Source organism: Monodelphis domestica, chromosome 1 (assembly GCF_027887165.1).
Source record: "Monodelphis domestica isolate mMonDom1 chromosome 1, mMonDom1.pri, whole genome shotgun sequence".
In the NCBI taxonomy this organism is placed as follows: Eukaryota; Metazoa; Chordata; class Mammalia; order Didelphimorphia; family Didelphidae; genus Monodelphis; species Monodelphis domestica.
The window spans coordinates 226,315,753-226,599,604 of record NC_077227.1 but is presented as its reverse complement, the minus strand read 5'-3'; the positions used below and the strand labels follow the sequence as shown (position 1 = coordinate 226,599,604).

The following is a 283,852-nucleotide window of genomic DNA, read 5'->3' as shown; positions in this document are numbered from 1 at the left end:
AATCTGGGTGACATAAAAACAAAAGATATCAACAAAAATTCTTTTTTTTTTTTTGGAGAAAATGGGAAGGGAAGATATTCCACAAATTGAAATGGAACAGTGTGAACAAAGGTATGGATATAGGAAATGGCTGACCAAGGGACAGAGAATAGACAACTGTGGCAGGAGTCCATGGAGAGGAATAAAAGAAAGGAACAATACAATAATAATTACAGTTGATATTTATGTAGAGCTTTAAAGTTTACAAAGGATTTTACATATAAAAATCACCCAGCTAAGTCACTTATCCTCTGTGTTTTAGTCAACAATCTAAACCTCTTAGTTAGAAATAGGGTGCTCACCTACATTGGTGAAAAGACTTTCTTTATCTGGGAGTCCACAGGTCTAGTGAAATCATAATTCTAGTCCTCTACCTATCCCTGTGGGCAGGTCTTATGGGGGAAAGCATTATTTCTATAGAAACTCCAAAGTTGATGTGCTTTCTTAGGGAATTTCAAAATCCTTAATATAGTTCTTTATGGTCAGAGGCCTGTAGAGGTCCCTAAATTTGAATGTGGGACTTACCAAAATCTAAGAGCCTGACTTTCAAATAAATATTTTGTTTCCTTTCCAAGGGATATACAAACCCTTATGGATGCCTGAAGTAGAAGTTTCCACTCCCAGAAAAGAGAAATGAAATTTTACAGGCTACTCTAAGTCCTTTATATTGTGCCACATCTTATGTGGGAAGGTGGGTGAAATAAAAGCTGTCCTATATCTAATATATACTGTTACTTTAAATACTTGCACAGAATCTGAGAAGCTTTTACCTTCCTCATTAGGGTTTTAGACACATTATGAGATATCCAGAGGAAATTCTGGAAGGGGCAAAATGAAGCAAATATGAATGAATTTTAAATGAATGATATGAATTTTAAAAGCCGCAGCACCCAAAGACTGAATACAGTGAGTGTAAGAATGGATTTTAGGATGTTGTTATAGTCTAAATGTACGTTCTCCAATTTGAACTTCAACAAGAAGCAACACCTGTTTTAGGTGAAATGTGTCTCTTAAGGACACAGAGATACCATCCTTGTATAGAGACCCTCCACAGAGTCCTATAGTATTTATCTGTGGGTGGTGACCTGAGAAGGAGAATGGAGGCTAGAGGAATATGGATGAAGATAGATAAGACAGTCAGAGGAAGAGACGCAGGAATAAAGGCTCATACACCACAAGTTAAAACACCTGGGGATGAGCGAGCTCCACGGAATCAAAGAGGAGGAGATTAATCCAACCCGCCTTGCAAATGAATGTACTCTGAGCCAGGGCCAGGAATTTGCCCGTCCTTTGGACTGTCCCTTTCCATACCATGTGTCTGGTAAATGAATATACAGGATACAATATCAATACATCAATCATACTTCCCAGATGCTAAGATGCCTGGTATGCTACACCTTGGGATGTGGTTAGCCCTTCGGTACTAAAAATGCAATTATCCACTTGACTTCCATGCCTCTAGAGGTGTAAAGGCTCATCCTATGAGAAATTAATACTTAAGACTTTGTGGAATTCCCAATGCCTTGTAAAGATACCTTCCTGCCATTTGAGGCGGTGAGGCCAGAGGTGGAGGATAGCCATATTGTATTTTAATTTATCAAGAAATTCTCTCCTTGGTTCATATTATAAATTTGAAAAATGTCTGAATATATTTTAGATAGAATACCTCTTGGAGAAATTTACTAATCCAAATTTCTGCTTTTCTTCTAATCTTGGCTATGTTAATTTTATTTATAATAAAACTTTTAAATTAAAAAAAAAAGAAATTCTCTCCTTTTCAATCTGGTCACAAATAGTTTTTATTGTATTTCAAAGTCCACCACATTACATTCTAATGCTGATTCTGAATCACTGCACTGAACTAAACTAAGCCTAACCTAGAATATTTGGATGTGGTCAGTAGATATTTTTTGGAATGGATTGATGATTAATTTTTTGTGTTTTTGTTTTTTGTCTTCGGAGCTCTCTAACCCCACCTTGTACTGCTCCATCCAGCCTAGACTTCTCCTGCCTACCTAGGCTTTCCCTGGGTGATGTAATGTTGTGGATAAGAGATGGAAAAAACCTGCAGCAATGCTGGCTCATCAAGGACTTCAGAACTGTCAATCAAGGAGGACATTCTAAAATGGAATTGTGACTGGGGGATGTAAAAATGGAGACTTGAATCCAGGACTTCAATCCCCAGAAGTCCTTGCTCCACTTCTCCAGAATGCTTTGTAATATCACTGAATTCTCACCCGGGCTAAGATCAAGATGGGGTATTTAACCTGATTGGAAAGGCATCTGGGCCTTTCTTTTTTCTTTCCTGTTTCCGCTTGCAAGCAGATGGGTCTTTCATGATGTAAGTGAGATTGTCTAGGTCTCTCTCTCTGGCCTAGACACGTACTTTTCTTATTTGTTTATTCTTAAATTCTTAATCTTAAATAAACCTCTAAAAATATAATACTCCTTGCAGAGAGAAACTAATTTCTACCCTGCCTCAGTTCCCCTAAATTTTAACTGTTACAGGAAGGAGAGTTGAAGAAGGAGAGCCAAATTGAAGGAACTTGGTCTCTTGCCCTTGGGAAAAAAAAAGGAAGAAGGACAGAAAAGTCCTGTTCTCTGGTTTCTCCCTACAATATTCAAGTGACTGAATCTTCAAACCTGTTGGCCAATTTCCCAAAAATCTAGACTCTACCATCCTCCAATTTAGGAATTATTTTTAGGATTAGGGAAAGCTCAAACCCTCTCTCCCCTCAACTCCCCTACTTTTCCCCTTCACCTAAGTAAATTCCTTTTGTTTAAAGTTATTAAAGAGAGAGAGAGTTATCTGTCTGTTATATCAAGATACTCACTCAAAGCAGATTTCCAGTGATACCAACTGTAGAACTAATTTGATGGTGGAAGGGAGGAGGGAGGTGGGAGAGGGAGGAGGAAGGGAGAAGAGGGAGGAGGGAAGGAAGGGAGGAAGTGGACAGATCTGATCTTTAATTCATCATCTCCCTCTCAGAGTAATTCCCTAATACAATTTGGCACCCCAGATGGGACTCGAACCCACAATCCCTACTTTTAAATTTAATGTGCACTATTAACATTTTCTACATCTCTTTCTTAAGTCTAGACAATCAACAAAACAATAAATTAAGCCCTGATTTGTAGTTTTCTGAGAGAGGTGTAAATGTCCACTTTGAAAATTTAACACTTGGCTCTCCCAGTTTGGTTAAGTTAGCTCTTAGCACCCCCCCCCAGATGATCCCCATAGGGTTAGTTTGCCTGATGCTTAAGGAATTTAACAGAGAAAATAGAAAACAGCAAAGTTAAGTCTCTCTTGGCTGTTATTAATGTGTATGGTTTTTTTAGCTGGATCATTAACCTAAAATGAAGATAAATTGTTCCTGTATATTTAGTAATTAAAGTCAGGGACAGATACACTTTTGATTTTTAAGGACCACTGGAAGGCAGAGCAGCTTATGGATCCAAGAACTGCACAGATGGAAAAGGCAATGCTACTGGTGGATTAAAAATTGTGAATTTTATGCCTTTTAGGGGGCTAAAATGGAAAATTATGTGTATTTGGACTCACAAAGAGACCAGTTCCTCACAGAGGGAAGGCTAAAAATTTTTAAATAATTGGGTTTGGTACATGAGATGTATGTCTTCCCCACAACCCTCCCTTTCCTATGATCAGTCTGCTTCAGGTGCATTTGGATCCTAGCTGCTTGAATGAAATCCCAGGTTTTAGATATGGACAGTCTCCACCAGATCACCCTACAGACTTGGGAAGATCAACAAGAAAACTATGAAAATGAAACAAGTAGGACCATCTATACAAATATGGAATATCTATACAAATCTATACAAATGCACACAATTTTTTTTTAACTGGGAAGGATGCCTATCACTATTAGGTGGCCAGAGGGTGATAACACACATTTCTGCAAGAAGCTTTGGATATGACTTTCAAAATATAATGTGGGCAAGATGATGACTGACAGTTAGGGATGGGGGTTGGAGGATGGAGTTTGGATACTGAATCTGCCTCTGCTGGCAAATTAATTATATTGTCCCTCCCATTTTTATTTCAACACAAGTGTTTTGCCCTCATACTTTGTAAAGATGGGATGATAGTGTCTATTAAGTCTGCTGCTGTGGCAGTCACTATCAAAAGACTCCCAGAATATATTTTCTATTCCATACCATTTCCTCTTATCAGCACCTGTTTTGCCTTAAAATAGGTCCAAGATTGGGGGGGGGGTCCATCTCTCTACACTCTCTTTTGGCAAGAGGTTTTGCTAAATATTGAAACATACTTTTAAGACAGATGACATGGGCATTGTACCCCCAGCAACTCAGACAAACTATTATCAGGGAAATTTCTTTGCTCCCTTACATCCTTGTGACTCCTAACCCCCCAAAAAATCTAATAACCCCTATAAAAACCCTGAGAGGATTGTCCTCCTTTGATTCTCCTTTAGATTTAAGATGAACAGAGAGATGCACCTCCAGGCTACACCTTGATACCATTGAGCTGTATCTTAGATATCCATCTGTTCCCTATAACTAAAGGATCTTTTATGAGGATCATTTCCTATGTCTGCAGGCAGACCCCTGTCAGATAACCAAACCCCTGACCAAATGCCTGAGGGTTTACCACTCTAGAGTCATGTCCACACCTTGACACAGCATCTGTTGTAAAGAGTATAAAATCCCCAGAATTGATGTTGTCTGGGGGACAGTTTTTCCATCCATGCTGTCCTCCTAAGGAGGAGGAGCCTTCCATCTTGCTGTTTCACTTGCATTATCCTCCTGACCATTCTCAACATTACTTTCTAGATTAATGCATTTCTCTTTTTATTTTTAAGCTAAGTTTTGGAGTTTTTCATTCTTGAAGATAGGTATCTGTTCTGAACCCAAGGGGTGCACCTCTTCACCCCCACAACACAACAACTTCATCATTATACCTCTGATTCACAGGGCTGAGTATCCCACTTCCCAGATTTTGTGTCTTTGATAAATCATCAATTCTAGGGGCAGCTAGGTGGCTCAGCAGGGATTGCTGAGTAACTCTGTGGATTGAGTGCAGGTCTAGAGTTGAAAGGACTAGAGTTCAAATTTTCCCTCAGACACTTAATAGCTGTATGACCTTGGGCAAGTCACTTAACTCCAGTTGCCTAGCTCTTACCACTCTTCTGCCTTAAAATCAATACTTAGTATCAATTATAAGACAGAAGTTAAAAACAGACAGAGACAGATAGATAGATAGATAGATAGATAGATAGATAGATAGATAGATAGATAGATAGATAGATAGATAGATGCCCCCCAAAAGGGAGAAGGGTTCTTTGACTCAGTGGTTTCTTGAATATAATCTTCATGAAGTCTCAATATAACTAGACTACTTTTGGACATAGTACCAATTCTATTCCCCAAACTGAAATGGTCCCTTAGAGAATTCTTTACAACTAAAGGGAATGAATCAGACTCTACCTAATTGATAGGTCTGCCATCTCCAGAGATGGTTCAAATTACTCCTTCCTAGAATTTAGGGGACCCAGGTTTAAAATTATTGGGAGGTTCTTTGCTTCTTAATAACATGGGAAAGGTGAAATTGGTTTGTTTTGCAATCTTAGAGAATAAGAATTCCCCTCTAGAAAATGGGGGATCGTTTAGGTTACAATAGCAATCTTGATTTCCTGGATAGAGATTAGCAGAAGCCTCAAAAGGGATCAAAATGTTTTATTCTGCTTTTTGGTACCCTTTGCACAATGCTTCCAGGCAGGGGCATGTTTTAATTGGTGGACTGAGAAACATTAAAAGGTAGTGGTCTAGATGAGTCCCAGGATCAACTCCAGACAAGTGGATTACAAGAAGCCTCTTTACAGACATTACCCATTATAGACAATACCCAGACCTCCGGTTATGATTCTGAAAGGATTGTCTTCTCTGTTGTAAACCTAATAGTCCTGGTGCTTCTCCTGGCCATCTTTGTTTTTAATATCAGAAAACCTACTCCAAACTGTCCTTGATATTATCCAGACAACAAGAATTTGAATTTTTTGTATTATAATTTTTTATGAGATGGCACAGTAGATGAAGCAACAAATCTGGAGTCAGGAAGACCTGAGTTCAAATCTGACCTCAGAAACTTAGTAATGTAAAAATTAAATTAGTATCTACTAATAAAAATATTATTTTTATATTTTTATAAAATATATTTTATTTTTATTAAGGATTATTAGACATCAAGGAATAAAGAAGATACAAAATAATAATCACATGCCCATGGTTGATTAGCCAATTCAGAATCCCCGAGCTTAGCTTACTTACTACATCATTGCAATGGAATGGAAGAGAGAGAGGGAGGCGTTACTGCCAGTTAAATACCAATTATTATTTCGCCAACCTGGGGACTCAGATGAGATTATAGGGTATGCTGGGAAACACCAAGGACTTCTGGGGATTGAAGTCTGGAGTTCAAAATCTCCATTTTTGCATTCCCCCTGAGGCCCAAGGAAGAGTAATCTCTCCAATGGGTCTTGAAAACATACCAGCTAGGAAATTACAATAATTTGAGGATAAGAGGAAAAGAGAACAAAACCAATAACTGCTAGACACATTGACAAAAATCCAGTTAGGGGGCAGTCCCCTTTGGCATAAAAGTATACATACAAAGCAAATGCATTCAAACCCCACACAATTCAAATCACCACATCCCAAAGTTCACTCTGGATCTTCTGTTGCAGCATGTTGTCTGTGGAAACATCTTCATGGTGTCTTCTCTAAACAGTTCACTTTCTGGATTTGGAGAGGTAGCATGCTTCTTAACCTAAAATTACTCTCAAAAGGAATTTAAACTTTTCAATTTAAAATAATAATATTTTATACATTCCCACCTTGAAGAAGGTGATTGAAAAAACACAGGGATAATTTAGGGATGCATGGCTGAGTTATGAGGTATATGAATCAATTGGCAAGAGAAATCAAAAACATCAAAAAAATCCAAAGAAAAAAGATAATTTCTGGATGAAATATAGACTATCAAAGTCTTATGTGTAAAAATTCTAAGGAAAAATAATTCTATAACAGGTCCTTGAATCACGGTCCAATCAGTAGCCAGGACTACAGAAAGTTGCCACATTATGAAAGACAGAAAAGGGACTAGATTATAGGAGTTAGGTAGGAGCCCAATTTGAGATACTTGGTAGAATATGGGACAAGGAGGTCCTGCCTTTAACACATGTTAAACAGCCACAACCTCAAACTCCAAACATGTTCAAGTCCTCTTGTCATGGCTTAAAATTATATCAATCCCACCAGAATTGGTTGGTCTCTTTGACCTTGTGCTCTATTGACACTATGCAATTTAACTTTGTGCTTCTTTGGCACTGTGCAATGGCTCTTTTCATATTCTCTTGTCCTGGAATCAGACAGAATCATTAAGCAAAGTCCCATAAAATTTTTTAAACAATTAATGGCATCATTTTTAGAGTCTCAAGCTTTTTGGGTATGTATTGACATTATAGCAAATGTATTTTAAACTTACATTAGTGCAAAATCAAAAAAGTTAAAGAAAAATCTTAACACTGGTGGCATCAGTGAATCAAATGTAAAAAGGAGAGAAAATAAATAAAAAACTGAAATACTATATTGCACACGCAAGAAGAATATAATAATAAAAGAGTTTTACAAATTCAAAAATATAGCTTATAATCATTGACACAGTGTGTCAGCTAAGGAAATATAGAATACAAGATTTTCACCAAAAATGAGATCCATTTCCTCTTCATACCTGGCCATGATCCACTGTGAATACAAGCAAATGAATTTCACAAAGTAACAGTTTTTTATATAAAAAAAAACAGTTGTACAACATGTAATGCAAATTCAAAAGGTATCAAAATCCCCCAAATTCTCAATAGCCCAATTAATTACAATAGCAAACAAACCCACTATCATATTTCACACGAGTTGCTGTGTGACATTTTTAAAAGCCCATGAACTGATGGATATTTGTCACAATTTTTACAGACATAGCAAATCTTTCAACCTTGGCCAATACATTTTTAAACAAAGTAAAACTTATTTGGGTCTAGAACATCATCAAGAAATCTAGATTGTTCTGGTGGAAGTAAAGTGAGCTGAAGAGTTATGAATGAGAGATGCTCCTCTTTTGGGAGCCATCCAGGGGTACCATACGCTGGAATTTACCTCCCAGCTCCTTTGGTATGCGACTGTGATGTCCCATTCATTCACATTTTTATAAATATGGGAGGTGGGGATTATAATTGTATTTCACTTCAGTTACTAAAATGGACCTTACCTCCTGTTAGAGGCAGGCAAAATGATCAGAGTTGTTGAAAAAAATCTAAAAATCATGTCTAAAGACCCCTTAAAATCAATTTGAAATATTTAGCTCATTAAATTTTCCAAAGGTTGTTATACAATTGTAATCAGTTTTTTTATGAAGTCCATCCATCCTCTATATGATAATTTACAAAGCCAAAATAGAAAAGGCTGTTTTTATATATGGGCTTATTCAATAATATTTGTTCAGTGTAGTTATAGGGGAAAAGCAACAGAATATAACAGTAGTTAAAACACAGTAGAATAAACTGATTCAGTGTAACAGAATAGTATTGAATACATTAATATATGAATTTAAAACCAATAAAATTAAATCTTAAACAAAACAATAAAAAAATGCAATAAAATAAATATTTATAAAACATTGGAGTCTGAAAAGCTTTAAAAATATAACCTCCAGTCTCTTTCAAGTTCATTGTTTTTTGTTGTTGTTTTTTGTCCATTGAGATACCTTTTGTCAGTACTGACAAATATCCCACAGCAAGGGTGAACATGGGTTTTAGGAATCTCAAATTGGGTAGGCCCAAATGGCAAAGAGTTGCAGGGAGGTGAATTTCTCTCCTGAATCTCAGGTGAGATAAATAAAAGTATCAGTGCACTCAAAAAATATCCTTTGAAATAGGAAATGCTCTCCCATAGAATACGCCATACTTGTAACTTTCTGTTTGGAAAAGTCTCTTCCTTCTCCATGTTTCACCCCCCTAAGGTCCCCTGCCACATAGAGGCTAATTGTTGCCTAAGGAAAGAACAGTTTTTACCAGTTGATTTGTGATTCCTGAAGGCACAGGGGCAGCTACCAGCAGCCTGGGTCCTGGGGCAGGCCTGGGGTGATCTGGGTCAAGAAGGCAATCAGGAGTAGAATTGAAGGGCCCTGAGGCTGAGCCTGGGACAGGGGCTGGGCCTGGACCAGGTGAGCAAGATGGCTGGAGATTGGAGCAGGAGCCAGGTCGGGCCGGGACCAGGTGAGCAATCTTGGTCAAGAAGGTCAGGAGGAGCAAGCTGAATCAGAAGCAGCTTTGCAAGGGGGGCCGAAAAGTTTTGGCAGGAGAAACGTGGCTTTAAAAAAAAATTATCTAGGCTATCTTTTTTAAAAAATTGAGAAGTTCTCATCGACCAGTGGTTGCCATTAACTGTAAAAATTAAATTAGTATCTAGTAATAAAAATATTATTTTTATGAGGTTTATTAAGGATTATTAGAAATCAAGGAATAAAGAAGATACAAAATAATAATCACGTGCCCATGGCTGATTAGCCAATTCAGAATCCCCAAGCTTAGCTTACTTACTACATCATTGCAATGGAATGGAAGAGAGAGAGTTACTGCCAGTTAAATACCAATTATGATCTTGCCAACCTGGGGACTCAGGTGAGATTATAGGGAATTCTGGGAAACATCAAGGACTTCTGGGGATTGAAGTCTGGGGTTCAAAATCTCCATTTTTACAGTAACTATGGAACCCTGGGTAACTCATTTCACCTTGTTTGCCTCCATTTCCTTATCTTTAAAATGAACTGGAGAAGGAAGTAGAAAATCACTCTAGTATCTTTGCCAAGAAAACTCGAAATGGAGACACAAAGAGTCAGACACAATTGATTAACGACAACAATCTTTTTATAAGATTGTCTTGTTTGTGTTTTTATTTTTTATATTTATATTTTTACATACTCCTCTAATGCTGCTTTTAAAATTAGAATTAATTTAAGATTATTAAATAGTAGTCAGTATTCTAAAAATTGTAGTTGACCTTTCCACTGTGGAGCAGGAACAGTACCAATTTCAAGCAGTTTAAACTAGTTGCCCTTTAAAGTCAAGAATTTCTTAACTTTTATTGTCTTGACTACTTTTGGCAGTTTGGTGAGCCAATGGATCCCTTCTCAGAATGTTTTAAATATATAATATTTAATAAAATTATATATTTATATTATATATAATATAATAATAAATAATAATAATTAAATAGATAATATAAATACAAAGGAAACTAATTGTATTGAAATAAAAGTGTAATATTTTCTTTTGGCCATCCAAGATAAGATTGAAAACTCCCAATAGAAAACCCTATTTTAAAGGTACAAGGGAGGTCATCCATGGGGTTCATTTGGTCCAGGTAGACTAGGGCTTGAATTATTACTTTGGCTTCTTTGTCCTTTGAAGCATAAAAGGCCCAGCCATTGGGGAATTAGTACTCCAGAGGTTTTAGTGGAATTTCCATTGCACTATGGGGACATTTTCCTGATGGAGTGTGGCCAATTGCTTTGGTGGATGCAGATGAGGTGAGGGGATATAATTTTATTTGAAATTAACCAGAAATTATTTCTTTTTTTATTATTGTTACAAATTATCATCAAATCTTATGTTCCACAAGAGCCTCATTGCATTCTAATCGTGAGCCTGAATCACTGAACTATCCCAGGATAAAGAGGGCCCAAATAACTCACAACAGTCTTCTGAGCTAAGCAATATAGGCTCTATTATCCCCATTTTATAGATTAGAAAAATGGGATTCAGAGAGATTAAGTGATTTACATTTGATCATATAGCCAATGTAGGGATGAACTGAAATACTTGAAAGGGTGAAAAAAATTCAAGTAATACTCCTGTAATAAGTAACAACCCACTTTTTAATTTAAAACACAGTAAATTATTATCCTATCCTTTAACTTAAAAATAATAAGCTCTAGCAGAAGTTTCGATCTCTTAGAGAAAAAAATGAAGAGTATCTATTATATAGGAAAAAAAATTTTAAATACTCTTGGTTTTGTTGCTATATCATTCTTGAATAATATTACAAAAATGCATTTTACATAGCTAAAAATGTTAACTATGAAAAATTAATTTTGTGTCTGGAATCTTGGTTCTTAAATGTAAACTCCCTATTCTCTTCCCAGATAAATCTACAAAATCAATTCATTTCAGCAAACTTTTTTTTTCATTTTTGTAAGTGAATAATCTTTTTTTTATTTATTTTTTATTTTTTTTAATTTAGTCAATTTCAAACATTATTCCTTGGTTACAAAAATCACATTCTATTCCTCCCTCCCCTCCCCCCTGTAAATCTGAAAACTGCTCAGACTCTACTTCAGAAGATTTGATTAAGCTATTCCCCATTTTAAACAATGGAGGTACTTGATCAGGAATGTATTGGGAACTTTAAAATTACTCCACCCTACTCAGAAAGTGCCTTAGGAGAAGATAAAGTTGCAAACTCCTGATTGAACAATGAAAAGTCCCCAATTCATACTTATAGTGCAGCAAAAACCCTAAGCTAGGTGGTCTATTTTTAGATCAAATACAAAAGGGTGCTAAGTACTTATGAAGGTTAAATTAATCACTAAAAGGTCAAGCAACTTACAAAAGGCAAGCTTAACAAAAGAGTTGTGAAGTACTCAGAAGATATAATCTACCCAGAGAAGGTGAGAACTAAAGAGTGGTGAGAACTAAGAATGGGCAGTCCTGGGGAAAAGCGTCTACTGTGATTGGTAGATGTGAAAATTTAGGGGAGGTGACATAAGAGAAAATTTCTTCAAAAGGAGAATTCAATTCAGTTTGGAAGCTGAATTGGAGGAGGCGAGGAGTTCAGAGGAGGGTTTCTGAACTCAGTTCAGGAGTTGAGGATTTCAGTGAAGGACTACAGCTTGCTTGGGACAATCTTGTGGTGAGTGATAAAGACTGACTAGTCTCCCTTAAGGCTCAGGCCTAAGCCATTTGGCCTAGGGCCTTTCTACTATTTTCTTTTCCTCTCTCTCTCTCTTCCTTTAATTCCTTCACTTGTATTAATTAAAATCTCCATAAAACCCAGCTGACTTGGGTATTTTCATTTTGGGGAATTTTCCCATGGCAACCACTTATTCTTGATTTAAATCAAGACACTTAAAAAGTATCTTTACAGTTTGACCGAAACCTTTACAGTTTTGGCAATTCACAGTCTTGGAAACCCACATTTTCATGGTTATACCCCACCCTTCCCATAACCAATGTGCAATTTCACTGGTCCTTAATCAGAACCTATTTCCATGCTGTTGATGTTTGCATTAGGATGTTCATTTAGGGTCTATATCCCCAATCATATCCCCTCAACCCATGTAATCAAGCAGTTGTTTTTAATCCCACAGTTTTTCCTCTGAATGTGGATAATGTTCTTTCTCAAAGATCCCTCAGAGTTGTTCATGATCATTGCATTGCCACTAATGGAGAAGTCTATTACATTCGATTGTACCTCAGTATATCAGTCTCTGTGTACAATGTTCTCCTGGTTTTGCTCCTTTTGCTCTGCATCACTTCCTGGAAGTCATTCCAGTTCACATGGAATTCTTCCAGTTCATTATTCCTTTGAGCACAATAATATTCCATCACCAACATATACCACAATTTGTTCAGTCATTCCCCAATTGAAGGGCATCCCTTCATTTTCCAATTTTTTGCCACCACAAAGAGCACAGTTATGAATATTCTTGTACAAGTCTTTTTCCTTATTATCTCTTTGGGGGTACAAACCCAGCAGTGCTTTGGCTGGATCAAAGAGCAGACAGTCTTTTAGTGCCCTTTGGGCATAGTTCCAAACTGCCCTCCAGAATGGTTGGATCAATTCACAACTCCACCAGTAATGCATTAATGTTCTGACTTTGCCACATCCCCTCCAGCATTCATTACTTTCTATTTCAGCAAATAGTTTTAAGCTTCTACTATGTTCAAGGTTCCTTGCATCCATCCTAGACCCTGGTGATCCAAAGATGAAAAATAAATGCTGTCCCTACTCTCAAGAAATGTATAGTCTTAAAGGAAAAACAGGAATTCTACATAAAATATGACAAAAGGTGAACTACAATGATGGCAAAGGAATGATTAACAAGGTATTCTAAGAAAATGTGAGCTCCTCCCTTGAGTAGCCCTATGTATTCATTTAAAATGGTGAGGTACTCTTTGATCTAGTTATTTAGTCATGTTCAGTCACGTCTAATTCTTCATGACTCCTGGGGTTTTCTTGGCAAAGAAACTGAAGTAGTTTGTCATTTCCTTCACCAGCTCGTTTTACAGATGAGGAAATTGAGGCAAACATATATTAAGTGACTTGCCCAGGATTAAACAGCTGGTATGTGTCTGAGACTATATTTGAATTCAGGTCTTCCTGACCCCATGATGGGCACTCCGTCTATTGTGTCATCTAGTTTCCCCTCTTGATCCAGAGAATCCCACATCATGTAACTCAAGAGATTTAAATCTCCATATGCACTTTAAGAACACCCATCAAATAGCTCAAGCTATCAAGGACATGCTTATACAAAAAACTACCAAGTCTTGAAAAGATGTCACATTGAAGAAGCGATGTGTTCCCTTTTGCTGATATAATGGTATACTTGACAGGTGTACCCAAGCAAGCAATGAAGTTAGAAATAGTCTTTGACTCAAAAAAAGGACTGAGTTCTCACTGCATATGCTTAAAAATGAAGAGAGTAATGTGGAACCTAGGAGATAGGATGTAGAGTCTCTTGTCACTAAGCATATCCAGGTTAACAAGAATCCCAAAATGCAAAGGTATACTTTCCAGGCTTATGTTTGAATCAACCTACATTTGAGTTCTCATTGCCATATTGAGACAATACTTAATGAAAAGGAACAAATTCTTCCTATTCCAGAGGAAGAGTTTGCTTTAAAAAAAAAAAGACATCCCCCAAAGACTGAAGAAATCAAAATTTATGGTATGAGCGTAAATGTGGCATTAGGGTACAAATAAAAATAAAATTAAAGCATTTATTACAATATATTTTTAATTTTTTTTTAGTTTGAGAAGAGAGATCACTTTTTTCTGTTATTTCTTTAATTGCTATTGATGTGCTTTGTTTTTTATCTCACTCTAATTTCCAAATATATCCTCTTCCTTTCTCCTTCTCCTCTTTAACAAGTCATCCTTTGTTACGAAGAATTTTTTAAAAAGGAGGAAAAAAGGAGTTCAATAAAACCAACCCACCCACCAAACCACACTGACAGTGAATGCAATATTCCATACCCATAGATCCTCGCCTCCACAAAACCTGGAAAGTTGACATTTTCTCTTCTCTCAAACCATAATTACAGAGTGTTTAGTGTTTTGTTGTTGTTGTTGTCTTTTCTATTTACATTATTGTCATCCATGTTTATCTAGTTTTCCTGTTTCTTACTTCCCTTAGTAGCAGTGGTATAGATCACTTTCAACAGAGATGAATTCCAGTAGTCCAAGATGTGGAAGGAACTAGTCCCAGCAATGTGGGATAACCTACAGTAAAGCATGAAGGTATTCTTCCTTTCTATCATCTAGGCCCCTGTACAATCCCAAAGATTGGCTGGAATTTCCAACAAATAAACCTTGTAGACAGTCGTTCTGGTGTTTTAAATACTTGAGTTCTCAATTACCGATTCTCTTGACACTTGGACTGGTTCATAAAAGAATTGTGGAATCTCTCAGGAAGTCTAAAATTGAGCTACAACTAAAGCTTTAGCTATAATTCTGCTTGAAGGTTGAAGAATCTTTGATATGATTGTTTTCAATATTCAAGATTTTTCTAAGATCTAATGATTTTTCCCATTTTATCTTTGAAGCTATCACAGTAAAATGAATAATCATAGTTCACTCTTTTGCTTTTCAGTTGTGTCCAACATTTTGTGATCTCATTTGAGATTTTCTTGACAAAAAGTGGTTTGCCATCTCCTTGTCCAGCCCATCTTATGTATAAGGAAACTGAGGCAGACAAGGTTAAGTGACTTGCCCAAGATCTCACAAGTAATATCTGAGGCCAGATTTGAACTCAGGCCTTTCCAACTCTAGGCCCAGTGCTCTCCCCATTGCACCACCTAGCTTATACTTTTTAATCTCCAATGGACTTTGCTTTCAACCACCATGTGAAATCAATAGTGCATGTAATGTTATTCCCTATTTATCAATGAGGGAACTGAGATTCAGAGAAAATGACTCACCAAAAGTCAAGTATTATTAGCCCCAAATAGCCGTTTGATAAACTGAGGCACATAGAGGTTGTTAGTTTCTCTGAAGTCAAGGATTATTGGCCTCATTTTGTCAATGAAGAAATGGAGGCCTAAAATCACATGGCAAGTAATTAAAGGGGTTGGGGCACAAACCCAGATCTTTGGGCTCTAAGTGCAGTGTGGTTTCTACTACTTCATGCTACCAGGAAAGCACTTTGAAGTCTTTGGGATAATAATTAAACTTATTTCCCTTTTCTTTAGTACCATCACTAGCTCTATACCACAGGGCCACAATTGAAATCATAGGGAACTGGGCAGTAGGACATAAAGAATGTGCTCACATACTGTATATAGAAGCTTGACAGAACTTTGCCCTGGACCTAAAAAGAGGAGACCTAGTGGCAATATGCAAATTGTCGTTTTTACAGAATTTTGCAGGCAGGAATCTATAGAGTCCCATTCCCTTCTGTACTAGGTTCTGCTCTTAAAATACATTCATGACTTCTTTATAATAATGTAATATTTCAATCATATTTTAAAGTTAAAATTTTTACTATTATTGTGTGTGTGTGTGTGGGGGGGGTTATTTTACTTTGTTTTCCAATCCTGAGTCTTCCCATATCACCCAGACTAGAAGTACAAGAGCTATTCAAAGTCTCTTTCCCACCACTGATCTGCTTGGGAGCTTTGACCTGCTTGATTTCCTACTTTGGTGCGTTTAATCCTCCTTAGGCAACCTGGAGCCCTCCACACCATCACCAAATTAATGCTGAATTAATATAGATACCCAATTTGCATAGGGTCTGCAGGTTAGAGCCTGAGGCAGCTAGTGGAGTAGTAGATAGAGCCCTGGATCTGGAATCAGGAAGACCAGAGTTCAAATGTATCCTCAGACACTTCTTAACTGTCTAACCCTGGGCAAGTCATTTTTGCTTTGAATGCCTCCATTTCCTCCACTATAAAATGGGGATAATAATAACACCTGCCTCTCACCAATGTTGTAAAGATCAGATAATAGTTATCAAATCCTTAGCATAGTGCCTCATAACACCTTGTAGGTATTATTTAAATGCTTATTCCCTCTTTCCTCTTCCCTCCAAAATTCAATATATCTACCAGCCTCAACCACACTATCACCACCTCTTCATCCCCAGCTAGGACTGTCAGTGTGGGCCACCATATCTTCCCACTTTAAAGTTTCCAAAGCATTTCCCTTACAACAAGAGTGTACAAGTATGATTCTCCAATGAGAAATGGTCACATTGATAGCAACCATCAGGAGCGGGACATCCAACTTGGTCTTCAGACTTCAAGATTACTGCTCATTCTACTATGTATGTGTGTGTTCATGTATGCATGTGTATGAAACATAAAAATATTTTGTTATACTCCAAATATATATATTTATATTTACATAGTTATGTGTGTGATACATATACAGTCAGTCCTCAATATTTTGTGTTTTCAAGCATTCCTGTGATTTTATTTAAACTGCATTTGTCCTACAGACTTATGGGATAGAAATCACTTTAATTGTACCCTGAATTAAGAACATATTATGGATTTATTCTTGTTTTACTCAATCAGTTTTTATATAAATATATTTTGATATTTTGGTTTTGATTTTGATTTTCTTTTGACACAATTTATATACCTCATAATTCAACCATGTATTCTGAGTTGATCAACACCCTCCTCAGGGGGATTGTGTAATTTTCATAAAATCCAAGATTTAAAATTTTTCAAAAAGAAAAATTTCAGGAAAATAAGCTCACTAAGTCCTTGAATCTAGAAAATGAAATGTTTGGGGAAAGTACCATAAAGAATACTCCACTGCATCAGAAGATCCAGAATTGTGATGTAAATTATTAAACTGAAGGTGGTTGAAAACATTTATTCTGAATAAATAAACTCTTATGCCAAAGGGCATAAGAGTTTATTAGGGCATCCCCTATTTAGCTTTTTGTCAATGCTCCTAGCAAACATTGGTTTTGCTCTCTCTCTCTCTTCTATTTCCCTCTTATCTCTAACTATTGTAGTTTCCTCTCATAAAGTGCAGTATTTTGTGCACCTGTAGCTAGAAGATCTTTAGAGGTATAAGCTGGCTATATTAAATGATTCATTGGGGAGATTAGTCTCCCAAAGAATCACAGGAAGAATTGTGAAGATAGGGTTAACTCTCCCTTTGCCTATTTTTAAATTAATCAAGAAAAACTGAAAACACCCCTACTTAACACTAAATAGGGGAGGTCTACAAACCACTTACTAAAGTGGGTGACAACTCCAGAAGCAACTGACCACATCCTGGGCAGCGCTAAGCAAATTTAAAGACTGCAGTTGGCTCCTGGTAAAGTGGAGGACCGGACAGGAAGTAACATGACTTCCTGTCCAAGGGGATCTTCAGTCTGAATTTTCAGCTTGGAGGATCTTGGACTGGACCTGCACCTGGGAGCTATGACTTGGGGCTTTGACCTGGAACTCTGGATCTTGGACAGCTTCTGGTAAGATTGCTCCTGGATCTTCTCCTTTGGAGCTTCGGCTTGGGTGAATAAGAAACTGACATTCCTTTCCTAGCTTCTGGCGAGATTAGTTCCAGAGAAGCCTCCCCTTCTTGGAGGAGGCCTCATGGATTGAACCCTTGTCTAATTCACCACTGAGTCCTCCAGCTGAGAGGTTAATGAGCCCTGCTGGGTTGATTCAGGGACTGGAGCAACATTTTGGGTGATAGGCTAGACTTCTTACTCTACCCTCTTTTACATTTCTCTACTTTTACTCTTTCTAACTCTTTGTAAATATAGCTACTGAAAGTCAATTTGACTTGAGCTATAATATTTTTAAATTGGAGACCACAGTATAATATTAGAATTCTCATATATTTAGTCAAATCCTTAATTTTAATTCTTTAAAGTATTAGTTCCAAGGCAGAATATTGGTAAGGGCTAGGCAATGGGGGTTATGTAACTTGTGCAAGGTCACCCAGCTAGGAAATGTCTAAGGCCCAATTTGAACCTAGGATCTCCCATCTCTAGGCCTGGATCTCAATCCTCTGAGCCACCTAGATTCCACCCCAATCCTGTGATTTTTATTAGTAACCTCATTTTCACTTCTGAGTTGGCAACCACACATATTCATGACTATGCACAGTAGAGAAAAAATTGAGAGGCAAGATGTGGGCAAATTTGGGGAACAGCTGGTATCCTAGTAGGCACTTCACTGGTCTTGTTTACCTACTGTTGTAAAGAGTTCCCTGTGCATTTGTTGCACATTTTCATTGTTTGCTTTTAAAACTCAAGTTTTGTGATGCGATTATGCTCCCAAAGTCTATTACAAGTCCTTTGGGTTCTAAGCCCAACTGTGCAAAGTCAGTGATGCAGCTTAGTGAAAAAATAAAGGTGTTAGATTAACTTCCTGCCAGAATGTCTGCAGCCCCTGTAGGCCTAATCAACCAACTGGCTAGAGACATTAAGGCCGCTGATTCTATCATTGGTTGCAGTCTCAAGGTTAAACATTGACTTGCCTCTGCTATACTTCCATACTCTGAGACCCTTAAAGCTCTCAAACAGCCCAGGAAGCAGACATTGCTGATGGATCATTTCAAGGTGGTGCTTCTTTCAGGATCTCCAATGCCATCTACTAGCCTTGAAGGACATAGAGAGCCTTGAAGGACATAGAGTTGAAACCTCATCAGTCTCAGTTTTCAGTGTTTTCCAAATGGAGCAACTTAAGTTCCAGAGACTTCTTCCCTGATTATCACAGGGCAGCCAAGGTAAAAAGGTTTTTTGTTGCAGTTGAATTGGTGCAGTCCTGCCTGCAGGACTTTGTAAACCTGTTTGGAGTTTTCTTGGCAAAGATCCTGAAGTGGTTTGTCATTTCCTCCTCCAGCTCATTTTACATATGAGGAAACTGAGGCAAATAGGGTTAAGTAACTTACCCAGGGTCTCACAGCTAAGTGTCTGAAGTCAGATGTGATTTCCTGAACTCAGATCCAACACCATGATCCATTATGCCACCTTGCCACCTAGCAATATAGTATACAATATATAACATCTTCACACCACCATCTGCTACAATAGAAGGTAAGATTTGAGTGAAAAAAATATTTTAGTTTTAAGAATTTTATTTGCTGTGCAGTATTTATGGTCATATAGATTTCATATGTTATAAAAAGTGAATATTATCTAAAATAAGTTTCTTTTGAGTTGAGATAGTAGCCAAAAGATCATAGAATTCTAGGAATTACTAGTGAGAAAAAATGTTTTACATGCTACCAGTTTTATTTTATATACTGCATTTTGTGGATAATTTCATGATTACTATGTTAGGAAAAATGCATATTGCCAAAATTAATATTTTTGCTATAAATAACTATATACATAAAAGTGTATTTCTAGCATTCTCTAGCAAAAGATTATGGTGGCCATGGGAACCCAAGCCCCAATTTCCCATAGATTCAATGTATAAACATTTGCATTTTTTATTTTCGGGCTATTTTCTAGGAACATTGCCCCCTAGAAAGTTGAGGATTGATGTATTTATGTGTAATACATAAAATTACATTTATATATTTGCATTATGTCATATATTATAAATATAGAATTATTAATAATTTTATATTCTATAACTGTATGGCTTTTTATGTGTCATATGAATTTATTATAGGTAGATGACAGAAATATGTCAATATTTTTTCATTCATGCATATCCATACCATGTTTTTATGGTATATATAAATATGCTCTATTGACTATGTTATATAAATATAAATAATTATATTATAAGTCACACATATGCATACAATCTCAACCACTTTCATAACTTAAAAGCTAATAGCAAGACAACTAGATGACTCAATAAATAGAAAGTCAAGCCTAGAGATGGGAGGTCTTGAGTTCAAATGTGGCCTCAGACACTTCCTAGCTGTGTGACCCTGGGCAAGTCACTTAATTCCCATTGCCTCACCCTTACCATTCTTCTGCCTTGGAACCAAAACTTAGTATTAATTTTAAGACAGAAAGCAGGGGGAAGTTGGGTGTCTTAGTGGATTGAGAGCCAGGTCTAGAGACAGGAGGTCCTGGGTTCAAATCTGACCTTGGATGCTTCCTAATTGTGTGACCCTAGGCAAGTCACTTAACCCCCACTGCCTAGCCCTTACCACTCTTCTGCCTTAGAACTGTAATAATTAAAATAGTGGAAGACTTAAATTGTAGTAGATAAAAAAATGGTTGTTAAAATGTGACTGCAGAAAATATGTTTTCAAAACAGTGTCTTGTTTTAAATCAAATATGAGGTGGTCACCAGGGAAAGATTCCCAATTATTAAATATACCCAAGTCAACTGGGTTTTATAGATATTTTAATTAATACAAATGTGGAATTAAAGAAAAGGAGAGAAAGAGAGAAGAGGGGAATATTGAGAAAAGGATAGGCCGGCCCAGGGCAGCCCTGGCCAACCCAGGTCTAAGCCCTAAGAGAAAGATCAGTCAGTCCTTAATCACTCACCACAAGATCTGTCCAAGCAAGGATTCTAGTGACACCGGGTCAGCTTCATCTCAGCTGACTCCACCAGCTCAATCCTGAATCTGAATGTGAATCTCAAAGTCTTCAGCTCCCTTTCTGAGTTCCTTTTAAAGGGAATTTTCTCCTATGTCACCGCCCCTAAATTCTTACATCTACCAATCACAGTAAAGATTTTCCAAAGGGCAGACCATTCTTAATTCACACCTAAGAAGTCTAAACTTTTGAGTAATTCACGCCTGAGTAAGTTCTCACCTCTTTGCCTTTTGCAAGTTCACAAGTTGCCTGACCTTTATAGGTACTTAGCACCCTTTTGTATTATATCCAAAAATAGGCACAGCTTAAGAACTTTTTGCATTATTATAAGTATGGGTTTAAGTACTTTTCATTGTTCAGCAAAGAGTTTACAACTTTCCCCTAAAGTATGCTTAAGTAGGGGTGGAGTAGAGGTCTCACATTCCTGATCTAAGTTCCTTCATTGTTTAAAATGGGGAATGGTCTTAACCCAACCTTATGAAGTAGGGTCTGAGAATTTTTTTAAGGTTCACAATCCTAACCTTATGAAGTAGGGTCTGAGAATTTTTAAGGTTCACAGAACCAATACACAGTATTGATTCTATAATGGAAGGTAACGGTTAAAAAAAAAAAGCTAACTGTTCTAAGATTTTTGGAATGCATTGTATATGTGTGTATGTGTATGACATATATCTACATATATAAACATATATATACACATGTGTGCCCATAAAAATATGTGGGTGACATGCACATATACACATAAAGATCTATCTGTGTGTACATTTCCACAGATGTGTATGTATCTCACCACTGGTTCTTAATAATCCTTTGTGCTAACTGACTTAGGTAGAGCAGAAACAAAGCAGAGAGCCTAGAGTACACAATACAGTAGAATTAATTGTCAAGACAACTGTGAGTGGGAGGCCCTGTAAGTGGTAAAGAGAGGTGGGGGATGATTTTCCATGGCTAATGAGGAAACAAATGGGAAATAAATGGATACCAGACTGAGAAGGGCAGAAAAAGAAAGACAGAAAGCCAAAAAAAGGCAAAAAAGAATCCCTCAAACTCTCTGCCATAATAAAGCCGAAGGACCAAATTGTCGTGTAACGGCAATCCGTGTCACGGTTTAAAGGGCTTGTAGCCTTCCATCTTTGCTCCCTCCAGAGCCAGAAGGGAGAGAAATGCTGATAGAGTCCTGCTGTTCTCCCACTGTCTCTCAGAGTAAAATCTGTTAGCGTTCTCTTCATCCAAGGGTAAAAAAATGTCATACGAGTAGGCATGAAGGGATGTAGATCTCTCTCTGTTCAAAATGCCCAGGCCCAAGATGTTAGAGGCTACTTCCAAAAAGATGGATTTGCTCTCTGGGCCCCTGGACTTTGAACTACCAACAGAATGATATTCTTTGGGGAAATCAGCAGAATGAGCCCTGGCTCTGGAGTCCTAGCATCTGGGTTCAAAGTGTACAAGCAGTGCTTATTACCTGTGTGACCTTGTGCAAGTCACTTAACTTCCTCCTTTTCCTCAGTTGTACTAGCTGGCCTTGAAGGTCCCCTCCAAATGTAGGTGTAGGGTCTGTGATCCATCCCACTACACGCTAAGCCCAGAACTGCCCTTACACAGAGAAGGGAATAACCCTCAACAATACACATGCAGCTGAGGAAGAAGGGAGGTGACTTGTGGCTATTCAATGGTGGGTTTGAGTCAGGGACTTCATGCCAGACTAAGTGTCTTGTATGAGACAAAGAGTCTGGTATGGCTCTCTCCTTAATGTGAACGGATCCATTGCTAGCCTGCCCAGAGCTTGGGATAGAAACTCTGACCTCCATTTCACAACTCCCTTTTTGCCCTGTGGTTTCCTTGACTCAGTTTATCTCTTATTTGGCCCCTGAATAACTTTCCTGGTCCCTTCCCACATCCAGTTTGAAGCAAGCCCTTTTCTTCCAGGGTGTATTCTTTCCCTCCAGGCCTATTATTTGCACCAGTTAATCTGTTTTCTCTCTATAGAACAAGGGTTTTTGGCCTCTTCATGGATCTCTTTGGAAGCCTTGGGAAGCCTATCTGTGTCTTCTCAAAATAATGTTTTAAACCTTCATATGTAATGGGGGTTTCGCTCATGCATGGACCAACTAAGATGATGTCATTCATGTGAAATACTCAGGGAGCTATTTCTAGAAGGGGAGGATGGGGGGCAGATTCTGCCCTGGTCTCTCAATTTCCATAATCTTTATGACCAAAAAGATTGGCATCTTTACCGTGGAATCAGTCATCCACACACGGGGTTTCACCTGCATTTGAATCTGAGAGGCAATGACACCATGCAGTTAGTGGAGAATGACAGTCACCTCCTGCCCCATCCCCCTCAGGCAATGTGGCCCAAAAAAGCTTATCCTTGCTGCCTAACCCTCTCCGGGTACCTAAGAACCCTGAGAGAGGAGAGGAGACGGAGAGAGTGCAAGAAGCCTGACCCTGAGAGAAAAGAGCCAGAGTCAATCCATGTGGCACATAACAAAGAAAAACAATGATACTGAAATAAAGAGGTATTTTTTAAAACCATCTCCATTCACAGACCCCTTGAAATTTATCCATGAGCCACAAGGAAGAATTCCTGCCATAGGGGTTGGGGATGTGACACTCCCTGCTGTGAAGGTTCTCTGCCTGAGGACTTGAACACTGAGGTGGGCAACAGCAGAACCTGGCCTCAGGACTGGCTCCACTCTGAGAAAGCTTTGCAGGAAATAAACACCTGGTTCTAGAAACAAACAAGTGCCTACTACATTCTGCTGGAACAATGAATGACCTGGACTTTTGTACTAGATAGGCAGAGGATGTCCCAGCCGTATGGTTTGAAGAAAATTGTTTATAGGCCTCCATCACCAGGAACTCCCCATATCTAAGGCAAAAAGAGGTCTTTGCAGCATCTTAGAAAATCAGAGGTTATTACAGGCCATTACATGAAGGTAATAAGTGAAATTCTTAATTATAGTCTCCTCAGATCCTTCATGGACAGCTATTTTCTGTTTCTTGAGAAATTTACTGCTATTGGATAATGTAGAGGATTTCCTACAGCTAAAGGAAGCTTTTAACATCTCTCTTTGAGCCGAAATAGCTAAATACTGATTCAAAGTTCAGAGAGGGACATAGAACCATAGAAAAATCTGCCAGACCTAAATAAGACCTGCCCTACTTGAATAACTTTAGGAAATTTTAACAACATTTATTCATGATGAATTAGCCTAAATAGAAGGAGTCATCAACATACCCATGTTCATCCATAAATATATCCATATTGTCTCAATCTTCTTTTATGCCTAAAGCTGTAATGTCTCCAGCATTCTTTCAACCCTCCTGCTTACAGTACAAGAATCTGTTAGGAACGAGCTTCTTTATTTCTCAAGAATACCAGATCAAGACCATTTCTACTACCTGGTCCTAAAAACTACCCAAGAATAGGGCCATGCTTAGGATAATTCATCTACCACTCTCCAATAGATTTACAGTACTACCTGTCACATTTATCGCAGGCAGCCCAATTATTATCTCCCTCCTAATAGCCTACATGTTCCTGACCCTTGAAAGCAAACTTCTCAGGCTTGGTTATCATGTTTTAATAGTTTTAGGCGACATGACTAGGAAACCCTGAATGTCTATATGTCTTGTATGTCTGTATATGTAATATTATCATGGGCACCACATTGGACATAGAGAAGTAATGAATGGAAGATAGCCTTCTGAGCCTTGTATGGCTTCAAAAAGAAGCAGCTAGGTGGTGAACTGGGTTTGGAGTCAGGAAGACCTCAGTTCAAATCTAGTCTCAGACACTATCTATGTGACCCTGGGCTAGTCACTTTATTTTTATTTGCTACAGTTTCCTTGGCTGTAAAATGGAGATAAAATAGCATTTACCTCCCAGGGTTGTTGTGAAGATCAAATGAGATAGTATCTGTAAAAAGAATAGCAAAGAACCTGGAATATAGTCAGTGCTATATAAACACAAACTATAATAATAATAATTATTATTGGAATATGGTGTTATATGCCATTACAGTTGTATAGTGACCTCTCAGATTTCCAGAAAATACCAATTAACTGGTTTATAAGTAGAATTGTTTTAGGAAGACTCTGAAGATTACCTGGCAAGATAGGTACCTGACAATGAGAGCTTCTCTCAAGTTGAAATGCAAAGCATTCAAACTGTTGCAGAAAGAGCAACTCTAATAGGCTGGCTACTTTGTCCAAATGTCAAATTCATGTTTGCCTAATGGACTGTTTCATTGAGAATTTATTTAAGGCAAGTGCTCACACAGAGGTCAGAAGAAGTGATATAAGGACACTGTAGGATTTTTAATAATAAATCAAAAAGAGGGGAAAGAAAAAAAGTTCTTTCAGTCAAGTGAGCAGAGCAAAGAGAGATTGAGACTCACACCTGCAGTGCTTTACCAAAAGCACAAGGTCCAGAAAAAAAATAGCCCAACAGCATGGGTCTCATCCAAATTTTTCTCCTAAGCATCCTTGTGTAAAATGAGGACATAACTTAAAAGGATGCTGGGAATATAGCTCGGGTGTTGCACATTTTCCATCTGCTCATATACTCCTGTGATCCTTTGGGAGACCACTCTCCCCAATGAACAATTTTAAACATAATTAACTAAGGTACATACAATTTTACTCAGGGAAAATACAACTTGGGGATAAGGAAACAAAGGGGAATCAAGAACAAAACCAATTTAGAGGTCAGTCTCCTTTGGTACAACAAAGTATATATAAACAAATGTATTTAATCCCCCAAAATTCAGTTCTGCAGGTTTGCTTAGGAACTCCTGGAGCAGTGTGAGGTCAACTTGGGCATCTCCATGACTTCTTCCACAAGGAATTCAGTCTCTGCATCCTGGGAGGCAGCAAATTTCTTACCCTACAAAAAAATTCTTTTTTCTCAAAAGGACTTAAAACTTTTCATTACAAAATAAAAAAAATACCCCCCCCCCCGAGGAAGACACAGGGATACACATAGGAATCACACAGGGATACATAGTCAAGTCATAAAGAATGTGAATCAATTATCAAAAACATCGAAGCATCCAAAGAAATTAAAAAGTAACCTCTGGGTGAAATATAGAATATCAAAAAATGTGAAAAATTATAGGAAAAGGAAAAAAATTCACAAATCACAACAGGTTCTTGTAGCAATCCATGTCCCATAAGCCTACAATGACAATCATTCACTAACCCAATTTAACAGTCTGGACTATAGTAAGTTGTCACATCATGAAAGAAAATAGAAAAAAAAAACCTAGGTTTCAAAACAAATGGGAAATAGCATTCTCTGGTTTGACCCTTTTTTCCACTTTCAAGGATAATGAAGCCAGAACAATCAATGTTATATACTTGCTAAAGAGTGTGGTTCAAGGAAGTCCTGCATTTAACAAATGTTAAACAGCCACAACCTCCAGTTGCAGACATGATCAAGTTTTTATGCTCTTTGTATAGAATGTCATTAATCCCCATAGGATTGGTTTGTTTTTTTGCATTTTGTGCTTGTGTGGCACTTTGCAGGTCAACTTCTGTGCTCCTATGTGGTCCATTTTTTTCCTTGATTCATACATAGTCATTGAGCAAAAGTCTCATGATATAAGTTAGTGGCAGGTTGCAATAGTACAAAGCTTTTGGGGTATGCATCTATATGCTAGGCAAATAGACATCTTAGCTTATTCTATTGCAAAAAGCAAAGCAGTAAAAAAATCTTTTCAATATTAGTGGCATGTGCTTTAAATATAAAAAAATGAGAGAAAAACTCAAATACTGTATTGCACATGCAGGAAGAAAAACAATAATGAAAAAATATCAAAAGTGTATATATTTCACAATCATAGAAGTCAAATATAGAGGCTACTTACAGAAAAATAAGGTTCTTTTCCTCTTTAACTTGCCATGATCCACAGTGTGAGTGCAAATGAGGTAGATAAAGTAATGGAGTAATACATTTAAGAGAAAAAATCACAAAAGGCACAAAATGTTATAAAATATAACAAAATGTTATAAAGGCACATCAGGTCAATATAGGTCACTAATATAATTTTCATTTTGTTTTGTTTTTTAGGTAATATATGTATTGTTCTATAAGGGCAATTTGTTCAAGTAGAAGGATTAAATATAGTGCAACAAAATAATACAAATCCAGCAATAGGGAAGTCTTATCACAAACAATAGTCAAATAAAATCAATACAGTCAATTACTCATTATCAACAGAAAGTACTTGTTTTACACGGCTACAATGAATCCATGAGTCCCTCTCCCCAATTTTAATGGTTATTGGTATAGCCAATAGGATTTGGAATGGTCCATCATAAGTAGGTTCAGTCAACCCAGTACATTTAAAATTCTTTATGTAGACACTATCACCTGGGTTTGAATCATGAAGTGAGAAGTCTATGGGGCCTGTTTGAACAGCAGCTCCAGAGTCATGGAGTTATTGCTATTTTGCTTATAATTGTCTGATATATGCGGCAATGTTTGTATCCCCTCCTAACAATGATGTATAGGCAGGGGTAAATGGCTGTGTCTGAATAGGTAGATGTCCAAATAGCATCTCAAATGGTGAGATGTGTAAATCACCTCTGGGTCTGCTTCTGAGATAAAATAGGGCCAGAGGTAGAATTTCAGGCCATTTTAAATGAATCTCCATGCACAATTTTCCAAACATAGTTTTAAGTTCTTTATTCATTCTTTCAACTTGGCCGGAGCTCTGGGGATGGTATGGTGTATGTTGGGAGTTGCCAGACTATTAGGGGTAAAATTTAGGGTTGAAACTGAATATATTATATTAGTGATTGCCATGGCTTTAAAATCAATCCCAATGAAATACTCAAGTCAATATGGAATTTTATGGTGGTTTATGTACAATAGAAGGAAGAAAGTAAGAAGAAGGAGAAGAAGGAAAGGGTACAAGCTCTGCTCTGGGCTGGCCTAAGCCAAGGGGAGTTCAGAGGCCTCAGCCAAGTGGCCTTCTCAGAAGATTAAATCTAGTTCGGCTTCCAGCCACAAGGACTCCTCCAAGATGAGGGGCCTCCTCAGAGGATAGTGCCTTCAGAAGGTCAAGGAAAAGGGAAATCAACCTTCTCATTCATCAAGTCCAATTCAGGGAAATCACCTCACCTAAACCACATTACAGAGCTCCACCCAGTAAACTCTAACACCAAGTCCACCAAAGCCACAAGCACACCAAACGCCTCCAAAAGCTCCCAGCGCCAAGAGAGAGAGCCTCACAGGAAGTGACGTGAAATATATAGGTAGTTCTTTACATTACTTCCTGTGTCTCACATGTACCAATGGTGGCTTAAGCTTGGTTTAGGACAGCCCAGGGGGTCAGTCAGTTGTTTCTGATTTGTCACTTGCTAGCTGGTCATAGGCCATTGTCCCCTAGAATTAATCCTTAAGTGGGGGTGTATACATTCCTGGTTGCTAGAATTCTAAAGACTAAGCAGGGAGGAGTAAAACTAAAATTCACATGTATGAAATTTAGGAGTTATTCCTAAACATGAATAAATATATGGTAAGACTGAATCTGTAAAATGAGTTCCTTTATCCGAATCAATTCATGCTGATAGGCTGAAACAAGGAATAATTTCTTTCAAAAGAATTTTGGTAACAAAAGCAGATGTAGCCTGAGCAGTAGGAAATGCTTCAGGCCACCTGATCAGCTGATCAACTATGACTAAACAAAATTCATACTGCCCAGATTTTGGCATAGAGATAAAATCAATTTGTAAGTGTTCAAACGGTGTGTAAATGAGAGGACTTCCACCAAAGGCTTTTCCACAAAAAGCATGCTAGTTAAAGACCTGGTGGGTAAGATAAGGTGTACATACTTTGGAGGCAATTGTAGTTATTCCAGGTGACGTCCATACTTTTTTAACAGAGTTTATAATGCCTTGGGTGCTGAAATGACCATGTTTATGGATGGAGTGACAAATTTGATCATAGAAATTTCTAGGGAGCAGGAGTTTGCCTTCTGATGATACCCATACTCCATTAATTTGTTTGGCTTTAATTTTTTTCCCCATTTTCCCACTTCTTTGTCATTGTAGAAAAGGGATGGATCCAAATCATTAGTAATTGTTAGGGTCAAAATTAACTCAGGCCCTTCCAAGGCTGCTAGTTTTACTGAGGCATCTGCTCGTTCATTTCCCCTGGAGACAGGGTCAGTACCACGTGTGTGGGCGGAGCAGCAGTAAATGATAGCCATTGTGTCAGGGAGCTGCAGGACAGAAAGAAAGTAAGTAATAAGGTCTGCACTGGCAATACATTTTCCAGCTGATGTTAAGAATCCCCTTTGAAGTCATAGCATGCCAACAGCATGACATATGCCAAATGTGTAATGAGAGTCCTTGTAAATAGTGACTCTCTTATCCTTTGCAATGACACATGCATGTTTTAAGACTGTGAGTTTTGCACCTCGTGCGCTTATATTTGAGGGTAAGGAAGCTGACCAGAGAGTGGCAAATTCAGTAACTACCGCAGCTCCTGTATAGTGCACACCATCTTTCATAAACGAAGAACCACTTGTAAATAATATTAAATCTGAATTATCCAAAGAGGTGTCTCATAAATCATTAAGAGGTTTATCAGCAATGGACATTAAAGATGTAAAATCATGTAAAGGTTCTCTGAAAGTTGACAAATCAGGGATCAAGGTTGCAGGATTAAGAACTCCGCAGCTTTTTAATGTGATTTGTTCATTATTTAATAGGTTTATCATATCTCATGATTCTTTGATTGGTAAATTCCTGTGTCTTATATCTTAATAATGATGCCTTGACCTCATTCAGGGACAAGCTCCACTTAAAATATATTGTTGAGGGGTCATTTGGTTTGAGTTATCACTAAAGAACTTTGGTATCAATTATACAGTACCATCCTGTATGATGTATTCACATTAAAGAAAGCAAAGTAGAATTGTAGTAGCTCAAAAGAAAAGTAAGATGAGCAAAGTTACCAACATCTCCATCCCAAATGTTGATACTGGCTATTTGTGTCTGACCTGAGATCGAGCCTTCCTAGCTTGTACTGGTCTGATCAGTTATAATCAGATATTATGTACACTGACCCTGACATAGTGATATCATTTTGATCCTCTTCTAGCATGAAGTACAACAACCAACCAACAGGTATAACAAGTGAACACAAGACACCCACAAGGCTGGGATTACTATAAGAATACATGGGATCCAGAGATAAGTACATCAGCCATATATTCACCTTGGACCTCAGAATTCCTTGTTTTCACAATGAATTGTGCCAATGATTCAAGAAGGAATAACCTAGAGTTTAGTGACCCATTGATTCCAGGTCAAGGAAAGGTCTACAACCTACTAGATTACAGATAGTTTCTTTTTAACAACCAGTTCCAAAGGTGATGGTAAGAAAATGGGCTGGAATGGTGAGTCAAATCTCTTCAAGGGCAAAGAGGACTCAAGGATGATGGGAAGGGTATGCCCTCATACATTTCCTATATTCTCTATTAATGCACTGAATTATTTCCCCCATTTTGGGTGATGCCTCCCTACCATCATGCTTTTTAGACACAAGAGTTATCTCCCAAGACTCCACATTGGAGAAGGAAGCAAATTCTTCAACTCTTCAAGAAAGGTTTTATCTCCTTCAGTTGGCAGTATCTTACACTGTCTCTAAAGGTACACAAACTATTCCCTTCTTTGCTCTTCATCCCTTATAAGATCAAAGGGTCATAGATTTAGAGGAGAGGTCACCTTAGAGGCCATGGAGTCCAACCCTTTCATTTTATAAATGAAGAACTGAGGGAAATTAGGTTAAGTGGCTTGCTATAAGGATGAGATCAGAAAATAAGTATTGTCTTATTAGTTAAGAAATAAGAAGTAAAGTGGCTGGCTTGAGAAAAGAAGTTTGAAGTTTGAAGCAGAGAGCTGAGAGAGTGTGTTAATGTTAATTGTTGACAGTTAGAACCATTTTTCTATGTCAATTACTCTCTCTGGCAGTTGGTAGTTGATCTCTGGCAATTGGCAGAGACACATACTCAGAGACTCTCTCTTAGGGCTGGAGGAGGTAACATCTTTGCCTCTCTTTCTGTTTGAGGGAAAGACCTGAAGGAGCTCAGTGTTTTCCTTTCCCAACTTGGGAAACACTATTAAATATTTATTGTTGTTTTTATAGATTGTTTAACTCTGAGAAAACCAAAGAAAAACCTGGTCTTTGGTTTGGACTCAGAGTCCTAATTTGATTCTTGTTGAGACTCAACCAGCTAGCCTTTGCTATTTTATAATTTGAGGGCAAAGTTAAGATTTATAAGGATAATAGTGGTAGTTTTTATTTAGATAGTTTAAATTTGGGTTAGTCAGATCAGGAAGGATTAGTGTAACCTGTGAAACACAAGAGAAATGGTTGCTTATGAAACCTGAGAGTTCTTTGGGGTGAATTTAGAATCTCTTAGAATTGGAAATTCTTTATTTATCCTTATATATTTCAATAAATATTTTATTTTTATAATAAGAGTCTCTTTAACATCCCTGAAGGGAAGTTCACATTTGAGCTTCACTTCATCACTGAGGATACTTTTGATCTATCAAATTGATCTATCAAAAGTATCTGAACAGTTTTGAACCTATATTGAACAGTTTTTCATCTAAATATTTTACTTTTATAACTCACCATTGTCATTTATTTTTTACATTGCCCAGGGTCATATGCCTATTTGAACACAAGACTTCCTGACTCTTAAGTCTAATTCTCTATCTACTATTATTATATATTCCCATTGTTATATATAGATATTAGCAGCCACTAAATCTTGTATATTTAATTTTAACCTCACTGATATGGATTTGAGGAAATTGGATGTTCTGAGAGAAAACAGAAGATATGTCTGTAACCAAAAGTGAGGAACATTTGATAGAAAGTGGTAGAATACTAATGTCTCCTCTTGAGAGTGGAAATCTCAATGCTGGTAGTGTTGATCTGCTATAGTATTCCCCAGCCATTTCAAGGTGACAAGCAGGAGAAGTAGTTAACAGAAAAAAAAAAAGTCTAATCTGAAGTAAGTCACAATTCCCTAGACAAGAGATATTTTATGTACTATATGGGATGAAGAAGGAAAGGTCTTTTCACATGAACAGTATTGAATCCTTTATTGGAGACATATCTAACTGTTGTGGGGGTGAAGAGGTGCACCCCTTAGGTTCGGAACAGATACCTATCTTCAAGAATGCAAAACTCCAAAACTTAGCTTAAAAATAAAAAGAGAAATGTATTAATCTAGAAAGTAATGTTGAGAATGGTCAGGAGGATAATGCAAGTGAAACAGCAAGATGGAAGGCTCCTCCTCCTTAGGAGGACAGCATGGATGGAAAAACTGTCCCCCAGACAACATCAATTCTGGGGATTTTATACTCTTTACAACAGATGCTGTGTCAAGGTGTGGACATGACTCTAGAGTGGTAAACCCTCAGGCATTTGGTCAGGGGTTTGGTTATCTGACAGGGGTCTGCCTGCAGACATAGGAAATGATCCTCATAAAAGATCCTTTAGTTATAGGGAACAGATGGATATCTAAGATACAGCTCAATGGTATCAAGGTGTATGTAGCTTGGAGGTGCATCTCTCTGTCCATCTTAAATCTAAAGGAGGATCAAAGGGGGTAATCCTCTTAAGGTTTTATAGTTATTAGATGTTTTGGGTTAGTCAGAGGATGGGAGCAAAGGAATTTCCCTGATAATAGTTTGCCTGAGTTTGTGGGGGGAGGGGGGTACAATGCCCATGTCACTAACATCATTTCAAATTTTTCTTAAGGAGACCAATCTATGCAAATCTTATATGCTAAAGATAAGAGGTAAGCATAAAGATTCCCTACCCCCTTTCCACCCTACAATTTTGATTATAACTGGGAAATAAACTTCACAATGATGTCACACTAAGTTATTCTTCTATCCCCCCCAATACAAATAGAATAGAATGCAAAAGTTAGTATTTGTAGAGTAGTTATTGAATACTGCCCAGTAAGTGAAAGAAAAGAATGCTATCTAGATATAGACTTTCAGAGAAGATTCTGTGCTTCTGTATTGAGTATAAGAGAGACAAAAAATACTGAGCATGGATCATTAATACCAATTCAGTTTGGGGTTGTCGACCAGAAAAAACGCAGAACTATTAAATAGTCAAAATCACTCTTTAATCAAGGGAAAAGGGGTTAGCGCTACTAATACGACAACAGAGCTGCTTCCCATGACTGCACAAAGTCAAGACGCCCTGGTCACTAGCCCCTAGGAGTGCCACCGACTCAGGATGGACTCCAGGGAACAAAAGAACTTGGGGAACCTATATACCTTTTGGGAAATCCAGGGGCAGGGAAAGATGATTGACATTACTATGGCTACAAGGAAAATGGGAGTGTTCAAACTACACTGACAAGATACAAATCAAGCTAGGGAAAAGAATCATAGCTAGAAGCTAGGGTGCAAGAGAAGGGGGCTGCTTATAATGGTTACTAAAGGATGGTTCATGCCCAGGTCTGACCTTCCTGAGAAAGGTTCTAATACAATAGGGGATGCTACCTAAAACAAAGAATATCCTTAGCATATGCTTATCTCACCCAACCAGGATTATCATTTCCCTTCAGGGTAGATTCTCATGGGAACAAGGAACAAGGACAAACTTTTGGGGTCTCCAATCTACAAGCTAAATCTAAAATTGGGGTTCATCAGATCCCACTAGGCCACAAGTTTGGGACTCCTAAATTCCATGTTGACAGGGTACATATGGATTAGGTCTAGGGATAGGCAATTATTACCCTTCTGGTTGGTTTAAAAAAATAAGGCCTTAGGTCCTAATGCTGATTTACAAAGAGTCATATTAGCATTTTGGGAGCTCTGATTACCAAGCTCTGGCAAACACAAATAGCAAATTGGTGTGGAATTCTGCCTATTAAAGATGGCAGATTTGTCTAAAGCCCCAGTCTAAATCAATCGGAAGTATCAAACTCAAAGCAGTGAGACAAAGTATGGTCAAGACCAAATTAAAATGTAATTGACAATGTTTAACAAAATTAATTTAAATACAGTGTTAAACTAGAAAAATACAGAACTATTGAATAGTCAGAAAAACCAAGTCTTTAATCAGGGAGGTATAGATTTCAAATATTTAGGCCTCCACACAGAGTCAAGAGCCCAAAACCACACAGAGTCAATGGCTCTGGCACTCTGGCTATACTATCCCTAAGATGATAACCACACTAGATTATCTTCTGAGGAACAAAAGAATTTTGGGGAACTTGAATACCTCTTGAGGAACTGAGGGACAGAGAAATATTATTGATTAACATTACCATGGCTACAAAGAAATGAGAGTGTTCAAACCACACCTACACTGTCCTGCTTGGGAAAGGAACCATAACCAGAGTCTGGGTTACCAGGGAGAGGCTCATGCTTTACAATGGATACAAAAGGGAAACATCCAGACCAGGGCTAGGCTGGAATTTTGATGGATTTTAGGAATGAATTTTGATACAATAGAACTTCTAAGACTAAAAGGGTATTTAGCATATGTTTAGGTCTTGAGCTGGGATAATCAAGTATTACAAAGTCTATTATTCAGTCTGAGACCTGCCTTGAGGTGAATTCTCAGGGGAACTGGGGCAAACTTGGGGTCTCCAGCTTTCAAGCTAACTAAACTTGGGGGTTGTTAATTGTGCTTTTCTAAGTCAACATGCAGCCTGCAGGAATCCTTTTCTATTTGAGTTTTATATCATTGGTCTAATGTACTTAGTTCTAAATACAACAGAATTCTTGGATTTGGCCTCTGGTAAATTGGTCCTCATCAATGTGGGTCACTGCTATTTTAGGAGGTTATAAATAAAAGCTATTAATTCTTTAAATAATCAACATAAGATCCTCTCATGCACAGATCACAGAGTTAGAATAAAACTTTAATTTTATGGACATAGATATGGATCTCTACCCTTGCTAAATTATATGTATTTCCAAGAAATCACTGGTACCCTCCATTTGCCCTTCCCCAGTACATACGTTAACTTGGGGGAAAAAAAACACATAGAACTATTAAATAGTCATAAAAACCACTCTTTAATTAAGGAAAGGGCTCCAGTGATGAGTTAGACCTTCATGCAGAGCTGTGCACCACATGCCTACACAGTCCAAGGATTGAACTCTGGTTGCTCTGGTCACTGACCCCTGGGAATACTAACCTCCCTAGATTGGACAATTCCAAGTGTTATGGGGTTCCGATGTGTACCCCTGGGGTTCGGGAAGGATACCTTTTGCAAGAATGCAAGACTCCAAAACTTAGCTTAAAAACAAAAAGAGAAATTTATTAATTTAGGGAGTAATGTTGAGAATGGCCAGGAGGATAGCAAGGTGGAACAGCAAGATGGAGAGCAGCTCCTGGGAGGACAGCATGAATGGAAAGGTTATTCCCCATGAGGACAGCATGGATGGAAAGGCTGTCCTCCAGATGATATCAGTTCTGGGAATTTTTATACTCTTTACAACAGATGTTATATCATGGTGTGGACATGACTTAAGAGTGCTAGTTCCTCAGTTATTTGGTGGGGTAAGGTGGTCATCTGGCTAGGGTCCGCCTGGAAGAATAAAGATTCATCTCTTTGTCCATCTTAAATCTAGAGGACAATCAAAGAGGATAAACATCTCAGGACCCTAGGGGGTCATTGGGTGTTTCTAGGTTCAGAATCATGAGGATGCAAAGGCAAGGGAGTTTCCCTGATAATAGTTTGCCTGGGTTTCTGGAGGTACAATGCCCATGTCATCTCCCCACTCTCCTAATATGTAAGGGAAAAGGGGTGATGGTCTCAGACTTCTGTAACTTCTTCAAAGCTGAGAATGGGCATAGAGTTGTCCCTGACTAACGTTAGGAGAGAGAGGTATTGACTGTAGGCCATGTCCAGAGCATCAGGCTGGGATGGTTGCCGAGATTATGGTGGCATCTGGGTGGCTCCCATGAGTGCTTTTACCCTAGAAGCAACTAGAGAGATGAATCAGAGAATTATATGTCCAGCTGTCTGAGTATGCATGATTTAAAACATAGGAGACCCAAAATTTAAGGAAAGTAATAGTTATGGTAGTTAAGAGCTAAAGTAAAAGGGGTTAAGATAGCAGGGAGAGAAAGGCTGTGGGCACAGGGTCTTAAGGACATGTCCTCAGTGAATGCCCGGGTCCTAGGTAGCTGGGAATCTGCTTGGAAATGTGAAGGATATATCCAGCGACTGCTTCCCCTGATTGGCAGACAGGTCACAAGGGGAGATTCAGCCCCTAAGATAGAAGTGTAGAAACCAGGTCTAGGGCAAACACTAGAACACCAGATAGAAACAGAGAAAATTACAATAGCAATTGGTATTACACATTTGCATTTGGGTATCTTAGCCAACAGACTTCTTCAGAAATCATCTTCTGACAGGAATAGATCCCTTTAGGAAATCAGATTCCTGATTTGTTTACAGAGTTGGTATGTGATGTTTCTGTTAAAGAATAGCCTTTTGCAAAGTACACATTAAATATAGCATCTATAAACACTTGAGGAACAATATTTTACAGATGAATTTCTTTACCCCAGATTCTGGGGAAAATTCAGGAGAGCTTTGAACTATTCCAAGCTCAAGATCCAAACTTCAATTGAGGCTGCAAATACAAGCCATCAATTAATAAACTTTACCTACTTCTCAAAGTATGTTCCCTAACAGTTTGAGAATGTTCAATTATTAACCTAATAGGTTGTTTGGGGAAATGGAAACTTTAATTTTCCAATTTGTATAATGTACTTATTATGGGGGAATTTGTCACAAAGGAAGAAGGCCCAAAAAGGAAAATATCTTCTTAAGTCACAAAGGACACAGTGAGTGGCTTCGTGTACCAAGCAAGGCTGTCACTGCTGTTATTATTTCTCACAAGGATTAACAGCCTAGATGGTCAGGAAAGTCCAGTCCAAGGTGAGCCTTGGGTTGCCTTCTCTAACCATCCTAGGACTTTCTCCTTAAAGCACTTTGTCGCCAATGGATCCCAGAAACCTTCTTTTTCCTTAAAGGACAAGTCTCACCCATTACAGCTCAGAGAAATTCCGCTTATCAGCAGACCAGAAACAAATTTCCATACCCTCAAAAAAGCTTTTCTGACCATTTGCCCTCTCTAAGGATTCCTTAAAGCCCATGAGTCTACATTATAGCAATTATTTGATATATATATGGTAAATCTTGAAATCTTGAAATCGCTCAGACTTGTGAATGTTAAAAATTTCCCCATCAGGGAATTCTTAATTGGAACAAATTCCCTACTGAGAAACATTCCCCATTTTGATGTGAGAACTCGCCAGGATCAGAAATGGGAGGACCTCTACTCCACCCATACTTAAGACTGCTTTGGGGGAGAAAACTCCTTGCTAAACAAAAGAAAGTACTTGGATCCATGCTTATGGTGGGGCAAGGAGTTCTTTGAGCCAGGCCTGTTTTTAGAATTGATACAATGAAATGCTAGGTACCTAAAAGGGTCGGGCAAGTTTTGTCTTAATAAGATTAGTTGACTCATAGTTGACTCAGCTGTGTTTTCACTGGTTCAGACTTACTGAGGAGATTGGTCGACAGAGCAGCATTTTTTTCTGATTCAGACTTACTGAGGAGATTGGTTGACTTAGCAGGAATTTAGATGGGCAGTCCTTTGGAAAGCGTCTACAGTGATTGGTAGATGTAGGGACTTAGGGGAGGTGACATGGGAGAAAAACCCCTATATAAGAAAAAGCAGAATCTCTTGAGAAGAGACATCCTTTTGGAGAAATCCGTTTAGAGGATCTCTGATGAGGATTGCTTGGGAAGAATCTCTTGAGAGAGCCTCTGGAGAAGGGAAGCTCTTGGAGGACAATCTCTAAGGAGGTATCGCTGGAGCTCCTCTAAGGGGACTCTGTCCCTCTGGAGGCTCTGGAGAGAGGCCCTTTGGAACAGTCTCTGGCTGGAAGGCTCTCTGGTGAAGTCAGCTGAGATGGAGCTGGCCTGGTGTCACTAGAATCCTTGTTTAGGCAGACCTAGTGGTGAGTATTAAAAGACTGACTAACTGATTCTCTCTCTTAAGACTCAAGTCTAGGCCATATTGGCTTGAGGCCCTTCATAATTATTCCTTTCCTACTCTTTCTCTCTTTCTCTAATTCCTCATTATATTATTAATTTAAAATCTCTATAAAACCCAGTTGACTTGGGTATTTGAATAATTGGGAATATTTCCCTGGCGACCACCTTATATTTGATTTAAAACCAAGACACTATAGTGAAACATATTTTCTGCGGTCAAATTTACTCACCCTCTCTTATATCTATCACAATTTATATCTTCCACCATTTTAACTCCCTACAGTTTATGGGCTTCACTGTTTTAAATCTCACTATATATATATATATATATCTTTATACATTATATATTTATATATATTTATTTATATATTTATATGTATATTTATATATATAATATATATATATATTTATATATTACATTTACTATAGCAAAACTACATATTTTGGCAATAATTAATTTATCACAATTTAGTCACAAAACCTAAACAGGAATGTGTGAACCTTAAAAATTCTCAGACCCTACTTCATAAGGTTGGATTGTGAACCTTAAAAATTCTCCATTGGGACCATTACCCATTTGGGCAGTGAAAGTAACTTAGATCAGGAATGTGAGAACTCTACTTAGATCAGGAATGTGAGAACTCTACTTCACCATACTTAAGCATGCCTTAGGGGAAGATAAATTTGTAAACTCCATTCTGAACAATGAAAAGTACTTAAACCCATACTTATAGTGGGACAAAAAGTTCTTAGGCCATGCCTATTTTAGGACTAATACAAAAGGGTGATAAGTACCTATAAAGGTCAAGCAACTTGTGAATTTATAAGGAACAAAGAGGTGAGAAACTTACTCAGAGCTTTCCTGGTGTGAATTACTAAAAAATGTACAGCTTCTTAGGTGTGAACTAAGAATGGTCTGTCCTTTGAAAACCATCTACTGTGATTGGTAGATGTAAGAATTTAGGGGAGGTGACATAGGAGAAATTTCCCTATATAAGGAAATGACAGTCTCCTAAGGAGAAACAGGCTCTAAGGAGGCTGTTGGGAGAGAGCTCTAGAAACAGGCTCTTGGGACAGTCTCTGACTGGAACTCCCTTTGAGGAGGACTCTGGCTGGAACTCCCTCTAAGGAGACTCTGTCTCTCCTGGGTCTCTCTCGGGACGGTCAGCTGAGAAGTCTGAATTGCAGCTGGTGCCTCTCTGATCACTAGAATCCTTGCTTGGACAGATCTTGTGGTGAGTGATGAAAGACTGACTGATCTCTCTCTTAAGACTCAGGTCTAGGCCATGTTGGCTAAGGCCCTTCATACTTATTCCTCTTTTATTCTATCTCTCCTTCTTTAATTCCTCATTGTATTAATTAATTAAAATCTCTATAAAACCCAGTTGACTTGGGTATGTTTCATAATTGGGAATATTTCCCTGGTGACCACTTTATTTTTAATATAAAAAACATATTTCTGCGGTCACAATTTACTCATCCACTCTTTATCTACTACAATTTAAGTCTTCCACTATTTTAATCTCTACAATTTATGGCCTCAACTATTTTAAATATTACAAATGTTGAATTCATTAGCTCTACAGTAAATACAAATCAGGGCTAGATCAAATCCTGACCTTAGGCCATCTGAAGGAACTAAGACAAGATCAGTAAGGAATCTCTCTAAGGAATTTTCAGAGAAATTCCAGAATTATTTGTGATTTTACAAAACTACATACATCAATTCTAGAAATTATCCCTAAGTTAAAGATCCAATTATGAGAACAGAACATCCATCTGTTCTCTTTCACCTTCTCTCTCTTTATTTCTCTCTCTCTTTTCCTTCAAAATTCTCTGCTTAAAAAGCAGAATACAACTTCCATTCTTCCTTCACAAACCTGCATACTCAAGCTTTATGGACTTTAGATCAAAATCCCTCTTTCTTCTGAATTCCAACCCAACATACCTTCTCTACTTTCTCTGACTTGCTTTTACCATCATAAGTCAAACAAATATTCCCTTGGTATCACTTCAATTGCTAATTGGTAACCCAAAAGAATTCTGATTTAAAGGATTACATCATTGAACCATCTTTAGCATAGGGCTCATCCATTATAAATTTCAGTGCATAGAACAAATTGGTAAACTGAGGTAACCACTGAGTATTAAACAAAATCTATGGTAGAGTCAGGTTTACAATGAGCTTTTGTTTACATCCAAACAATACTTGAAATACATATTTCAACAGCAACTCACATAACATTTCAAAAAAAATTTCATAAAGCATTTAGTATTACAGGATCTATTTTAATTTTAGCGATTTGAAACTTTTTAAGGACCGTAAACCTTAAAGCAAACCTTTTGACAAGCAGGCTGATTATCTATTTTCAAGACCAAGAAGTTAAATGTAATAATTAAGTTAGTCCAACTTTAATACACTAGGATGAAAACCATTTGATAATTTTAAACAAAAACCCATTTTTGGTAAGTTTAAACACTTAAACCCATTTTTCCCCTTTAAACCTCTTATGATAGAAAGACAGATAGGATGGAATGCCCTCTTTTTGAGGCTATACTGCTAAAACCTATTTTACAAAACCAATCTGTGGTTTTTCTATACAAACTGAAATTTCACTGTCTGACAAAATTAAAATTAGGATGTTATTTTCTAAACCCACATATAAACATGATCACAATTTTGAAATAAAATATCAATAAATACCTCTAATAGACAGATTTAAGCATTACTTCCTTCTGGCTAGCAGACAGGGAAAGGAGATTTATCAGGTCTCATGTTTACCTGTTTACCTCAAAACAGAAGATAATTAATAGGTTTTTCTACAAGTTGAAAAAACCCTTAGTTTTAAAAGTGTAAGACATTTAAAAATCCCCAAAATAGGGCTGTCTCACCAGTTGTCTTTCTGTTCAGAATCAACCCTCTTCCTCCCTGCAGTAGAGGAGAAGGCAGATCTGATCAGTGAACTGATAGGGAAGCTTCCCCGTTTCCTTTTCCCCATCTCCACCTGGATTTCTCGGTGGGGCCCTTGCCTTAAAATTCAAGTAAAGAGTAGAGTTTGGAGAACTGGGAGCCTAATGAGGGAATAAATCTAAAAGGTAAGGAGCTTCTGTCCATAAATATGTCCAATTGCCACCTCGTGTTAGAATTTAGGGTATCAAAAAGTCAATTTCCTCATTTTATTCCCTTGATGGTGCTCAGCTATTTAACATGAGAAAAAAAACAAACAAAAAAACAAAACATCCAATTGAATTTTCTCTCAGGCTGCTTAGACTTGATCTCTTCCCAACAGGAGAGGCCTGCAAGCATGCTTCTCCCTCTGTCTTAATTGGGTTGGCTAATCCTTATCTGGCTTGACCTCAGGCTGAAAAAATTTTTTTCAATTGTAAGTAGAGGATGGTATTACAATTTTAGGGTGCCATGGATAGGCCATGCCTCTTGCTTATCAAGGATGTAATGTGTAATGTAATGTAATGACTGACGTCAACATTACAAAAAGAAATTGGTTGCTTTTTCTTTAAGCTGTTTAGTGCCAATTTTTTCCAATTTTTAAGTATACATCCCAAAGGGGAATCTCGGGGTATTCTCTGTCTCTGTCCCATTTAGATGCAGAATGGCCAATTTCACACCTGAGGGTCAACAACTGTGCGTCCACAGAGGTTGCCTGACCAAGAGCAGGCGAAACTTCCCACACACCAGAACATCTTCAAGTATCAGAGGGGATGCTGATAGACAGACCCCAAATTCCAGCGGCCAGACTGATCTGGGGCCGATGGGAGGGAGAGCATGAAAGAGGTCCCACAAAGATATCACCCAAAAGATGTGGGTTTTAGGAATCAAAGAAAAGGCTCCTTCCTACCTGAGAAACTGTGTCCTTGTGGACAATCTGGGGTAGAGGAATAGCTTTCAGGAGAGCCAAAAACATTGGGCAACAAAATGTTATGGGGTTCAGATGTGTACCCCTGGGGTTTGGGAAGGATACCTTTTGCAAGAATGCAAGACTCCAAAACTTAGCTTAAAAACAAAAAAGAGGGGGCAGTGGGGTAGCTCAGTGTACTGAGAGCCAGGCCTAGATATGGGAGGTCCTAGGTTCAAATCTGGCCTCAGACACTTCCCAGCTGTGGGACCCTGGGCAAGTCACTTGACCCCCATTTCCTAGCCCTTACCACTCTTCTGCCTTGGAGCCAATACACAGTATTGACTCAAAGACGGAAGGTAAGGGTTTGAAAAAAATTGAAAAATTGAAAAAAAAAAGAGAAATTTATTAATTTATGGATTAATGTTGAGAATGGCCAGGAGGATAGCAAGGTGGAACAGCAAGATGGAGAGCAGCTCCTGGGAGGACAGCATGAATGGAAAGGCTGTTCCCCATGAGGACAGCATGGATGGAACGGCTGTCCTCCAGAGGACATCAGTTCTGGGGCTTTTATACTCTTTACAACAGATGTTATGTCATGGTGTGGATGTGACCTATAGAATGTTAGTCCCTCAGGCATTTGGTGAGGTGAGGTGGTCATCTGGGGGGGGTCTGCCTGGAGGCATAAAGATTCATCTCTTTGTCTATCTTAAATCTAGAAAACAATCAAAGAGGATAAACATCTCAGGACCCTAGGGGGTAATTGGGTGTTTCTAGGTTCAGAGTCATGAGGATGCAAAGGCAAGGGAGTTTCACCTGGGTTTCTGGGGGTACAGTGCCCATGTCACAAGGAGCCATTAAAGTGGGGAAGCTTAAATACTTTTTTAGGGAAACATGGGTACTGAAGATGAGAGGGACAGTTGACTGACTTTACAGTGGTAACAAAGGAAAATGAGGAGTTCTAGACAGGAATAACCGAGAGGGGTTGATGCTTTAAAAGGGACACAAAAGGGAATGACCCAGCCAAGGGCTGGACCACCTAGGTAAAGAACTTTGGTCAAAGGGGAGAAACTATTGGGACAAAAGAGATACTTGATACCTGATGGGATTAGCCACCCCCACTTAAACTACTTTAAAGTCTATTGTCAGTCTGAGCCTAGTGAAGTTGGACTTTCTCTAAGGGAGGAACTCTCATGTGACAAGGTCAAACCTGGGGCTTTCCTCTTTAAGCTAAGTAAACTGGGATGGAGGTCATTAAATATTTCTAGGCTACAAGTTTGGGGGGCTTCTAGATTCCACATTGACACATGCAAAATATATAATTCTTGTGAGAGAAATATTTCCTTTTTGAGTTTATAGAGTAGGTAACTGTTGCTGAAATATGTCTAACACAAAGCAGAAATTATAGAGACAAAAATCTAGGCTTTATTGTGCTTACGCATAGCTTCAGAGGGGTAGAAAAATATCCTGAGTAGAGATTAGTATTTTCTGGCAAACTTTTATAAAGAAAATTATGTAAGAAACAAAGAACTAAATCTTTTACATATTGCAATCTCATAATTCTCTTAGGACATGAAGGTTTTTAAAAAGATATTCAAAAATCCATGCTTCCTTAAATGTTATAAAAATTAAAAAAAACCTATTTTAGTAGAGTTATAATCTCATATATCCCCTATGGAAACAAACCAAGTTAAATAGATTCTATAGATGAATTAAGTCAGGTTATTGATTAAACTACATTTAGAGGACTCACAAATAGGCTAATTGAGGGAGGAGATTTATGTGTCTACAGAGTCAAAGTTAAAAGAATCCCTTTCATAAGTCAAATTCCTCAGTAAACATTGACTCTCTTTTTGGCTCCCTTTCTGAAGAATATTAAACAGTCTTCCCTGAACACATTATTCCACGATTCAGGTCTCAGTCATGTAAGGTTAATAGTAACAGAAGATAGGCTTTAGTTAACCAAAAGTTGCAAGAAGGCCCTGAGACCCACCAATAAAAACTGATAAAAGAAAATCAAAGAAAAAGAAAAATGGAAAAAATATAAAGGAAGATCTATCAGTACCAGATTTTAAACTATATTATAAAGCAGTAATTATTAAAAACTATCTGGTAGGGGGCAGCTGGGTGGCTCAGTGGATTGAGAGCCAGGACTAGAGAGAGGAGGTCCTAGGTTCAAATCTGGCCTCAGATACTTCCCAGCTGTGTGACCCTGAGCAAGTCACTTAACTCCCATTGCCTAGCCCTTACCACTCTTCTGTCTTGGAATCATTGATTGGATGGAAGGTAAGGGTTTTTAAAAAATAAAATAAAATAAAATAAAACTATCTGGTACTAGCTAAGAGATAGAAAGGAGGTCAGTGGAACGGAATATACATACAACAAACAGTAGTAAAAGATTATAGTAACCTTGTATTTGACAAAAGCATAGATCCAGGCTATTGGGATAAGAAACAACTATTCAGTAAAAATTGCTAGGACAACTGGAAAGTAGTTTGGCAGAAACTAAGTATAGACCAATATCTCATACAATTGACTAAGATAAGATCAAAGTGGATACATGACCTAAATAAAAGAAGACATCATAAGTAAATTAGAAGAACAGGGAACATATTATTTTATCAGATTCATGGATAGGAAAGGAATTTATGAGTAAACAAGAGATAGCATTGTAAGATATAAAATGGATAATTCTAAATACATTTAACTGAAAAGTTTTGTACAAATAAAACAAATATTTCCAAGATTAGAAGGAAAGCAGAAAATTGGGAAAGATTTTTCATAGACAATCTCAGAGAGATGTCTCATAACTAAAACATGCAGAGAACTTTGTCAAATTTATAAGACTAAGAGCCATCCCCCAATTGATAAATGGGCAAAAGATATGAACAGATAGTTTTCAGATAAAATAAAAGTCATATATAAGTACATGAAAAAATGCTCTAAATTATTATGCAATGCATAATCAAACCAATTCTGAAGTATCATCTCACCACCATCAGATTGGCTAAAATGGCAAAAAGGGCAAAATGACACAAGGGATGTGGAAAAGTGGTGACACTGTTGGTAGACCTGTAAATTGAAACAATCATTTTGGAAAGCAATTTGGAACCACTCTCATAAAGCTATAAAACTGTTTATCCCCTTAGTACCACTGGGTCTATTTCCTAAGGAGATCAAGGGGAAAAAAGGGAAGAACCTTTATGTTCTGAAATATTTATAGCAGTCCTCTTTGTGGTAGCAAAAAACTGGAAATTGATGGGAAGTCCATCAACTGGGGAATGACTAAACAAATTGTAGTATATAATTGTGATGGAATACTTCTGTACCATAAGAAACAATATAATTATTTTTTTTAACTTGGAAAGAACTACATGAGATAATGAAGAGTGAAATGAGTAGAACCAGGAGAACATTATATACAGCCATAGGTTTAATATTTGAAGAATAATTTATGAATGTTTACCTCTAGAGAATTAACTGAAAAGTAGAAACACAAAAGACATAATCTATATATGCACATCTGTTTGCTTTATGGTGGAGGTAGGGAAGCTGACAGATTTCTGGAATAAATTCTTTTAATTAAAAAAATTATATTAAAGAAAAAAGATTAAAAATTATCATCATAAAGGTTTCATTAATCATAGATTTTATATTGTTAAATTGGAAAAAACACAGAATTATTAAATAGTCAGAAAAACCAAGTCTTTAATCAGGAGAGGGAAGCAGTTCAATCCTTAGGCCTCCACACAGAGTCACCAGCCAAAACCTACACAGAGCCTAAGACTCCAGCTACTCTGGTTACCAATCCCTAGGAGTGCCACCACACTACATGACAGCTCCAAGGAACCAAGAAAATTGGCAAACTTATATACCTCTTGGGGAACTGAGGACCTGAGTATAGTTGATTGACTTTACAATGGCTACAAAGAAATGAGGGGTTCTAGACAGGATTATCAGAGAGAGGCTGATGCTTTACAATGGACACAAAAGGGAATGATCCAGCCAAGGGCTGGGCTATCTAAGAAAAGACTTTGATACAATAGGAAAATCTACTAGGACAAAAAGGGTACTTTAGGTGTGATTGAATCTGCTAAGTATTTTAAGGTTTATTGTTAGTCTGAAACTGAGTACAGGATTTCCCTTCAGATGAATTCTCTTTGGACAAGGTTAAACAAGGTCTTCAGACCTCAGGCTGCTACAAACTTGGGGTTCTCAAGATCTCAAGATTGGGGTTTCTAGATTCCAAGTTGATAATATCAAAATGAAAATATTTTCAAAGAAATGAATTCAAATCAGAAGTTACAAACAAACTTAAAGAACAATAATAGAAGACATCTGACATCTATATACAGAAAGGACAGAGGGAAAGAGAGTTGAAGAATTTCACTGGTTCAAGCAGTCTTTTGGTGAATCGCTCATCATCTCTTAGCCAAGAACTCACTAGACAGAAATGACTTAGCTGATAGTATAGCTAGCTACCTTAATACCACAGTTTTCATCTTTACCCCATATGCTCCACCCATCTATATTACTTGCTTTCTTCATCAGAATCCCCCATATACCACTCAGTCTTTTAAAAAGACTAACTAGTTCAACATTCCAGTATTTAAAAAGTAGAGTTCAGTGATCCTGAAAGACCTATGTTTACCATATTTATAGACAAAAAGAAATTTACTGGTTTGATTGACATGGGGTGGATCTCTCAATGTTATCCTCAAAACACTGGCTGAAAAACTGGGGGGTCTTTTAGGCATTTCAGAGCCTTGCTCTATGGAAGCCCCTGATGTCTTCATGCTTCCTCCATACCTGGCAGTTGCAGTCTCAGAACAGAAAAAGAACTGTTATTTTAGATTACAAATCTGTATGATTTTCACGAAATCCAAGATTTAAAAAAAAAATTTTTTTTTGGAAAAATTTTTCAGGAAAAAAAGCTTGCTAACTCCTTGAATCTAGAAAATAAACTGTTTGGAGAAAGTGCCATAAAGAAATTTCCACTGCATCAGAAGATCCAGAATGAACTTTGTGATGTAAATGATTGAACTCAAGGGGTCAAACACATTTATTCTGAATGCAAACTCTTATGCCAAAGGGGATTGCCCCCAAATGGCATTTTATCAATATTCCTATCAAACATTGTTCTTTCACTCTCTCTCTCTCTCTCTCTCTCTCTCTCTCTCTCTCTCTCTCTCAATCTCTCTCTCTCTCCTATTTCCCTCTTGTCTCTAGCTATTGTAGTTTCCTCTTAGAAATTGCAATATCATATGCACCTTTAGTTAGAAGAATTTTTTAGTGTATAAGATAGTTATGTTTAAATGAGGCTGCGTAGATTGAACACTTGTCTAATTGACCACTGAGTCCTCCAGCTGAGGGCTTTAGGAGCCCTGCCTGGGTCAAGCCCGGGACTGGGGCAACAATTAGTGTGATAGGCTAGACTTCTTACTCTACCCTCTTTTATTTTCTCTATTTTCACTCATTTCACCTCTTTGTAAATAAAGCTACGGAAAGTGAATTTGACTTGAGCTATAATATTTTTAAATCAGCGACCACAGTACTATATTGGCATTTTCATATGTTTAGTCAAACCCATAAAATTTAATTCCTTACAAATCTCAGAATTTCATTTAGGTCTTAAACACTTAGCCCACCCTCAGGTCAGTCAGCCTGAACATATCCAAATACCCTGTATATGAACATATCCAAATACCAAGAATTTAATGTTTAAAATTACTATAATCCACTAAAATGTATAGCAATTAAAAAACTGTAATTCATTTATTTATTTGTTTGTTTGTTTGTTCATTCATTCATTTTATTTATTTATTGTTTGTTTATTTTTATTCTTCCCAAGAAGCAGATCATTCTCTTGTTGAGACTATATTTGAAGCTTTTTCAGTGTGGTAAAAACTAGCAAGGCCTGCTTTTCTCTGCATTGCCAGCTAGCTCATGGTACCTCCATGCTAAAATGAGGCATTAGGACAGGATTTGGTAGAAGACACTGTCAAGTTGAAGTCTGGAGACCCCAAGTCTGCCCCTGTCCCCTGAGAACTCAACATGAGGGAAGTCCCAGACTCTCAATAATCCTTTAAGTAGACCTAAATCAAATGTTAAGTACCCTTTTATTTTAGTAGTTTCTCCCATTGTATCAAAGTACTCGCCCAGGTAGCCTAGCCCTCTGGCTGGACCCTTCCCTTTTGTATACATTGTAAAGTATCAGCCTCTCCCTGATAATCCTGTCTTGGGCTTCTCATTTCCTTGTAGGCATGATAATGCCAATCAATCATACTTCTCTGTACTTAGTTCCCCAAAAGGTATATAAGTTCCCCAAATTCTATTGTTCTTGGAGAAATCATCTTTTATGGTGCATTCTCCCAGGAATAGGTCCCTAGAGCCCCAGGGTGTTGACCCTAAATAGTTTTTGGCCCTGGGCTCTGTGATAGCCAATTATTGAACCTATCTCTTTCCTGATTAAAGACTTTTAAAGGCTTTTCTGACTACTGTTCCATGTTATTTTCAAGTTAACAACACTCTTTCTTATTCTTATTTCTATTATTAGTTCAAACTTAACAAAGTCAGTATAAGCAAAATTCTTATGTCTTGTGTTAGTAACTGTGCATGTTTTTTTAACTTGAAATTCCCTTTTATCCAAAATAATAGCTTGGCTTTGAGATTACCCTATCCTATCCCCAGCTCACTTTCCTCTCCTTAATCCCTTTTGCCTTTGTTTACCTGAAATATCCCTCTGAAACATTAAAGTGATTTAGCCAATATAGTAATCTGAGGGTTCTCACATTTTGTTAGCAACTGTTTTATCTTGATTTGAGAAGTGTGAATATTTAAAAATACTTATCTTGTTTACTTAGAGTCTTGGCTGCTGTTCAAAGACTTCCTTGAAGTGCCAGTGTCTCTGAAAACTTTTTAGCTTCTAAATGTTTCCTGAAAACCTTGTATCTTGTCTTTATATAGCATGATTAATTGTGTTAGGGTAGTTGTTCTAGGTTCATGGCCTATCCTTTTTGAATGTGTACATAATATATTTGTGTTTCTTTGATCATTCCTTGACTTTTATGAGACACCTGAAATAGTCCTGCTAAATGTTCTATGATGTATTTTCCCCCCCTCTTCCTTGTTATATGCAATAGTGTTTGGGTTTAATCACAATATATTTGGAAGAGTTGAAACTTGGATTCTTTCTTCCTTATTAAACTACTACATATTTTTTTCTAATTGCATATGTAATTTGTTTTTATTAATTCTGGAAAGCTTTATTGGATGATTTCCTGGAGTCCATTATTAAGATTTTTTTTTGTTTTTCTAAATTTTCTGAAATATCAGTAATCCTGCTGTTGCTGCAATCTAACCTAAGATATCTGTCATGTGAATCTACATGTTTTCCATTTCTTATAATTATTGGTTGGATTGATATTATAATAAACATTTATTAAGTGTCTACTACTTACTAGGCATTGTACTAAGTAAAAAAAGTAAAAAAAAAATCCAATTCATGAGGATTCTCAAAAGATTTTTGCTTTTACCTGGGGAAAAACTTAGTGGATGTGGACTAGTTTGCCTCAGGGTTTTACTGATTTGTGGAGTCAATTTTCACAAATTCTGAATAGAGTTCTGAAAACTATAACATTCAAAGAAAGTAAATTGGTGCATTTTGTGGATGATATTCTCCTTGCATCCACAAATGCTAAGGTGTCTGAGAGATAGCAAGATTCTTTTGTTGGAATTATATAAGCATGGGCATAAAATCTCCAAGGAAAACTTACAATGGGTTTTGCCTCAAGTGTGATATCTTGGTTTTGTGTTATCAGAGGAGTCAAGTATCACATAGAAAAGAATAGCAAATATCCAGAAACTGAGTGTTCCTAAGACCAAAAAGCAACTCAGAGCTGTTCTTGGAACAACTGGATTCTTTAGACAATGGCTACCTGGATATAGTGAACTAAAAATGTCTAACAGATTTAACTAGGAATACAGAACCAGAACCTCTGAAACTAAAGCCTGAACAAATGCAAACCTTAAGTAAGCTTAAAGAAGCCATTTTATCTGCTCCAGCTTTGAGTATCCCAAGCTATACAAAACCATTCCAACTGTTTGTTAATAAAACTAAAAGTATTGCTTCCAGGGTACTGATACAGACTTTAGGACAAAGTTATTATCCAATTGGATATTATAGTTGTCAGATTGATATATAGTTCCTTGTCCAAGGGGTGTAGCAGCTTCAGCTGTGTTAGTCAAGAAGTCAGCAAGTTTAGTTTTGGGATATCCATTGACTGTATATTATTCACATCAAATAGAAGCACTAATAAGTATATTTTGTACACAAGCTTATTCAGATCAATGAATTTCTAAGCATGAAATTATTCTCCTGGGTAGTGAGAACATCCATTTGAGGAGTTATAGTGTATTAAATACAGCTATGCGTCTTCCTGATTTGCCAAGGAACAATGAACCATTACATGAGTGTGTAGAAGTAGTAGATCTAGTGGATATGCCTAGGATGGATTTGAAAGACACTCCTTTTGAAAATCCAGATTTGGTATTATTCACGGATGGTTCTTCATATTTGTGTGATGGAATTTGATGTACTGATACTGCAGTGGTCACAGAATTTGAGACACTGTGGTATGGCTCATTACCTAGTAACCTTAGTGCTCAAGGAGCAGAGTTCATGACACTGAAGCAAGCATGTCTTCTAGCTGATGGTAAAAGTGCCAATATTTTTATAGACTCTCATTATGCATTTTCAGTATGTCATGCTACATGGAAGATATGGAAACAACAAAGTTTTATTACTGCATCAGGAAACCCAATTGCACATGTAGAAATAATAACTGAGTTGTTGGATGCTATCCAAAAACCCATAATTCTAAAGGAAATCATAGAGCTGATATAACTGCTAAGTTTGCAGCCCAGAATGCTCTGGTGTATGTAATGAAATTGTCAACTATTGAGTCTAATGATTTAGAAAGAGCTTATGTAGATTCAGAAATTCAGAAGTGGAAAGAGAAATTTGGAGCAAGGAAAGAATATGGGATATGGGTTGAAGACACTGGAAAACCACTGTTACGAAAAGATTTATATACCTATTTGTGTCAAGCCATTCACACAAAAGGTCATTTTGATACTGAAGCTGTAGTAGACTCTGTAAAAAGGCAATGGGTAGCACCTGGAACAATTACTGTTGCAAATAAGATCTGTACAAGTTCTTCTGTTTGCCAAAATTTCAATCAAGGTGCATTCAGAAAAAAAGGTTTGGGTGGTAGAGCTTTGGCATATTGTTCATTTGAGGGTTTACAAATTGATTACATTAGCATGCCAAAAGCTTGAAGATACAAGTTTTGTTTTGTAATTGTTGATAGATTACAGATTAACAAAATGGCCTGAAGCATTTCCATCTAATACTAACACAGCTAGCTTTGTGGTGAAAGTGTTGCTTAAGAAAATTGTTCCTAGGTTTGGTGTACCAATTACCAAAGATTCTGATAAAGGAGCTCATTTTACACAAGATATCCTGAAAAGAGTCTGAGAATCTAAGAATAACACCTAAATATCATGTTCCTTACCATCCACAAAGTTAAGGTCAAGTACAACATGTGAATAGGGAACTCAAGACTATGTCGGGGAAATTTTATGCTGAAACTCATCTAAAATGGCCAGATATTCTTTCCATAGCTACATACAAGACCAAGAGCAGATATACATATATCATCTTATGAAATGCTCTTTGGCCATGCTCCCTTGCAGGCAAGAAATTGTAAGACTGTGTATACATCTCTCTTAGGAAGACTTTGTCAATTTGCTTCATATTTAAGTGCATTACAACAACGAATTGCATGATGATGGGAGTGTTGATAAATTCTGGTCCATTGGATTATTCTCTTCATAATTTTCAACCAGGTGATATGGCATATGTGAAAAATTTTGCAAAAACATCAGCAACTCAAGAGAGTTGGGTAGGTCCTTATACAATTGTGTTAGTTTCACCATCTTCAGTGAAAGCAGTAGGAAGAGATTCTTAGTACCATTGTTCATATATTAAATTAGCTCATGGAATTAATAATGAAAATGTAGAAATTTTTAAAGAATAAAAATGAAGCAGAGTTCATGGAAAGTTGAGAGTCATTAGTCAAATGGAGTCTGCAGTCAAAAAGATCAGTAAGGAGTGGACCATTCCAGTGGAAGAGGACATTTGGAAGGAAGAGGACTTTGCAGGAAGAGGAGGATTGAGAAAATTGATGGACATTGTAAAAAGACTGAACGACTTATAAATACTAAGCAGATAAAGACTTTGAAGGGAATTTTCAATGAAGAGGATCAAGTGATTAATGAACTAATGGTTCTAAGGAATTTGGGTAATATAACACAATATAACATATATTCCCAAGCATTCATCAATACATTTTACTACCATGGATTTTGGAGAGGAAGAATTTTTCAAACAGGTTGAGAAGTGAAGGAAAATCTGAAGCTTTGGTAAGTATATCACATGCAACACTAACACAACAGTAACACTGGCATAACACTAACAAAACAACATAACATAGCATGAATAACACCATAACAAAAACATATACACAAAACAAACATGGTTAGGTTACATTGATTCACTAGTTGAATGAGTGCAACAATGTATAGCTAAGTACTAACAATATTATAGTTAGTTATAAAGTAGTTAGTTACTAACTGGGGTGTATGGGGTGCTCAGGGAGGGGTAATATCTCTGGTATGGAGGGCTTGTCCTGCCCTTCTAGGGCAGCTCTCCAGCCACTGACCCTCACCTGACACCCAGCTCTCACTTGTGGCTCCTAGTAGCTGCTAGCATGGGGCAGCAGCCACACCCCGGGCAACGGCTTCGACAGGCCAGCTAAACCTTGTGAGGGTAGCCATCAAGTCGTAAAACCCTGGTGAACCAGGGGTTTGCTCACCCAGCATGTGAAGACTGCTTCGGCTGAACAGACGGAAGAAACCAATAAAAAGGTTCAACAGCTGAGAGGGCTACGCAGCAAAGCACTGTGGAGTGCTTAGGGTGTGTTGGAGCACAAAAGACAACATGGCCATCCAATGCAGCTGAGGAAGTCTCCAGGTGTAACGACTTTTCGTACCAATGGACCCAGGCTTCCAACGCCGAGAGAGTGGGACTGTCTCTGTGCATCGACTTTTCCACTTAAATCTTCATGCACAGGTGTCTTTGTGCACAAAAACACACAAAGACAATCGTCATCTTTGGTTCGAGAGACAACCAACAACAACAGTTACTAACAAAAATAGTTACCTACTGTGAAGATTGGATTTAGCTATCTCCTGATTGTAACAATGAAGGTACTTAGCTCTTCCTTTATAGTGAAGCTAGAATTGTAATCCACAATCTATTTTTAGATTTTAATCCACAAAAAGGTAATAACTCAATATTTGAAGATCTACCCATTTTAACTACAAAAAGGTGTTAAGTTACTACAAAAGATGAACTAACCAAAAATGTGTTAAGTAACCCCAAAGGATATAATCTAAGCAAAGAAGGTGTGAACTAAAGAGTGGGCAGTCTTGGAGAAAAGCATCTGCTGTGATTGGTAGATGTGAAATTTAGGGGAGGTGACACAAGAGAAAAAGATCTTTAAGAAGGCCAAAAGGGCAGAAGAAGAGTCATTCAAGATATATTCGATTCAATTTTCGAGTTGAATGAAGGATCTCTGACTCAGAGGAGAGACTGGAGACAGACACTTGAGGAGTGACCAGAAGACAGAAACCCAGACTTCATTTCATTTAGATGGTCATCCTTGTTGAGTGAAGGGTTGACTTAGTGACCCTGCCTTTCTGGAGGTGTGAAGCCTCCAGGAAAGGCTCATCATCTTGAGACTCTCTTCCCCTGGCTGGGGCTTAGAAATTTCTAACTGGCTCAGAGGAAGCCAGAGCTCTAGCTCTCTCTCCCCACTTTTATCTCTTCCTTAATATTTTCCCTCTATTGTAAATAAACTACCATAAATTCCATTTACTTTAGCAATTCATTTTGGGATTTAGAAATTAAATCCCTGGTGACCACATATTATATATTCAGAGTCCACTCACAATTAAATTTAACACCTACTTAGTTTAGAATAGTAATAGTAAATGTAGGTCAGATTAGTTTGGGGAAATTTTATTAAAATAAATAAACATTTTTATTCAAATGTAGCTGTAGTTAGATAGATTCGGCTTTAAGGATGACAAGATAAAGTAAGATACTGAACTATATTACAAAATACACTGCAACATACATTACATAGTACATATGACATATAAACAGCACACATCACACAAAAATGTAAATATATGTAAATAGTGTATATTATAGTTAGGATTATAAATTAATTGTATTATGGTGTGTATGTGTAACATGTGTGTGAATATGAAATATATATGTATAGCATACATGTAAATATTGTATATATGGTGTGTTTATATATATATATGTAAAAGTTAGGTAAGTAGATAATATTTATTAAGTTCTTTTTTTCCATTTGAATAAGTTCATTTAGTCAATTTAGAACATTATTTTTTGGTTACAATAATCACATTATTTCCCTCTCTACCCTTCACCCACTCTTCCCTCAGCCAACACGCAATTTCATTGGGTATTACTTGTGTCCCTGATGACGACCTATTTCCATGTTGTTGTTTACACTAGGATGTTCATTTAGAGTTTACATCCCCAACCATATCCCTTCGACACATGTATTCAAGCAGTTGATTTTCTTTGGTATTTTTATTCCCACAGGGTTTCCTCTGAATGTGGATAGTGATTTTTCTCATAGGTTCCTCCAAGTTGTTCAGGGTCATTACATTGCCACTAATGGAGAAGTCCGCTACATTTGATTATACCACAGTGTATCAGTATCTGTGTACAATGTTTTCCTGTTCCTGCTCCTCTCACTCTGCATCAATTCCTGGAGGTCTTTCCAGTTCAGTTTATCATTCCTTTCAGCACAATAGTATTCCATCACCAACATATACCACAATTTGTTCAGCCATTCCCCAATTGAAGGGTATCCCCTCATTTTCCAATTTTTTACCATCACAAAGAGCACAGCTATGAATATTTTTGTACATGTCTTTTTTTCTTATTATCTCTTTGGGGTACAAACCCAGCAGTGCTATGGCTAGATCAAAGGACAGATAGTCTTTTATCGCCCTTTGGGCATAGTTCCAAATTGCCCTCCAGAATGGTTGGATCATTTCACAACTCCACCAGCAATGAATTAATGTCCCCACTTTGCCACATCCCCTCCAGCATTCATTACTTTCCTTTGCTGTCATGTTAGCCAATCTGCTAGGTGTAGGTGACACCTCAGAGTTGTTCTGATTTTAATTTCTCTGATTATTAGAGATTTAGAACAGTTTTTCTTATGCTTATTAATACTTTTGATTTCTTTAACTGAAAATTTCCTATTCATGTCCCTTGCCCATTTATCAATTGGAGAATGGCTTGATTTTTTGTACAACTGGTTTAACTCTTTATAAATTTGAGTAATTAGACCTTTGTCAGAGGTTTTTGTAATGAAGATTGTTTCCCAATTTGTTGCTTCCCTTCTCATTTTGGTTACATTGGTTTTGTTTGTACAAAAACTTTTAAATTTGATATAATCAAAATTGTTTATTTTACATTTTTTGACTCTTTCTATGTCTTGCTTGGTTTTAAAGTCTTTCCCTTGTAATATTTATTGGGAAAGGAAATAGGATTGGAAAAATAGGGGATAACTTGAGGTTTGTATGGGGTTTCCACACCCTTCCCACATGTTTGACATGTATACTATTCTGTGTTCACCTAATTTACTTATAGTTTCCTTCTTTATGTTCAAGTCATTCACCCATTCTGAGTGTAGGGTGTGAGGTGTTGATCCAAACCTAATCTCTCCCATACTGTCTTTCAGTTTTCCCAGCAGTTTTTGTCAAATAGTGGGTTTTTGTCCCACTTTGGGACAATAAATTATAGAGTGTTAGGGTTTTAAATATCTGTTGTGGGTTAGAAGTAAGGTATTCCCTGTCCCCTTCCCTTCTCCCTTTAGATAATTAAACTTTTAAATTTATACATATATATATGGCTAGTTTGAATCCCTTCTTTTAATCCACATATAACAGGGCTACAAAGAAACGTAAAAGTCCTTGCTCTTGAAAAACTCTAGATCTAACTGAGGAGAGAATATACAAATAACTATGTACAAACAAGCTAGATAGAGGATAAATTAGGAAAAAATCAATAAAGAAAAAGCACTCAAGGCAAAAAAATTGGCTAGAGTTTATGCAATTCATGTCTTTATTATGTTTTAAGTTAAATTAATTTCTCTAACAATTTTAAATGACACAATTCTTGTTGCCACTCTGAAAAAAGCAAAGAATTATTTTTTTTAAATCACACCATTGAAATTTTACAGCTCTGTATGACAGAATAACAAAAAATTCCTCAATCCATACTGTACAACCATCCCAATTTATAGTAAAGGCTTCCTATTGAACGTGATATTTAACTGAGACTTGAAGAAAACCATAGGAACCAAAAGACTGAGATGAGGAGGAGAACAGTACAGTCATGGGTACAGCCAGTGAAAACATCTAATGTCCAGAAATGGATTGTCTTTTTCATTGAAAAGCAAGGAGTTCCAAGTTACTGAATCACAGAAAATTAGAAAGGTGGGGAGGGGGTTATTGAGGGAGAAGCCATATTATAAAGAGTTTTGAATGCCAAATTAAATTTTATATTTGGTCCTGGTGATAATGATAGGGAGACACTAGAGTTTATCCAGTAAAGGATTTATGAAACAATTGGACTCACCAGTTGGGAAAATCCCTTTGATAGCTGAATGGAAGAAATTGGGATGGCAAAAGACTTGTGTCAGGCAAATCACCCAGCAAGCTAGTGCAATAGTCCAAATGTTAGATGATAAGGGCCTGCACCAGAGTGGGAGTAGTGTCAAAAGAGAGAAAAAGGTGTGTATATGAATGCTGTTAGAAAGGTAAAAGTGACAACTATTGGCAACAGATTGGATATGATGCATGAGAGAGTGAAGAATCAGTGAAGGTTGACACCTCGATTGTAAGCCTAAGTAACTGGGAGGCTGGTAATATCATCAACAGTAATAGGAAAGTATGAGAGTGGAGATGGTTTTGGGGAAATTAAAATGAGTTCTGTTTTGGACATGTTAAATATGAGGGGGGAAAGGGGTTATTTTTCAAAGGGTTGGACTTGATTATTTAAGAGTGTGGTAGCCAGGAATTTAATAAATTCCAAAGTGATTTTATTTACAATTTATTTACAAAATGTAGAAAGGGTGAAGTAAGAAATCAGAGAGAGGATGAGGTAAGATATCTAGCCTAAACACTAAGTAATTGGACTTCCGCACTGAACACAGGGGCGGCCAAGCTGAACACAGGTGAGGTTGTACTGAGAACAGGGGTGGCCGCGATGAGCACAGGGCAGCTGCGTGGAACACAGGGGCGGTTGTGCAGAGCACAGGGGCGGTTGTGCAGAGCACAGGGGCCTCCTCTCTAAGAAACCTCTGAGGCTGGGAAGAACTAGTCTGGGGCAACCTAAATTCACAGAAAACCCACCCATATCACCCAGACCCCAGACCAAAAAGGAAAGGGGAATAAAACCACCAAAGGAATGGCTCACATGGCCCAAAATAAAGCCTCCAAAAGAAAGGGAAATAAGTGACTATTGAAAACTTTTATGGCGGGAGTACCCAAGGAAAAGAAGAGAAAGAGGATGAAATCCAAACAAAATCAAAACATGCCTCCCAAAATGGAAACTATCCACAAGTTCTGGAAGAACTCAAATTGGAGCTTATCCAAAACATGGAAACCTTCTGGAAAGAAAAATGGGAGAAAGAGATCAGCAGTCTGATAGACAAGACTTCACAATTGGAGAAAGAGCTGGAAGCATCTAATAGAAGGGCAGACAAAGCTAAAAATCAAAACCAGTCCCTAACGACCAGAATTATGCAACTGGAAGACAGTGAGCTTGCAAAACAGCAAGAATTAATAAAGCAAAGCCAAAAAATTAACGAATTAGAAGAAAACATAAAATATCTCACTGAAAAGGTCACAGACCAGGAAAACAGAGGAAGAGGAGACAACGTGAGAATTATTGATCTGCCCAAAAAACTTGAGATAAACATAAACCTCAATGCTAAACTACAAGAGATTATAGAAGAAAATTTCCCACATGTTCTGGAGCAAGGGGGCAAAATAGAAATAGAAAGGGTTCATGGAACACCCTCTATACTAAATCCCCAAAAGAAAACCCCCAGGAATGTAATCTCCAAATTCAAGAGCTTCCAAGAAAAGGAGAAAATCCTACAAGAAGCCAAGAAGAGGAGCTTCAGATATAGGGGGGCTCCCATAAGGATCACACATGACTTAGCGGCTAACACACTAAGAGACTGCAAAACATGGAACACGATATTTAGAAAGGCAAGAGAGCTGGGTCTCCAACCAAGAATCAACTACCCAGCAAAACTGACTATATACTTCCAGGGGAAAGTATGGGCATTCAACAAAATAGAAGATTTCCAAGCATTTGCTAAGAAAAGACCAAAACTTAGTGGAAATTTTGATATTTAATCACAGAAAGCAAGAGAAACATGAAAAGGTAAATATGAAAGAAAGGGAAAAGGAGATAAATCTTACCTTTTTCTTTAAGTCAAACTCACTTCTGCAAGGACTACACTTACATCAAATTATATATATTAATATGTGGGGGAAATGTATTGTGTAACTCTCAAAAATTGTATGCATCATAAGAGTAGTTAAAAGAATCATGCATAGGGAAAGATTGGGGCATCAAGAAGATTTGGTGAAAGGGGGGTAAAAGTAAGAAAAAGGGGGGGAATCATCGATAACACTAAAATTTACTTCAAGAAATGGGGGGAGGACTAAATAGAATGATCTTTCCCATACAAGGATACACATGGGAAGGGGAGGGGAAGAACTCTCATATGAGAAGGAGAGGAAGAGAGCGTGAAGTGGTATTACTTAAACCTAACTCTCAGTGATATCAACTCTGAGAGGGAAGAACATCTAGATCCAGTGGGATCCTGAATTCTATCTTATCCAACAGGGTAAGAATTAAAGGAAAATTAAGGAGGGGGAGAGGGGAAGGAGTATAAAAAGGGAGGGAAGGAGAGGGGGGAGGGGAAGGGAGCATAAAAAATGGTGGGGCTAGAAAGGGAAGCATATCAAGGGAGGGGACTAGGAGGACTGACCTAAAGTAAATCATTTTTCAAAAGGATATAGCTAAAGAAGAAAGGTCAGAACTAGGGGAAGATATCAAAATGCCAGGGAATCCACAAGCGATAATCATAACTTTGAATGTGAATGGGATGAACTCACCCATAAAATGTCGACAAATAGCAGATTGGATTAGAACCCAAAACCCTATCATATGTTGTCTTCAAGAAACACATATGAGGAGGGTTGATACTCACAAGGTTAGAATTAAAGGATGGAGTAAGACCTTTTGGGCCTCAACTGATAGAAAGAAGGCAGGAGTTGCAATCATGATATCTGACAAAGCCAAAGCAGAAATAGACCTGATCAAAAGGGATAGGGAAGGTAAATATATTCTGCTAAAAGGGAGTATAGATAATGAGGAAATATCACTAATCAACATGTATGCGCCAAATGGTACAGCATCCAAATTTCTAATGGAGAAACTAGGAGAATTGAAGGAGGAAATAGACAGTAAAACCATATTAGTGGGAGACTTGAACCAACCACTATCAAATTTAGATTAATCAAACCAAAAAATAAATAAGAAAGAGGTAAAAGAGGTGAATGAAATCTTAGAAAAATTAGAGTTAATAGACATATGGAGAAAAATAAATAGGGACAAAAAGGAATACACATTCTTCTCTGTAGCAGTCCACCCCTAGCTATGGGCAAGGGAAACAGTATGTACAGATTGTCTTAGAAGAGAGCATGCTCAATCTTGAGCATGCTCAGTCTTGCGTTTGGCTAGGAAAGCCTCTGACCCTTGACCCCAGCTTATCCCATGTTAGGGACATGAACAGGCAGTTCTCAGCCAAAGAAATCAAAACTATTAATAAGCACTATTAATAAGAGACTGCAAAACATGGAACACGATATTTAGAAAGGCAAGAGAGCTGGGTCTCCAACCAAGAATCAACTACCCAGCAAAACTGACTATATACTTCCAGGGGAAAGTATGGGCATTCAACAAAATAGAAGATTTCCAAGCATTTGCTAAGAAAAGACCAAAACTTAGTGGAAATTTTGATATTTAATCACAGAAAGCAAGAGAAAAAGTGCTCTATATCTCTTATAATCAGAGAGATGCGAATTAAAACAACTCTGAGGTATCACCTCACACCTAGCAGATTGGCTAACATGACAGCTATGGAAATTAATGAATGCTGGAGGGGATGCAGCAAAGTAGGGACACTAATTCATTGCTGGTGGAGTTGTGAATTGATCCAACCATTCTGGAGGGCAATTTGGAACTATGCCCAGAGGGTGATAAAAGACTGTCTGCCCTTTGATCCAGCCATAGCACTGCTGGGTTTGTACCCCAAAGAGATAATAAGGAAAAAGACTTGTACAAGAATATTCAAAGCTGCACTCTTTGTGGTGGCCAAAAATTGGAAAATGAGGGAATGCCCTTCATTTTGGGAATGGCTGAACAAATTGTGGTATATGTTGGTGATGGAATACCATTGTGCTAAAAGGAATAACAAAGTGGAGGAATTCCATGGAGACTGGAACAACCTCCAGTAAGTGAAGCAGAGCAAAAGGAGCAGAACCAGGAAATCATTATACACAGAGACTGATATACTGTGGTACAATCGAAGTTAATGGACTTCTCCATTAGGGTCAATGCAATGTCCCTGGACAATCTGCAGGGATCTAAAAAACACTATCCACAAGCAGAGGACAAATTGTGGGAGTAAAAACACCGAGGAAAAGCAACTGCTTGACTACAGGGTGAAGGGGATATGACTGAGGAGAGACTCTAAATGAACACTCTAATGCACATACCAACAACATAGAAATGGGTTCGAATCAAGAACACATGTGATACCCAGTGGAATCATGTGTTGGCTATGGGGGGGGGGGGGGAAGAAAAGAAAATGATCTTTGCTTCCAATGAATAATGTTTGGAAATGACCAAATCAAATAATGTTAAAAAAAACACTAAGTAATTTACTCCCTACCCCCAGGCAGGGAAAGATTGTTCTTAACTGGAGGGGCCTCGGCCCTTATAGCTGAGGCCCTGAGGATGCAGGGAATCTCTCTCAAGAGGATAGATCTCTCCTGAGGTTAGTCTTTTCTGAATATCCAGCAGTTAAGAGTCAGCTTTTCACTCATCACATGTCAGTCTAAAGGAACAGGGTCTCAGGTCCAGTCAGATCCTTCTGACCCTCTTCACCAGCCTCAACTCAAAAGCATGAAGAATTGAACTCCTTTCAGGAAGTTGTCACTCCCTTTTAAAGATATTTTCTCTTGCACCACTTCCTGTGCCTTCCCCTAATTCTAGGTCTACCAATCACAGTTGACACTGCTCTAAGATTGCCCAGAAGGCAGTCAGTCGATTCTGATTCATCACCCCACTATCGCACTTGTGGATCACAGACCTTCCACTCAATGATTAAGTGAGATGTTTATACTTTTGGTGATTAGATCTAAAAATGGGCAGATCTTCATACTCAACTTTTAAGTAGAGTGTTTACACTTTAGGGGATTAAAATCTAAAAATAGGCCTGGATTACAATATAAATCTTCACAATTGGGGAGAATTAATTTATTTCATTTTTACAATCAGGGGAGAGTTAAATTTAATCTTCCCATGAGTTTAAGATGTCTATTGGACATCCATTTTAAGACATCTAATAGGCAGCTAAAGATACAATACAATACAATGACTCTTCATTGTCTCATGAACCACATCCAAGCTGTTGGCAATGCTTGTCAATTTTACCTTTATAACAGCTCGCATATACATCTTCTCTCCTTTGACACTTTTACTACTTGATGCAGGCCCTTATTAACTAACACTTGGACTTATTGTACTAGCTTGCTGGGTGGCTTGCCTGACACAAGCCTCTTCTCATCTCAGTTTCTTCCACTCAGCTATCAAAGTGATTTACCTGAAGGGCAAGTCCTACTCTGTCATACACTCCCTTCTCATTATACTCCTCTGATTCTGTCCATCAGCAGAAAGATTAGTGTTGAATAAGTAGATCTGAAAAACTTCAACACAATTTAATTGAAAACATGGGAACTGATGTAGAGAAGTAGTATAGAGGGAGAAAAGAAGAGAGACTAGACAGAAACCTAGGGATCATTCACTTTTATGAGCATAACTTAGATAAAGATCCAGTAAACAAGGCTGAGAAAGATCAGTCATATACTGTATGACGTTAGTCATACAGGTAAGAGGAAAACCAAGATTGAGCAGTGTGACAGAAACCTAAAGAGAAAAGGTATCAAGGAAAAGAGGGCAAATTATAGTGTGAAAACCTGCAGAAATATGATTGAGAAAATGCCATTAGATTGAGCAATAAAGACATCATTGGTAATTTTGGGGAGATCAGTTTTGGTTGAATGATGCATTCAGAAGCCATACTATTGAGATTTGAGAAAAGTGTAAAAAAGGAAAGGAAGTGAAGGCATCACTTATATATGGCCATCTCAAGGAATTTACCCAAGAAAGGAAAGATAAATATGGGACTAGCTTTTGCTAGTGAAGTCATATGTATGGAAGGCTTTTCAAGGATAGGAGAGACATGGACATGTTTGTTGGCAGTTAAAGAATCATCCATCAAGTAGACAGGGAGAGATTAAGAATGAGGGGCCATAGAGGGAGAGATGTAATGGGATTACTTGTACAGGTAAAGGGGCTGGCCTAGGCATGGAAGATCTCATGAGACATGGGTAATATAATGATTATTCTTGAGATGGTATTTATTGGTCTAAAGGAGGCTGTTATTGGTGAGCAGGTGAAGTGATGAAAGGTAGAAGTCTAGTTAAATTGATTCTTACTGTGCTCACACACTCACTCTTCCTGGGTCATGATACAAGGGATTTAGCTTAGGAATATGTGGTTCCCCAATGATAAGTAGGTAATGGGGAGTTGAAGGGAAGTCTCCTCTATCAGATGATGGAAGGGATACACCCAAATTCCCATTCACAAACCCACCAGGAAGACAAACCTCCCAAGTCCGTTCACCCAGCAGGGGAGGGGTCCTGACTAGCACTAGCAATGGTAGGTCAGCACCATAGAGGAGAGTTCCCTCAAAGCTCCTTTGAATAAACCTCTTTGATGATATCTGACTGCAATTAATAGATATTGGATATTGATAGTGGGGAGTTGGATAGAGTAGAAGGGTCCCTATTTTTCTAAGGCCCAAGAGGTCCTTGGTTCTGGCTGCTGCAAGGCAAGACCAGAATTTCACATCCCCTTTCCGCTATCTCTCACACTAAATATAATACTAGAAGGGTCAAGGAATAAGTAGAGCAGATGGGAGAGGGTTTAGCTCTCTGGCCAAGATTCCAAAACCCTATGGGTCCGAAGAGATCTGACACTCTTGGTAGATGTTAACAGGGGCACTGATACATAGAAACACTCTAGTCTCAGAGCTCATCCTGCTTCCTGACACCTTGATATCCAAGCTCAAAAGTCCAGAATCCCTCTGAGCTCTCTCAGGTCATCTTTCTTCTCCCATGATCCTTTGTTATCAACAGTCTTCGTCTGTCAATCATCTCTTCTTCCAATGTTCCATCCTTACCTTTGTAACCTGCTCTTACAGTAAGTAAAGATGGAGATAGTGACCAAAAGTATCATAGTGATATGAGATGAGAGGAGAAAAGGGGGAAACTCTCAATAAATTGATTCAATTTTTTCAGTAATATAAGATGAAATTCTTAGCTGAGAAGTTTAGAGAAGAAACCACTGACAGTTTGAAAGATTTAGTGGCATGAAAACCTAGAGAGAAAAAGATGTCAAGGGAAAGAGATGATTAACTGTTAAAACCTGCAGAGACAACAAGGATGAGGACTGAGAAAAAGTCATTAGATTTGGCAATTAAGAGATTATTAGTAACTTTGAAGAAAGCAATTTCAATTGAATGATGAGATCAAAAGGCCTACTAAAAGAGTGAGAGAAAAGTAAGTGGAGGCACCAATTGTAGATGCTTTTCTGCAAGAAGCTTAGTCACAAAAGGGCAGAGAGATATGGGACAATAGCTAGCAGGGAGAGAATGATCAAGTGGGTATTTTTAAAAGATTAGAGAGATATGGGCACATTTGTAAAAGCAACCAGAAAGAAGACAATAAGAAAGTAAGAATATCAAGGAAATAGAGATGGGGTTATTTGTGCATATGGAGGGATTTGCCTTGGTTAGACCAGCTCATTATGTAAGACAAGGAGGAAAACAATAGTGGTAGATGGCATCTCAGAGATGTGAGATGAAGGGAAGGGGAAAGGAGTGAGCTCTCAGTGAATAGCCTCAATTTTTTCAGTAAAAGATGAGGAATTAAAAAATATTATGTCAACCTAAAAAACACAGAACCACTAAAGTAATCAGAAAGAACAAATCTTTAGTATGGACAAGGAAGACAATACTCTTGTGTAAGAGTAAGAAATTAGAGCATTATTCTCAAAGTAATAGTTAATATCTAAGATAGTAAAGCTGTTCCCCACACTCGGCCCCCCCCCCCCATCAAGCTACAAGATTACACCACCCCCACCCTTGTCCCTGTAGGACAAAAGGACACTTTTCCTTGGGGGGATTCCAAAACTTGACCTCTTCTTAGACCCTTTTGTCTCCAGAGTTTCTCTCAGGAGACTGATCACATCTGGCCTCCCCCAGGCAATTCAGCCCTGAACTCCTCCTCTCATACTATAATATTCCTGTACTTTATTTCTGAATTAAAACCTCTGTCTCTAACCATTGTAAAAATGTTATAATCACTTCAGGGAGGTTTGATTGTATCAGGATTCTCCTATTAATAAGGGATTTTTCTGTGAATTTTGGGGCATTCTGTCTTGGGTCAATGACTTGAGGCTATGACCCACATTTTCTCATAAATTCTGGGGGGAGTTTGTCTTAGTCAATGACTTGAGACAGTGCCTCCCCTTCTCCATTTCTCTCTTTCAATAAAGCATTATATTTTATTTATTCTTGTTTTTTTAATTTGAAAAAATGTATTTAAGTAATTAATTCAGAATATTTTCCCATGGTTATATGATTCATGTTCTTTCTCTCCCCTCCTCCCAATACCCTCCCATAGCCAACAAGAAATTCCACTGGGTTTTACATGTGTCATTGATCAAGACCTATTTCCATATTGTTAATATTTAAAGTATTATATTTTAAGTGATGGTTCTCCTGATCATATTTTTGAATAGTGGTTAAAGAGGGTGTACTTTGAAATTTTTAGGGTTCCTTCAATTTCCACTTCACATACTCTGATCACCCACTACACAGAGCCAGGTGCTGATGCTACAAAGAGATAAGGCTCTGGGACTCTGGGAACAATGTCTTCAGGAAAAAAATAAGATAACTGCCTGATCTGTTAGTTGTCATTTATTCATCGAATATACCTCCTCATTATTATCTATTACAGTATATGGGTGGGGTGGTATAGTTGAGGGGAATTGGAATAAATAATAGGGCAGTAGAGCATGAAGAATAAGCTCTGAATAGGATGGGGGTGTGAAAGCATAACCAAGGGATACTATGCTAATCATCCAGGAATAGGTTCAGGCAGGTTTTCATTTTCCATAAGGGTTTGGCCTGAGGGTAATGTGTTCTCAGGACCTTAGGTAATTCTGGCTAGAGGAAACATGCTGGAAGCTAAAGAAAAGGTGTCAATTTCCCTTCTTGTGGCAGAAAACCAGTATGAAGACATTACAGAACATACTTACTTCTCTTCCTCCCCAAAAGAGGAAGAGTTTAATGCTTAGTGGAATGATGTTTTTCCTTTGGAAACCAGGCAGAAGACCTGGTATGATGGAATAGCATTTTCTCTTCTTTTCTTTCCTCAAAGGCAGGAGACTGGTACATGATGTAATGTATATTTTTCCTCTTGCCATTCATCCTTCTAAAAACATCCCCTTGTAAGAATTTATAATTTAGGTTTTATGCCAATATGAAAGTTCTAAAGTAATATTGTGGTCTCCAATTTAAAAAATTAACTCAAGTCATGAGTCTGTTAACCACTCTTAGCAATTTAGTTTAATAGAGATATAGTAAAAGAAAGAAATGTAGGAAGGAAGTAGAAAGTATTGCCTAGCTAGATACCCTATAATTTCTGACCAAAGAAGTCCAGCTCACCACCCTGAAAGGGCTCTCAATTCCTGGTCTACATGTGGAGTCGCTGTAGTCTCTTAAGCCAGAAGTCCCAGTAGTGTCTTCAGCAAGGGTTCCACCAACACAGCCTCCTTCAGAAAAGGAAGGCCTCTCCAGAACCAATGTCTCCAGAAGCCAGGAAAGGACGGCCAGCTACTCACCCAGCAAGCTGATGCAGGATCCAGGGAAGGAAAATCCTCCTTGAGTCCAGCTCACTGATGCAGACTGTCCAAAGACGAACTCCAAAGGAGAAGAATTTCAAAGGAGACGTCTCTTGGACAATGTAGCTGACCAGCAGCTACAAGATATTCTTGTATGGGTTGACCACTTGAAAGGGAAGCTGGGGACTGAGGGAATACAAGTGGAAGGGTTTAAGCTTAAGGTGGGGAAGACATAGAGAGGGAAAAGAGACACTTTTTTAGGATTCATCAGTATAGCATCAAGCTTGTGTTGTCTTGCTCTGATGGTGTAGAGCCCCTGAAGACAGACAGACTGGATTTTATTTGGGTTTCAAGGAATGGAGGTTGGCAGGTAGTAAATCAAATAGGTGAAAATTAGCAGAAAATTTAGCATCATATTGGTAATCAATGACAAGATAAAAAAGCCACATCCTAAGACAATGGGGTAGCCAACACCCAGACCAGAAGTTCATTTCATCTTCAGCACACTGGCCCTATCTCATACAAATGCTAATTGAGTGCCTTTGACATTACAAAGAAGCTGTAGAAATTGCTGGCCAGCCTTCTGGACTGCAGATGTGGGGAGGGGTTTGAATACCATAAGATTTGAGCTCTAATTCAGTTCAAGGATCCAGATCAATTGTATGAAATATTAGAAATATATCCATACGTCTGGTACATGAGCACTTTGCTCATTAGTCAGCTTTTGAATACATCTTTAATACTTTCATGATTCATATATATCTGGAACCCTACAAAGAGGAAGTTTAGGACTTTTTATAGTCCTTTTTTCACATCACTTCCTGTCCCTTCCCCACTTTGCAGGAACTAATCACAAATTTCAATTTGCATAGCACTGCCCTGGGACAGGGCACACTGTGGCCTCTAGAGTTGTCACCCACTCTAACAAGTGACTTGCACACTCTCTTACTTAGTGTCAAGTAGGGGTACTTTAAGTTCTTGATTTAATTAGATAAAAATAGGCAAGGGGAGAGTTAATCCTATCTTCATACCCTCTTTGAAAGTATGGCCTAACCATACTTCCAAATCACTATTGTGAACCCAGGTTAACAATTTTAGAGTCATTATTGACTTTTCCTTCTCCCTCAATGCCTATTTATAATTAGTTCCCACATCTTTCAGTCTTATTGTCAAAAATGGCTCTTGTTATCTACCTTTTCTCCACTCAAACAGCATCTATTGTAATTTAGGCCATAATTAATTGTTGCCTAAACTATTATAGCCTGCTAATTGGTCTTCCTGGCTTCTTCCCTTTATAATGAATCCTCCATACAGCTGAAAAATTGATGTGTCCACTTTGTTTATGAAACCCCCCAAGTTTGCCCCTGTGCCTTGGGAACTTTTCTTAAGGGAAGTCCCAGACTGACCTTGTCTTAGATGGAACAATAAACCTTAAAGTACCCATTGATCTCAGCTTACAATTAGTAGTATAATCAAAATTCTTAAGTATCTTTTTGTCTTATAAGTTTCTCCCATTGTATCAGAGGCCTTTCCAAGGAGTCCAGTCCTTGACTGGAACCATCCTTGCCTTGTATCCATTGTAAAGCATCAGCCTCTCCCAGGTAGAACAGACTGTGGAAGAGAGAAATTGAGAAGCATGCAAAAAGGCAGAAGCAGTAGCTGAGTGATGACCTGTCAGTCAAACGAGAGGGTTCTATTTGGAATGTTACCGGGAGAAACAGTTGGATGCAAAAACCAACTGCTGGCTGGACTCTGTGTGGCTTGTATGAGGGAAGAAGGAGTTTTCCTCTCTTGGACTTTGGAGACTCAAGTTGAAGGAAGTCTTGTGACTTTGAAGGCAAAAGAAAGGACAAAAGTCCAGATATCTCTCTCTGACTTGTTCTGTTGTGATAGAGACTGAAATTCCAGACCTATCAGCCATTTCTCTCAATTGAACTACATTCCAACATCCTCCAACCTAAGACTCATTGTAGTATTAAGGAAATCCTCAACCCTCTTACCTCCATTCCTTATCCCTTCCTGTCATCCCCAAATAAACCTCTTACTTAATATAAAGAAGAGAAAGAGTATTTCATTTGAAACATCATAAACTCACCCCTGAGTTGGTTTAGAGAAAACCAGAAGAAGAAGAAGGAAGGGGGGAGGGGAGGAAATGGGAGGAAGAGAGGGAGGAAGAGAGGTATAGAGGGAGGAGGGAAAGACTGAAGAAAGAAGATAAGTGCCTGATCTGTTAGTTATCAATTACCAATCAATATAGTCCTTTATTATTATTTATTATAAGACCCTCCTTCCCATGTGTCCATTGTAAAGCCTATCAATCAAACCTTCCTGTGCTTTATTTCCCCAAAAGGTATATAAGACCCCAAGTTCTTTAGCTCATTGGAAATCTCCTTTCAAGGTGCTTTTTCCCAGAAACACTGTTCCCAGAGTCCCAGAGCTTTGTAACTATTTTTGTGTTTTTCAAGGTTGACAGTAGACATACATATATATCTAATCAAATCACCTTGCCATTGAAAAATATTCAGTGACTTTCCTATTGCCCCAAGGATAAAATACAACATCCTCTACCTGACATTAAAATTCCTCCAAAATCTGGCTACCACCTACCGTTCCAGGTTCATTTGATATCACTCTCTTTTCCATACTCTCTCCTTCAGTCAAACTGGCTATTTCCTGTCCATGACATTCCATTTTCCACCTCCATGACTTTGTACAATAGTCCTCAAAATCTAGAATCATTCTCCCCTCCAACCTCTTGCCATTAGAACACCTACCTTCTTTCAAAACATAGATTCAGAACAACTTCCTCTATAAGGGTTTTACTCATTCACCCTCCTCTAGTTATCACTCTCTCTTAAAATAAATTTGTCACCTTATACTTCAGTGAAAAAATGTATGCCATTCACCAGGAGCTTCCCCTTCTCCCTCCACCTTCTCTCATATAAATCTGACATCTTTCCTCACTATTTCCTCTTTTATTCTGGTCTCAGATAAAAAGGTGGTCCTCCTGTCCAAAGTTAATCCATCCATATTCATACTTGATCCCACATCCTCCCAAGTTTTCCAACTGAAAGTAACATCATCCCCATTGTTCTTTCTTGCTTCTCATTCATCTCTCCCACCAATCCTTTTCTATTAATTTTTAGGGTTCTACCATTCTGCTACCAAAGCTTGCAAACTTCTTATCATCCTCAAATTCTCACTCACCTTCATTCCACAAATCCAATCCATTGCCAAATCTTTTCATTTCTGTTTTGATAGCAACTCTTACCTGAACTATAAAATAATCTTTCACTGGTCTCTCTTTCTCAAGTATTTCTCCACTTCAAACCATTCTTTATGAAGCTGATTTTTCTAAATAAATCTTACCATATTATCTCATCCCCTTTAATGAGTTCTAAAGGCTTCTTGTCATCTACACCAGAGATGACAAACTCTCAGCCTAATTGCAGTTATAAAATTCCCTAGTACAGCTAGAATTAACAGAAATATAATGGGACAAGAAACACACCAATCTTATGTAGTTTTAGGAATCAAAATTCATATGGCACATTTTTCATTAGTGCAAAACTACTCTTAGCAAAAATCCCAATGTAGAAGTCACCTGACAAGAGCTTAAAGAGAACCAATATCAATTCAAAAGGAACAAAATTTATAGCATTTCATCACAACAGCCTTCTTCTGTAATCCAATTTAGTTTAAGAAAAAATTATTGAGTGCCTAAGTATAAGGCATAGAAGTTAGTGCTGGAGATTCAACAACAAAATTAAAAAGTACCTGTCTTTAAGGGGTTCACATTCTAAAGGAAATGTATTAACATTTATATAGAGAAATATGTAGGTAAATAAATTCAAAATAACTTGAAGAAAGAGCACTAACAACTACAGGTATAGGAAAACCTCACATGGAAGATAATTTTTTTCTCTGTGACAATAAACATTTGAAGCATTAAAGGGACATTACTATTGTGGTTATAAATACTTAATGAACAATCTAAAAGAAAGTTATGAGTAGTATATCAAATTACACTTTTTCCCCCAACACATTTTGTTGTTGTTGTTGAAAGAACAGAAGGGGGAAAAAGTTGGAAACTACTGTCTAAGGAAATGGAACCCAAGATGAGCTTTGAAAGAAGGTCAGAAAAAGTGGTAAAAGGAGAATGCATTCCAGGCACATGGTGGGGAAGAGTATGTGCAAAAGTAGGAGCTGAAATATTCATTTGGGAGAACTGCAACTATACCAATTTTACTTGGTTAGAGAATATCAGAATGAGAATAAAAAGTCTGGGAAAGTAGACTAAAGCCAGATAGGGAATGGTGTTAAAAGCCATGCAGAGCATATGATATGTTAATGTTCTATCTGTGAACAATGATTTCATCCATGTGGGGACTTCCCTGTGTGGAAACTTCCCCTCTTAATTCAGACACAGACTGACAACTTTTCTGTGACTTTAAAGAGTTGCCCTGGAGCAATGATGATTTAAATGACTTGTTTAATCTATGTCAGAGGCAGGATTTAAGTATTTTCACTCCAAAGCTGGACTTCAAGTCACTATCAAAACATGTAAATATAAAAAAAAGTAGAATATAAATGCAATAATTCCAACCTGCCTATACAGTACTTTAAAATTTACAATGCACTCTGAGAGGAAGAACTAGAAGAGCTAAATTACACAGTTGTGTATATATATACATGAAAACTAAGAGTGACCACTCCATCAGCTTCTATCTTCCTCTCTCCCTATGAATCTAGTCTGGACATCTTTAGCTACTTCCTAAAAATAGAGAGGAAAAAGAGTGATCTGCTCTGATCCCCACCCTGGCCATCTACATGACATCTAAACACATGTTCTGCCTAAGCAAGTCTGAATTTACGTTTAGGTAACCTGCTTTGTGTTCTTTCCTAATCTTAGATGAATAATGAATAAGAAAAAAATGGGCACAAGCCTGCCGAAGACAAATTTATTGACTAAATTATTCTAATCAAAAGTACCTCTGCTTAGAGAGAGCAATCTAGTTATTGTGTAATAAGCATAGCTTTGTGGACAGTATGATATAGTGGATTGAGAAGCAGGGATGGAATGAAGAAAAACAGGGTTTGAGTTCTGCCTCTAGCAGACACATCACCATTCAATTTTTTAGTGTCCCAAGCAGTTCTCTTTAAGACTATAAAATGCAGAGAAGATGTTTATCTTTAATAGTAAGGAAGCTCTTTCCTAAGGGCTACCTAGATCCTGTCCAAAAAGAAAAAAATAGCACAATTCTCCTCCCATATGCAGGTAGAGAACATCCAAATTAAAAGTGCAGACTGGGGCAGCTGAGTGGTTCAGTGGTAAGAGAGGCAAAGCTGCAGGTGGGAGGTCCTGGTTTCAAGTCTAGCCTCAAACACTTCCCAGCTATGTGACTTTAGGTAAGTCACTTAATCCTAATTGCCTAACCCTTACTATTCTTCAGCCTTAGAATGGATATGTAGTATCAAGTTAAGGGTTTTTTTAAGTTCATTTTATAAAGTAAACATAGAGATTGCATGCAAAAATATAGCACATAGCACATGTATCTGTTGGGGGGACTTGAGGTGAACCCCAGGTTTGGGTCAAGTAACCTTTGCAATCATGCAAGATTCCAAAGAGGGGAAAATAGCATGGGACCCTGGGTTTCCCTTGGATACCCCAAACCTCAGAAGTGTTTCACGTCAAACAGAAAGCAGAAAAATTCCTTTCCTTCCTTGCATTCTTGTTAAGGCTGAGGAAAAGGTGACTCTGGGCATCAGAAACTAACATTAAGGAAGCCCCCTAAGAGAAATATTCCCCTTGGATTCTCCCCTAGATTTCTAGATGGACACAGATATATACATCTTCCAGTTATGCTCTGATACCATCAGGCTTGCATCTGGGACATCTACTTGTCCCCTAAACTATGCCTGGCCACCCTGTGTCCTCAGGACACAAAATATCACTTTAGCCTCAGTCAGATAACAAACATCCCCTACTTCTGCCTAACCTCATTCCATTCCATCATCCTTTTTCTAGTCAGTAGCCCATGTTGTCTAAAAGATATCAAAGACCCAGGACTCATCCCCTCCAGGAAGTAGTGCTCCACCTGCACTGTTCTCCTGGCCATTTCAACATGAATACCAAATTAATAAATTTCTCTTTTTATTTCTAAGCTAAGTGACTTTTCTTTGAAGTATACACAACTGGAGCAGCAAGTCTCAGAAGACAGATTTGCTCTATCCTATTCTAGCAGCATTCTTTCTGAGGCTAGGTGAATCTTAAGTGGGTTCCCCAACTCTCAGGAAGGTATTAACATAAAGTTTCCTCTTCATTCAAGTATTATTCTATAACCTCTCCTGATAGACCTTTATCTGGTATCAACTGACCATTTATAATGATGAATAGATCTTTTTGGAACCCATTGTCTGTTTAACTTTTGCTTAACTTGCTTTTTACCTTTCCCTGGCCTCATCCCTCTGTCTCAATGTGGTTGTGAAGTATCATGTTCAGAGTACCTATTATTCTCAAGAATTATTATATTGGCCAGGAGATTACCCAATTTGCTTCTCACTATTGTCTGTTCTTGACTTTCCATGGAATTCAAAATCATATACTTCTTCTGTCCAATGATCACAGAGCTTCCTTGAGAGCCTGAGGTCTCGTCACCTGGATTATCCTACTAAGTGTTCTGTAATATCCCTCCCTAAGACCTACCTTATCCCTTCTTCTGGAATTTCCTTCTGGAAATTCCATTTTGTGAAGAGGTTCAGGTGGACTTGCCTTCATTCCCCTCCTACCTCCATTCCTGACTTTCTAGACTTAAAAACTGTGGCCAAAAAAAATTGGGGGGTTGCTGGGAGCCATCAGGCCATGACACCTTGACAGAGTCACACATGGTAGCTAAGGAGGCCACAGAGTGGCCCTTGGCAAGATGTAATTGTCCATTCAATTCCCTTTGTATAACTTCTCTCATCAATGCCCCTTACCTATGGAATTGACATGATTATTATTCCCCCTAGTCTCAGAAAGAATAATGCAAGAGCAAAATACCTGTACCCTAATTCCCCAAAACATCACCAAAAATTCAGACCCTCAAACCCAATCCCAAAAGACTATCATAGGTTAACTTTTATTTAGGTACATAATTCCCAGTAAAACGGCAGTTACAGGCCAAGCCCAGAACTTTCCCACTCACAGAAACCTATTCTCATGAAGCCAATACACAAATCAATCATAAAGGCCCATACAAAATGTACAAGTACACCAAGCTTCAATATGCCTCAGTGACTCGACTTTAAAAACCAGTAACTCAGAAACTCACTAGTAAAACCCTGAAAAATGATCAGTCTAATATATTAAATTTGAATTGTGTTCCTAGTACCCCTCAACCTCAATGATACGATTGTTGAATTGTCTTTTAAGAACTGTTGATTAATTATTCCATCTTATTAAAAGTAATAAGTAATTTTCCTTGATTGTTTGTAAGCTCAAAACTTCTCACAGAGTAATAAGAAAATTAAGCCACCTGTCACAAAATCATTTATCATGTGTGGAAACTTTATGCTGTCTATAATCACAATACAAGACTATAGAATGTTAATCAAGTGATTTGTTAAAAGTTAATGGATCACTTTTCCAATTATCTCTCTTTGGACATGTGTGTTGGATAATATATCTGTGTGCCAAGAAAATGGGTATAAAAATAAACACCAGGCTGGGGATGGCAGAGCAGCTATCAGATACAAAGCAGTCCCATTGCTGTAATAATTAAGCTATCTTCTGTTTGTTTTATTTTCTTGACTGATCATTCGCCACCTGTCGGGAACTCCTGGAGTCATGAGTAAGGCTGAACCTTGCCCGTGGCGGGGGGTGGGTGGGTGGGGTGGGTGGGGTGGGGTGGTGGGAGGGGGAATAGAGAGGAGGGAACTGAGTGACTCAGTGGATTAAGAGCTGTAATATGGAAATCACTTTAAAAGACTGATATATATTAATTTAAGGTCGCCAAGGAATTCAGCTATGTAATTCCTAAATGAAAACTCAAGTCAGCTGTCAACCTTTTTATGGTGTTTTAATTACAAATAGGAGGAAGAAAAGTATTAGAGGGAAAGAGAGAGGTGGGGAAAAGGGAGAGAAGGAAATAGGGCTTAAATACCCACTCTGCTTAAGCTGAGCCAAAGGCCCAAGGCCCTGGATAGCCAAGGCAAAGAAAAAAGATCAGTCCCTATCACTCACGTGACCAAAATGGAGAAACAGTCTGTGGGCTCCTCCACTCCAAACACCAGGCTCCAACAACCACCACACTTCTTCCCTCCACACAGGAAGTCCCCAGAACTCCTGAGCTGTCCTCTACCTCACTTCCTGTGTCTCACCTGTACCAATGGTGGCTCTAGCTTAACCTAGGACCACCCAGATGTCTGTCCTTTTTGCACATGTCAGTTGAAGGCCATATTCTCAAATAATTAAATCTTGAGTTTTGCTGCAGCCCTGCCTGATCTTATTACCCTGAGCAGGGTGGAGATTGTAGTTTCCAAGACCTGATTCTGTTATTCCAAGTATCTCTATTGTTATTGATCAGGAAATAGCTAAATCCCATATTCTAAAGAATTATCTGAATAGGATTGAATAGTTTTGAAATTCACAGAGCCAGACCCAGAGATGGGAGGTCCTGGGTTCAAATCTGGCCTCAGACACTTCCCAGCTGCGTGACCCTGGGCAAGTCACCTGACCCCCATTGCCTAGCCCTTACCACTTTTCTGCCTTGGAACCAATACACAGTATTGCTTCTAAGATGGAAGGTAAGGGTTTAAATAAATGAATAAGTAAGAAAACAAATAAATAAATAAATAAAAAGAGTGGCCATATTATGCTAGGTACTTTTGTTCCCTTTCCCTCTTTTCCCCACTTTTCAAGTACTTTTTGTGTTCTCTTCCCACATAAGAAAAGAAGCTCCCTGAAGGTCCACTATCTTTGTTTATACTTGTATTTGTGTCTCCATTATTTTTAAGAAATAAAGACAACTCTGGGCCATAATTTTGAGCTGAAAACTGATTTTATTCATTGGTAAATACAGTCAGTGATCTCATCACACCCAGTCTATGACAAAAGACATCTTGTGAATGTTCACTTTTTTTTAAACCCTTACTTTCCATCTTGGAGTCAATACTGTGTATTAGCTCCAAGGCAGAAGAGGGGTAAGGGCTAGGCAATGGGGGTCAGGTGACTTGCCCAGGGTCACGCAGCTGGGAAGTGTCTGAGGCCAGATTTTAACCTAGGACCTCCCATCTCTAGGCCTGGCTCTCAATCCACTGAGCCACCCAGCTATCCCCCACATTTGTTTTTGTAATCTTTTGACAGTTGATACAAATCATTGATTAGCAAAACCAACCTATTCAAAGTATGTTGGCTAATAGGTGATAAATTCGAGTACAAGATCCAAGCATTTTATTATCTAATAACTAATACCCTCTGACAGTAATTTTTTTACGTATTGGATCCAAGGCAGAAGAGTGGTAAGGGCCAGGCAATGGGATTTAAGTGACTTGCCCAGGGTCACATAGCTAGGAAGTGTCTGAGGACAGATTTGAACTCAGGATCTCCTGTCTCTAGAACTGGCTCTCAATCCACTGAGCAATCCAGCTGTCCCCTGACAGTAACTCTAAAAAAAAAAAATACATAAAGATAAATAGTCATCTCTCTGAGTCATAAAATTTGAAAACCCTATTATTGACATAAATTTCTAGAAAAGCAAATATTAGTAATAAATTCTTATTTTTACAATTGACTCTACAATCACTTCTGTTATCGTTATCCAGAATCAGGATTTAGTCAAGCTTTGTACTTTACATTTCAAAGTTGATAACAGGAGTTCTTAAGCTAAAACTCTTATCTATCACTGTTTATACACAGTTACTAGGACTACCCTTTCTAACATCTTAGTTACAGATATGGCCTAAAAGTTAATATGAGATGACTTGATTTTATAATAAATGATATAAAATCAATAAATACAATTTCATTTTTCCAGCCTAACACAGTACTTGACACAGTAAGTGCTTAATGAATTCTTATTTCCTTCCTTCCTTTCTTCAAGTATTTTTAACTTGAAAGTATGACTATAGGATTGTCCTCCTTTAACTAATCTCTTAGGAAAGCAATGTATATATTATGCTGTATAAGACTATGTTCCTATCTTCTGAAACTCCAAAGCACAACAGTCTGTTGTTTTCCTAGTGCATGTATTGAAGACAAGATGCTTCCCAATGGATCACCCACACCCATTCCTACACACAAACTTTTGCTGATTAACATAGGTACAAATGACACTACTAGAAGGAAATTGAAGACTTGGACAAGTTTATGAAATATGAGTGAGAAACTAAAGATCATCAGGCACGATATTTTTTTCCTCACTCTTACCAATTGAGGCAAAAAAAGATAGAAAAGTTATCTTAGGAAGAGATCATCTAGCTAAAAAGATGGTATATGAGAATAAGATTTGGATTTCTAGATTATGGTTAGTAATATAGGGTTGACTGATTACTGGCTGGAGATGGAATATACCTAACAAAGGCTGTTAAGAATGTTTTTGTCGACTTCCGGGTAAGCATGGCTGCAGAGTAGACGAGGCTTGCTTCCTCTCCTCAGACCAAATGACACAGATGACCTCAAAAGACCCCCCCCCAAAAAAAAAACAACCATCCTCATAAGAACGGAGGGACCCCACACTAAGGTGCAGCACTGAAGGTAGGTGGGATTCTGGCATTTCCACAATATAAGGGAACAAAAAGCTGACCTACCCTCCCCCACCTACCACACCAATGGAGCCAGAGTTAAATTCAGCACTGGCCAGAATCAACAAGTGAGGGAGGGGCATCCCAGGACTGAACAATGAGCAGCCCCAGGTCTGAGGTCCTGACTAAGACCACCAAGGACCTACTCCTGTGAGTAGTAACACCCGAAACCCCCGCACGCAGGCAAGGGGAACTCAGATCTCGGGTGCCCAGAACTAGTGTGCTATAATCAACGAGTGCATGAAGGGATCCCCTGAAGTGAGCAAGGGGCACCCACAGGTCTTGGGAGTTAACTAAGACCACCAAAGACCTACACCTGAGAGCAGTAATACCCGAAACACCAGCAGGCAGGGGAGGGCAAACCCTGGGCTCCCCTGGGAAGACAGCACAGCTGCAAAGAACTGAGAATTTGCCCGAGGCTAAAGCCTTGATTATTAGACCCTTACACTGAGATCAAGCCCTCCTCACTCAGATTTCTGACTGGAAAGGGGAGGAAAAAAAATATAGATGTCAAACAGTGCTCAGGAATAGCCTCCCAACACCAAGAAAAGCAAGAAGAAGGGGATGACTTTGGATACATTTTATGGAGGTAAAATACAGGAGACAGAGGAGATAGAAGAGGAAACACAAACAAATGCTCCAAAACCTTCCAAAAGAAATGGAAATTGTCCACAAGCTCTTGAAGAATTTAAATTGGAAGTTATCAAAAAGATGGAAGCCTTCTGGGGGGAAAATGGGAAATGCAAAAGGAACTCAGCAATCTGAGGGACAAAAAACATGCAATTGCAGAAACAGCTTGAAGCCTCAAAAAGCAGGACAGACCAAACTGAAAAGGAAAACCAGTTTTTAAAGGTCAGAATCAGGCAACTGGAAGACAATGATCTTGCAAAAGAGCAAGAATTAATAAAGCAAAGTCAAAAGACTAAGGAATTAGAAGATAACATAAAATATCTCACTGACAAGGTGACAGACCTGGAAAACAGAGGAAGGAGAGACAATCTGAGAATCATTAGTCTACCAGAAAAGCCAGAAATAATCAAAAGATATCATCCATGAAAACTGTCCGGAGATTGTAAAACAAGGGGGCAAAATAGGCATTGAAAGAGTTCACAGAACACCCTCTACACTAAATCCCCAAAAGACAACTCCCAGGAATGTAATTGCCAAATTCCAAAGCTTTCAAGCAAAAGAAAAAATCTTACAAGAAGCCAGAAAAAGACAATTTAGATATAAAGGAATGCCAATCAAGGTCACACAAGACCTAACAATTTCCACACTGAATGACCGTAAGGCATGGAACATGATATTCAGAAAGGCAAGAGAACTGGGTCTTCAACCAAGAATCAGCTATCCATCAAAACTGACTATATGCTTCCAGGGGAAAGTATGGACATTCAACAAAATAGAAAATTTCCAAGTATTTGTAAGGAAAAGACCAGAGCTCTGTGGAAAGTTTGACATCCAAACACAAAGAGCAAGAGAAACATGAAAAGGTAAATATGAAGGAAAGGGAAAGGAAGAAAAATGTTATCTTTTTCTTTTATTCAAACTCTCTTCTATAAGGACTACTTTTATATCAAATTATATATATTAATATGTGGGGGAAATGTAATGTGTAACTCTCAAAAATTGTATGTATCATTAGAGTAGTTAGAAGAATCATGCACAGGGAGAGATTGGGGCATCAAGGCAATATGGAAAAAGGCGGGGAAAGAAAGAAAAAGGGAGAGGGGGAATCGTTGATGGTACTAAGATATACTTTAAGAAATAGAATAAAATTAAGTAGAATAATCTTTCTCACACAAAGATACATATGGGAAGGGGAGGGAAAGAATTCACCTATAAGAAGGAGAGGAAGAGAGTGCAAATTGGTATTACTTAAACCTTACTCTCAGTGAAATCAACTCTGAGAAGGAAGAATATCTAGATCCATTGGGATCTTGAATTCTAGCTTATTCAACAGGGTAAGAGAGAAGGGGAAATCAAGGAGGGGGAGGGGGATTGAGTATAAAAAGGGAGGGAAGGAAAGGGGGGAGGGAAGTTAACAGACCCTAAAAAAACAAACAAAAAAAAAACCCAAACCAACAAACAAACAAGAAGGAAACAAAAAGGGAGGGGCTAGAAAGGGAAGCATATCAAGGGAGGGGACTAGGGGGACTTATATAAAATAAATCTCTGGTTTAAAAGGTTATAGCTAAAGAAGAAAGGTCAGAATTAGGGGAGGATATCAAAATGCCAGGGAATCCACAAGTGACAATCATAACTTTGAACGTGAATGGGATGAACTCACCGGATTAGAATCCAAAACCCTAACATATGTTGTCTTCAAGAAACACACATGATGCGGGTAGATACTCACAAGGTCAGAATTAAAGGATAGAGTAAGACCTTTTGGGCCTCAACTGATAGAAAGAAGGCAGGAGTTGCAATCATGATATCTGACAAAGCCAAAGCACAAATAGACCTGATTAAAAGGGATAAAGAAGGCAAATATATTCTGTTAAAAGGGAGTATAGACAATGAGGAAATATCATTAATCAACATGTATGCAACAAATGGTATAACACCCAAATTTCTAATGAAGAAACTAGGAGAATTGAAGGAGGAAATAGACAGTAAAACCATATTAGTGGGAGACTTGAACCAACCACTATCAAATTTAGATAAATCAAATAAAAAATTAAATAAGAAAGAGGTAAAAGATGTGAATGAAATCTTAGAAAAATTAGAGTTAATAGACATATGGAGAAAAACAAGTAGGGACAAAAAGGAATACACCTTCTTCTAAGCACCACATGGCACATTCACAAAGATTGACCATACACTAGATCATAGAAACATGGCATACAAATGCAGAAAAGCATAAATAATAAATACAACATTTTCAGATCCTAAGGCAATAAAAATAATGATCAGTAACGGTACATGGAGAGCCAAATCAAAAATTAGTTGGAAATTAAATAATATGATACTCCAAAATCGGTTAGAGACCAAATCATAGAAACAATTAAAAATTTCATTGAGGAAAATGACAATGGTGATACATCTTTTCAAACCTTATGGGATGCAGCCAAACAAGTACTCAGAGGAAAATTCATATCCCTGAGTGCATATATTAACAAATTAGGGAGGGCAGAGGTCAATGAATTGGAAATGCAAATAAAAAAACTTGAAAGCAAACAAATTAAAAAAACCCCAGAAGAAAACCAAACTAGAGATCCTAAAAATTAAGGGAGAAATTAATAAAATCAAAAGTGATAGAACTATTGAACTAATAAATAAGACTAGAAGCTGGTACTTTGAAAAAACAAATAAAATAGACAAAGTACTGGTCAATGTAATTTAAAAAAAGAAAAGAAGAAAAGCAAGTTAACAGCATCAAAGATGAAAAGGGGGACCTCACCTCCAATGAAGAGGAAATTAAGGCAATCATTCAAAACTCTTTTGCCCAATTATATGGCAATAAATATACCAATCTAGGCGATATGGATGAATATTTACAAAAATATAAATTACCTAGACTAACAGAAGAAGAAATAGATTTCTTAAATAATCCCATATCAGAAAAAGAAATCCAACAGGCCATCAATGAACTCCCTAAGAAAAAATCCCCAGGGCCTGATGGATTCACAAGTGAATTCTATCAAACATGCAAAGAACAGCTAATCCCAATACTATACAAACTATTAGACATAATAAGCAAAGAGGGAGTTCTACCAAATTCCTTTTATGATACAAACATGGTACTGATTCCAAAGCCAGGCAGGTCAAAAACAGAGAAAGAAAACTATAGACCAATCTCCCTAATGAATATAGATGCAAAAATCTTAAATAGGATACTAGCAAAAAGACTCCAGCTACACTGTGGTACAATCGAAGGTAATGGACTTCTCCATTAGTGGCAATGCAATGTCCCTGAACAATCTGCAGGGATCTAAAAAACACTATCCACAAGCAGAAGATAAATTGTGGGAATAAAAACACCGATGAAAAGCAACTGCTTGACTACAGGGGTGGAGGGGATATGACTGAGGAGAGACTCTAAATGAACACTCTAATGCAAATACCAACAACATGGAAATGGGTTTGAATCAAGAACACATGTGATACCCAGTAGAATTGCGCATGGGCTATGGGAGAGGTGGTGGGAGGGGGTGGAGGGAAGAAAAGAAAATGATCTTTGTTTCCAATGAATAATGTTTGGAAATGACCAAATAAAAATTAAAAAAAAAAGGCTCCAGCAAGTGATCAGGATGGTCATTCACTATGATCAAGTAGGATTTATACCAGGAATTCAGGGCTGGTTCAATATTAGGAAAACCATCCACATAATTGACCATATCCACAAGCAAACCAACAAAAATCACATGATTATCTCAATAGATACAGCAAAAGCCTTTGATAAAATACAACACCCATTCCTATTAAAAACACTAGAAAGTATAGGAATAGAAGGGCCTTTCCTAAAAATGATAAACAGTATTTATCTAAAACCATCAGCTAACATCATCTGCAATGGGGATAAACTAGAAGCCTTCCCAGTAAGATCAGGAGTGAAACAAGGATGCCCATTATCACCTCTATTATTTAACATTGTACTAGAAACACTAGCAGTAGCAATTAGAGAAGAAAAAGAAATCGAAGGCATTAAAATAGGCAAGGAGGAGACCAAGTTATCGCTCTTTGCGGATGATATGATGGTCTACTTAAAGAATCCTAAAGATTCAACCAAAAAGCTAATCGAAATAATCAACAACTTTAGCAAAGTTACAGGATACAAAATAAACCTGCATAAGTCATCAGCATTTCTATATATTTCCAACACAGCTCAGCAGCAAGAATTAGAAAGAGAAATCTCATTCAAAATCACCCTAGACAATATAAAATACTTGGGAATCTATCTCCTGAGACAAACACAGGAACTATATGAACACAACTACAAAACACTCTCCACACAACTAAAACTAGATCTAAACAATTGGAAAAACATTAACTGCTCATGGGTAGGATGAGCCAATATAATAAAAATGACCATCCTACCCAAATTTATTTATCTATTTAGTGCTATACCCATTGAACTTCCAAAAATTTTTTTTACTGATTTAGAAAAAAAAACCATAACAAAGTTCATTTGGAAGAACAAAGGATTAAGAATATGTAGGGAAATAATAAAAAAAAAATACAAAGGAAGGGGGCCTTGCAGTCCCAGATCTCAAACTCTATTATAAAGCAGTTGTCATCAAAACAATTTGGTACTGGCTAAGAGACAGAAAGGAGGTTAGTGGAATAGACTTGGGGTAAGTGACCTCAGCAAGACAGTATATGACAAACCCAAAGACCCCACATTTTGGGACAAAAAGCCACTATTTGACAAAAACTGTTGGGAAAAGTGAAAGACAGTATGGGAGAGATTAGGTTTGGATCAACACCTCACACCCTACACCAAGATAAACTCAGAATGGGTGAATGACTTGAACATAAAGAAGGAAACTATAAGTAAATTAGGTGAACACAGAATAGTATACATGTCAGACCTGTGGGAAGGGAAAGACTTTAAAACCAAGCAAGACATAGGAGTCACAAAATGTAAAATAAACAAATTTGATTACATCAAATTAAAAAGTTTTGTACAAACAAAACCAATGTAACCAAAATGAGAAGGGAAGCAACAAATTGGGAAACAATCTTCATAACAAAAACCTCTGACAAAGGTCTAATTACTCAAATTTATAAAGAGCTAAATCAATTATACAAAAAATCAAGCCATTCTCCAGTTGATAAATGGGCAAGGGACTTGAACAGGGAGTTTTCAGCCAAAGAAATCAAAACTATTAATAAGCACATGAAAAAGTGCTCTAAACCTCTTATAATCAGAGAGATGCAAATCAAAACAACTCTGAGGTATCACCTCACACCTAGCAGATTGGCAGATTGGCTAACATGACAGCAAAGGAAAGTAATGAATGCTGGAGGGGATGTGGTAAAGTGGGGACATTAATTCATTGCTGGTGGAGTTGTGAATTGATCCAACCATTCTGGAGGGCAATTTGGAACTATGCCCAAAGGGCAATAAAAGACTATCTGCCCTTTGATCCAGCCATAGCACTGCTGGGTTTGTACCCCAAAGAGATAATTAGGAAAAAGATCTGTACAAGAATATTCATAGCTGCGCTCTTTGTGGTGGCCAAAAATTGGAAAATGAGGGGATGACTGAACAAGTTATGGTATATGTTGGTGATGGAATACTATTGTGCTAAAAGGAATAATAAAGTGGAGGAATTCCATGGAGACTGGAACAACCTCCAGGAAGTGATGCAGATCAAAAAGAGCAGAACCCGGAAAACATTGTACACAGAGACTGAAACATTGTGGTACAATTTAATGTAATGGATTTCTCCATTATTGTCAATACAATGTTCCTGAACATTCTGCAGTGATCTAGGAGAAAAAAACACTATCAACAACAGAGGACAAATTGTGGGAGTAAAAACACCGAGGAAAAGCAACTGCTTGACTACAGGGGTTGAGGGACATGATTGAGGAGAGACTCTAAATGAACACCCTAATGAAAATACCAACAACATGGAAATGGGTTCAAATCAAGAACACATGTGATACCCAGTGGAATCTCGCACCGGCTATGGGAAGGGTGGTGGAAGGGGGAAGGGGGGAAGAAAATGATCTTTGTTTCCAAGGATAATGTTTGAAAATGACCAAATAAAATTATGTTTAAAAGGAAAAAAAAAGGAATGTTTTTGTCAGATGTCTTGCAAATCTAATCTAATCAAAGGGACTTTAAACTAAGAAGGAGAGAAGAAACTACTTATATACATCCTCAAAGTTAGATACTTTAGGGAGCAACCATAAAGAAGGAAGGAGATGTACCTATAAATTCACAGGAGGCAAAAATCAAGGAAGGAGTCAGTATTTAAACTCAGGTCTCATGTCTATTCATAAAAGCCCAAAGTTCAGACAACAAAGAGAAGGAATTAAGAGGTCCTAATGCAGGGGCCAAATTTGAAATCATAATTATTACTAAGATTTAGTGAGATGAAGCCACTGCCTGGACTATATCACAGAAAGAATATATGAGAAGTTTGGCTATACAATATCCAGTCTAAGAGGGAAAGAGGCATGATAGTGGTGACGGGAGACTTCAATCTCCAAACATTTGAAGAAGTGCTTACTTTACCAGTACCAAAGCAGTGAATAACTTTTTGGCTTGCCTTAGTGATAATTTTTTTCCTTCAAAAGGTGAAATAATCAAAAAGGGAATAGTCTGTTTGGGATTCAAATTTCACTACTGGAAGAACTGACTTTGGAATGAAAATTATAGGAACTTTGAGGAATCATTTCATCCTAGATTTTGTGATACAGAAGGAAAGGAAATCTGTATTTTTTTTTATGTGTACCCTGGATTTGGGAAAAACATAATTCAAAGAGTTCAGAAGAAGACTTGGTAGGATCCCATGGATATCTAAAATGTATCCCTGGACGCATGGAAGATGTCCAAGAATGAAATTCTGCAGATACAAAGGAAAATATTTTATTGAAGAAAAATTGGATTTGTCTGAACTAATAGATATTTTTAAATGTATAGAAGTTGGAAGTTTGACCAGGTAACATGAGATGAAAATACGAATATAGCATGGTCCTATAAAAATAGCATCACAATTTAAAATCTCAGAAATGAGGTGACATTGAAGAGAGAAGCTAGGGTCAACAAAAATGTTTTGTTTGTTAATTATCTTGGGAGAAAAGAAAATCAAAGAAGGGATAGGACCTTAACTTGAGGTTGATGGGATGCTAACTGACAGAAGAAAGAAACCTGAAGCTCTTATCTTATTCCTGTTTTTCTCTGCATAGGAAAATGACTCTAGCACTAAAATTGACAGAACAAAAATGACTAAAAGGGAGATAATATGCAAGATAAGTTTGAAGATGGTAAAATATCACTTAGATGTCTGATGAATTCAAGTTACCTGTTCTGGATGAATGACATCATTGAGTTCTGAAAGGACTGGCAGATGTGATTGCTATATCACCATGTGTGATATTTCAACGCCCATGAAAAATGGGAAAGGTATCACAGAACAAATGCCCCAGTTTTCATAAAAGGGAAGAAAACAGATTCTATAAACTATGGACTAATGAGCTTGGCTTCAAATCCCAGGAAAATCTTAGAAAGCACCATAGTTGGTGAATATCTAGAAAGGTAAGGGAAGATTACAAAGTACCATCATTGCTTTAAGAATTAATTTAATTTCATTTTTTGATAGGATTATCAAACTAATAGATTAGGGGAATAACATAGATTTAGTTTACCAAGATTTTAGGGAAGATTTTTTTTTAACCCTTGCCCTCTTTCTTAGGTTCATTACTAAGTATCAGTTTCATGGCAGAAGACTGGTAAGAGCTAGGCAAAGGATATTAAATGACTTGTCTAAGGTCACAAAGCTAGGAAGTATCTGAAGCCAGATCTGAACCTAGGACCTCCTGTCTCTAGGTCTGGCTATCCTCGGAGCCCCCTACCTGCCTCTAGAAATTATTTTAATAAAGTGTATCTTACTATTCTTGTGGAGAAGATTAGATGATACAATCAGAAAGATTCTGAATCAGATGGATTGTTGGAATCAAAGAGTATTAAAAAAATAAAACAACCTTACCTTCTGTCTTAGAATTAATACTAAGTATTCGTTTCAAGGCAGAAGAACAGTAAGGCTAGGCAATTGGGGTTAAGTGATTTGCTCAGGGTCACACAGCTAGGAAGTGTCTAAGGTTACATTTGAACCCAGGACCTCCTATCACCATATCTGGTTCTCTATTCACTGAACCACTAGCTGCTCCTCAAAGAGTAATGATTAATGGTTAAATGTCAACATGGCAAGAGGTTTCCAGTGGAGATTCCAATGGAGATCCACAGGGATCTGTTCTTGGCCCTGTGCTTTTTAACATTTTTATCAGTGACTTCAATAAAAGTAAAGATGATAGGCTAATCAGATATGCAGATAATTCAAAGTTGAGTTAGAAAGCCAGCACATTGAAAAACAGTCAGGATCCAAAAGTATCTTGACAAGCTAGACTCTAGGCACTAGAGCACTAGGCTAACTCTAAGATAAATTACAATAGGGATACATGGGTACAAAAAATCAACTTCCTAAGTATAAGCATGGATAGACAACAGTTATTCTGAAAAGAATTTGGGGTTTTCAATAAATGCAAGCTCCAAATGAATGGGCAGTGTGGTGTTGTAGCCAAGAAAAAGTGAATGCAATCTTGGATTGCATTGAAAGAGATATAGATGCCAGAATTAGTGAGATGGTGGTCCCAAATATACTCTGCCCTAGTCATACCTCATATAGAATAGTGTGTCAAGTTCTGAGCACAATAATTTAAGAAGGATATTGATAAACTGGAGAGTATGCTATGGCAGGCAACCAGGATGCTGAATGGTCTTGAATCCATGTCACATTCACTTCAGTTGAATAAACTAGACATGGTTAGTCTGGAGAAAAGAAGACTCAGAGAATACACAATACAGTCAAGTATTTAAAGGACTGTAACATGGAAGAGAAATTAGACTTAGTCTGTTTAGCCCCAAAGAGTAGATCTAGGAACATTCTGTTTAAGTTACAAAGAAGCTAATTTAGACATAATTTCTGGAAAAACTTCTTAACAATTTGAGCTGTTCAAAATTGGAATTGGCAATCTCAATGAATTTTCTTTTCTTATGGGTCTTTAAGCAAAGGGTAGATGACCACTTGTCTTTTTGGATATATAATAGTGGAGATTCTTTTGGGATATGGAACAACGAGGTAGGTTCCTTTTAGCATTTAAATTCTATGGTTCTGTGATTGTGTGAATTCAATAGGTAGTGGTGGCTCCCTCCCAAACATCAATGGTTACAGAGTAAGGCCTATGGCATCATGCCTAATGGTGTTAAATTCATGGTATTATATACACTAGAAAGCTGTGTGCTGACTCCACTGAGCCTTGTACTCAAACTTCAGGGTTCCTGGAATCTTTACCAGTGGATGGCTAAAATATTCTGGCTATAAATTTCTGTGAGGATATTGGAGTGTGGTCCTCTTTTTCTTGATTCCCAGACTAGTATTTTCTTAAGTAGCTTGCTCTCAAAATCTCAAAATTCATCAGAATTAATTCTGATAGATAAACTATACACAGAGAAATACTTTTCTCACATCACCTTGGCAATTACAGTGCTCTTCCTGGTTCTTAGGTAGGTAGGACTTTATATGAGATAGTGTTCTATGATCTCTAGGATATTGCTTATATTCTTCCTATTCTCCATTTAGAGAAAGGAAGTCAATTCACAATAGCTCCAAGAATTTATTGGCACATATATTTTCCAGGAAAGCAACTCAAGTTGAAAGCAAATCTATTCTTTTCTTGGGCTATTTAGACCTGTTTCATATTAGATTGAAAATATTTTCTTGTCCAGAAGCATGGATTAGCTTGATAGTACTGAATTGGTCGTCTGAGTACCAGTTACCTTCTCAAGCCTTGCATAGGATTGATTACAATCTGATGCAGTACTTCATTGTATATCTCCAATTTCTGTTGCTTCTCCAGGTTTTTAAATTTAAGGGACTAATTTTTAGAAACAAAAAAGGTGATTAATATCTCATGTCCTTTCTCTACTGTTTAATAATATGTGTTCTCTAAGTGGTTAAGTAAAAAAGACAATTCATTTGTAAAACTGATCTTAGTGAAATTTTTAAAATTGTGTAGGTACAATCAACTACATCTTGGAAGGTCAGATCTGCTGGGTTGGTTTTTTTCAGATGCTTCAAGATAGGCATGTAGAGCAAGAGTAGGAGAAACCATCAATAATCACATAAGCATGTGTCTACAAATCAGCTCATGAAATGGTAGCAGCAAAAGAAGTATATTTTATTTTCTCTTTAATATAATGTACTGGAAGAAGACTTGATTTTGGAGTCATGAAAGCTTCTTTACATACTTGCTCTACTCATTTTATTGGAGAAGTCTCAAGTTTATTTTCATTACCTACAATATTGGTTCTTAATTTGAGATGTGCTTTATTTAATAATAAAAATCTTACTTTAATAGTATTTACTTTAATTACAAAAGACCCATTTATTCCTATGCTTTTGGGTATTTTCAACAGAAATGGGTGTTGTAGTTGTCAAAGGCTTTTTTAGTATCTATTGAGATAACTATGGAATTTTGTTGTTGTTTCTGTAATGAATATTGTTTATGTTTATAGTTTTCCCAGTATTGAACCCACCTTGAATTCCTGTTATGAATTCTATGTGGTCATAATGTATAATCATTTTTACTTGTTGCTGAAGTATTTGCTAATATTTTATTTTAAAATTTTGCATCAAAAATATGGGAATAGTTAACACTGGAGTTGGGGAAAGATGGGCTAACTGATACATTGTTGATGGAGTTATGAATTAGTACTAACATTCTGGAAAGTAATATTGAATTATGTAATATCTGGGGTGACAGATTCCCAGGAACAAGGGGAACAAAGATATCTTTGGTACATATTTTCTACATAAGACAGCAAGATAAGAGTATTAAGTAACTTGGTTTCAAGGTTTCTGCATACAATGACCCACTAAGTCTTAGGGCCAGATGCTCCATATTTGAGGCTAAGTGATAAATTCAATCAGATAGAGAATCTGGAACCAAGGATTTTTGGCTAGTTCATCCCAAAGAAGCTGTGATAATTAGGTTGGAATAAGCCAGTGGACTTTAGCCAGGCTGTAATTTTCGAAAACAAAGTTTCTTCAGGTTCCTTTATATCACAAAGATGGTCAGTTTCTCCAAATCAATCTGAGACCCAGGTAAATAGAATCAATTTTATACATTTTTGTTATTCATGCAGAAGAGCAATTCTAGCATATTAAGATAGTTATCAAGATACTTTTTATACTTAAAGCACTATATAAATGTTAGCTATTATTTCTATTATTATATAGGTGATATAAAATATCTGAATTTAAAAAAATTTTTCAGATTTGGAGTTGATATCAATTAGAGGGATATTGATCCCTAATTTTCTTTTTCTGATTTGTCTTTCCCTGGTTTAGATATTAAGACAATATGTTTTTTATAAGGAGGAATTTGTAGGGCCTTTACTTTTTTCTATTTTTGCAGTTTACATATTATTTATTGCAGTTTACATAATATTGGAATTAATTATTCCTTAAATCTTTGAAAGAATTAACTTATAAATTCATCTAGTCTTGCAGAATTTGGGGGGTTTTTGTAGGTCATTTAGAACTTGTTTGATTCCTTTTTCTGGGACTAGGTTGTTTAAATTTTCTGATTCTGTTATTTTGGTCATTTTATATTTTTGTAGCTATTCATCATTTCATTTAAAATATCAACTTTGCTGTCATGTAATTGGGGGAAATTATTTCCAATAATTTTTAAAATTTATTTTGATTTCTTGTTTTTCATGTTTGATACTAGCAACTTGATTTTCCCTCCCATTAAAATGCTCCTTGAAAGCAGGGACTGGTGTTTGTTGGCTTTGTTTTTTTTCCCCCTTCTTTCTTTGTATCTTCAGTGCATCGCAAAATGTCCTTAGTCCCTGGCATAGAGTAGGTGCTTAATAAATGTTTATGACTGACAAAATATAAAATAAATACAGAATAGATTGAAAATAATCTTAGATGGGAAGGCCTTAGTAGCTGGGAGGTCCTGGAAAGGCATACTTTTTTTCTTTTTTAAAGTCAGAGCTAAAATTCCATCTATAAGGAACTCTCATTAAGCATGTTCCTTTCTTCTACCAATGCAAGGCAAAACTTGATTCACAGTTTTAACAAGTTGCCTAGAGCAGTGAGAGGTTAAGTGATTTATCCAGAATCATGCAATCAGTGTGAGATAGAGGCATTCAGAGGTCTTCTTGATCCAAAATGAGCCTTCTCTCTCCACCAGGCCACATTTAACTAGTTTAACCCACAGGAAGCAACAGATTATTAAAGGATATTGGAAGGAAAATTAGAGACGTTTTGAGCTCTTAATCATGAAGGACAGCTATGCTCCTACACTGATTTCTTGGTGCCACTAAGAAAATCAGGCTACAATTTTATTCCCTTTATGAATTCGATATTTATTTAGGTGGATGACTGGGGAAAACCAGTACTTTGACATTTTTAAAGTCCCAGATATCTGCAAATGCAAGGTATCTGAAAAAGAAGTCCCCACGGAATGCAAAGAGCTTGGAATCAGAAGACCTCGGTTTTTACCTAGCTGTATCACTTCAGCTCTTTCCAGAGGTGCACTGGAGCCAGCTCAAACCAGTTTGCATGAGAGATGATTGTTAAACATTTTCTTTGTGAGCATTAGCATTTACACTCCTGAAATCTGCAAATGTTACTGCTAGATTTGTCATTTTGGTTGCTTAAATTTAGGAAAAAGATGGAGGGGAAATAGAAAGCAGGTTAAATTTAAAAGCTTGTCATAGTATTTTTTCTTTCTTTCCGGGAAAGCCAGTCGTTACATATAAACTGCACAACCTGGCTCTCTGTGACCCAGAGTTCTCTCAATTTAATTAGTGACAGCACACATCACCAAAGATGATCAAACAACACAATGTATTTTTTGAGAGTTTGCTCTCTCTCAATCTAAAAATCATTGTGGTCGAAATTAGTCTAGGAAGATTCCAAGGCTTTTTATCTTAAAAAAAAAAGGAAAAAAGTCACTTTTCCAAGGAAAGGCAGCGTCCTCCTAATCTAGGGTTCTCTGTACTTCATGAATGAGTGATCCCGAAAAACCCGCGTCCGGGGGATAAAGCGTGAAGCCCCTGCTTTTATGTTTAGTCAATATTATACTTTTCGGCCTAGAGAAGCCAACTTGTGACGAGCCCAGACCGCAGACTGTGAGAGAAAAGAAAGAGCTCGGCTCCGCCATCCGGTCCCGAACAACTCCCTCTTCCCTTTCCCTGGAAAGCGTTCCCCGCCCTATGGATGCCTTCCTTCTGTTACCAGAACGCGCTTCCCTTCCCAGAGACGCGACCGCCGGCGTCCTACCACGTGACGGCGACGGCGACAGGCGAACTGGGTTGGGGGGCCTCCTCTCCTCCCTCCCGGCCGGCTCCGCAGCGCCGCGCATGCGCCTAGAGAGCCGCGCCGGGCAAGCCCCTCCTGCTATCTCTCGAGGAGTCAAAATGGCGGCCAGGGGAACCCGAAGCGGTCGCGGATCCCGAACCTGTGTGTAACAGGACCGGAGAGGGCAGCGGCGGCGGTGGGAGGAGGATGGCCGGGAGTGCCGGCGCTGGGGTGGACGGTGGCGCTGCGGGAGGCGGCGGCGGCGGCGGCGGGAGCGACGGCAGCGGGAGCAGCGGCAGCGGCAGCGGCGGGAGGAGCTTGTGGGGTAAGGGTCCTCTCTTGGTCGACCTGAGATGGAGAGCGGGGCCGGGGTGGGCGATGGGCGCCTCGGACGTCCGGGGAACAACTGGGCCCCAGGAAGGGGAGTGAGGCTGGGAGCCAGAGCAGAGGGGGCGGTGGCGCGGTCCACCCGTGCCCTCGCCAGGCTCCGTACCGTCGGGGTCCGGGGCTAGAGCTGGTGGGGGTGGTGGTGGAAAGGATCGTGGTTCTCGCTGGCGGCCGTGCCGCCCTTGGAGCTCGGCAGAGCGGGCCGGGCTGGGGGAGGGCGGCGGAAGAGACAGGGGGCACTGGACGAGTGCGAAGTCCCGTCCGCCAAAAAGAGTGCGAGTCGGGGAGTGGGTGACCCCGGGAGGTTTCTTTGATCTTCCTGATAAAGGTGGTCCTTTTGGGACATTTGGGGGGTCGAGAGAAGGGTAGAAGTTGAACGTCCTCTCTGAACGTCCAGCTGGAGTAGGGCTTTGACAGGTGGGAGAGAGAAGAAGGAGGAGGCGTCTAGGTGAGGGTTTAAGGACACCTATGTAGCAATTGGGGTCCGTGTTATGTTCCATTTCGGCAGCCCTGAGATCCCAGGCTCATTCTAGTAGTGAATGGGAACTTTCCTACCATCCCTGGAAGTGCCCTGAAGGCTGCTGGTGCTTCTGCTTTTAACACTGTCATAGCATGCCTTAGTGTTGTCAGCATCTAGGCACTAAATAGACCATGGTGATAGGTGTTGTTAGGCCTAATTTTCAGAGAGAGGTTTTGATAATCTATGGCTGAACACTCATATCCGTGCTGAGAATATTAATGTGATTAGAATTTGCCCATTTCCCCTGGTCTTTGACATTTTCAGTTAACTGAATCATGATCTTTTGTTTCTAAAAATCAACCATGTATTTTAATTTGATGGAATTACTCTCCTCCCTTCCCCCAACTGGGTGAAAAGCTTTCCAAAACTTAAAGACAATATGAAAGGTATATGAGATTTTAGAACTGATCGAGACTTTTAATAGGCCATCCCTTTCATTTTACAGATGAGCAAACTAAGTTCTCCAAGGTTGTGACTTGCCCAGGGTCACACAGCTAGTGACAGCTAAGTACTAGATCCAGTTTTGATTTCCCGTTGTTGTTTTTTTCCCATTTTGTTCTATTACCTTTGTGTTAAAATGTTACTTTTGCTTACCTTTTTTTTAAATAATGATTTTGTGTAGATAAGTAGAAAACTTGAAAATGGGAGTCTTTATTTTTTTTAATTTAGAAATTCACCTTGTGGCCATAAGTGACCAGATAGCTCAAGTAATTAATAATTTATTTATCTTCTAACTTTAGGCTTATTTCTTCACCTGACTTTTCTAAAAACTAAATTAATGTACTTCTAAAACTTTCATAGCTTCACAAGTATAGTCGGATAGTGTTTATAACACTATGTATATGTGTGTATATAATATACATATATATAAAAAGCATTAACCTATGGTTTTCATGAGTCCACATAGCCCCTACTCTTAAGTACTTGAAGAAAAATTCTGATACAATAAATTAGACCATTGAAACAAATGTATATACTTTCCCCAAAAATCAACATTTTAAATCCATTGTAAGTTGATTTTCCTTCAGGTTTTTTAGAGTGCACCTCTTCATAGTCCTTCAAAAGAATTAGTTCATCATTGTAAGTATTTACTAAAATCACAAACCTCACTATTCCTGAAAAGATGATCTTTGTGACTTGCTTTTATCAGAAGATTTAGTTACCTAGTCTCCAGTTTTCTGGTAATAGATTTCATTGAATTTATTTACCTAGGTAAGCCACTGGACAGTGCATAGTGTCTGTTTGCTAGGCTGGTACTTAAAGCCTTTCCAATTTGGTAACACTTGATAGAACTTGTATTGTACTGGCACTGTACAGGCTTTGAGAATCCAATATCACTTCCATTCTACAGTGAATTCTTTAGAGTAGGACCATCAGGGAAGTTAAGCTATCAATTCATTTTAAGGTATAAAATACCTATTGCTTTTAGCTTTCACTGAGTAGCTTCATATATATTTTATGCTGAGTCATAGTAAGTTTCTCTTATAGAAGTATAGCTTATATAGTACCAGTCACAGGTTGTATTACAGAAATAAATTAGTGTAAGATAAAACTGGCTTATTTAATATTGCTTCTTTGTTTTGGGAGCTTTTAGTCATTGTAGCAAATGTTGAGTGCATCCTTTTGGTTCAACAGCATATTAAGTGCTTTGGCACTTATGGAATGCACAAGTTTTGATACAAATCTTCTCAGGAGCTTCCTGTCTTATTTGGGGAAAGTATATTTTAATGTGGCATATTCTCATTGATATAAATACTTCTTGTTTTTAGATCAAGCAATCCTTGAATACCTTAATAGGTTCATCAGCTGATGAGAAACTGCTGGTTTGATTGGAAATAGAAGAGTTGGAGCAGTTACATAGCACAGTGAATAAAGCACCAGGCCTTTAGGCAGGAGAACCTGCTTTCAAATCTGGTCTCAAATGCTTCCTAGCTGTGTGGTCTGACACAAGTCATTTAACCCCATTTGCTAGCCCTTGCTGCTCTTCTGTCTTAGAAAGGATACTGATGCCGAAAATAGGGATTAAAAAAAAAGGAAATAGAAGGAAGCAAAAAGAGTTGTATAGGCCAGTTAGCCTATAAGACTAATCTGTGCTTAAGTAATGAGGATCTGGACTAAAGTGGTAGTGATAAGAATGAAAAGAGAAGGAAAAGAAACTTTAAAATGAGCTGAAACAACTTTAAAAAAATTCCCTTGGGGAAGCTGGATAGCTCAGTGGATTGAGAGCCAGGCTTAGAGATGGGTCCAAATCTGGGCAAGTTACTTAACCTCCATTGCCTAGCCCTTACCACTCTTCTGCCTTGGAACCAATATACAGTATTGATTCCAAGATGGAAGGTAAGGTTTTAAAATAAAAAAAAATAAATTCCCTAATAAACATTTATGTCTGTAATCCTTTTTCATGTGGGACCTTTTGTTCAGTCCTTTCAGTCATATCTGACTCTTTTTTTGTGACTTCCTTTGGGGTTTTCTTATCAAAGATACTGGAGTAGTTTGCCATTTCCTTCTCAAGTTCATTTTGCAGATGAGGAAACTGAGGCAAACAGGGCTAAGTGACTTGCCCAGGGTCATAAAGCTAATATGGGCCTAAGGCTAGTTAAACTCAGATCTTCCTGACTCATCTACTGGGCCACCTAGCTGCCCCATAAGCAAGTCACTTGACCTTTTTGGATTTCAGTTTTTCTGTATGTAGAAAGACAAGGTTGAGTTAGCTGGCTTCTGAGATTCCTTCTAGTGCCATATCTATGATCCTGTGATATTATTCATGTTTTTGTTATAGTACCTTTGTTTTGTTGTTGTTTTTTTTAAGCTTGTAAAGTTTGTCCCTACTATTTTGAGCCTTGCTTTCCCTTCCTCCCCACTTAGTATTATTCTTTGTGCTGTTTTTCACATTTATATGTGGCTCATATACTTACTGCCAGCCTAATTCTATTGTTAATTTTAACTTTCCATGCTGTTGGTCATTTGAATTGCTTACAATTGTTATAAATAATCTGAGAGGGAGCACAGCAAAGTGCATAGAGGGCAGATTCCAGAGTCAGGTTGACCTGGATTCAAAACCCATCTCTGATGATAATTGGCTGAGAGATTCAGGGCTAGTTACCCTTTCAGTGCTCCAGGCAGCTAAGACTCCAAATAGCAGAGCAGCACCAAACTGCTAGAGGAAAGATCCTTGCTTGGGTGTCCTGTGTGCCAGTAAATCACAGGGCCAGACAAAATAAAATGATTGTAGAATTCTCTCTATAATTTACTTTTTCTCTGAGTTGTTTCCGGGGGGTTTGTTCTCAAAATCAGAATTACTCTGTTTAAGAACATGAGCAGTTACATAGCTTATGTTATATATATATATATATATGGAGAGAATTGCATTTCTTAACTCAGATCACTCTATAGTAATGTATCCAAATTCTTTATTGTGGCCCACAGAAGTTATATACTCTTAAACTATGCTTGCACATATTTATTTGATTTTAGGAGTACAATTTTCAGTTAAACTTTTTTCATTCATTTTAACATTGAAATGAAATACAAAAACTGCATTAAACAGGGGCTTTTGCCTTTTGTAGGGGGAGGGAGAGAGAGATATGGAGGGAGGAGGAGAGGGAGAGAGAGACAGAGACAGAGGGGGGGGGGAGAGAGAGAGAAAGTGAGTGAGTGAGTGAGTGAGTTCTGGTAAATAAAGAATCAAAGAACCCCTTTGCCCAGTGCATTTCAACAACTTCTCTGTAATTTATAGTTTTGGAGCACCCAAAGGTTAAGTACACTGCCCAGACTTTGCCAGGGCTTCTCGACTCCAAAACTTTGTTCTCTGTCCACTATAATTATACTACTCCTCTCAAGAAGTTATATTTCACATAAATGTAAAATTGAAGCTAATCAGTATCATTGTTCCTCTTCATGCACTAACTTTTCTATTTATAGAATTAGAGGTGTGACTAAAAGCTGTAAAACAGGCAAACACAAACTGATTTCTTTGATTTTTGTTGTCAAAATGATTTCTTGCTGATAGTAATTTGAAAAGCAATTACATATAAAGTCTTTAAAGCAAAAGGAAGACTATTTCCTAGCTGTGTGACTAGGTAAGTCACTTGACCCCAATTTCCTAGACTCTTTTTTGCCTTGGAATCAATATTGATTCTGAGTCAGAAAGTAAGAGTCTTTAAAAACAAAACAAAAAACCAACAACAAAAGGAAGCCTTCCTTTATATTGGATAAAGAGAGATATAGAAAATTTATGGTCAACATTGGTGGAAAGATAGACTGTAGACAGACTTGGATACAATTAGAGGTTCCAAAATAACAAATACTTGAAATGCAAAGAAAAAAAGTTATGCTGAGAATTTAACTTAAAGAAACTTGAAATTGTAAAACTAGATTTATTTTCAAATTCTAAATTTTTGTTTTTAAATGTTGAGAAAGATTTAACTTTTTGAAACCCACAGATAAGCCAGGAGCAGGGGACAACACATGTAGACAGGAAACACAGACCCCCAAAATCTTGGTAAGATTTATTGGATCACAGAGTCACTTCATTGACGTCGGGAATGGAAATCCTATGCAGATCTCTGAATTGGGGAGAGATCTCAGAGATAACACATTATTTGGGCTACCTATAGCTAACAATTGCTAATCTGTTACCCTGAAGTCTCCCAGCAGGGGGCTCCAGAGTCCTTTGGAGTTGTGGCCAATTGAAACTGAGAAACTCCATGCTTTATGTACCACCTTATAGAAGCATAGGTTTTGAGGTGACAAGGTCCTTTTCATTAAGCCATCTCATTTTAAAGATGACAATACTAGGCCCCAAAGAGGTTAAGTAATTTGCCCAAATTTAATAATTAAGTTAGCATGAGTTCTCAGAATCTTTCACTGAAAGGACAGCTGTAACTCAGTCCTCTGCCAAGTGCACATTGTTCCTTGAGCTCCATGACCAAGGGCCAAATCTTCTTTCATTATGTCCTCCCACTAGGGCAGACTTCCTGTTGCATTACTTCATGAAAAATAGTTCTCTACTGAAAAATATGGAGAAATTCCTACAAGGCGCTGAAGGATTTTTTATTATAGTTCCATTATACAAACAGTTCCAATTGTGGGGCAGATCCCCAGACAAGGTGCTAACCCAGTGATTCTTTTCCTTTAGAAGAGCAAAACACTAGGGTTGATTATTCCAACTCTAGATTGGGAGTTCGTTAACTTTTTTGTGTCATGAATCACTGTTACTAAAATAGACTATCAGAATATTTTTGAATGTGGGAAATAAAATACAAAAGAAATCAATTACACTGAAATACAGTTATCAAAGAAATTTTTAAAGCTCCCACAAATTCATAGATCCCACTCTGAGTCCCTTTTTTTTTTTTAGATTAAGAGGTGCTATAATAGATTTCAAGGAATCAATGAATTTTTTAAATTGTCAAAGGGGCACATGCCACACATATTAATCGATCGTGAGTAATCATGGCCAGGCTATCCAAAAATTACTATATCAGAACAGGGATACTCCGCATCAAGTTTTAACTTAAAATCTAGAACAGGAGTTCATAACAATTTATGTAATAGAACACGTAGAAGAATTCAGGTTGATTAGTAACCACTTCTAGTAATGCTTATGTAGAGTCCTGTACCCCTGGTAATTATGACTTCCACTTATATACTAGTCCCAGAATTGGGAATGGCAGGAATTTTATGGATTTACTTTTGATTTAGGCCTATAATACCTTCAGAATCCCATGTTACTTTAGTTTAAACCATTGAAAATCTTCCACTTTGTTGCAGAGGGTCTAAGAGTTTGAAACATTGTGAAATATTTAGCCTCAATGTAACCTATCTTTCTCCTTTCCCTTCCTGTAGTGCTGGGGATCAGCTGGCTAATGTTGCATAATGTAGCAGTTGAGTGGTACTTGGGATGATTCCATTCCACACATTACATAGACTAGAAATATGCAATGTCAAGCCAGGGTTCTCTCTTTTAGGATATGTTTGGTATAGGGGAGGTTAGTGCTTCTGCTTCCAAGCTTACTTGTACTTTATATTTGTAGTCTTCATTTTTATATTTGTACTATCTATATTTCTATGTTTTCTTATCTCCCCCTTTCAGGATGTAAACTCCTGGCAAATTGGGTTATTTCATTCCTACATACTTAGCCTTTATAATCCCAAAGCCTCACACAGTGCCTGGCACACAGTAGGTGCATAGTAAATACTTTTTTGATTGCTATATAGACTATTTGATTGTGCATAAAATCCAGTCCAAAAGCCCCATTACTCAGCAACTCTTCTAGCACCATTTAGTTGCCAAATGGGAAAAAAAAGTTCATTTAAGGAGAAGATGGAATTCATGAGGTATGATTACATAGCAAGAATCTTTATGGATCAGTTCAAGGTGCCAGTTGTACTGCAGTAAGGAGCCCCCTTTCTCCCTGACCAGCCCCAAAAGACCCGGAAGCAATTCCTTGTATTTATAGGTATTAGCTACAGTTTATCCACTGATTTTTTTCATCCTGTCAGCAAGTCTTGGTATTTGCTGTAACAGGTCATTGTGGAAATGGCTACATCCAAAGTTACAAGCGACCATTCAGTTTAATGCAGCAAATATGTATTAAACACTTATGTAGGGGGCTACAGTAGATTGAGGGCCAGGCCTAGAGAGAGGAGGTCCTGAGTTTAAATTAGACCTCATATGCTTCCTAGCTGTGTGACCCTGGGCAAGTCACTAAAACCTCATTGCCTCACCCTCACCACTCTTCTGCCTTGGAACCAATACACAGTATTGATTCTACGAGAGTTGGTAAGGGTTTAAAAAATATATATGTACCATGTACTACTGTGCTAGGTACAAGGAACACAAAGACAAAAATGAATTGTCCTCTCCATTAAGAAAATTACATTCTACTTGACTTTCTTGTCCTTCTATATGCACTTGCCCCATGTTTACAGATCTCACAGACTGAATGTTGTAGAAAAGAATTATGTGATATATAAAAAGCATCAATATTCAAACATAGCCTCATTTGAGTTGTGGAGGCATTATTTTGAAGGTACGCAGTATCTTATCAGTACTAGCACCAGCCACCAAAACTTAGAATATCTTTACCTTTAGTCACTCTAACATCAGGTTGCCTAAGTGTTTACTAGGAAATTCAAATATTCCTACATTTCACAATATGTGGACAGATAGACTGTAACAAATCCTCAATTTGGGTGGCTGGAAAATCAATTAGTCAATTCTATAGACTACAAACTTTGTAGCCACTAAAACACAAGATCTATTAGTTAATTCATTAGCATTATATTCAGGTCCTGTACACAGGTCCAACTATCTGCCCTCCAGATAACATGAAAACTTTATAGAAAGAAAGGTCAGTGCTTCTTGAGTATCATCATTCATAATAAACCTTTAATAGGCAGTGCTTCGTGTTTGACATGACTTCCTGAATGTGGAATGTGGGGGGAATCTGTTCTAAGTTTCACATGGCCATTTGAGATATTTGGTGGCCATGAATTCCAGAATGTCCAGCCTTATGTGTTAAGTGCTTGTCCCAGGGTTCCACTGGGACCATCACAGGCTTGTTTGAACCCTTACTACAAACTTCTTCTATCCCTGGGTGGCTTTAACTCCCTCATCTTTGGGATGTCTTGATGGCAGTTAAAATGATCAGTTTTATGATTCTACAATTTTTATCTTCTCTCTCATCACAACTCAGTGCCATATTGAACAAAATGTTGAATATTGAAGTCAGAAAGACCTGAATTTTAATCTTGCCTCAGAAATTGATTGGCTATATGATTTAAGTCACTTAACTTCTATATACCTCAGTTATTTCATCTATATTATTAAGTGATGGACTTGACAGCCTCTTAAGCTCTTTTCCCGCTTTAAGTCTATGAATTTATGACTAGCAGTCAGATTTCCATTTCTTACATTTTGGGACTGAACTATTTTGCCTGTGGGCAGACAGAATGAGAACTATTCTCTCCTACCACTGCCTCATATATAGCCTCCTCAGGTGAAGAGACCTCCAACTGCACAAGTACCTTTTGTCTTTCATCTCCTGCTGGACACAGCATGTGCCCTGAAGAAAGGCTATATAAATGGCCAAACAAGGTATCTTACTCCAAAAGACTCCTTCAGAGTATTTGCCACATCCTGCTACCACCTCATTTCCGGTTTGCCCAAGCTCAGCTGCGTGAGCATCTTATGTCTTCCATCTTCTAGGTGCAGCATATCCCATGAGGAAAGACTGCAAGGGCCTGGACTGGGCATCTTTCATCTACAAAGCAGCAGCTTCTCTCTGTGCCAACACAAAACAACCATCTCTTGTTGCCAGCCTAGTCTCCCAGTTGGGATGTAGTGAACCTCCAATGCAAAGAGAAGCAACCTACTCTTTGATTCAGGTCTTTGCACCTGTCGTTTGAGGGGAAAGGATGAGGAAAGTTGGTGAAGAATGGAACTTCTTTCTCTTGGTGTGCAGGTTCAACTTCCAGTTACAGCTGTGCCCTTTTCCTACCTACTCTCCAGCCTCTGCAGTTGTGTGAAAGGGCTTCCTATCTGACCATGTTCCTCTTATTTTATGCTTGTCTTTAGTGTAATCTTCAATCTCCATTGGGAAGAAGAGTGGCACTCAACTCTGTGATGAACTTTTTCACAACTGGTCATGACCTTCATATCCCTATGACTTTGAATTATTGTGGATCATCATCCAAACACTATTCCCCCTCTTTCTTGTTCCCTCAACCCTCTACACTAAACTCTACCCAGTGTTTCCATTGTGTTCTCTAGAGTACTTGTTCTATAGGTAGCAAACTTCCCTTCATCTTAAATTATTTTCCTCTCCCACTCCTTCCATTTGCTAGCACTTACAGAACCTGACTTTTCTCAAATGACATAGTCTCCCTTTACCACCCTTTCCAGTACTGCACCATTATTCATTCTCCTTGGCTCATTGGTTGAGGTGGAGGAGTTGGAATATTCCTTGCTCCCTGTTGCCACTTCCAGGGTCTCTCCCTGCTTCAATCATTCAGAAATTTCTCTTCCTTTGAGGTTTATGCTATTTTTATCAACCATCAAATCCAAATTCTGTAGACAAGTTATATTCTCTATAGATTCCTCAATTTACTCCCTTTCCTTCCTCAGTGAGTATGGTACCTGACTCACAATTTTTCTCCCTTCCCTAACTATTTCCCTTATTCTAGGAGACTTAAACATACATATTTACTCACCTTCAAACTCCCTAACCACCACCACTCAGTTCCTTAACCTACTAATTTCCCAAGAGTTAATCCTCCATTCCACCTCAGCCATACACAGAGATGGTCATGGGTATGGACCCAGATAGAAAAAAATCACAAACCATTCTGATTAGGTCCATTCCAAATTTATGTTATACAATCTTAACTGGGCTCTCACTGCTACTAAGAAATTTTTTTAACCTTTCTGACTTTGAATTGATACAAGTTATCAGATCCAAGTGCTAGGCAATAGGGTTAAGCAATTTACCCAGCTAGGAAATGTCTGAGGTCTTATTTGAACCCAGGACCTCCTGTCTCCAGACCTGGCTCTCTATTCAGTGAACCAGCTAACTGGCCGACTACTAGTCAATCTTACTATCCGTGCCTCATCAGCTCACTATCCCATTCTCCACAGGGCCTCTTAAAAACCTTTTATCTGTCCTCAAATGTCCCATAGGTCTCTTCCATCCTATTCCCCCCAACCCCCACCCCCACTTTTTCAGCTAAGAACCCTGCCTTATGTTTTACAGAAAAAATTTGGGACTATTCACCATGAGCTTTCTCTTTTCCATTCTTCCTTATCTTTCTGTTACTCTGGCCTTCTGCCATTCTCTCCTTCACTTCTCACATAAGATAGCTTTATTCTTTACTCCTTTCCAAGGCTAACCCTTCTATTTGTTCAAGTGATCCTACTCCATTTCCATCAGAGACAACTCTTAACCCCCTATAATCCTACTTTTTCACTTATTTTCAGTCCTCTACTGGCTCATTCTTTGTTGCCTACAAACATGCCCATATCACCCCTATCCTCCAAAAACTTTCCTTTGACCCTTTTCTCCCTGCTAACTATTGTGCTATATCTGCCTTTTATAACTAAACTCCTCAAAAAGACCAGCTACAATAGGTGCCTCCAGTTTCTTCCCTCTGTTACAATTCAGCTTTTGACTTTATCATTCCACTGAAAATGTTCTCTTCAGTTATTAATATGAGTTACTAAATCCAATAGTCTTTTCTCAGTCTTCATTTTTCTTGTCATCTCTGCAGCCTTTGATACTGTTGATCACTCCTCTATAATGCTCCCTTCCCAACTGTGTGACCCTGGGCAAGTCACTTAACCCCCATTGCCTAGCCCTTACTATTCTTCTGCTTGGAGCCAATACACAGTATTGACTCTTTAAGACAGAAGGTAAGGGTTCTATTTAAAAAAAAAATGTTTCCTTCCCTCTAGGTTTTGAGGTTTGGGTTTTTTTTCCCCTGCCTTTCTGGTCCCCCCCTTTTTTTGTTTCATTTGCTGAATCTTCCAGATCAAATCTGCTAACCATAGGTGTTCTCAGGGTTCCATGCTAGGCCCTCTTTTCTCTCTCTATACTACTTGGTGATCTCATTAGCTCCTTTTTCACCCCCAACGCTTTTGCGTGGTGCCTAGCACATAGTAAGTGCTTAATACATGCTCATCTCTAAGATCAATATTGGTCATTACACTTTTAAAGTCCAATAACCTTTTAATGCTGCTTTCATATATATTTTTGTAGTGATGTATGTTGTTCTTATTTGACTCTGAATCAATACACACCTTATGTTTCTGTGACTTCTTCATATTCATCATTTCTTAAAGAACAGTATATTTAATAACACTTATATGGTGCAAGTTGTTCATCCATTTTCCATTTGATGGCAACTGCTTTTTAGCTTTTTACTGCTATTACTACTAATAGCTACTATTAATATTTTAAATATGTGAGTCCTTTTTGGAATATTTGACCTTTGTTAACTGTTCAAGAGAAAGATTTCTGGGTCAGAGGGTAAGAATAACTTAGTGACTTTTCTTATATAATTACAAATTGTTTTCTAGAATGGCTAGGCACATCACAGAGCAACTATAGAAGCTCTCTAACCATATCAACTCTTAACATTGACTATTTCTATCTTTTATTCTCTTTACCATTTGAAATATATGAGGTGAAACATAGCTTTTAATGTGCGGAATGTAAATTAAAGCAATTTTGAGGTTCTTCCTCACACCATTAGATTGGCAAAGTTGACACCAAAAGAGGAAAATAACATTTGGAAAGGCTGTGGTAAGATAAGCACTTAAATGAACTGTATTGGAGCAATCTGGAAAGCAATTCAGAACTATGCAAAAAGTTAATAAGCAAAAAGCAGTGCATACTTATACCCAGTGATACCTTTATTACGTCTGTACTCTAAAGAGCTCAAAGAACCAAGAAAAGGACCCATGCATACAAAAATATTTATAGCAGCTTCTTTTATTGTGTTAGGGATCCTGTCAGTTGGGGAATGGCTGAACAAATTATGATATATTAATGTAATGGAATACGGTTGTGCCATAAGAAATGACAAAGAATGGTTTCAGAAACCTGAGAAGACTTGTATGAACTTATGTAGAGTGAAATGAGTAGAATCAATAGAACAATTAATACCATGACAACAACATTGTGAAGACAAAACACTATGACAGCATTGTGAAGACAAAAAACTTTGAAAGGTTTATGAGCTCTGATAAATCAGGTGTCCAACCATGATTCCTGCATACAGATATGAAGCATTCTATCTATTTCCTGACAGAAGTGCTAGAGTGGGGTGAGATGAGACATACATTGTGCAAATTTATTTTACTTGATCATTCATTTTTGTTATGAGTGTTTTTCTTTATTTTTTCAGTAGAGGAGTAGGAAGATTATTTTTAAAAAGACTTCTTTAATTAATTTAATTGATTAATTTAGAATATTTTTCCATGGTTACATGATTCAGGTTCTTTTCCTCCCTCAGGGATGTGAGCAATTCCATTTGAGTTTTACAGGTATCATTGATTAAAACCTATTTCCATATTATTAATATTTGCAATAGAGTGATCATTTTAAAGTCAACATCCTCAATCATGTCCCCATCAAACCATGTGATCAGTCATATCTTTTTCTTCTGTGTTTCTACTCCCACAGTTCTTCCTCTGGATATGGAGAATGTTCTTTCTCATATGTCCCTCAAAATTGTCCTGGGTCATTGCATTGCTGCTAGTAGAAAAGTCCATTACATTTGATTGTACCACAACGTATCAGTCTCTGTGTACAAGGTTCTACTCCTTTTGTTCTGTATCAATTCCTGGAGGCCTTTCCAGTTTGCATGGAATTAGGAGGAAGATTATTAATTGAAAAAATAAAATTTTATTTTAAAAAATAGTAAAACTTGCTTTTCTCTCAGTGTTTGGAATAGCCTTGAATAGTATTGTTGATGGGTTTTGAAACTTTTGAAAACTTTGTATCTTTTGAGCTGTTGTTGGGGAATGTTCTTGGCCATATTTATATTTGTTTCAATATTTGGCCATTTTTATATTTGTTTCAATATCCTACAGATCTTGGGCACCAGACCTTAAAGAAATATTTAATGCAGAAATTCTTCACAACTCTTCATTTCTTTCCTGGTTCATGCAGAAGCTTTTACATTTTATGTAACCAAAATTTTGTCTTTTATGATAAACGAATATTTCCCTCAGTCAATAATGGTGAAAATTACCTCTTCCCATCCCCTAATTTTCTTCTGGATATGAAGCTTTTTTATTTAGGTCATTCATCTAGAGGTTATTGTAGATTATTTAAAGTGCAAATCTAAAACCAATTTCTGCCAAACTTAATATAGTTTTCCCAGAGATTATTGTCACATAAGGAGTCTTTTCCCAGTAGTTTATATTCTTGAATTTATCAAATACTAGACCACTGTTTTGCACTACTTCCGCATTGCACTTCACTTGTCCTACTGATTTACTTTTGTTTTTGTTTTTAACTAGTATCAAACAGGTTCAATGGATATTGTTTTTTAATGTAATTTGATATCAGATCATGTTATTCACCACCACCCTTTTATTCCTGAATTTTTTCTTTCATTATTTCTCTTGTAATTCTAGACTAAGGCTTAATTTTGTCATTGGCCCCTTTGATAATTTAGTGAAGCCTTATTAGAGTGTTTAAATTCATAGTTGGAAGAAATGCTAAATTTCAATTAGAGTTTAATGAAAATAAAGATGTAATTTGTTTTTTGCTTAAGTAAACCCAAAGTCTTAGAATTGATAATAGGTATTGGTTCCAAGGCAGAAGAATGGTATGGTCTAGGCAATTTGGCTAGGAATAAAATGTGTAATATGTTTTTCCTATCTGAATCATACATACCCTGAAATATATCCTTGGACCTCTTTGGTGGGGTCTCAATGGACCACATCTGAGATCTTTTTGTTTTTCCAAATATTTTTGGTACTCTTGTATTTAGTGGAACACAAAATCTATAACTTAATTTAGATAGTGTAGAATAGTGTTGTCTTGAGACAAATAACTAAACTTGCTTGGTAACTGCTTACTTTTAAATTAATTTCTGGAGGCAGCTATATAGCTTCGTGGATAGAGAGCCTAGAGATGGGAGATCCTAGGTTCAAATTTGACCTCAGACACTTCCTAGCTGTGTGACCTTGGGCAAGTCAATTAACCCTGAGCAAGTCACTTAATGCCCCTTGCCCATCTCTTAACACTCTTCTGCCTTAGAACCAATACACACTATTGATTCAAAGACAAAAAATTAGGGTTTTTAAAAAATTAATTTCAGTACCTAAAGCAGATGGCAAACCTTTTAAAGACTTGATTGCCAGGCTCTAACCCACCCCACCCCCACCTTCAACTCAGTCCTGGATACCTTCCCTTTCATCCCCCCTTACCTCACACAGGGGAGGGAGAAAGTTGAGCTATTGGGCAGAGGGGTGGGTGATGTGAAAAAATGTCATCAGACTCAATAAAGAGAGGGAAGGGAACAGCTCTGCTCAAGACCCTCTGCTTTTCTAGTAATGAACTGGCAGGGGGGATGGGGAAACATGTCCATAGAGAGTGTATGCTCTGTATGGCACCCTTCCATAGGTTTGCCATCACTGAAAAACTTTTTTTTTTAAGATTTTAACTTCTTAAGTCATCATTCTTAGTTGTAGAAGGGAGAATGATTTGTTTTCCTTCAGTTTAACAGGTGGCAGAAGTTACTGAGGATAAAAGATATATGTGCCTTGATTACATTAAAATGAAAAACTATATAACCCAAAATATAAGAGATTGAGAAAATTTATAGCAGATAAAAACTTGACATCTAAAATATATGGTGTAATCCTACTTTATTTTATTGGTGTGCTGGCCTAACTATGAACAATAAATTACTCAACTTAATTTTTCTTTTATTTCCTGTGATAGGACTGATTATTTACCAGTGTTTCATAGAAACTGCTTTTCTGCCATCCCAACCCCCAACTACACCATGGTATAGGCCTGGATTCCTCTTTGGACAGAGATTAACTTTCCTTCAAAGGAGAAAAAGCTGTCCTCGTACATGATTGGCTATGACTTCCCCAAGGCTTCCTGATCATCTCAAAGTATAAAAAGTCCTAACTATGTGCAGTCAGGACCTCTCCAACTGGAAAGTTTTTAAAGATCACAAGTTAGCATGTCCCTCACTATCTTCTATTCTGGTGACTAACATTCTATCTAGAGAAATTAACTACTATATATCCTTGTTACATAGCCTTGTTGCGTTAGGGCAAAGCAATCCTCTTGTTAAATGTTTGGTGACTTTCCAGTCCCTTGTTTTGCCCCAGCATCAAACCTGAAATGGTGTTAGAGCTGCCTCCAACATCACCTTACCCACTTAACTATTACCTCTAGAATCAAATCTACAACTTTTTTTCCACATTTAAAGCTCTTCACAATAGCCCTTATCTTTTTATAGGTCATATTCCTTCACATACTGTATGGTCCAGCTGTGTTAACCTACTTGATCTGCACACACAATACTCTTTTTTTTTTTAAGTTTATTTATTTAATTAATTAATTTAGGATATTTTTCCATGGTTATATGATTCATGTTCTTTCCCTCACCGCCTCTCACCCCCTTTTTAATAGCCAATGAACAATTCCACTGGGTTTTACACACAATACTCTTACAGTAGGACCTCATTTTATGTTAATTCAGGTATATGTGATTGGCCAGCAATAAATAAATAATTGAGGCAGAAAAATACATAAAATAAAACATTTTAATTACATGTTCAATCCATGCCCTTTTCCCTAGTGGTATATTGTCTCACAGCAGTTCACCTAATCATGCTTATTCTCTTTGAAGCTTTAGTGTAAGTCAGTACCTTGTTTAACAGCAAACATTAGCTCCCATTTCAATCTTTTTCTAGAGGTCTCTCTTAGTAACTAGTTGTGTCTGCATCAGGGCAATGCTTCTCTTTCTTTCATTAACACTATTTAGTTATTAATAATGACCCCAAAATATAAGAACACAGATGGTAGTGACTCTGATAAGCTTAAGGAAAGTCATAAAGTGCCTTGGTATGCTTGGATATGAAATACTTATTAAATAATGGGATTTGTATAATTTTCAACTCATGTGAAGGACCTTGGAACATTATTGGTCATGTAAAACGAGTTCCTACTATATTTCCTGTCCCTGTACCTTTGTACTTCACACCTGGTTTGTACTGTCTCCTCACTTTGATTTCTGAATTCTTAACTTCCTTCGAGATTCAGCTTAAGGATACCCCCTTTACATAAAGCATTTCCTGATTTTCCCAACTACTTAGGGACTACCAACTATCTTACATTTGTTTAGTATATATTTGTATATACTTATATGTGTGTGTGTTATCTTTTCCCTTAAAATACATATTCCTTCAAGACAGAAATGATAACATTTTTATATTACCAGCGTTTAACAAGATGCCTGACACATGAGGCTAGAGATAGGAATTGTACCAGTGACTTAATTGGTATAGAAAACTCAGGGTAGCATTTTCTCACTAATGTAACAGTATTTTAAAAATTGCCTTAGATACTAAGAGCTTAAATGACTTGTCTACGTATCAGAGACCAAACTTAAATCTTGGTCTTCCTAGTCACTTAGGCTATCAGCCTGAGTCTCATTTTCAGGTCATCATTCTCACTCCAATTTGTTGATTCTACTTTCACAAAATCTCTTATACATGCCCCCTTCTGTCCTAAAACTGCCACCCTTCTGGTGAAGTCCTTCATCCCTCTCACACCTGGATTATTAAAATAACTTGTTGATTGGTCTCCCAGCTTCATCTCTCACCATTTGTCCAACCTCTATTCCTCTGTCAGATTAATATACAAACACAAACAAACCCTGTTCAGTGAACTCTGCCAGCTCCTTGTTATCTTCAGGATCAAATATAAAATCCCCTGTCTTTTTTTTAACCCTTACCTTCCATCTGAGAATCAATATTGAGTATTGGTTCCAAGGCAGAAGAGAGGTAAGGGCTGGGCAATGGGGGTTAAGTGGCTTGCCTAGGGTCATACAGCTAGGAAGTGTCTGAGGCCAGATTTGAGCCTTCCTTCTCTTGGCCTGGCTCTCAATCTACTGAGCCATCTAGCTGCCCCCTCTCTTGTCTTTTAAGAATCCTTCATTACCTGAATCCTTTGTACCTTACTCTCCCTCTTGTTTTCTGTGATTCAGGGTCATTGCTCTCTTTGCTGTTCCTTAAAACAAGACACTATATCTCCCAACTTTGGGCATTTTCACTCATTGTCCCTCCTGCTTAGAATTCTCTCTCTTATCACCGCCTTTTAACTTCCCTGGGCTTCCTTCAAATCTGAACTAAAATTCTGCCTTCTGCAACAATCTACTTTAATGCTAGTGCCTTCCCTCTATTGATGATCTCCAATTAATGTATATAACATTTATATATATATATGTGTGTGTGTGTATATACATACACACATGTATTTTGTTTCTCACGTAGTTATTTACATGTCTATTAAGTTATGAGAGAAGGCATTAAACTTGAAGGCAGGGACTATTTTTGTCTTTATATGTGCACTGCCTGTCACATACCTACTGCTCAATAAATACGTCTTTTCCCCCTCCCCTTTTTTAAAATTCTTACCTTCTGTCTTAGAGTCAATACTGTGTATTTGTTCCAAGGCAGAAGCAAGTTAAGAAAGGGCTAGGCAATGGGGGTCAAGTGACTTACCCAGGGTCACACAGCTAGGAAGTTTCTGAGGTCAGATTTGAACCTAGGACCTCCCTTCTCGAGGCCTGGCTCTCAGTCCACTGAGCTATCTAGCTGCCCCCCAAGAAGTACTTCTAGATTTGTCAATTTCTTCCTTTGAAGGCTCATTTTCTACCTAACATACCACTTAGTCTCTCTTTCCTTAATAAATGCTTATTGATTTAAAAACAAGTCATAAGTCATTTACTAAGCTCTCACAATGTGCCAGGCCCTGTGCTAAATAGTGTAGAAATAAAGAAAAGCCAAAAAAAAACCCAGTACTTCCTTCTAGGAGCTAACCTTTTAATGGGGGAGATAACATGAAAATAACTAAGACCATACAAGCTGCTTACCAAGTAGTAGAAATACATCTGAGAGTGAAGGCATTTAGCAGTTGGGAAGTTGGGAGACCTACAAAAGATGAGATTTAAGCTAAGTCTTGAAGGAAGCCAGGAAAACTTGAGCTGGAGGTAAAGAGGGAGAGTATTCCAGACATGAGAGACAGGCAGTGCAAAGGCACACAGTTCATGGTGGGGAGTAATGTATAAGAAAATTGAAAAGGCTAGCTTATGAAGATCTTTAAAACCAAATGGGAGGATTTTATATTTGCTCCTCAAAGCAAAAGAGAGCCACTGTGGTTTATTTCACCAGAGAGTGATGTGATCTGCTCTATACTTTCAAATAATCATTTGGTAAGCTTTGTGAAGGATCAATTAGAATGAGGTTAAATTTGAGTCTGGGAATCGAATTATAAGATTACAGTCCAGGCAAGGGGACCCAAATGAAGGTTATAGCTTCATAAGTGGAGAGAAGGAAATGTATGTGAAAGATGTTGTAGAGGAAGAAATGTATATTATTTGGCCACTGATAATTTAGTGAGATAGTGAGGAGTTGAGGATGACGTGATCTATGGACATTGATAGTAGCCTATATAGGAAGTTGGGAAGAGCAATGCTATGTTTAAGGAGTGGGGTGAAGATTAATAGGTTTTGTTTTGATCATATTAATTTTGAGATGCCTACAAGATTTCTAATTTGAGGTATCTGAAAGGTATATATTAATTCAGGACTAGAGATCAAGGAAAGAAACTAGGGCTGGATATATAGGTCTAGGATTGTCTGCATACATAGATGATTGAATCCATTAGAACTAATGAGATCACCAAGTGAAATAGGGTAGAAGAAGCAAAAATGAAGACCCAGCATAAAACCTTGGAAGACTGCCATAATTAATGGGAGTTTTCCAACACACAAAGAATAGCAAAGAAGACTGAGAATAAGCTCTCAGGTAGGAAGAAAACTAGGGGTGAACAATGTCACCAAAACTCAGGAGAAAGTATCCAACAAGAGAAAAGTGATCAATAATGTCATAGCACTGTGAACTGGAAAGACTTCCAAGAATTGATTGCAGAGTGAAATGAGCAGAACCAGGAGAACATTGTACATAGAAACTGAAACCTTGTGGCACAATCAAATGTAATGGACTTCTTTACTAGTAGCAATGGAATGATCCAGGACAATTCTGAGGGACTTATGAGAAAGATGCTATCCACATCCAGAGAAAGAACTGTGAGAGTAGAAATGCAGAAGAAAATATATGATTGACCACATGGTTCAGTGGGGATATGATTGGGGATTTTGACTTTACATGATTGCTCTATTGCAAATATGAATATATATGCAATATGAATATAGAAGTTTTTGAACAATGACACATGTAAAACTCAGTGGAATTGCTTGTCAGCTCTAGGAGTGGGGAGGGAAACAACATGAATCATGTAACCATGGAAAAGTACTCTAAATAAATAAATATTTTTAATACCATTAAAAATAATGTTGTGGCACACTGATTCTAAGAATGAGGATGGAGAAGCCTTTAATTTGGCAATTAAGGAAGAATTCATGGAGAGTTTTGGAGAGAACAGAATGAAGTTGAAAGTCATTGCAATGGCTTAGAAGAGTGAGAGGGATAAAAATAAAAGCACTAAGTATATGCAGCTTTCTTTAGGAGTTTATCTGAGAAACAATAATAGGTCATGTGAATTTTTTAAGATAGGACAGAGATGAGAGTATTTGAAGGCATCAGGGAAGGAGTCATAGTTAGGAAGAACTTAAAAGATAAAGGAATGATAGATAGCATAGTCTGCTGAAGAAGGTAGAAAGGAATGGGATCAAAAGTGCTTAAAGAGACATTGATCTTGGCTAGAAGGCTCCCTCTTCAACTGAAATGGAAGTGAAGGGAATAGTGGGGGGGGGGGAGTATCTGAGTGATAGGATGGCACATGGTGAATGCCCTCAGTTTTTTTTGTGTGTTTTTTTTAAACCCTTACCTTACGTCTTGGAGTCAATACTGTGTATTGGCTCCAAGGCAGAAGAGTGGTAAGGGCTAGGCAATGGGGGTCATGTGACTTGCCCAGGGTCACACAGCTAGGAAGTGGCTGAGGCCGGATTTGAACCTAGGACCTCCTGTCTCTAGGCCTGGTTCTCAATCTACTGAGCTACTCTGCTGCCCCCTTGCCCTCCGTTTTAAGGGAAGTATGAGGTGAGGCCCTCAGCTAAAAGGGTTTTTTTCATCAGTGACATCCTCCCAAATCCCAGCATTCTTGGTAACAGGATCATTTTCAAACTCAGAGGCTAGCCTTGGTAGCAGTGAAGTACAATGGATGATGTGTCAGAGCAGATCAGTAGTGTTAATATTAATTAGTAGCCCCTATAGGAATGGTGAATTTCAGTAGACAACTAGTCTTTACCCCAAGGATTTTAGTAATATGCCTCTTGATTTCGTGTAATTGTGAATCTTAAAATTTCTCAGACTCTACCTTGGAACATTTGGTTAAGGCTATTCCCCATTTTAAACAATGAAGGTACTTGGTCAGGAATGTATTGGGAATTCTAACATTACTCCACCCATACTTAGGCATACTTTAGGACAGTGGTTCTCAACCTTTCTAATGCTGTGACCCTGCAATACATTTCCTCATGTTGCAGTGACCCCAAACCAAAGAATTATTTTGGTGGCTACTTCAAAACTGTAATTTTGCTACAGTTATGATTCAGAATGTAAATACCTGATACGCATTATGTATTCTCATTGCTACAGATTGAGAGGTTGAGAACCGCTGCTTTAGGGGAAGATAAAGTTGTAGACTCCTGATGAAACCATGAGAAAAAGTCCCCAACCCATACTTACAGTGAGGCAAAAGCCCTTAAGCTAGGTCTATTTTTAGATCTAATACAAAAGGGTGCTAAGTACCTATGAAGGTCAAATTAATCACTAAATGGTCAAGCAACTTACAAAGGGCAAGCTTAGCAAAGAGGTGTGAAGTACTCAGAAGATATAATCTACCTAGAGAAGGTGAGAACTAAAGAGTGGTGAAACTAAGAATGGGCAGTCCTAGGAAAAGTGTCTACTGTGATTGGTAGACGTGAAAATTTAGAGGAGGTGACACAAGAGAAAATTTTCTTTAAAAGGAGGAAACTTGAGGCCTTTGGAGGTAGTTCAGCTTTGGAAGTTGAATTGGAGGTCAGGAGCCAGGAAGCTCTCTGAAGGAGTTGGATCTCGGACTAGTTGGAGTAACTGGGCCTCTGAACTTAGTTGGAGTTTTGCTTGGGACAAAATCTTGTGGTGAGTGGATAAAAGACTGACTTAGTTTTCTCCTTAAAGAGAAAGGCCTAGGCCAAATGGCCTAGGCCCTACCTAGCCTTTTCCTACTATTTCCTCTTACTCTGTTTCTTTCCCTTCCCTTAATTCCTTCATTCCGATTAATTAAAATCTCCATAAAACTCAGCTGACTTGGGTATTTCACATTTGGGAATTTTTCCCATGGCGACCACTTATTTTTTTATTTAAAATCAAGACACTAAAAATTATCTTTACAGGTTTGGCAATTTAAGTCTTGAAACCCACATTTTCGCGGTCACATAATGTGAAATATAATTTGGACCCAGATTCCCTACTTCTATTTGTCCCCTTTTAGATTTTTGGCATCCTTGAGAAGTCCTAGTTTCTGATTTGTCCATATCTTCAGGTTTGTATTTGTTTCTTAATGTCAACCCCAATCCCTTTTCACATAGGAAGGAGTGGTACAATCCTAGGTATTACTCTCATGTGTTTCCGTTAATTATAAGAGATATCATAGTCCTGACTTTTCCTAATCCAGATTAAGCAATGAACCAAACTTTAAAATAATTTAACATTTTGCCTTCACATAAAATCTTAACTTTTTTTTTTCATGTTGAGAGTCTAGTTTTACTTAATTTTTGTCAAAAAATCTGAAATATTTGATTCATTGATTTTGCTTTTTAAGAAAGCAGCAAACTTTTTTTTCTATTCATTTAAAGATCATCCTTATAGTTCATTTTGATAGAAAGGGTTATTTACAATGAATTTATTAAGTTATGATTTATCTTTTCTGTTTGTAAGTTAAAAAACTGAGAGTAAAAATTTTGTGGACTCATTTTAGGAAATGCTATAGAAAAATTAACAAGATGGGATTATATTTAGAGGTAAAATTTTTTAAATGGTTAAAAATAGGGTTGCTGGCCTTCATGATTGCTATGATATTGGTTTCCTCAGGGAGAGTGCTTTTAGACTGCAGAATAAGTAAATTACTGCTGTAATTGAAAATATTTTCCCCTAAATCTGTCCTTTTGAAGCCAGATATTCATAGTTTTTAGCTATCTGAAAAACTGAATGAGTATTGATTTGATCAAAGTATACATGGTATTTCTGTGCCTTTCTCATTCCTCCTTAATCTTAATGACATCCCTTTGAGATTTCTCCTAGTTTATCATAGATGTGTGTCTTATGTGTACATATTTGTTTGCAATGTTGTATTCCCATTAGAATGAGCTCCTTGTGAACAAGGACGTGTGTTTGAAACCCAAGCACTTATTTAGCACTAATGTTTTTAATCACCCTACTTGACTGTTTTTTCCTTTAAGTAAAGAAAAATGATAGTGTCATGAACACTGGATTTGGAACCCATGCTCTAGGTTCATAACCTTGTTCTAATACCTGTGTGACTTGATTAAATCACTTAACTTTTCAGATCTCAGTTTCTTTATCATTAGAATGAGAATTGGACTAGATAAGCTCTAAATTCTCCTCTACCTCTATAATCCTAAATTTCTATTTTCATTTTTGGGGGGATTTTGATATTTACTATAGTTTTGGAAACTAGAACTGCTTGCCAATATCTTCAGTCCTTAAAAAACAAAAGAACTTTTCTTCATGAGAACATATATATGAAGTAAAATTGAATAAAATCAGTTTTTTTCTTCTTGCTTGGCATAAATAAGATGATGGATTTTTTGTTAAGTACATACTAATGGAAGTTAGCAGTGAGAATTCACATTTTAGAATTAAACATATATTAGGAAAGAGCTTTCAGTACCTTATATTTTTAGAAAAATTATTCAGAGTTATTTGAGGAATACTTTAATTCCCACTTTTTTAATGAAAACTCACAAGCCCTTAATATCTAATTTAATTTTTAATTTAAAAGTGAAGATTGAGTTTAACACTTGATCTGATGCTAAGTACAGATAACCTTATTTCCCTCTCAATAAATAACCTATCTGTACATGTTTTAAATCACTTTTTGCTAGGAGTTTTGCATATGGTTTGGTTTTATCTCTTTATGTGTATAGTATCCTGAGAAACATTTCTATTAGCACTAAATTTGGATTTAGATACTAACTTTGCCACTTGCTACCCTTGTAATCTTGGGCAAATTACTTAATTTATTCAGAGATTATAATAATCTAAATGAGTTCATATATGGAAATATACATGTTGTCTTCTCCCCATCATTCTTAAGATACTCACCATTTCTTAAGTGTCACATAGAGTTGGTCTCATATGAAAAGAACTAAGTCCTGTAGAAAAAGAGATTGCATCTACTTTGCAGGATCTTGGAGGTAGGCAAGAAAGATGTTATGAAAAATTTAAGATGGCTCATAAAGGATGACCACAGTTTTTGTAGCTGAAGCAATAGTGGCCTTTCATTGGGATTTGAACACAGTATTGTGATTTCAGCTTAAGCGATTTCATGGGCCAGATATTAAAAGAGTATATTGTTCAATAAGCACCCATTATGTTGACTATCATAATTTTCAGTGTTGTCAAAATTAGTAAGAGATTAGTTTTAAATGGAGTAAAAGTAAGTATATTCTCTCTGTCATAAAATTATATTAGTTCATGAGTATGTAAATATTTTGACAGATCATTTTTATAAAATGTTTAATTTGCTTTCATTAAAAAAATACTTATTATTTTTAACCCCTTCTCCTAATATCTTTTGTTTGCCTGAGAGGTAACATGAGCTTCAATATAGGCAAAAGATTTTTTTTCTTCAGAATGTGATGAGTTTGTAAGAATTGTTAGTAATCACTGATGAATAGAATTCTGTTTATGTCATTAATTGGGGAATGATGATTTTCTTTCTTGTATTAATGAAATTTACTGGGATGAAAAGAGGAAGAATAATTGGAACTTTTGAATCTGGATATTTTAACATTTCATTTTTTGTCTTAAATAAGTAAAATTTTAGCAGAGATTTTTTTTTTATTTTTAAGCAAACATAAGGAAAAAAGGGAATTGGAGTATTCACTTAGAAAGTTAATGTATGTAAAAGGAGATATTTATTTTTAGTTATATGTTGAGTTTCTGCTTTTTAGAATTAAATGTGTGTTTTTATAGATTTATGCTAGATTTCAACTAAGAAAAATATCAGTAGGCATCCAGTAACTTAGAGCCTGGAGATCAGAATCACTGAATGAGAAAATGAGGTGGCGAATGAACTATGCTAATCATTGCAGAATAAATCCAGGCAGAATATCTTTGACTAGGGAGAGATCAACTGAGGAAGTCAAGTGATTAGATTGTTCAAGGTCCTTCCTCAAGATCCAGCCTTGTGGCAAGTGATAAGGCTTAGGCTACCTGCTTCACAGTGGCAGAAGTAGGTGAATATATGGCCTGGGTAGTCCAGGCCTGAGTCAGGAACCATCAGTGGGAGCAGTATCCAGCAAAATGCTGGAGAAGGCTGTGGGGTAATTAGTAAAATTGTCACAGTATCCATATTGCCCCCTTCCCTCCCAACCCCCCGGAAAAATAAATAAATATAAAATGTGCTTCAGTTCACACTTAAAGGTCCATCAGTTCTTACTTTGAAGGTTGATAATATTTTTTATTATGAGCCCTTTGGAATTCTCATGTATCATTGGATTGATTAGAGTAATCAAGTCTTTCATAGTTATCATTATAATATTGCTGTTAATTGTCTAAATGTTCTAGTTCTTCTCACTTCACTTTGTATTAGTTCAGTAAACCTTTCCAAGTTTTTCTAGAACTATCCCCATCATCATTTCTTATAGTAAAATAGTATTCCATCATAATAATATACTATAACTTATTTAATTATTCTTTAATAACATATATACCCACAATTCCGAGTTTTTTGCTACCACCAAAAAAAAAACTGCTGTAAATATTTTTATACATATTATCCTTTTCCTTTGATCTCTTTGGGGTACAGATCTAGAAGTAGTATTGCTGGGTCAAAAGGTATATGCAGTTTTATAGTGCTTTGGGCATAGTTCCAAATTATTCTTCATAATAGTTGGACTAGTTTATAATTCCACCAACAGTGCTTCAGGGTTCCAATTTTTCCATTTCCTTCTCTAGTATTTGTCATTTGCCATTCTGATAGGTATGAGGTGATATCTCAGTTTTTTTATTTGTACTTCTTTCATTATTGGCAATTTAGAGCATGTTTTCATACAACTGGTGAATTCTTATTCTGAAAACTGCCTGTGTTCATATGCTTTGACTATCATTTTTTATAAATATAGCTCAGTTCTCAATGTAGTTGAGAAATGAGACCATTATTAGAGAAAATTGCTTTAAAAAATTTCCCCCCTCAGTATCTTGTTTTCTTTCTAATTTTGGTTACATTGATTTTGTTTGCACAAAAACTTTATTAATTACATGTAATCAAAATTAGCAATTTTACTTCCTGTGAGCCAGTGTTTTTCTTCTTTGGAACATGATTCACTATTGGTTATGATGCCATTCTTATGTCTTATGTCAATCAATCTTTCTTTCTTAGACAATTCCAAATTGTTTTGATGTCTACAGGTTTATAGTACACTTTGAGATCGGGTAAAAATGAGAGGCTCTTTTTCTTCCATTTTTTTTTCATTAATTCCCTTGTTTCTCCAGATAAATTTTGTTCAGATTTTTTCCCAGCTCTGTAGATAGTTTACAATTGTACTAAGTAAGCTACTTTTGGCACTATGGTCATTTTTTAATTGATTGGCTTGGCCTACCCATGAGCAATTAATATCTTTCCAATTAATTAGATTTATCTTTGTGAGAAGAGTGACTTTAATCGTGTTCATATATTTCATGTTATCTTGGCAGGTAGAATGCCAAGTATTTTTTTACAGTCCTTTTTACAGTTTGTAGTTATTTTAAATGTAAATTCTCTTTTTATTCCTGCTGGGTTCCATTAGTAATATATAGGAATTCTGATGATTTGTGTGAGTTTATTTTGTATCCTGCAACTTTATTGAAGTTAAATCCTTAAAATTTTTTTCAATTGACAATCTACAGCTCTCTAGATAAACCATCCATCATTGTATAATTATTGATGGGCATCATTTTGTAAGAATTTAAATTTTAGGTTTTATGCTAAATATAAGAATTCAAAAGTAATATTGTGGTTACTGATTTTAAAATATTATAGTTGAAGTCAAAATGACTTTTAGCGGCTTTATTTACAAAGAGGTGGAGTGAAAATGGAAAAATGTAAGAAGGCAGAGAATTGTCTATCCTGCCACCCTAAGTGCTGCTTTGGTGTCCAGCTAAGCCCTGGCAGGGATGGATAATCTTTAGCCAGAGGTCCGGGGGGTGGCTTCAACAAGGGTTCCACCAACATAGCCTCTTCTAGGAAAGGAAGGCCAGCTACTCACTTAGCAAGCTAACACAGGATCCAGGGAAGGAGTCTCCTCCTTCAGTCCAGCTCACTGACACAGAGTGTCCAAAGACAAACTTCAAAGGAGAAGTTCCAGAGGAAAAGTTCAAAGGAGAAATCTGAAGGAGAAATTCATTGGACAGGAAGTTCAGGACATTTTATAGGCCTTTTTCCACCTCACTTCCCATCCCTTCCCCACTTTACAGGAACCAATCCCCGTTTTTCAATTTACCTAGCACTGCCCAGGAGCAGGGAGTGGCCTCTGGAGTTGTCACCCACTTTAGCAAGTGACTTGCAACTCTCTTACTTAGTGTCAAGTAGAGGTACTTTAAGTTCTTGATTTGATTAGCTAAAAATAGGCAAGGGGAGATTTAATCCTAGCTTCACATCCCCCCCCCACATTCTTTGGGAGACTAGTCTCCCTAATAAGTCATTTAACATAACTAGCTTATACCTCTAAAGATATTCTAGCTAAAGGTGCATACAATATTGTACTTTCCAAGAGGAAACCACAATAGTTGGAGATAAGAGAAAGATAGAAGAGAGCAAAACCAGTGTTTGCTAGGCACATTGATAAAAAGCCAAATGGGGGAAATCCCCGTTGGCATAAGAGTTTACATTCAGAATAAATGTGTTCAATCCCTTTCAGTTCAATCAATTACATCCCAAAGTTCATTCTGGATCTTTTGATGCAGTGAAGATTTCTTTATGGCACTTTCCTCAAACAGTTCACTTTCTTAATTCATGGAGTTAGTGAGCTTCTTTTCCTGAAATTTCTCTCAAAAATTTTTTTTAATCTTGGATTTTATAAAAAAAATGTGAAGTAAGGAGGCCTAGTGATACCAGAACTCAAACTGAACTATAAAGCAACAATCATCAAAACAATTTGATACTGATACTGTCCAAGGAATAAAATGGTAGATCAATGGAGCAGATTAGATACACAATTTACAGGGGTAAATAACCTTAGCAATCTAGTGTAAACCCCAAAATCCCAGCTTTTGGAATAAGAACGTACTCTTTTAACAAAAACTGCTGGGAAAATTGGAAAATATGGCAGACGCTAGGTATAGACCAATATCTCACACTCTTTACCAAGGTAAAATCAAAACAAATATATGATTTAGATATAAAGTGATACCATAACTAAAATTAGGGAACACAGAATAGTTTACTGGTTGGTAGATCTTTGGAGGTTAGAATTTATGACCAAACTAGAGATAGAAAGTGTTAACAGATGTAAAATGAATTTTGATTATATTAGATTAAAAAACTTTTCTACAAACAAAACTAAGATTAGAAGGGAAACAACTGGGAAAATGTTTTTTATAACATGATGTTATGAATATAATTTTGTGACAACATAGTACATATCCATTTCCTGAAATTCTTATAAAATTTCCACATCTGTCTATACTCAGCTTTGTCAGTATTGCTGCAAGTTTCAGTTCTTCCAAGATGGTTTGATGGGAGCTTTGAGAGCCACCTCCTACTGCTGATTTAATTAACCCCTGAAACTGCTGATAGCTGAAATGCTAGCCACAGGCTTAGGCATAGGCATCTGCATTTGGTCTTATTCTGGGCTTGATCAGATCAAGAACTGCTCAGATTCTAGCCTCAGGCTTAGGTGTAGGCACAGACCCCCTTGAGCTGGAATTCCTGGAACTTTAAGGGATGTGGGTACTACTGTTGACCCAGGAAGGGCCTTAGAGTCTGGATGTGTGGTCTTGGGCTCAGGTTCAGAACCTGGACCAACAGATGGAGGATGGGGGATGGAGGATGGAGGTAGAGCTTATTCCTTATTCCTTGCTGTAGCCTCCTGCTGGTTGTACTTCCTTCTTACCCCAGTGCCCCAGATGTTCTGACTATCTTTTAGGTTGTTCTCTTCTTGAGAAAGTTCTCTTGATATTCTTGACCTTTTGATCTTTAGATGAATTTTGTTAGTATTTTTCCTAGTTCTATAAAATAATAGTTTGGTAGTTTGATTAGTATGGCACTGAATAAATAAATTAATTTAGGTAGAATTGTCATTTTTATTATATTAGCTTGGCCTCCTCATGAGCAATTAATATTTTTCCAATTGTTTTGGTCTGACTTTATTTGTGTGAACAGTGTTTTGTAATTGTGTTCATATAATTCATATAATGCCAATTGCCTTGACAAGTATAGTACCAGGTAATTTATTGGGTTTTATTAATTTAATAAGATTCTCTTACAAAAATGAATAGTATGGAATTGTTTTGGGGACAATACATGTATAACTCAGTGGAATTGCTTGTCAACTCCTGGAGGGAAAATGGAAGAGGGTAGGGAAACAAGTGATGAATCATATGTTTTCATTTGCATTTCTACTCCAACAGTTCTTTCTCTAGACCTGGATAGAATTCTTTTTCATAAGTCCCTCAGAATTGTCCTGAATTCCTAGATATTTTACATTGTTTAGAGTGATTTTAAATGGGATTTCTCTTTCTAACTCTTGCTGCTGGACTTTGTTGGTTATATAGAAATCTAATGGTTTGTATGGATTTATTTTTTATCCTGCAACTTTACTAAAATTATTAATTATTTCAACTAGTTTTTTTTGTCAATTATCTAGGATACAGTTTTTTTTAACCCTTACCTTCCATCTTGGAGTCAATGCACAGTATTGGCTCCAAGGCAGAAGAGTGGTAAGGGCTAGGCAACAGGGGTCAAGTGACTTGCCCAGGGTCACACAGCTAGGAAGTGTCTGAGGCCAGATTTGAACCTAGGACCTCCCATCTCTAGGCCTGGCTCTCAATCCACTGAGCTGCCCAGCTGCCCCCCTGATAGTTTTAAATAAATACTATTTATTGGAAAGGCCCTTCTATTCCTATACTTTTGAGTGTTTTTAATAGGAACAGGTGTATTTTGTCAGGTTTTTTTTGGATCTATTGAGATAATCTTGTGATTTTTGTTAGTTTGGTTATTGATATGGTCAATTATGTGGATGGTTTTCCTAATGTTAAACCAGCCATGCGTTCCTAGTGTAAATCCCACTGGGTCATAGTGAATGATCTTTCTGGTATATCGCTGTATTCTCCTTGCTAGTATCTTATTTATGATTTTTTTGCATCAATATTCATTAATGAAATTGGTCTATAATTTTCATTCTCTGTTTTTGTCCTTATTGGCTTAGGTAACAGTACCATATTACTTTCATTAAAAGAATTTGGTAGGATTCCTTTTTTGCCTATTTTCCTGAATAGTTTATTTAGTATTAGAATTAATTGTTCTTTAAATGTTTGATAGAATTCATTTATGAATCCATCCGGCCCTGGTGGATTTTTTCTCAGGGAGATCATTGATCTCTTTTGCTAATCTGGGCAATTGGTATTTTGGTAAATATTCATCCATTTCACTTACATTATCATATTTATTGTCATATAATTAGACAAAATAGATCCTAATGGTTGCTTTAATTTCCTCTTCCTTAGTGATAAGTTTACCCAGTTCGTTTTTGATACTGGTTATTGGATTGTTTTCTTTTTTAAATCAAATTAGCCAATGCTCTATTTTATTGATTTGTTTTCATGAAGCCAACTCCTAGTCTTATTTATTAATTCAGTTGTTCTCTTTCAATGTTATTAATTTCTTCTTTAATTTTTAGAATTTCAATTTAGTCTTTAAATGAGGATTTTAAATTTGTTCTTTTTCTAGTTTTTTTTAGTTGCATGCCTAATTTATCAATCTGCATTTTCTCAATTTTATTGATATAAGCATTTAGAAATATAAATGGTTTGTCTCCTCGTCATTCTCATTAATAAAATTATTGTTTCAATGATTTGTTCTTTGACCCAGAAATTTTTAAATTACCTTTCTGTGCAGCTTTATTGATTATAAATTTTATTGTGTTGTGATCTGAAAAGGATGCATTTATAATTTCTGCTTTTTTGCATTTGGTTGTGAAGTTTTTATGCTATGATACATGGTCAATTTTTGTGTAGGAACCTGGTACTGCTGAAAGAAGGTATATTCCTTTTTATTACCATTCAGTTCTCATCAGAGATCTATTAGTTCTAAAGATTTTATTTACTTCCTTCACTTCTTGTTTGTTTTTTGGTTTAACATATCTAAATCTGAAATGGGGAAGTTGAGGTTCCCCACTAACATAGTTTTACTATCTATTTCTTTCTGAAGTTTATTTAATTTATCCTTTGCATATATACTTAATATTTATATTACCTCATTTTTAATAGGACCTTTTAAGGGGCAGCTGGGTGGCTCAGTGGATTGAGAGTCAGGCGTAGAGATGGAAGGTCCTAGGTCCAAATCTGGCCTCAGACACATCCCAGCTGTGTGATCCTGAGCAAGTCACTTGGAGCCAATACACAGTATTGACTCCAAGACAGAAGGTAAGGGTTTAAAAAAAAAATAGGACCTTTTAGCAAAATGTAATTTCCTTCCTTATCTCTATTAATCAAATCTTTTTTTGCTTTAGCTTTGTCTGAGGTCATTGATTGCTACTCCTGCTTTTTTTTCCTTTAAATGGTACACAATAACTTCTACTCCAGTCTCTTATCTTTACTCTGTATATGTCACCCTGCCTCAAATGTGTTTCTTTTTTTTTAATCCTTACTTTCCGTCTTGGAATCAATACTGGGTATTGGTTCCAAGGCAGAGGGCTAGGCAATGGGGGTTAAGTGACTTGCCCAGGATCACACAGCTGGGAAGTGTCTGTGGCCAAATTTGAACCCAGGACCTCATGTCTCTAGGCCTGGCTCTCAATCCACTGAACTACCCCAGCTGCCCCCCTCAAATGTGTTTCTTGTAAATAGCATAAATTAAGATTCTGATTTTTATTCCACTCTGCTATCCACTTCCTTTTTATGCGTAAGTTTATTCCATTCACATTCACAGTTATAATTACCAACTGTGTATTCTCCTCCATCTTATTTTCTCCTTTTGATTCTGTTCTTTTTCCTTTCACTCTGTTCCTCCTCACCAGTTTTTTCTTTTTTATCACCCCATCCACCCACTTCCACCTTCCTCCTATTACTACCTCCCTTCCCTTCTCTTATTCCCCTTCTTCTCTATAGGGTAAGATAGAATTCTATACCCTAATGAGAGTGGTTATTCCCTCTCTGAGCCAGTTATGATGAGGGTAAAGTTTAAGCATTGCCCATCATCACCTCATCCTCCCCTCTGCTATGATAATTTTTCACACCTCTTTGTATTATATAATATATATATAGTGTTTTATAATTGCCCTTCCCTTTTCTCTTAATGCAGTTCTCTTTTTCACCACTTGATTTTTTTTGCATATCATATCATCATAATTGGCGTATTTCCCCTTCCTCGCTCTAAGTATACTCCTAACTGCCCTAGTACTATTAAGAATATTAAAGAATTACAAATATCCTCATTCCATGTAGGAATACATAGTTTCACCTTATTGAGTCCCTTAAATTTTCTCTTTCTTGTTTACTTTCTTTGGCTTCTCTTGCATCTTGTGTTTGAACATAATATTTTCTGTTTAGGTCTGGTCTTTTCCTCAGGAATGCTTGGAACTCATCTTATTAAAAGACCACTTTTTTAACCTGAAAGAATATGCTCAGTTTTGCTGGATAGGTGACTCTGGGTTGTAAACCCAGATCTTTTGCCTTCCTGAATATCATATTCCATGCCTTCTGATTCTTTAATGTGGAAGCTGCTAAATCCTGTATGATTCTGATTGTAGCTCTATAGCATTTGATTTGTTTGTTTATGATTGCTTACAGTATTTTCTCCTGTCTCTTAAATTTAGCTATTGTAATGAGTAAACTGATGCTGTTATTAATAAGCTAAAGCTTTTATATTAATCCTATTTTTGTAGATAATTAATAGAAGTTAAATTATTGTGCAGGAGGTTGATAAATGTTCTGAAGCAGTTTGATACAACCCTTATTTATTTATAGTAAAGGTGGGATAAGAACAGGAATTAGGAATAGGATAGGAAATCTCTTAACCTCATACTAAAATCTCTAAATAAAACCCCCAAAATTTAACTTCTTTCTTTGCAGTGTCTTCTTGCCTACAAGGTAGTCTCCTTAAACTACTATCACTATCTAAAATATTTTCTCTATCTAAACTAACCTATACTAAATGTTGAATCTTAAATTGATATGGAAAAACAAACTGCCAGATATAACTGTCAGATCCCTTGTCAGAGAGACACTATCACAGTCCCTGCTCCCAAGTCGGAGAGAATGGACAGAGTCCCTCTGAGTTCTCCAGAATCAGATTTTAACTCTACTTCATAGGTGTATCTCAAACTCTCAAAAGTAACTCTCTCAAAAGCCACTGACTGATCTTTATCTGAAAGAGTGACCCAGCAACTTCACTCCCAAGGAAGTTAGAGCAATATGGAGCCCAGAACTAACTGCCCTTCCCATTTTATGGAGGGGCTCTTAAAGAGACGGAGGGCGAGAGCTATTTGCTCTGTCTTAAAGCAACAGAGTGATATTACTTACCTTCCTCTAACCTAGAAATTTTGCTCTTAAGGAGGCAAAGCAAACATTACATAAATTCCTTTTAACAAATAACCCCCTATGATCTTTGGGAGACCCATCTTCCTCAATGAATCATTTAACCAACTATTCTCTACTCTATATTTGAAACAGGGAGAGGTAAAGAGAAGAAGAAAGAAAGCAAAACATCTTGCAAAATGCAAGTCATACATTACATACAGATATACAATTACAGATCTAACACAATTCTAACTATACATTATTGAAACAACCTAAAGCTAATAATTCAAAGGTACCTTACAGTTACTATGTACACAACCTTGAAAAAAAATTATATACAAGAATATACATTATAATATTCCCCTGAGGTGAAATATTTTCTTTAATATTTAATTTTTATAGTTTTAATATTTATTAATATCAATTTACTAAGTTTTATTTATTAATGATTTCGTTTTTAATTCTTATTCATTGGTTTATTAATATTACTATTTAAATACTATTTTCTATATTAATAATTTTAAAACAAATCATAACAAATTCTATTTACCCATTTAGTATCATTCATTATATTTTAAAATCAAACCTTTATGTACAAGAAAATATAAATTAAATATCCTTGAAAATGTTGTTTGAATGTCTAGTTTTAGTAGTAGACCCATTCTTGAAAATGTCTGGTTGTAGCACTCCTTGTAGTTTTATTGATCCTCAGTCTCTATGTACTCTCTTGACATGTGAACAATGAATCTATGATGATTTCTCTTCATTTTTATCACTGTCGATGTTGTTAGGAGTACTTGGAATGAACCTTCCCAGGCTGGCTGAGTTCCTCCTGTTTGGTGAAAGTTATTAATATAGACAGTATCTCCAGGATGTAAATCATGAAATGAAAAATCTATTGGTCCAGCTTGAATTAAGGCTCCTGATTCATGCAGTTCTTTAATCTTCATCTATAAATCTCTAATATAATTTGCAATTGTTGTATCTCCACCAAATAATGAAGTGTATACCAAATTAAATGGTTTTGCATGGATAGGCAGATGGCCAAACAGCATCTCAAAGGGCGAAATGTGCAGATCTCACTTTGGTCTGCTTCTCAGATTAAAAAATAAAAAAGCTAACGGTAGGGCATCAGGCCATTTCAAGAGTGTCTCTGTACATAATTTCCCAATCATCGTCTTTAATTCTCTATTAAGTCTCTCTACTTGTCCTGAACTTTGTGGATGGTACGGCACATGGAATTTTGGTGTATTCCATAGGTATGAATATATTTGTTATAAAACTGAATCTTTAAATTGTTTTCTCCTATCTGAATAAATTCTTGATGGTAAACCAAATCTAGGTATGATTTCCTTCAATAATACTTTAGCTACAAATGCTTCTGTGTTCTAGTTTGATGGAAACACTTCTGGCCATCTTGTTAATTTGTCTACTACCACTAAACAGAGTTTGTTGTCTAGCTTTTGGCATCGCATCATTATAAAATCAATTTGTAGATGTTCAAATGGAATATATGCTAGCGGATGTCCTCCAAATGCCTTTCCTCTAAATGCATGTTGGTTTTATGCTTGGCCTCGTTGCACAAGCTATGTAGACGTTTGATGCAATGTTTGTTATGCCAGGGGCTATCCATGTTTTCTTTACTGAATCTGCTATGCCTTGTGTGCCAAAATAACCATTCTTATGTATTGATTGGCATTTATTGGTAAAATGTTCTTGACAGTATTGGTTTACCCTGTGATGCCACACATATATACCATTGATTTGTTTGGCTTTAAAATTCTGCTTCCATTTCTTGATTTCTTTCTCATTCTATGCCAGTGATAAATCTGCTTCATTTATGATTGTTAAATTTAAAATCACCTTGGGGCCTTCTATTGCTGCTAGTTTTGCAACTACATCTGCTCGGTCGTTCCCTCTTGAAACAAAATCCATTCCAACTGTGTATGCAGAGCAATGCACCACAGCTAAGCTTTCAGACAATTGGAGAACTACTAGGACTTGGTTTATAATTTGTGCATTAGCGATTGTTTTCCCAGATGATGTTAAGAAACTCTCTTTGCAGCCAAAGGGTACACACAGCATGACATATACATACCAAAGGCATATTTGGAATTGATATAAATCATAACTTTTTTATCTCTTGCAATAACACAGGCTTTCTTTAATGTTATCAATTCTGCACCTTGTTCACTGAGATTAGATGGAAGTGATGCTGACCCTAGAGTTTCATATTCTGTTACCACAGCTGCTCCTGTATATCATATACCATCCCCCATAAATGATGAACCATCTGTAAATAACACCATATCTGCATTTTCTCATGGAGAGTCTAAAAGATTTTCATGTGGTTTCTCTGCCACTGGTATTACTGACTCACAAATGTGGAGTGGTTCTCCAGTGATAGATAAATCAAGAAGCAACATAGCCAGGTTAAGTGTAGTGCAGTGTTTCAACATGTTCTCATTGTCTGATAAACTTATTTCATGTCTCCTAAGCCTTTGGTTTGAGAATGCCAGTGTTCTGTGTCTTAATAGTAAAGCTTCAACCTCATGTGGGCACATAATCATTACTGGACATCCCAACACTAAGACTGCAGCTTTTGTCACTAAAACTATTATACTCCTGGAAGTTGTCATTTCAGGATTTCTGGAGGTGATCTGTGGAGTCTTTCAATTTCTATTTTATTCTCTTGTTAAAGAATATCTGGGCAGTTTTCTTTGATAATTTATTGTATTATGGTGTCCAGTTTTTTTTATCATGGCTTTCAGATAAGCTAGTAAATTTCATATTATCTCTCTTGGACCTATTTTCCAGGTCAATTATTTTTTCATTGAAATTTTTCATGTTTTCTTCTTTTCCATTCTTTTGATTTTGTTGTTTTGTTTTGTTTCTTGATGTCTCATAAAGTTATTAGCTTCTAGTTGCCCATTTCTAATTTTTATGGAATGATTTTCCTCAGTCAGCTTTTGAGCCTTCTTTTTTCATTTGGCCCATTTCTTCTTGCATTGCTTTCATTTCTCTTCCCCATTTTTCCTCTGCTTCCCTTAATTTATTTTTTAAATCCTTTTTGAGCTTTCCCAGAATCTGAGTCTGTCATATTTTTCTTTTTTCTTTTGGACTTTGTATGCTTGCTTTGCTTTCATTGTCCCCTTCTGTGTCTGTGCTTTACTCTTTGTCTCCATAAACATTCTCTATAGATAGGTGGGTTTTGTTTTTGGTGTCTGCTTATTTTTCCCATCCTTTATAAAGGTTGGCTCTGTTCTCCTAGAGGTTAGAACACTTTTTTAAACTTCCATCCTTCCTTGATGCTGCCCTTAGCCTGCAAGTTTCAGTTCTTCCAAAATGGTATGATAGGAGCTCTGAGAGCCACCTCCCACTACTGATTTAATTAACCCCTGAGACTGCTGTAATGGCAAGTGGTTTGGGAATGGGATTAGATGTTTAATTATAGGCCAGTATCAGAAGGATAACTGTTTTGGGAAGGCCAACTGTGGGTTGACAGGCTAACAGATGGAGTCCAGGCAGACCTTGTCCTGAGGTAACAAACACAGACCACTATATAACAGGGATTTGGGGATTTATTAAACAAGGGGAGTTGAAAAGGGGATTTGGGAAAATCCTAAACTAATGTCAACTACATAAACCCCCCCAAATCTTAATGTCCTTTCACCAGAAGTCTTCACAGATTTAAACTACACTGATTCTTACCTATCTGTCTAAAGACCTCAGACTCTAATATAAATAAACCTATACTAATCCAAAAACCCCTTTTGGTGGTAATAGAGGTAGTGGGTTTTGGCAGGCAGGCAGGCAGGAGAGGTCCTGGATCCAGGTGGACCTCAGACCTGATCTTACAGACAGGTGGTTCAGGATCACACCAGGAAACTCTGTAAATATCACCAGCCAGCAGGGAAGCAGGTAGGATGGAAAAGATAAGGTAGAAACAACCAAGAGCAAGTAACCAGTATCTCCAGATCAAAATCAGAGAAAGAGAGAGAGATCTCAAACCCAACTGTCTCTTAGTAACAGCTTAACTCTCCCTTGCAGAGTTCCAGAATCTTTTACTCTGCTGCTGTATGCCTCTGCCCTCTCCAGACTTACACACATTCCTCCTTAACTTTTCCTTATAACTCTGCTGATAGCTGAAATTCTAGCCTCAGGCTTAGGCATAGGTTTTTGGTCTCATTCTGGGCCTTATCTGGCCAGACACACAGAAAACTGCCTTGCCCTGGAGCTCTGTCTTGAGCTTTTGGCAAGAGGATAAGGGGGACCAGCTTCAGGTCTATAGACTACCCCAAACTGGGATCTATGTCTTCATGACAAGCTGAGGCTTGGACTCCTGGCCTCACTCTGGACCCATACAGATCAGGCCACACAGCACAGGCTGCCCTGGGCTGGAATTCCGGACCTCACTGCAAGTTTTCTTGGAACTTTAAGGGGTGTGTACTCCTATTGGTCCAGGAAGGGCCTTAGAGTCTGGATGTGATCTTGGGCTCAGGTTGAGAACCTGGCACAATAGATGTGGGATGTGGAATGGGGTGGAGCTTGTTCCTTATTACTTGCTGTAGCCTCCTGCTGGTTGTGCCCCAGATGTTCTCTAACTGCCTTTTAGGTTGTTCTCTTCTTGAAAGTTGATTCAATCTATCTCCTTGTTGGTTTTTCTACTCCTGTATTTGTTTTGTGGTGTTATTTTAAGATTGTTTGAAGAGGATTACCATAGTGGTTTCAAGCTTACCTGCTTCTACTCCTTTACTCCACCATCTTGGCTCCAGAACTGGAAATTGTTTTGTCTGGTTTTAAAAGAAATTTACTTCCTGCTGCCAGGAAGTAATTTTTTTATGTCAAAATTTTGTTAAATCTCTATTCTTTAACACTACTCTTAAATGTAGATAATAGGTGGGAAGTGGAAATTCATATGAATTCTTTGTGTTGCTTGTCAGATCAGTTTTAGTGGGTAATCCCACAATTTGTATATCAAGCAGCAAGTGGATGGACTTTTCCTCCTTTCCCTCTCCCATACCCCCCCCTTATTATGCTGCTAAAATGGAAATACATTATTATTCAAAACCCATAACAAAAATTTTGGTTCTTCTATCCACTCCCCCCCCCCCAAATTTTTTTTACTCAAAAAATTTTTTAATTTCCCTAACATTGACATTTAAAAATCATAGTATCTTCAAGGTCATCTCTTTAGCCCAACTTCATTATTTTTTACATATAAAACATGATACATAAAAAGGTAAAGAAAAAACCTTTTATAAACTATGTCATATTTCTAAGAATAAATTTTTTGAAAGTTTGTGTTTATCTGCCTTGACAGAAGCCTTAAAAATTAATCACAAATGAAAATAAATTCTAGGTTAAGGGTCAAAAAGAGACGCTACATACATAATCATTTTCCAATCCCCAAAGTTCTAGGAAATTCTAAAATAACCACCAGCCTTTTCAAGTCCTACATGTTTCAGGGAGCTATTAGAAATAGTTTTTTGCAAAGCTAAGAACACAAAGGAAAGAAGAAAAAATTAAGTAATAGGGCCTGATTACAAATTATATTTGCATTTTATATTAAATATTTGCAGATCCAAATCAGCAAGTGTGTATGTACCTGCTGTGTACAAAGCACAGTAAAGCTTTGCCCAAGAAATAAGGGACATAGGGTCTGGTTGAAAATATAAGATACCAAAACATAAACATATCAAAAGAGTTAAAAGCAGTAATACATGATTTCTCTCTTGTAAGAATAATTTTAGGGTTGTTACCTAATCTAAATTAATTTTGGTCACCAGGGAATATCCCAAATAAAATACCCAAGTCAGTTTGGAGATTTATGTTGGTTTAATTAATATAGAGGGAAGGAATTAAGGAGAAGAGAGAGGGGAAAAGTATAGGATTTCTCCCACCTGGCCTATGCCAGGGAGAGTTCAAAGTCCTCCACCAGGAGGTCTCTGAAGAAGATGGTGGCTTTCTAAGAGGATAGTGTTTGGAAGGTAAAGGAGAAAGAATCAGCCTAAACTCCAAGAGAGCTCAGTAAAAGATGCCTCACCTGAACTAGGCTACTCAGCTTCCTCCAGTATGGTATCAAGGAAAACTCACTGCTAAACTCAGACAATAGCAGCTGCCATGCTAAGATGCCCAAACTCTCAGCACACAGCTGCCAGCCACCTCTCCACCGCCAAAGAGGCCGGAGAGAGGAAGTGACCTGAAATATTTTTTTTTTTACATCACTTTCCTGTGTCTCACATGTACCAATGGTAGCTTAAACTTGACTTAGGACAACCCAGGGGTCTGTCAGCTGTTTCTGATTTGTCATTTGCTAGCACATGTCTGTCATAAGCCATCCTCCTAAATACTTAATCCTTCCTGTTTTTGTTAGACTAAGTAGGGTGGAGTAATCTAAAGTTCACACTCTCAAGGTTAATAGTAACTTACAGTGATATACCTACCCCTTTTATAATTTGCAAGGTATTTTTTATGTTACCTTATTTGATTCTGATGTCCCTATCCAACAAATTTTCATTTAGAACCTGTTATGTGTCAGACACTAGAGATGTAAGTATTAAGTATGAAATAATATCAAATGGCAAAAAAATGTATTCTAATTGGAGAGACAACAAGCACATACAGATAATTTGTTCATCTAATATTAATTAGTGCCTACTATGAGACCTTGTGCTGGATTCTGAGGACATAGGGATGAAAAATGACAATCTCTGCCCTCTGACCCAATAGGTCCTGTCCTTTTAAAGTAGATTCTGATTCTAATGAGATTGCTCTTAAATGAGTAAACTGCCTAGCTTCTCTGGATAATTGATTTGAGATGAGTTAGCAAAAAACTTTCATTGTGCCTTCTGAGATTACTCCTAGAACCTTAAAAAAGAAGACACCCTTGAGTATTATGTGCATTCATCGATTGCAGACTAGTTGATTGATGTATTTAAATATTTTATTGGGGGGAAAAGATGGGTAAACAGGAAACTAAAATTCAAATTATAATGTGATTAAATGCATGGGAGAAATGATAGCCTCAGAGATTCAAGGATTGCAAAAGAAAATTAAGCATTGGTAAAATGGAAAGAATTATATATGATAATATGTGGCATAATCAAACAGATTAAACTCCTCTGTTATAACTTAACTTGAAGGGAAATATTCCCTATTGAGTTCTTATATTTAGCACATTTTCTGTTTTTAGAAATGACTTCTACATCTTCCATTTCATCTGCTGAATTGTACCACTAAAAAGAATTAGAGATGTTAGAAAAATATAACTAAACAAATAACATAAGTGAGTAGAAGCTATTTTTCTATGTTTGTACTTTTAGGTTTATAATGTACTTCAGTATTATATTATTCTAAATTTTTTTATTATTATACCAGCCTGGTTTATTTCTGAGATAATCATCAATATAGAATACTAGATATAAAGAACAGAGAGCCCAATGTGATGTCATTGGGAAAAAAACCAAAGACTTGGAATCAGGATTGGACGTTGAGCCCCAGCTTTGCCACTGAACCTTAGTATGACTTTGGCAAGGCACTTTACTGTTCTACGCCTAAATTCACACATTTGGAAAATGACTAAAGTAATACCTGTATTGCACATCTTGCAGGATATTTGAACATTAAATGAGAGAGAGAGAAATTTGTAACTCAAAAGTATAAATGTATATAAAATAGATCTTTTAAAAAAATATTTTCTTCCTGGTATTGTGTGGTATTGTGTAATTTCTAACCACTAGAATGCAATTTCAAGAAACAATCTCCAAGCCAAAAAGAAAGGTAGGTTTATTATGATAGAGCCAAGTCTCACAATAAAGCTGGACTTCTGGTCAAGGTCCAAAAGACCCCTAGCCCTGGGAGACTTTCCTATATACCCCAAAGAATTTCACAACTTATATACCAAGTTAAAAATATCACGTTAAAAATGGATCAGAATGTACTTCTCATTGGTAGAAGTCACTTGATGGAAGGGGGGGGGGGGTGTCAATGGAACCTGGACTAGTGACACACGGGAAAAGAGTGAGTGGTGTTGGGTGGTACCAGGCTTCAAACCCTGGGTCATTCCTATTTCAAGACCATGATTATTGTGGAGGGTGCATGATATAGCAGCCTTGAAGGGTGGGACTGACACCAAGGCCTACGCTAAGCAGTTATTTACTTAATTCAAAACCTTAATACAGAATAATCACAAAAAGCCTACTAAAATCATGACTGATTCTAACTATCTTAAAATTACAATTATGATTATCTGGAGACTACTGCTATCATTAAAATCTAATCCTCATATAAAAATTACATGAGAAATACCATTACAGCTGCTTTAATAACAAGGGAAATTACTAGTTTATTAGACTATGTTAATAAATTATCTATTAACCATTTGTAATTTGTTCATTCTCATGGGCTTAAGAAAAGGTAAGATTTAAGTGCCTTCCTAAAAGAAGTTTGCAGTCTTTTAGAGGGGAAATGTGGCACATAATCATTAGCAATTAAGTGTAAAGGCCTAGGTCCCTTTCCTCATTTACATAAGATCTTAGTTGTAGTAGTAATTTTTGCATATAGGCTTCAAGACTGAATGAAAAAAATTAGTGATCCAAAATAGCCAAAGCCTTTTATAGAAAATTCTATATACCATCATCTAGCTTTCCTAAGAATTCTGTTTGGAGGGGCAGCTAGGTGGCTTAATGAATAGTTTTGCAAAAATTAAATTTATATCTCTAATAATGAAAAGATTATATTTTATGAGGTTTATTAAGGATCATTAGAAATCAAAGAATAAAGAGGATACGAAATAAAAACCACATGCCCATGACTGATTAGCCCATTTAAAATCCCCACACTTAGCTTACCACTATACTTTCTGCATCCTTGCGAAGGAAGAGAATGCAGGAGATGTTACTACCAGTTAAATACCTATTGTGATCTCGCCGAAGTGGAGACTCAGGAGAATTTATAGGGAATTCTGGGAAATACCAAGGACTTCTGGGGAATGAAATCTAGGGTTCAAAAATCTCCATTTATACAGTTTCAGGCCTAGAGACAGGAGATACTGGGTTCCAATGTGGTCTCTCTCTGACCCTGGGCAAGTCATTAACCTTAATTACCTAGCCCTTATCATCACTCTATTGCTTTAGAACTGATATTTAGTATCAATTCTAAGTCATAAAACAAGTATTAAAAAAAAAAGACATTCTTTTCAAGGCAAACATCCTTTTGTTCTATGGAAGACTTAAAAATTAGAAATAATATGATCATTTATTACTTTTTAGAAAGGCAATTAAGTTGTTTTGCTTGGCAAGTTTTTCCCTCAACTAGATAACAAATATCAACCAAAAAACAAGTTAAAAAGAATAAATATGCTATAATCTTTCCTCATAATATTTGACTTTAAAATGTTATTTGAAAATTGAGTGTTAGGGGGCAGCTGAGTAGCTCAGTGTGTTGAGAGCTAGGCCTAGAGACGGGAGGTCCTGGGTTCAAATCTGGCCTCAGACACTTCCCAGTTGTGTGACCCTGGGCAAGTCACTTGACCCCCATTGCCTAGCCCTTACCACTCTTCTGCCTTGGAGCCAATACACAGTATTGACTCCAAGACGGAAGATAAGGGTTTTAAAAAAAAAGAAAAAGAAAATTGAGTGTTAATACAAGGGATAACTGACAGAAACTTTATAACAGTATATTTTCCTTTCCAAGAAAATTATTTCAGTAAAGGACAAGAGAAAGAAAAGTGTGGTCTTTAAACATCTAACCTTGTTTTTTAAAAATTAGTCAAAGAAATAGTTGTTCTTGACTTATCAAATATGCAATTTAGTCTGATGAACATTATTTTTATTTTAATCTTGTTTTAGTATCAGTTTCCTTAACAGATTAATACAGATCTGAGGTACAGTATATTTTCTAGGTAGCACTTTAGACACAAAACTTTACATCTTGAGCACTATTTTTCCATTACTTTAATGTCATTCTATCATTCTTGATACAAAGGTCAGATTTTATTTTATGCTCTAGTACCCTTGAAAGTATTTAAGAAAGGTATGGAGGTTAGCTTATCATTTTCATTATTTCCTCACATATTTATGTTGGTGGTTCTGCCCCATTTCCTCGGACCCCTCAAGTCTTTTGACTTTCCTATAGAAAGTAAGCCTGTAATTTTAATTCATTTAATTTTAATTTATTTTTTCATTATTATTTGTTTTATTATTTGCTTATTAACCACCAAAAATAGCATTTCCACATACAGTGAACACAAAAATAGGGTTGTATGTTAAATCGGCTTTATTTCATAAGCCTTGTACTCTCTTGTAAAAGTGCATAATAAACTCTGTTACTTTCAAAATTGTCCTGCTTGTCTTTGCTTCCTTCTCAGCATCCTTCTGTTCTCCTGTGCATTTTTATAAAATGTTTCAGTGGTTCTCCTTTTTTTAGTCATCACTATTGCTAATTCTCTCCTTTTTTTATCCAACTACCCTCCCCTACGTAAAAATTGAGAGAGGAGGAAAAATAACTCTTAAGTAGAGTTAAGCAAAGCTAATCCACATAATGGCTATCTATGTAAATATATATTTCCCCCCATTTTAAATTTATTTACCTCTCTCAGGAGGTGAATAAACTTGTTTAATCATAATTCTTCTTGGTAATTGCTTTTTTAAGAGTTCATAGGGGGGCATTTGGGTAATTCAATGGAGTGAGAGCCAGGCCTAGAGATGGGCAGTCTTGGGTTCAAATCTGGCCTCAGACACTTCCTAGCTGTGTGACCCTGGGCAAATCACTTAACCCTCCCCTCACAACCCCCCCTCCCCGCCCCCGCATTGCCTAGAGCCCTTACCACTCTTCTGCCTTAGAACCAATACATAGTACTCATTCTAAGGTGAAAGGTAAGAGTTAAAAAAAAAAGTTCATAAGACTTTCAGAGTTGTTTTTATTTACAGTGTTTTTTTTTATCCTTGTAGAATCTGTTCTCCAAGCTCTTCTCACTAAACTTGGCATCAGTTTATACTACAGAAGTCTCTTTAGTAAACTTTCATTATTTCCCATGATGAAATAGCATTCCATTATGTTCATATATCACAGTTACTTAAGCTATTCCCTAACCCAGTGATGGTGAACCTATGGGACAAAGAGCACTCTCCGTGGGCATGTGGCCCCCCTGCCCCCCTCCCCCAGCTCGTTACTAGAAAGAGGAAGTATAGCACTGTTCCTTCCCCCCCCCCCCCCATCCCCCTCTACTGCACCTGAAGACATTTTTTCACATCCCTGGTCTCTCTGCCTTATCTACCCAATGGGAATACACAGCACATAAGGGGAGGCAGCATAGAGGCAGCCAAACTAGAGGGGAGGGATGTGCTTGGGCCACTCCCCACCCCCACTTTACCCGTGGTGAGAACATTCCTCATTTCTGCAGCCCAGTGGGAGTGCTTTCTCCCTCTCCTTTGTGGAGTAGGGTTGGGGTGGGGCCAGGCACAGCACTCAGTCTGGGGTGGGGTGAGGGAGGAACACCACATTCCATCTGAAAAGTTGGCTATCACTGCCCCAACCAATGGTCCTTACCACTCCATGGCTCTTTTTCTTTTTTAATTAAAAAAAATTTTTTTATACAGATCTCATGTAGAAGGTGTCACTTCTTTTACTTTAGTTTCTTATTAAATTTATTGATCATTATTCACATTAGTGTGAATTTTAGTGCCACAGTACAAATGTGGGCAGTTTGCCTGCCTTTAGGTAACCATCTTGGTTGGAAACTGGTAGTTCTGCTCTCTTTGTTGTCACTTCTCTGTTTTCACTTAACAACTGAACCTACTTCTGCAACCCATGCTTTTGATCTACCTACAGTCTCTATTTTCTGCATTTGGATAATTTGACAGTTGTGTATTATTATTGTGAATTATTACTTGATTTCTATTTTACTAAAGGATTTTCTCTTCTTATTCACAAATTCCCCTGCTGGCCTTTATCCTCTAAGCTTGTGGGCAAGCACACTCAGCTTTACCTATCTTGTACTATTTAAAGTCGTGTATAGCCAGAGGCCATTTTACCCATTAAGCCTTATCCTTTAGTCAGTTCGAGTCTAGCAAAAAAAGATTTCCTATTCTTCACACAAGATATTTCATCTTCTTATCTTCATTCCTTTGCACTGCCTCTCTCCTATTCCTAGAATGCACTTCCTCCTCTCCTCTACCTCTTGTTCAAGTGCCCCATTCTATAATACAGCCTTTCCTGTGTGCACTTTATTGTTAGTGCCTTCCTCCCCAAGAAGCCAAGGGAAACACTTAAATGTGAAAAACCAATAGGTATATGTTTTGTTGGTCAGTTTTTTTTTAATTCCATGCTAAATTCATTGATTTGTAAGACTTTACTTTTTTAACTTTTTGTTAGATTGTTTAGGTCTGACCCCCCACCCGCCCCCCACCCCCCCCGGTAGTTTTGTAACTTCTCCTTGTAAATATTTCTTGATTGTAAGCCTTTTCCTTTTCCCTTTTGGTCTCACATATTCCAAGATTTCCTTTAGAATTGTTGTAGCAGTCATGCATGATCTTGACTGTGGTTACTTATACTTGAACTCTTTTATCCTGGCTATTTACACAATTTTTTCCCCTTGACCTGCACCTCTGGAGATTTTGACCCTGTTGTTGAATGTTTTTCATTTGGAATTTGTTTAATAAAGTTATCTGTTTCTCATGGATAAAGGCAAATTTTTTAATTCTTTTTTTTTCCCCCAAATTATTTCTTTGAAATTTGGTTTGATCATGGTTTTGAGGGAATCTGATTCTTAAATAATGTGTTAAATTTTTCAGTATTTTGGCCTTTTTAGTTTTTCTTGTTTTATCACAGAATCTTTGAATTCTGTTTGTTCCATTCTGTTTTTTATTGAGTCCACTACTTGGGCATGTTTTTCACTTTATATTTTAAGCTAATTATTCTGTTTCTAGTTTTTCCTTAACATCTCTAATTCCATTTTTAGTTTTTCTTAAATCTTTGATCTATTCCTTAGAGACCCTATGACCAAGCTATTCTACTACTTGTCATTTATTATTATTCTCATCTTCTGGGTTTACCTCTTGGGTTTCTCTTAACCCATTGTATTTGAAGTTTTCTTCTGTTCACTCATCCAGGTTCTGCTTTCTCTCATATTCTTAAGTGGTAAGAAGTAAGGAAACAAGATAATTGATTGTTTATATCTGTGGGGAAGAGGAAAAATAGAAGGGAGGGAGAGTGGGAGACAATCTGAATCTTAAAGTGTTAGTAAATGAAACAAGAATTTAATAAGTACCTTCTACAAGCCAGGTACTGTGATAAGTGTTCTAAAAATATTTTCTCATTTGATCCTTATAACAACTCTGAAAGAATGATGCTATGATTATCCTTATTTTACACTTGAGAAAACTGAGGTGAATAGAAGTTAAGTGATTTGCCCAAAGTCATATAGCTAGTAAATGTCTGAAGCTGGATTTGAATTCAAATTTTCTTGATTCCAAGTCCCAGTGTTCTTCCACTGTGCCACCTAGCTGCCTGGCTAGACCTTTATCTCTTTCTGGAGTCTGAATTCCAATATTGATGCCTGCTACATCTTCACAGGGGATGTTCCTTTTCTTGGCCTGCCTTTGATATTTTCACAACCCTGATCTGGCACAAGTCTCAGAGCTGGGACCAAGCTCCACTGTCTTCTTTCCCAAGCCACCAAATATCTGATACCACAGATTTCAAACTCTTGGAGGCCCATTAGTATAAGCTTCCTTCTAATTCTTACCTCTATCAACTTATTCAAGGCTTTGACATTCCAGATATTCTTACAGGACTGTGACACTTTATTATCTAGGGAGTTCCCTTATTCTCTATTGCATAAGCGACAATAGCTGTTCCCAAACCCATTCACTCCTAAGTCCCAACCTACCAGTCTCAATTGATAATTTTCCTATGATTATCAGTGAAGTTTTAGAGAGACATATTAATATAGTACAGACTCAGGGGCAGCTAGTGGCTCAGTGGATTGAGAGCTAGGCATAGAGGGGAGAAGTCCAGGGCTCAGATTTGTCCTCAGACTCTTCCTAACTGTGATCTTGGGCAAGTCATTTAAAAATCACACCAACACCAACACCCCCTTGCATAGCCCTTACCACTCTACAACCATGGAACCAATATACAGTATTGATTCTGAGACAAGTTAGGTAGAAGAAGTAGAAGATTCTTCTACCAAAAGTAGTTATTCTCTGCCATTCACTACATACATGACCTTAGGCAAGTTACTTAACAGAATTAGACCTTGGTTTCTTGATTTCTAAAATGAGGGTATTGAACTAGATGACCTCCTGCTTTTGATCCTTTTATTTGATGTGTACTCCTTTAGCTCCCCTCCTTCACATCTCAAATTCTGGTTAAATGACTTGCCCAGGATCACACAGCTAGGAAGTGTCTGAGGCCAGATTTCAACCCAGTATCTCCCATCTCTAAACCTGACTCTCAGCTACCTATCGGCCCCCATTCTTTATTTGTCTAAATATCTTTGTCTAAATATCCCTGATTATAGCTTCACTTTGTTTACTTACTGATTCTTTCACTTTTTACTATAAGCCTCATCATATCCTAATCTTTCTCTACTCTCCCATTACAAAAGTAAAAAGAAAAAAATCTCCCTGGAACAGCTGTTTTCTCCCAGCCAAAATGGACTATTAACTCCCTTTAAGGACATAGCCTAAGTTTGTTTACCCAGCTCATATCATTCCCTCTCCCTGTATATTCCTTCAGCTCCATTTCCTTTATTAATGGATGACAAAGCATGTGAATACTTGCTATCTAATGAAATCAAGATCTGGTTTAAATGCTGTGTCTATCATGAAGCCTAGTTCTCCCCTTAACAAAACCTGACCTTTCCTATGATCTCTTATTGTACTGTCACACTTTTTTTTTATTATATTTGTTTTTGTTCATATAAAGTATCTTTCCTACTAGAGTAAATTTCTTGAAGACTAACTGTATCTTATCCATTTTTATATCTTTCTCAGTATCTAGCCAAGTAGCTTTTAATGATAGGAACTTAGTAAATTTTTGCTAAATTAAATGAAATTCCATTTGTCATACTGCTATTTCTGGGTTATTGTTTTACTTCTTTTCATAAAAAGTAATTGTGATGTATTTCCCATTTTGTAGACATGACAGTATTATTTCTTATAGAACCTTTATTTTTTTTCATTTTCAAGTAAGAAATCCAGAAAGTAAGAAATATTGCTTTATATTTGGAATTATGGGGGGGCAGGGAAATTAGATCCTTTTTGTATATATTACAAGATCCTCTCTAAAGAGTATATACAATGTAAAAGTTATACATATACACACAGACATACATGTGATCGATATAAAGAAAACCAGTGTTTTTAATGTCTTCAATGTTAAATAGGCATGCATATATGGTGTAAAATATGCAAAGTGTTAGTGAAAATGTGCCCTTTTTTTTTATGGGAATTGAGAATTCTTAGAGAAGGAAACCCAGTTTATGTCTTACCCAACTTGTCTCTATTCTGTAGATAACACCCTCTATACTTTGCCTCATTCTCACATGCTATATGTTAATTTCAGTTCAGCATGTATTCAGTAAAGCACCTATACTCAGCCAGAAGCTAGGAATAAAAAGATAAAAAGTGAAAGATCTTCACTCTATTCAGATAAAGCAAATAGAATACAAAGATATATAGAAAGTAGTTTTGGTTGGAGGTCAGGAAGGGTATGCAGTTAAAAAGTAACTAGAAGGATCTGAAAAGGTCTCCTCCAAGGGATTTCAAGAGACATTTGATTGGTATAGTAGATAGAGGGCTAGATCTTCAGTTAGCTTAATGGGTCTCAAACACTATGTAAACTAGACAAGTCTCTTAGCTTCTGCCTTCTTTATTTTCCTAAACTGTAAAGTAGGACTAATAATAGCATCTGCCTCCCAGGGTTGTGAGGATCAAATTAAACAATTTGTAAAACACTTAGCTCAGCATTAGCATGTAGCAGGCACTTAATACACGCTTGTTAAGGGCAGCTAGGTGGCTTAGTGTATTGATGAGAGTCAGGCCTAGAGATGGGAGGTCTTGATTTCAAATGCTGCCTCAGATACTTCCTAGCTATATGACACAGTGTTGATTCTAAGATGGAAGGTAAGGGTTTAAAAAAAAAATACATGCTTGTTTCCTTACTTCAAGAGGCAGATGTGAAAAGAGAAGTATTTCATGAATAGAGAATAGCCTGTACAAAGGCACTGTGTTAGGAGAAGGTATGTTTAGTGAAAATTAACAGTTGGCCAATTTGTATAGATCATTTAAGAGTATGTGGAAGGAAGTAATATGTGATCAGACTTAAAAGATGCATTGGAGCTAAATTGAAGAACTTTAGTTGCCAGAGGAGTTTTCATTTTATCTTTGAATTGGTAGGAAGGCCTCTAAGACTTTTTGAACCAGAAAATGTCAAAGATATGAGCTTTAGGAATATTGATTTGGCAGCTGTTTGAAAAATGGATGAGAAAGGGTAGAGAGATCAGTTAGATGGCTTTTGAAATAGTCTAAGACAAGAAATGATGAGGCCTGAAATAAGGTAATCCCGTGTAAGTTGCAAGAAAAGAAATGGGTATAAATGTTGTTAAAAGGCAGATTCAAGAAGATTTTGAAACAGGATTATAGAATGCATAGAGGAAAATAAAGTGTAAAAAAAATGGAAAGGTAGAAAGGTCCAAGGTTATATGCCAAATAGAGGATTTTATATTTGATTTTGGAAATAATAGGTAGCTACTGGAATTTATTAAATAGTAGGGTGACATGGGAAAATTAATGACTGCATGTTAAAAGATGGATTGGAATAGGAGACATAAGGCAGCTAGACCAATTAAAAGGATATTGTAATAGGTTAAGGAGAGAGATGATGTGATCCTCTACTAGGGTAGGGGCTATTATGAATACATAGAAGAGAGCATATATTTGAAATCTTGTGAAGGTAGAAATGAAAAAATGTGACAAGTGGTAAATGATAGTACATAGACAAGGATGATACTGTTTGGAAACCTGGGTAACAGGTGATGGTACTACTGACAATATTAGAAAAGTTGGGAAATAAGAATAGGAATGTAGATAATAAATCCAGTTTTGTTCATTTTGAATTTGAAATGTCTTCCTGGCAATTAATAATTCTGAATTAGAGTTTAAGAAAGAGGGCTAAGTCATTTGCATAGAAATGTTAATTGAACCTATGAGAAAAGATAAGAACACTCAGCAAAATAATGTAGTGACAAAATAAGAGGACCTGAGACTGAGCCTTAAAAGATACACATAGTGAGTGTAACTTGGGTGAAGATCTAGAAAAAGCAAGTAAAAAAGACCAGTTATACAGGAAAGAGTATAAGAGCAAAATCTCAGGAAGGACTTAATGAAGGAAGGATTTATTACGTGTCAAGACCTACTTAGTGCCAAGGATGCAAATGCAGACAAAAAGAGATTTGCTATTCTTGAGGAGTTTACATTCTAATGAGGGAAAGACAACATACAAAATGAACCTAAAAAAAGAGAGGAAAGAGTGAAGACACTCAGTCAGGAGCATGATTTGAAGGTCCAGAATAGGATCAGTAGGGGAATGAAAACCTCTAATACTTAATTTTATTTATGGCTAGAAATCTTTAAGTGTTTTCCATGTTGCTTGAAATTGTGTTTTTAATTGGGGCTCTTAGTACTATTGGAACATTTCTATGAATTTAAAATTGTTTTGTTGTTTTTACACCAAGAAATTTCTTACTCTGAAATTTCAAATACATCTACAAAAGTTCAACTTATTACTCTTTACCAACTTAACATTGGCTTGTTTTACAGCTTGAAAAAATTGCAATTAGTTTGAATATCATTTTGATTTAATTATGCTTGCTTTTAGCTTCTAGCCCTTTTCCTTACTGTTACTGTAACCATAATTTGTCCCCCAAGTGCAAGTACTTGCAACTTTATGCATTTTTTCTAGTAGATATTAATATTTTCTCTAGTGAAATTTTAAATATGCTTTTATAAAAATGAATATAATGATTTTTGTTTGATTTTAAGAAATGGATGAAAAGAGGCTTTTGGATCCAGGGTTGAAGGCTCTAAATGGATTATGGGATTGTCCTCTGAAGAGCCAGCAGGTGAAATGCCTGAGTGACTGAAGAAAATGGGTGCTAATGCATCTAACTATCCCCATTCGTGTTCCCCAAGGGTAGGGGGAAACTCACAGGCCCAACAAACATTTATAGGTAACTTCATCAATTTTTTTCATGCTTTCCTTTTAAAGAATTTAATAGAACTGTGTTTAGAAGAGATTGATGAATTATAGAAAAGTTTTCCTACTAGGTTTTCTATATACATACATATGCATTTTTTTAAAGAAAGAGACATCTACTTATAGCTATATGAGTTTTTTAAACCCTTACCTTCTGTTTTATAATTGATACTAAATATCAGTTCCAAGGCAAGAGTGGTAAGGGCTAGACAAGTGACTTGCCCAGGGTAACACAGCTAAGGAAGTATCTGAGGTCCCATTTGAATCTAGACTCTAGTCTTGGCTCTCTATCCACTGAGTTATACCCTGTCCATGTGATTTGCTAATGTACCTGGCAATTCATTTTGGCTATTTTCACTGTGATCGCAAGTTATTAGAGCCACATTTATGCTGTGAAAATCTCTGTTGATGGTTTAAATGGTATAATATACTTGTTTGTTTAGTCTTCATAGTTATAGCCCTGAGTGTGAACCCTTTGCTAGTTACATACATGTAGAGTTGTTCTGATACATGTTGTTGTTTTAAATATTAATCAAGATCTTTGAAAGTCAACCCAATAGTATCTACTCTATGGGAGACATTAGAAGATATGTTGATAATTTATTGAATAAGAGTTACTCACTATAAAAGGGATAGAAAAGTTATTAGAACAAATTATATGTTTTTCTCTCAAAAAGGCTGCTATGCTGGGGGCAGCTGGGTAGCTCAGTGGATTGAGAACCAGGCCTAGAGACGGGAGGTCCTAGGTTCAAATCCGGCCTCAGCCACTTCCTAGCTGTGTGACCCTGGGCAAGTCACTTGACCCCCATTGCCTAGCCCTTACCACTCTTCTGCCTTGGAGCCAATACTGTGTATTGGCTCCAAGACAGAAGGTAAGGGTTTAAAAAAAAAAAAGGCTGCTATACTATTACTAAAACCAAGATTTAGTTTCCTTTTGAAATGGAAAAAAAATGTTTTAAATAAAAGTAATGTAAATTCTCATGATAAAAGTTAGCAATAGAAAAGATGTTTGAAAATAAGATTATATTGGAAAAGAAAGAGGAAAACAGCTTTTATTAATTATTCATTTTCTACTTTAGGAACATCATCCTATTCTCATCAAGGCTATGGATGTGAATCAAAATTATATAGTCTTGATCATGGCCATGAGAAGCCACAAGACAAGAAAAAGAAAACCTCTGGCCTTGCCACCCTCAAGAAGAAATTTATTAAACGTCGGAAATCCAGCCGCTCTGCTGACCATGCTAAGCAGATGCGAGAACTCCTCTCAGGGTGGGATGTGAGAGATGTCAATGCATTAGTAGAGGAATATGAGGGAACATCAGCCTTAAAGGAACTTTCTCTGCAAGCCAGCTTGGCCCGGCCAGAAGCTCGAACACTGCAAAAAGATATGGCTGATCTTTATGAGTACAAGTATTGTACAGATGTAGACTTAATATTTCAAGAAACTTGTTTTCCTGTGCACCGGGCCATTTTAGCAGCAAGGTGTCCATTTTTTAAGACCCTGCTTTCTTCCTCCCCAGAGTATGGAGCAGAGATAATAATGGACATCAATACAGCAGGTATAGATATGCCCATGTTCTCTGCCTTGTTACACTATCTTTACACAGGCGAATTTGGAGTGGAGGATTCAAGATTTCAGAATGTTGATATACTAGTGCAGCTCACTGAAGAATTTGGAACACCGAATTCCCTTGATGTAGATATGCGTGGACTGTTTGATTATATGTGTTATTATGATGTTGTCCTCAGTTTTTCATCAGACTCTGAACTAGTTGAAGCTTTTGTTGGAAATCAGAACTGTTTAGATGAAGAACTTAGAGCTCACAAGGCTGTTATTTCAGCACGGTCCCCATTTTTTCGAAATTTATTGCAAAGAAGGATACGGACTGGTGAAGAAATTACAGACCGAACGTTGCGGACTCCCACTAGAATTATACTTGATGAGTCCATCATACCAAAAAAATATGCTAAAGTTATTTTAAACTGTATGTATACTGATGTAGTCGACCTCTCAGTTTTGCACTGTAGCCCTTCTGTGGGGAGTCTGAGTGAAGTTCAGGCTCTGGTAGCAGGAAAGCCAAGTTTGACTAGGGCTGAAGAAGCAATGGAGCTTTATCACATAGCACTGTTCTTGGAATTTAACATGCTTGCACAAGGTATGAAATATATTTAATTTTCTATAAATATTCCTTAAAATACAGATTTGTGTTAGAATTGGAAGTTGCATATATTTTTCTCTTTAATTTGGATAGTTAACTGTAGTTAAAATAATCATGATTTCAAGAAATTCTGTTTGGAACATTTAGGGATATGTTTTGGCCTGGGCATCTATAACTGTCAATTGCAAAAGTATGAAAACTAGATATGGTCCTTGATGTGTCCTCCAAAATCCCAGTGATTAAGCAGTAGAGAGTGTTGAGTTTCAAAGGAAAGCTGAAGTTTAATATATCCAAAGTTCCAAAAATTGGTTATAGTACTTATTGAGAATGGCCCATATCTTTTTATATTTATCATCTAAGACATTATTTAATTTTATCTTTTTAAGAGAGTGCCTTGGTCTCAGCACAGTAATGCAGTTTAATTTATATTAATTAGAGATTTTAGGATGCAAATCTGGCCCAAGTTTAAACTTAAATTCCTTTATCTTTTGTAACATAAAATTAATTTGTTGAACAATAAGTATTTGTTTGAGCACCTACCTTGGGCAAGGGGCTATACTAGAGGCATCTGCCATCTTTTATCAATACCAGAAAGATTTTGAATGGAAATTTCTGGTATATTGTGTTAAAATTTTTAGTTCTGTAAGTGTGAATGGATGAGGGGAAAATAGAAATGGTGTCATTCCACAGAATTTAAGATAGTCTTAAATGTGTTTATATTTCCATGACTATATTGTGTTTGGAAGTCTTTGAAAACCACCTTAGATGACATCTATGGACAGCACTAAAGAAGCAAAGATTTAATCAAAATCAGATTTGTCAAGAGAAGTTTTAATTGACTAGATAAATTTTGTGGTTAAAACTGGGAAGGAAAGATATCATTGAAGTTAGGAATGCTACTTTAAGTTCTTAAATGGGAATAATTTGTATTGAGCTGACAAAATATAATGGATCCACAAATTTGAGAAAAGAAGCACCCTAGATAAGACCTAGAAGTCATGGTAAAAATTGCAGACAGGTTAATTTTGTCTCTCTTTATAAGGTAAAAACTTCCTAACAATTACAAATCATTAAAAAGCTTTTCATATTAGAATGGGCCTTTTCAATAAGTAATGAGCTCCCATCATAGGAAATTTTCAAGCAAACCAACAACAATCACTTATTAAGCATTTTTAGAAGGAAGATTCCTGTTCCAGGTACATTGGATTAGATTTACCACCAAAGTTACTTCCAGCTCAGAGATTATGTGATAATATCAAAATATCAATAATAGTAAGAGAGAAGTCATCTCAAATTCCACACCCCAAAAAGGGACTAAATAATTTAGGAGAATAAAAGTAAAGAAGCTGATTTGTTCATGGGGATGTTTGAAATATTTAAAATGAATTTTTATTAGCCTTACCAGTAATGTTTGTTTTATTTTATTATTTTCACAATATAACATGATAAATACAAAATGCTCTAAAATGAAAACTTTCTTTTTTAAAAAAAAACGAGAATTGGGGGCAGCTGGGTAGCTCAGTGGATTGAGAACCAGGGAGGTCCTGGGTTCAAATATGGCCCTAGATACATCCCAGCTGCCTAGTACTAACCACTCTTCTGCCTTGGAATCAATTGATTCCAAGGCAGAAGGTAAAGGGTTTTTTTTTGTTTGTTTGTTTTGTTTTGTTTTCAAAAAAGAGAAAGAGAATTCAATTGTAATTCTGAAATGTTCCTAATTCAGAAGAATGTAAGAAAATAGTGGTAATTTTTCAGGAAATATACTAGCAGCTAAACCCTGACTCGGTGGACTGTTCCACAAAATAAAATTGGGAATCACTAGTATAATAAGAAAAACTCAAAATTTATATCATTATCAGAAAGTCAAAATATTCAACCTCTAATTTTTTTGAGATGTTTAAATAAAAGCGTAAAACCATATTTTTACACTAACAGTATTTTTAGAAATGAGAGACAAACCCCAAATTACAATAATTTTAAAAACTTAAAATTATAGCTAAGCTACAACTCTAGGTAAATGCTTTGACCAAGGATCCCTTTACCCTAATTCCTTTATTAATAGTGTTCCTTTTTATCTTGACTAAAGGGTGTTTAATGCTCTACCATATGACAAAATAAGTTATAATGTGGACTGTCTTGAAATCTTGACTGCTGCTAAAACAATTTCCAGTGTTTTTGTTGCATGCATGTAGCTTCCAATTTCTATGTTATATATGTAACATAATTCTCACAGAGTGTTGTTTTCTTATTTTCTTTTTTCTTTTTTTTTAAGGGGAGGGAAGTTGTCATTTGAAACTTTACCTTCCTCATTATGGTTCTCAGTTTCCATTCCTCAATACTTAATGAAACATATACTTAGTTTTTACAAGAAACTAAAATTTTGACTTTTAATTTGTTCCCTGGGGAAAATCACAGTACATTTATTTCAGCTGTTTGTGAAAACCCATCAATATGTTTTCAGACTTTCTTAAAGTAAATTTAGTAACAAATAATTTAAGAGATACGTAATATATGGAACAACTTGCTTTTAACAAGACTAAGTTCTATTCTTCTGTAACATTTTATTGCAAAAGAATTTTTAATGATATTAAGCTAATTATGTCATTGCAAAAAGGAAAATTACTTAAATCATTTATTAACATACTGTATTGAAATTTTTTTTATTACAAAAGATTTGTTGAATGCAAAACAGTAAAATTGTCTGGTTAAAGCCTTTTTTCCCTTGTAGACATTATTATCATGTTTTGAGATGCTCAAAGGAATTTGTTGCATACTAATATAACACATTATAAGAAGTTAGATATATTTAAAAACCCAAAGTCATAAAACTAATTGTTAGATCTCACCTTAATTAAATTGGCCAGTCTCTGCAGTCAGTAATAAAACATGTTTGTCTCTCTCTCCCACCTTCTTGCTGACAATTCTCCCCCTCCTTCCCTGCCAAAAGATTGATATTACAAAAATATTAAAAGTTCTTTTAAGTCTAATCTCCAAGATCAAAATATTTGTTTGCAAAACACCGTTTTTTTTACTGATTGGTAGAAAAAGAAAATTTTAAATATTGTTTTGAAACAGCCTTCAAATGTCAAGTAAACATTGATAAAACATCAGTGAAAGATTACAGTTTGATTTATTTTTCTAGAATTTTTTTTTTTTGTAAAGTAAGTTATCATTACTTCTTGGCCTTTTGACTAAGATCAATTATAGAATATGTAAAGGAAGTTATGCTGAGCTACTTATTTGTTTTGACTCACTTCAATGGTTTATACTTTGTGTTGCTGTAACTGCTACAATACCCAGACTTACAGAAAAAGCACCAAAATGTCAACTATGCATGCATTTTATATTACTTCAAAATATTTATAGTTATGCTTATCATAAGTATCACTGTACTTTAATGTGAACTTTATTGTTAAGATTATTTTCTTTATCTTTTTTCATTTTTCTTCATCTGGAATGAGAAGTGGCAGAGTGCAGAGAAGGAAGACTTGAGTCTAATCCCTTCTCCCCCCTACTCCCCCCCTCCCCCCCAACATATACTTTCTGTATGACTCTGGATAAATCAGTTAACATCTTAGTGTCCTAAACTCATGGTCTCCAAACATTTTTTTAATACCTCTTCCCCTTATTTGTAAATTTATTTATAAATTACAAAATGATTCTGCATGAATTGAGCTGTCAGCTGTTAAAATTAAAATTAATTTTTCTACTAAAAGTATTATATTTTTAAAGGTTTATTAAAGATTATTAGAATTAAGAAAATAAGGAATACAAAATAAGAAAAGCACATGCAACCTACATCTTACCTGCCAGGTAGAGAGACGCGTGTGCTTAGAAGTGGAAGCAGAGAGAGCAAGTAGGCGGTACAGTCAGTTTAAATACCCATTTTGTTCTCGGCCCAGGTGAGCACTCAGGTGAGATTTTAGGGAATTCTGGGAACTACCAAGGACTTCTGGGAATTGAAGTCTAGGGTTCAAATCTCCATTTTTATACATCTTGAAAGTCAGGAAGGCCTGAACCAACTAAATAGCTTTGTGACACAAGTCATTTAACCTCTTTCAGCCTCTTTTCTCATTTATAAGATGGAGATAATGTTAATACCTTGCAGGGTTGTTGTGAGATCAAATAGGAAGATGCATGTAAATCACTTTGCAAATCTTAAATCCCTATGTCAGTGTTAGCCATATAATTATAAAGTAGAAGAACTTATTGTATCAGATCTGTTCCCCTTCTTAACTATATTGTAAAAAAGAATTTTAAATCTCCTTTATTAAGGTATATGCTTAAAGCATAAAGAATCTAGAAAATTATAATCTTTTGAGTTGGTTAAACTCTGAAGACTCAGTTCTAAAAGACCTTGAAGAAAGAATAATTGGTCTGGACCCCAAAAGCATATTATTCACATAGGCACAACCATTCATTTGTAGAATTAGCAAAACATTTGTGTTTAAGTCTATCAGAAGTTAATTATGGTCATGTTCCACACACTTATCTTCTGATTGATTTAAGCACAATATTTTTCTTTATCTGCAAATCAGTGGCTTGTTGTGCCTATAAGAATGTAAGCAACTTGTTTCTAAATAGATGGACTTTTTTTTTTTTCCAGAATACCTTAGAAGCTTCATGACTTCATCATTGGGAGTACTCCCACCACCAATACAGATCGCAGTCCCTCTTTGCCTTAGGAGATCTTTAGAAGTTAACTGTAGTCCCAAAAAAGTTCATTGCCAAATAGTCAATCTAATGGCTGTTAAAGACTTTTTGAACCTAGACATATTGCTTCTTGGATAACAGACCGTGGTAGGCTTTCAAATTCAAGCCTTTCTACAAATATGGCCAAACCTACTAAAGGTTTTGTCTTCTTTTGAGAACCCAGGATTACCTCCGTCCCAGAATGAGGCCTCAGAAAAAGACTTTAAAGCTAGATATGTATCCAGAATGATATACAAATAAATGAAGGAAAGAAACTATCCAATTTAGCATTGTCATTTAGAAAATAAATAGTATAGCATCAAATTGCAGACTAAGTTCTGCAAAGCTGGGATAGATTTGCCTTCTTAAGTGATGCTGTGGACATCACATTTGACCTCAGCCTTTAACTAGCTATAAACACTAAATGTTGTGTAGTAAAGTAGATTTGCAAATAATGAGCCCTAAAGCAGTATTTTTCCAACTAGTATTTTGAAACAAACTTGTATAGCCTGTTAACTTAGCTTCCTACATGCTGTACCTTACCTAGAATGATTGTCATCCTGTTCTATGTCTACAAATTAAGATAAATTTTTTTGTCATTTCTTTACCATGCCTCCTAAAATAAACAGTTAAAGACTTACAGAGAAGGATATAGAGTTATATAAACAAATATAATAGACTAAATCTCATTAAGCCTTTGTCCTGTTTCAAACCCAGCCCTTTCTTTTTATCCAGTGTTACCCTTTGTTCTTTAATGTACCCAAAATGAATGCTAGTGCTCCAAAGAAATGTAGACTGCTTCTGGTTTTAGTAATGACTAGAAATGAAAGGAACAGGGACATGGGTATAATTAAGTATTTCCAAATCAAATGGCTACCTCTTGAATGAAAGTGGGCAAAGATAAGTATTATGTTTTAAGGATGCTAAAGAATAATTTTCTATAATATGTTATGGCTTCTTTTTCTTACTGACATAATAGTTATTCTGACTTATAGCCATAACATGGAATAATTCAGTATGATAATTTTTTTTTAATTCACATGGCCTAAGAGATAAAAAAGTTCACAGTGACAAAATTAGCTACTAAGTTCCACTTAGCTGAAGTCTCTTTCTCTTGCTTGTAGCATCACACATTCTTTTGCAGAGGCGATGTGATAAAAAGTCATATAAGCCTGTCAGTAGAAGCAATATTTAAACCCATCCCTAGATGAAAAACTAAGATATTAAAAATGAAAAATTATATTAACTTCTTTTTTAAACACCCTAATTTTTAAGGGGTATATAAGACTGGCTAAATACTATACTAGGCATATATACAGCAGAATAAATTTCTTTTCAGATCCAAGTTGAACTAGGTGATCTCTAAGGTTCCTTCTCAATCTGACATTTTGTAATTCTATGACTTGTATTCAAATAAATATAATGTAAGGCCATTTGGAAAGGGGCAGAGGAGATCACTTTCCACTGTGCGGTTCAGGCAAAAGTTCTTGTAAGAGGAAGATTTGTAGCTGGACCTTTTAAGAAAGAGATTACAATAGGCAGAAGGAAAAGATATAGTCCAGGCCTGGGAGGAAGCCTATGGGAATTCAAAGGCATGACAAAATATGGAAAACAATACAAAATTGCATTCTTCAGAGCGACCTAATGACACTCTCTTAAGCCTTCTCTTCAGTGTGTGACACTATTGACCATCCTTTCCTCCTGAATACTTTTTCCTGTCTTGAGGTTTTGTGGTGCTGATCTCTCTTGGTTCTCTTCCTTTTCTGACTACTCCTTAGGCGTCTTTGCCAGATCATCATTCATATCTGTAACAGTTAAAATTTAGGGGAGATGGGGAGACTGAGGCAGGTAGAAATTAGTTTCTCTCTGCAAGGAGTATTATATTTTTTAGAGGTTTATTGAAGATTAAGGATTAAAGAAAATACAGGATAAGAGACACGTGTCCAGGCCATAGAGAGGCCTAGACACCACCTCACCTACATTATGAAAAAAAGCCACACCTGCCCCAAAACAGAAGTCCAAGAGTCCAGAGCCTCCAAAAGCCTTTGAATCAGCTTAAATACCTTCTCGATCTCTGCCCAGGTGAGATTACAAGGAATTCTGGGGAAGTGGAGCAAAGGCTCGTGGGGATTGTAGTCCTGTATTCGAGTCTATTTTTTACATATCTCATCCTCAGTGGGTAGAAAGAACCCCAGGCTTCTGTCCTATATTCCCTTCTCTCTCTACACATTCTGTCTTAGTGCTCTCAACAATTCTTAGGAATTCAGATATATTCTCTATGTAGATATCTCCCATATCTACATAATTATTTTACAACAGGGTACTTAAGAATCACAATGTAGTCTATTTAACTTAAAACTAAAAGCCTTAATCAAAACTAACTCACTTATTAGTGCAATTAAACTCATTGATTTCATCTATTCTGAATTTGCCGTAATGTATTTTAAACTTGTCTCTAGCAGTTTTGTTATGAATAGTATAATAAACACAGAATCAAGTTTTTAACCTATTGATAACAATTGCAAGTTAAAGTAGAACATTACAAACACCATAGTACCAGATGATTAATTAGAATAAGCTAATCAAAATGGAGCATAATTTTGTATCCCTCTATAAAGCCATACTTCAGGAATCTCTTGACAAAGGATTGAAAAATATAATCAATAATAAATTGCTTTTACATAACTCTTTAAAGTTTACAATGCACTGAGAAATAATTAAGATGCTCCAATATTAACAAGCAGTTTTGTTCTAACAAATCTCTCATGGCTTGTAGTCACTTGCTAGATATCTCTTTGCAAGTAAAAGTCTGAGACTCATTCTCACATTGTTACTAAGTCATATCATGGGCCATTTATATTTTCACTGATAGTTGGTCGGCTAGCTAACATCTTCCTCATGTAAGAGTTTAATTAGGGATGTAATTCCACACCTAACCTTAGTCTTTCTACCATCAGTTGTAGGGATGGATGATTATACATCCTAAATTGCATGTCCTATAGGCTCTCAAATGCAGTATGTCTAAAACAGAATCAGTTATTCTCTGAAATCCATCCTCCTTTCAAATTTTCTGTTGAGATTAGACACCTGGAACTGAATATTTTGTAAATATCTTTCAAATTCATCATGTTGAAAACTGAACTAATTTTCTTTCTCTCTAAACCCTTCTCCCTTCTATACTTCCTTATTACTGTCTAAAGGCATTATCATTCTCCCAGGGCTTTTTAGGTTCAAAACTTCAGTGTTCTCTTATATCATATCATCACTTTCCATTATACCCCTTCCCCTACCTATCGTAGTCAATCTGCTGCCAAGGCCTGCCTGTTTAACCTTTGTAGCATATCTCAATTATCTCTTCTTCTCTCTTCTAATACTTCTTCCACCTGGGTACAGGCCTTCATTCCTCACACCTAGATTATTGGAATAGCCTGCTGGTTGCTCTGCCAGCCACATATCTCTCTGCAGTCCATTATATCCTCTATTCAGCAACCAAAAGTGTGATCATGTGTTCTCTCCTACTCAGGGAACTCTAGAAGCTTCCCATCACTTCCACAATCAGACACATCCCTGCTTGGCATTCAAAGCCTTTCAGAAACTGTCTTCTCTCTGCCTCCCACCTTTTTAGTCTTCTTATAACTTACTCCTTCCTTACACTTCGATCCAGTAGAGGTTGGCCCAACCTCCTTGCTATTAAAGGAATAAGACACTCTATCTCTCAGCTCCAGGTATTTTCACTGTCTAACCCCCATCCCTGGATTTCTTTCCCTCCTCTTTTCCAGCTCCTCGCTTCCCTGGCTTTCTTCAAGTGCCACATAAAATAGGAAACCTTTTATGGTTCTCCTTAATTATAAAACCTTTCTTCTATTAATTAGTTCCTATTTGTCTTATATGTGTAATGTTTATTCCTAGCTTTTCATCTTGTCCCTCCCCATTAGATTATGGTCTCGAGGGCAGGGGCTGTCTTTTTCTCTGCCTTTGTATCCCCAGCACTTAGCTCAATGCCTGGCACTTAGAAGGAGCTCAGGAAATGCTGAGTGGCTAACTTTCTTTTGAGGACATCTCTTCAGGCACATAACCTTGGGGTCATCCTTGACTCCTTACTCCCTTATCCCTCACTCCCTGTATTAAATTAGTTGGCCATATCTTCCTCCACAGCATCTTTTGTATACATTCTCTTCATACACTTTACATTGCAACCAAACTGACACACATGCTCTTTATATGTGTATTAAGATACATAGTATTTCATTTCCCATCTCCCTGCCATTGCATAGGCTGCCTCTCATGACTAGTATGCATGTCACCCATACCTACTTTTCTGAGAATCCTGAATTTCATTCAAACCTTAGCTTATATACCACCTACCTGGAGCCTTTCCTTAAACTCTCAGCTTCTAATTCCTTCCTGTCTTCCCAAATTGTCTTCTAATTTTATATTTACATATATTAAGGATTATAGATCTAGAACTGAAAGAAATGTTTTATATTTTACAGAAGAAAAAATTGAGGCCCAGAGAAGTTAGGGCATCATAGCCAGACAGGTAGAGCCAGAGGCAATACTACTTAATTCCATGGTATCTGCCTTTCAGTTGAATTGGACCTATAACAGTTCAGCAAATATTTGTGTGTGTGTGTGTGTGTGTGTGTGTGTGTGTGTGTGAGTATATTATGTGCTATGCTATGTGCTAGCTACACAAAAATCAAAGTTTGTCCTCAAGGACTACATATAGATACATAAGAATATACAAAATATTTGAGTTTGAATTCAGCAAAGCTGTCTTCAGGACTATGCTAAATTTGCTTAAGTGTCTTCTCATTCCTATTTCATTTAAGTCCATACCTTTCCCAATAGATATTCTCCGAGACAACTACTGGATACCAGAGTTGCTTTGTTCCATAGGCCTCTCATTTACTGTCCTGCTTTGTCACAGTAAAGAGCCTTCTGTCCCACCACAAAACTAGGCAGGGGTACCAGACAATTAAGACCTTAGTTACTAGGGAACAAACAGCCTCATGCCTTCCTTTAACCCTTGTTCTCAGATAGCAGTGATTCCTTCTCCCCACCCCACCCCACTCCCCACCCTCCTATGAAGATCTTTATCTTAGAAAAGCAATATTTTACATTGGAAAGAGTGTATGGGATCAGAGAATATCAGTTCAAATATTTGCTCTACCCAATAGTACCCATGTGATCTTGAGCAAGTCACTTAAATTCTCTAAACCTGTCTCCTCAGTTATAAAATTATGAGGTTGAAATAGATGACCCCATATCTTCCACCTCTAAATCTGTGATCCTTTGATCTGAGACAATGAATGTAGCATAATAAACATTTATGTTCATATTATTTTATGGAGGGACATGTTGCTACATCAAAATTGAAAGCTGTTATCCTAAGGTAATCAATGTAAATATTCATGAATGACAAAATAATTGTGTCCCTCTTTGTTTGATCATAGTTAAAGGTAAAGAGGGCGGAGTTTTTAAAAATTGTTTATTCATTTATTTTTAAGTATTTTTCCATGTTTTCATGATTCATATTCTTTCCAAGACAGCTGGATTTTGACAGAATCATTGTTTGCCTTTAGCATCCCCAGCTTTATCTTTTTTGATTTTTTTATTCCCTTCCTATCCTCCCCATCAGGGGTTTAGTACGTTCTTGTCCTTTCCTTAGAATAGGAAGGGATTTAGTAATACATTATTATATCTAATTGTGTGTATTTTTATTTAGCATGATTTTTTTCAATAATGATATCAAATTCCTTCAGTGAGGACAAAAACAGCATCATGGTCATGTACCATACTGATGGCAAATTATTTAACTTGAAAAGACTATTATAAGCCAGGATGGAAATGGAGGGAGAATGGATTCATGACTTTCTGTTAGCAGATGATTGTACTTACAGTACAGCCTCTGACACTGAGATGCAACGAAGTGTAGATCACTGCTGCCACTTGTGCTAATTTTATCTGACAGCACCAAGAAAACAGGTTCTCCCCTAGCCAGCACTCACAACATCTATATGTAGAACCATTGATTACAATGAATGGAGAAATTTTAAGCTCTGTGGACAAGTCCACTTACTTTGGCAGTATGCTTTTCATGGATGTACGTATAGATAATGAGTTTGACACGTCAATTGCCAGAGTTATCCCAGTGTTTGGGAGACTCTGAAAGAAAACTTGGGAAAGAAGAGATTTTAGACTGCCTACCAAACTGGAGGTCTTACTGAGCCATTATACTGACCTCATTGTTGTATGCCAATGAAACCTGGACAGTCCAAAAGCAAGATGCCAGGAAATTGAATTGCTTCCATTTGAATTATCTTAGGAAGATTCTAAAGATTGCCTAGCAAGATAAAATACTAGACTCTGAGGTCCTTTCTCCAACTGAACTGCCAAACATTTAAATTCTACAAGTAGAGAGTGAAACCTCAGTGGGCTAGCCACATTGTTCTGTTTTCCTAAGATTATTTTATGGAGAACTCACACAAGACAAGCACTCACACAGAGATAAGAAGTAGTACAAAGATACTACAAAAAGTCTAAGGAACTATTGTATAGATTGTGAGACATGGGAGACCACCCTGCATGGCTTGCCTGCATCAAAGAAGATGCTGTGCCCCATGAGCAAAGTAGAATTGCAATTGATCAAAAGAAGCATGAGATGTGCAAATTTAGAGACATCTCCATCCCAAATGTTCAGATGGACTACTTTATGCCCCACTTATGGTAGCATGTTCTGTATTGGCCTGGATTCACATCCATAATCCAAATGTGTATAATTAGTGTATACTCTTAAAAGTACAAACACCAAAAAGAAGAAAAACTGATAAAATGCCTGTACACATATATAAAAGAATCAAGAAAGAAGGGAGAGAATGATCCATACTGTCAGATATTAAAAAGGATGAAGATTGAGAAAAGGCTATTAGGTAAGACAATTAAAGGATTGAAAGAGAACAATTTCAGTAGAGTGATGCATTTGGAGACCAGATTTCAGAAGGCTTAATTTTTTTTCTTCCTATTTTTATTAGTAATTTATAAAAATGATGCATTTTAAAAATTCATCTTTTTTAATTACATAACTTACTTTGCTAGTTCTCTGGGGTTTTCTTTCTATACTGTTTTGTATGGTAAGGATAAGGGATCTCTGAAGCCATCAAGTCCAATCCTCTTATATTACAAATGAGGAAAGTGAGTTCCAGTTAGGATGCCCAACTTGCCTGAGGTCACAGCAATAATGTTGGAATTCTTATAAAAACCCAAGTCCTCTAATTCCTCTTTTGATTGTATTATGCTATCTTTTTTGCTATTGTAGGCATTTCAAGTTTTTTTTTTTAATTCCTTACGTTCTGTCTTAATAACAACTCTTAAAGCAGAAAAGCAAACCTAGACAAACAGGGTTAAACCTCTTGCCCAGAGTCACACAGCTAGAAAGTGTCTTGAACTCAAATTTTAATTCAGATCCTCCCAACTCCAGACCTGGTTCTCTATTCACTATGCCACCTAGCTGCTATAGGTTCTGTTTTCTTCTCTTAACCCTATAACTAGCATTTATAGAACTATGTCAGGTGATTGTGAGAAAGGGAGCATTTTATCTTTCCCCGTATTTATAAGGGGAAAATGTCTTTTTTTTTCAAATGCAGAAAATACCTCTTGCTTTTGGTGACCATATTAAAAGAAAAGCCATTTTTATCCATTGCTTTTGAGAGAGATCTTGGACTATAGTGCAGATACATCCTCAACTTTGATGCTTGTTCTCTCATATAGGTTAGGCTCTCAAGGTGGTGGTGATGACCAGTTAAAATAGATACTGCCACAAGGAAAATCAATCAGTCAACAAGTATTTACTGCATTCCTCCTCTGTGCAAGGCACTGGAGATACAAGCAAAAGGGCTGATTATAATTACAAAAACCCAACCCATGAAGGGGAAGTTATAGGATTCTTTGACCCACTGATAAGAAACTCTAAGATGTCTTTGCAATTAAACCTCTTCCCTTTTCATTTCTTCTGCAGGCTACTTGTCATTACTTTTTTTCTTTCTTCCCACCTTGTTAAGGATAAATTTTAGGGTTGAGACTGAATATATTATTTAATGATCGCAAGGGATTTAAATTCTAAATCCCAATGAAATACTCAAGTCAGAATAGAATTTTATGGTGGTTTATTTACAATAGAAGGAAGAATTAAGAATAAGGGAGAAAGAGCAAATGGGAAGAACTGCTCCAGCCTGGCCTGAGCCAGGGGGAGTTCAGAGGCCTCAGCCAAGGGACCTTCCCAGAAGATTAAATCTAGCTCAGCTTCCAGCCACAGGGCCTCTTCCAAGATGAGGGGCCTCCTTGGAGTCTGGTGCCTTCAGAAAGGTCAAGGGAAAGGGAAGTCAGCCTTAACACTCAACACATGGTTGCCTAAGGGAAGCAGTCTCCACACTTCACCATCCACCAAGTCAAGTTCCACCACCAAAGACCACCCAAGCTCCCCTCACAAGGCAGTTCTTTACATCACTTCCTGGGTCTCACATGTACCAATGGTGGCTTAAACTTAGATTAGGAAAGCCCAGGGGGTCAGTCAGTTGTTTCTGATTTGTCACTTGCTAGCACAGGCCCTCACCGACCATTCTCCCCCACAGCTAATCCTTAAATGGGGGTTGCTAAAATTCTAAAGACTAAGCAGGGTCTCCACCCTGTAAATCTAAAATTCACAACCCCCATAATACTACATTAGTAGCAATAGATTTCTGAATCCTACCTCCTACTTAAATCCTGGGGCTGTTTGATTCGCAGATCTCAATCTGCCTTGAGGAATGGGGGTACTCTCATTGGTGGAAAGGTTAATCTTAAAGCAGATGCCCAACACTACCACTGACAGGAGGAATGCATTGCTAAGCTGCCTTAAGAGTGGGAGTACAGGATCAGTGAGATGATCTTAAGTTATTTTTCTATAAGAATTGTATTGTGTTGTATTTTAACTCTTATTCCTGTTATTTTCATTTTTATTTTACTGCTGGACACTTTTCCATTTTATTTCAGGTAGTAAGGGGTAAATGAATCCTAGGTTACCTCTTATTCTTCCAACTTCCTCTATATTTAATAATTGAGAAAAAAATGTTTTTGTTTTGATATTATCGGTACTTTAATATAGTACTTAAGGAAGCTATGATTTTATAAGAAAGAGAAGTCTTGATAGCCTGTTAATCTTTATGTTTTAGGAATGGTCTTCATAAGTTGTACCTCCAATAATTTTTTTTAGTCATTTCATGGTCAACTCTTTAGCGATAAGACTTTCTAGACTTTGTTAGTCCAGTCCTCAGATAACAGAAAAATAGTTCCTTGTGAGACTCATATTCAAAACCTTTCCCACTAGGTAGATAGTAACTGCTTGTTTTGTCCTGTCCAACTCTTCATGGCTTCATTTTAGGTTTTTTTTTTTTTTTTTGCAAAGAAACTGGAGTAGTTTGCCATTTCCTTCTCCAGCTCATTTTATAGATGAGGAACTGAAACAAGCAGGTTTAAATGGATCTGTCTGGCATCACACAGCTTAGTTAAGTGTCTGAGGACAGATTTGAACTCGTGAAGATGATTCTTCCTGAGTCTAAGTCCATTGCTCTATGCATTGCATTACCTAGATGCTTGTATATGTATATGTATATGTATAAGTATAAGTATATGTATATAATTGATAGAATTGAACAGATAGAAATACAAGTGTGGTATGTATCTTAAAATAATTTAACTTTTTATGTTTCACATATAGTTATAGCTTTGACACAAACTAAAACTATTTTGCCTTAGAGTAAAATTCTCAATCAAAAAAGATGATCATAAAAGACAAAATAGATTTTTCAAATATATAAAATGAAAAAACAAAATCAGTGAAAGTAGAATTAGAAAGGAAAATGTAGGTTGGGGAAAATATTTGTACCACATATCACCAATAAAAATCTTATAGAAGGTGGAAGAGGAGGAGGAGTCAAGATGGTGGAATGATGGGAAGCATGGCAGTGGTCTCCCCTCCACAAACTGCTTCAAACCTAGAAATTCCTTCAGACTTAGGAAATCACCAAACCAAATCCTAATGGAGCAATCCAAGAAAAATGAATCTTCAACTTAGCATAGATATAGAATGGGAGGTCTGTGAACAATGGATACTGAGTTGGAACAGGAGGAGCACCTATGCAGAGTATTCTGTTGCACAGGGAGAGGCTGTCCTCCAGCACAGAAGGCATGCTTGGAATTCTACCAAACCCATACCGGTTCACTACCATGGGCATAGGTACCAACTGGCAGCCACTATGCAGTTCTGGGTCACAGATCCTGGGGGAATAAGGAGATCTGTACAGAAGGGGAAAAGCTGTTTTTCCTCAGTATAGGGAAACTTTTCAAGTGTTGTACCATAAATTCATAAGGCATCAACAGTGATGCAGCTCACACCCCAAGCTCAGAATAAGGTCTCACTTCCAGCATTTAATCAAGTCTGCAGAAAAATAAGCAAGACAGAAATTCAAAACCAAAGGGGAGCCTACAATTATGTCACTCTGAACCAAAAGCACTTTCCAGCTGACTGATAGAGACAGAGTTCAGCAACAAGATATTCTTGTATTGACCCAAAGCCAGGTCAGAAACTTTCAGAGCTTAGACTAAAAAAAGGTATAGCAATCAGACTACTGTGGAGGAGAGAAAAAAGTCTGTAGAAAAGGCTGGAAAAGCAAAGACTCCAGAGCTGTCACTCAAAGAGAACATTCTAATTAGAATGGGGACCAGAAAATACTGTTGAGAAGGATCAGAACAAACTGAAATCCTAGGGTCTCTTTGCCTTTGAGACAGAAAAGAAGTAGGACAAAGTCCAGCTCTCTCTGATTTCTCTGCTGTGTTACAGTGACTGAATTTACAAACCTGTTAACCCATTTTCCCAATCTGAACTATTTTCCACCATCCTCCTACCTAGGAACTATCCTAGTATTAGGGAAACCCCAAACCTTCTTTCCCTCCATTTTCTTATCTTTACCTTTCTCCCCAATAAATCCCTTACTTATCTTAGAGGAGAGAAAAGAGTGATTTATTTTATACACCACTCTGAGTTGATTGAGAGAGACCAACTGAAGAATCAACAGGAAAAATAGGAGGAAGGAAGGGAGGAGGGAGGTAACCAGGGGTGAAGGGAGGAGATCTGATTTTTAGTTATCATTTATCATTCAAGTAATCCTTTATTACACTACTTTGGCAACATTGAAGACTTGGAAACTCCCCAATCTAGCCCTGAAATCCTGGAATAACACAATACTTAGTACTCCCAAGAAAACAGCAAAAGGACCTGTCTAGACCTTCTCTCTAGAAACATGACAAAGCCTAGGCTTAACATCAGAGTCAGGAAGTAGGATGAAAGAATGGGCAAACAAAAACAGAATCCCATCATAATGAAATATTATGGTAGCAGAATGCTTAAGACATATGCAAAGAGAATGACTCCAAACTATCTCAGAGAAAAACATAATTTAGTCACATACTTGACGAGAATTCCTAGCAAAAACCCAAGAGTTAAAAAAAAAGAATTGAAAATAAGTATTTTTTATTTAAAAAAATGAGAATTCATGAGAAAAACATTAAAAAAGAAATGAGTGCTACAAAAGAAGTAGAAAGAGAATTAATGGGGTCGGCACAAAAACTTATAAAACTTTACCCAGACAACAAACTCCCTGAAAATTGGAGAAGCCAGTGACTCCATAAGGCAATAAGAAATAGTAAAAACAAAGTCAAAAGGCTGGAAGAAAAATAGAAGGAAATTAAGGTTTTTCACAGGGAAAGTATCAGACTGAAAAAAAATTTACAATCATTGGACTGTATTAATACCATGACCAAAAAGAGATTAGACATTCTATTTTAAGAAATCTTTAAAAAATAAAATTTTCCAGATCTCTTTGAACCAGAGGCCAAAATAGAAATCGAAAGAACCTTATCCGTCACATCCTGAAAGAAACCCCAAAATGAAAACACTCAGGTATATCATAACTGAAATCCGGAGTTTCTGTGTCAGAAAAAAATAAAGCAAGAATCCAGAAAGAATTCAAATACTGAGGATCCCCACTCAGGATCACATATTATTTAGCAGCAGCCACCTCTATACAGGAGCTGAATACAGTATTGCACTATGATATTCCAGAAAGTAAATTGTGTATAGTGTTGTGGCCAAGAAAATCTTATCCAGAAAACTGAGTATAAATGCTCCGGTGGGGGGGGGGGGGGAGTGGAGGGGGAAGGGAGAAGGCCAGAATCATAGAGAACAGTTCAAACACAAGAGGGGAGAGAAACAAAGTATGTCCTAAACAAAATATGTCCTAAACAAAACAAAGTTTAAAATGTACAAAAATATTTGTAGCTCTTTTTGAGATGGCAAACACTGGGAACCTGAGGGGTTGCCTATGTATTAGTCAGTAGGGAAATTTGTTTAACAATATGTTTGTAATGGATTGTGTTCTTATGTTCTCAAGTTAGGAAAGTGAGAAGGTGAATCTTGATTGATTAAAGCAAAATATTTCTTTTTATAGTTTATTTTTTACATTTTATATAATAAAAAAATATATATATATATACACACATATATGTAGAAGTGGCACAAATATGAAATATAGAGAGCATTTCTCCAGAAATAAATTGTCAAAAATATGAAAGTTTGTTTACTTTTCAAAACAATTGGAAATCATAACTGACTACATTAAAAACATGCCCCAAATCACTAATGGCTAAAGAAATGCAAATAAAGCAACTCTGAGGTTTTATATCATAACATGAAAATTGACAAAGATAACCAGAAAACAATTGGTCTGGGACTATGGGAATACAGGAACATTCATTTTTGTCTGTGAGGTTATTAATTGGCTCATCCATTCTAGGTGCCAGTTTGAAATTTTTTTTAAACAAAACTTTGACCTAGTTATTATATGTAAAAGAAATAAAGGTCCAATATATAAAGACATTCATAGCCGCACCTTTTATGTTAGCAAAGAACTAGAAATGAAATGGCCACCAATTTATTGGGGAATGGCTGAACAATGTACATTAATCTAATAGAATATATGGTGTAATAAGAATCGATGAGTATTAGAATTGCAAAGAAAAAGGAAAACTTATGTCAACTGATAAGAGTCAAATGGAAGACAACAGTATATACAGTGACTACAGCAGTATAAAATGAAAAGATGACTAAAAAGAAATAACTGAAAAACTGAAAATGGTATGAGAAAAGATAAAACATCTTTTCTCTTGGCAGGGTTGCAAGGGTCTTCTTGGGCAAAACATTGTATACATTTCTTTGTGATCACTGTACTGGATATTTTTTGCTTAATTTTTTCTTTGTTAAAATGGAGTTCTTAGATAAGGGGAAATATTTTACAGAAATGATTGGAATCTTTTTAAATCAATAGCTAATATAAAATATATAGTGTAAATAAGTAATCCAACAAACAGTAAGGAGCAAAAGGGGAAAATATTTTATATGCCCTGTCTCTTAATTCATTATGATAGTTTTACTTGGCCATCTGTTCAATTGTTTTCTTGTAATTTAAGCACTGGGAATTAACTCAGACATGTTCATTTTGGTTTATCAGTAAAAGCTAGAGTTGTGTTGAATTCAATTCCTTACTGAAACAATTCACATTTCTGTGATCCTATTTCTATGACAGTTGAAGATATATGGTTTCATTTGCATTTACCTCAGGTAATTCCAGTTAACTTTCCCAAGTTTAGACCACTACCTTGACTTCAAGGGAGAAAATGTTATCTTGATTCATAACTAAATGTTAAAGCTAAAGTATATAATACAATAATTCAGTTGGCTCCTTATTTGACGCTTATAATTTGCTGCCTTATATTATCTTTTTATGTTTATGTGTCATCTCTTCCACCCACTAAAGTACGATTCCAATGCTAACTCAAGGAATGAAAGGTATTCAACTGGAGGTTCTGTTAGGTTCTATTAATCTGCAAAGACTTTAAAGTTTAACCTGGCAATATCTTTTGTCTGAGAATTTGCTTAGCCGATTTCAGAGAGGATCACCAGAAAGATAGGCCATCATGATGATAATGACTTTATCATTTACCAGCTCCAAAAAACCATCTGTTTGTTAGAAGCTGGGGAAATTGTGAATTACCTTGGTGAAGTGACTCCCTACAGTTGAAATTCTTGGATCATTAGTATATATGTGGGGCACCTGGGTAGCTCAGTGGATTGAGACCTAGAGAAGGGAGGTCCTGGATTCAAATTTGACCTGAGACACTTCCTAGCTGTGTGACCCTGGGCATGTCACTTAACCCCCATTGCCTAGCCCTTACTGCTTTTCTGTCTTAGAACCAATACACCGTAGTGGTTCTAAGATGGAAGGTAAGGGTTTAAAAAAAAGTATATATATAGTAGTATATATGATTTCCCAAGGCATATTGTAAACTCTTTGTATACACAGGGAACTATCTTAAATATTTTTGTTTCTGTAACAATTAAATTAGTCTCTAGTAATAGAAATATTATATTTTATAAGGTTTATTAAGGATTATTAGAAATCAAGGAATAAAGAAATACAAAATAAGAAAACCACGTGCCTAATTTCTTCTGTCTGTTATCATATTAGTGACAAAATGATTAAGGAAATAATCCATGTAGTCATGATTTAAATCTGTATAGTAAATTACCTGTAAATTATACATTATACTAATTATACATGTAGTATACACTATATGTAGTAATTGTGTCTTCTGTTTCCTAGGCATTTTAGTTAATATTACAGATTATTACATAAGTATTACATGTCTAATTTTGTTTTTCAAAAAGTAGAAAGGGACCTTTGAAATCATCAGACCCCTAGCAGACAGATTGTCATTCATTTAACCTATACTTAAGTATTTACAGTTAGCTCACTCTTTTTAGTGTTACTTATTTCATTTCATCTCTTATCTCTTGAAAAGTGTGTCAACTCCTTACATTCACAGAACCATAGGATGTTAGAATTGTAACAAGTAAAAAGCAAAAGACTCTTACTGCAACCTATATATATACTTCAGGAATTCCTCTAGTTAAACCGCCACCCCCACTCTAGCAAGTGGTCATTTGGCTTTTGCTTAAAGGTCTCTATTAAATCTGTCCTTGTTAGGAGATTTTTTTTGTTATATCATCCTTGATCTTTAGTTACACCCCCCCCCCCCAGTTGAAGAACAACAGAAATTCACAACAAATATGCATAATCCAGCAAAACAAATTTCCATCTTGGCCTTTAAAAGCATAAATACAACAACTCTTTCAGAAGTTGAGTATTATGTTTTTTCTTTGGTCCTAGACTTATTATTTCTCATTCCAGTGATTAGAGTTCTAAGTTGGTTTTCTAAGGTTCTAATCTGGTGGTATTCCTTACTGAAATAGTTCACATTTCTATGGTCCTATTCCTGTGATAATTGAGGACATATATTTTCATTTGCATTTACATCAGGTAATTCCAGTTAACCAACTCCCAGAAAGTCCTTCAAAGTTGGTTTTCTTTGTCATTGTATAAATTGTTCTGTTTACTTGCCTCTAAAACAGCCATTTTGTCATGTTATAGTAATTTTCCATTATATTCATATAGCATAATTTGTTCATCTACTCCCTAGTAAGTGAGCACTCTCAAGTTTCCAGTTTTGCAACTCTGCATAAATGCTACTATCAATGTTTTCATGCTTCAATAGGTCCTTTTCCTTTGTTATTTGATCTCTTTGGGGTATAAACCTAGTAATGATATATCTGGGTGAAAGACTGTGCTTGATTTGATTTTTTAGGCATAGTTCCAAATTGATTTCCAGAATGGCAGGACCAATTCACATCTCCATCGACAGTGTACACTAGGGTACCTGTTTTCCCCCAGCTCCTATAACATTTTTCCTATTCTTCTTTTGACATTATGAGTGTCACATGAAACCTCAAAATTGCTTGAATATGCATTTGTGCAATTATTAGTGATTTGGAATATCTTTCCATATGGCTGTGCATAGCTTGATTTTTTTTCCTTGAAAATCACCTAGTCATATTCTTTGACCCATTTATCTGTTGGGGAATGGCTCCTAGTCTTATAAATTTGAAGCAATTCTTTATGTCTTGGTTACGAGACCCTTATCAAAAACTTGCTACAAAGACTTTTCCCAGTTACCTAATTTCCTTTTAATTTTAATATATTTAGTTTTCTTTGTACAAAACTTACAGATTTTAAATTATTAAAACTATATTTTATTTAGTGCAATCTTATTACTTGTTTACTAATTTCCTCCTTGTTCCTTTAATTTGCTAATGATGCCACTTTTTATGTCTAAGTAATGTATCTATCCTTTAACTTGGTATATACATTGTGAGATATTGGTCTGTACCTAATATCTGCCAGACTACTTTCCAGTTTCTTCAACAGGTTTTGTCAAATAATAAATTAGTTCTTTCCCCAGTAATTGGGTTCTTTCAATTTATTGAACATTTTGCTTCTGTATTGACTTGCTTCTTTTCTGCTTTGTAGTATAGTTTGAAAACTAGAGCTGCTAAAGTTTCCTCCCTTTTTCTTATTGACCTGTTGTTCCTCCAGTTAAATTTCCTTATTTTTTTCTAGCTCCATAAAATATACCTTTGCTAGACTGATACAGCACTGAATAAGTTAATTAAAATATAGTCTTTTATTTTCATTGATCCAACTAAAACTCAGGTTGCTTCTCCTATGTTTAGTAAACTCTAGGGCCCTCCTTTCACTTCCAGGATCAAATTTACAAATCCTATTTGGCTTTGAAAAGCATTTATGACCTGGTCCCTTCCTAATTTTCCATTATTAAACCTTATTCTCCGTGTATTCTATGATCCAATGACACTGACCTTCCTTTAACCTTCTCATGACCATGTGTTTTCATTGGTTATCTCCCATTCCTGGTATACTCTCCCTCTTCTACATCTTCTTGGGACAGGTTGCAGCATGGAGTGATAAACAGAGAACTCATTTATTGTAGGAAGATTTGGGCTCCAATCTTATCTCAGCTATACTAGCAGACTGAGCAAATCAACTTTTCCACTCTGAAACTCAGTTTTCTCATCTATTATGTAAATATGGAGACAGTACATTTATCGAACAGAATTGTGAGGATCAAAATAAGCTTATATATATAAGCACGTTGTTAACTTTAAAGCACTGTATAAATGTTAGCTATTGATGTTTATGTTGCATATGCCTAGCAACAGGATCTCTTGATCAAAGAGTATGAATATCTAAGTAAATTGTTCTCCAGAATGATTGAATCAGTTTATAGCTCTACTAATAATATGCCTATTTTCCTGTAGTTCCTCCAGTGTCAGCTATGTCTAGTTTTTGTTACCTTTGCCAACTTATCATGACTGTTAATTCTTTTAAGATATTGTTCTTTGTTTCTAACAAACACTTGCCCTCACCATACTATTGAAACTGCTTCCTTGAAAGTCACACTAAGACTTCCTCATTGTCAATTCCAGTGGTCTTTCCCATGTCCTCATTTTCCTTTACTTATGTTTAGTATTTGACACTTGTCACTCCATTCTTTGTGTGTGCGCCTTTAATTCGTTCCTTTTTTTTTTAATATTTATTTTCAGTAGCAAATTTTCCCACCCATTGAAAAGGCAAGAAATATGATGTCCATTATACATATTATGATTAAAATTCTCTAGAGATAGTATATTAATTTGTAATTACTTACTAAATATTAAAAAGTGGGCTAGGGAGAGAAGGCACCAACTACTTGTGAATAGCTGCCTTCCATTCTGAGAGCTGGGACCTAACCCATACTCACTTTGGATTCCCAGGAAAAATCTGCTATTTCCTACCCATACCCAGTTTATACTCTTTGTTATGTCCCTTTCCTTAGCCACTCTAAATAAAAGACAGAGGTCTTCAGAATACCAGAAGTCACAGACCTTTAGAATAGATGCAGAGTGCCTAAGCACACTTTTTCCTGCCACACTATTTTAAGAGGCTCATTTACCAGTAAATAAAAAGTTTTGTTTCCACATTTATTCAGCAAGAGGGTGGCAGAAGAAGCACATTGTAGTTGTAATTGTAAAAGTAAACTTTTGCCCCCTTTAAAATCCAAAGGTTATCTTGGGGTGCTCCCCATAAAAAGGGTACAGGCTAGTTATCCCATTCTTTTTGAAACTTTCCTGTCTTAGGTTCTGTGATAATACTATGTTGATTCTTCTCCTTCATCTCCTGATATACCTTCTTCTGTAGCCTTGCCAACTCTCCTTCAAGTCTCATAATCTCTTTAAGATCTCTCTTGTCTTTGTCCCTTCCTTTGTATTCTTAATGCCATCATTTTGATAGTCTTCTTTTAAAAATTGTAATGGTTTTCCAGTCAGTAAGCATTTTATTAAGTGCATATTGTGTTCTGGGCTATTTACTAGGCAATAAGGATATAAAGAGTAGTCTGGCAGAGATGTGTACATATGTAACTATATACAAGATAATTGGAAGCTAGGAAAAGCACTATCAGTTGGATGAGTCAGGTAAGATTTCATGTAGAAGGTGGCACCTAAGCTGAGCCTGAAAGGTAGGGGAACAGTCATTAGGAAGGTCTAGAGACCAGAGATGGAGTGCTGTGAATGAGAAAGTCAGAAGGCCATCATCCCCTAAAGTGAAGTATATATTTCATGTTGTAGCTCTAACTTGCCTTTCCAGCATTATCTCCCTCTGCTCCCTGATTTCTATGAGCATATGCTTCTCACAACTGATCATTCAGTGGTCTTTAAACATGTGCTTTGTACCTTTGTTCATGCCATTCCTTTCATACATACCTGCTTATAAAAACCTTCATTCTTCAAAGCCCAACTAAATACTTAATCATTTCCTATCTAACCCCTTCCTCCTACTATCTAGAAGTAACCTCTCCCATAAAACTTCTAGAGTACTATACTTTGTATATCTTAATAGCACTTGTTTTAAAATTCCTTGTATTGTAAATATTATACTTAGCCCCTTTACTAGATTATAGACCCCTTGGAGTCTGAACAATATCTTCTTCATTATTTCATTTCTACTGTACCTTTGTATACAGAAGACATTCAATAAATTTGTTGAACTGAATTAAATCTCTGAATCTGGGATCTTAATCCATCTTCCAAAACTTTTAAAGATATTTCTTGAAAAAGAAGATATACAGTTGACCACACTCAGCTTTATTCTCTAACCACTGGGAACATAATCACTTTTCCTCAAGATTTCCTTAAAGTACATTTTATCCAGAAGTTTTTATTTAACAGTTCAGAGTAGGATTTCTTCCTCTTTCTTCTTTTTTTTTTCTTACCAATAATTTAATCTCTTAGAATTCATTACATGATTTTTTTAAAGAGTGAGACACTGAAAATGTCCAGATAATCTGCTTTCAGAAAGTGCATCCATTTTCTCTTCGTAGCCAAACACATTGAGACATATTCCCAAAAGGCTAACATGTTTCTGTCAACATGCTCTGCTCTCAGGTTTGTGGACTTCCAGATAGGAGGATACTTTCTTGACGTACAGTATTATTCTCCTCTTCCTCCTTCTATTTTCTTTTGAACAAGGTAGACATTTCTGACCATTTTCAAGTAATGAGGCCTATCCCATCAGTTTTAGTTGGTTCCTTTTGCCTTCTGTAATATTAACAATTTAAAGGTTCTACTCATATATAATACCTAGCATATTTATGTGCAGTGATAAATATTTGCATTTTCTTTTAGGCTGTGAGGATATAATTGCTGAGAGCATCTCATTAGATACTTTAATTGCTATCCTCAAGTGGAGTTCTCATCCGTATGGCTCTAAGTGGGTGCACAGACAAGCTTTACATTTCCTCTGTGAGGAATTTACTCAAGTCATGACTTCAGATGTTTTTTATGAACTCAGCAAAGACCATCTGCTTACTGCTATCCAATCTGACTACTTACAGGTAATTATAATTATTCTCTTATTCTAAAGTTCACTTCAGAAATTAAGTGTATCCTACCTAACTCACCCTACTGTGATAACACATAGAATGTTAGAACTAGAGAAACAACTATCTAGTCCAACCATCTTTATTTTGAAAGTGAGGGAAAAGAGGCTACAGAGTTGTAAAGTGTTTTGCCATATGGCAGAACCTAGATTTGAATCCTGGTGTTCTGACACCCTATCCAATGTAAGAGATGTCCTTGGTAGATTTGTATAAAGAAGAGGAGAGTATTCTTTTAATTGCTAAGGTAAAACCTTGTTCACAAGCATATGTCTGACCAGTTTTACCCTAAAAGGAATTGTGGCATAAGTATGTATTCAGCAATATACTCAGTTAATTGATTCCCATAACTACATAATTATATATTAGTTCCTAAGTTTCAGATTAATATAAGAAAATTCTTTGTAATAGTATAAATCACCAGAGCTAGGACAAAAGGAAGATTTAGGTTTATATGTGATTATTATTGGTTTAAAATAAAAGTGACTGACTCAATCAATTAGTGACAAAAAATTCCAAATTCTTTCTAGTTTGCTTAAATATAAAATTTTAAGTTTGTCCTACTTTATCCGTTATACTTTTAATTTTGTCTTTTAAAGAAAACATTTTTTAAGTATGTAGGTAATAAGTATACAAATATTCAGGTTTTTTTCATTGACCCCCATCCCATATTGACATTCTATATATAACATTTGATTGTCTGTATTGATAACTAATTATTTTACTAAAATTTTATATTGAACCATATGATTTTTGCTGTATTTGTAGTGGTAGTCTCTCAGTGACCGAGAATGACAATTGTCTTTGTGCATTATCATCTATTGATGCATTATCATCTGCTGTATTTGTACTAGGTCTATAAAGTTGCTTTGTCTCAGTTATTCAGTGGCCTTGAATCTATGTTGTTCTTTCTTATACAAACATCATTTCCAGTGTGAACCTTTCTTATTTGTACCCCATGCCTGCTTATTGAAATTCTGTTCAGTAATTTCTTGATCCATTGATATTTTGTACAAACTGCAGGTTGATGGAGGTAAGAATATTCTATTATTCCAGATGGTTATTTTTAGGTTAGGTTGCTTTTTCCTAGAAAGTACAAAAATTGGGAAACAGCTTGAACTTTTACTAAGTCATGCAAATATTACATGCCTGTTATGTAAAGGACTTTTACCAGTCCTCTGTTCAGAGTCCCTCTTGAGAATGCAGTCTCTACTACTCAGGATGAAAAAAGTAAAGCCAGCAATAATTGTTAAGTGTGCAGAATTCTTTTCTTCCACTCTCTCTTATCTTTCTGGGTTTGATTCCCGTTTCCTCAAAACATTTGTTTTACTTTAGTTCTAATCTTGACTTTCTATTCATTCCTTTATTTTTGTCTGTGATGATATAATATGTCATTAAAAGATGGATTGTGTAGTTCTTTTAAAATTCATTTGGATGAAAATACTATATGTTTAATTATGTGGTAATAAGTATATATTTTCATTGTAGGCAAGTGAACAAGATATCCTTAAATATCTTATTAAATGGGGTGAGCATCAGTTGATGAAAAGAATAGCAGACAGAGGTAAGAAGTTTGGGGGGGGTGTTTTAAAGAAAATATGCATACAAAATACTTTATTGTTACATTCAGAAATATACTGACATGTATACTCCTTTGTGACAGAGGCTGGCACTAGATAAAAAGTGCCAAGCTAAAGAGTGTGTGAAATTGATCACCTCAATGGGGGAGGGGCCCCAGCAGTGGAATCCGGAGAAGATTCTGGCTGGGAGAGCAGTGAGGGTCTCTCGGTCTTGAGTATCCTTCAGAAGAAAGTCTTTTTTTCCAACTTCTCTCTTCGGCTTCTCAAGTCTGAAAGACCCTCACTGTTCTCCCAGCCAGAGTTGTCTTCTCCTCCTCCGGATTCCACTCCTGGGACCCCTCCCCCATCCAGGTGATCAATTTCACATACTCTTAAGCCTGGCACTTTTTATCTAGTGCCAGCCTGTCACACTTTGTCAGTCTTCAATATAGCCATTGATACATTTGTCCATTGCAACAACTTTTGTCGTAATATAAGAATTTCTTATATATTCTTATATCTGTGGGTAAATAGACTATACTTAGTAATTTACAAGTTTATTTTAACTAGTTCTATGGGACCTCTAGTAAACAATGATTTGCTTGTTCAGAAGTACTGAGCGTCCCAGATTGATTTTACAACAATATACAACTGTATATTGTTATTATTTTCTAAATGTTTGGGGGGGGAAATCTTATGTCTCTTAATTCATCTTCAGACAAGTAGTATCCTGAATGTACTCTCTTAGAGAAATAAACAAATATTTGTTGAGCACTTATTACATATCTAGGCACTACTAAACAAAAACAGCCCCTGCCTTCAAGGACCTTACATTTTAATCAGGGAGACAATATATATAAATCAACATAAAAGATACAGAGTAAATGGTGGGTAACCTTAGAGGGGATGGCATCAGGAACTGAGAAAACCAGGAAAAGCCTCTTTTATAGGTCATATTATTTGACCTGAGTCTTATGGAAGCCAGAAATTTTAAAAATCAGAGTTTAGGAGACAAAACTTTCCAGGCATAGGAAATAGCCAATGCAAAGGCCCAGAGAAGGAATTATGTGTATATGAAGAAAAGCAAATAGACTGATATGATTGGATCATGGAGTATGTGGAAGAGAATAGAAAGTAAGAATATGGAAAGATAGAATAGGGGAAAGTTATGTGAAGAAATTTAAATGCTAGAAAAGGATTTTATTTGATCTTGAAGGCCATACAAAGTCACTGGAATTTATTGAATATAGCAGAAGTTAGGGGGAGGGGAGTGATATGGTCAGACCTCCACATTAGTAAAATCAACTTTGCAGCTGGGTGGAGGATGGATTCAAAACTTTTAATCCAGATAAGGGGTGATAAGAGTCTAGGGATCAAAATTAGGGTGGTGGTTGTATTATTCAGATAAAAGCAGGGCTGTGTTGGAACTAGCTTATACTGTCTCTCAAGAGACTAACTTAAGGGGGCAGCTGGGTAGCTCAGTGGATTGAGAACCAGGCCTAGAGATGGGAGGTCCTAGGTTCAAATCCGGCCTCAGCCACTTCCTAGCTGTGTGACCCTGGGCAAGTCACTTGACCTCCATTGCCTAGCCCTTATCATTCTTCTGCCTTGGAGCCAGTACACAGTACTGACTCCAAGACAGAAGGGTTAAAAAAAAAAAAGAGAGAGACTAACTTAAATTTTCAGTGTAGTTACATATAGAAATTTCTCAGTTGCTCCAAATGAGGGCATGATTTATTGTTTTGTTGATTGTCTTAAGAAAATAATGGAGAAAATATCAATAGTGCAGTTTAAACTTAAAAGTATAATGTGGGGGGGCAGCTGGGTGGCTCGGTAGATTGAGAAACCAGGCCTACAGATGGGAGGTCCTAGGTTCAAATCCGTCCTCAGACACTTCCTAGCTGTATGACCCTGGGCAAGTCACTTAACCCCCATTTCGTAGCCCTTACCGATCTTCTGCCTTAGAACCAATATATAGTATTGATTCTTAATATGGAAGGTAAAGGTTTATAAAAAAAAAAAGTATATTGTGGAGGCAGCTGGGTAGCACAGTAAATAGAATGCCAAGCCTAGAGTCAAAAGGACCTGGGTTCAAATGTGATCTCAGATATTTCTAGCTCTGTGACATAGGGCAAGTCACTTAACTCAGTTGCCTCTTCCTTACTGCTCTTATGCCTTAGAGAGAGTAAAGAAGGAAGAAAGGAAGGAAAGCAGGGGAAAGTATATTTTGAGTACATTATTTTTCCAAAAAGGAGATTGTTAAACATTTACTGGTATTCTCTTAACGTTTGTGAGATATAATGAAGGAAAAGTACAAGATTTGGCAACTGATTGAATATGTGGACTAATCAAGAAAGAGAGGTCATAAATTACCCCAAGATGACAAATTTCTTGGATGCTAAAGCTGTCCCTAGAGGGAAATTCATCATGTAAGCATATGCTAACAAAATAGGCAAAATATTTGCAGAGAAATAGGAGGAATAACTTGGGGGGGGGGGTGATATAAATAAAGGAAAATATAGACCTAGCTCTTGTATTTTAAAATGTGAGTGTACTAAACAATCAAATAAAACAAAAAGTTTCAAATTGAACAGGAAAATGAAATCTCATTCTGTTGTTTTTAAATCTAAAAAAGACCATAAGTAAACAGAATAAAATTGAGGGAATGGGAAATAACACAGAAAAGTAGACCTTGCATTCATGCTGTCACACAAAGCAGAAATGAACATTCACAACATTAACTAAATTGGGGGGTGGGGAATGGGAATGGAGTTCAGCTAGCTGGCTCAGTAGATTGAGACTCAGGCCTAGAGACAAGAAGTCCTGGATTCAAGTACAGCCCTAGATACTTCCTAATTGTGTGATCCTGGGCAAATTGCTTAACCCCCATTGCCTAGCCTTTACCACTCTTCTGCCATGAAACCAATACACAGTATTGATTCTAAGTTGGAAGGTAAGGGTTTTTTTAAAAAGATAAGGAAACATTTAATATAAATATACATTAACAAAATCTATATAACTATATATTATTTAAATATCATAATTATATAACATAATAAATTATGCTGAAAGGTACAATACAACAAAAGCAATATTAAATTTAAATACTGGAAATCCTTAACTTCTATATTCATAGAGAAAAAAATTAGCTGAACTATAAAAAGACATTAACACAATAGTGTTGAGATTTGTGTCCCTTTCTCAGTTTTAGATAAGTCTAGCAGGAAAAAAGAGTAATCAGTTCAAATAGCATACATAAAAGTTAGACCCAAATGAAGGCTTAACATTGAAATCCTAAATAATGAATGAGTCAAAGAAAAAATTATAGAAATTAATTATGTGAAAGAAAATAATAGCAAAGAACATACCAAAATTTCTTGGATGCTAAAGCTGTCCCTAGAGGGAAATTCATCATGTAAGCATATGCTAACAAAATAGGAAACGGTTAATAAACATTTTAAAAATTAGAATGCCACTAAAGAAACCTAAAATAAACACAAAGGAGAAGACATTAAAAATTAGAGAAATAAACTGGAAATGAAAATAAACTATAGAAGTGATAGAACTTTAAAGGAATCAAATACATGAGAATAGTAGAATTGCTTTGCTGAAATTAGATAACATTTGAGATTAGTTAACCTGAATTTATAGTGTACCCAGTCAGTTGTTGCTTCTCTTTCTTCCTTTTAGCAGCATGTGAGTAGAAGCAAAGGAGAAATATGTAAGTAATGCAAGTTTGGGGCTTGACAAGGCATAATCAGCAGCAAAAGGACAAAGTAATCAAGGGTTCAAGTATAGAGTTGAACTAGTTCCCCTAAGAGTCAAGGTTGGAAAGGGAATTCAGAGCAATGGTGACAACCTGATACAATGCTGAGAGGTGGAGGCATTAGAGTTACTTTGAGGATGAAAAGTGGCTCTGGATGGAATGAGTAATAGGGAGAGATGGAAGGATAAATGATTATGATGATACAACAAACATTCAGAGTTCCTGAACATGGAAATAAAACACTCATGAACCAAGGCAAGACCAAATATTCCCTATTTCTTAGGTAGCTAAGACAAAAATAGGTAGCAAGTTGAATAGAGTACGAAATTAGGAAATTATGGTGTGTGAGAGAACATCAGGATTAGATAGACATCTCTTCAAATGAGGGAAGGAGTTGGAGGAGAGAACCTATGTACAGACCTAGAACTTTTGAGAAAGGAGAAAAAATGTCCTGGGTGTTGGTAGATAATAGCTACTGCTTTCTGGATTGAGGGATGAATAGTAAAATTTCAGTGAACCTCTCCCCACTTCTTCTACTCCAACCCCTAAAGAAAACTCATCCCCTGGATCACTTGCCACAATTTCATATTCAGAAAGATAAAGATTGGGAAAGAAGTATGTATCTAATTTATAGTTAGCCAACATGCTTATAAAATATAATATTGCTATTTACCAAAATCTGAGAGTCAAAGATCCTATTAATATTTCCCTTTTTATAAGGGAAAAAAAAAGGAAGGCCCTAGATTTTAAAAGTACAAGTTTACCAAATTTGTTATACTTATTTTTATCCTCCCTTGAATTTTTTAAGCTCAGATGTTCTTGAAATATTCATTTTCTTATGATAAAGAAAATCCCTGTTTACTTGCTCAGATAAAAGTAACATACACGTTTTATAAAGCGAAGACTTCTTGTCCAGGAAGTGACATTTACATTTTATAATAATGTAAACATTTATTAAATACCTAGGCACAGTTCATTATGTTATGCACTGGTGGAGATTCAAAATTAAATTAAGACATCATACCTGTCCTCAAAGGATCTTGCAGCCTAGTAAGGAAAATAAGATACTCACATAACTTTAATTCACATTACTTCCTGATAAAACACATTAGAAATTATAAAACAGAACTGTGTGGTTTTTGAGGGGGAGATGGCTTCTTGGAGGAGATATCATTTGAGGTGATCTTTAAAGCATGAATAAGATATCAATTAGTATAAGAGGGGACAGGGATAAATAAATGAACAGTATGCGTTAAGACATGGATAGTGTAAGAGGAATGTATGTCTTGGAGGCAAAGAGTAGTCCATTTGCCTGGAGTGTAATATTCTGGTAATAAGGGATGAAATTGGAAAGATTAATAGGATGACTCCATATTGGAGAACAATTTGAATACCAGGCAGAAAAGCATGAATTTGTTTTGAGAAGAGGCAAAAGCAGACACTGAATATTTTTGGGCATGAAAGTAACATGACAAATCTGTGTATAAAAAAAGAGACTCTTCTGGAAGCAATTTGCATGAATGAAAGAATAAGCATTTATTATGTACTTAACATATGCCAAACCAATTCAGAACTCACTGACTTGACTTAGACCAACTTCCTAGTAGTTTATATTCAATACTGGAACAAAATGAAAGACTCATTGCTCATTTTACAGGCAAGTAAAAATTTATTAACTATATCAGAATAGTATTCAACAAGGATATGCATTGAGGACATCTTAAGTTAGCTCATTTGAGTAAAATTCCCTTGCCTAAGTTGTCTTATCATACTTAAACAAGCATCAGCAATCTCCTGGAGTGCCTCATGAGTGTTTTGCACTCAGATAATCATAAAGTGGTGTCAGTATCATGAGATCCTTGAGCCTGAAGTGTGGTTTCAGTACCATTTTTTAAAAACCCTTACTTATCTTCCATCATAAAATTGATACTAAGTATTGGCTCCAAGGCAGAAGAACAGTACAGGCTAAGCAACTAGGGTTATTAATTGACTTGCCCAGGGGTCATTCAGCTAGGATGTTTCTGAGGCCAGCTTTGAACTCAGGACCTCCCCTCTGTTTCTAGTTTTGGATCTCTATCTACTCAGCTACCTATTTCTCCCTTTCAAAACCTTTTAAGGAAAAACTAGGCTAACTAAGAGTGGGTTTGGAGTATTTCTTGTACTATAACTGGAAATGTACATAGAAAAGCAAAGCTTTCAGGGAGTTAAATTCTACTTTGAGGAAATAATACATAAAGGAGAAAAGTGCAGCAGAAGAGATGGTAAGGCCCAGTGGCCCTCTAGGTGCATTGACAGACCACATGGCAGTGCCCCAGGAGCCTGGTGGGCATAATGGCAAGATAAATGATGGGAATGATGGAAAAGACAGTAAGACCTTTATGCAATACAGTCCAAAGGGATGATAATGAAGATGTGTATTAAGGTAGTAGTAGTGGAACATGTGAATTCTTACAAAATTGAAATAAGTAAAAATTATTCAATATGAGAAGTAGAGAGACAACCCCAAACTTATGAACACAGGAGGCAGAATGAATGAATGGTGGTGCCATAGACAACCCAGAAGAAATATCATTTTAGAGAGATAGATGATAAGGAAAATTTGAGGAATATGACATCTTATAGATATTTGGATATTCATATCTAGTTTTTAGAAGACATTAAGCTTGGAGATTGAAATTTTGGTGTCAGATTAATTTATAGACTTATTTTAAATATTAACTATAACAGATTTTAAGAATTATGTTGTCACATCTACAGGAACCAAAAATAATCAATCAGAAGACATCATATAAAACACCTTAGAGCTAGATACCAAGATAGGTACTAGGGATACCAAGAATAAAATAATCTCTATTCTCAAGGAACTTAAACCTACCACAATGTTTACATTTCACCAACACTCAAAAATAGAAGAAAGAGAAAACTATAAATCTGGGGGGGGGGTTCCCTTTTATATTAATAGCCCTTTACTTTCCTAAATGGGAGTAAAGAAACAAAAGTCTTTATGAAATACAGAATGTTCTTTAAAAGTTGATTTTAGAGTTCACACTATGTTTTTGTGTTAATATGGTTTTTGTAAATTAAAAATAATTTCATTGGTATTTCTTCTTTAAAAATATGTTCTTACATTAGAGCCCTAGAAAAGAAATCAAATCTCACCTCTTGAAAACCTTAATTTAATTTAATATTACTTTTAATTTTCTTCTCTATTCTACAGAACCAAACTTAATAAGTGGTACTGCTCATAGTGTGAACAAAAGAGGTGTGAAAAGGCGAGACCTGGACATTGAGGAACTTAGAGAGATACTCTCTTCTCTTTTACCCTTTGTTCGAATTGAACATATTTTACCTATGAACAGTGAAGTCCTGAGTGATGCAGTAAGTGGTTTTTTCTTCTTGATCCATTCATTGAAAAAAGAAATAATGAATTATAAATACAAGTTAATCTCTTCAAGTGCATATAATTCTTACCCCCGTTGGTTCTAGAAAGTTATACAATCAATGTTTTTCAAGAGTATGCCTTATATTGTACATTAATGTGCACCACTGTGACTTTAGGATTCCAATAAGTACCCTAGTTCAAGGAAATGTATTAGGACCAATTTTAAAAATCACTTAAGTTTTATTACATTTTCAGCTCCTGTAGAAAACTTAGTAGAATATTAACTAGAACTAAGTATAAGAAGACATGATTTTTTCATACTAGGCCGTCATTAGTTCTCTGATCTTGAATGAGTCATTTACCTTTTCTGCACCTCAATTTCCTTACCCATAAGATGTAAGAGTTGACTAGATGATATATGAAATGATGTTAACTCTAAAGTCTATAATTTTACTTAAACCTGAAAGTCATATCTAAATATCATTTTGTAGTATTACAGTCACTGCTGTTACTACCACTACCCAATTTGTATGGTACTTTACAGCTTAGGAACACTTTCACATTTTGAAATACATAAAAACTCATTAAACATATGTATGACAAGTATTTCTTTTTCTTTAATCCAGTTGTGGGATGCGGGAGGAGGAATGTGGAAGAGAAAGAAAATCAATTGTGTTTCTTAAAAAAATTTTTTTTTATTTAGACCAAAAGAAAACTCATTAAACTTTCTAAAGATTGCTTACTAAGCTTGAAGGAGGTGGAGATTTGTTTGTTTAAATCAGAGTAAAACTAAGTAAAATTACATTTTGGTTTAGAAATTTCTGATGGTCTAGTTCAGAAGATTTGTTTGTTTTTGTTTACAAAAAATGATTTGTTACATTTTTTAAAAAGAAATGTTGATCTCATTCATGGTTCAATAAAAATAATATTATAGTTTTAATAAAGTTCTATTCATTATTCCAGTTCATCTCTGCTTGGAGTTTACTTTCTCAATTATACCCCCTTCTTGAAGAAAAATTCAAAGGTCTAAAAAACTTGGTTATTTTTTTTTCTTTTAATTTTCATCCTTTGCCTGTTAGAAAGTATCTTGAAATGAAAAACATTTCATCTACATGCCTGGGTTTTGAATCAAGTTTGAATGACTCAAACATTTCCTTCATATGGTATTTTTATAGTACTTAGAATTTATCTAAGTCTCTAATCTTTTTTTAAAGATGAAAAGAAGTTTGATTAGCACTCCTCCTTCAGATATGCTACCTACAGCAGAAGGTGGAAAGTCAAATGCATGGTTACGTCAAAAAAATGCTGGAATATATGTTCGACCCAGACTGTTCTCTCCTTATGTTGATGAAGCAAAGGTAATGAAAATATTTTTAGTTGCTGGTTTACTTAATTATCATTGATAGGAACACTTGATTACAAAAGATGTTTTTAAAAGTTTATAATTCTTTGATTCTAACTATGACACTAGTTATATTAGTATAATTAATTACACTTATAATTGTCTTTAAGAAAATTAAATTTTAACAAAGTTCTGTTGACTTAAAATACTGCTTTATTTTTCTTCCTTTTTGAAAAATTATACCTGTAATTTCATTAATGTTGAGAACTCCCAGTGAAGAACTTTTTCTACCAGTATAAATCTTTCTGACCCTTTCCATATGAGTTACAGACTTAGGGTTGCCCGAGGTCCAAAAAGGGTACATGACTATATATCCAAAACAATACTTGAATTCAGGGCTTCTGAACTCTGAGTCAGCTTCCTATTTAGAATGTTTTCCTTCATTAAACTAACAAAATAGATCATGAATGCTTGTTCATAAAGTTTTCCTTAAAAAGCAAGCCACTGACCAGTCCTTATTCTCCAAATCAAGACACAGAATAGGAAAGAATTTCATTTTAGTCAAGTAGTTGTTAGGGGCAATGCATAATAAAAAATAAAATACTGTGATGAGTAGGATAAGAATTAGTTTACCTCTTGAATAGCAGAGTTATTAAGTTTTCTGAACCAAAGTTAGAGAATGTAACCTTTTATTTGAAAATACTTTTTTGTGCCTTTATTTTAAAAATTCTCAATACTCATAATCAGAGCTTAGTTAATATTATATTATCATTTGAGGATTTCTTTCTGGAGGCAATCTGAATTATTTCAATTTCAATTTTATTTCCTTGTTCAAGGATCTCTGGGCAGTTATCTTTGATAATTTTTTGTAATATGTCCAAGATTTTTTCTTCATCATGGTTTTCAGGTAGTCCAATAATTCTCAGATTGTCTCTCCTAAATCTATTTTCTAGGTCAGTTGTTTTTCCAATAAGATATTTCATGTTTTCCTATTCCGTTGATTCTGCTTTAATTATTTCATGAGTTTCTAGATAGTCAATTCTGATTTTTAAGGTCTGGTTTTCCTTGGTCAGTTTTTGGTTCTCCTTTTTCAATTAGCCCATTTCTTCTTGTATCACTTTCATTTCTCTTCCCCACTTTTCCTTTGCCTCTCTTAATTGATTTTTGAAGTCTTTTTTGAGCTTTTCCAGACTCTATGTCCAATCTGTATTTTTCTTTTGGACTTTGCATGTGTTTCCTTTGCTTTCACTGCCCCTTCTGTGTCTGTACCTTGCTTTTTGCCTCCATAAAAATTTAGAGTTAGGTGCTTCTTTGTGGTTTGCTCATTTTTCCTATATAATTATATAGGTAGGGTCTGTTTTCTGGGAAGTTGGGGTGCCCTCTTAAACTTCAGTACTTCCTTGATGCTATTTTCAGCTTATTTTCTGAGTTATTACTAGTTTACCAGATGGTCTGAGAGCACCTCCCCCTGCTGATTCACTTGACCCTTGAGATGCTGATAGCTTAAAGACTTTCCTCAGGTGTGGGTGTGGGCTTTTGATCTCTGAACTTGATCAGGTGAGGTGCTGATCAAATTCTAGCCCCAGGCTTAGGCTCAAGTTTTTGGTCTCACTTTGTTCTTGATTCAATCAGGCATACCCTTGATTGCCCTGTCTTGGAGCCTACCTTTAGTTTTTGGCAAAAAGATCTCCTGTGAACTGTGTCCTTATCCCAAGCCCAGACTAGGATTCCTGGCTTAGCTCCGGGTCCACTTCAGCCCAGACTGCCCTGGGCTGGGACTCTGGACTTCTCCACAGGTTTGAAATTTCAAGGGGTGTGAGTTGATTTGAACCACTATTTCCCCAGGCAGGATCTCAGGGTCTAAATGTTAGTTTGGGCTTAAGTTCTGAACCTGTGTCAGCAGATGGTGGGTGGGGGTCATGGTTTGCTCTTTACTCCATGCTACAGCCTCTTGCTTACTCTGCTCCCCTCTCACCTCAGTGCCCCAGTTGTTCTATGCTTACCTTTGGGGTTTTTCCTTTCTTGAAAGTAGTTTCATTCTATCTCCCTGTTTGTTTTTTGTGATGATATTTGTTTTGTGACTATTTTAATTTTGATCAGAGAGGATTCTCTGGGTGAAATGGAACTGCTGCTCTAGTTTCTCCTCCATCTTGGCTCCACCCCCTTATCAAGAGATTTGTAACAACTTCCATTTGGCAAATTATAGGTAATATGTATTAGGAAGCATTCTGCATTTGGAGTTCTGTAAGATTTAAATTAATATCATTAACTCCAAGTATTATATTTTAAAGTTTATTAATAATCACTTGAAGTAGGACTAGAAACCTAATTAACTACGTGAGCAAATTCTCTGCCTTTTTCATCTAGAAAATGGGAGGATTGAACTACAGAACCTCTAAGTTTACTTCCAGGTCTATTATTATTATCATATTAACTATTAACTAGATCATATTAACTAGAGTGAAAAAATTACTAAAGGTATAATTTAGGCTTTTTTAAGAAGGATGAGAAAACAATGTCTATCTGATCTACTGCAGAAAAAGCCAAGATTATGTGGTCTTCTCTAGAGTCTGTTAAAGTATACTTTTGTCCTTTAAACGGAGTTCCTATCTGGGAAAGACCAATAGAGTGCAAAGATAACGTCTATATAACTGTGTATTGATTCTGGCCATCTCTGGGTTAGACTGATTTTATTCAATTTATAATTTTGTTAGCTTTGATATGAACTTTTTTATTTTGAAGGTTTATATTTAAATCTGATTAACGACACATTGCAAATATTTTCTTTATATTGAGTTTATACTCTTTAATCCTGATTATTGCTTGGTATAGAGGGAGTGTTGCACAATAGAAACAGCCTTGGATTTAGGATCAAAGAACATGTATTTGAATACCAGCCCTGCCGTTCATTCTCTTTGTGACCTTGGGCAAGTCACTTACTTTTTCTGGTGCTCATTTTCTTAATCTATAAAATAAAGAGGATTGGACTAGATGAGCTTTAAGGTCCTTAAAAATTAATTTTCTTCTGTGCTCCAAAGGTCTTTTATTGATTGTAATTTTTATTTCATTATGGCCAGGAAAAGATAGATTTAATGTTTCTGCTTTTCTGCATGTTTATAATGTTTTTATGCCCTAATTGATTAATTTTTGTGAAGGTGCCATGAATAGCTAAACATAGATATAACTTCTTTCTCTTTTCATTCCGTTTACAATGATCTATGATGTCTAACTTTTCTAAAATTCTACTACTCATTTCCCTAACTTCTTCTTTGTTTATTTCATGATTGGCTTTATCTGCATCTGAAAACTGCAAATTGAGGTCCCCTATTCTTAAATTTTTACTGTATTTCCTCCTATAACTCATTTGCCATTTCCTTCAAGAATTTGATGTGTAGGGGGCAGCTGGGTAGCTCAGTAGATTGAGAGCCAGGCCTAGAGACGGGAAGTCCTAGGTTCAAATCTGACCTCAGACACTTCCTAGCTGTGTGACCCTGGGCAATTCACTTGACCCCCATTGCCTAGCCCTTACCACTCTTCTGCCTTGGAAACAATACACAGTATTGACTCCAAGACAGAAGGTAAGGGTTTAAAAAAAAAAAAGAATTTGATGTGTAATATAGGACCAGAATGAGGTCGCCTACACTTAGAATGGGGAATTAGAGAGAGAGGGGTGTGAAGGAGCTAAAGAAATGGAGAGAGGGAAGAGATTTATCTTCCCCATTCCTCCCCTTGGGGAGATAGCACAAATCATCTTTTAGAGGGAAAGAATATGTCCCTTCAGAGATTAGGTTTAATATGGAGGTTAGGGACTGAAGGAGAGGGTCCTAGAGAATTGACCCACTGCCTCCCTTCTTGATCTTGGCTGTTGTTGAAAGGCAGAGTAATTTTCTTGCCCCTGGATTTCCCAATTTCCCAATTGCCACCTTTCTCCCTTTTAGACCTGAGTCACTCTACAGCTGGTTTGGAGCTAACTCCCCTTCTTGGGGAGAAGGATATAATTCCCCCCACAGCTTCAGTCCCCTACAGTGATGTTAGAAAGCAGACCTGATCTAAAAGGATAACTCTTTATTCTAGGGGACATACAAGACAGGGAGAATGGTGTGGTTAAATGAGGAAAGTGGGAAGTGGGAATCCCAATGAACTAACAACTGACTTCTCCCCCCCCTCACCCCACCCCCACCCCCCAATCCTGAGGCTCTCTGCCTGACCCTCTTTTGGTCAGTTGTTGAGGTTGTCCTTCCTCCTAACCTAATCTAATTGTAAAATGAAGTTCAAGGACAATTTTGGGGATAGAGAGAATCTTCTTTGGTAGATGGCTTTCTGCAAAATTCGAAATCTACTTTTATTGTGTTCTGCTGGAACCAGAGGAATTTGGGATTCACTGGAAGATGATCAGTGTTCAGAGAGGTTCTCTGTCTCAGAGGCTTCCTCTCAGAGTATCCGTCCACTCCAGGAGGGTTCCCGTTAAGAAGTGAAGTAACTGCTTTGAATCCTTCCGTACCTTTTAACTCTATATTTATCTTTCTTATTTCTCAAGTCTTGAACATCAGGTTTTCTACTCAGTTCTAGTCTTAACTTTTTTTATTAATAGAATTTATTTATAAGTGCTTCAGCCCTCCCTTCATCATAGAAGGTATCATCATACAAACATATATAGAGAGAGATTACTTCATTCATGTTTCCATTTTTTAAATTTTATTCTCTGGTGGTAATATTCACAAGTTATTCTTCAAGTAGTAAATCTGTAGCCGTATATAATGTTCTCTTGGTTTTATTCAGTTCACTGTTCATGTAATTCTTTCCAAGTTTTTTTAATTAGCCTTCTGATTGTTTCATATAGCATAGTAGTATTTCATCACAACCATATGCCACAATTTGTTTAGCCATTTCCTGGTTGATGGGCATCCCCTCAATTTCCAATTCTTTGCCACCACAAAGAGAGCTGCTATAAATATTTTGTAAACATAGATTCTTTTTCTTTTTTCCCTATCTCCTAGGGAAGTCTTTTCTTAGTGAATGGTGTACGATACTGCTCTATACCTCGTTTCTGCCAATCTACTTTCCAGTTGTTCCAGCAATTTTTACCAAATACTGATTTCTTTTCCCAAAAACCTAGATCTATGTTTTCGTCAAATACTATAATCTCTTACTATTACTTGCTATATGTCTATCTTATCCCACTGATTTACTTTTCTATTTCTTAGCCAGTACCAGATAGTTTTGATGATTATTATTCATTAATTCTGTGGATAATCTTGATGAACTATTATTTTTTCTAGCTCATTAAAATAATTTTTTAGTAATTTCAGTGGGGTGGCATTGAATAAGCAGATTAGTTTAAGTACAGTTTTCATTTTAATTAATTTGACTCTACCCATCCTTGAACAATAAATATTTCTCTAGTTATTTAGATCCAACTTTATTAGAGTAAAAAGTGTTTTATAATTATGTTTGTGTAATTCCTGGGTTTGTTTTGGCAAATATACTCCCAAGTATTTATTCTTCTATCTGTGGATTATACTCAATCTTGCTTGGTAGATTATTCTTGGTTATAATTATAGGTCCTTTGCCTTCAGGAATATCATATTCTAAGCCCTCCGATTCCTTTATAGTGGTAGTAGCTAAATCTTATGTAACCCTACCTGTAACTCCATGATGTTTGAATTCTTTCTCTTTGACTGCTTACAGAGTTTTCTTCTTGATTTAGGAGTTCTATATTTTTATAAATTGCTAAGAATTTTTATTTGGGTATTTCTTTTAATAGGAGGCCAATGAGAAATCTGGGCAGTTTTCCTTTATAATTTTTGAATAAAAATGTTCAGGAGAGTATGTGTAAAACTTTTAATTTTCCTAAGCTGCCTTAGGCTCAAAAAATGATTTGTTGTGACTTTTCTCTTTGCTTTTAAATCAGAATTTTGTCTGGCATGCTCTCTAGGTCATTTTAGATGAGCTAAGGCAAAAGTATCACCTTCTTGACTCCAGCCTTTACTCTAAGATCTTTTCCAGCTCTAAATCTATACATATAATTGATTGATTGATGTATTTCCCATTGATTATTTTATTTGTTTGTCAGTCTGTATTCAAATTATTAAGTTAAAGTCATGCTTAGAATAAAAAATTAGAATTTCAAATTTTATTCTCTAAACCAATACAAAAGGATTAATTAAAAATGAAGGAAATTAAGTCATGGAGATAGGAAGACCTGGATTCATCCTTGGCCTCAAAGGTACTTCCTAGTTGCGTGACTCTGGGCAAGACCCTTACCCCCAGTTGCCTAGGTCTTGCCACTCTTCTTCCTTGGAACAAATACTTACTATGAATCTAAGACAGAATGTAAGGGTTTCTAAAAATTTAGAAAATTGGAGTTTATTTCTCCTTTCAATAAAGATGTAAAATTAGAAACAAATTCTTTGTGCTTTTATATGTAACTAAAGTATTTGCCTTCTAATGTTTTTACTAATTATGTTTCTCTTTGAATTTTTTATTTCAGTCAGTGCTAGATGAAATGATGGTGGAACAAACAGACCTTGTTCGATTACGGATGGTTAGAATGTCCAATGTTCCTGACACACTTTATATGGTAAACAATGCAGTTCCACAGTGTTGTCATATGATCAGTCACCAGCAAATAAGCAGTAACCAATCTAGTCCTCCTTCAGTTGTAGCCAATGAAATTCCAGGTAAGACTTTCATACTTCATTATATTTACTACATATTACTAAATAAATTATTTATCCATTTCCTAATAATATCTCTTTAGGCTGTTTTCCCTGTTTTGTTTTTTAATTTTATCTTTCTTTGTTCCATCATTTAACTAGTTTTAATTTTAACATGAATTTTATTAACCTTCATGAAATTGGCCACTTTTTAAATTAATAAGTAGCTAAAGTTATTCCCACAAGTGGCCATCCTCACATCATCAGAACCTTGAAGGAAGAAAAGATAATTAGCATTAGCATCTGCTCCTTTTCTGAGCCAGAAATGCATCAAGAGAATAACACAATCAATGGGTTATTGAAAAGCCCAGGATCACCTCACTTCTTGGAGTCAGTAAAATGGCAGTTTTGACTTTGTGGATTTTTAGGGGCCACTTTAGGGCCATGTTTCTGTTGTGGGATATAGATATATATATAGAAATAGTGAAATATTGACTTTACCCAAAAGGATCTGATTAGTATCATCATCCACAGGTAGAACTAAGATTCCGACTAATATTCTCATCTCAAACTCATGCCTAAAATAATTAACAAAGCTACAACTTTAAGGACAGGCATTGTCTATGAACAAGAAACCAGAATATGCCATGGGAAATGCTATATAGAAGTAAGATATGACTTAAGCCCTGACTCCACTGCATGTTATGGGATTTTAGGGAAGTCATTTCAGCCAGAAAATGAGACTTGGATTTGAATTCAGAGGATCTGAGTTATGATTTTAGACAAGTCCCTTTATTTATTTTTTATACATATATTTCTAATTCTTTGAACATCTATTATGTGCCTATTGTTTGTCAAATACTGTTACACCCTATGAATACAAAACAAAATTGTCCTTGCCTTCATTCTTTGAGGCATCCAGTGATGCTCGATATTCATTTGCAAATTGATAGTTCCATAACTATTTGGATAATTATTTTAAGGCTTGATTCAGCAATAGACACATAAAATGTTTGTGTTTTGTAGGAATCTGATCATGATAATAATCTGGCAAGAATTTATTGCTTATAGCTCATAGAATCATAGATGGTGGAAATTTTAGGGATCATCTAGTTTAACCCCTTCATTTTACAGAATAGGAAACTGAAGCCTACAGAAGTTAAGTGACTTGCCCAGGGTCAAATTTTATTCTCTAAGCCAATACAAAAGGATTAATTAAAAATGAAGGAAATTAAGTCATGGAGATAGGAAGACCTGGATTCACCCTTGGCCTCAAAGGTACTTCCTAGTTGCGTGACTCTGGGCAAGACCCTTACCCCCAGTTGCTAGGAAGCTTTAAGTGACAGAGAGAGGTCTGAATTCATATCCAATTGGCTCCAAGGTCGACCCATTTTCCACTATACAATGCAACTTCTTTCTAAGTCAATAGCCATACCTTTTTCCCCCCCAGAATTATTGTTATTTTGATGCCATGTATTAAAAGTGTAAAATAAGAATATAAAATAAACTCAAATTTCCTTTTATATATTTTCAACTGTGGATTTTAAAGATATCATGTCTGTGGTAGTTAATATTCCTATTTGTATTTCTGAAAAATTACATTCAAATGTTTTTAATGCCTAGAAATCTTCAAGGCTAAAGAAGATAGCTAACATACAGGTAGATTCTGATTACTATGGATAATCAATCCTGTGAAGTGGTCTCGTATTCAAATTTGCACTTTTCAGGATTACAGTTATATAAAATTGTAATTGGTTCCAGTTAAATGGGAATATATAGTGCTATAATTTTTTTGTTAAGTTTTTTTGGTGTTATTGATGAAAATAATGACATAATTAAAGAGCCATTTTATGATAATAAAAAAAAAAACCACACAGTCAAATTTGAACACTATTTTTGAATGGAGAATTAAAGTAAAATGTGTATGTGCCCACTGTGTACCCATTTTCTTTTGTTTCTAGTTCCTCGTCTCCTTGTCATGAAAGAGATGGTCAAACGTCTGCAGGAGCTGCGTCATACTGAACAAGTTCAGAGAGCATATGCTCTAAATTGTGGAGAAGGTGCTACTGTCAGTTATGAAATTCAAATTAGAGTATTGCGGGAATTTGGTCTTGCAGATGCTGCTGCAGAGCTCCTGCAGGTAGGAAACAATATTTCAAAGTTTTTAAAAAACGGTGTATTATAAGGTGGACTATGAGATGTGGCAGCCAAAAGAGCCATAAGACCTTGAGCTACATAAAAAAAGATGCATTATGTAATCATGAAGGGAATGCTTCTGCTACCCTCTGTTCTGGTTAGATACATGTGGTATTCAGCTCTGGGAATTTGGGAATTTTCCATTTTGAAAAGGACAATGATGAGCTAGAGAGTAGGTCCAGGAAGATAACTAGGATTCTTAAAGTCCTGATTGAAATAACTGGAGATGTTTATCCTGAGATGGAAAGATAAATGCAGGGGCATTAAGAGCCGTCTTCTAGTATTTAGAAGAAAGATTAGGTTTGTTCTGCCATAGGGCAGAACACTGTAATGGATAGAAGTTTCAAAACAGAAAACATCAATTCCTCCATACATTAGTAAATGGATTCATGAGTTCCTGTGGCCAATCTTCTAGTGTGGTATCTCATTGCACCCATATCTGGGCTGATAGAGGATAAAAGGCTGAGTGTTATTCACAGATTAGGCACCTAATTGACTTAGCAGATGGAGTGTTTGGTTGAGTCAAGAAGACCTGAGTTCAAATCCGCTCCAGACATTAACTAGTAGAGTGACCCTGGGGAAGTTACTTAGTCTCAGTCTGCCTCCATTTCCTCATCTGTAAAATGGGTATAATAATAGCACCTCATCTCCAAGGGTTGCCTGCTTTGTGCCAAGTAGTAGAAAAGTGCTAAGTACTTTTCAAGTATCTCATTTGATCCTCACAATAATGCTGTTAGGAAGGTCCCATTATTATTCCCATTTTACAGTTGAGGAAACCAAAGCAATCAAGTTAAATGACTAGCCCAAGATCAAACAGCTAGTGTCTAAGTAAAATTCAAACTCAGATCTACCTGATGCCAGACTGTTTAAGAATATGAGTTGGTCAGTAAGTTTTTTATGTATACATATTATTAAACTACTCACCCTTTTCCTTCCCATTACAATTATTTTTCTTTATGTCTTCAGTTTCCTTTTTCATAACTTTTCATTCATTCCTCTATAGAATTTTAATCTGTTACGTCCTATCTTTCCTTTTACTTTAGTTTTTGAAAACTGATCTCCAAAAATCGAAGCAACCCAGGAGACTGAATATAACTAACTTTCTTTCATGACAAATTCTAAGGAGTAGTCATTTTCCCTGTAATTACCATCTTGTCTATTTCAGATGGGGTTTTCAGGAAAGACTAGTACTGCTCATGCTTGTGTGAGCTCTTTTCAGGATTGATTTTCTCACACCCATTTCTTATCTGGGGCTTCCAGAAGCTGTAGCATGCATAATGGCCACACCCCAGTAAACTGTCTTGGCAGGCTGACTAAACCAGGTTGAAGGTAATGGACAATGCCTCAAAGAGCATTGAGTTAGAGGTGTGTCTAATCCAGGAGAGAGAAGATTTACCCCAGCAGAAGGGCAGATGAGAATAATTTGTTCCAGCAGCCTTGAAGGCAGCAGAAGCAAGGTGCTGTGGAGTGCTTAGAGCTTGGTTAGATACCCAAGAAGCCAAGGTTAACCCCTGTATCCCAAACCATCACCACTCTTCTTAACTTTTGCCTTACTACTGGCCTTCAATGCCTGGAAGAGAGAATGACCCAATGATTTTGTGCAACTCTGCCTCACTTAAATTCAGTTTATATAAGAGTCAAAGACATCGCCAGTGGTGTCATTTTGGTTCTCTTCAAGTACAAATTAAATTCTCTAGTCACTACAGTATCATCCTCCTTTGCTAGGCTTGTGATCAGTTTCCTCTTTACTTTTCTCTTTGTACATTAATGTTCTTTCAAATACTTCCACAACATATGCCACTTCTGATGCTAACATCATTTTAAGTCAAGTGTTCTTGTTCATGTCTCTACATTCTGGAATCTAGTTTCCTAAATTTCCATACAAGCATATTATTTTAATAGCCAAAACTCCCTCACTCCCTTTTAACTACTCTGGGTTTTTTTGACTAAGAAAAATTCTTCCAGGTCCCTATTTGATTCATGTCTCCCATGATAACTGTGAAATAAACTGCCTCCTTCCATTGTGTATAAAATTAAGGTAGGACACCATTGATTGCCAGTGTGGCAGAAATCCAGTCCCTGACTTCTGCAAGGGGCTGGTGCAAGCTCCTGAAGACATGCCTGGGAGACAAGATTCATGACCCAGACTGTCCTATCAGACAGCCCCACTAAAAATGACATCATTGGCTTTATAAGAGACAGGGCCAAGTGGTAGCTGGTCTCTCTTTTGGCGCGAGCTTCATCCTGAGCTGAGAGCTCTCCTCATCCGGCCCAGCAGTGTATAATCTTCTTTCCCATGCCCAAGGGGTAGGCTGGGAATCTAGGAACTGAAGAAACACAGTGTGGCTGTGAGACTTCAATATTTAGAGTAACCTGGTAATGTTTTTTCTTTTCTTTTTCTCTCTCATGTTTACTAATAAATATAGTTCAATATAAATTCTCCAAGATTAATTTTAATAATAGCAATGGGAATTTCTATTTTATTTAGACTGATGGAAAAATATAGGCATTTGCCTTCCTCTTTTTTTTAACTCTTTCAGTTACATTTGCAATTTGCAAGACTTTAAGCAAATAAAATTTTATCTGTCCTTTTGGTATATTCCTTTTTTGTTCAAGAACCCATCATTCCTTTGTAGTAAATTGTAGTCTAGCAACCCAAATCCTGTTTATGTACTAGAAGTTCATTGGAACCTACATTTATTGTGCCTGATGATGAAAAGGGCTTGAACTCTACTATCTGACCACCTGATTTGACCTACATGTAAGTGCATCATGTTCCAGCAAATGTTTGGTCTTCTTAGACATGTGTACAAATTAGTCCTTTCTCCCCTTCACAGACAAGCAAAAGCTTCTTGTGAGAAATGGGTGAAGTACAATAAAAAACCTTCCTAAAATTGGTATATGACATGAGTAGTAGTATTCGTTCTTCTACATAAAAGGTATCCTGCCCATAGCTACCTTATTAGAACCTGAAGGAAAATTATATTTGATCTATTTTCCTGCCCATGTTCTAAATTGTTTTTTCTGTCAATGAATTATGAGACCCTATACTTAAATCCTTAAAAGGAAAAACAGGATTGCCCTGAGGTGATAAAGTAATCCTTTTTTTTTTCTTCCTCAATTCTTTTGGAGGGTCCATGCTTTAACTTAAATGCCCCCTGTGGTTTCTGGTTCATTTAAATGGCCTGCTCTGTTACCATTTGTCTAGGAAACTTTCAACAAAAATCATACAGAGGAAATTTTGAAAACATCTTCTGAGGAGCAGCATTCCCTTTTATTTAATACAATATTAGTCCAAACCACTTAAGGGAAATTGGCAAAGAATGCCATGTTTGTGCCTTTCCTGTCATTCTGAAGTACCTATGTTGGATTGTCTCAGTTTAGAAAGATTTAGGAACAGCTTGCATTTTGTATTTTTCTTTACTGTGTCTTCTTTTTTAGTTTTATTATCTTTGCAGAAATTATATTGGAGCGTGAATTACTTGGTTTTTCATGATTCAGCATTCTCATATGATCTATCTATCTTGCAAAAAAAAAAATTGCTGACCTATTTGCCAGAATAGTCTGTGAAGCCGACCTTGAGATAGACTGACAGATAGAGAGAAATCTGTGCTTTTTGATTTGTGTTTCTGAGAGTTCCTAGTAAATGTTCATAAGTGGTTTAATTTTATAATTTGATATATAAAAATTTTTTGAGAAATCTAGTAATTGCAGAAAAATGTTTCACTTTTTTTTTGTAGAATCCTCACAAATTCTTTCCTGATGAACGTTTTGGGGATGAAAGTCCACTCTTGACTATGAAACAGTCTGGGCGATGTCGAGTTAACAGTACTCCCACTGCAGAAACCATGTTTACAGATCTAGACACATTTGTGGCCTTCCATCCCCCCTTGCCTCCTCCACCACCTCCCTACCATCCTCCAGCTACTCCACTTCACAGCCAATTCAAAGTTGGTTGGAAACAAAGAGCTCCCAGCCAACACCCTTCACGTTCATTTTCTTACCCTTGTAACCATTCACTGTTTCATACAAGAACAGCTCCCAAAGCTGTCCCTCCTCCAGTCTATTTACCTGGTGTTAAGGCAGAACCCCCTGATTGCACTAACACTACAGGATCAGGGAGGCAAGCAATTGCTGCAACTGCAACAGTGATGACAGCTGAGAAACAAGTGGTAAGTCATTAAGTCACTTCCTGAAACAGAGAGGCTTAAAGAATGTCCAAAGTCTTCTCTGGATTCTACAGAAATGCTACTATTAGGGGGAAATGGGGGGGAAAAAAAAGAAAGAAAGAAAGAGAAGAGGTAGGGAAGAAAAGGAAAAATAAGAGAAAAAAAAGATCTATTTAGTTAAAATAAAAGAAAATTACTAGTTTCCTGCCCCTGTTTAAAGGAAAGTGATAGCTTTACAATTTGATCTCAGAGGAGCAAAAAATTAACATATTCTTTTGTAATAATTATTCATATACACGTTAAAATTTTTAGTTCCTTAAGGTCTTTAAATGCAGTTTTATTCTCTTGTATACTTCAGAATAATGGATTTCAGAGGATGATGCCCATTAAATATCTAATAATTTGTGCTATTTCTTCTGATGCATCTATGTCCTTAGACATACTTTTTTCATCAGCAAAATCAATTTGCTTTGAAAACTTAAGCAATTGAAGCTGTTAGATACTGCATTGAGAGAAAAGAAGACCTTTGTTGGTTTTGTACTGTAATGATCTAATTGATTTTACTTTAGGTCATACTATTAGGAAAACTTCTTAATAACGCCTCTATCACAATATCAGTAAAATTGAATTAAAAGAAAAGCAAGAGATAATTATAAACATAGTTGACATAGGACCACATTCTAATTTGGCTCATTATTAGGCTTATGAATTTAATTAGTACATTTTGTACTAATGATCCTCTGCCCCACAAAAGAAAATAACATACAGAAAAGGTATGATATGACATGATTGGCTTATAAGGTCTGTATCCGTCTTCCCTCCAGTTATAAACCTACAACAGGATTCCGCTGTATTATTCTTTTCAAAACATAGAGAATCATAGAATTTTAGAGTTGGAAAAAATCTAGAGGTCATCTAAGCCAAGCTTCCCAATATATTGAGAAAGTAATTGAGACACAGAAAGCATAAATGTCTTAACTGATATCACACAATATTTATTAGCACAGCAGTCTTTTAAGGATGGTACTAATACATACATTTCTTTGGACTTTTTCCTCCTCTTTCCTGCAGTGTACTCAGCCTATGCTGAATGAGCTGATGCCTGATATTGCCATGGGCGTGTCAACAATATCACTCAAGGACAGGAGGCTACCTGAACTTGCTGTTGACACAGAATTAAGCCAACCAGTTTCCGAGGTAGGGCCAGGACCTCCCCAACACATATCATGTATCCAGCAGAGGCACATGAACACTTCTCGAAAGAAACACACACTAGAGCAAAAAACGGATGTTAGAGAAAATCAGCAAGAATACCCAGATTTCTATGATTTCTCAAATGCTGCTTGCAGACCTTCTACTCCAGCTCCTACCAGACATTCCCCTTCACCTCCTCAAGGTGTATATTTTGGTCCAGATTTATATAGCCACAATAAGGCATCACCAAGTGGCTTAAAGTCAGCATACCTACCTAACCAGATCTCCCCTAAAAAGCAAGAAGAAACTAGGAGAGAATATGTGCTTTCTCCAGATGGCCATCAACAGAGGCAAAAGAATGAGCCAGTACACCTTGATGTTGTAGAACAACCATCCCAACGGTTGGATTTGGCATTAGCTGTCCAGGAAAATGCTAGTAATGGTCCAACTCATGTCAGGGGACGAACAAAAATGGAAACTGATTTGACATATGGGCTTACTTCTAATAGAACTTCACTCTCTGCATGTAGCTCTGAAACTCCAGAAGAGAGGTCCAGGAGGAGACTGGCAGACAGTGAGTCCTTGGAACATGGAGCCCAGAGAAATACAGAGTTGGAAAGGGAAGACTCAGTAAGCAGAGGAAGGAGGTCTCCAAGCAAACCAGACTTTTTATACAAAAAGTCTGCCCTCTGAAAGTAACCTCCAAATGGTCTGTGCCTGAGATGTGGAACATCCCATTTTATGACAGAACCAGACAACTTTCAGACAAGTTTCTTAAAGCCAGCAGATAACTCAATTTCACTTTATTTTGCTCAAGTTTTTGTATATACAGTGTTGATTAGACATAGCATGCTATGACGGTTTGTTTTGTTTTTTTGTTTTTTAATGCTGCACCTGGTTTTATTTTGTGCTTTGAGCAGTTGTATTGAGGAAGCCTTTTTAAGCGAAACCAAGCTGGCACTTTTTTAAAAACAAATTGATAGGTTTTTTGCACCTGTACATTTATTTTACCAATATTAATTTTTGTATCACCATGTTAAACTTTATTGCCACGTTTAAAAGACTGTATTTTCATATTTTTTTTTTTGCATTTTACCTTTCACCTACCAATCTCTATGTGCAATGGGTTGCACACTGAAATGTATTTTCTTATGAAATAGTTATAATGTGTTTATTTTTTAATTATAGGAATTCCAAAGAACAGCACATCAAAATGCTCCTCTCTTTTTAGTAATAGTTTTTAGTTCAGAAATCTGCTTGGTCAGTCTCTGCTAAAAGAATCTGTTGTCATCCTTTTAACATAAGTCGTGGGAACTAGTGTCTCCAGCTAGTGTCCATCCAGGATCCTGAAGTTTTCTGGTTTAGTGAAGAATGCTGAAGAAAAAAGCTTTCCTTGCCCAATCCAAAACACTAATTTACTTACAGTGTGAACTCTTAATTAGGATCACTGTAAATTCAAGTAACATGAGAATTTCACTAAGTAGGATCTTAAATCAAATTCCTAATTATGAAACATCCTTAAATCAAATTCCTAATTATGAAACATTAAAAATGTCAGATTTAACATGAGACATACCGCTAACTAGATTTCTGAGAGCAAATTCTTCAGCTGAGAGGGGTGAGATGACTGCTTATTGCCTTCAGTGGTCTTGCTGCCTATTGGGGAACAAATAAAAGGGCTTCAGTCTTAAGGATGTCATTTGATGTTTGTAAGCATATGTATACTTTTAAATGTTTTTAATTGTAAGTCTAATGAATTTTGATGTCATGTGAAGGAAGTTGTGTGATGCATAATGCTTTAAATCACCAAAAAAAAAAAAGTTACACACTACATGTCCTACTTGAACTCCACTGGGGATGCTGGTTTAGTCAGTTACCAAACTATTGCAGCACATAGGATATTTTGAGATCCTCTCCCTAGGAAGAGCAGTATATGAGCTAAGGACTGTTTTTTCCCCATAACCTTCCATGTAAATATACTGGTGTTCTGGATTTTTTTAAGCCAATTCTTCAAAATCATTTGTGTCAGTTTTGTATTTCACACACACATATATCCAGCAGTAATATTTGGATAAATAAAAGAGGCTTCCTGAATATTCCATCATATATTGATATGTTAAAAATTTGAATCCACTCATTCACACTCACTCTTAAACTATGCAGGGCTAGGGGGCCTTTACAAGCTACCATGTAAATGACTTACATGCACTTTTAAGTACATACATTTTTATTGGGTGACAACAGCTCTGATTTTTCCTGATTAACTGTAGTTCTTCCTGCAGATTTTTTCCTACTATACCCTGTGGATGTACACTCAGGAATATCTCTTGACATTTTTTAATGCTAACAATAGATAGTCACAAAGATGGGAACATGTGCTTATACTATACCCAGATAAAACGCTGCCAAGTTGTTTTGCTGTCTAGTTGACTGCTTCTATTAAATTTTAATTTAGGTCATGTTGTATATTTCATTTGAGAGGTCCAAGGGAAAATACTAACCTACTTACAATGTAGACCTACTCATTGCCTTAAAGGCTTTTTTTTTCTTTCTTTTTTTTTTAAGATAGAGAATTATAACAATTCATTGTCTTACTTAAGGGTCTAAACCATATAGTAGCTGATATAGTCTTTAGAGACCTGACATCAAGTCTGGCTTTAATCAAAAAACCTGAATTAATTATTCCAATCTATCGCTTAGTATGTATTCATATATATTAATGTTAATCCTTTGGATACAGTAATAAGTTGCTGCTCTGGGTCAGACCAGAGTTGTACTGGTAATGCAAATGAGAGTTCCATTTCCCTGATATTCTTTTAATCTTCCTTGTCTCTATTCAGATTATGAATTATTTTGGTTGGTACTATTAAAACCTGCACATTCACTTTTAATAAAAATTAATGAAATTTTCTGCCACATCCCCCAAATTATTTTATAATGACCACTGCCATAATTTGATTTCTTTCAAAATCTACATTTTCAGCTATGAATTAGTTTGAATGACTGGCTAAAATATTCACATGGGGAAAAACCGCTTTAGGGTATGGCACTATAAACTGATATAACATGCAGAAAGATACTATGTCTGTGATGCATGTATCTTATTAGATTAATTATCAGTTATCTTGCTGTATTTTATGATATGTAATTTGTAGAGTAAGTTGAATAGCTGTGAGCCAATGGCTTTTTAACACATCTATTTAAATCTTTGTATACTGTGATAAGATAAATGAGATTACTATAGACGGTTGCTTTTGAAAAACAGTATATACTTAAGGGCCACAAACAATGATATTTTATGTAATACAAAAGTATTTTAAAATAACCAAATCACAAAACTACCGGATAACCATAAGACAATCGGCCGCTCAGACAATCTCCATTTTCAGTACTCATAGCAGGTTAAAGAGTGGGTAGACAACTGATTTTATTCTCAGTGTGGAAGAAGAAAAGATACTACTTTCCTGAAAGTGTTGTTTGTATTTGTTTCCTTCTTAGTTTAATTTTATGATTTTATTAAGCAATCATTGGGGGGAAATGGCAATGTATGGTGACATAGAAATTGTTTGTGGAACTTAATGTTTTAAATCTTTGGCATAATATAGGCTTCATACCATTCCCATTAGCTTTCCCCAAGTAAATCTTGGGCCTAAACTCTTCGAAACACTTCATTTACCACTTAAACTTTAAGGGCTTTGGTAGGAGCTCTCTGTAATTAGTCCTTTTATAAAAGTTATATATGAAACTTTGCCAAACTCTTGTAATTCTTGTAGTATGAGCTTCCCCAGAGTATTTGTTCACTTTTTATTATCATAATGATCTTTTATGGAATTTTCTTTTTGTTTATTTGGAGAGGCTTTTCACTGAAGTTAAGTGGGTACAGTATTTGTACTAAGTGGAGACAATGATGATGCAGTTGTAATGGAAAAAAAAGACCTATGTCCATCTACAGAAACTTAGGTAGTAAATCTCTTAATACCTCAGTCTCTAGAGGCAAAGAATTCAGTTTCCACAATAACTTTTTATTAAACTTAATTGGTTTCATTAAAGAAGAAATTTAAGTTGTCTGTTTTGGGAGGGCAGGAAGAGAGGTGTCTGTCTTTGTTTCCTGAAGCACTTATGAGGTGGTTTAGGAATAATGTTTCAATCTGATATTTAATTCAAAGGGAGAAATGTTTGTTTTCTTTCCTTTAAAAAAATTTTTTTAAATCAAAATAGTGTGATGGGTGCTAATTCCCTTTCTGCATGGTTTACAATGTGTACTAATTGACTTTAAGACCTCATCACAAATAAGTTTATGAAAATGGTTAGAGTACACACTACTTAAAAGTATTTTTCTTATTTTGTTAATGCCCTAAGTATAGCTTTTTTCTGAAGTCATAACTGTCTTATATTTTCTGCCCCGTAGATTGCAGTTGTTGTAATGGCAAGTCCTTATTTGATTTCATCCTTTGTTCCCCCACCCCAAAAAAAGAATCCTGTCATTTATTCCATAGTCTGAATATTATGATACTGTGGCCCTTGTTATAGAAAGGATACTTATAAGTATTCTGTTTGTCTTGAAAACTCTTGAAAGTAATTGCTTGTCGTTATGTGGTTCTTTTTAAGAGATTAGACATGATGTGGAAACATCATTTGTATGGCTGTCTATGACCGTTTATCTGTTTTAAAATGTGCAGGTGGTGGGAAAACCTGCCCATGGATGTGGGGTACCAGAAAGATCAAGAAAGTCAATCTACTGTTGGCATATAGTAACCCACCTGTAATTCTGAGAGGTGGTATCTTCTACAATACTGCATTTCTTGGTGTTGTGCTGTTACTGGTATAAAGTCAAGTGCCTTCAATGTTAAAGGCTCAGAAAATTTTCTTAAACCGATTTCATGTCCTATGCAAGTGTTTTCTACAACCTGCATAACCAGTACTTTGTAAAACTTGTTTACGCTTCAATTGTACATAGTGTTTTTTAAAAATATATATATATAGTATTTTTATTTAGGTACCTCCAAACTTGAATTCCAGTCTGTGTGATGCATTGTAAAACAATACATTTCTCTTTTGAGTACCATTACAGTTGTACAAAGGTTTTCACTGGTTCTATTTTTCTACTGTTACTGAAAAGCATGTAACACTGACTTTATCCTACATATAGTTGGCATTTCAAATAAATGGATTGTATAGAAATTTACTGAGTTGGATACAGTTTGTTGAGCACTTAACCCAAGATGCACCACACTGCAATAGAAGGGACATTTCTCTCTTTGGAGATAGAACAGAGGATTGTTACTTTGCCCTTATCTGGCTTTGGGATTGTGATATGATCTTATATGTCATACATTGTACTGTTGACATTCAAATATGAAGTTCCATGTTCTCCAGCCCTTTATCTAAACATATTTTTGAAACTGATACATTTCCCATTTTACAGATTTGGGAAAAGCCTCAAATGACTTGCACAGAGGAAAACATTCATTCAGTAGATATGTGCAGGACATTAGCTAAGGTATCTCACTGGGTGAGAAAAGAAGCATAAGCAAAAATCCTTTCCTTCCAGTTGCTTATGTCTGGGATTTACAAGTATCTCTTCCATATCACTACCTTCCCTATCACAATTTAGCATAAGAAATTAAATGGAAACTTTTAGAGAGTTTTGCGCAAGTCACAGACAACATGTAACGGTCTTCAGACCCAGAAAAAACAGTTTAGAAATTCAGAAATGCATAAAATATATGTATATTATTATGTTAATGTCAACTTGTTTTATCTTTTAATACCACAAATATACACAATTTCTTTTTTAATGTAAACTAAGTAAAAAGTTAGATTACAAAAACATGAAAGCCAACAGATGAAACACAAAGGCTAGAAATGTTAACATTGGCCTACATATAGCCCATGACCAGATAATTAACCCATATTTTAGAATAAGATACTGTAAACACTCCAAAAAAGAAAAAGAATTCAGATTTCTATTCTGCTGAAGAGAGAGCTAAAAAGTTTAAAGCAGATTTTCCATATCAAGGGGGCCTCACACCCCCAATCCCCATGATATGGAGGGGATACCTTTATATCTTTTGAACCTAGGCTGAGACATAAAGACCAGCAAAACTAAATACTTGAGTACTTCAAGTTTTTACTTAGCATTGTAGTAAGTACTAAGTAAATATGACCAGCATTTCAGGGTTTATAATTTCCTAACACTAGTCAGTTACCCTGTGATTATGAGCCTCTTCCAATTTACAGACAGGTCCTTAGACAAGAGACGCAAAGGACCCATGCACAAAGCCTTTCTAGCATTGCCTTTGAGAGCCCACGCTCACTTCCATGCCACAATGAATCATGTAAAAGACAAAGATTTGTAGGAAAGCAGGGAATCTGCCGATTGATTACAGCAACTGTAAGAACACCAAGACTTATTCTGCATTGATGCCAGTGTAGAGTGGCATACCTTCCGTTAGAAGACTGAGATGCCAAGGAAAGGGGCCTATACCAGCTTGGTTATTAAAAGATTTTATTGGGCTTGTTAGGGTCTATTAGGTTAATAACTTGGGTTACTGAGGAGGCTTATAAGAGGCTAGTCCTGGGCAGCAGCAAGACAGCATAACATGGTGGATCCCTGCACTAACCCCAGATCAAGCCAGACATTACATAGAAACGGAACAAACAGGGGTGGCCTGGATCACCTACAAGTTTTCCCATGAGAGTTGGAGTTTCTTTTTCTGTTTACATTTACAGTCCCATAGGTCATGTTCTCACTCTGGCTAAGACTTATTAAGGTCTCAAAATAGGACTTCTCTGAAGAAAGCTTAAAAAAAGTTTTTCCTTATGTCAAGCCTAAGTCTGATTGTTTACAATTTCTACTCTCTGCCCCTAAATCTGCCCTCTGAAGCCAAACAAAATAAATCATATTCATCTTCCACACAATAACCTTTCAGATACTTGGAGATAGCAATTATGACTCTTCAAAGTCTTCTCTAGGCTAAGCATCTCAAGTTCCTCCAAACAGCTCTCATGCTTAGGAACTCAAAACCTTTTCACCGTCCTCGTTTCTTTCTCAAAACTCAGAGCATCAGTGCTGAAAAGCAACTCAGAGACCATCCCATCTAATCTCCTGGTTTTACAAATGGAACCAAGGCTTTAGATGATAAGCATGAGAAATAGTATCTAAACCCAGCTCTTCTGACTCCTAAACAAGTGTTCCTTATTCTAATTACTGTAATTGTCCTTAAAGAATTTAACAAATATTGATTCCTATCTATATAGTGCTTTTAAAAATTCTACGTGGGGTAGGTTTGGGATCACTGTGGCATACATCCTAGGATATCATATAAAACATAAGCTGTTAAAACCAGAAAGGGATTTTAGAAATCATCACCTTCCCTCGGACCAATAGATTTTTTACTGATCTCTAGAGAAGACCATCTTTGTGAAAAGTATATATACATAGGTGCCTGGCTAACTCAAAAATGACTTACCTCATACTAGTCTATTGAAACTGAATAAAACTTTGTTCTGGATCAGATGCCATTTTGACAATGAAGGATGACCTTCCCAAGCAGACAACAGAAAGCGACCAAAATTTCACCCAAAATTTTCTTTAGTGAGATTAGCATTAGACATTAGGAGAAAAAGCTAAATAGGTTGTCACTCTGATGGGTCCTGACATTCCTCTCTTAAGTCATAGTCCTACTCATTAAAATGTGGCACCAAAAAAATAACCATACTCAAGCTACATTCTGACCAGATTCTAAAATTGTGAAAAGGAGCATCACCTCTAACCCTGGAAGCTACTTTACTTAATGTAACTTAGCATCACCTTGTGTATGTGGGTGTGGGTGTGGGTGTAGAGAACTCTCAAGTGAGGAAAATCATTCTACCAATGCAGATTGGAATCTGTTCTATTATTTAATGTTTTAAGCAAAAATCAGTTATTTCATCTATAGATCACAGCTCACCCTCAACCTTCTTGAGCAGTTTTCATGAATTGCTTTGGTTGAAAAATTCATTGCCCTGCAGCTACCTGATGGTGAGGTTGGTGTTCCTTATCCTAAAGTCCATTGCTAGTCCTCTACTCAAAGCCCTGACAGTTTGGTACAACCAACTAAAGCTGCTGAACTGTTATCATAGAACCTAAGCACCTAAGAATACCTCCTTGGGCATCAGAGAAAGACTTTTGTGAAGAATGAAGAGTGTTTGAAGCTCCATAAGTTCCCCAACCCGAGGAACCAATTCCATGCACATATGTAAGAAATGTGTCTGGAGATTTAAAAGTCAGCGTGCTTGGAGCTAGGGAGACGCAGGTTCTCTGACCCTGGCCAAGTCGCTTAGCTGGCTTGGACCTTAATTTTCTCATCTGTAAGATGACTAGGTTGGACTAGTTGGCCTCTGAAGTCTCTTTTAGTTTTAGAGTTTTCTTTCTTTCACAGAAACCTGTTCATCTTGAAAAAATATGGTATATCTGGCCACCTTCTAAAGTACTAAGTGCTCCTTTGCTAATGCCCCTGAAAAGTCAAGACAGAAGGATGAATTTGTATTCTCTTTGTTCCTCAAGGTTCCTCTGCTTCTCAGGGTCACTCAGAAGTCTCTCCTCTTTCATGGTTTTTTCTACTGTCAATATTATGCAGTCCAGGCCATTATGAACTGATGAATTAATGAAATAGCATTTACTATTTGCCAGAGACAATGTGAACCTGGAAAAGTCACTTTACCCTGTTATCTCAGTTTCCTCATCTATAAAATGAGTTGGAAAAGGAAATGGCAAATCACTCCAGCAACTTTGCCAAGAAGACCCCAAATGGGGTCCCAAAGATTCAGACATGACTGGAACAACTGAACAACATGTCACACATCATACCAAGTGCTGGAGATACAAATACAAAAGAACAATCCCTCACCCCCAAAGATTTTCTAATAGCTGGGACACAGTCTATAGGAGAGTGATGGCCAGGGAAAGGACTCCAACCTCTACCCTCATACTTGGAGACTTCAACATTCATGTTAATGTATCCTCAAATGGTGGGTCTCCCAGTTCATTAATATCCTCAAAACTCATTAAATTACATCTTAGCCAAACACCCTCTTAACCCATACTTTTCACCATTACCCACCTCCACAAATCCTAAGCCCTGAAATGCCCCCCTCTCTAATCATACTATATCTTTCAATCTCTCTATCTCACCCATTCCTACTAAATCAATACATCCTCCTCTCTGTGACCCACAGCCTCTTGAAACTGAAAAAGATCAGGAAAAGAGAAAACCACCTCCATATATCCACCAAGCTAGCTACACTAGAGAGAAATTACAATGTAAGAAGAAAAGTCATTAAGACTCAGAAGTGTGAAAGAGAATTCTTTACTGTTTTGTCTATCCTGAGTTAACACTAATTTAAGTACCCCTGCTTGGTACCTCACTAGACTGAAGACAGGATCAACTTCCCCTTGTCTACTTTTGAATTGAATCAATAAAAAGATTAAACACCCTACTTAGTACTAGGTGAGAAGCTAGTAAGGTACTTAGAGAATTCACACCCTTAGAAATTCAATCAAATCAGGAAACTGAACTTTTTTGATGAGGACTTAATCTTAAGAAGGTGAGAAGTTGATCCTACAGACACTGCCCTCTGGGCAGGGCCAAACAATTTGGAGACTGTGATTGGCCCCTGTGAAAAGGGTAAAAGACAAGAAGTCACCATAAAAAGCAAGCCCCAAACTCCTTCAGAGCAGATTGTCTTTGAGAAGATCTTCTGGAGAAAATCTTATATAGCCTTCAAGGGAGCTTCACTGGAGACTAATGGCTTGGATCTATTTGGACTCTGACTCCTGGATTGCTTCATTGGTGAGTAAAAGGCTGACCCCTTGCTTCTGGAGAGACTAGCTTCCATCTTGGAGGGAGGAGGCCATGTGGTTACTCACCACCAGCCTTCCTGGTTGAGAGCTAATTAATCTCTGCCTGGATTAAGTAGACCCTGAGCAAAACATTTAGGTTGATAGGATAGATAACTTCTCTATCTCCCTCATATTTCTCTTCTTTATTGTTTCCTATCTATTTGTAAATATTTGTAAATAAATTTCTGACTCAAGATATAATAATTTCATAAAATCATAATCCAACCATTAATTTTAACCTTTATAGAAGCATAGAGGAGACAGAATCCAGGAAATTCAGTAGTAAATCCTCAGGTTTCAAATATCCATGAACAAATTCACAAAGTATGGCTAATAACAAGATGAACCTAGGCATCTAAGTTAAGGAAGCGAATTTAACCCTCATTGGTTATCATTGAGACTTTGTGGAATGAAACCTATGGCCTAAAAGTGACCCTGGATGTGCATACCTTAAAGATTGTACATTGAGGCCATATATGTATGAGGAATTCCATGAAGAAATGCATGGTGGAGAACATTGGAGTAGCCAAAGAGGTAAAAAAAAATGTGTCCCAAATGCCCCCAAAAAGGGGCATGAGGAAGAGAACATTTATTAAACATATACTATAGGCCAGGCCATATGCTAAGCATTTATGCATATTATTTAATCTTATCCTCACAACAACCCTGGAAGGTAGGTGCTGCTATTATAATCATTTTACAATTAAGGAAATGAAGACAAGCAATTGTTAAGTGATTTACACAAGGTCACACAGCTAGTCAGTGTCTGAGTCAAATTTGACTCCTGGTCTTCATCTATTGGGCCCAGTGCCCAATCCACTCTATCCACTGTGCCACTATCTGCAAAAGAAGCAGGATCTAGGAAGAGAGGGTAGTCAACAGTGTCAAAGGTTACAGAGAGATTAAAAAAAGAACAGGACTGAGAAAAGACTTTTGGATTTGGCAATTAAATCATTGATGACTTTGAAAAGGGTATTTTCAATGACATGAACAATGAAGTCATATGCCAAATTATAAAGGGTTAAGATGTGAAAAGATAGAAAGTGAAGGCAGTGAATGAAGACAGCATTTGTTTCTTGGTGATTTTTTAAATTTAATTTTTCCATTTAACAAAATTTGATTCCCCCCTCCCTCCATGCCTCTCCCTGAACAATTAAAAAAAAACCTTTGTTACAATTATACATAGTCAAGTAAGACAAACACCTGCAATGGCCATGTCCAAAAAATATGGCGGAAGGCTTTTTTTTTTAATCCCCCGAGGAGTTTTATCTCTGAGTGAATGAACAACAACAACAAATAAAAAATTATATTTGAAGGAATGAATGGGAGGGTCAAATGAGGGTTTCTTAAGGATTGGATAGACCTGGACACAATTGTGGACAGCAGGGAAGAAAGCAGTAGATAGTGTAAACTATCTGAAAACTAGGGATAATTCATAAATCAATCTGCTGGAGGAAACAGGTGGGAATGGAATCAAAATTAGAATCAGAGGAATTGGCATTCACAAGAAATTGAGATAAACGAGGAAAAGAGTAATGGATGATAACTTATAGACATACACACACACATACACACAATCTTCCTGAAACTTAATAAAGTAAGAATAATAATACTTGCATGATCTACATCATCAGACTAAGGAAATAACTTATAAAGTTAAAACTACATAGACATATTGTTTATCATCATCTACTACCATTTCCCCACCATATTGGATAGAGTGTTGACTTGAAGTAAAAAGACCCAAGATCAAATCCTGCCTTGGATATTTTTTTAAACCCTTACCTTCTGTGGTTCCAAGGCAGAAGAGTGGTAAGGGCTAGGCAATGGGGGTTAAATGACTTGCCCAGGGTCACACAGCTGGGAAGTGTCTGAGGCCAGATTTGAACCTGGGACTTCCCATCTCTAGGTCTGGCTCTCAATCCACTGAGCCACCCAACTGCCCCCTTTGGACATTTACCGGCCATGTGTCTTAGAGTAAGTTACTTAGTCTCTTGTAGATTCAGTTTCCTCATATATAAAATTAAGATGATAATTAATGGACCTACCATCCCAGGGTTAATGATCAAATGAGAAAGATACTTTGTAAATCTTCAAGCACTATATGAATTATTATTTTACTCCATCCAGTAAGGCAGACCAGACACACACATTTTAGTTGATGCTCTCCATGACTTGATATGACCAAAAAAATCTGAGTTTCCTGGGGATGCTTCTGTACACATAGCCAGTCAAAGTCTCAGATAAAAGACCACATATTTCAGGCTCAATCTTTCCAGTGTGAGTCCTACCAGAGCATGCCATCCAATGACTTTTTTTTTTTTAATTTTTATTTGGTCATTTCCAAACATTATTCGTTGGAAACAAAGATCGTTTTCTTTTCTTCCCTTCCCCCCCTCCCACCACCTCTCCCACAGCCGACACGCAATTCCACTGGGTATCACATGTGTTCTTGATTCAAACCCATTTCCATGTTGTTGGTATTTGCATTAGAGTGTTCATTTAGAGTCTCTCCTCGGTCATGTCCCCTCCACCCCTGTAGTCAAGCAGTTGCTTTTCCTCGGTGTTTCTACTCCCACAGTTTATCCTTTGCTTATGAATGGTGATTTTTTTCTCCTGGATCCCTGCAAGTTGTTCAGGGACATTACACCGCCACTAATGGAGAAGTCCATTACATTCTATTATACCACAGTGTATTAGTCTCTGTGTACAATGTTCTCCTGGTTCTGCTCCTCTCGCTCTGCATCACTTCCTGGAGGTTGTTCCAGTCTCCATGGAATTCCTCCACTTTATTATTCCTTTTAGCACAATAGTACTCCATCACCAACATATACCACAGTTTGTTCAGCCATTCCCCAATTGATGGGCATCCCCTCGTTTTCCAGTTTTGGGCCACCACAAAGAGTGCAGCTATGAATATTCTTGTACAAGTCTTTGTGTCCATTATCTCTTTGGGGTGCCATCCAATGACTTTTGAGAGTTTAAGGTCAACTCCATGCCACAATGAGGCATCAGTTTCAGTGAAAGCTACTCATGATAAATATTCAATAAATATTGTCATTGATTATCCATTAGCTTTGGCTCATGTAAGAACAGGACCTTATTCTAGTTCACCAGGTCGTAGAATCATAAATTAAAGCTGGAAAGAAACCCTTGAAATCATTGAGTTCAATTTCCTCATTTACAGTTGAGGAAACTGAAACCCAGCAAATGTAAGTGACTTAAGCAGGTTCACACAGCTAGGAAACAGTTGTTTCAGGATTCAAAATTGGATTTAATCATTGTTCTTCCCTGTTACAGACATTAGTTTGCATTCAGACTATCACAAGAAACGTGAAAGAGAAAGACAAAAGGGGATAAGGAGGAGAAAAAGAAAGAGAAGTAGAAGAGAAGAGTGGAGGAGGCAGGGCAAGACAGAACAAATAGTGCACAGAAATGCTGAGGCCTGCTGGCCTGTGTTCTTTAGACGAAGCATTCTTTGTGTGAAACAACCAGTTACTGGGGTTCAAAGCTAAGCTTAGCTTCTCAGCGCCTGTTAATTGGAGACAGCCTCTGCATATCAAGCAAATAGGGTTTACTGCCTCTTGAGTATGTCAAACTAACAGGAAAAATCTTTATAAAGGACTGTGAATAGAGAGGAAGTGTTTTTTCCAGGACAAAAGAACTGGCCCAACTCATTGGCTGTGGATCATGTGTCTTCCCCAAAATGACTCTCCTTTTCATTTGATGGGAACTGGCTGGCAGTATATGACCCATTTTGGATCCCAGAAGTCTGCAGACTACTCTGTCCAAAAGGAAGCCAGAGATCCATGGTTCTCCTCTTCCTTGCAACATTTAAATTCTTTTATCTTCCCCTTTGGGGCACGGATCAAAGAAACAGAATGTCATATCTGAGACTGACCTTAAACACCACATTGTTGGGTGGTTCCATTGTTTCAGTCATATCCAACTCTTCATGACCCCATTTGGGGTTTTCTTGGCAAAGATACCAGAGTGCCATTTCTTTCCAGCTCATTTCACAGATGAGGAAACTGAGACTAAAAGGATTAAGTGACTTACCCAGTATCACACAGTTACTAAATGTCTGAGGCCAGATTTGAACTCAGAAAAATGAATCTTCCTGACTCAAGGACTGATAATCTATCCACTATGCCACCTCACTGCTAAACAGCATATAAATTGTGTATACATAAAGCCATCACACAGACTTTTTAAAAAACCCTTACCTTCTGTCCTAGATTTGTTACTAAGTATTGGTTCCAAAGCAATAGAGCAATAAGGCCTAGGCAATTGGCATTAAGTGACTTGCCCAGGGTCATACAGCTAAGAAGTATCTAGGGCCATATTTAAACCCAGGAACTCCCACCCCAAGCCTCAATCTCTATCCACTGACAAAGGAGAAAAGGAAGGTCCACAAAGAAGTAATTAGTGACCCAGCTATTTTGTGAAATAACCCTTATGGTGGGGAGGGGAAGTGATGCTAGTTGAGATTAAGCAACTACCCTCAAGTATTAATTTTAACTTTTTTTTGTAAAACCCTTACCTTCTGTCTTGGAATCAATGCTGTGTATTGGTTCCAAGGCAGAAGAGTGGTAAGGGCTAGGCAATGGGGGTTAAGTGACTTGCCCAGGGTCACACAGCTGGGAAGTGTCTGAGGCCGGATTTGAACCTAGGACCTCCCCTCTCTAGTTCTGGCTTTCAATCCACTGAGCCACCCAGCTGTCTCCCTAACTTTAACTTTTAACAATTTTTAAACTATTTAACAATGAACCCTCAACCTTAACTTTACTAAACAGTCTAAGGAGATCTACAACTCAGGGCTTTTGACACCCAATCTAGGAATGTTTCCATCACACCTAAAATGTTGGTATTTCTCATGTCTCATCTCATCTGCGCCCTCTTCTCTCCACTCCCAGAGCCACCACTCTGATGTTCAAAGCCCTTAATAGCCTGCCCCCAACCACCACCCATAGCCCCCTTTCCAGTCTTCTTACACCTCGTACCTCCCCCCAACATGATATCTTCTAACCAGTGGCATCGGCCTCCTTGCTGTTCCTTGAACGTGATCCTTCATCCCTGAACTCAGAGCATTTTTTCTAATTCTCCTTAAAAATTATAAAATTAAGAACCTTCTGTTGTTCTTAAGGTATTCCAATCGGTAGCCCAATTTAATTAAATCCAGCTCAACCAACATTTACCAAGTTCTTATAATATGCCAGGTACTAGAATGTGTAAATATTCCAACACATATTTCTGTAGATCTGTGATAATACCAATTAGGGTGGCAAAGCCAAAGAGAAACAGAGGCCTCTGAAAGATACAAGGAGGGGCAGCTACATAGCTTAGCCGATAGAGATCTAGGCCTACAGTTGGGAGGACCTGGGTTCAAGTCTGCTCTCAGGCACCTTCTAGTCGTATGACCTTGGGTAAGCCAATTACTCCCAATGGCCCAGCCTTTACCACTCTTCTGCCTTGGAACCAATTCTAGGTATCAGCTCCAAGAGAGAAGGGCAGGGTTTTAAAAGATAAAAGCTCTCTGCTGGCAGTATAATAAATTAGAAAACCACATACTTCTGTGATTTATGTTCTACTAAATTTTTATTTATTTTGTTAACTATCTCCTAGTCACCTTTTAGAGTGGTTCAGTTGCACTTGGGAGTTTCTGGAGACTATGATGTCACCAGCATGCTTGACGCCTCTGAATGAGGAGATTCCCCTCCAGTGATCCAGATCACCACCCGCCGTCCTGAGTCACTTTTTGCCAATATCTCACCATTAACTCTTCCTAAGGTATCCACTTGGCATTACGAGGAAATGAATGCAGCACAGAGTTCCTTCATCTTGCCAGGGAACCAAGGCGGCCTCTATACTCTGCAAAGAACTAAAGTTAGAGATAATTCAAACTGCAATGGAGAGGCAAATGAGGGTACTCAAGGGATAATAGCATAGCCATAGACAAGAGAATATGGTATGAAAGATGTCGTCGAAGTTATATAGGAAGTAGCCAAGCAGGACAGTGGATACAGTTCTGGTTCTGAAGTCAATACAACCTAGGTTCAAATATGGCCCAGACTGTGTGACCCTAAGGAAGTCACTTAACTTCTGTCTGCCTCAGTTTCCTTTACTGCAGAATGGGGATAATAATCACACCTACCTCTTAGGATAGGATTAAATGAAATAACATGTCCCAAATAGCATCATAGTTTTTGTGCCTGGTCCATAGTAAGCATTTAATAAATACTTACCCCCTCTCCTCTATATGAATAAATGAATGAAAAATACATTATGTGCTTACTCTATGCAAAACACTACACTAAGTGATGAGGATACAAAAAGAAAAACAAAATGATTCTTGCTTTCGAGGAGCTCGTATTTCTACTAGGAGGAAGCAATATATATGAGACTGTATTATCCTAAGTGAAGCTTAACAAAGGTAGAGTGAAGCACGTATTCTCTGAGCAAGATAACAGTTTATTTACAGGGCATGAACCTGACAATAAAGGAGTCAGTGGCTTGCCTCAGTTTAAGCCTGAGCAGAACAATTCCCCTTTTATCGATTTTGGGCAGTACAGAACAAAAAATCAAAACAGGATAGTTGAGGAAATAATGCCATTGGTTATTGGGTTGGTGACATCACAATTGAGGGCCTAATGACTGGCTGCATAGCTAAGGTGTGGCGGGGACAGTATGGTTGTCTGGAAGTTGGAAATGAGAAACTAGCAATAACACCCTCCACCTTTTCTTCTGGGACTAAGAAAGGTTCAATGAGTTCACCGGCAAGGTTAGAAATAGTGAACCAGACTTCTTTGGATAGCAAACCAGACAAACTTGATACTAGATACTAGTATCTAGATACTAGATACTAGACTTGATATTTACCCACATCCCCGAGGGGCAACAGATTTCTATGAGTCAAGAATAAAAACAGTGAGGAACAGAAGAACTGGATTTCTAAATGTTACTCATTACAGGTCAGCTGAATATCGGCACTAAATCCAGAGATAAAGAACCATGACGTAGGCAGTTACAAGACAAAAATCAATTAGCTGTAAATAGGATCAATTAAAAAAAATAAAAAATAAATTTAATCTTTTTAATTTCCCCTTTTGATCAATAATATTTATGTATATCTCTTTAATACTTTACTTATATAGAGATTAATTCTCTAAGGTTTTTGGCATAACCACTTACCAATAGGGCACATTATCTCAAGCTTTTTCAGTGCAAAGTCAGGACAAATTTTAACATAGAAACTAATGCAGAATCTAAAAAGAATAATAAAACAGTAGTCAACAAGGGCCTATTCACCAAGATTGGGCAACAGACTGTTTCCCTGCAGCCAAGTGCACCAAAAGGAAAGATTCCATCACCCAAGAGAGGTAGCTGCGCTTCTGCTACAACTTCTTGAATACTATCCTATTGACCACTGAATGTAAGAACAATGATAGTGATTAATCATAGCACAAACCATAGTAAAAATATCTAAAGACATGGACTAATTTTAGAGGGGAGACCTATAGTGATCCCTCACCTATCACAGGAGTTGTATTCAAGAGACCCTGCGATAGGTGAAAATCCATGAAGTAGTGGAGTTATATTTATTTTATTATTTATATATATTTTAAGGCTTCATAAACCCTTCCCACTCTCCTATAAACCTCTTCCACACTCTTATTAACCTATAGTCAATGAGCCAATCAGTGCCCTGGATACAGAACACAGCACTGTAGTTAGTCACCTTTCATTCCATCAGCCAATAGTGTGTTGCTTTAAGTGTAACTCCACAAATACACAATTTTATATATATATATATATATATATATATATATATATATATTTATATTTATATTTAAACCTGCAATACAGTGAAGCCAGAATAAGTGAACCACAATATAGCAAGGGACAACTGTATATGTCTCAAGGTAACTAGGAAAACTCAACAAGCATAGTTATGGGGCAACAAAAACTAAAGTAACAAATAATGATTATCAACACTAGTATCAAATCTCTTTGTATCCTTGTAATCCACTCACAATGTTCATTTAACCAGCACATTTCCTCTTGGATCCCAAATGTTCCATGTAGTCATCTGATCTCTGGAAACACATTTTCTTGGGTATTCTAGAATAGGTCTTGCTTTCAAGACATCTTTGAAGGAACTTACTTTTCAGTAAATTTGCTTCTCTGAGTCCATTTCACTTGTAGAGAGTCTTAGACGTTGCTGATAAAAAATATTTTTCAAAACAGATCTCCAGGTCTAGGCAAAGGTCTTCTCCTCACCACTGACTGATATAAAATGTCTCAAAAATACAAAAACCAAAATCAGATGAGCAAAGAGGCTCTACTGTAGGGCACAGCCTTGAATGTAGGCAGGGTTTAGGCATTTCCATGCTATAAGGGCATAAATTACTCCTACCAAAGCCCAAGCTGATCACCCCCCTCCACTCCACCTACCGTGCCAGAGTCAGAGTCAGAGAGAACACAGTGCAACCTCTAGGTTCTCTGGGAGCTGGCTGAGGACACCACAGATTTACTGCTAAGAGCAGCGAGTCTTGGGACCCCAGGAGGCTGAGGAACACAAAGTTTGGGCACAGAGATAGGGCAGAGAGGGGCTGCCCACAACAGATGTGTGGAGACTGAAATAGCCTCAGATCAAAAATCACTCTGTAGCTCAATATACAAAGACCTACCTTACCCTCCTCACTTAGCCTGGGAAGGGAAGGAAAAACTAACACAACAATGGCCACCAACACCCAAGAACTACAGTCAACAACTGCCAAAAAAAAGAAGGGGGGAGAGGGGGAGGAGAAGGAGGAGGAGGAGGAGAAGGAGGAGGAGGAGAAGGAGAAAGAGGAGGAGGAGAAGGAGAAGAAGGAGAAGGAGGAGGAGGAGGAGGAGAAGGAGGAGGAGAAGGAGGAGGAAAAAAAAGACTCTGACCCTGGATAATTTCTATGGTGAAAAACTGCAGAATACAGAGGAGACAACTGGAGGCGGCAAACAAGAAAACACATCCAAATTTTCCCAAAAAATGGAAATTGGTCACAAGCTTTTGGGGAACTCAAATTGAATTTTAGGGACCAAATAAGAAAGATGGAGGAACAATGGGAAGGAGAGTGGGAAATAGTTAAAAAAGACAATAACAGTTTAATAGAAAGTAGAAAGAATCTCCCACTTGGAAAAATAAGCCCAGAAATCAAATGAAATGTTAAGCAAATTGTAGACCAGAATTGGCCTGCTGGAAGCCATGAAAAGCAGGATAGACCAAACTGAAAAAGGACAATCAAAAGATCATAGCTGAAAAACCAGTCTTTAAAGACTAGAATTGGGCAAGTAGAAGCTAATGATATCATGAGACATCAAGAATTAATAAAGCGAAGTCAAAAGAATGACAAAATATAAGGAAACATGACATATCTCATCGAGAAGATGACTGACTTGGAAAACAGGTCCAGAAGAGAAAATTTGAGAATAATAGGCCTAACTGAAAATAAATAGAAATAAACAGAAACCTTGACATCATACTACAAGAAATTATCCAAGAAAACTGCCCTGATATTCTTGAACAAGAGGGAAAAGTAGATGTTGAAAGAGTCCATAGATCACCCTCTACATTACATCCTCAAAAGAGAACCCTCAGGAATGTAACTGCCAAATTGAAGAGCTTCCAAGCTAAGGAGAAAATATAGCAAGAAGCCATAAAGAGACAATTCAGATATCAAGGAGCACCAATCAGGATTACACAAGGTCTGGCAGCCTCCACACTAAAGGATGGCAAGGCTTGGAATATGATATTCAGAAAGGCAAGAGAATTGGGTCTACAATCAAGGATCAATTACTCATCAAAACTGACTATGTACTTCCAGGGGAAAGTATGGGTATTTAACAAATAGAAGATTTCCAAGTATTTATAAAGAAAAGACCAGAACTAAACAGAAAATTTAATGTCCAAATACAAAATTCAAGAGAAACATGAAAAGCTAAACAAGAAAGAGAAGGAAAAAATTTGTAAGGGCTTCAGTAAAGTCAAACTGTTTATATCTCTATATGGAAAAATGATATTTGTAACTCTCAAAAACTGTATTCACTTTCATAGTACTTTGAAGAATTATTCATAGGCAGAGGCTGGGGTACTAAGTGGTTTAAGATGATATATAAAAAAAGAAAGGGGGGGAATAGAAGATGGCACCAAGAGAAACTTTAAGGAATAAGAAAAATGGGATAAATTATACCACATAAAGAGGTGCATGGGAGGAGGAGGGGAGGAATACTATTATAAGAAGGAGAGGAAGAGAGTGCTAATAGGCAATACTTAAACGTTACTCTCAGTGGAATCAACTCTGAGAAGGAAAAGAATTGAGATCCATTGGGGTATCAAATTCTATCTTACCCTACAGGGAAGTTCAGAAGGAAAAACCAAAGGGGTGAGTGGGGCGGGGAATATAAAAGGGAGGGAAATAGTAGGGGGAGGGAATTTAATAGACCCTAAAGAAAAATAAGAGGGGAATAAGAAGGGAGGGGATGGGAAGAGAAGTAAAATAAGGGTGGGGATTAGAGGGGCTGATTAACAGCAAAACACTGGTGTAGAAGGAAAGAGTGAAAGAAGAAAGAACAGGAATAGGAGAGGAAATCAAAATGATGAGGAATACACAGGTGGTAATCATAACTCTGAATGTGAATGGGATGAACTCACCCATAAAATGAAAGCAAATACCAGAGTGGATCATAAACCAAAAACCTCACCATGTTGTCTACAAGAAACACACCTGAGGCAGGTAGACACACAGAGGGTAAAGGTAAAAAAGGCTGGAGCAAAATCTATTTGGCATCAACTGAGAAAGAGAAGGCAGGAGTCACGATCATGATATCTGACAAAGCCAAAGTAAAAATAGATCTAATTAAAAGAGATAGTGAAGGTAATTACATCCTGATAAAAAGCAGTATAGACAATGAGGAAATAACAGTACTCAACATGTATGCACCAAATGATATAGCATCCAAAATTTTAAAGGAGAAAATATTAAAGCTTAAGGAGGAAATAGATAGTAAAACTATACTAGTGGGAGACCTGAACCTTCCTCTATCAGATCTAGATAAATCAAACCAAAAAAATAAGTAAAAGGTAAGAAATGTGAATGAAATCTTCGAAAAATTAGAGTTAATAGATAAATGGAGAAAAATAGAGACAAAAAGGAATACACCTTCTTTTCAGCAGCACATGGTACATTCACAAAGATTGACCAAGTACTAGGGCATAAAAACATGGCAAACAAATGCTGACGTAGACAGGATATAAATTCAGTGGAGTTCCTTGTCTCAGGCTCTTTCCTTCTTGTCGTGGCTTTGGTGGAGCGGGGATTTTTGAGCAGGTAGAAAAACTTGGTCATATGGTTCTATTTTGTCAGATAATAAACTTTATAAAAATAATACTTGAAGTACTGGACATTAATTTAAATCTTACACTATTTAAAGAATCCTAGAGAATCAAGTAAAAAGCTAGTGGAAATAATCAACAACTTTAGCAATGTTGCAGGATACAAAATAAACCCACATAAATCATCAGCATTTCTATATATTTCCAATGAATCTCAGCAGCAAGAGCTGGAAAGAAAATTCCATTTAAAATCACCCTAGATAATATAAAATATTAGGAATCTATTTGCCGAGACAAACACAGGAATTATATGAAAAACAACTACAAAACACTTTCCACACAAATAAAACTAGATCTAAACAATTGGAAAAACATTAATTGCTCATGGATAGGATGAGCTAACATAAAAAAATGACAATCCTACCCAAATTAATTTACCTATTCAGTGGAATACATATCAAACAACCTTTTTTTACTGAAGTAGAAAAAAATATAACAAAGTTCATTTGGAAGAACAAAAAAATCAATAATATCAAGGGAGCTAATGAAAAAAAAAAGGATGGGGGCCTAGCAATACCAGATCTTAAACTGTACTATAAAGCAGTGGTCATCAAAACAATATGGTACTGGCTAAGAGACAGAAGGGAGGATCAGTGGAACAGGGAACAGACTTGAGGTAAATGACCTCAGCAAGATAGTGTACATAAACCCAAAGATCCCAGCTTTTGGGACAAAAACCCACTATTTGACAAAAACTCCTGGGAAAATTGGAAAACAGTAGGGGAGAGATTAGGTTTAGATCAACATCTCATACCCTACACCAAGATAAAATCAGAATGGATGAATGACTTAAATATAAAGAAGGAAACAATAAATAAATTAAGTGAATAGTTTACCTGCCAGATTGATGGGAAAGGAAGATTTTAAGATAAAGCAACAGATAGAAAATACTATAAAATGTAAAATGAATAATTTTGATTATATTAAATTAAATCGGTTTTGTACAAATAAAACCAATGCAATCAAAATTAGAAGGGAAGGAATAAATTGGGAAAAAAATCTTTATAACAAAAATCTCTCTGACATGTAAACCTTAAAATTTCCCAGACCCTACTTTATAAGATTGGATTAAGACCATTCCCCATTTGGGTAGTGAACTCTACTTAAAGCAGGAATGTGAGAATTCTACTTTACCTACTTGGGTCTGCCCTAGGGGAAGATAAAGTTGTAAACTCTTTTCTGAACAATGAAAAGTACTTAAACCCATACTTTTCTTAAGCTAAGTACCTATAAAGGTCAAGCAACTTGTGGATTTACAAGGAACAAAGAACTGGAAAACTTACTCAGAGTTTTCCTGGTGTGAATTACTCAAAAATCCACACCTTCTTAGGTGTGGACTAAGAATGGGCGGTCCTTTAGAAACATCTACAGTGATTGGTAGATGTAAGGACTTAGGGGAGGTGACAGAGAAGATTTTGCCCTTAAAAATAAGAGCTCAGGGAAGAACTGGGAAGTCATTCTGAAACATTCAGATTGGAGAGACTCATTCTGAGGAGACTGATTCTGAAACATTCAGATGGAGGAGGGAGCTGGTGAAAGCAGCTGAGATGCTGCTGGCCTGGTGTCATTAGAAATCCTTACTTAGACAGATCTTATGGTGAGTTATAAAAAACTGACTGATTTCTCTTTTAAGACTCAGGTCTAGGCCATATTGGCTTGAGGCCCTTCATACTTATTCCTTTCTTACTCCCCCTCTCTTTCTTTGATTACTCATTGTAGTGTTAATTAAAATCTCTATAAAACCCAATTGGCTTGGGTATTTGAATAATTGGGAATATTTCCCTGGCAACTACCTTATATTTGATTTTAAAACCCAAGACACTGTAGTGAAACATATTTCTGCGGTCAAATTTACTCACCTTCTCTTATATCTATCACAATTTATATCTTCCACTATTTTAATCACTACAGTTTAAGACCTCAACCATTTTAAATCTTACAGACAAAGGTCTAATTACTTAAATTTATCAGGAGCTAAATCAATTATACAAAAAATCAAGCCATTCCCCAACTGACAAATGAGCAAGGGACATGAATAGGTAATTTTCAGAGATAATAAGGCAAAAGACTTGTACAAAAAATGTATAACTATGCTCTTTGTGGTGGGAAAAAATTGGAAAATGAGGGGATACCCTCCATCTGGAAATGGCTGAACAAATTGTGGTATATGCTGGTGCTGGAATACTATTGTGCTCAAAGGAATAATAAACGGGAAGAATTCCATGTGAACCAGAACAACCTCCAGGAATTGCAGAGTGAAAGGGGCAGAACCAGGAGAACAGTGTACACAGATACTGTGGGAGTAGAAATACATAAGAAAAACAACTGCTTGATCATATGGTTTAATGGGGATAGGATTGGTGTTAGATTTAAAATAGTTGAAGGCCTTAAACTGTAACAGTTAAAAGAGTGATGTTATAAACTGTAGTGAGTTAAAATGGTGGAAGATATGAATTGTGATAGATATGAGAGGGTGAGTAAATTTGACCACAGAAAATATGTTTCACTACAGTGTCTTGGTTTTTAAATCAAATATAAGGTGGTCGCCAGGGAAATATTCCCAATTATTCAAATACCCAAGTCAACTGGGTTTTATAGAGATTTTAATTAATACAAATGTGGAATTAAAGAAAAGAGAGAAAGAGAGAAAAAGGAAATAAGTATGAAGGGCCTTAAGCCAACATGGCCTAGACCTGAGTCTTAAGAGAGAGAGATCAGTCAGTCAGTCTTTTAACACTCACCACAAGGTCTGTCTAAGCAAGGATTCTAGTGACACCAGGCCAGCTCCATCTCAGCTAACTTCACCAGAGAGAGTTCCAGCCAGAGTCCTCCTTAAAGAGCCTTCCAGCCAGAGACTGTTCCAAAGGGCCTCTCTCCAGAGCCTCCAGAGGGACAGAGTCCCCTCAGAGGAGCTCCAGCGAGACCTCCTTAGAGATTGTCCTCCAAGAGCTTCCCTTCTCCAGAGCCTCTCTCAAGAGATTCTTCCCAAGCGATCCTCATCAGAGATCCTCCAAAAGGATTTTTTTCTCAAGAGATTCTGCTTTTTCTTATATAGGGGTTTTTCTCCTATGTCACCTCCCCTAAGTCCTTACATCTACCAATCACTATAGACGTTTTCCAAATGACTGCCCATCTGAATTCCTGCTAAGACGACTAATCTCCTCAGTAAGTCTAAACCAAAAAAAATGCTGCTGTGTCGACTAATCTCCTCAGTAAGTCTGAACCAGTGAAAACACAGCTGAGTCAACTAATCTCATTAAGAGAAAACTTGCCTGACCCTTTTAGGTACCTAGCATCTCATTGTATCAATTCTAAAAAACAAGCATGGCTCAAAGAACTCCTTGCCTTATTTTAAGCATGGGTCCAAGTACTTTCATTGTTTAGCAAGGAGTTTTCTCCCCTAAAGCAGTCTTAAGTATGGGTGGAGTAGAGGTCCTCCCATTTCTGATCCTGGTGAGTTCTCACATCAAAATGGGGAATGTTTCCCAGTAGGGAATTTGTTCCAATGGAGAATTCCTCAATGTGGAAATTTTTAACATTCACAAGTCTGAGAAATTTCAAGATTTACAATCCCCCCTGATGATCATTGGGAGACTAGTCTCCCCATTGATCATTTAACATAATCAATTTTTAATCCTAAATGCACTTCTAACTATAGATATACACGATATTCAAATTTCTAAGAGGAATTAGAATAGTGAGGGAGGAAATAGAAAAGAAAAGAAAGCAAAACCAATGTTTTTCTGGGTGCATTGACAGAAAGCCAAATTAGGGGCAGTCCCTTCTGGCATAAATGTGTACATTTACAATAAATGTTCAATCAAAGTTCAGTTCAATCAATCATATCCAAAGTTCATTCTTGATCTTCTTTATGAAGTGTAGGTTTTCTGGCATCTTTCTGCAACAGTTCATTCTCTGGATATAAAAGTTTCAAGCTTCTTTCTTGAAGATCTTTTCTCGAACAAAATCTTGAATTTTTATAAAAGTACAATCTTAAACAAAAAATCAAAATTCTTGGATTTCTATAAAAATACAATCTCAAACAAAAAACTCAAAATTTGATAATTCTTAGATTTTAAATTAAAATACAATCCCCCCTGAAGTAGGTGTTAAAAAACATTCAGTTCAACTCAGAATGCAATGTTGAGTTATGGGGGTGTATGAGTCAATTATCAAAAGAAGAGAAAAATAATCAAAAACATAAGGAAAAATTCAAAATAGGCCCTTGTATAGGTCCAATATAAAGTAATTTCTATCCCACAAGTCTGTAGGACAGAATGCAGTAATATGTCATTTAGCCATTTGCATCCAAGACTACAGGAAGTTGCCATAATATAAGAAGAAAAGAATTAGAATTCTATTTTGATAGGGAAGCGTCATTCCCTCGTCTGATTATTTTTTTTGTCATTCTCAGGGATATAGGGAGCCAGCATGATAGTCAAACTTTGTACTTGTATGAGTACTTTGTAAAGAGTGTAGATACAAGGAAGTCCTACGACTTAACATATGTCAAGTGTCGCAACCTCAATGGATTGAGAGTCAGGCCTAGAGATGGGAGGACCTAGGTTCAAATCTGACTTCAGATACTTCCTAGCTGTGTGACCCTGGGCAAGTCACTTGACCCCCATTGCCTAGCCCTTACCACTCTTCTGCCTTGGAGTCAATACACAGTATTGACTCCAAGATGGAAGGTAAGGGTTAAAAAAAAAAAGAACTGATAATTAGAATCATTTCTAAGACAGAAGGTAAGGACTTTTTTTTTTTTATGCCAGAGAAGGCAGAACTCTGAAAATCTTTTAAATCAAATATATATTATCATCTGGTCTTCTTGTTTTCACAAAATTGTTCACTCCTCTCAATATTCCACTTTAACTATTTGGAACTCCAATCAATTTCAATTTCCCCCTTAGGAGGAGGACAAACTGATATGATCCGAATCCATACATGAAAACTTTGGTAACAACCCTATTTCTAATTAAATGACCTCCAGTACACAAATTTACTTAAAAGATGGGAATTCCACTGCAAATATAACAAAAATCAAGGGATAGGATATATAAATACACTAATTAAATACAAATTATATATAGAAAATAGTACATATCTCAAATGAGCAGTGTGCTTATAAAGGGCATGCACTCTGGGACATGCTCAACAAAAAGATGTTAATCCCAAATTAAATAATAAACCTAAACACCAGATTTCCCTTCAAGGCAACACAAGATAGCCTATAACTTATTCTCCTCTAAAATAATTGCACTGAAATATTTTTCCTTAAAACAAAACTAAACACATATCTAATCTTACTAATTAATAGACGGTCCCACAAACTTCTGCATCATTATTTAATTATCCCTACATCATTCTGAGATATTTCAAGGACTTTAACTTATATATAAATATGTAACTATTAATAAGCAAATGTTGAGACCAAATATATATATCTACTTATTTAGGATATAGAAATGATTATAATCTCAGATTGAAAATAGTAAAATCTTAAACATTTGCATCCTATATAGTGGTGTTAACATATTACAAGAAGGTTCATTATATTTTTTAAAATTTACAACTTTACCAGCTCTGGTTATATACTTTTGCTATGAAAGGAAGAAGCAAGGACATGATTATAACAACATCAAAATTGGTCCTTCAGGCCTATGCCTAAGGGCATAGAATAACTCAACACAGGCTTAATAGGATAAAGCATCCTCAGTTCTTTTTTATTCCAGATAAGAGTTATACAGGCAACTAATTGCATGACAGGCTATCATGGATAGGTTCAGAATTTACCAGATGGAAAAATGTCTTGTACAGGAAATTGAGTCAAAAGGACCTTACTATCATTTCCCCAAGGTCACATGCCCCCAGCTAGTTGGCAGGGACAGACATCAGATAAGCAGTTCACAGATGTGATTCCCATTGGCATCTTTCTTAAAGTGATGAAAGAATTTTTAAAATTGCTGTGGTTGCCATATATAGTAATTAACTCTCAAGTCAAAAAGCTGTTAGTAGCTTTAGTAGCTTTATTACAGCAAGGTAGAGATAATAAGAGAGGGAAATGTAGGAAGTAGGTAGAAGATATTGCCTAGCTAAATTCCCTAAGTCCAGATCCAAAGAAATCCGTCTCGATTCCAACAAAGACTCCCTCAGTTCCTGATCTCCAACCAGGAGTCATGGTAGTCTCTTCAGCAAGAGTCTTACCAGTGCAGAATCAATCTCCAATGCAGAAGTCCAAGGCAGAAGAATCCCTTCAATGCAGAAGACCCTCCAATGCAGAAGTAGTCCAGCAAGAGCCACCAATGCAGCAGCATACAATGCAAGGACACTACCACAGAAGTCCTCCCTCAGCAAGAGCCACCAAGGCAACATGCTTTTATAAGCAATTTTCTCCACATCACTTCCTGTCTCTCTGTTTTCTAGTTCCTTTCATTGTGGGCTGGTCTATCACATCTCAGGAACCAATTATAGTCTCTCAATTTGCCTAGAAATGCCCAGGGGCAGGGGGTGGGAGGAGTAGTGCTTAAGGTCTTAGGACTAAGTGTTAATGACTAAGTAAGTGTGAAAGGCTGGGGACTCCAAGTTCTTGACTGATTAAGTTAAAATCAACAAAAATATTTTAAATTCTCTTTCACAGATAATATATGTATAATCAAGTAAAATTGCTTGTCAATTCTGGGAGGGGGGAAAGAAGAGGGAAGGAAGACAACAAGAATCATGTAACCATGGAAAAAAATTTTTAAACAATTAAATTTCATAATTCCATATATAAAGTGAATATATGATAGTTTACTCAAAAAAAACAAAACAAAACAACAAACAAACCACTGGCTGATTGTTGCAACCTCCATATTAACAGATCTGGATTAACAGAAGAGGTATCTCTTCTAAAATGTCATATATTCATCCCTAAAACAAAATTAAATCTTTAAGACTAGTGTCTGTTAAGACTAAGATGGTTCAAGATATAACTTCATAATTTTCATAATCATAAATCATCACAAAAATCACTTCTATACTATAAACAAATTTGTAAATTCTTCCTTCTTTGTTTTACAGATTGTGAAGGAAGGGATCCTATGTTCATAATAAACCAATTCATTGTTTAGGAACCTCACAATATTTAGCAAGTTCTTTCACAGTACTGATCAAATGGTATGATCTTGCTCAACAGATAGGCCCAAGAAACTTGGAAGTCATATATAAGGAGATTTTAACAAGATCTCTCTCTCTCTCTCTCTCTCTCTCTCTCTCTCTCTCTCTCTCTCTCTCTCTCTTTCCCGTAAACAATTATTATTGACAAATAATAACTAACAAATTCTTCCCTTTTAAAAAATACCTAATTAAATGTCAGTAGGTTTTAATATTATGACAGTAGCCTCAAATGACTTAATAATTTCACAATATCTGAATCAAAAGGAGTCAGATTCTCCAATGACATAATTTTATCATCCTCTTAATAGCATTTCTTATATAATGGTTTCTCAGAATTTATAATACTTATAATTTAGAATTTAGGTAATTTAGAAATTTAGATAATTTAGAAACTTAATAATACTTACATCATGAATTAAAAGCATGAAATAATCACATATAATCAGAAGACATTAATTCAACTAAATGTATCAAAAACTAGATAATCTTTTTTGTATCATAAGTGACTTTTAAAATCATAATCCACAGAGCCTGAAAAGTCATTAGGACAAAAGATATTTCATTAAAAACCCAGTCAACAAAAGATAACATATATATATAGGTCAAATGAAAGCACATAATAAATGAATCTTGATTTTCTGGGGTGGAGCCAAGATGGTGTAGTGAATCAGAACAGCTTTGTGTCATCACAAGAATCCTCTCTGACCAAGATTAAAATATTGCCACTAAATGAATATAGAAATGAAAGAACCAATAAGGAGATAGAGTGAAACTACTTTCAAGAAAAGAAAAACCCAAAAGATAGACAGAAAACACCTGGGGCATTGGGGTAAGAGAGCAGAGCCAGCAAGAAGCTGCAGGAAGGAGGGAAAAGTAAACCAAGAGCAAGCCACTACCCCCTCACACCTTGACCCCTCATCCACTGTCCCAGGTTCAGAACCTAAGTCTAAGCTAACATTCATACCCTGAGATCCTGCCTGGAAAAATAGTGGTCCAAGCCAACTCACACACCTTGAAACTTCAAACCTGTGGAGAGGTCCAGAGTCCCAGCCCAGGGCAGTCTGGGCTAAAGTGGACTGATCCATGTAGACCCAAAGCAAAGTCAGGAATACTAGTATCAGGGGATGAGGGCATAGTTCACACTTTGGAGTAAGGACACAGTTCACAGGAGGAGCCCTTCCCCCATCTTTTTGCCCAAAACTAATGGTGGAACTCCAAGACAGGGCAATCAAGGGTGTGCCTGATTGAATCAAGAACAAAGTGAGACCAAAAACTTGAGCCTAAGCCTGGGGCTAGAATTTGATCAGCACCTCACCTGATCAAGTTCAGAGTGAGATCAAAAGCTTTCACCAAAGCCTGAGGAAAGTCTTTAAGCTATCAGCATCTCAAGGGTCAATTGAATCAGCAGGGGGAGGGGACTCTCAGAGCTCTCAACCCACAGATCATCACCTCCAAGAACTGAAAATGGTAAAATAAAAGAAAATAAGCTAAAAATAGTATCAAGGAAGGACTAAAGTTTAAGAGGGTACGCCAACTTCTCAGAAAACAGACCATCTCTATAATTAGATAGGAAAAATGAGAAATGAATCTCATAGTAAAATTATTAAGAAACATATAAAAACATTACCAGTTTAAATTCATAATTGTTATTGTTAAGTCATCCCAAAATATGTTGGGATAAATATTATTACCCATTGTTAAAATCTCTTACTCTATCATTTTAGGTAGGTAAAATCTCAGGACTCTATATTTCACAAATAAGGACAACTGAAAGAGATTGTTGCCATATAAAATTTATAGTAAAATTTGTATCATAATTTTGCCATAAAAATTTCATTTCTAAATGAAAATTATTTAAACATTTCCCCATAATTCTTTTATCAATTTAATCTATAACACAAACAAATCCAGATTTTAAAAGAATTTACTTTCCTAACAATATTTCTAAAACAATGAATTATCAATTTTATGCTTAGCATTATCTTTATCCATATTACATATGGAGAAACTGAGAGGACATTATAAGATTACAGAGCTAAGAAATTTCCTGAAAATAACTTAGGACTCTTGGTCTCATGGATTTTCTCCTTATCACCTTTCCCTATTTATTTTCAAATGACTCAAAGAGTCTGATCAAGTAATTCCCCAGATGACAAATGGTAAAAGGATATGAACAAGCAGTTTTCAGATGAAGAAATCAAAGCTATCAATAATCATATGAAAAAATATGCTGTCTCTTTTGATTAGAGAAATACAAGTTAAAAGGACTCTGAGGTACCACCTCACACCTATTAAATTGGCCAATGTGACAGTAAAGGAAAGTAATAAATGTTGGCAGAGATGTGGCAAAATTTGGATACTAATGCATTGCTGGTGGAGTTGTGAACTGATCCAACCATTCTGGAGGGGAATTTGGAACTATGCCCAAAGGGCTATAAAACTGTGCATACCCTTTGATCCAGTAATACTACCACTAGGTCTATATCCCAAAGTGATAAAAAAGGAGGGGGGGGGGAAGACCTACTTGTACAAAAATATTTATAGCTACTCTTTTTGTGGTGGCAAAGAATTGGAAACTAAAGAGATGTCCTTTGGGGAATGACTGAAAAAAAGGTGTTATATGATGATGATGGAATAATATTGTGCTGTAAGAAATAATGAACAAGATGATTTCAGAAAGAGATGGAAAAATCTTCATGGACTGATGCAGAGTGAAAAAATTCTTCATAGCTACACTCTTGTGAAGGTAAAAAATTGGAAAATGAGAGATGTTCCTCAATTGGGGAATGGCTGAACAAATTGTGGTATATGATGGTGATGGAATACTACTGTGCTGTAAGGAATGATGAACTGGAGGATTTCTATATGTACTGGAAGAATCTTCAGGAACAGATGCAGAGTGAAATGAGCAGAACCAGGAGAACACTGTACACAGAAAGTGAAACATTATGCAACAATCCAATGTAATGGACTCTGCTACTATAAGACTTGTGGAATTTATGAAAAAGAATGCTATCCACATTGAGAGAAAGAACTATGGAATAGAAACACAGAAGGAAAACATATGACTTATCATTTGTTTATGTGGGTATATGGGGGGTTGGGGTTTTAAAAGATTGCTCTATTGCAAAATTGAATAATATGGAAATAGGTATAAGTGATATTTGTATAAACCCAGTGGAAGTGCTTATTGGCTCCAGGAGGCAAGAAAGGAAGAGGAGAGGGAAAGAAAATGAATCATGGAAACATGGAAATAAACCATATAATAAGGTAGGAGTGGGGAGAGATTAGGGTCTTCTTCCTCCTCCTGAGGTAATTTGGGCCCTAAGAAATGGGCCTGTATCTTTGGCTTTTTTTCCTTTCTTTTTCATTCTAGGTGCAGGAAGCAGAATCTCTGATCTGGATCAGAAGTATAAGCCCAGTTGATCCAGAAGTCCAGGAATCCAGAATGAGTGTTGAAGTCAGCGCAACAAAAATGCCCTGATCCAGAGATCTAGAACTCCAGCAGAAGCTGACAGAAAGGTCAGTTTTTAACCTGAACTTAGTGGGACCAATGCTGTGAATTTTAGATTTACTCCACCCTGCTTAGTCTTCAGAATTTTAGCAACCAAGGAATGTATACATCCCCACTTAAGGATTAACTGTAGGGGAGGATGGCCTTTGACTAGCATGTGCTAGCAAGTAACAAAGCAGAAACAACTGACTGACCCCCTGGGTTGTCCTAAGCCAAGCTTAAGCCACCATGGGTACATATGAGACACAGGAAGTGATATAAAGAACTACCTATATATTTGGCATCACTTCCTATGATCACTGGCTCAGAAGCATTGGGAGCTCCTGGTGGCATTTGGAGGGCTTGAGACTTTGGCAGACTTGGCAGTGGAGTTTACTGGGAGTAACTCTGTAGCATAATTTAGGTGAGGCATCTTCCCTGAGCAACCTTGGTGAGTGACTCCCCCTTTCCTTGACCTCCTGAAAGCCCTATCCTCCTAGGAGGCCCCTCATCTCAGAGGAGGCCTTGTGGCTGGAAGCTGGGCTAGATTTAATCTTCTGAGAAGGCCCCTTGGCTGAGGCCTCTGAACTCTTCTTGGCTTAGGATAGGCCAGAGAAATCTTATACCCTTTCCCTCTTCTCCTTCTTAATTTCTTCCTTCTATTGTAATTAAACCACCATAAAATCCCAAACTGACTTGAGTATATCATTGGGATTGAATTTTAATCCCTGGCAACCACTAATATAATATATTCAGTCAACAACCCTAAAATTTACCTTAACAATCTGGTTAATCCATGAAGGTTGTGATGACTATCCTTAATCTCCCTGAAACTTTTCTTTCCTCTTTCTCTCTTTACTTCCTCTTCTTAAGCCTACCAAAAAACAAAAACAAAAACAAAAAAAAACAAAATCTGCATGATCAGGTGAGTAAAAAACATTTATTTTTCTTTTCTCCTTAATTTGAATTGAACACAGCCATTTTTTAACCTTAATCGGCAGGGCCCTGAGGTTTTAGCTGAAGAAGCTGTTTCCAAATCTCCCTTGCCTTAGGGAACAAACAATCCAATTAGCCAGCCCTCACTGACAATACTAGCTGGCTAAATTACTCTTAACTAGTTGTGAGAAAAAACTGGAGAAAGCTTAGGCTTGACCTGCTTCAAGAGGTCTACTTCCCTTTTTTTTTTTTCCAAGCCCCCATGTGTCTCTAGTTGTTTGTTTGTTTGTTTTTTAATTAAGTGAGAAGTAAAAACCCTGGTGAGGTCAGCTTGAAAAAGTGGAGGCTTTGCTCAAAGAGGGAAATGGTTTTAGCCTAAAGGGGAAGGACAGGAGGCTTGTGACCCCTCCCAAATTAAACAAAAACTCAGCCTTAGCCTCAGGCAAAAGGCTTTGTTTTCTATCTCTTTTTGGCCTAGAAGAGTTGATTGGATTAAAAGGCTCTGAAAATATACTACACCCAAATCTTTTGTTTTCACACCCTGTCTTTAACCCCTAGTCAGTAGTGACATCTACTGACTAAAATCAGAATTATAAATAATTAAAATATATATATAAATGAATGCTATGTTCTACAAAATTTTCATGGCATTTGAAAAAATAGGGACATTAAAGATTTCAGAATGCCTCCCTTTCATTATGTTCTTAGGTCATTTTATTTTTCTATTGCTAAATATAGTGACAAGAAATGTTGCCCAGTGAAAAGTTGGAGCTAAAATGCAGGCAGACATACAAAACCAATTGGATAATTTTAAATATTTCTTACAGGGTCAAATGGCAAATACTGACCCCACCCAAAACATATCTAGCTTTTGCAAGTCTGTTTCTGAACCTCTAAATGAGGAAAATCCTTCCCCCAAAATGGAGATGGAAGACAGTTCTCCTATATCTCAGCTGCAGGAGTACTTCTCTCATGGTTTGCAACTGTTGGCTGAACTTACTTCCCAAGACTCTTCTCCTGAAATCCCAGTTTCTCCTGTTCCTTCTCCCACCCCAAAACCAATTCCAGCCCCAAAGAAATCTCATCCTTCTAACCAAACTGTTTCTAGTCAAATTGACCCACCCATACCAAATTCAGCTGGAGGCCTTTTTCCTCTAAGAGAAGTACCTGAAATAGGACGCACTGGGGATGTGGTGACTCTAAGGCACCATATACCATTTACTCCTCAAGACCTGAAAGAATTCACATGAAATGTTCCCACATATGAACAAGATCCCTTTGTGGCAACAAAAAAGATGGCAGACATATTTTTTCAGTATAATTTGTCTTACAAAGATGTTGAAAACTTACTCCAGGCTTTCTTAATGGAACGGGAGAAAAATAAAATAATTTCTCATGTCAATAAAATATGGGGGTGCAATGCAGTACATTGGCCATCTCAGGCTCCTGAATGAGACTATAACAACTCTGAGGATCTATATAGTTGTAGAGAGGCCATTCTAACTGCTATGAGAGAGTGCTCTGAAAGCACGGATAAATGGATGGAATTTGAAAAACTTAAACAAAATGAGGATGAGACACCCTCCAGATTCATGAATAGACTAATTGAGTTTGGGGGTCGATACCTAGATTTTGACCTTTCTAAAGAAAATTACATGAGACAACTTAGAAGACACTTTGTCAATAACACTTGCAAAGTGATCAGGGATTATTTTAGAACTCTTTGCCCAACATGGCCTGAAATGGATCTTGATGGTTTCAGGAAAACTGCTGTATAGGTTTCAAAATGAAACAAAGAAAAAGAGAAAGAGACTAATGATCTCATAGAGACAATGAAGAAAGAATTAAAATATTTAAGAGAAAAAAATTGATAAACAGGAAAAAGGGCATGATACTCAACCAATGGTACCTGCCTCTCTCCAAGAATCTAACTATCGATCCATTATCTGCCACTTCTGTGACAAGAAGGGCTACAGAATAATGGAGTATAGAAATTTATTAAAGCTAATCAGAAATAAAATGCAGTTTAATAACAACTATAGAAATAACAATTATAGAAATAACTATACCAATGATAATAGACACCACAACTTTAGGAATGATAATAATAGGAATAGAAATTGGGAAAATGATAACTCAAACCAAATGACCCAACAACAGTATATCTTAAGTGGATCTCATCCAAAAAATACTAGGGATGCTAATGCCCCTCAGGGGGGTGCCCAAGGAACTTCGGGGCATAGGAATCAGAGGATACAACCTTTGATTTTCTGGACCCTGATGTCTTACTACCTGTTGTCCCTATCCACTCCCCCCCCATACTGATGAGCCCCATGTTACCTTAAAAGTGGGTAACACCTATTATGATTGTCTTTTGGACACTGGAGCTTCCAGGTCTGTATTAAAGAGTACACCTGATTTACATTGCAATTATATTGGCTCAGAGAATGTAATGGGAGTGTCAGGGATACCCCCAAAGAGTTAAAAATATTTCCCCCTAGGATGGTGTCTGTAGGACCACTAGAAGTACAACATTCTTTCCTCTTGTTGCCTAACTCCCCTTTTCATTTTCTGGGGAAGGACCTTCTATGCAAACTCAGAGCCACAATAACTTGCTCCCCAGATGGTTCCTTATCATTGGAAGAACCTGAGGAATATTTAAATTTACTCCCTGTACTTCTCTCAGAGAACCATGAGGGGAAAGAGCATCCCACTTTTGCTGCAATACCTGTATATATACCAGAGTCTCTTTGGGCCTCATCTTCTTCCCATGCAAGTTTACTTAAGTCAGCTGTTCTTGTGCAGATTAAAACTAACTCTAGCCTACCTCCTTCCATTCCTCAGTACCCTCTTTCAAAGGAGGCAATAGAGGGCATTACCCCAGTAATAAACTCATTAATTGGCCAGGGCATCATAATTTCCTGTAAATCTGAATACAACATGCCCATCTGCCTGTTAAAAAAACAAAAATGGGGCCCAATGGCAAGCACCTCTATAGATTTGTACAGGATTTGAGGGCTGTGAACAATCATGTTATAAAGAGACACTCTTTATAACCTGTGGTTTCCAACATAAATACTATTATTTCCTCTATTCCTAGCACAGCTAAATACTTTATAGTAGTGGACTTGTACTCAGCCTTCTTTTCCATACCCATACATGAGGATTCCAGTCATATCTTCGCTTTCACTTGGAAAGTCTCTCATATACATGGAGTCATTTGCCCCAGGGGTACGTGGAAAGCCTGAGTTTATTTGCACAAATTTTGAGCCAAGACACAGATAATATAAAATTTTAAAACAGCAAATTAATCAAATACGTAGATGATCTACTCTTGGCTTCAACAGATGCAGAAGCATGTCAGGAATATAGTAAACACCTTTTTTTTGGAATTGCACAAAAGAGGGCATAAGATCTTGAAGAATAAGGTTCAGTGGTGTCTCCTCAAAGTAGAATATTTGGGGTTCATTCTGACTGCTGGTGCTTGTTCTATTTCTCTCAAGCAAATTGTAAATATTCAAAAATTGAGTGCTTCTACCACTAAGAAACAGTTAAGAGCAATTTTAGGAGGAACAGGGTTTTGTAGACAATGGATCCCTTGCTATGAGGAAATTACTAAGTCCCTTTTAGCACTAACAAGGGATTTGGTCCCTGAACCTCTCAAATTAGAGCCAGAACACCTATCAGCTCTATCAGATCTAAAACAGGCTATCCTGTCTGCCCCTGCTCTAGGCATCCCAGATTACAATAAGCCATTTACTTTGTAGGTACATGAGCAGAGAGGGGTAGCATCAGGTGTTTTAACTCAAACTTTGGGACCTTCTCAGTGTCCAGTTGCTTATTATTCAGCCCAGCTGGACCCAGTAGTTCAGGAGCACCACCATGTCTTAGAGGTGTAGCTGGTCCAGAAGGCCACTCCCAAAGGATGGCTTCTTAGAGCATCATTCCCAGGCTAGCTGCAAAGCCTGCTGTGGGCTCAGACGTCTACCTAAAAGCAGGAAGAACAGACAGAGAGGCAGACGAGTGATGCTGTAGATAGAATGGTGGGTCTAGAGTCAGGAAGACCTTTGTTTAAATTATGCCGGACAATTATCAGCTATGGGATCCTGAGCAAGTCACTTAGCCTGTTTGTCTTAGCTGCTTCTGCTGTAATAGCACCTCCCTCCCAGCTTGTTGTGAGAATGCAGTTAGGTGGTGTTGTCATTGTAAAGTGATTTGGAGAGTTTAAAGTACTATATAATTTCTAGCTATTATTGATATGTTGAGAGGAAATCATTTCAGACATAGGGGGTGGCATGAGTCAATACAAAGAGGCTAGAAGGAGGGCAGAAAAGTCCAAAATGTATTGATTAAAAGTAGAATGGCGGGGGTGGCTCAGTGGATGGAGAGACAAGCCTAGAGATGGAAGGTCCTGGGTTCAAATCTGTCCTCAGACATGTCCTAGCTGTGTGACCCTGGGCAAGTCATTTAACCCCCATTGCCTAGCCCTTATCACTCTTCTTGGGGCAGCTGGGTGGCTCAGTAGAGAGCCAGGACTAGAAATGGAATGATCTAGGTTCAAATCTGGCTTCAGACACTTCCTAGCTGGGTGGCCTTATTCTAAGACAGAAGATGAGGGTTTAAAAGAAAAAAAAAATGGAATGGCAGGGGCAGAATAGGTGGTTCAGTAGCTAGAGAGTCAGGCCTGGAATCAGGTAGGACTTGGGTTTAAATCTGACTTCAGACATTTCCTAGCCATATAAACCTGTCCAAATCGCTTTGTAGTGGAAAATCCTTAGATCTTCCCTTCAGGGACCCCCTCATGCTCTAAGGACAGGCTTTGTGAGGCTGAGACACCCAGGAGCTTGCTACAGATGGATGACCAATAGCCCCTCCTTCCCCTGTACCTGCTGGAACTCCAGAACAAATCAAACGGTTCCACTTCATAGGACACAGTTACTTCTCATGCTGTGACCTGACAAATCCATGATGGATTCATGTTCTGGACTCATACTAAGAACTCTACAAGCCTAAGGTTGCCTCCTCCTTGCCTCCCCTTGAACAATGCTGCAACAGGATGAAGCCTCTAGAAACAATACTGAAACAGGATGCAGGGCTGCTCCCCCCTTTTCCATCCAATCATGTAATCCCTAGTACCTATATGTGTCTCCAATCATGTAACCTCACATTTCTGTATGTGCCCCCAGATAAACCTATAAAATAGTCAGAACCCCACAACTCGGGCCCCAGAACTTTGAGGAAACATCCCTTCTGGGTCCCAGGCACATGCGTAATAATCAACCTCCTTCCTTTCTTACTCCAGAATCACAATTCAAGTTTCCTGCTTTGACTAAACAGAAAATTCCATAACAACTTAAATCCCCTTGCCTGGCCCTGGCTGCTCTTCTGCCTTGGAACTGATCCACAGTATGGATTCTAAGACATAGAGTAGGTCTTTTAGGGAAAAAAAAGAAATTGGAGTGGCTGAGGTCATCATTTTACTAGGAAACACATAGAAGTGGAGATATAGAAAGAGTGAAAGCTAGGATGTGCTGAATTACTAGAATAGAAGGAATTTCTGTCCCTCATCACTCCACAACTTGGCATCCCTTCTCTAGAGAACATTCTTGAGTTGGTACCACTTAGGTAGTGGATCAGATCACTGCCTTCATTATTAGGAGTAGTTAGGAATTTTAATACAAAGAGATGAGGAGAATAATATTCTAGGCATAAGGAGAGACAGACAGACAGAGACAGAGGGAGAGAGAGAGACAGAGAGAGAGAAAAGAGAGAGAAAGATAGAGACAGAGAGAGAGGAGAGAGAGAGGAGAGAGAGAGACAGAGACAGAGAGAGACAGAGAGAGAAGAGAGAGAGAGAGAGAGACAGAGACAGAGAGACAGAGACAGAGAGAGACAGAGAGAGAGAAGAGAGAGAGAGAGGAGAGAGAGAGAGAGGAGAGAGAGAGAGAGAGACAGAGAGACAGAGATAGAGATAGAGACAGAGACAGAGAGAGATAGGGAAATTTTTTCAATCTATGGTGCATCATGAGTTATGATCTCACTGGCTCAGATACCTGTGAACACCCCTCAACTCCCCACATACTGGGAGAGAAGGCTTAGGACCAAATTCATCAGACAATGAAGCTTCCTTCTGCCTCCTAACTGAAACCAGTCTCTTCCCCTTCTCATATATAAACTAGTTTGAGCCAAGGTGGAATGGCCCACTTCCCATTATCTGGCTTCCTTGAAAATCCTAGCAAACATGCCAGGGGAATTAGGCAACGTTTCCTTAATCCGTTCCTCTGCATATGATATTATCTGTGTGACTTCTAGCCTCTTGGCTCCACAGCATCCCATTCTCCAAAGCATAGCAGCAATTTTCAGAGGCCACGTCCAAGTCAGTCTTGGAGATTAAGGAGAGATTCAAGAAGAGTCTCGACTTCAGGGTGAATGTGGTAGACCCCAATAACAAAGGACCTAAGTCCTAAGGGGTTGTTATAATAATAATAGCAAAGGAGCAGCAAGGTGGCTCAGGAGATAGAGAGCTAGGCCTAGAGACTGGAAATCTAGGGATCAAACCTGGCCTCAGATAATTGCTAGTTGTGTATGACCCTGGACAAGTCAACTCCGTTTGCCTAGCCTTTTCTTCTCTTCTGCTTTAGAATTGATACTTAGTCTCTTCCTCCATCCTCATTGAGAAAGTAAGCAGTTTGCTATAAGTTATATATGTGCTGTCATACAAAACACTTCATATTAGTCATTAACATATTAGTAATAAATTAACTAAATACAACGTGAGCTTATTTTTATCTTACCCTGATTTAGGTACCTTATTTGTAGCATAGAAAAAAAATTTAAAGGATCTATTTTATTATTGCAGGTGATTTCTGTAGTTACTTTTGTTGGACTTCATTGTTCTTTGAATGTTTGATAAAACTCATTAGTAAATTAATGCATCAATGGGGAGGCAGGGGAGAATCAGTACAGATTCTAAGACAGAAGGTAAAGGCTACAAAAAATTAATAATAACCAACATTTTTATATAGGGTTTTAAAGTGTCCAAAGAACTTTTATATATATTTATCTCATTTGATCTTCACAATCACTGGTATGCTGGCAAATGCCCAACAATGAATTCTCTGGGGAAAATATTGCATTTGTGACACACTTTTAAATTTATTTGAATTATTAGCATTTTCTCCATCACTTTCATAAGTCTCAACAATCAACAAAACAATGGATCCTGTCCCAATCTGTAGTGTTTGCCAATTTTCAAGGTATGATTGCTTACCCCCCTCCCCCAATTGAATAATCAGCTGTAGAAGAGGTGACTGAGCTGTTGAAGCACACCCCAGCCTGACTACATTGTGAGATAAAGCCTTCATTATCCCTATTTTACCAGTGAGGAAACCAGCTCTGAGAGGCTCAACATGATTTGCTCAGGCTCACACAGCTGGCATTTGATGCAGGATTTAAATTCATGTCTCTCTGACTGCAGGCCCAGATCTCTATCTATTACACCATCTAGGAGAAAAGAACAACTTGACCTGAGGCTGAAACTAGGATTAATGGGCAAGGCAGGAAAGTCACCACAGAGAATGTGGGGAAGATTGCTCAGTGCCTGGGACTTATGCCAGTGCTCCTGAGGCAATGTGATTTGATAGAAAGCCAGGAAACACCAGGGTTTAAATTCTATCTGTGTCATCCCAATGGAATCAAATTCCTCTCAGTGAAACCTGTTTCTTCATCTATAAAATGGGGGTAAATAATACTTCTATTATCTATCTCAAAGGATTGTTGAGAAGAAAGTTGTTTTTAACTTTAAAGCCTTATACAAAAGTAAGTTATTATTTTTTTAGCCCTTACCTTCTGTCCTAGAATCAATTCTAAGTATTGACTCCAATGCAGAATAGTGGTGAGAAGGAGAAAGTTGGGATTAAGTGACTTGTCCAGGGTCATATAATTAGGAAGTGTCCAAGGCCAGATTTGAACCCAAGATCTCTCATCTCCAGGTCTAGTTCTCTATTCTGAGCCACCTCACTGCCTCCAAGTAATTATTATGTGTATGAAACTTTGAATACTGCTCCAGGGTCTGAACCTGGATCTAAGCTAACTTGGAGACCCCAAGATCCTGCTTAAGACAATGGCAAAATGCCCCCATGCTCACCCCTTGAAGTTCCATGCCCTTGTGTAAGGCTACAGTGAGGTCCCAACTCCTAGCACAAGGCAATCTGTAGTGTGCCTGGCTGGTATGTGCCTAAGGGGAAGCCCAGAGCCCTTGTCCAAGTCCTCAGTGAGGCCTCAATCCCAAACTCAAGGCAGTCTGAAATGCATCTGGCCAGCATAAACCCAGATGGAGGCCTGGAGCTCTTACCCAAGCTAAAGTGAGATCCCAAACCCCAGCTCCAGGCACTCTGAGGCTCCAGACTGAGGCCTGGAGCCCTGGCACAAGTTAGCTCACTGTGCTCTGAGCCCTGAAAACCATCAGCAGGCCCTGGGGCAGACTGAATTGGAAGTAGGAGATAAGCCATCATACCACCTTGGAAGAACTGAAACTTGCAGAAACCCAACACTAGAGCTGAGGATAGCAGAAAGGAAAAACTGGAGATTAAGAGCATGGTCCCTCTGCCTTAGAACAGAGCTCACCTTTAAGATAAAAATAAAAGTCAAGAAAAAAGCTAGGAAAATGAGTAAATTTAAAAAAAATTCCTAACCATAGAAAATTATTGTGGAGACAAAAAAGAGCAAGACACTGACTCAAAAGGGGACAATGAGATCAAAGCAGCTATGTGGGAAAAAATGGGAGTTGATCTCAGGCTCTCCAAGAAGCTCAAAAAGGAATTTAAAAATCAAATAAGAGAGGTGGAGGAAATGAAAGTGATGCAAGAAGAAAATAACAACTTAACAAAACAGAATTGGCCAAATGGAAAAAGAGGAATAAAAATCCAACAGAGAAAAGAGTTTCTTAAAAATGAAATTGGCCAAATACAAAAGTAAGTTAAAAAACTCATGGTAGAAAATAAATCCTTAAGAATTAGAATTAGACAAGTAGAAGTTAATTTCTTCATGAGACATAAAAAAAATCAAAAGAATGGAAACATAGAAGAAAATACAAAATATCTCATTGGAAAAACAACTTGCCTAGAACAAAGGTCCAGGAGAAACAATTTAAGAATTATTGGACTACACACACTACACCATGATAAGGTCAAAATGGGTATATGATTTAGATATAAAGGATGACACTGTATGTAAATTAGGGGAACATAGAATAGTTTAACTGTCAAATCTGTGGAGAAGGGAAGAATTTATGACAAAACAAGAGATACGGAGTATTATAAGATGTAAAATGAATAATTTTGACTCTATTGAATTAAAAAAGGGGTTGTACATACAAAACCAATGTAACCAAGATTAGAAGGGAAACAACAAATTGGGGGAAAGTTTTATAATAAATTTCTCTCATAAAGGTCTCATTTCTCAAATATATAGAGAACCAAGTCAAACATAGAAGAATATACATCATTCCCCTATTGACAAATGGTCAAAGGATAGATGAAGAAATCAAAGTCATCAATAATTATATGAAAAATTGTTCTCAGTGACTGTTGGAAACAGCTTCCCCAGCTAAAATCTCAGGGCCCTGCCGATTAAGGTTAAAAAATGTCTGTGTTCAATTCAAATTAAGGAGAAAAGAAAAAAAAATGTTTTATACTCACCTGATCATGCAGCTGTTTTTTTGTTTTGTTTGTTTGTTTTTTTTGGTAGGCTTAAGAAGAGGAAGTAAAGAGAGAAAGAGGAAAGAAAAGTTTCAGGGAGATTGAGGGTAGTCATCACAACCTTCATGGATTAGGCAGACTGTTAAGGTAAATTTTAGGGTTGTTGACTGTGTATATTAAATTAGTGGTCGCCAGGGATTTAAATTCAATCCCAATAAAATACGCAAGTCAGTTTGGGATTTTATGGTGGTTTAATTACGATAGAAGGAAGAAATTTAGAAGAAGGAGAAGAGGGAAAGGGTATAAGATTTCTCTGACCTAGCCTAAGCCAAGGGAAGTTCAGAGGCCTCAGCCAAGGGGCCTTCTCAGAAGATTAGATCTAGTCCAGCTTCCAGCCCCAAGGCCTCCTCTGAGATGAGGGGCCTCCTAGGAAGATAGTGCTTTTCAGGAGATCAAGGAAAGGAGGAATCAGCCTTACCACTCACCAAGGTTGCTCAGGGAAGATACCTCACCTAAACCACGCTACAGAGCCAAACACCGCAAGCACGCCAAAATGCTGCCCAGAACTCCCAATGCCTCCTGAGAGAGTGCTCACAGGAAGTGATGCAAAATATATAGGCAGTTCTTTACATCACTTCCTGTGTCTCACATATATTAATGGTAGCTTAAGTTTGCCTTAGGACAGCCCAGGAGGTAAATCAGTTGTTTTCTGATTTGTCACTTGCTAGCACATGCTGGTTATGGACCATCCTCCCCTACAGTTAATCCTTAAGTGGGGTGTATACATTCCTTGGTTGCTAGAATTCTAAAGACTAAGCAGGGTGTAGTAAATCTAAAATTCACATTACTCTTGATTAGAGAAATGTAAATTAAAACAATGCTGAGACACCACCTCACACCTGTTAGATTGGCCAATGTGACAGTAAAGGAAAATGGCAAATGTTGGAGGGGATATGGCAAAATTGGGACATTGATGCATTGCTGGTGGAGTTTTGAACTGATCCAATCTTTCTGGAGGACAAGTTGGAACTGTGTGCAAAGGGTTTTGCACTGTCCTTCCCTTTGATCCAATAACACCACTATTAGGTCTGTATTTGAAAGAGATTAAAAAAAAAAGGAGAAAGGATCTCCTTGAATTAAAATATTTATAGCAGCTCTTTTAGTGGTGGCAATGAATTAGAAATTAAGAGGATGTCCATCAACTGGGGAGGAGCTGAACAAACTGGTAGATAATGGTGATGGAACACTATTGTGTGCTATGAGAAATGAAGAAAAGGGGCAGTTGGGTGGCTCAGTGGCTGGAGAGTTGGGCCCAGAGATGGAAGGTCCTGCATTCAAATTTCAGACATTTCCTAACTGTGATCTTAAGCAAGCCACTTAGCCCGTTGCCTAGTCCTTACTGTTCTTCTGCCTTAGAACCAATACACAGTTATTGATTCTAAGATAGAAGGTAAGGGTTTAAAAAAAAAGACAAGACAAGAAATGATGAACAGGATGATCTTAGAAAAAACTGGAAAGGCCCACATGAACTGACGCAGAGCGAAATAGACAGAACCAGGAGAACACTGTACATAGTGACAGCAATACTGTGGAAGGACCAACCATGATGGATGCAGCTACTCTCTGCGATACAATGATCTGGGACAATTCTGAAGAACTTACAAAAAATGCTATTGGAGTTGGAATGCAAATCAAAGCATATGATTTTAAACTTTGGTTTATTTGTATTTTTATTTTGAGGTTTGGGTTTTATTCGAGTATTCTCTTACAACAATGACCCATATGGGAGTACGTTTTGCATGATAATACATGTATAACCCAGATCAAATTGCTTATCATCTCTGGGAAGGGGGAGGGAAAGGAGGGTAGGAGACAGTTTGGATTTTATAATTAAGGAAAACATGTTGAAGATTATTGTTATATGGACTTGAGGAATAAAAAGAAACAAAAAAACACCCCAAAGGACAAACAACACAATACACATGGTCTATATCCCAGGCATTGCTCACATTGTAAGGTTCCTTGTTATCCATTAAATGATATCCATTTATACCTGTCTTCACAAGTTATTTCTCTCTGGCCTTATTTCCTCACTTGTAAAATGGGAATGAGAGTTCTTGAATTCCCTTACTGCCCTGGCCTAATGAGATGGAATAAAGCATTCATTAAATATTTACTAGGTGCCAAAATACTGTGCTAAGTGCTAAAGATACAAATAGAAAAGTGAGAGTTGTCGAGAACCTAGAATATGGAGAGGGGGAAAAAAGCACTTTGTATACTTTGTTGAACTTGGTTTTATGGAACCCTCCAAGTGTGCCCTTGTCCCTTGGGACCTTGCCATTAGGGAAGTCCCAGACTGACCTTTGTTTTAGACTGAACAATGGACTATCAAGAATCCATTAAGCACCCTGAAGAACCTTAAGTACCCTTTTTGTCTTCTTAGCCTCTCCTAAGTCACTCCCTGGTACTTCAGCCCTCAGGCTAGTGTGTCCTTCCTGTCCTGTATTCCCCAATAGTGTATATAAGACCCCCCCCCCCCATTCTTCAGCTCATTGGAAAATCTTCTTTTGAGGTGCTTTTCTCCTGGAGACAGTGTTCCCAGAATCCCAGAGCCTTGACTCTGATCACTTGTTCTAACTACTTTGGTGGTTCTGTGTTTTGCAAGGTTGACAAATCCATTGTAGAAGGAAATTGTTATGTTTTTATTGATCAAAATTGGCAGTCCCAAAGAAGAGGTATGAGAATGCACCTCCCTCCCTTCTTTGCAGAAATGGCATCTTAGACCGTGCATATGATGATGGGTTTTGTTGATTTGCTGGCGGGTTTTGCTAAACTGTTTTTTCTTCTCTTTCTTTAAAAAAAATTAAAAAGAAAAAGAAAGCCTTATTAGTGACCTAAAGCAGTCACTGGGGTAGTGAGAACTAGGATAGGTTTCTGTATTCTTATTGCTATAGTTTTTCTATTTATCCTTTTTTAATTTTAACTATTTTAGAAACAACCATGATTTTTTGCTCTGTATCTATCCTGTCTTTGCCTTAAATTAGGAGTTTCTTAGGAATAATCACTTCTCAACTCTCAACCAACAGTGGAAAGTAATCTCCTTGCAGGCAAGGACTGTTTTATCTTTAAACACCAACTGACTTATCCTTCATAGAGGTTTATATTATAAATTCAGGCTGCATAACAAGCAAAACTTCCAAAAACAAGGAATACTTCCATTAGGAATATTCACTGAAATAAATGGAATGAGGCTCTGTGAGTTTACGGAGACTCTATTTCCCTCGTGCCCATTTCATTTTCTGTATGCACACTTTAGAGTAGGGGTTCTTAATCTAGGGCCTATGGGTTTCAAGTAATTTTCATGAAATTAGATTAGAGAAAAATTATATCTTTATATTCACGAACCTTCAACTGAAATTTTCCTCAATTACTTAAAAACATGATTTTGAGAAGGGGTTCATAGGCTTCACCAGAATGCCAAAGAGTTCTAACACAAAAATGATGAAGAATTCATTCATGCTTTTGCTCAAGATTCATGTGTTCTCAAGAGATCAGGGAATCCTTTCTACCAGTCAGCTGGAGATGGAAGCAGAATGCTACAGTCCCACAAATCTGCACCCAAATTAGGGTGGTGAGTGAGGCTGCTGGTAGGGAAGATGAACAGAAAATGTAAAAACTCAAGAGATGCTTTGAAGAAAATGTTTCGTAATCCTTAACATACTGTGCAAATGTGAATTACCATTCCTCCAAAAATGGCTTCCCAGTTCTCCCTGTCATATAGGAAAATTCCCAGTCTTGACATGTTGGAGTGATGTTCCCTCCTTTTCAGGATTGCAGGATGGTGATTGGTGAGTACAAAGTGTTACCTGCTAAGTCCATTTTGGAGACCTTTAGGTGCAGCTACTGTTTGATGGGATTGAAAGCATGGAGTTGGAATGTTTGCCAATTTACTCAAGGTTGGCAAATGAGAGGAATATCTGGAGAAACTTCCTAACAATCTGAGTTGCCCCTGTGAACTTTAGATTACTCCACTCTACTTAGTCTAACAAAAACAGGAATGTCTACACCCATACTTAAGGATTAAGTATTTAGGAGGATGGCCTATGACAGACATGTGCTAGCAAATGACAAATCAGAAACAACTGACAGACCCCTGTCCTAAGTCAAGCTTAAGCTACCATTGATACATGTAAGACGCAGGAAAGTGGTGTAAAAACCATCTATATATTTCAGGTTACTTCCTCTCTCCAGACTTTTTGGTGGTGGAGAGGTGGCTGGTGGAGCGTGCTGAGTGTTCCAGCATCTTGGGTGGAGGCTATTGTCTGTGTTTAGCGATGAGTTTTCCTTGATACCATACTGGAGGAAGCTGAGTAGCCAAGTTCAGGTGAGGCATCTTTTCTGAGCTCTATTGGAGTTTAGGCTGATTCTTTCTCCTTTACCTTCCAACTTTATCCTCCTAGAAGCCTCTAATCTTCTTCAGAGACCTTGTGGCAGAGGACTTTGAACTCCCCCTGGCACAGGCCAGGCAGGAGAAATCCTACACCTTTTCCCTCTCCCTTCTCCTTAATTCCTTCCCTCTATATTAATTAAACCACCATAAATTTAAAAAATCTGACTTGGGTATTTTATTTGGGATATTCCCTGGCAACCAAAAATAATTTAGATTAGGTCACAACCCTAAAATTATCCTTATACCCCAAAATAGAATGGACTGCCTCAGGAAGTCATGGCATCTCCCTCATTGGAGGTCTTCAAGCTGAGGTTGGATGGCAACTTGTTCGGTACTAAATGGAGGGTTTCTTTTAGGTATAAGTTGGCTTAGATGGACCCTGGACTCATCCCAACTATAAAATTCTTGAGAGTTGAAATCTGGGGGCAGCTGGGTAGCTCAGTGGATTGAGAGCCAGGCTCAGAGACAGGAAGACCTGGGTTCAAATAAGGTCTTGGACACTTCCTAGCTGTGTGACCCTGGGCAAGTCACTTTACCCCCATTGCCTAGCCCTTACCACTCTTCTGCCTTAGAATCAATCAATACATAGCATTGATTGATTCTAAGGCAGAAGGTAAGGGTTAAAAATAGAAAAAAGTTGAAATCCTCTGATCTTGTGACCTTTAAGTTAGTCTCTTAAACACAGAATGTGCAGGGTGTTCAGGGAGACCAGCACCTCTGGTGTGAGGTTTACTGAGTTCTTTTCAGGGGCCCCTTAGGTGACTATGTGCCACCCCACTCTTGCCTATGGCTCCAAGAAGTTGTAGCATGTATAGTGCCATCCCCATCTCCAAAGCAAGTCAAGGGTAGCTGATAGGCCTCAGGCTCTCCAGTGAGGGAGGGAGATGTGTGAAGCCTCCCCCAGTGTGGAATGGGTGAATGAGCACCATTTTGTTCCAGTAACCATGAAAGTGGCTCAAGCAGGCCCTGTGGAATGCTCAGAGCTTGGCCTGACATTGGAGGGGCCAAGGCCGCCCCTTGCATCCCAGGCCTCCTGACTTGCTACTGAACTTCAATGGATTCTGAGAGAAGAAGACAATTTTGTGCAACTCTGCCTCACTTAAACCCAACGAATATTAAGACAAGTAATGGCGTAAATGCAGCACTCATTAGGTCCTAAACAAATTATTTTAGTAAATGAAAACAAATATGTAAGATCTGTGAGCTTTGCCTTGTCCTTGTAGTTGGGTAAGAGATGCTTCCATTTAGGAAAGCTGAAGCCAGGTCACATTCGCCTCGAACCCTGAGCCACCAGGCATGACAGGATGGGAAAGTGAAGACAGTGGCTCAACACTGGTAACTTTCCCTTTTGTCTGAAACAACTCTGGTTTGATATTCCTATCATGAAGCTCTCAAACTGGGTGTTGCATACTATGATGCAGTAGAAAAAGTGCTTAACTTGGGACTCCAGAAATCATGGTTCAAATCCCGGCTTGGTCAGTTTTGACCATTAAGTCACTTTAGCTCTTGACTGATTCTGAATCTGTGAAATGGGGGAGACCTTTTTTCCTCTCAGCCCTCATTTATCACCGTCAAGACACCATGCTAGAAGACAAAAATTAAAAGCTCCTGTCTCCAAGAAATAATCGCTCTGCTGGGGGAGACGTGCATATCTAAGGCTACACAAAACAACATATGAAATAAAAGGATCATGAACAAGATGATCACAAAAAACCTGGACTCAAAGAAGGGATGCAAAGTGAACAGAATCGGGACATCGGACACAGTAATAGCTGTAAAGGAGGACGACCAACTCTTACCAACAATGCAAGGATCCAAGACAACTCCAAGGGACTCGCGACAGAGAAGGAACTGGAGTCTGAGTGCCACCTGAAGTTGGCCATTCTTCGCTTTTTTCCTCTAGTGGAAGTGACGTCTCCTTTCACATGACAAACGTGGGAATATGTATTGCATGTACACATGTACAGCCTATTTAATACCGTGTCCTCTTGGGGAGGGGGGAGGGGCAAGGAAAGAACATAGATCATTGCAAAATGTCAGAAGACAAGGATTAAAAATTATATCAGCATCTAATCTAGAAAAAAAATTTAAAGATAATAGGATTGGAAAGTCATACCATGCATGTGGCCCCTGAGCTGAAGATTCTAATACACGAGTTGAGGAAGTGCATTCTGCATAGAGATGGGGTACTGGGTATGAGAAGGCAGCCAATTTGGCTGGACTGTGAAGGAGGAGGAACACATAAGGCCCAAAAGGCGACAATAGGTGTTAAATGCTGACAAACAAGAGTTTTCAAGCCACTATAGTTTAATGAGCAGGGATGGGCTATGGGGAACTAGTGCTTTGGGAATATTATGGGAAGCTTAGGGTGGATGGACACAAGAGAAAAGACTTCCCCCTACAACGATCCTTTTGAAGGGAATATTTTGTAATCCATAAAGTACCAGGCTGATGTGACCCATCACCCGTAAACCTTAAAATTTCTTAGACTTATGAATGTTGGAAATTTCCCCATTTCCAACATTAGGTAGGGAGGATCCTTCTCCTCCCTACCTAAGACTACTTTAGGACAGAAACCCTTTGCTGACCAATGGAAAGGGCTTTGACCTATGCTTAAGCATAGAACAGGAAGTTCTTTGAGTCATGATTGATTTTAGAATTGATACAATAGAGATACTTGGAATGACAGAACCAGGTTTTGGAACTTCCAATCTCCACTCTACTCAGGGTAACAGAATTTAGGAAGGGCTGCAGCAAAGGATCAAGATTTAATTATTTGAGAATATGACCTTCAACAGACATGTGCAAAGCCACAGACCTCTGGGCGGTCCTGGGTTAAGCTAGAGCCACCATTGGCACAGGGAAGACATGGACAGTGATTGGTAGATGTGAGAACTGAGGGGAGGGAACTTGGATGGTTTCCTTAAAGATAGAGGGGGTCTGAGGACTGGGTTGTTGGAGAGGTTTTGCTCTGAGAGGTTGTGCTCTGAAGGAAGCTGGAGGTGGAGGCCCCTGAGACTGTTTCTCCATTTTGGTCACGTGAGTGATAGGGACTGATCTCTTTTCTTTGCCTCAGCTATCTAAGGGCTTGGGCCTTTTGGCCCAACCTAAACAGAGGGGGTATTTAAGCCCTATTCCCTTCTCTCTCTCTCTCTCTAATACCTTTCTTCCTCCTGTTTGTAATTAAACTCCATAAAAGGTTGACTGCTGACTTGAGTTTTCATTAAGGAATTACATAGCTGAATTCCTTGGCGACCTTAAATTAATATATATCAGCCTTTTAAAGTGATTTCCTTGTCACACACCCCTGCAACAGGAAGGCTTAGCTGCAAAATTTCATTTGAAGACAAAGGACACAGACCTTTTCTGAACTTGTTTTATTTAATTTTTTACAGAATCTTGATTGAAATTAAGAAGTTACAGTTTCTACAAAAATGCACATACAGTATCAGAATTTATTTTTAAAGCAACTAATAGATTCCTGTCTTGCAGAAAACATGCGCTGAGAACATTTGCATCTTGACCAAAATTAGTCTCTACAAGGAGAGGTGGCCTAGTAAAAGTCAGTCAGAAAAGGAGCTGTGAACAGGTAGAAAAGGCATTTTTTTGGTTAACATTAAAGAAGGAACCATACTTTTCATCAAACAAGCCCTTGAGGACACATAGTGAATTGCTCTTGTTGACAACCAGTCACAAATAGACTAGTTTCTGTTCCTGCCAGGTGAATAAGTTACTTTTGGGAAGTCAAGTCAGAAAGAATTGGCATAACTTCTGATTATCTAGACGACATTCCCAGCCCCTACCACAGAAACCAGAGACATTTGGTACTTTTGTAATAAATGTTTATTAAAAGAGGCAAACTTTTAGGCCACAGTAGTACACATGGAGATACAGTCTTAGCCAACGGGTTAAACAAACCAAACTGTCAGACTAGTAGAAAGAGCACTGAATTTGGAGTCAAAGGACCTGAGTTCAATTCTCAGCTCTGCTATTTACTTATGCTCTGACCCTGTAACATAGTCACCTAACTTCCCTGGCCTTAATTCCTTTTATCAGTAAAATAAGATGCTTAGATTTAGGATAAACTTAAAAGTCTCTTCCAACTCTAAATTCTATGATCCTATTACTTGAAAAATAAAAGTACACAGGCCTTTATAAGGCTGTCCTAGCCACAACCACTAGTCACCCTGGCCCTTCCTACCTAGTCCTGAGTCAGAACACCCAGGTGAGGCTACCCAAGGAGCCTTGGCAAGTTGGGCCTCCTGCAGAATACTCGCTCTTACAGGGAATGCGAAGTACCATGGCTGTGTGGCAAGCCCTCCTGAGGCTCAGAAAACACAATGATCTTTGAGCCCAAAGACCTAGCCCTCCACCGTCTCTGATACAAGAACCATTAGAAAAGGCAGAGTTCCATTCATTCTAGGCCCAATGCCTGACTGCACTCCAAGATACTAGCCATCAGTGGGATGCCAATACCGAGTTCCTACTGAACCTATGTGGCCTCTACGTGAGCATGTTTTGCCGATAGGGCCTAATAAACCCAAAGCAGTTAACATGTCCTAAAGTACATCCATCATCTATTTCCAGGAAGAATCTGATTCACATAGAGGGAGGCACTGATTCGAGGCTACATACTTCTCAATGAATGCTCTTGCTCCAAAAAAACTGGGTGGGAGAGGGGAGAGGGAACTTTCTACTAATTGAAATGGCTTCCCTTGGAACTTCACATTTCATAAATGTAAGAAACTTGACCAGCTTCCAGAGGAGATGCCATCATAGTTGAAAGGGAACTGGGTGTCGATTTTTCTTTTACATTAAAAAAAATCATCCATGAGCACAAAATCTTTCCTCTATGCATTTTCATAGAGTCTGTCCCCTTTCACATGGGGCACACGCTGCCCTGGTCACAAAGCTCACTCCTAGTAGGATAGTCTGCCAGAGATAGATTTGCTTCAGCACAGGTTTAGAAAGAACATAATTTGCTGGGACCCTGATAACAGCATTTCTAAAACATGACAATATCAAAGTAGGTCAGTTTTCAATGTAGGCTCATAAGTATCCCTGATAATATCAAAAATCCAAAGCACTTTGTAAACAACCACCAAAATTTAATAGGGTTAATACCCAGCTTAGAGAACTAGGCAGCAGAAAAGGGGCTATTATTCTGGCAACCTTTTCTTAAAACCAAATCAAACTCCCTAAAACCTAAAAAACGATTGATACTGGGGGTGGGGAACAGGAGTCAACAAACCAGTTACATTGAACTGAATCACAATGAGGGTCACTGGGAGTGAAATTAGAATATGCATTCTGGTCACTAAAGTAATGGCATGTAGTAACAGCAGAAGGCTGGAGGAGTCCTCTGGGAAAGGAGCATGGCGAAAAGGGGACCAAACAGTTAGAAATGTGCCTCCTTTATTCATCGAACAGCAGCATTCCCATTTGGTCTGAATTGAAAAGCTCATGTGTGCCATTCTAGCTGCAGTAATATTGCATCCCATCTAATCGCCTTCTCTTTCTTGACTGAAATTCTTCAAAGAATTGCTGAATGTCCTCCCTCTTCACAACCTGTTGGTGAACAATAAAATAAGCAGAAAATATAAGTCATAAAAGAGCAAAGGGGAAAACCACATTGCCAAGATTTATCCTCTTCCCCAGAAGAGAATAAGGTTTTAAAAATACCCCCTTCAGACATCAAAATCCCAGCCTTCCCGCACCCTTACCCTGAATCCTCAAGCAGAACCAAGGTGATCAAGCTTAAGAAACTCTGATCAGCTGATAAAACACAGACCAGCATCATTTGGTGGCCTTGCCATGTCTCAGTCATAATGCCAATGTCTCAGATTTGTGGTGAGGAAAGCCCAGAGTTGGCACTTGAAATCAGAGGACCAGAATGCAAGTCCTAGGTCTGCCACATACTAACTCAACTGACCTGAATCTCATTTTCCTGATTTGCAGGCAATGAGATGGCAGCGGGTAAGAAAGCTAGGCTGGAAGTCAGATCAACTTGAATTCAAATCCTGCCTCACATTTGCTGGCTGGGTGACCTTGGTGGGGGCAAGTCACTTAACCTCTTTCAACCTTAGTTTTCCTCAACTATAAAATGAATATAACAACAGTAGCACTGGCACCATTTCACAGGGTTGTTGTGAGGATCTAATCGAGATTACATATGTACAGCTCTTTGTAAACCCTAAAGTGTTATGTTACTGAAATGTTCGCTAGCATTAGTGGCAGTAAATACTTAAAAAAATTTTTTTAAATTTATTTAGAATATTTTTCCATGGTTACACAATTTATGATTTTTCCCTTCCCTCCTCCCAAAGCTGACAAATTCTATTGTTATATATATATATATATATATACCATCATTCAAAACTCTTTTCCATATCATTCATATTTGCAAGTGATCTTTTAAAGCCCAAACCCCAATCAAATGTGTAATTAGAATCTGTTACCCTAAAAACTACAATTCCCAGAAACCCACTCTCCTCGCGTTAGGGAGGATATACATTTGGTGTAGCCCTGCCTCTCACTCTCTTGTCTTCCAGCCACTGCTTTGGTCTTAATTTTATTAAATAATTAGGGGTTTTTCACTTCTCTTTCCTTTTTATTCCTTCTACTTCAAGTGATTATTAATAAACTCTATAAAATATAATTCTTGGAATATTAGATATTAATTTAAATCCTACACATAGCCCCATCGAACCAAGTGATTGATCATATGTTTTTCTTCTGCATTTCTACAGTCATAGTTCTTTCTCTGGATGTGGATAGAGTTCTTTTTCATTAAGCTCCTTGGTATTGTCATATGTACTTTTAAATATACAAAATTTATTTAGTGTTTTGATGTTTGCTGAGTACTTTCCTAATGACAATCCTATGAGGTAATTAATACAAATACTATCCTCATTTTAGAGGTGAAGAACAGGATCAGAGGTTCAGTGACTTGTCCAGGGTCACATAGCTAGTAAATTTCTGAGGTGGGGTCCAAACCCAAAATTCCCACTCTTCCAAAACACCAGAACACCATAGTTGGAGCTACCGGAATTAAAAGGCCAAAATAGCAGAATTATAGTATCATGAAGACTCCAAAGAGCAACATTTAACAACAGCTGCTCTTAGCATCATGCTGGGCTTTGCTCTGGGTCCAGTGTGATGGAATAGTGGCATAAATGCCTTCCAAGCTGGTAGCCTAGGTTCACTCCTCCAGGAAGGCACCAGTGTTGAGATATGTGGCCCCTAAAGCCATTCAAGTCATGACAACCAGGCACCTTTAGCCCTGAGCAATCCATGCACCTAATAGAGATGTAGTCACCAGGGAAATTTCCCCATAGGGAAAATCTCTATTCTTAGAGAAATGTTTAACAGATACCATTAAAGATACAACTTGGGGTTAGCCATATGTCTGGTAAAGGCTGAGACCATCTGAATCTATTCTCAGGGGTAGAGATAACAGGGACCATACTCTTACCAGACAGAGCCCAACAATATCATCAATATATTAGGTTGTTTTTTTAAAGAACTTTGTAAATTATTGATATAATTAAGATAGTATCAATATAAAAAATTACCAGTATTAAAATATTCATTGCAGGCAGATGGATGGTTCAGTAGTCATAGTCCTGGGGAAAGGAGGTTCTGGGTTTAAATCTGACCTCAAATACTTCTTAGCTGGGCAAGTCACTTAACACCAATTGCTTAGTCTTTACCACTCTTCAGCCTTAGAACTGATACTTAGTCTTAGAATCAATATGAAAGGTTTTAAAAAATGTTTGCTGGAGAGGTAGCCTTTTGGTGATTAATTTTTAGGCCATCAAGATCCAGGGGGAGAAAAAAAGCCACAAAAGTGGTTCTCAAGCTCATGTAGACCTTCTCCACTTAAAATGTAGTGATCTCAAAAATGAGGAATTAATATCCTTTCCAAACATAAGACATTATTTCCTTTGTGTTTTTGTAATTATAATTCCATGTTTGAGTGTGTCTTGCTAGACTGATTTCTAGCCATTTTAAGACACTTTGTAGTTATTTTGAATGAGATTGCTTTTCTGTTATATCCTTCTGGATTTGTTTCTGTTTCAGAGAAATGATGATAATTTTGTGTGCTTATTCATTGAAGCTGATAATTTTCTCAAATAATTTCTTTGCTGATGTTTTCTAAGTAAACTTATCTTATCATCTGCAAATAAGGGTAATTTTGTCTCCTCTTCAATAATTTCTATGCCTTTAATTTATTCCTCTGGTTTTATTGCTACTACAAGCAATTCTAAAATTATGATAAATAACAGTAGGGACAATAGGCATCCTTGTTCTACCCATGTTTCCTGAGAAAGCTTCTAATGTTTTCCCCATTGCAAGTAATACTGCTAGCTCTACAGTTATTTTAGTCAATTAAAATGACCCTTCAAAGATTATGCTTTTTAAAAAAAGAAAAAAGTTTTTTTTTTTGCCAAAAGTATTTTCTACATCTGTTGTTATAATTGTGTGGTTTGGGGTGTTTGTTTTTAATACAATTATGTTGTTTTCCTGAGGTTGAACCATATTTATGTGCCTAATATAAATTCAATTTCATCACAGTGGATTCTTTTACAATTTTTTTCAGTTTCATTTTTCTGAGATTAGTTAGGATCTCAACTTCAGGTTCTGAAGATTTGAGTGGTGTTTATTTAAGTAATTATTCATTTAGGTTCTCTATTTTGCTAGCATAAATTTATGTACAATAGATTCTGACAGTACTTCATTAGTCTTTACTGATTTCCCCCTTTTTTTCCTTTTGTGACCAAGTACACTACAGGTTTATCCATATCTACTTGGAGAACTTCCTACTTAAGAAGAGCTGCTGAGCAAGCTGGAAAGAAATTCAGCAGAAATTAGGTGTAGAACATCTTAAATCATATGCCACTGTACAGATATTTATAACCTAAATATGTGAAAATGTATAAGGGGCACCCCTAAGTGGCTCAGTGGATGGTGAGAAAGACCTAGAGACAGGAGGGGGTCTTGGGGTCATATCTGGCCTCAGACACTTTGCTAGCTAGGTGACCCTGGGCAAGACACTTAACTCTCATTGACTAGCCCTTACCTCTCTTCTGTCTTGGAACCTATATTTAATATTAATGCTAAGACAGAAGATAAGGGTGAAAATTACACTATAAAAACATCAAAGAACTAGAATAGATATTTTTCAAAAATGATTGGGGAGGATATCTTAGCCAAACAATGCTTAAAGGCAATCACAGAAGATATATATTTTATAAATTATTAAAAATTATATTCATTTACAGAAGATAATTTCTATCACATAAATTGAAATTTTTTTGCATAAACAAAACCAACTCAATTATGATAAGCAGGGAAGCAGCTGACTGGAAAAAATCTTTGCATCAGACATCTTTGATAAGCCATTCCCAAAGGAGTAAATGGTCTCAAATAGTCAAAAGACATGAAACTACTCAAAATAAAAACTATAAATTCAATAACCAAATGAAACCCTGTTCTAAATCACTGATAATAACAGAATTGCAGATTAAACTCCCAGTCCAAGAAGTCAGATCCTATTTTTCCTTCCTCCCCTTCACTTATCCCTACTGACTTCATTGTCCTTCCTATACGACCCCTTCTTCAACTCTCTCCAACCCGTGTTCTTACACCAGGGTTCTAATTATTTTCCATCCTCAGTGAATGCTAGTAAAAAGATGCGCAACCTTTTCTTACTAAACTTTATCCCTTGGATTATCCAAGCCATGCCTGCAGAGTTGGTTGCTTATTTCTGCCATTCCCACCTTTATGGGATGACTGAGGTGCTGCCACATTCTTTCTTGCCTGCTGTCTATAACCAAACTCCTTTTCCTCCCCTCAATAACCTTTCTCACAAGGCTCTGCCCTTATTTGGCCACCATATAAAGGGCAGGAGAAAAACACAAAGTTGCTTATCCACCTTTCCTCTCAAGCCCTTCCTGGTCACTACTATCTGGTCCCTTGACCCTCTTCTCTACCTGCTTTGTATCCTCTTCACAACCAAAAGATGTTCCTTTGTATTATCTGACCATTGACATTGGTTTACTAATGAAAGGATGAGGTTTTTTTTTTGCCTCAACTATTAATTTATGCCTTCTGCCTATTGTCCTGATTGTTCCTGTAAATGCTGTTTAATCCAAGGATTCTTTAGTTTACAAGTGCTCCACTCCCTGTGTCTTCTCATGGTCACCAAGATAGTGAAAATTTAATTTTTTTGTGGGACAGCTAGGTGGCTCAGTGGATAGAGCCAGGCCTGGAGATGGGAGGTCCTGGGTTCAAATCTAGATGAAGAAACTTCCTAGCTATGTGACTCTGGGCAAGCCAATTTAACCCCCATTGCCTGGACCTTAATATTCTTCTGCCACAGAACCAATACACAGAATTGATTCTAAGATGGAAGGTAAGGATTTAAAAAAAAAAAAGGGAAAAGTTTCTTTTTTTCTACTGAGAATCAAATAACAAAGACATTCTCACCCAACACATTCATGATCTTGTTTAGTCCTAGCCTTATGAAAAACAAAACAAAACAAAACCATTTCATTTCTTAATTTTCTCCTGCCAGGTCAATTTACATTAAATACCTGTTCACCTCTGGGTTCTTTTGAATGAATGTTTTAAATTCTTCCCTCTTATTGAACATTCAATTAATTTGTTGGATGTTTAAATCCTGTGAACCATAGAATGTTATTTCTGGGGACAAGCAACTTCCCTTGCTCTATAGAAATCTCAAATTTCATTTTTTTTTAACCTTTGATTTCTTGTAATCACTGGGCAATGTTGTATTATTCTGATTCATTCTTCTTGGAATTTGTTATTTTTTCCCCTTGTTATTTACAGATCTGAAATCTGACTAAATTAAATTTGAGGTTTCAGTCAGTGTTCTATGTATTCTCTTGAGCTGTACTTTACAATCTGCTTCCACTATTTTTCTGAGCAATTTTTCTAGAAAGATGGTATTCTTTTTCAGTACTGTATTTCTGGTCTTTCCCCTCCTCCAAAATCATTTCCCAAGTAATACACTTTTTCATAAGCCTTAGGGCTACTCTGATGGCCTAAACAATGTGGAAGCTGGTTTCCTCCCCGAGCGCTATAAAACCAAATTCCTGAAAATGCTACTCATGGAGGGTGAGTACTTTCCCAGAGCGGAAATACCCAGCACAAATAGGATACTCCAGGGAGGATTTTTAAAAATTACAAAAATTTCCTAAAACTGATACAGCCTCAGGAGTATGCAAGTTCAGTAGACAACTGTGGGAATTAGGGAAAAATGGGGACTGTAGTGCCAGAACTAGGGGCTGTGGAGGCCTTAATTTTTCCATTAAGAATTACTATTACAAGTTCTTTCATTTTTCTTCCTTCTATTGTTGTTTCTTGCATTTTGGAGCTTTCACCTTTTATTATTTGGTGTGTTGAGGGGAGAGGTACTTGACATGGCCATCTTTCCAAGAATATCTCCTATTGCATTTCTTTAAAAAGAAATATTTATTTTTATTGTGAACTTATTGATCATCAACAAACACTAATATTTCAAGATTTAAAAAGATTAAAAATTATTCGTTTGCTTTTTAAAAAGAAATGTCAAGTTTAACAAATTGTCTGTGTGTCCTTGTCTGCACTTATTTTGTTTCCTTCTGTTCATCTAAAAATGTTTTATCGATGTTCTTTCTTTCCCTATGTCTTTACCTATCAATCCACCTCCTCACTAGCTCCAACTATACACTCTTTTATAATAAATGCAGAGTCAAGCAAAACAAGACCAACTGATTGTACATCTTGTTCTATCCCTCTACTTCTCTGCCAAGAGGTGGAAGGTAACTAATCACAAATCTTTGAAGTCAAGATCGGCTGTTTGGTCAGAGTTTTAAGTCATTCAAAGTCTTTTTCTTTTCCTGTCATTAGTGTAACCATTATATAAATTATTCTGATTCTTATTTCACTCTGAGTCAGTTATTTCTCTGAATCTATCATATTCATCATTACTTATGGTACAACAAAATCCTATTACATTCCTCAGTCAAAAGACACCCATGGGGGCAGCTGGGTGGCTCAGTGGATTGAGTCAGGCCTAGAGATTTTTATTATTTATTTAGTATTTATTCTAAGACAGAAGGTAAAGGATTAAAAAAAAAAAAGCCACCTAGTTTGTTTTCCAATTCTTTGCTACAACAAAAAAGCACTGCTCTGAATACTATTGTGGATGTGGGTCCTTCCCACTCTGTCTTTAACCTCCTGGCATATGCTAAATGGTGAGTCCCTTCATGCTCAAGTTTATTTACTTTGGCTGTACAGTTCTAAATTGTTTCCCGGAGTGGTTAGAATAATTCAATTTTACAAACAGTGCATTAATTTATATGTCTGTCTCTATACAACTCCCCTCCAATAATTACTATTTTCTTCTTCCATATCACACAACTTGATGGGGGTGATAGGGAACCTAGTTATTTTATTATTAATGATGTGGAGCATCTTTCACATGGTTGTTTATAACTTGCATATTTCCTCATTTGACAACTGCCTGTTCATATTCTTTAATCCTTATTTATTGGTGAAGAGGTCTTATTTAATATTTGAATTAATTCTTTATATATCTTGGATGTTGGACTTTTGTCAGATAAATTTGCTGAAGATTTTTTTCTCAGTTAATATTTTTCTTTCTGATTCTAATTGTATTTATTTTGTTAGTGCAGATGATTTTCAATTTTATATAATCAAAATATGCTGCAAAGTGAATGGGTAGTCCAGTACTCTCCTGGGATACAGACAATGTCAAAAAATTTAGATAAAGGACTCTATTTTTAAGCCCTTACCTTCTGTCTTAGAATCAATACTGTGTATTAGTTCCAAAGCAGAAGAGTGGTAAGGACTAGGCAATGGGGGTCAAGTGACTTGCCCAGGGTCACACAGCTAGGAAGTATCTGAGGCCAGATTAGAACCCAGAACCTCCTGTCTCTAGGCCTGCCTCTCAACCCATTGAGCCACCCAGTTGCCCCCAAGACTTTACTTTAGATGCAACCCCTCCACTTTAGGTAAAGGTATATATCCTTTTGTGGGATGGCACCACCATTCAGCACATACCCAAAGGAGGTAAAGGGCAGAGAGGAAGTTCTCATACTTAAAATAATATTCACAGCAGTACCTTTTATTATAGCCAAGAACTGGATTTATAGGATAACATAGATAAATAAGGGTTGCACAAGAATCTTCACTTCTGAAATGGAATACCCAAATAATACATGTCCTCAAAACAGTATTAAATTTTAACTTTCCTCATAATCTAGAGATCAAGCCTACTTATTGGGCTACCTGCTCCTGTCTTCCAATTCATCCCAAACTGGCTTTAGTCTTTTTTTTTTTAAAAAAAGAAAAAAGAGGGGAGAAGCAAACAGAGAGCAAAAGTAAGAAAGAAGAGAGAAAGAGGAAGAATGTAAGAGATTAGCAGCATGGCACCAAACCTCAGATACATTTAGAATCATAAAAATGGGGCTCCAAAAGAGAACTATGAAATTGGTATTCTTCTCTAATAGTACACCAATGAAATAAGCCACAACAGGTACTATAGAATACTGTAACCTGTCCAGCAGTGTACATATAAGCAGCAGAACTGAGCTATGATTGTATCTTAGAATTCACTCCATATAATATGTCTTTGCATGCATACATAAAAGAAGCAGAATGGAATTAAGAGTTGTACAGAATTCATCATATAACAATGGATAGGCAAACTTCCTTTAGTGACATAAAGGGCAGCAGCCAAAAAAAAAAAAAAGGAATTAAACTTAAAAGATAAGCCAGCCATTTGCATGTGATACAAAAAGGACAGAGTAAAATGCTGAAGAATCAGCACATTAGTTCAATTCTCTTTTATGACATGAAGGCTCAGCAAGGTCAGCTGTGCAAATTATTTCCTCTAAAATTGTTTAACAGTGCTATATTTTGTATCTTCCTAAATTAGAGTGCCCAGACCACATTTTCATGGTCTGTAATTTTTAAAATCTGAGGCCTCTATCTTTGGCCCTGTCAACACGGAAATCTAGAGATCCAAGTTTATTTAGTTTGAGGGTAGAAATCCCAGGTTTTGACCTTGTCATAGGAGAGGTTTCCCCCTCAGGGAAGGTCCCTCTTCACCAGACAGTGAACTTCCTGGTAGTTTGGGTGGGAACAGCTAATCCCATCCAATATTAAGCATCCCTTTTGTCCCAATGGTTTCTTCCCCTAGGCTAAGGTCCATGACCAAGGTGACCCAGCCCTGGGCTGAGTCTTTCCCTTTTGTGTCCATTGTGGGGCATCAGCCCCTCACTATTATTCCTGTCTGGAACTTCTCATTTTCCTTTCTCACCATTGTAAAGTCAATCAACTGTCCCTCTCCAAGCCCCCAGGCCATCTAGGGTGGTATATAGGTTCCCTAAGTTCTTTTGTTCCTCGGAGTCCATCCTGAGTCGGTGGCACTCCCAGGGGTCAGTGACCAGGGCATCTTGACTCTGTGCCGTCTTGGGAAACAGCTCTGTTTGTCATATTAGTAGCGCTAACCCCTTTTCCCTTGATTAAAGAGTGATTTTGACTATTTAATAGTTCTGTTTTTTCTAGTCAACAGCCCCCAACTGATAAATGAAAAATCATGTGATCTTCATGAGCAAATGCAATTTGACAATAGAAGATAGTGTTTAGATAGCATTCAGAAGTTTACAAAACACTTTTTAATCCATCACACCTAAATGAAAATATACAACAATCCTATAAGGCAGGTAATTATTATTATTAGTAGTACTATTATGTCCATTTTATAGATGAGAAAACTCAGAGGGACATAAATCATCCATGGAAGACCAGGACTTCAACCCAGATTTTCTGACTTTAAATTTTTCTACTATGCTAAGATATTTCCTCCCTATTAAATCATGCATGTCTACTGAAGAATATAGTTTTCAATTGAAATTGTGACAATGCAGAAAAGGCTATTTATGCTTAGTAAAAAAACCCTACAGGTCTATAAGAACAGTGACATTTCTGAGTCTCTCTTAGCAGGTATTCCAGGTATAATGACTGAAATTCTCTAGAGGCAGGATTTCTTATTTTTAAAATAATTTATTAATTGAATGCTCAATACATCTTAAACTAATCAGCTGACTCCCTCCACAATTCAAAGGTGCCCAAGAGAGTGAAATCCACCTCAGTGGCTCTTTATATACCCCTTGTGAGGAAAATAAGAGTTTGTCACTCAGTCCTTCCCCTGGACATCCTAAGACTCCCTGATTGATAAACAGTCAGCCTGAGGAGACTTAAGAGATCTCAACTCCTCCCTCATTATTTCATAACAGGAAAAGGTGGATCTCTGTTCACAGAAAGAGAACATCAACCTGCCCTTTCCTCCCAGCCAGGTGGGAGGGTCAGTCCAACAGGGCCACAGAGTTTGTTAATCCTTTACCTTTTAAAAGGGTGGGGTGGGTAGAAAATCTCAGGGCAGCTAAGTATTGTAGTGGATTGAGAGCCAGGCCCAGAGACAGGATGTCCAGGGTTCAAATTTAGCCTTAAGCACTTCTTAGCTATGTGACCTTGGGTAAGCCATTTATCCCCAATGCTTAGCCCATACCACTCTTCCGCCTTGGAACCAATGCACAATATTGATCTAAGAAGGAAGATAAAGATTTGAAAAAAACTTTTTTTTTAAATGCAGGGGTGCTTATTAACAATTTAGAAAGTTTTTAATCTATTTCAAAAGTTTTCTGGCATCTAAAAGGTTAACACCTCCCCCCCCACCACCACACCCCCTGTAACAACTCTTATCCTCTAGAATAATGCTTACTCCCCAAGATTTCTAGGAAAAGGGATGCATTTCTTTTCTGTATTTATATTTGGTCATAAAAATTCCAGTTCAAGAAATTAAACCATGGCAGAAGACAGATTCACTCTGGTCTTATCCTAAGGTATGATATATGACCAACCTGTTGGTTGAGAATGAAGCTTGCTACATGATACTTGGAATCTTGATGTTTAGTACAGTGCCTAGTATGTAGTAAGTATTAATAAATGTTTGTAAATTTGACCCTGGAAGTTATGCAAAGAAAGCTCAGCCTACTCTCACCCTTTTGCTTCTAAGAAAACTCTAGGGAGTTCTTAATCTAAGGTCTATGAATTTAAAAAAATTTTTGGATAACTTTCAATATAATTGATATGCTTTGTAATTCTATGTATTTTATTATGTTGATTTAAATACAATATTCTGAGATGGGGTCCAGAGGTTTTGCCAGGACCCCAAAGGAGTCCGTAACAAAAAAATAAAGGATTTAAGAACTCCTGAGAAAAATTTCTGATACATAATCCTTCAAGATTCCTGCTGTTTTAAGGAGAGTATTTTGGAAAACCTTACACAAGTACCCAGTTTTATGCAAAATTAAATTCTAACTCTTAATAATTTTTCTACAAATAATAATTGATGCCCAAATGACACTTGTTACCTTAATTTCTAAAAATGTGTAATATCTAAACCAAACAAATTAAATCAAGATTTAAAATTTTTTTTTATAAATTATTGCTAAAAGGATCAATATTTATAACACCATACCTGACACATAGTAAGTGCTTAATAAATGTTTATTGATTACTGAGCTTACAAAGAAAAAAAAAGAAGAGATGGAATGGGTTTTTTCTGGTTAGTTTCAGTGTTATTATTAAGAATTCTTACCCTAGCATTTTATCTCAAGAAATAAAGGGAATAATTAGAATAGGAAAGTTGGACATAATGCAAGGTGTCAAAGGTTAATAGGAAGCCCCATTCAGTCAAAGGAATGCTAAAATATCAGGTCTTGTGGTGTACTCAGGAATTCAAACATAATGAAATTGTTAATGGGATAACAGAGGAATCTGTTTCCCATACCTGGGTTATGGGTACAAGCCAAAATGTGCTAATATTATGAAGGTAAACAACAAAAGCAGAATGTCCCAGACTTTTGAAGGGTGAAGAAGTGATATGTGAAAGCATCATAAAACTATGAAGAGGGAATTATGTGTCCAGCAAGGAAATTTTGTATTTCCAGGAAAAGGAGAATCTTAGCTATTTTGAAAGATTTCAGCCTATTCCAAAAAGTTGCCAGTTAAAAGCTTAGGGATCCCTAGAAAAATCTGTTTCTCCTATGTCATATCAGTTAGGCTAAGAGTACCAGTGTCATACTTTAATATAGTGGGGGGCGGGCTGGCCCACAGCCCTCCCACGAAAGGAAAGATAGAAGGTTGACCTTGAGGGAAGGATTGGAGCCAAGGAGATGGGTGAGAAGCAGGCAGATACACACGTAATATTTAACAAATGAACTCCACAGAATAAGCTCAGCTACTTAGCCTTCACTAGGACCTGGACCAGTTAAGTAGCTTCAAACTAACATACGGGAGTAAGCAATGAACATGGAGACTAGCTGAAAGAAAAGCCAGGATCCTTTACAGCCTGGGCTGCAGGTCCGGATCAGTCCGGCTTGAGGAGAGGAGATCAAGAAAGAAATCACCAGTTCCTTAGAGCTTGTACTCTAAGCAGGAACCACTTGAGGATAAGAGATTGAGGAGGAAAGGTCTTTCAGAGAGATAGAGGAAGTTAAAGTTAAGCTTGGCCAGAGGCCAAGCCCCAGGAAAGACAGAGATAGGTGAGGGGTGATAAGGTAAAGAGAGAGATGGCTCTTGGTGGAGCTCCTATTTATTATTATTGAGATGCAAATGTACACAATACATATTGATGAGTACATAGTGGATTGCCATTGGGTAATTGTAAATTATGACAAGGTATAGGTGTGGTTTGTCTCAGCCAGGTGAGCTCAAAGACACCTAATTTCCCACCTAAAGCTGGGGGACGCTGGGATCAAGGGTCAAAGGCTTTACTTGCCATGTGCAGGACTGAGCATAAGCTCTCCTAAGGCAATCTTTACATTTTAACTGTTTCCCTTGATCATAAACAGGTGTGGACTGCTACATTTAAATATATACTAAGACAAATGGGATAAGACTCTTACAAAGAAGAAAATTCTTTTATATCCTAGTTTTTAGTTAAATATTTCCTTTCTAATTAATTGACCTTGATTTTTATCAACCCAGAAACACATCAGACTTCAACTTACAATGAATGGTACAACTGATTATGCAAATTTTCAAAGAAAATAAGCCATTTCCAAGTTTTAAAAAGCTGAAACTCATCTTACCGTTCCTTCATCAGCAAATCTCCTGAGATAGTCTTTAAGTTCAGTCTTTAAATCATTATATTCTAGATGAAAAAACACACAAACATTCAAGTTAATTTCAGTGAAAATGCATCTGTTATAAAATAAAACCTTTCTTTTTACTGTTTGAATAGGCTTGCCTAGCATTTTAAGGCTAGAATTATTTCTCTTAGATAAAATCTAGAAGTTTATTCTGAATATCATCTTAGGGGACAGCTGGACTGAGAACCAGGCCCAGAGACAAGAGGTCCTGGGTTCAAATATGACCTTAGACACTCCCTAGCTGTGTGACCTTGGGCAAGTCAATTAATCCCCATTGCCTAGCCCTTACCACTCCTGCCTAAGAACCAATACACACTATTTATGGAAGGTAAGGGTTAAAAAAAAAAGCAAAAAGCAAAAAATGCAAGCTCTCTTCAAGAATATGAAAGGCTGGAGTTTTGGTAGAAGACAAGTTGTTCTAGAAATTTTGTGGGAAAAGTAGAATCCTTGTAGAATTTCTTGAAGTTTTGGATAAAAGAGGGCTAGGAAGAAATAAAGTCAAAGAGACAGGAAAAATTTCATTTCCAGCTAGAAATTCTAATTCTATTTTTAAAAATTCTTAACAAAAGGGATTTTTTTTTTACCAGGAACACACTGAAAAATAATCATAAGTTGGAGATGTGACTTGTGTAGTGTTAGTCAAAAATTATTTTAGGAAATTAAAAAAGAAATGGAAGAAATGGTTTTCTATTACATTTTTCATTACTTCTAAGAAAAACTTAGAAAGACTTACAAAGCGAACAGAACCATTAGAACACTGTACACAGTGAGAGCAATACTGTACAATGACCAACTGTGAATGACTTAACTATTCTAAGTAACATAATGATCCAAGACAATTCCAAGGGATTTATGATGAAAAATGCTATATATTTCTGAAAAAGAATTGATGAAGCCTGATTGCAGAATGAAACGTATTTTTTCAACTTATCTTTTTGTCTGTGCTTTCTTTTATAAGAAGGCTAATAGCGCTAATAATAGATTTTGCATGAACATTTGTACCACTGATGTGCAATCTATAAAAAATCGCTTGCCTTCTCAAGGAAGGAGGGGAAAGAGGATTTGGTACTCAAATTTTTAAAAAATTAATGTTAAAAAAATCTTTTTACATTCAATTAAGTAAACAAGAGGAAAAAAAACCCTTGTCTTTTTAATGACATCTACCATATTGGCCTCTGTATAGGTCAGTTTATATGATGAAATGTGCCTTATAAAATATCCCCAAATTCCAACCTTGAAATAATACTTACCACAAATAAGTTCCACTTGCTGAACTCTATTCATGCTGTTAAGGGTATCCATTAAAGGGTCTCTCCTATCTGTTCCCTGGTCACTTTTGCCTTTGTTCTCATAAGCCAGGACTGTATCATATTCATCTGTCAGAAACAGGACTTCTAGATCTGCATACATTTTCTTTAAAAATAAAATTATTTCATTAGAATTTACTATTCTTAAAGTTCAATCTCATGAAAAATTTAAAAATCAATATTTGATGAGAGTTTAAGTCAACAAGACGTTGAGGATTTTTGTTGTTCAGTCGTATTCTTCATGACCATGGGCCATAGCTATCCATGGGACTTTCTCCATAAGAATAATGGAGTAGTTTGCCATCTCCTTCTCCACTGGATCTTTTTGTCAGACATAAAGGTTAAGTGACTTGCCCAAGATCATACAGCTAGGAAACATCAATCTGGATTTGAACTCAGGTCTTCCTGACTCCAGGTCCAGGGCCCTAATCAAAGAGGTCCTAGGTTCAAATCTGAACTCAGACACTTCCCAGCTGTGTGACACTGGGCAAGTCACTTGACCCCCATTGCCTAGCCCTTACCACTCTTCTGCCTTGGAGCCAATACACAGTACTGATTCCAAGATGGAAGGTAAGAGTTAAAAAAAATTAATAAAATAAAATAAAGATAAGTACTATATAGCTAAAATCTTCAGCAAGTATCATCTTGCAATGGGATTAAGTAAGAAGCCTTCCCAATAAGATCAGTGGTGAAGCAAGGATATCCATTATCACCATTATTAATATTGTATTAGAAATGTCAACTTTAGTGATAAGGAAAGAAAAAGAAATTAAAGGAAATAAAGTAGGCAATGAGGAAACTAAACTATCACTCTTTGCAGATGATATGATGGTATACAAGAATCCTAGAGAATCAACTAAAAAACTAGTTGAAATACTTAATAACTTTAGTAAAGTTGCAGGATGCAAAATAAATCCACATAAACCATCAGCATTTCTATTATTACCAACAAAGTCCAGCAGCAAGAGAAAGAGAAATGCCATTTAAAATCACTCTAAACAATATAAAATACTTAGGAATTTACTTGCCAAGGCAAACAAGCAACTATATGAACACAAGTACAAAACACTTTTCACACAAATAAAAACCAATCTAAACAATTAGAAAAATATTAATTGCTCACGGGGAGGCTGAGCTAATATAATAAAAATGACAATTCTAACCTAAATTAATTTGTTTACTCAGTGTCATACCCATCAAACTACCAAATAATTATTTTATAGAATTAGAAAAAAATAACAAAATTCATTTGGAAGAACAAAAGGCAAGAATATCAAGGGAACTAATGGAAGGAGCACCAGTTCCAGATCTCAAACTGTACTATAAAAAGCAACAATCATCAAAAACAATCTGGTACTGGCTAAGGAATAGAATGGTAGATCAATGGAATAGACTAGATACATAATATACAGGGGTATATGACCGTAGCAACCTAGTGCTTGACAAACCCAAAGATCCTAGCATTTGGAATAAGAACTCACTCTTTATCAAAAACTGCTGGGAAAATTGGAAAATGGTATGGCAGAAGCTAGGTATAGACCAATAGTTCACACTCTATACCAAAAGGTCAAAATGATTATATGATTTAGATATAAAGAGTGATACCATAACAAAAATAGGGGAACAACAGAATTGTTTACCTGGCAGATCAGTGGAGAAGGGAAGAATTTATAACTAAATAAGATATAGAGCATTATAGATGTAAAATGAGTAATTTTGATTATGTTAAATTAAAAAGCTTTTATATACACAAAACTAACCAAGATTAGAAGGGAAACTGAAAAAAAAATTATAACAAATGTCTCTGATAAAGGTCTATTTTCTCAAATTTACAAAGGACTAAGTTAAATTTGTAACAATATAAGCCATAAGTTCTCCAATTGAAAAACGGTCGAAGGATATTTTCAGATGAAGAAATCAAAGCTATTAATAATATGAAAAAATGTTCAAAATCACTCTTGATGAGAGAAATGCAAATTAAAACAAGGCTGAAATACCACTTCACACCTATCATATTGGCCAATATGGCAGTATAGGAAAATGGTAAATATTGGAGATGTGGCAAAATTGGGACATTAATGCATTATTGGTGAAATTGTGAACTTATCCAACCATTCTGACGGGCTATTTTATACACAAAGGGTATAAAACTGTGCATACCCTTTGATCCCGTAATGCCACTACTGGGTGTGTATCCCAAAGAGATAATTTAAAAAAGAAAGGGGAAAGTACCTATTCATATAAAAATATAGCAGCTCTTTTCGTGGTGGGAAAGAATTGGAAATTGAGGGGATGTCCATCAACTGGAGAATGGCTGAACAATACTATCATGCTATTAGAAATGATAAGATGATTTTGGAGAAAGCTAGAAAGATCTACAGAAACTGAAGCAGAGTGAAATAAGTAGAACTGGTAAAACACTATACACAATAACAACAATACCAGACACTGATTATCTGAGAAAACTTGATTACTCTCAACAATACAATGATCTGGGACAATCCTAAAAGACTTATGACAGGGAATGCTATCCACCTCCAGAGAAAGAACTGTAGGAGTCATCTTTCACATCAGTGCATTTTTGGTTTTATTTTGGGATTTCGGTTATATGTGACTTTGCTCTTACAACAATGACCAGTATGGAAGTGTGTTTTGTATGACAATAAAAAAAGAAAGAAATCTAAACTCCTATGGTTAAGGAGAAATATTTTATTTTCTTACCTTGTAGGTCACTTGAAACCACAGAAGCTATTTAAAAGTCTAAGAGTTTTTAGTATAACCAAAGGGTTATGCTAAACCAATGGATCTTACTAACTACCTCAGAATTAGTGTGAATCTGGAAGAATTTGGGCAAAGAGAATGGATTATATTTAAATTCTCTAAATTAACAACTTGTGTTCTAAAATAAAATTCATGAAAGAACAAGAGTCAGAGGTAAATATTACATGGTCCTAGATTCTTGCTATAATTATATTCTTGATATCAGCCACAAAATGTTTTCAGTTATTGTCATTTTAAAAATGTATTCTTTAATCAATCAAAATCTAACTAGATTTAGTACTCACCATACAGTCACTACAGGTACATAACTTGTTACGCCAGTTATGAGGCCAATAGGTGGCAGTATCTTGCTTTACATATTTCTTGGTCCTCAGATCTTGTAGTTTGCAGCCTGAATGACATTCTGTATTCTGATGTTCATTCATGGAAACTGTCTAGATTAAAGCGAAGCATCAAGTTTTTTTGTTGTTGCCATTTTAAACGACTATAGTTTCATTTCTCAGTTTGAATTTTACAAAATTATATTCTTTGGAAACAAAATAGTACAAACATTCAAAGTATTACTACTATAAACTATACAATTAGCATATAAGTTAATTATATCAAATTGATATAGAATTTATTGTATTTTAAATTTGTCAAGTTGTAGTCTGGTAAAATGCTTTATACTACATTTACACATTGAAATTAAATTTATTTAGCTTAGGTTTTGACTTTTTCCATAGCTCATAATCCCCCCTCTTCTAGCATTAATATCATTCTTATAGTATCTTATTATAAAAATGAATAATATGGAAAAATAGGTTGTGTGTGAAAATACATGTATAACCCAATGGAATTGCCTGTCAGCTCCAGGAGGGAGAAAGAAGAGGGAAAGGAGACAACATGAATCATGTAACCATAGAAAAATATTTTTAAAAATAAAAATTATATTAAAAAATATGATTCTTACTTGTAGATCAGATTCAGAACCAGAACTTGTAGATGGTTCATCAACCTGCTCTGCCTTACTCTCCTCTTTGATGTCTTTTCCCTTTTCTAGGATGTTTTCTTTGGAGATACTTTCATGATGATTTGCTTCATTTTCAGTCTTAATGACTTTCTGGTCTTCTGTTCCATCTACATTCAGTATTCCATCATCTTCAGCAGCTACCATTTTGGTGACTGTAGGTACTAGGAGATATATATATCCATAGTTTTGTCAGATAGAAATTCTTACAGAACTTCATAGGAAGAAAGAAAACTCCACAAATTGGAGGGAGATAGAAAGAAAATGAATAACTAATTCTTACAATTTAAGGGTTATAAAAGCCTAACTTCCAAACCAATAGGTATAGGTTTTAATAGAACTGGGCTGCTTCTTTCATAAACTGATCAATTTATTAGGTATAATGTATACACAGCAAGTGCTATGGGGTCATACATAGGGGAAAAAAAGTTCCTTCAAAAAATTTAAATTTGTTTAGGAAAGTAGATCACATAAAAATAATAATTCAAAAAAGCCTATGATAATTTATATTTATATGGTGCTTTAAAGATTTGCAAAGCATTTTTCTTAAATCAACCGTATGAGGTAGGTAACACACATTGTACTATTAGCATCCCCATTTTACAGATGAAGAAAAATGAGGCTTTCAGAGTTTAACTGGCTTGACCAGTATCATACAGCTACTGAGCCTCTGGAGGGGATTTGAATCAAGGTCTGATTGCAAATTCAGTACTCTTTCTACCACATCATACTGCTTCCCAAATGTGTGTTATGGGCAGTAAGTAACCACTGTGGACTCAGGTGGTCCAGAAAGGCTTTCATAAAAGAACTAGTATTCAAGCCGGGACTTGTAGATAAGAGACGAGAGAGGAGTATTGCAGTTAGATGTGGAGGTTGTGCACCAAACCTAAGAATCTGAAAGGCTCTCAGAGGACATCTCTGAACTTAGACTTAACTGAGAATCCCTCTGCAACATTCCTGTCAAGGAGTCATCAAGCCTTCATTTAAAGATATCCAGTGAATTAGAACCCACCATTTCACCCCCACTCCCACCTCAAGTCGCCCACCCCCTTTTGGATTTTGACTTTGTGCAGAAATCTGCCTCTCTCTCCAACTTTCCCTTCTTTTTCCTAGTTTTGTCTGGACAAAGCATATCAAGGATAAGTCTCCCACATGGAAGCCCTTCAAATCCTAGAAGGAAACTATGAGCTGGGGGATGTGCTAGGGTCAGTTCTAAAGGGCTTGTAAGAGCTGGGTATTAAATTTTCAGTGTGAACATTTATATCTCAGAAATCAATTGCTACAAATCATGGCTTGACTTTGTTTTATTGTCTAGATTTTTAAAAAGTTAACAATGCAGACTAAATTTAAAAGCACACATGAAGCAAATCTAGAGATGGGAGGTCCTGGACTCAAAAGTGGCCTCAGATACTTCCTAGCTGTGTGATCCTGGGCAAGTCACTTAACCCCCACTGCCTAGCCCTTACTGCTCATTCACCTTGGAACCAATAAATATTATTGATTCTAAGGCAGAAGAGTTGGGGGGAAAAAAGGATATTCCTCCTCTGTTGGGCACTCCATCCTTAAACATTTGCCAGTACACCCCTTTATTTCTATAAATAGATTGAATTATTGGAAGTGTAGGTAGGAGGCTTGGGAACTGAAGCCATCACCAGACAGAAGGCCTAGGGACTAGAAAGAAGTTAACAGAATGGGTGGCATTTATTTAGCACTTTAAATCCTTTATCTCATTTAAGTCTCATGATATCTATCAAGTAAGAGAAATGTAAAGGGATATTGTAAAGTCAAATGCAATGCTTTAATTCATAAAAAACTATAGGGATGGAAAGGGCCTAAGAGGGTTTCTAATCTAACCACCATCTGAAACAAGGCTCCCCTTTAAAGTATCAAAAAAAGTAGTTTCCTCTTAGTTTTCTTTTGGCAAATGGATCTACAAATAGTGTCAATTCTCACCATACTTCACTTCTTTGCAGGGGCAGGGCAAAAAAAGGGAAATATTTTCTTCTACATAAGAAAGCTCAAATTTATGACTTTTAAATCAGTTTTTAAAAAGAATTCCTGGCATAAAAACTCCTACTAATACAGATTACCAATTCATCTATAACTTTTAGTACTTCCTGTCTTCCTTGTAACAATAGAGGACAATGGTATCCTCTTGGGTCCTCAGGCCCACAACCTAGTCATCCTAGATTCCTCACTAACCATATCCAAACTGTTTTCATGGCCTGTTCATTTCACCTTTGCAACATCTCTTCTCTGACACCTCTAGAGCAGGTCCTCAGCATCTCATGCCTGGATTACTGAAATAATCTGTTGGTGGGTCTGCCTACCTCAAGTTTCTTCCTACAGCAATGCATCTTCCCATCTAGCTACTAAAGTGATTTTCTTAGAGCACCCTCCCTACTCAATAAACTCCACTGGCTTCAAGCTTGGCTTTCATAGGCATTTTCTCTGGCTTTCCTCCATCTACTCTTTCTCTCCTTGCCTACCTTTTAAGTTCCAATCAAATCCCATCTTTTACTAGAAGTCTTCTTTAAACCCTCTTAATTCTAGTGCCTTCCTTCTGTTAATTATTTCCTATTTATTCTGTATAGAGCTTGTTTTGCATATATTTATTTGCATGTGTCTCCCTCCTTGAGGGTAAGGACTTTTTGCATCTCTGGAGCTTAGCATAGTGCCTGGTACATAGCAAGTACTTAACAAATGTTTATTAACCACTAGAATCTCAGAGAACTGCTTGGGGCACTAAGAAATCAACTCTTTTCTCCATGATTACATAGATATTGTGTTGGAAACAGGTCTTGAAATCAGATCTTTCTAAATTCAAAGCTATCCCTCCATCTGCTATCTTGCAGAGAGGCGTTAGTGACAAGGATGTCAGACTTGGAATCAAGAAGACCTGGGCTCCAATCTGGTCTCAGACACTCACTAGCTGTGTAATCCTGGGCAAGTCCCTTTCTCTCTATCTGCCTTAGTTTCCTCCCCTGAAAAATTATAATAGCATTTATTTCACAAGGTTGTAGACATCAAGTGAGATAATATAGTAAAAGTGCTTTGTAAACTTTAAAGCACAATATAAATTTTAGCAATTATCTTCTATCAAAAGTCCAAAAGAAAAACCCCGAACAAAAATCCAGAAAGATCCCACTATAATTAGAATTTATTAGAGGAAGGACAGACCTCTTGAATTGCCAACACACTTTGCTATTACTCCAACATAGACTCATCAATTATTGGATGCCAAACATGTAAAAAGACCTTTGTCAGCTTAGAAACAAAGCTATGGATTCCCAGAAAGCTACAGACTGACAATGAAAGCCAACAAACAGTTGAAGAATTGGAGCAGGCCAAGCCTCTGGTTACCTGATAACCTTGGCACCCAAGAGCCACTCCACAGAAGGTTTTCCAAAGTAAGGTAGGAAGGCTTTAAGGGTAGAAAGGCACATATGCTTGACCCATGAAATCCATGAGTAGGAAAAAAAGGGTGAGATTTATAGTTGGAAATCCTCTCTTTCAGTTCTGTCTACGTGAAAAGCATAGTTGCAGATGATTAGACATTATTTAATCCCACCCTCTCACTTTACAGATGAGGAAACCAAGGTCTAGTGAGGGAGAATAATTTGATGCCCAAGATCCCACAGGTAAAGTAGACAGGTTGGAGCCAACTCCAGGTCCCCTGATTCCAAGTTCAGCACTTATTCCACTGGGCTGCCCCGAGTGGCTTTCAGGGAACTCTGAGTATTGTGACTATAGTAAAGAGCCTGGGTGAGAAAGCAGTGGAAGTGACATTTGAAAGGGAAAACTGGGATAAGATTAGAGAAGCCCAGACAGTATGGACTTTATTCCTTTGGCACTACAGGTTTCTAAGCAAAAGGAACCTGGTATGCTATAAAGATGAATTTGGCCCTGTTGTGTCATCTTAGAGACAGCTGAGACTGATGGCACTGAAAACCAGGTAGGAGGTTAACTGTGGTAGTCCTGGTATGAATCGATAAAAGCCTGTGGTAGTGGTGGCAAGGATTGAAAAGGTAGGTAAGGAAGTTCCCTGTGAAAGAAGAAAAGACAACGCAGGTAAATGACATAAGAGAAGAAAGGCTTAAGTGGTTTCAGCTTCCAATAAAGCATTCTCCAGCTCATTTGATCTGTTTTTTCTGATGTCTATTGAACTGATATTCTAAAAGACATAGTTAAAAGATATGTTCTTCACTGATCTCTATTTTCCAAAGAATACCTAGCAGTACGGGCCTCTAACAGCTTGATTGGTAGGTTGTTTCAGTTGACATTAAGAGTGTATAAATATGACAAAAGAGAAGTTTTACCTGCTAATTGTGCAGCATAAGCCCACAAAAAGGAACAGCGTTTCATGCAAGCCTGGCACACCATCTCTTGGAAATCTCCACTCTCAGGAGGAATTGCACCCAGATGCTGTCGATTTAGAATAGAATATTCCAATGATCTCCAATTTATCCAACAGATATATTGATTTTTAAGCAACTAGGAAAGTATTGATAATATTCAGGGTATATAATAACCTTTAGTATTGCCTATTACAAAATAGAAAACCTTAATTTAAAAGATCTCCTAAGTTTTAAAAGAGGAAAGAAATACTTACCCTTCCATGGAACCAATCTTCACAAACTACACACTGGATCATTTCATCTGGAATCTAGCACAAAAAGGCAATGTTGTGATGAATAAAGATACCCAAGACACAAAAATAGTTCCCATACATAAAAATTTAAATCATTCTGTGCTCATACTGCCAATTAGTTGAGAACTCGTCATGAGTCCTCTCCATGCCTGCCTGCATTTAGATTTCAAGCAAATATTTTAACTTAAACATTAAATGGAAAAATAGATGAAAGTGAAGATGGCGATAAACAGTATAGTATTATGAAAATGAATCAGAAAACCATTGTTGAACTCGGAGTCATGATGATAAAGACAGCAATGAGAGACAATACAATAAAGTAGACAGTCTGGAATTAAGGCCATGGGAGTCAGGATAACCAGCATTCAAGTCTTTCCTCTGAAACATACTCTTGTGTGGCCAGGGGAAAATAAATCACTGACCTCTTAATGCTTCTTCAAGCAATTCTCTAAGAATATATGCTACAGATAAATTGCTTTGATCTCCCTCCAGAAGCAGGAAAACCCACATCGGGAATTCCTCATACAAGTTCCCTAACCCCAAAAGGAGGGCAGTAAATGCAATAGCAGAATTATAGAATACAAAGGAGGGCAGCTAGGTGGCTCAGTGGATCGAGAGCTAGGCCTAGAGATGGAAAGTCCTGGGTTCAAGCTGTATGATCCTGGATAAGTCACTTAACCCTCCTTGCCTAGTCTATATCAGTCTTCTGCCTTGGAACCAATATACAGTATTGATTCCAAGACAGAAGGTAAAAGTTAAATAAAAAAAATACACAGAGGTACCTAATTTTTAAATGTCTTTCTTCTATTATTTCTTTCTAGTCTTTCATATCTAAAAATACTTTACATGTATATACACTCTTTTATTTTTTAATTTCTTTAAAAGCTGGAGTTTTTCTTTCTTTCTTCTACTCTTACTCAATTTTTCCTTTTATTATTCAATTATGACTTCTGTCCCCTTTCTTTAAAACCATGTAAAATGTTCAATTTTTAATCTACCAAAAAAAATTGATTCACAGCTGCTTTCAATTTATTATTCTTTTTCAATTTAATTTAGTAAATGTAGTCCAAAGGTAATTAATAGTAACAGGTAATTAATAGTAAGTTTGCTCAGAGTAAAAATGGGAGACAACTAAGGAAGAACTCGTTATAACAGAAAAGATATAGGCCGTGGCACATTATTATTACACTTGAGCCTAGGGCCCCCTTGTGGTTCTAAAGAAAGCTCAAACTGACATCATAAACCCCAATTTCTGATCATGGCAGAGGAAAAAAGCAGCAAAGCCGGAGAAGACCTGTGAGACCTTGGAAAAGTCTTTTTCTCCTTGGCTTAGTTTCCTATATGGGTCCTTTTCAACTCAAAGATGATCCTGAAGTAATAGGAAAACGAGGCAGAGCTTTAAAAAGTACCTTAGAAATCCATCTAGTTCAATTTTATCATTTTACATATGGGAAAATTGATTCCCAGAGAGTTGAAAGAAGTTGCCAACATAACACAACTAATTTCTGGCACTGGTACTGGGACAAGAACCTAGGCTCCACCATTTACAATAAACTAGGCTGCCTCAATCATTCTAGATCTTTAAGAAAAAAGTCTAGTCTTAAAGAAGCTCAAACCTTACCATGCATTCCCATAATGCAAAGAGCTTAGACCATAGGTGACATGGACTCTGATAAGACTTTTTTTTAAACCCTTACCTTCTGTATTAGAATCAATACTAAGTATCAGTTCCAAAGCAGAAGAGTTGGGACAAGGGCTAGGCAACTGGGATTAAATAACTTGCCCAGAGTCACAGAGCTAAGAGAATCTGAGGCCACATCTGAACCCAGGACCTCCCATCTCTAAGCCTGGTTTGCTATTCACTGAGCCACCCAGCTGCTTTTGGACTCTAGTTTTGACTCTCAATTTTCTTACCTCATCTTCGGGATCAGGATAAGGTCTCTTGCAAATGCAATACAGTCCAAAAAAGTTGTCATTATATTTATTGCCTGAATTTAACTTTCCTTTTTCCTAAAAGCAAGATAATAATAGTTTCAGTCTACAATATGACTATAACTTTAATGACAGAAAAAAGACATCCACCATGAAAATTATCTTGGAATTTGCTTTAAGACATTTTCAAACCAGGAAAATTCAGCCCTTCAAAGCAAGATTTTGTCTAAGATACAAGGAAAAAAGAAAAACTTTTCTTCCTGTTTCTTGACATTAGTGGTAAATCTTGGTTTCTCAGTAAATTAGGATTTATTATAATTAATACAATTACATTCATCACTGGCCTCTCAGGAATTAACAGGATAGATTGTATAAACATTTGACTTAAGCAAAAAACTCAAAAGCAGCCACCAAATCTAGAGAAAAACAGATTGGCAACATGGGAAACTGAGTATCTAATGTTGTAGACAAATGAGAATCACCCTAACTTAAAGAAATCCTGGTGCAAGTTTGGATTTCAATGCCTACTCAGAATGATCCAAGGGTCCTAGAAAGGCAAGAGAATAGTCCTATTTCTTCAAATTAATTACCCTTCCTCAAAGGCAATCAGAGAAATAGCCCCAAATCTTTAGGAATGAGTGAGTTCCTAATTAAATAATTTAATATCCCTTACTTTCTTTTGAAAAGTAATGCCTTTTTCTAATTCAAGCAAATTTTCTGAGTCAACCAAAAAACCTTTCCCTATGTGAAATCCTATCTATTCTTAGTAGACAGTTTCATTACCTAGTGTATCTACTGCAACAACCCTATGGTGATGAATGTCTCCATACAAAATTAGACTGGTTTTCAGATGACAGGGTTCATTATAAGATCCATATGCAAAGTCTTTCTAGTTTGTAATTTACTAGCATAACCTTCAAGGTCTTAGGGTTACTCTTCATATCATGAGTTATAAGAACAGGACTTTATTACAGGATTAGCCAACATAATAATGAAGAGTAACAAATAGTTCTTTGTCTATATTTACTTCTCTAGAAATACTATTTATTCAATTTTTAAAATAATATTCTCTTTCCTCAGAAAGACCCAGAGCATTTGACAAATTCAATTTGATATGCAACATACTCTGGTAATATAACTTAAGTAGTCATCTATTTTTTAGTTACTTTAATTTTGTTCTAAACTCTAGAACTTGACTTACCATTTTGCCTTGCAAATAAATAATAAAGAGATTAGACTATAATGCAGATTAAGCTAATTGCTAAGTGAAATAAAAAAGAATTTCCTTTCTGGTATTAATCTCAATTCACTTTCTTCCCCATTAAATGGTTGAAAATCTTACTTACAGGAAGCAATTTGCATTCCAGGTTTTTAAACTTGCTATTTCCACAATCACAGCGAAAATTTCTGAAACAAAGGAGAAAGGTAATTATATCAATTTATTTTTTTAATTTAAAGTCTTACTTTTTATGTTTAAGAGTCAGGTCACAGTCATCCCCCATTTTTTAAAAAGTGGGCTTGGAATAGTATTGCTGGGTCTATTACCCAAGAAAATTAAAGAAAAGAACCCATTTTCCAGAATACTTACAGCATCTCTCTTTGTGGTGGCTGAGAATTAGAAACTGAAGGAGATGGAGAAACAAATTGTGGTATATGATTGTGATAGAATACTACTATGGCACTGATTTTTTAAAAATCTAGAAAGAACTACATGAAACAAAGAACAGTGAAATGAGTAGAACCATTTCCTAGCTGTGTGACCCTGGGGGCAAGTCACTTAACCCCCATTGCCTAGCCCTTACTGCTCTTCTGCCTTGGAACCAATACACATTAGTGATTTTAAGATGGAAGGTAAGGGTTTAAAAAAAAAAAGAAAGAAGTAAAACCAGGAGAACGGTAGTATACACAGTCACAGAACTAATATTAGAAGAATAAACTGAGAATATTACCTCCAGAAAATAAAACATGAAAGAATTTACATGAACATGTTGGCCTCTATGGCAAGATCATATGTGATGAAGGGAAGGGTTGGGATCTATTATGTAGATATGAAGAAAAGTAAGTTAAACATATAGGAGATCTATGATTTCATTTATGTAATGTTTTTTATCTTTACATATGGAAAGGATTGTTTTGTCTGGGTTTGTAAACATATGGAATAATAAGAATAAAATTTTTTTAAATAACCATATCCATATGAAATTTAAAAAAATTAAGAAATAAAATAAGTAATAAGTGGGTTTGGGGGCAGCCAAGTGACTCAGTGTTATGAAAGCCAAGCTTAGAGATACAAATTCCTAGGTTCAAATGTGACCTTATACATATTCTAGCTGTGTGACCCTGGGCAAGTCACTTAATCCCCATTGCCTAGCCCTTACCACTCCTCTGCCTTGGAACCAATACACAATATTGACTCAAAGAAAGTAAGGGTTAAAAAAAGTGCACTTGGTTACTACTGAATCCTAAAGAAAAGTACTAAGAAAAAAACTGTATAATCCCCAAAAAGAAAAAGAGGCCAAAAAGAATACAAAAATAAGTAATATTTCTACTGAAAAAGATCACTTGCCTGAGCTTAAATATGCCAAATTATCAAACACAAATCAATTTTTATACCTTAATAAGCTGTCATTAAAAAAAAATGTTCCCAAGAACTAATTCCTATTAAAAAAAACAATACTGATTACATTGCTTCATTAACACACATCAGCTTTAATCATTTCTAGGCTTTTATAAAGATCATTCTTAAATTTAAAAAGTTGGGGCTGAGGAAAATATAGTTGAGAAGGCAAAGACTATACAAAGTTTGATTCTTTGGATTAGTGTTACCGTTTAAGAACTAATCCAGGCATTTTGATGTTCTTTGAACAGTTTTACCTTTTTGTATATAGCTCAAATAGTTTATGACTTCCATGGCATTCATAACTGCATGCTAAACAAATTCCTGCTGGTTCTTCTCCTTCTGGGGTGCACGTGCTGCAGGCATATAATGCTTGTCTTTTTACAGAGCCCTAGAAGAGGCACAAAGAGGAAAAAGAAAATCATCAAGAAGAAAAGTTGCTTCAAAAATAGTATAGCTGGTTCTAAGTACTCTTTGGGATCTAATAATTGAAATTCGATTCAAAACTCATAGATATGTAGTTAAGGTCTTCCTATACAAACTTACAAGTTAATTAAACATTTTTTTCTTATTTATTTTTAATAGCAAATTTCCATGTAAGTTTTCCAAAGTTATCTGATCAATATTGTCTCCCTCTCTCCTCCCAGAGCTGACAAGCAATTCAATCTGGGTTGTACATTATAAGTCGATTTCTAAGTAGTACAACAGGACCACAAAATAAGATATGATTCAAAGGAGAAAATATGTATAGATAGTGTAAAGAAATGCAAGCTCTGGAGTAAGAGGACCTGGGTTCAAATCCTGCCCCTGACAATAACTACCTCTGTGACCTTGGATATAATGCCTATCTTTCCTTGGCTGTAGTTTCCTCACCTACAAAATGAAGGCTTAATCTAGATGACTTCTGAAGTCCCTTCCAACTCTAGACCTATAGTCAGATCTCTATATATGTTCCATATATTGTATTTAAATTTTTAATTTTTGTTTAGGTCCTAGCCTACCTTTCTCTCTTTTTTCCCACTTAGAGATATTTTACTTTTTTACCAATTGCATGTAATAACGAATTTCCATGAAAGTTTCCCAAAGTTATATGATCCAAATTGTCTCCCTCCCTCCCCTGTCCCAGAAGTGGGAAGCAATTCCTAGCCTACCTTTCTAATCATATAGTCTTATCCCCATATTGGCAAACCTATGACATGTGAGCCAGGGCATGCCAGAGGACTGCTCCCCTCCTCCTCTCCACATGCACCTGAGGATATTTCCATATCACTTGCCCCTCTGCCCAGCAGCCCAATAGGAGCGATTGCTTCCTCCCTCCCTTTTCTGGGGTAAGTGGGGGGTGGGGGAGCTCACATGCTATGTGAGGGTTGCAGTTTGGGTACTTGGTCTCTATAAGGTTCACTGATCTTTCTGCTTTGGTCAAATTTATGGCCCTTGACTATTCTTAAAATATGCTTTACACTGACCAGTAGTATATATATCCTAAGACATGTCACAAATCATTATGAACACCTCCTATCTGGAAAATCTTTTATTGGAACACCTCCTATCTGGAAAATCTTTTATTGTTTTCACATCTGACTCTTCGTGAATCCAATTTGGGATTTTCTTGGCAGAGATGGAGTATTTCCCTCTTTGCCTCATTTAAGGATAAAACTGAGGCAAACAGTATTGAGGGATTTGCCCAGGGCCACACAGTAAGTAACTGAGGCTAGATTTGAATTCAGGAAGATGAGTCTTCCTGACTGCAGGCTCAGTATTCTATCCACTATACCACAGCTGCCTGGAATGCTCTTTCCCACCCATAAAATTCTATTCATTCTTCAAAGTCTGGATGAAATCCTTCTATAAAACTCTCCCTGACTCTGAAGATCTCTCCTCCCTCTTTAGTCTTAATTCATTTTATCTGTTTTGTTCATTTTGCACTTACTTACTTTTTTTTTATTTGCCTTCTAGTGAGTTATTTTTATGTATGTATATGCCCAGTTCAGTCCCCAACTTCAAAAATCCATGAGAATTAAACATATTTGCATAAAATTGTTGCTCAATAGTTATTTTATTAACTACACAAAAAGTGAGCGAGTAGAGTCAACAACTAAGGTTCTGGCAAAAAATGTGTTCCAAACCCTTTTTAAAATTCTAAAATGAATCGGGGAATTGCTCTGCCTTAATAATTAGTCTGTGACAGATAACTGAATATTTGATGATTGAGATTGCTTTAGTGGCATATTATCATCATTTCACATCAACTATGATTATAAAGAATTATAGGAAAAGATGTGGGTAATGTAGGAGTTGTGTAGAATCTCTATTTGCTTCCAGATATAACTTGAAATATATTTTTTGTAATAAAATACGGATGCTACTTGCTTTATGACTTACATTTTTTATTAAAAATGGGAAACAGCAAAATAAATTTAGCTAATTTAGACTTAATTGGGTTTTGGTAAATCAATGTTTTACTATGTTGTCATTTTTGAGAACATAAATTAACCACATTTTCATCTTAGAAAATGCTTGGTCTCCTTAGATATTCAAATCTTTAAGACAATTTACTATATGGAAGAATAATGCTGTCCCCTCTCCTTTCCAGTCAGGAAATTGCAGAACAAACAGATTCTTGCTAACCACCTGCTGCTAATCAAAAATTTTAAAAATCACCTTTGATGTGCTTTAGCACAGCTGTAGGTACCCTCTTCTGATAAAAGTATAACATATAACACTAATATGGAGTCCTGAAGTATATATCTTGTAAATTAAAAACAAAGTATTCCCTCCAGATCCACAAGGGAACTTGATACTGAAAATTTTTATTTAATGTTGCAGCAGGTCATATATTTCTCAATGGCTGTTGTATTATGATTTCAGTACACCTCACACAATGCCTTCAAGTCCCTTTCTCTCCACACTCCACTAAGCTCTCTGGTGCTGAGCAATCTCCTCTACCAATTCTCATTCCTCTAGTTAGTGTTTTTACTCCACTTCTATGTACTCCTGGAAGGTAAAGGGAAATCCCTTTAACCTTAATTTTGTTGCACAGTCCTCCAATGCCAAATTTGCTGGGCAAATTGCTCTTTTCTCTTCTGCCAATTATCTGTAATAGCTGATTCCCCTATAACATTCTGAGAGACTATGTTAAGGCAGAACTACAAATGATTCATTTCCACAAAACACTATACAACAAAGTCTACAAACCTAGAGATAGAAGATGCTCCAGAACCTCATATCCCAAAGAAGCCCCAACTTTGGATCTGGATATTTGCCCACTCAGAATTTACTATCCATTCTTTCTTTTGGGGGTGGGGAAGGGAATCCGTGGGGATGCCAGGATAAAAGACAAGACCCAAAAGAGTAAAAGATTATAGAGGAGTGAAAAGGAGAGAAGAAATCAGAGGTAGGAAAGGGAAGAAAAGGAGGGAGTGGGATTTTAGAGAACACTAACACCAAGAGAAAGAAACAAGAGAATGATATCTAAGGTGAGGAAGACTAAAGGCTAGGAGATTCTGAGGGAAGGGTAATCCTGGGAAAAAGGCAATGAGAGGAGAAAACCTTGAAGCATGATTTTGAGGGGGTAAGGTGGGAGAATAGGACAACCCTATCTATGAAAGGGAATGGGGAGGGCAAACCACAAATGGAGAGTGATTGAGGTGGCTGGAAATAGAAGTTGTGAAAAAAGACTGGTCATGAATGCATTGGGGGGGGGGGGGGGAGTCCAAGGGAGATCTGGAAAAGGAATCAGGTGACCCTGAGAAGGTTGGGAGGCTAGTACTCTAGGAAGAGAGGACAGATCAAGAATGAAAGAATCTCTGTGTATTGTCACTGGTTATCCTATCCCTTCATCCTTTGAATATTCTACCTTAAAGTAGCAATAATTCAAGCAAGAAGCCACCCTCCCCCCATCCTGTCTTCCCCAGAGATTATCTATACTTTATCCTGTATTTATCTTGTTTGTAAATACGAGTTTACAAGTTGTTGGCTTATTAAGTGCCTACTATTTTCCAGGCACTTATGCAAAGGCAGAAGCTGATCCATAGCGTAGAAGGGCAAAAACAATCTGATTGTGTGATGTCCTTCGGGAGCAAGGCTCTTGGTTTTTTTTCCCTTTCCTTGGTTTCCTCAGCACTTAACACAGCTGGTAAATGCTAGTTGAGTTAATCTCAAGGAGAGAGTACAGGCTGAGGAAAAATACCTTCAAAGGCAGAAAGCCTTTAAGAGCGAAATAAGGTTTTACCCAGGAATGAGAGGATTAAGTGGAAGCAGAAATAAATTGGGAATGAGGGAAGATAGATTAAGAATGGGAGGTCATGCTGGGAATGAGAAAAACAGGTTGGGATTAAGGAGGTCAAGTTTGAAACGGGGAAGAGAGAAGGAAAAAGGAGTGCCGTTGGGAATGATAAATTGAGTTGGGACTTGGATGGGGTGGTTTGGGAATGGGGGGACAAGCTGGGAATTGGGGAGGGGAATCCCTGAGAGCAAGGCAACCTGAGAAGGTCGGGGGAACCTGAAAGAAGGGGCAAGAGCACGTCAAGCACGGGGGCGGAGACTCGCTAAAGGGGAGGTCAACAAGCAAAGAAAGAGAGTTACGGATCTCCGTAGAGAGAACCCGTGGGGAATAGACGGAGTTTCAAGCGTAGAGAACGAGCCAAGAACCGGAACCGGGAGGACAGGGTGAGAATGGGAGGATCCAGAATGACACTGGGAGAGGGAGAATCTTGGAAGGGGCGGGGTGGTGGTGGTAAACTGGGGGCTTGAAGGAACCTAGACTGCACCCCGGGGGGAGGTCGCGAGGGCGGGGAGCTGGAGGACCTCAGGCAGGATGGAGGCCATGAGCCCCCCAATCTCGGCCCGTGCGCACCCCTCCCCCCCGCCCACCTGCGAGTAGGAACACTTCTCAGAGTCGCTGCCGCCCAGTACTGCACAGGCCTCATTTTCCAGCTCTTCATCCTCTTCCAGCACATCCACTAACGACACCACGGGCTCCTGCTCTGCCGGCCGCCCCCCGCCCCGCTCGGCTCCCGCCATACTCAACTGTCAGCCGGCAGGCCCGGAGCTCAACATCGGGGGCGGCGGGAAAACTGCGCGCGAGGGGTGTAGCCGGAGATGGCGGAACCCCGCCCCTCCGCCTCGAGAAACCAATCAAAGCGCAGGGAGGAGAAGGCGGGAACGGGGGGGAGAATGGAGGTTCCGACTGCGGAAACGGAAGTCCAGGGGAGGAGGGAGGAGCGGAAGGAGCAGGCTTCTTTTTTTGTTGTTGCTTTCCCCCCTCCCCTCTTCCTCTACTCCCCACTCTCACCTCCCCGTCCCCTTCTCCTGTGTGGCATCAGCGGCGGCGGTAGTGGTAGCTCCCGCTTCCGTTTCCGGGTCGCCCTTGTGGCGGGCAGTTGAAGAGCTGTCGTCATGGAGCTTCTGGGAGAGTTTGTGGGACGGGACGGCCAGCAGCAACGGATTCGAGTAACTTGCGAGGGGCCGAGCGAATCTGGTCGCTTCCAAGGACTGCTTTCCGGTTTGGCGCAGATGAGAGAGCAGGTGACCGAGCTCCTCAAAACCGTGGAAGGAAAGGAGCCGCAAGACGCGGAGGTGGCTGGGGGCTCCACCTCAGGCTCTGAGGGTGAGCGACTACTGCGGCCGCGGCGGCGCTGTTACCCTAGCAACGGTGGGGGGCAGGGCGGAGCCGATTGTGCTAGTGGGAATGGGGAGGAGCAAGAAGGTAGTTTGGGGGTAGGGGGAAGCGGACTCTAGGTTGAGCCCCAGAGTGTGCACCCCCCAGAAGGGGCACCAGGTCGGAGTTGTTGACTCCTGAGAATGAGGTCTAGTGGGTAGAGACAGCCTGAGGGAGGAAAGGATAGTTTTCGAATTTTGATTCCCATCTAGTCGGGTTTCTTTTGTCCTCTGAGGCTTGTATGTTCAATCATTGCAAACAAAATAACAGCTATGATAATTGAAAATAAGAAAAGCTCATCTGTAAAATAGGGGTAATAATAGCACTTATATCACAGAATTGTTTTGAGGATCAAATAAGATCTATACTATGCTATTTAAGTATTAGCCATTACCATTGTTTCACACATTCAGATAAACCACTTGTGGTGCTTGTTCCCACTTATCTCCCTTATCCCTAATCTTCAATTCTGAATTCTTAATTTGAATTAGTCTTTGTTTTGGTATATGTCTATATGTACTTAGATTTACTGTTTGAAAACTGAGAGTATAAGAGCATGAAATTACATCTTTTTCAATGTATTTTTATAGGATGCTTAATTTTTTTGGTTTTACATGCAGATAGGTAAATTTTCACACCAGTTGTATATTGTGAACAGTAATATGAATTGAAATTTTCTTTTACCAGACAAATCTTGTCCTTTTTGACTGCAATTTAAATTTTTTTAAAGGATAGGCCATAAAGTTTTACAGTCTTGGTAATGCAGATATTTTGTAATGTTACTCTTATATCAGCTAGGTGGAACAGTGGATATAGTGCTGGTTCTGGAGTTAGGAAAACTCATCTCCCTAAGTTCAAACCTAGCCTTAAGACACTGAGTGACCCTGGGCAAGTCACATAACTCTTATTTGCCTTAGTTTCTTCATCTGGAAAATGAGCAGGAGAATGGCAAATCACTTCAATATCTCAGCCAAGAAAACCCCAAATGGGGCCACAAGGAGTCAGACATGACTGAAAAAATTACTCAGTAATTACAACATTGTTATTTCAGGCTGGTTAGCTCTCTTAAAGCATGATATTGAGAATAAAATGGTAGTTTCCATCTTTGTATAAACCAATTAGCTTGTGGGGAGCAGTTATGTTCATAGTCTCAAGCTCTATTCTTAATGTCTTGAAATGGTGTGCTATTGATTGGTTATAAGGACAAGAACCACTACCCCCTTAAATCAGAAAAAAATACTCTTAGTGAAAATGAGTTAATAGTGTCAAAAGTAATAATGTCTGTGTATTGGTTTTCTTTTTTTTTACCCCAGAAGTTAAATATTCCCATTATAGTAAATTATATGATGCTTTGTAATTTTAAAAGTACTTTATAAATATATCCTTTGGTCACATCAATTCCTTTGGTTATCCATCTTAAATACTATCATACAACAAATATTTATTATTTTAAAAGGTGAAGACGATGAGGCTGAAGATGAAGAAAATAACACTCATAGCAAAACTTACTCAACTGGACCACCTGCAAAACGGATAAAACCCTTAAATTTTGACAATAGTCTTGAATGTAGTTTTGGAGTAAAAAACCTTGGCTAAATTGTCATATAAATATTTAGTATATATTGACATCTTGCAAAAAATTGTACTCTATTTTGGAAATGCATCTGTTTTTACCTTCTTGGATACTCTGTCAAAGGAAAATGTTTCTTTTGTGTATTGCCAACAACAACAAAAAAGATATTACCCATATTTGGAAATAAAAGCAGTCCCTCTTGGGTGAGGATATCATTCAATCAGCAAACATTTATTAATCGCCTATTAGATACTAAGCACTGAGGATACCAACATTAAATAATTCCTGCCCTCAAGGAGCTTACATTCCACCAGGGAGATGTAACATAGACACAGAGGACAAAATACCATATCATCTGGAGCTAGAAGTAACTTTGGAGGCCATCTGATCCACCTCCTTCATCTGAGGTCATGGAGAATTAAGCAGTTTGCCCATTTACTTGCCTCAGATCAGGATTTGAAACCAGATCTTATGATTCCAGAACCATTTCTCTTACTGAATACCACATTGTTTCTTCATATACAAAATAATTTTATGGGGAGGAAGAGTAGATCAACAACTGGGGAAATAAGGAAAGGCTTTTTGAAGGAGGTGGCCCTTAAAGCTATACCTTAAAGAGCAGCTAAATGTACAAGAGATCTGATAAAGGAGATCCCTTCCAGCATGGAAACCAACAGTTCGTGCAGAGAGAAGATGGCATGTTGCTCATAGGGAAGAAAAGGGCCAGTTTAGCAAAAACACAGGATTCAAAAGTGGGGAGTCAAATGATCTGCAAAGTTAGTCTGGATCTACATTGTGAAACACTTTAATATAAGTTTTAAATTAAAAGAAACCTGACACTTTTCCCCCCTAAAATAACAAATGTTCCATGGTGAAATATAAATGTTATAACCAGACCTCACTCCAATGTTGTGAAATACCTGAGACCTTATAATGTTTAGCTTGTCATCATAATTGTGCATAACCAATTAACAATGTTAGGGATGGTATGTCTGTATCTTTTAGCTGTTTTCTTCTGCTATGTATTAAAAAAAAAAACCATGTTATATTATGATTTGTGAGTGATAGAATTGCAAAGAGCAGAGCTTGTGAAAGCTTCAAACTTTACTAAATATAGTAGGGATAGGACTTCAGAAGACTGATTCAAAGGAAAAGAGTGCTAAAAGAAATGAAGAAAAGGGAAAAACCCTTGGATGACACTCCAAGAAAATCCTGTGCTCCTTATTGACTTACATATTGCATTTAAATACTTCTACAAAATTGCTTTTAGGACACACATATATGAAGGAGACAGCTCTTCTGCCATTTACTTCTCAGCTGCCAGAGATGTAACGGTTTATAACCACTTGAATTGTGGATTTTGCAAAATCTTAATTCATTAAGAAAGTTCAAGCAAGTACTATATCATGAGGCCTGCTGGGCTGTATATATCTATGCCAAAAATTTATAAATTAAACTAAAAACTAGGTCTTTCGAGTATACAGTAATGAACTTTTTTCTTTGTGTGTTAAGCACAGCTTAGAAATAAACAGTTATACCTTTTCAAACTGTCAGTTCCAGATTTAACATTATAATTTAATATTGGGGATTAAATGCTGCAATCTTAACATTATTTCATGAAATAACTCATCTGCCAAGTCTTGATAGCAAAGGGCAAACCTACCCTTTGCTTAATATGTTTGATTATGCAAATTAATGCAAATCATATGTGGAAGAATTAAATGAAATTTATAGAACTTGAGAGCTAAATGGTTACATGATATAACTACCAGCCCTTATTTTACACATTGGGAAACAGCCCAATGTCTTAGTCAAGGTCACAGAGCCAGGGATATAAATGTCTTTTTGTGTTAGAACAATATTAAGTACATTTTTCTTCTTTCAGCCTACAGATTCAGTTGGAATATCATTGAGCAGTCTAGGTGGGAGTGGTAGAGCAACCAGATAATTTAAATTACTTACACCTATTGTTTTTCTAATTAGGAAATTTGAGTAGAAAGGTGAGTTAAACATGTTCTGAAATCCATACCCAAAGAACAGTTAAAGCTCCTGGAATCACATACCTTTCTTCAGCTCTTCAGGTTTGTTTGTCTTGGCATTTCTACCTGCTTTTAAGTGCTCTTACATAATCAAAATAATAATACCAGTTATATAAAGCCTTTTTTAAGTGGTTCAGAAAATTTTTTTTTTTAGAAATTGTGGTTAGACTTTTAAAAGGATGTAAAGACAGCCTAATTATGTCAAAATATAATAAAACATTTTTCATTGCAAGTAATCTTTTAACATAAACATGACCTCATTCTCATAGTTAAAATTTTTCATTTTGTTATATTTAATGCTGAATACAGATTTATTTCTACAAATTCCAGTGTACTTTGTCTAGTACACATATTTAAAGGCCACGTCTCACTAAAACATTGTGTGTGTGTGTGGCATTTACTAAATGTTTACTATAGTCTAAGTGCTGGGAATTCAAATGGAAGTTAAAAAAAAAGAATGCCTTCAAGGAATTCCTAATGGGAGAAAATACATAAAAGGGAGCTGAAAAAAGATGGGGAAGTTATCTGTACAGGAGAGCTAGGGGGAAAAGTCTAGGAGGCCTGGAGTGGATCAAGAGCCTAAAATGGTGGCCCCAAATAAAATGAATGAATGAATGAGTGAATGAATGAATGAATGAATGAATGAATGAATGAATGAATAAATAAATAAAATCAGAGGATGAAGCTGAAGGGATGGAGGCATCTCTAGTGTGGGAATGCTCATGGTGAGGAGGTAGAAAATTCTGGAGTCAGGAGCTGAACCAGAGATGCATGAAGTAATATTTGTGTTTATCACTTCTTATTCTGTATAATTTAAATATATA

At 37.1% G+C, this 283,852-nt stretch overlaps 3 protein-coding genes and 1 pseudogene across 6 annotated transcripts; 3 read left to right on the top strand and 1 right to left on the bottom strand.

Annotated features, from left to right (window-relative positions):
• Positions 1-9,301: 9,301 nt before the first annotated feature.
• LOC100619562 (60S ribosomal protein L17-like) lies at positions 9,302-14,115 on the top strand (annotated as a pseudogene).
• Positions 14,116-91,367: 77,252 nt separating this feature from the next.
• On the top strand, positions 91,368-199,344 carry BTBD7 (BTB domain containing 7). 4 transcript variants are annotated; one of them, XM_056810473.1, is made up of 12 exons: positions 91,368-91,503; positions 142,855-143,042; positions 144,148-145,227; positions 169,649-169,857; positions 171,388-171,463; positions 178,442-178,602; positions 179,821-179,964; positions 186,439-186,628; positions 188,566-188,744; positions 192,541-192,972; positions 194,041-194,166; positions 194,694-199,344. In XM_056810473.1, the coding sequence occupies exons 2-12, from the start codon at positions 142,961-142,963 to the stop codon at positions 194,697-194,699; spliced, it is 2,685 nt and encodes an 894-aa protein (XP_056666451.1). In that variant the 5' UTR covers positions 91,368-91,503; positions 142,855-142,960; the 3' UTR covers positions 194,700-199,344. The 4 variants fall into 4 exon arrangements, with proteins under 4 accessions (XP_056666451.1, XP_056666450.1, XP_007472631.2 ...); XM_056810472.1 differs by having other exon boundaries at positions 194,041-199,344; XM_007472569.2 differs by lacking the exon at positions 91,368-91,503 and adding an exon at positions 91,927-103,911 and having other exon boundaries at positions 194,041-199,344.
• A 45,227-nt stretch (positions 199,345-244,571) lies between these two features.
• On the bottom strand, positions 244,572-279,099 carry UBR7 (ubiquitin protein ligase E3 component n-recognin 7). Its single transcript, XM_007472567.3, has 11 exons — positions 278,630-279,099; positions 274,015-274,148; positions 272,487-272,547; positions 271,123-271,218; positions 269,170-269,223; positions 268,877-268,982; positions 264,501-264,721; positions 263,833-263,982; positions 260,711-260,873; positions 259,401-259,462; positions 244,572-246,777 (listed from the first exon to the last, which is right to left on the bottom strand). Exons 1-11 carry the CDS (start codon positions 278,777-278,779, stop codon positions 246,685-246,687), a joined length of 1,290 nt encoding a protein of 429 aa, XP_007472629.1. The 5' UTR covers positions 278,780-279,099; the 3' UTR covers positions 244,572-246,684.
• Positions 279,100-279,154: 55 nt separating this feature from the next.
• Positions 279,155-281,209, top strand: GON7 (GON7 subunit of KEOPS complex). Its single transcript, XM_007472568.3, has 2 exons — positions 279,155-279,365; positions 280,873-281,209. Exons 1-2 carry the CDS (start codon positions 279,155-279,157, stop codon positions 281,010-281,012), a joined length of 351 nt encoding a protein of 116 aa, XP_007472630.1. The 3' UTR covers positions 281,013-281,209.
• Positions 281,210-283,852: the final 2,643 nt, after the last annotated feature.

Coding starts and splice junctions, on each gene's coding strand:
- UBR7 (XM_007472567.3), bottom strand. CDS start 278,779: ATGGCGGGAGCCGAGCGGGGCGGGGGGCGGCCGGCAGAGCAGGAGCCC. Junction 274,149..278,629: donor AGAAGTGTTCCTACTCGCAG/GTGGGCGGGGGG, acceptor TGCCTCTTCTAG/GGCTCTGTAAAAAGACAAGC. Junction 269,224..271,122: donor ATCCTGATCCCGAAGATGAG/GTAAGAAAATTG, acceptor TTTTTGTGCTAG/ATTCCAGATGAAATGATCCA.
- BTBD7 (XM_056810472.1), top strand. CDS start 142,961: ATGGGTGCTAATGCATCTAACTATCCCCATTCGTGTTCCCCAAGGGTA. Junction 179,965..186,438: donor CTTATGTTGATGAAGCAAAG/GTAATGAAAATA, acceptor TTTTTATTTCAG/TCAGTGCTAGATGAAATGAT. Junction 188,745..192,540: donor CTGCTGCAGAGCTCCTGCAG/GTAGGAAACAAT, acceptor TTTTTTTTGTAG/AATCCTCACAAATTCTTTCC.
- GON7 (XM_007472568.3), top strand. CDS start 279,155: ATGGAGCTTCTGGGAGAGTTTGTGGGACGGGACGGCCAGCAGCAACGG. Junction 279,366..280,872: donor CTCCACCTCAGGCTCTGAGG/GTGAGCGACTAC, acceptor TTATTTTAAAAG/GTGAAGACGATGAGGCTGAA.